This window comes from Athene noctua, chromosome 1 (genome assembly GCF_965140245.1).
Source record: "Athene noctua chromosome 1, bAthNoc1.hap1.1, whole genome shotgun sequence".
Classification (NCBI taxonomy): Eukaryota; Metazoa; Chordata; class Aves; order Strigiformes; family Strigidae; genus Athene; species Athene noctua.
In genome coordinates, this window is record NC_134037.1 from 151183618 (window position 1) to 151471975 (window position 288358).

The 288358-nt window shown below is 37.5% G+C and overlaps 1 protein-coding gene and 1 long non-coding RNA gene across 5 annotated transcripts; one reads left to right on the plus strand and one right to left on the minus strand.

Annotated features, from left to right (window-relative positions):
- Positions 1–17251: 17251 nt before the first annotated feature.
- Positions 17252–31796, minus strand: LOC141958443 (uncharacterized). The gene is made up of 4 exons (XR_012633279.1): positions 31596–31796; positions 30530–30789; positions 18598–18818; positions 17252–17622 (listed from the first exon to the last, which is right to left on the minus strand). It is a non-coding gene; the product is annotated as an uncharacterized LOC141958443 (long non-coding RNA).
- GBE1 (1,4-alpha-glucan branching enzyme 1) lies at positions 31424–198957 on the plus strand. Of its 4 annotated transcripts, none has more exons than XM_074901193.1 (17): positions 31424–31627; positions 68773–68942; positions 77528–77643; positions 96751–96876; positions 99199–99334; positions 101731–101821; positions 103020–103229; positions 128847–128962; positions 129204–129331; positions 132652–132750; positions 135525–135635; positions 138597–138768; positions 167776–167960; positions 169040–169187; positions 186529–186656; positions 188371–188433; positions 196941–198957. In XM_074901193.1, the coding sequence occupies exons 1-17, from the start codon at positions 31524–31526 to the stop codon at positions 196995–196997; spliced, it is 2160 nt and encodes a 719-aa protein (XP_074757294.1). In that variant the 5' UTR covers positions 31424–31523; the 3' UTR covers positions 196998–198957. The 4 variants fall into 4 exon arrangements, with proteins under 4 accessions (XP_074757294.1, XP_074757316.1, XP_074757299.1 ...); XM_074901198.1 differs by having other exon boundaries at positions 31425–31627; positions 169040–169168; positions 186537–186656; XM_074901215.1 differs by lacking the exons at positions 188371–188433; positions 196941–198957 and adding an exon at positions 186767–186914.
- The last annotated feature ends 89401 nt before the right edge of the window (positions 198958–288358 follow it).

Below are 288358 nucleotides of genomic sequence, written 5' to 3' on the forward strand. Positions count from 1 at the left end.
CTTGGATCCTAGTGCTCATTTGGACATGTCTTATTATTGTGTGGGTGTTAATTCTGTCCAGGCTCATAATCAATAGATATATGGTCATTCACAGTGTTTATGCCTCTGTCTTAGAAAGCTGGAACAAAGTGATCAGGATGTAGTTTGCTAGGTTCATACAGAAAATTTCTCCTAGAAAATCTGAGCAAACTAATTGCCGGCATTAACACAGGAGTCATATGAGCTGTGATAATGATACGGATAATGAAACCTGCACCTCTGGCCATCACTTTATCACCTACAGGGTCAGCAAAGAATTTATTCAACCCTGAGCTGCATTTTATAATTGGCTATTTGTAGCTGGGAAAATTTTGGTTCTGTATGGTAGCTTCAGATATCATTCACTGACTGTAAAAGGGTCTAAGTGCATCAGAAGAAAGAATGGTGGACACACACTGTCAAAGTCAGTGTGGGGTTTCAGAGTCGAAACCCCATAATTTCCAGTTTTAAACACATGGATCTTTGAGATTTAGAGAAAATAGCCTGAACTGGCAGTCTAGCAGTAGTTTAGCAGATTTATAAAAACTGTATATCTGCCAAATGATGATAACATGATGTTGCATGAACATACTGAACCAAGTGAGGTAGTGCTTTGCTAAATGTAGTTTTGTTTAGGTGAGGTGGCTCCTCAATCTCACAAAAAGGTGGGAATTTCCTGCTTTTAATTCTGTACCGGGTATTGTGGCACATCACGTTAATGAAAGTCTCCCTAATAACGAGATGATAGCTAGTCCAAAGACTCTTGAATGCCTGAAGGTTAACAGTAGGACATTTTTCAGTTGTTTGATAAAAGCTGAATTCAACATGAGACATGGCCAGGATTCATTCAAGCTGTGTCTAGATGCCTAGTTGAGAACAGATTTTGGGAGACCAATTTTCTGAACTGTAGCATATGCTGTGAAAGAGGCACCATTAGGAAACAGCTCATAACTTATATCCCTCCAGAAAGCAATTCAGCCTGCATTTCTTTCTCTGTTAGCTGTATAAAAAGCCTAGGGAGAGTATGAGCTGTTTTTGAAAAGATTATTTGGTTGGGGCTTAGGTATTCTGAGTTTTTTGCCCCAGGCACATGGGCGTAGGTGTCTGCCAGTATCAGTAAGTTAAAATGACACCCACAGCAAAGAATTTGGCAAGCATCTCCAGTCTCCACTGCAAACTGTGGCTTACTGCTTAGTAAGACCGATCCTGTCTTTCAATAAAGAGGAGCAGAAGAGCACTTGTGTAGTTGACTGTAGCCTCTGAGCTGAGGGGGTCCTCTTCCTTGATGTTTCACAGCTGAGACTGGAGCCCACACACAGCAGTGCTAGTTTTCCATTCCCAAAAGTGCAGTCCTACAGCCAGTCAACTGTAGGAGGAGAAAAGAGGATACTAATAGGCAAGAATTGACCAGAAAGAGTTTCTTAAAGTATCCCATATCTTACACTCATTCATGGTTGACTACCAGCCCAAAGAATTACCAGATTTCTAGTAAGGCACTTCAGTAGTTCAGGTTTGATGCTTAGCTGTAGGAAAATTACTTGGAACAGACCCAAGTTTTGATCATCTAGGTCTAAAATCTGCTTATTTTTGCCTAGGGTGGCATGTCTTTTACTTGCGTATTCTTCAGGTATCATTTCTGCTCCTGGGATTGCTCCTGTTTGGAGCAGCTATGTTAGCAGCTTCAGCTAAAATCAGATCAAGATCCAGGTAATATCCACTTCGGTAAAAAACTCTGGATGCTCAGCACACACCCACAAGATTAGATGGCTGTGGCTACCATCTTCACTATGCTATTTTTCCTGGACAAATGAGAATGAAAAGCTTTTTCACCTTTCAAGAAAGATTTATAATGAAAGGACATACCATGTTAGGTACAGAAGCAATAAATCAAATCAGGTTTAAGTTATTCCAAATGTTTTTCTTATCATAATTAAAAACCACAACCAAAACACAAAACCCCAATACCCCCGTCAAACCCTCAACAACAGTAAAGGAGCACACATAGAAATAATAAATAAAAAAATAATCTTCATTTAAATATTACCTTTCAAATTATTTCTGGCTCCAAAATCACTCCACAAGTAAAATTTGGTGAAGTAGATTTAACTTTTTAATTTAAATAGGGAAAAGCAGTAGCAATTTTTCTCCCAAGCTTCCTGAACCAGAGGTTTCCATTCATATTTTAACATAATAATTTGGAAAGCATTCACTTACTCTGTTTTTAATCTAGCTAGCTATGTATTACTGATCTGAAGGGGTTCACTCAATCTACACATTTATTTTATTATGAAGGTCTCAAGAACATTGTAAATTTTAAAAAAGTCTAAGAGTTTGGTTTAATAAGAATAAGATTTTACAAAATTGAAGTGAAATAATTCTGTAACTTTTTAGAATGTAATGTTTCAAAATATGTTATTGGTAATAAAGCTTCAAGGCAAAAATTGCAGCTACAGCATAACCTATCAGAGGGATATTTCAGTCATTTCTGCTTATTATGTCAGCAGGCAGGTGAATCACACCCAAAGATCTCTATAAAGGCTAGTCATACAGTGGATTTGGGCCATAATTTTGCGAGGACCTTGCCAAAGTATACATGCTGTGTTTTTTACATTCCTACAGGACATCCCATATGTATTGCTTTTTTCTAATGTCCCCAGGAGCAGCTGCACCGTCCCACTATGGTTCTTAACTAGGAAAACAGCATCCAGCACGTGTCTGTCCTGGCAGAGAGCTACAGCCTGCTCACTGCCTCTTCCTGGGAAGATTTAAGGACAAGGACAGAGCGTTGCTATGTATGTTGAAGGATTTGCTGTAAGCTGGAACTGATACTCCTAGGGGCTGGAACATAAATGTAAACTCAGTGACCAGGTGATGTGACAGAAAAAAAAAAAAAAATGCTGCGGGTCTGCCTTATTGTCTGCATGCTGTCAGACCTTGTGAGAATTTTGGATTAAATTTGCTGCCTGAATTTTTGCTAGTAGCTGGAGGGTACAGCATCAGGCAGTTTTACAACTGTGGCTGCTGCACTGAAACATTAAAAAGATTTTTTTTTCCCTTGTACTTTTGACCTGTGAGACAGGAAACTCCCTGTTCTGAGAATTAAAGCAGCGATGAAGTTTAGGTTTCAGTTGCAAGAAATGGAGAATTCTTGATAAGACATTTGCTGAGTTAAGTATTTGTTTAAGATTGAAAACAACTTGTGAGTAACATAGGCAGCTAAATTGCACCATCTGGAGCAAGAGGCAGATGTAAGCATCTTTATTTAAAAATCAGTTTATAAATAATAATAAAAGACGTGTGGAATTTATTTGCTCCTTTTCTGCAGGTAGCAACATTCATGGGAAACAGCTTTGTTAGTTTGTGATTATATCTAGCACATGAAGCTTTGTGTAGACATCTGGAATAGATATTTCTTATTCATTTTATATAATAAATCCAGAACAACTGCTAATGATTAATAGGCAACACTGCTTAAGGACTTCAGACTACCCGACAGCCTGAATAAAGCACAGGCAGATGCTTTCGACAGGCTGTAAGGAAGACACAGAATTATAAGCAAGGCGGGGAAGTGACCTTTTATTGTGGCAGGGACTGAAAGTGTCATTATACACCTCAACGCCACATGTTGCACAACTTAGACTGATCCACTGAATACATCTAGACAATCTTGTTTTCCCTCTGGTATTCTGGGCCCTTCAACTTTACGTTGGGCATTCAGAAATAGAGGCACATAAATTTATCAGTCATCTTCTAAATTTTATAGAGAAAGTGGTATTTTTCATAAGAATACAGTAGTTTTGTTTTCACAATACTAATTCGTTGTCGATGATTAAGGAAATGGTAATCGGTTTTGTTACTGAAAATTGCAGGATTTGATTCACAAAATGACTGTTATTCATTCAATATTTACAAATGGAAGGAAAGAAGCATACGAAAAACAATTTATACATGATCCTCAAAAATTTTTAAGCTTCATCTAAGTTCATTCAAAGTGAATATATAAATATAAAGATAAAATAAAGTAGTAATCTATGTATATCCAGGCAGAAACGGACTAAGATTTCGAGCCTCTTAGGATAAAAAATAATGAAAGAAAAAGACTGCTTAATTTAAACTTAACATTAAGTTGTGTACTTTTAAAAAGGTCCATTTAATTCAGAGCAATTTATTTCCAGATGGAAGGCATGCATAAGAAAGATTACACTCACAATAAAAAGAAACTTTAGTGAGACCAAGACAACCATTAGGAAAGCAACCATTAACACATTTCTAGAGCTTTGATAGATCTATGAACAGTGTTTCAAAGAAGCTGCCCACCAAAGAAGCATAGAAAAGTTTAGATTTTTAATATATGGCTATTTTCTCATGTCAAGAACTCTGATTTAGTTTCAAAGATATTTTATGGTCTGTACAATTAAAATGGGTGCATAAATATAAATGTACATTATACTGTTTATCTAAAGAAGTCTACTAGCTTAATTCTTGTGATGTGTGAGCTGACATACCAAGAAAGGACAAAGTTACTTGTTCTTCAGTGCATCTTTGTCTCTAGTGCTAGTTGCTAGTCAGCATCAAGAAATGGGATTTATCACAGAGTCTAAAATTTAGGCCCTGGTAATTCTGCTTGGAGAAATTTAATTTAGATTTAATTAGAGATGGACTGGAGGCAAGATACAGGTCTTCAATAAGCTTTTGTTAATACTGAAGGGGTAAAAGTTACCTTTGTTTTATTGGACCTCCCAGTTGATTGTGACCCATAAAAATCTGCCTTTTGGGTTAGCTGGCTGTGGCCACAATGGGCTCTCAAACCAGTGCCTGGGGCAGAACTAGTGCCCCTATCAGCAGGGTGACAGGTGTTTGTGTATGCCTGAGAAATAGGGGCTGGCATTCTGTCGGTGCCAACACTGCTTATAAGAACCCTGTGCTTGGGTTTGTTTCTCACAGGTGGGGATGAAACTGTGGGCAAATTGCATCCTGCTGGCTCACAGCCCTTGTGCAGCTCTTCTCTGTTTTGGACCAGGTGCTCCTGGCCAGGCAGCCTCCCAAGCCCCATCACTCTCTTTATAACTGTTCCTTGTAGTGGTGCCCCCATGTCAGGGCACTGCCTGGCCATGGCTGCTCTCTGCATCGTCCCCAGCACACCTGAGGTCTGTGGCCTGCAACCCACTACTTAGGAGTGGATCCCCACATGCTTGGGCGAGGGTTTTTAGTTATCAGAGACACCTCTACCTTGGACACAGGGTTGTATGTATACAGAGCTCCTTTCAGGACTAGTGTCTCCACATAACTTTAGGAGTTAAAGTTTCAGCACCAGTACCGAGTTGCTAGAACCTGTCTCTCTGGTCCTGTTTCTAAACTTGGTTTGTTACTTAATCCAGCTGCATTTCACGTTGGTTCATGGTAACTACCTTCACATGTCCGAGGACAGAACCTGACTAACCTCTGTTTCTACTATTGATCAGCACTAACTCTTTAATCTTTGTTTTATAATAGTTGTTTTTCTTTAAATTATCATTCTTTAAAAAGTATTTGTGTTCTTCCTATTGTCAGGAAAAAAGCTAAAATACCATCATGAATCAAAAGCAATCAAAATCTGCAGGCAAGAAAAGCTAATCAGTAGGTTTAAGGAGAAGGCTTAATATTCTCAAAATATTTTCAGAATACTTTAACTTTTAAATTAGTATTTTTGAAAACATAACGTGTCCAGTGCAGCATATTAATAATTTGAAACGTTCCTCTCAGTTAAAAAGAAGTTAGAAGTTGATCTTTCCCCTCTGCATTGACATGGCATTGTCTGGTGATCTGAGAATCCTGTAATGGCACTGAACATATCAGGAATGGCTGAAGAGAGCCTCCAAACCCCGTACTTTTTTCCTGCCAGACAATGATGCTAGAAGTTTTAAAAGAATTGCTCTTGCAATATAGTGTCTTTAAGCAGTGTCATGTGGAAGCTGTATATCTGTAGGCTGCTGGTCGACAGTTGCTTTCTCATTTGTGATTATACCTTTTTCATTACATTTAAGAGCTTTGCTACAGATGAATAGCATATGGTATTGGCTACGGAAATGAGACTTTAATGAGATACAGAACACACCAACAAAATGCATGTTAAATTGCAATGACATGCTTGTGTTGGTAGCATGTGATATTGTGAAATTAAATTCCTGACAAAACAATACAAACAAACGCATTTCAGCACCAAACTTGTAGTCACCAAACTTGTTCGCAAGTTGGTCCAGGAGACAGGGCAACTGGGGGGCCACTGGGAGGGAGGAGGGGTTGGGTCCTTTCCTCTTTCTGCTACTGATTTGCTGTGTAATTTCGTAAACGTCATTTCACCTTTTTTCTCTCGTTTTGCACATGGACATAATGAGGCATGGTATTACTCACTTGGAGATGTAGAGATAAAGTGGTAAGTATGACTGCTGATGCACAAGGGTCTTCCAAAAATTGTTGCATCTGTCTTACACATACACAATTTCAAACAGACAGCTAAACAATAAAAATTACCATCAACAATAGACCGAGTGAAATGTAACTTGATGTAACCTGGAGCCATGCACACTATTGAATTAGCGCCACTGAAAATTTTCCATCAAGGAATACAAGAGCCAGTCTTCTATTCAGCTCAAGGAGCAACTATTGAGCCTGCAGAAGGAGACAGACAGCAGTAGCTCTGAGTACCTCTGACACTTTGGCTTTCATGCCTGGACTCCCCAATCACCCATTTTTTTTTGCAAGGAAGAGTAAAAGTAATAACGCTAATAACATTATTGCAAGTAGTTCACAAGGTTTGGAAGGGCTTGGTAACATCATTACTCTATCTTGGGAGAGATTGAAGAAATTAAATGTTAGATTCCTAGCCAAGGAATACAGATCCAACAGATATAACCTTGGTTGCACCATTTGGAGGATAAAAAGAAGCTGTATTACATTAAGACTGCTACACTTGGGTCCTTCTACTACTCTCTAAGCTTCCTCTTGCCCTTCCCCAGATGCAGAGAAATACATGTCAGAAAAGTAAAGTGTGTAAACATCTCCTTTTCCTACCATGCTTAGGGAAAAAACAGCCAGCTAATTAAAAATAGCAGCTTTCATCCATTCAGCCTTCCCAAGGCATCCCGAGCCTTGTGGTGGAAATGTATTTTTAAGAAAAAAATACATTTTTTTCCCTTTATGAAGAGTTTATTCATGTCTGTTTCACCTTAACAAAGTTTGGAAAGCTAGAAGTAAAGAAAGCTTGCAGTGCAAGTTATCGAGAAATTGCATTTTTCAGGTACAAGAATTTTCTAGGAAGTACCACTAGATTTGAACTAGAAATAGTCTCAAACAAACAGATTCAATTATTTGCAAACTTTAATGAAATCCAGATCTCTCTGTGAACTTCATGGGTCGTCTTTTATATCTGTTGTAGAATTTAAACTAAAATCTAATTCTGGATGCAATTTTACCTATTTAAAACATGTATGAACCAGTGCCAGTTTTAGTATACTTGGGGAAAAAACCCCTGAAGAATAGTAGTTGCCTCATTCATAAAATAGCTCTAAGAGACATGAACTGCAGGTGAGAACAGACATTCTTAAGATAGCTTTAAAGTATGTAACACTGGCAATTTAGCTTCAGGAGCTCAACATCAGCTAGGTCTGGTTATCAAACCAGATGCCAAGTTGAGTTTTGCACCATGCTGATCTTCGTGACACCTTTATCAGTCAGACAGCAGTGGCCACATGAGGGAATTCAAGCCATCTTCAATATGCAGAATGGTGACCATTTGCACATATATGTGGACTATGCTTTTACCACTGATATACTCTGTTAGCTGCTTTTTGAAGGATGGAAATCTCTGTCTTAATGCTACTAACAGAAACCATTTTCTTGTCCTTTGCAGAGCAAAAGGACAATAATAATGTCTTCTTTGAGCAGTTCCGGAGCAGAAGGAAAAATCAGTTTCATTTGTGGTGAGGATTTTCAGGATGTGCTTTGGTTTATTTGATTATGTTTACCAAGCAATACGACTGTACTTCTCATGCCAGGGCTCCACCATGGTTGCATAGCCATGGAAAGGCCAGGAAAGAAGTAGGGTAGGTAGTCTGAGCCCCAGGAGCTGTTGAATTGAGATTACCCTCAACCCAGCTCACGTTATCTCCTAGTGAAGAGGTAAGACCCAGAAAACACCTTTTATTCCCTACGTGTAAGTAATTTTAAGAACTTCAGACTTCCAGTGCTGTGGTATGTGAATTTATGGCAGGGAGCTTTAGGATCAATAAAGATTTGTGGAGACTTTTTCTTATTGTTTCTATGCCGGCTAGTTTCTACAAAATAATATTTTCCCATCTTAAGGAAAATATAAAAAAGTGTCTTTGAAATCTTTCAGAGAGAGACCAAGGGTCTGAGCCATGGTCTGTGTAGATCTGACAGTGTGGGAAGATGATTGGAGAGGGAGCTGAAATCTAGCTCAGCATTTTCATTTGTACTTGCTCCCTCATACCCCGTATTCATGCTTCTCTTCCTGCTAGCACATCCCTGTTTATCTCTTACCTTGAGTCAAATGTATTGTTCTATTCTGAGAGATATTTTCCAAAGGAGCTGCAGCATCTCCTTGGGATGATGGCTCCTAGTAAAAAGATTCTTTGTTCGCTTGGTTACGCACAAAGCATCATCTGTTTCCTCCTAATAGGTTTTTCTTCTAGGTAAATGTCTTTTAACAATTGGAATTAGAAACAAATTATATTCAGCTATTCAGACCTTGCAAAAAAGGAGCTAAGATTGTCAGCCTTATGCCTTTGTATTTTTCGATTTGAAAATTGGGCTAAAGTACAAATGCTGTACCATGCCCACTGCTCTCAAGAGTACATGAGTAGTATTTACATACATATATAATTTTTAAAATATATACTGTAATTGGTATAATACATATATCATGTTTGCAGATGTTCCAGTGGTAGCAAGACAGAAAAGTACATGATAACAGGTTTTTTTCAGGCCATTTAGCCATTGTATTGCATGAAGGGAAAGATTATATACCTAGCTGATTTTTTTTCAACAGTGAATGGTAGCTCTTCAATTATATTCTCACTGTCTTTATCAGGGCTATTATCATCAGTAAAAATTCTCACGTGTTTTTGCAGGATGGGGATTGTGCATCTATACTATGGAAACACGATTATCGATGAGTGTGGTACCTCTAAGCTATATGCTTAGAATTTTTTTTTTATTGTTATTATAGAGAAAGACAAAGAACAAAAGTTTGGGAAAGAGTTTCCCTTATTAAATATTTACCATTTCAGCTCCAGAGTCAGGAAAGGTAAGCTCTGAGTCATTACTTTTTATTTTTAGTATCCAATCTACTTGGAAATGAATGGAATGCAATAACCTTCAAATCCCTTTAGAAGTTGTGAGTTACATGAAATCATTTATTTGAAAAGCACCATGAGATAATGGAGGGCTTGGTTGGGAAATATAAGGTGCCTTCTTTCTGCAAATACCCATTTTCTGACTCTGCTTTTTCCATATTTAAAATTGGAACTCTGGAGATAGGAATATGAATTGATTTTTTGAAATTGTTTTGTGTTATGTTAATTTAAAATGATCAGCTAACACAGCACTAATGATCACAGAGAATTGTTCTTTTGAAACAAAGATAACATATCATTGATCTGATGCTGCAATCACAAGCTTCAAAATACTTCAGAGATTTTCAAGGCCACAAGGGAGTGTTTTGATCAGCTAGACTGACTTCTTGCACATGAGAAGCAAAGAGAATTTCAGCCATAGTTCCTGCACAAACTGTGTTTCTGGACAAACACAAATACTTTCGTTTGTGAGGGCTTCTGAAAGTGAAACTATGACTTTCTGCACCAGACTCTACGTTCACTAGGTAATTTTGAATTCTTCTGAAAGCACAGATGAATAATTTCATTATATGCTCTGACTTCAGATATTTATTAAAATCTTGAGTGGATTCTGGAAGTGAATGAAAGAGAGGAGTTATACGTGAACATATGAGTAAGAAAACTGAATCAAAAGCATGATAAAATGCTGAAGTATCATTGACCTAGTACAGTTTTAGAAGCTAGGTCTTAGGCATAAGTGCAAAGAAAGGAAAAATGGCTAGCGTCTTAATCCAGTGAAACACTAAAGCACGTCTGTGACTCTCATGATGTGAGAAGTTTCATCAAAGGCAACGAGACTATTAAAAGTTTCAGAAGACAGGCATAGGCATGCCTCTAAGTTCTTTATTAGATTGGAATCCAAGTGTCTAGTCAAAATCATTAATTTCTTTTAGCAAGGAGGTAGTACAGAGTTTATGAGAAGATCAGTAAAATAAATTACTATGCAGAAAGAACTATAAGAAACATGTGAGCTAAAGAGAAGAAAACGTCATTTTATGCAACACTGTCTTCCATTATTATATTTTCTTTCTTGTTAATTTCTCTTGTTTTGTTCTTCATTCAGTTATGTTGGTTATGGTTTTTTCCTGATGCAGAAGCCTCTGGTTTGCTTTTCTTAGCACCCAAAACTACCACTGAATACAACAGGAGATACCCCAAATATTGGAGCAGCCATGCAGGTGAGATATGCCACAATATAATCTTAAAGAACGAAGTGCTTTTTTTTGAAGAAGCTAGAGTACATAATTGAACAGAGTTGCCATCATTAAAACGCAATTAAGGTTGTGAAGCCTTTGAGCATCTTAAATTGTGGTCTGATACAATATTTATCAGGCTTCAGAACACATAATCACATCTATGACCATCCAGCTATGTTTTGCTTTTTCACTAGGCAAGATTAACCCTCTGTCACAGTTTAATGCAGCTGAACCTACCACTTCTGTATATGACACCTTAGTAATTCTGAGGTGGAAGAGTAAGGAATACAGCTACACAGAAGACCAAGCCAATGAAGCGCCAAGAAAACACAGAAGCTTAAGCATTCATTTAGAAAGATGTTTTATTTTTTTACTGTTAATGAATAATGGAGCTAATATAAAATTCTGACAGGCGTAAACCTATTGAATAATTCTGATACTGCAATCTACAGGTGACTCACAAGCAATGAATTGAATTATGTTAGTTTTATGCAAGAAATAATCTTTTAAAAGGCAGCAAAAAATGGCAAATGTATAATTCATATGGCTAATATTTGAGGCATTTTTTAGGTAAACTCACACATTTCCTGTGAGTGTCTACATGTGCATGGGATAAAAAAAAAAAAAAAAAAGTACAAATGACCTTCAGTTAAAAACTTGGCAACTATTTCAAATTCTACTTCTAAATTTAACTTTGTCATGTATGCTTATTAAGAATATAATTCATCGCCTGGGAGTCTGGCCTGAAATACCAGTATCTATCATAAATGCTGGACAATTTTTCAATGTATCTGCTTTCAGACATTGGCACAGTGTCAGCTTCAATGACTAGGTCAAATTCAGGTGTTGGCAGATGACACCATGGGCTTTAATGACAGATTTGTGAATCTGCTGACCAACTATGCTACTGTGGTTCAAAAGATTTACGAATATTTTGATTTTCTGTCACATTTAGAAATTGAGTCAGAAAGATCTTGTGAACTGTACCTAAATCAGAACAAAACATTGTCACCCTGACCCGTGGATGGTCTTAATTAGCTGTTAAAAGTGCTGTCCTGAGTCTCTCAGTTTTGTTTGTTTTTCCAGGTAGGGAAGACTTGTTCTGAAGGGGAAACAGAGCCACCATCATCTTTTTCCTTAGAAATAACCGCCTGTAAACAGAGCAGGTTTTTAACATTAGAAACTCAGTATTGTTTAACAGATTTTTGTGTGCTGTGATGTTACTTGTTATACTTTCACTTGCCATACATAGCATACGCATGCAGTAAGGTCTGTGTTGCTCATCAATCAATTAAGAGATCAACACAGACACGATCTGTCTATCTAAACCAGACAATGGAGATCAAATCCAAAATTCCTTCCAAATTTAAAAGCAGAAGCTCTAAAAGGGAGCAATTTACCCAGTAGCTCAACAGACGGAGGACCAGAGATGATGCTACTGCATTTTAGAGCTGAAGACTCAACTTCCAATGTTATCAGTGCAACTACCGCAATTTTCAAACAGTAGCTACGGCAGCAATAGAAAAGAGAATCGCACCTGTTGTACACAACCTAAAAATTGAAAATTTGCTTGGACAGGCAAAAGAGTATCTTAAAATGGTGGAAGACCTTCCTAATTTCTTGCTAGTCTTGCCATTATTGCTTCCTCAGACCATTGCTCATCTTCACGTTGCTCCTCAGTGAGCAGCATGAGCCCTTCTTCCTTCCCTCGCCCTCTGCCTCCACAAACTCAGACACCAATGTAGGAGTTTCACAGGTTCTTCAGGCAGGGATTTCCAGCCCGTAGGTTGAAGCCAGGAGGTAGATAGAAAAGCTTCCTGTGTCAGAGACATGCTGGGAACCATTTTGAGCCATCATTAAGGAGCAGTTTAACAGGTGGACAAAGCATATGGGCACAGGGGGATGTGAAGCGGGTAAATGCTATCTAGACTACACATCTGAGAAGTGACTGCTTGTTTGTGAGGGGAGGGGATGGACTTGATAATACAGATCACTTTTTTCTGTGACTGCAATGCAGAAGCTTCTCTGCTAATCTTGGCACTGACATTGAAATTGATGCGTGGCCTTTAGGCAAGTCACTTAATCAATGTGTTTATAAAATGAGGATAATAACATTTATTTGCCTGCCTGAAAGGGATGTGGTGAGGACAGACTAGTTAATGCTGTAAAATGCTATTTACTACTAATTGCAAATATTATTATACTTCAGCCTTAAAACCCTCCTTGACTGGTAACTGAAATAGAACCAAACAGTAAGCCTGAAATGTAAAGGTGATAGCGGTCTTAGCTAAAGTGGAGGTGGTTAATCCCCTTCCTTTTCATGGAGCTAATTATGCTTTCACTGAGGCAATAAGTATAAAAAAAAAAGTCTCAAGTATATACATGCTCTTACTCAGAAACAGAATGAGGAGAGATATTGTGGGATTCACATTTGATTCATTGTGTAATGTGCCACTGATAACGGGTGAAGGGAGGAGCTGTGTGCAGCACAGAAACATGTGGTCAGGCCTCTATTCTGGGATGCAGGTGCAGTCAGGTGTCCTAAGCGCAGGAAGAGCACCACAGATAAGACAGAATTAGATGCATCATTATCATTTTCAACCCAATTAACATCCTTGCTCTTCAGGATTAGATAAAGTCTGTAACTTGCCTTTAGGTATGGCAGGTTAAAAAAAAGAAAAAGTCCTGCAGGTGAAAAGGATGAATAAAATACTGTAGAGTAGCATGAAGTAGATTAAGAAATGAACTACAGTAAACCAGCTTATCTGTGAGCTGTGCCTTGAGACCTCTTCTGAGGCCTCAGACTGCCACCACTTCTCCCACAGATGTTTCTCTGAGCAGGGAGGAACATAAGCTGGCTCCCTGGGGTGGCTAAAAGATCAGGTCCTCCACAAAAATTCCTTTTTGCCATCTGTAATGCTACCAAGAAACATCCCATTAAAAACAATCATGTTTAGTTAATGTAGTAGTTAAAATAAACAGCCTTAGGTTTCTCTAACAACTGTAGTAAAGGGTTGTAATTTGATCCTTCCTTACTCTGAGTGAAAGTTAACCAGCAAGATAAGTGTCTCTGACTTTATTAGAACTTGGGGGGATATCTGCTTCATGAATATTACATGTAACTCAATTTAACTGCTTGATATTTTCATGATGAATTTGCTTGAAATTAATCAAAGAATCAAGGAACCAGGAAAACAGACTGTGATTAGTGATATTTCCAAGAACGTATCAAGAGTTATGAAAAAAGAAATGTTGGAATTGTTAACTGAGGAATAACCTACCTTGCCTATCTCCAGGTTACAGCCCTGCTTTCACATTTTAAAGTTTTACAATCAAAACTCAGGGCAGACCCAGCCCGGGAAGGAGATAGGTGGCTAGCATCTCCAGAGCAGCAGTGAAAAACACGACGGGTGCCAAGCAGGAGACCTGTGATACTGGCAATACTGCTTGGCATACTGGTGGCAAGTTGACTTCATGCATTGGAGTGGATAAGCTTTACAGCAAGATACAGATGGAGAAACATTTTGCCATTTTCTGTAAAACAGTTCTAGGAGAAGTTGCAAGTCACCGTATGCTAGTCTACTACCCAGAGAGGTATCATGCAGAAGAAACTTGTCGTTTGGCTTACCGTGTTAATAAGGCTAGAAATAAAGAGATGCCTCTTTGGGGCATGGACAAAAAGTGGTAGCTGTAGGACATTCGAACTAGAAAGAATCAAATGTACTGAAATCCAGTCAGTTAAGGTATGCACTTCTGAGAAGCAGATTTAAATGAAGAAATAAAGAATACGGTATGCTGTAGGCTCATCAGGTTTAAAGGAGAGCATCTCAGGGGGTTTCTGCTACGGTAATATGTGGGCAGAGCCCTGTCACTCAGAAAGACTGTGCACTGAAGAGATTAGGTAGAGGCAAGGTCCAGCAACTGTTCTTGTCCCACGGGAGACAGTACTACTGGATATAAAGGCACTTCTATCTGCCAGTCAGTGAATGCTTAAAAATATTTCAGGGAATATTTGGTCAAATGGGTAAAAGAACATGCTCAGTAATTCACTGTTCGTTTTGATAATCACACCCTTATAGAAACAACAAATTTTAAATGATTGTCAGAAAAAGAACACTCAAACCAGCATGTGAGTGTGTCAAGACATCTAGCACCAGCAATGTGCTAATTATCCACAGCTAACAGGAATATAATGTAAATCCAGTCAAAACAAGCCAAAGAAACTCAAATTTCCAGTTATGAATGCTAGTCCCAGATTATCTGTGGATTACCTACAGACCAAAAATAATTTACAGACAAGATTTCAAATTCATAAAAAAGATTTCAAACAACTGGAAAAAGTTTCTAAAAGAATTAATGCTTTATATTTACCTTCAATACTAGAGTGGGTCACAGTTAAGTGTTTAAATAATTATGTCATGGTTTTGCTTAGGTTTTTGTTGAAAAATTGGCCAAGTTCCAATAAAATGCCGTGACTTTTTATTAAAAGCATGAAAATAAAGCATTACTTTTTTTTTTTTTTTTTTTTTTTAAAAAAACTTCACCTCTGCAGCAGCAGTGGTGGCCGTTTTCTTTGAATAATAGACTCCTTAGCTAATTATCTTCTCCCTAATTATGCTGAAATAATTTATTTAGTATTTTTTTCCCCTAGCACCATGTCCTTTGAAGGTATACTGAAATCTTTCTTCTATACTTTGTCACTTTGTGATGATGATGATGACCTGGAGATGCCCATTCTATTGTAAAAACTCTACAGATGGATTACACTTCTTATTGGGAAAAGTGGATCCTTAACTGGGTTTTAGACAAGCACTGTCATTATCCAGTGCTCAGCAGCTTCTTGTTTGCCTTGCAACTCTGGCAGTTAAGCCCAAGTCACACATTTGGCAGTTCACACACTCTAGACTTCCATCTACATACACTTTAGTGAAAATGAGTATCTTATTTCAGCAGCTGAAAGTCAAGTAAGGCTGCATATATTACTAATTTCTTAGGGATATATTTTACTTGCCATGCACAGTACTCTGGGAGGCGAGTCAAAAAAATTCTTTTAGACTTAAGAAAGCACTGTAGCATACATCTTAAACTGTGGTTACACAGTGATTCTCTCTGTGCTGGGGTAGAGAATATGGGAAAGGTGCTCCTGTGGAAACAGAGACACAGACTAGGTGATGAACATACATATCGGGTGATGTACATATTCTCTAGCCCTTCTTCCTTACCAAGAGTTTTCCACGTGTATTGTAGGAGGAAAGGAGTGGTTTGCCTATGCCTTCAGGCCACAGATGTCTCTGCCACTGCTTACAGCAAGTTCTAAGGTTTAGGCGCACTGTAAGTTTTCTTACTAATGTGTTTTCTGCCATCGGTGACATTGCTGCAAAGGCAGTAATTCAGCAGAGGGTCATATGAGGTCCAGAACAACAGTGGATCAGATCACCCGAGCTTACTGACTCAAAAGTCCTGTGTTCAATTCAAACACTTTCTAAAAAGAAACAGGTGCTGTTTTGCTTAGAACAGGACCATGTATTTTTACAAAATCTTGCTCCACTTTCTGTGGTTTTACTTCACTGGATCTAGTTATTCCAGGCAAGTGACAGTTTTAATCAACAAGAAACTCCATTTTCATTGATACAGCAGCAAGGTATGTTATTCTGCCAGCAAAGACAAATTCACGGAGTGTTATGGTAATTAATATGTACATTGGAAAAGGAAACCTTCCATCTGTCTTTAATGAGCTATTCTTAGCACCAGAAGTATTTCCTAACCCGTGACAGGAGAAGGAGATTAACCTTACCCTGTCAAACTTAACAGATAGATCAGAAGTGTTACAAGAGGGGGAATTCCAAGTCATCTCAATTATACAGCACCACATGAAATAATTGTATTTGGTTACCCTTTAGAAGGGTATGTTCTTGAGGGATAACTTTTATGTACTGCTCCTCCAGACATGACTACGTTCTGACTGTGCTGGTTTTGATTTTTAAATAGCTCACACAGCTATAACCTCTGCATATTATCTTTAACTATGAATGACAGTATTATATTTACATGCAGATACCATATTCTTGGAAGATTTTTGTTCCTTAACTATCCAGGTTTACAATATAAGACAAAAGAAATTAAGGGCTTTGTTGAATCTTCTCAGTAGAAAGTTATCATGGAAGATTTTATACTTTTTAGTAATACAGCTAATATACAATGCAAAAGACTCTTTTGAAAAGAATGAAGAGGATAAAACTAATCAAACCTCTTTCAGTTAATATGCAAACTTGCACTCAAAGCAGAATGTAAAATACATTAACCTGAAAGACACAATGTACCTGATTCAGATTTATAAAAAGGCTTGTTTTTGTATTTATGAGTCTTGAATACTTTATAAAATGAATGTAATTTATTACAGAAATACAACAGGACCCACCTCAGTTACCCGCTATTGTGTCAGTTTTGAAAGAGGTCTTGATGTTTATGAAAAATTGGTCCCCAACATACAAATGAAATCACGTGAACAAGTAGGACAGATGCTAAAAGCTGAAATCCTTCAGTTTATTCTAAAGATGAAAAACTGGGGCAAGACATCTGACTAAAATTTTAAGTTAAATTTGCAAAACATTTCTAGATTTAAAAAAAACAGTAGACAACAGGTGATAGTTTTTCTTGCTGTTGGCTTTATTTTTTTTTAATATGAATATCTATAATTCATTCTATAAAAAGGAAATGAGAAAAAAAGAAACAACACATGGCAGTTACTTGTCTGTTGTTGGCAGTGTTGGTCTTTTTTTACAGTTATGAATATCCATGCTTCATTTTACAAAGGAATGACTCCTTGTGCAACTCCTTACAAAACCAGGGAAGTATTTTGGTGACACTTGTATCTTGTATTCCACAGTCCTGTCCCTTTATCAACATGCAATGAGATCATGGAGAAACCATAAAGCCTATCTCATCTGTCAACATGGGGTTCAATTTTCTTTTGCGTAACTTCAAAATCCTTAAGGATATCAATGCCACATGACTTACTGCAAAAAAGAAAAGAGGGAAAAAATTCACATTAAAACAAAAAAGAGCTAGACAAGTGATAGGTATAAGATAAATACACAAGCAAATAAACCAAGGAAAAAAACCTAAAAAATAGTATGAATTTTGGAGATTGTAAATTTAATAAAGGCAGTATTTATAAAAACAGAGCTTGCATGAAAATTCCTAAAATATAAAAAGAATTATACTGGAGAAATCAGCTGGTTTTATTTCAAGCAATGTAATACAACTCAAACACAGGGCTCTTCAGAATTCTTCATGTGTATCTTATTTAGAGCTGCAAGTAACCCATCAATTTGGACATAAACAGGAAAAATCATAGTGTTAATAACTTGTAGTAGTGCTAGAGTAGTTTCAACCTACCAGAGTGCAAGTTTTTGGCAAGCACAGAGACAAGATTAAAACCAAGTCCATTAATTTAAAAATACAACGAATGTGTATGGTATTTTATAGTGCTAAGAAATGGAAAAGAAATAAACAGTTGGTCTTCCATTTTTCTTGCTTTCAGGATGTCTAATATACGTCCTCATTAGTCAGCCCTTTTAAATGTTAGGTATATCAGATAACTCAAACCAGACTGATATTCACTGTGAACATCTTTTAATGGTATAATTGGAATAACAATTTGATTGTACAGGAGGTTATGTTCCTTAAGCACTCAAGGCTTTCTGGATGACAGGAAAGTAGTCACAGGTCACAGAAATTAGATGTATATACAAAAACCAAAGCAGTGATGAGTATATTTTGAAATGACAATTAATTAAAAAATAGAGGAAATAGAACACAGAATTGAGAAGGATAACTAAGTTTTTGGCATTAAGTAATATATATGATGCGAATACAAAGACAATTTTGGTGAATACTGCTAAATTATGTGTTTTCCAGTCAGACACACAAGTAATTTAAAGTAAGAGAGTCTAAAACATCATATGTAAATTCACATAGGTAATACTTGCCCTTAAGTTCAGCAGAGGAAGATTTTGTGTTCAGAGGATGATGGTCCTGATTTAGAGAATGACTCAGCTCCCAGGATGGAAACCTTTGTGAGTTTTTCTTGTGCATGTGTTGAAAGAGATGACAACGTAGGAGTTACTGAGGAGACAGCTGAAGGAGTGCATAGGTCAAGAAGCAACAGATAATTCGTGAACCATATGAGCAATTCAGTATTTGTGTGCAGCTGAAACAACAGAAGGAAGAAACAGAACAAATAATTCTAACAATTTGGACAATGATCTTATGAATAAAGAAATGTCTTCATTTGCCTAAATTAATGCTTTAACCGCAAACCGTAAAAGAACCAGATGATGACCAACAGAAAAATGTCAGGAGAGGACTTAGTGTGGTTTGTGAGTAATGGGGGTAAGACATGAAAGACTTCTGAAATTATTCCTTCTTTATAGTGTCCTAACACAGCTGGTATTTGACTACTACTAAACCGACTGACCAGAGACAGTAAACTATATCACTGATAAAAATAATGTTAAATTTATAGAAGGTTGATATTAAGACAAAAAAAAAATATACATAACAATAATTTTGCCTAGAACACTGTGTTATGTCGCAGTGATGACACAAAGTAAATGGGAGATGGGTTCCAGAGACTCAGTAAACCTACTGGTCCATGTATTGTCATTTATCCTACTACAGTTATTCGTATTTCAGATTATTTCAGGAAAAAGAGCTGGAATAAAACATCACAAAAAATGTTTGTAATTTTTCACCAGGACAGAGCATTTTGAATACATAAGTATTTCTACAGCATATTTATCTAAGACCAGCCAGTTAATATAACAGAGTAGTGCACAACCAGCTGATTTGCTTGTGGCCCCAACAGTCACGGATATAAGGCTTTTCATAACCTGTGTCAGAATCTTAACATAAATTTGTCAAATTCTGCAAAATCAGAACAAACTGGAAGAGATACTGGACTCAAGTTTTTTATATTCTATAGTGACAAACTACTAAATTGCAGGCAGACTGTAAAATGGGCCTTTATACTGAAACATTAAAAATGTTTGTGATGTCTTCCATTTATAGATACTTGAGTAGCTAAATGACAAATTTGAACTTAACAATGCAACAACTTCCAGTTTTACACAGATCTGCTGACTGTGTATTTCAGTAAAACTACTGTGAATTTGAAAAAATCAACTACTGCTCTCTAATCCTGGATTCTCCACTAAGGAATTACAGTTTTATATTGCTGAAACTACTGATTTTAATAGAGTTAACCTTTATAATAGTGGAATAAACTTGCAGATGATGGCAGATATCTGCTGAAAGCCCTGGAATAAAGATAGTGTGGAATACTCAAACTAGCTGGGATTCAATGAGAGGGAAGCAGATGGTATAAGGAAGAGGTTTAAGAGTAAAACTAAACATGCCCAAGACTGAGGAATTAGAACCCCCCAACACAAACATCATTGTTCTTCTTGTGAAGACCACAGGGGCTGATGACTTGTTTGTAAAGCAAGCCCCCTCTCTCATCTGCGTCAGCCAACCTCAGGACCTAGAGGCACACTGGAAAAGTGACCATAACATCAGAAAAGTGAGGCTTTCCTATATTAATCAGCTAATTTGGACTGTTAAAATATTTTCTGGACTAACAGTAAATTCTTAGTGCTATGTATATGGTGTAATACACAAGATTTTGAATGCTAACAAATCAGTGGAGAATGTGAGCAAATCCTCTGTGAGCCCTTGCAGTATGTTGGTGAGCAACCAACCCTCCACAAAAACTTTTTTTAGGCGGACACCTACTGTCATTACAGAAGATCAGGAATGCATCTGGTGTGTATTCCTGTGTCCTGGCACATATCTCATTTACAGTAAAACAAATGAATTTTGGGCAGCCCAGGTGATTCAGGATCACTAACGATCCAAGGAAAGCAGAGAAACAGTAGTTACATCGGTCTATGATCTGGCTGTGACTTGCTCCAGGCAAACCTTGCCTGGGTAAGTGGCAGTCTCTGTGATGGAAGATAACAGTTTGCTGAAAATCTGAGAGAAAGAGGAGAAAATAGATGGCAGTCAGAGCAAGCTGATGATAGGTGGAGACTGGATGGAAGCCCCAAGTTTGCTGATACGTGTTTTAAAAGCCTCTGATCATAGTCCTAGGCGATCAGAGATGTCTGTCTCTTCTCCCTTCTCTTGTCTCAGCTGAGTACAGACTGTTCCTATTATGGCTTACCTGTAAAGGACAAAATCAGATAGACTGACAGGAGAATCAAGGAAGGAGAAAACCAAATCCAACCCCTTACTAGACATACCCACTCTGCTCCTAGGAACATCCATCCTCCTCCCCTTTTTAGAGAAAATGGCTGAGATGCAGGAATGGCATATTGTAAGGGACTGTGTTGGACTCTGTATGTGTCAACATTGCTGTTGCATCACCACCACTTCCTGACCTCAACGTCTTGTCGACATGGAGAAGTACGCTCTGGAGAAGAGGAACTGCCCCTGACGTCCACTGAAGTTAAATAGAGGTGAGGAAGACGTGCAGGCCGGCACAACCATCATGAACGCCGGGGCATGCGCGCATGGAGGACCACAGGGTGGCACGTATTACAATGAGCTCCGTGAAAATGGGTGGACTTTTCGGAGAAATCATGGGGACTGGGACGATAAAAGGACTGTGTACTCCTCTCCAAGGATATCTCTCTCTCTCTCTCTCTCACTCTTGTCATCACTCTTGGAGCACCATCACTTGCACTGAGATCGAGCCAACAGTACATCACTGGATTTGTGGTGGTGGTAATTAATCTTGCAGCATCTCTACCGTTTTCTTGCTTAGGAATTCTGACTTTTCCTTTCTTTTTCTCTCTGTCCTATTGCTATTACCAGTTGTGTGTACAATAAAGTTGACAAGGTTGTGTGGCATCTGACCTCATCTGTGTCTTAATCTCGTTCTTGGGATCGTTTAAGAACTCTCCCCAATATCGGATTGGAACTTATATTCAGCAGGGACTAAGTCTTTGAAGTATAAATTCTTGCAAACCAGTCTGTTCCTGCACTAGCGACTGCCTACTATAAGTGCATGTATAACACTGTATGAGCTTTAAAAGGAAGATCGGAATTTGAAAGATTGTATCAATCTGGATGACCAAACCCCAAAAAAAGGCAGAGATGTATTAGAAAAAGAAAAAGTCGTCAGACTCTGTTCAAAGTTTTTCACACAGTTGAGATGGACAAGCCTTGAAGTAGGATCAGAGTGCATTTAAAGAGCTGTAGCGGATGTCCTGGACACAAAAATGCATTTAGTTTTACATAGATACTGGCACAGTATGGAATGAGCTAGCAACCCATATGAGGGAAGAAGTGATCGAGAGGACACTAAATAATAGTAAACAAGAAAGCAAAGAGAAAAATCCACCAGAGTGTATGAGTTTCAAGGTGTAAAAACTGTTATTTTTGTCAGCCATTACTTTCAGATATTCTTCTTTGGTAAAAGGAGGACAACAAAGTAAAAAGCAGCAGAAAATTGTCCATGCATGTATGCAGTGGTAGGAAATAGCGTAGGAAGAAACCATACCCAGCACAAACATGCACATGTAAACAATTTGAGAAAACCAGGGAAGAGATGCAGTGCTGGAACAGTGTTTCTAACAAATCCCCTACCAGATCACTAACTGACGATTTTCATAAGGAAAAAGGCAAGTAATTGCTTACGCCCCACCTTTACAGACACCAAAGTGCAACCTTATCATTGGTGATGGCCTGCCATCCTGGTAGAACTATGGGACAAATGGAAAATGAAGAGCCTCTTTTTTGCCTGACAAGGTGATATAATGCAAAAGGATTGAATACCTGGGCGGCTATTCTTATTAAGCAGGCAGAGGAAGAGAATGAAGTGCTAACACAGAAGCTGAATATTCAAGCAGGAGAAACCAGAACTGCCGTGAGAAGTGTGACTGCTGGTGCATGATGCCCTGCTGCAGGAACTGATTGTATAAACGTAAGAAATATCTGCACTGAGTGGCTGCTTAAACTAAAATCAGATCAGGCAGATATCAACCATTTCTTGAGTATGATTAGGCAACTGAATCCAACATTCAGGGAGAATTCTGAGATTCAAAAGGCTCAAAGAGATATCAAAAAGGAAGGGTGTTTGAAACTGAGGAACACTGACTGAGAGCCACCAGCTCTTAATTATTCTAATGGAATTGGGATCACGTTAACTTGGAAAACCAAAAGTTACCTATATAATACATGATTGTAATTACTATTGTAAGGTGAAAAATTACATATAATTGTAAAGATTGCAATTTGAATTAAAACATAAATGTTCAGCTGTTTGTTACAAAGAAGAGATGGACCAAAGCAGAACAAAACCAGATGGAGGATTACTAAAGGTATCTAATAACACAACATGAATTTTCTTACTATGCAGTAATGAAGTAGTTGTTTCATTACTATGTGCTTCAACATAAAGTATTCAGGAGACAGAAATGCAGGTAATTAACCTGGATATCCTCAGAAACCGATACTGAGGGAGGTGCTTTATCCTGGATAACTGAGGTTACTACTACTACTATTTGGTTATTTTGTTTTCTACAGATAACACAGTATAAGCAATCTCTTCCAAATGTACGCACACAGTAAGCTGAATATTGCTTAGGTTTTTTTATTTTCATTATGATACATGCATATGGGAAAAGTGAGAGCCATACTACTTCTAACTCAAATGTCATGGCAGATTAAAAAGAAGAGCAAAGTATGAACCTAGGTAATAAGAGACAAAGGATCCAACCTGAAAGATTCATCTCCAAGCAAGAGAAAAGTTGTTTCTCTGTGTGAAGACAGATGTACTTCTTACTAATCTATGAATATGTAAATTTTACATAGTAAAACATACAGTACATATGTACATCTTACTAATCTATGTTCCTAAAAAAAATATGTGTGTGTTTGTCTTGGATTAAGCTTTCTATATTTATAAAACACAGAATTTTGAGTGCTTTAAGAAGAAAATGCGAATCACTGAGGTACAAAAATACTTCCAATGGAAAACTGTATTGTATACAATACAATCACTTACGGCAATGGATCGCATACCTGTAAATACAGCTCTGTGTCATTGGAATTGTGAAGACTGCACCTTCAGTTAATGTACTGGGATTTTTAAGACATGTAGAAAATGGAGATCGTGGGTCCTGAAGCTGATACACTATCAAAACGTTACTCATGTTTATAATACATAACCTTGCATGATTATTCAACTAGAGATAATCAGGTAACTTTGGAGATCTATTGTTACAGCATTTCTGAGATGAGAAATGTGCATTTATGAAGATGGATTATTGAACATGATAGATGTTCTACATATGCTCTTTAGACAGATTCCAGAAAAACAACAGTTCAAGACATGCATTACATATGTAAGGGTATTAGTTTTCAATGTTTTGTCAATTGCTTCCATCAGAATTTGACCAAGATGTGATTATGAAATTGCTCCAGTTATTGTGCCATTATCTGTGTAGGATTCAGTTATGGTCATATAGATCCAGAAATTACTGTGAACTATCTCATAGTGTGTAACATGCCCAACAATAGGCACACATGCAATGTAAAGATACAAATTACTTAATTACCTTAAGACTATGGTCTCTGACATCTACAGAAACCGGAACTTAGCTTTACACCCCACAGTTGTAATTTTAGTTGTTATACTAGCTTTGGTGAGTGTACAATGGTTTACATTATTATACCCTCAGACCCTTAAGTGCTATCATCACACAAGACTATACAGAAAAAAATTGATCATTTTCAAGAGCCATCACTCAGTCCTATTAAGAAACCCTGAGTCATAGGAGAGTTTGTAATATCTCTGCTGGGCTCATGTAATGATTAGCCTGTGTTCAGCAGTCCGTCTATCAAAAATGGGAATTTTACCAGGTACATGTGTTTTTTTTGACATTGCCATTGCTTGCCTAGTGCCTGAGTGACTATTGCTAAACTAACGTGAGCTTGCGTCTGTGAGCGCTGCTGAGGGAAAGGATTTGACCACCCCGGGCAGTCGCTGTGTGACCAACACCATCCTTAATGCCAACTGCATCTGGGAGAGGCTGTTGTGCAGTTGTCTGACTTCGGCTGGGAACCTCAAAATTGAGGAGACACTCACCCCTCCCATGAACCCCAGGCTGAATGTGGCAAAGACCTCAGGAGGCCAATGCCTTGTCATAGCACATATGTCCCCATCTGACTAAGGAAGGCTTAAACTGTCAACCTTAGCACCTAGAGGCATACTGGGAAGAGGGGCATAAAATTACGGGAAAATACATAGTTGGTAGAAAGTTTTCTGTATAACAAGTTAAATTGCACTGTTAATGAGGGTAGGGTCTTTTTCCCATATTAACCAGATAATTTGGACAATTATACCATTAAAATATTACTGGACTAACAGTAAGTTCTTAGTTCCATATATGATGTTCTCTTCTGCTCATAGCAAGATTTTGAGTGCAGCACTAAGGAACTTGTCTCTGTCCCAAACACTACTGGTCGCACCTGAGAACCAATGCGGTCAAATGCCACCAACTGCCATTAAAAACTAAATGACAACTAATACTGACAAGATCTAAGTCTGCAAAAACCATTTTAGACTTTCTGTACTTCACACAATTTCCACTGGATTCATCAGCTTTTATTGTGGTGAACTCAGTACACACTTAAATTCATGAATGCAACTTAGGTGCTATTCTGCTTTTTGAAAACTAAAATAGTTCTACACATACTAATGAATTTATACTGACAGAGCTGTCAGAGCATTAGCAATATGCATCTCCTCCTTTCTTCTCACCTCACTTGACCTCCCCCAGGATTAGATGTGTTACCCTCTGAACAACTATCTGGCAACCTCACTTTCTTTTCTGAGTAAAAGGCCAGACAGCCTAAATGCCCACAGTGTTTCAGGGAGGAATGTGAGATTATGCAACCATCCTTCAAGAGACCTCCTAGGTAAGATTATTTCTCAGGGATTTTAGGAAAGACCTAGCAATGAATCGCAAGAAAGCAAAACTGCTGCTGAAGCTGTGTTGCTTCATTCTTAATTCCAAGTGTATTGGATATAAACCAAACAAAATTTGGTTAGTGTTAATAAGTTGCTTGTTTAATAGCAATACATTGTTACAGAAGCTCGCTGCAATAATAGCAGGAATGTTCCTCTGGGACAATATCCTGGAGAGCTCAAGCAACTTATTTCCTAAGTGTTAAGAGATAAACACACATTGGTAAGACAGAGGGTGACAGTTACCAAGTATTGTGAGTAAGGAGAGAGTCTCAAATGTTTTATGTTCCTCCCCCAACACATAAACACATACGCAAATACCAGGAAATAGAAGTGTTGACAGTTGTAGAAGGTTGTTACTGTTGGCAGTAATTACTCTGGAGAAATACATATAAAACACATAAATACAACGAAGTATATACAAGGTTCAAAAATGTTATGATATTCCTACAGTTTTCCTGTATTTTGTATCTGTGAAGTGTTTCACAAATTCTTACCTGAAACCAAAGACTTTCTGCTAAATTAGATCCTTTTTTTAGTGAGACTTATAGGCGTTCTCACAACAAATATCATTCTACATCTGCTGATATTTTTTAATTGGTATCACACTTTAAAGTGTCTTGACACAACAATAAAAGATATTTACATTTTTTGATACTTTGTTTTACAAAAGGACACCAAATCAAAACAATACTGCAATACTGCGAAAGCAAGAAGCAGCTATTATCTAGGACTTTCAGGTTGTTGGAATGTGTTTTCATTTTGCTCTGCATGGCAAGTGCAAATGGCATTCCCCTCAACTGTGCTTACTGGAAAGTGACAACCCTGAAACTGGCTTTTTAGTATTTCAGACTGTACATTAGTTTTGATTGTTAAAGATGTGTTTTTATTTAAAGCTCTTGATACCATGACAGAACAGATGTAAGACCTTAAAAGACAGTCTTGATGAATACCCTAAATTTCTTAAAAAACCTAAATGCAAAACCAAAAATGAACCCCCTAAACCTAGAAACTGATTAATGGATACACTAACAGATTCTTGGAATGTTTGCTGCAATTTTCAAGGATATGTGCTTTGTTATTCATATGTAATCAAAACAGCTGAAACCTTGCTAGAAGTGCAGTTTTAATTATGGAACTGTGACATGCTGTTGAGGTCTAGCTTTGGCAGCAGCTGTGCAACACTGACCATTTCTCTTCCATGTGTTTCACCTTGGAGAATCAGAAAATAGGAATAAGTAGCTTGTTTAATCTCCACTCCCAATGTTTGACCTGTCTGAGAAGGCTACCAAGATAAATGATGATTTTTTTTTTTTTAAGGGGGGCACTTGTATTGGGTCTGGATGGCAACTGTGCAATTAATTTCTTACGGATTCTTGAACAAATGATAGAGGTAAGTATGGCTCACCAACGTGGCAAAGTAAGCAAGTTTTCTTTTGAATTTTGAACTCCATTTTGTGTTACGTACTGAACATGCAGAAACCAGTCCAAAGGTGAGAAGCTGCAATGTGTACCATAACATGCTCAGATGTCTGATACATCTATAAAGCACAGAAGCAATCCTTCAAGAATCAATTCTTTTGGAATAATGAAACACCAATCTTTTTGAACAGCTGCCCCTGTTGATGGGAACACCTTTTCTTGATAGTGCCCATTGTGGGATCTAGTATAGGCACAGGGGAGAACTCATGTGTTCCCGTGTTTCTCAGTCGGCATGGACTATTTCTCATCTTTAGGACATCAGACGGTGCAACGGCAATAAAAAATGCATACATCTCCTCACACGCAAGCAAGCAAAGTAAGTCAACCATACCTAGATGTAAAAAGGCTTTAAGGAAAAGGAACTGGAAAGACCTCTGCTCAGACTGAAATGATGACAAATCTTGGTTATAGCTTTTAAGTACTGAATTTAAACAAAGGACATGCCTTGTGATTGTCACTTTGAGAGATCAGTAACTCTTAAATGTTCTCAACAGCAGAATTAAAAAGTATCTTCCTGTCTTTGGTACCTCCCATCACTTCTAGGACAGAATAAACTAGGAGTCTGTAGGCTGCCCACGGCTAAAAATGGAGCACAGTTGATGGAACAGGCCAATGAGTACTTTGGGGCATTTGGGACCACGCTAGAGTGTCCAGATATTAATGTTTGCAATGCCCCATTTATTTCTATACTGGAATAAAAACCAGGCACACATCATCCTTGGCCATCACCTTCTTTCTCTCCCTGCAGGCTAGAAGGTAACTCCAGCAAACCTTCATCATGCTCTTGCTCTGGGCAATCTGAGAACCAGCGTGGCAGGAACCACACTGTAACTCTTGTATGAGTTATCTATCTATCTATCTATCTATCTATCTATCTATCTCATAGCTGTGGGATTGGGCAGTCTAGAAATGAGCAGCAGTGCACAACAGCTATAGTGCAGAATCCTGTACCCCAGAGATGACTCTGACAGGTCTAGAAGCATCTTACAGAGCCAGGCCAGGACCAGGGATCAGGTCTGCTCTAAAACACTTGATTTAGAAGCACCTTGAGCTCAGGAACTGGCTCTGCAAGAGCCAGTCAAGACCAGAGACCACACAGATCTGTTCTGGCTGATACGAAGAGACGTACTGATGAGAATCTAAACCAGTGCCTTAATGAAAAAAGACTTTTTCCTAACCCAGTTCCTACAGTTTAACATCTCTTTCATCTTTTGCAGAATAAGGGGAAAATATTAGGGAATCAAAATGGAGGTAATGCATGACAAGAGTAGCCATTTTTCTCTTTCTTCAATGCTTTCCAGATCTTGAATGTTCTTTAATCCAAAACTTTGATTTATATTTTAACTTTGCATATTTAAAAAAAAAATCTAAATTTATGTTATAATAATTGTAACTATACAGTTAGTGCTCAGCATTGCTATGCACCATTTTAAAGTATACCTAACTTAAGTATCCTTTAAAAGACGAGTTTAGTGTGGATTGATGTATTCCAGCCTCAGTGGTTAACCGGGTACCAGACAGATGCCTTAAACAGCACTCCTATATGATCCACTGCTATCCCCTCAAAAAAGCAGTTATTACAAACAGTCCTCTTCCTCTTTCTACTGGCAGCAGCAGCTGCCAGCTTTGTATCAGTCTCTGACAAATGCACAAAGATGCATTCAGCTGTTGGGACAATATTCATTGTTTGAACTGCTATTTTTGCCTCCAGGTAGAGGACTAAATAGGAGTGTCCTGAGTGCCAACCTCAGCCTTTGAGTCTCAGCTAGATATAATAGATGATCACAGTAATATACGCCTTAGTATCTTTGAGTTACTTGTGACAAAAGCAGGCAGATGAAATCATGCCCAAGCTGTAAACTGGAACATGAGTAGATACAAATGCTATGGTTATCAATCTCCCAGTTCACATAGTATTAAATATAGCATTTGGGCTTTGTCTATTATAGGGACAGGGGCTATTTGCAGAATTTAACTTCCTGAAGTTCAAGGTTACTTGGATGTGAGGCTGCATACTGTGTCATTTCTATGTAAAATCTTCAAACGAAGGTTAAGGAGTCCTTGTCTTTAGGGAGCCAAAAGTCACAGCTGTATTCCTACTGTTTACACAAACTGCTAATGCTGATTTATAAATCTCTCTCTTGTGTTTATGCCAAACAGCTAATAATGGTGCTGTGAACTTGCTTGAGTTTCCTGACTGAAGAAAATCAGAGACTGATAAGAGTGAAGCTCCTGTTTCCTATACTTGTGAATTCTTTAAAGGCTGAAGGAATTGCTCTCCTACCTCCACTTCAACAGCAGGTGACCTCGCTCCAGCACCAAACACCTGGAAGCCCCAAAGCAGCATAACAGGAAACACCTAACACCTTGACTACTGTAAAAAAATAATCTCATTGTTCTGGATAATCAGCTAAAATTCCTCTCTTTTTAGATTGCCAAACTAGTTAACTGTGAGAATGAGAGCGACACATTCGCAAAAGAACACGATGCAGATGCTATGATGCAAGAAGCAAGAAGATCGTTTAGAGTTGTTAAACTTTGGTTTGGAACAGGCACCGAAACTACCCCATGAAGAAAGTTTTAAGAAGCGTAGTAATTTAAAAAACATTTTTCGGTCTCCAGTGAGACTGAAGAAATGGTGGACACTGGAAAAAAAAAAATCCTGATCTAGAAGAGCTAGATGTGATAGGTCATTCTGCTACAGCATAGGTGCTGCTTCTTTCAAAAAACAAACAAAAACTGCTTAGTCCTTCTGCTGGGCCAACTTCTACAGCGAACAGTATTTCCTCCTCATTCTTAGGACAGAGAATACTTGCTGCACTCTATAAGGAAAAAAGGACAAAAGTACTTGGATATATGTAGTTAGAAACTGCTGCAAGGAAGGAAATAAAGTGTAGTTAAGCATACACTGCTGATGAAACAAATCATTACAGAAACTTTCACTGTAGCCAATTTTGTGTAAAGTAATAAATGAATTGCCAGTGTTCATTACGTGCCGTGCTGTTAGTTATCTGGCAGACAGGAAGGGGAAGCAGCACTAAAATTCAGAAGATAGGGGAGATGAGTTACAAACTGAGGATCACAATTTAGGAGATGGTTGTGGAAACGAGGTAAGGTATCTTAGGAGCTGAAGGGTTTACAAACCGTGGCCGAAAAGCATTCAAAAGAGGCCTCTAAATAAACGTTCTCACTACGTGTCTAAACAAAGCAAAATTGCTGGACCTTAAATAAAAGTGCTAAATGCTGGCCTAGAGGCATGGTCAGGCTAGTGATTAGTTGCCTTGGATATTTGGTGGCCTATCCAAAAACGAGACATGCTGATATTAGGTGAAAAACTTCCACAGCAATCTACCTGTGCTATTCAGCATTTAGAGCTGCATTAGGATCAGCTGAATTAATCTTACTTTGTTTAGGATTCTCTATGTGTCCGGTACAGCGACATTTTGCTGTACAGACGCGGTGTTTATGAGAACTCATGGATGCCCCCGGAGTCTTGTTTTGCTGAGCTTGTCTGTGAGCACGCCAGCACTCTATCAAACAGTCGCGAAATTTATTCCAGCACTCACGATGCCACCAAATCTGTTTGGGGAGGGGGGTGGTTGGGTGTTGGTGTGGAGGTTTTTTCTGTGTGTGGGAATGCAGAGTTCACCCGGCAGCAGACACGCTGAAAAAGACATCAAAGAGGCACTAAGAAAACAAAGTGGGGATCGCCGCGACGACAGACCCCCTCCTTCCGCCGGCTCGGCTCTGCCGTGCCCTGCCGCGCCGGGGAGGTCGGTTCCCACTGCCCTTTTTCATTTCCCTTCCCGAAGGGGCACAGCTCGCCCCCCCTCCCAGCCCCTCGGCAGCGGCATTTCGGGCGGCCGCCCGGAGCTCCGCAGCCAGGGCGGCCGCTCTCCCTCGCCTCAGGGGAGGGGGTGGCTCCGCCAGCGCCGCGGCCCAGGCCCGGCCCGCGCCCGCCCCGACACCCCGCGCCGTTTTGAGGAGATCGGCTCTTTTTAACACTCCCCCGGCCTCCCTCCCGCTATCCCCCCCCGTGCAGGCAGAGAGATGGGGCTGCGGAGCCGGACCCCGGGTTCGCCCGCGCTAACGGGAGGCAGGGACAGGACCCCCTCCAGCGCCCCCCCCCCCCCCCCCCCGAGGCTCCCGCGGCCCCGACATCGCCGCACCGGGCACAGGGGAGGGGGGGGGGGGGAACGCGGCGCAGGCCGGGCGCCTGGCACGGCGGGCGGGGAGGGGCGGCGGAGGCGGCCGCCTCCCGGCCCCGGCGGGCTGCCCCGGCCGGTGGGCGGCGCCGGGCGGTGAGAGGCAGGGGGCGCCTCGCCCGCCCGCCCCGGCCCCCCTCCCCGGGTGTATATAGCGGCGGCGCGGCGCGGCGCGGCTCCCGCGGCGGGCAAGATGGCGGCCGCCGCCAGCACGCAGCCCCCGCAGCCGCCGAAGCTGGCGCAGCTGCTGGAGCGGGACCCCTACCTGGCCCCCTTCGAGACGGACTTCCAGCGCAGGTACCGCCCCGCCCCGGCCCGCCCGCCCGCCCGCCTCCGGCGGCCTAGGCCTCCGCCGCGGGGAGGGCAATGTCGCGTCGCCTCGGCCGGGCGAGGGGCGGCGGGCGAGCAGGCGGCGACCGCCCGCCTGCCTCTGGGGGCGCCGGGGCGGGCGGGGGGAGCGGCGGGGCGGGCGGTGTCCCCTCCCCCTCCCTCCTCTCCCCTCCCCGTCGCGGCGGGGGCTGTCCCTCAGCCAGCGCCGGGGCGGCTCCGCTTCCCGCCCCGGCGGCGGCGGGGGCACGACGGGCCCGGAGCTGGGAGTTTCGCGCCGGCCCTGCCGCCGGAGGCGCTTCCACCGCGGGCGGAGCCGTCGCCGGGCCCCGGCAGGGCCTCCCGAGCCGAACGTGGCGCGCCGCTGCAGGGAGGCCTCGGCCGCGGGCCTCTCCGCCGGCCTTGTGGGAGGCCGTCCCGTCCCCCGCAGGCTCTCCGGCGCCCCGGGCGTCTTCCTCGTCCCCCTTGGGCCCGCTTGAAAGCGGCATCGCTTCGTCACGGCGGGGGGGGGCTGGGTCACGGGCGAGCGCAGGCAGGTGTGCCGCGGGGGGAAGCGCCGTGGGCAGCTTGTGAGGCCGGTTGGCCGAGCCGTGGTCCCTAGTAAAAATGTTTTTCAGCCCAGCTGTGTTAACCTGTAAATAAATTGTTCTGAATCTCCTCTTTCTGGAGAATTTTACTTTAGGTGCGTTTTTGGAGATGCCCCTGAATCCCCAGCTCAGCGGTTCGTCAGACCTCCAATCGATAAAGTATCAGAGTGTGCTACTTTAGGCTGGTTTCAGGGTACCAGTCCGAACGTTTTTTTTTTTTTTTTTTTTTTTTTCCTCTCGCCGGGAACTGCGACACCAGCCCTCTGGCCGGGACGGGCAGCAGGCCTGGGCGAGAGCCTGCCAGCAGTAGCAGCTCGGGCAGAGGCGACCTGCGTTCTGCAGAGCTGGTCTGCCGGCCTTGGAAGACTGCTAAAACCTCGCTGGCAGTTTGAAAACAGGAACTGGGGGTTTTATGGTGCAGCTTTGTATGTTGCATTTCATTAGCAGTCCTCTGATAATTGAAATTGTAGTACAGACCAGTGCTCTATGTCCCAGAGATCTGGAAAAATCTATGTATGTGGGAGGGAAGTAAGAGGGAATTTGCTTTTTTTAAAAGTATTTGGCTTTTTTCCTTTACTATATTACACACGGTGATTTTGGCTCAGCATTGCCAGGTGTTCTGTTGGGTTCTGGGAGAGAATAGTGGTAAGGCTAGATCTTGTAAAATGAGATTAAGGAGTGAACTATTAGGCTTTACAGAGCATTTTCTCAAACGGTAATCTTAATGATAGAATAACAGTTTTTTAAACAATGATTCCTGGAATGCTTCTGGTAATGTATGCAGTGCTGTAAAACACATAATTCTTCCAGTGGAGTGCCAGGGTATAGGAAGGAGGAAGTGGTCTATCTCTTAATAAAGCCATTTATTGAACCACTTGGGCTTCCCAAATGTGCCTGCCATCTAAATGGGCACATTGTGGATGACGGTGTCTGTATTTCTGAGGATAGTATGGCTGTGCTGAATGCAGTGAGTTCTCAGAATTCGTGTACTTCCCAAGTTCATCATCTGAAGCACAGAAATTCAGGTGATCCTGCATGTATCTTATCCTTTCCTGGCTTCTGAACCGCAAACTGGTCACTTACTGTATAATTATTGTGGAAACATATATACTCTTAATTAGTTTAAAAGAATAAATGAAAACTGCTGTGTCAACCTGTGATAAGCCCGGTGTCTTATTCCAAGCCCAAACAAGTCCATGCTGTCTTTCATCCTGTTGATGGTGGAATGCCAAGGAGGAACAGTGTAAGCACAGGGAGATGCCTGTTGGTGTTTCCATGCATTGCCAATGCCAGCTTTCATGAATTGTGATTCAGTCTGTATTTAATAGCTCCAGGTGCATTTTTACCTAGAGCTCTTGCATCAGGAGAAAAGAGTTTTGCAACTTGCGTGAAGAACCAGTTCTTGGGGGTGTTTTGAGCCTCCAATATGTGGGTTTTGCTTACTCTTCTCCAATTCTTGTACTGGAAGACGTGGTGAACAGCCCTGCACCACTCTGGTCACTGTGTCCATGAAATCCTGAGCAGTGCGGAGCTATATGATCCTTGTTCCAGGCTGAAGGGTCCTGATACGTTTTAACTGGTTGTGTGAAGGTGGTCCACGTGTCTGACCCTTTGCTGTGTGTTGTGTCTTTCCTGGCCCCTTTTGAGGCGCCGATTAGAACTGAAAACAGTCTTTGAGTTGAATACTGTGTGAATTAATACGTTTACATAATGGTAGTGTGCTTCCGTAACTAATCAAGTAAAGGTGTAAAGCAAAATAAACCTGAAGAAGCAGAAATGTCTTTAAATGTATTTACCTTTGAAGCTCTAAGCATACATACAAAGTTGCTCATGTTGATGTTCTACTGGCAGTGAATCCTTATGCCTCTGGAAGGGTAGCAATTTTAGATAGTGGCTTAAGTGTTGGTTAAGTAACTCAGTGAATCTCCTGTATCCCACACATAGTGTGGGAAAGGCTGTGATGAAGTAACCAGGAAAAATGTGCTGCTGTCAACTGCTTGCCATAGCCTCATCATAGGTAGGGCAGGGGGACTAATTCTTAATATATATTTGGTGTTAGCAATTCCTTTACATTTGTAGTGTAGGAAAACTGTATAGAAATTATACTACTCAACTTCTGATAACAATCTGTACATTATTCCTTCTGATACTGCTGGCTGGCTTTACCTACGCTTCTGATAGCCTCAGCCTGCAGTGTTTTTGCCACTTGAATAGTTTAAACAGCAAAGGTACAGATAGTCTCTTGGTTCAGAAGGTTGAGTTAGTTCTGATGAAGGGGGCAGGAGACAGTTGTTGTGCCTGGCACCCTGTAGCACCAAACAATTTACTGACTTTGGAGTAGGAAGCTTTGGGAAAGAACAGAAATTAAATGGGCTTGAGCAAATACAGTATGTGTGGGTACTTTTACTGCACTAATCTAAATTTATTCTTAAAGCTTGCAATGATGTTGACTTTACTTAATATTAAACAAAATAATTAAGGACTGATGGGAATTTTGTAGCTTATAGCTATTGTACTGTGTATCGCTTGGAGAAATAAAAATTGGGGATTTTGAGAGAGGATTAAGGATGCTTGAGAAACAAAGCTTTTCAAACATTTGTCTGTGGAGATCTTTATACTGTGCCTTGTGCTTTGTATAAAAATAGTTCTGCCTTTGTCTTGCTTAGTAACAGTGTGTTCTTCTACAGAGGGGAGGGGAAATAAAAGATTTTGGGTCTATTCTTGGCAGTGACATCATCAAGTTGTTGACTCACCCTTTGGGATTGAGTCTGCTGTTTTATCCATAACACCATATTAGCATACCCATATTGTTGCTAGTGGAAAATTTTATAGCTGTTTATTTATGAGTATTGTAGGATACACAGTTAACTTGATTATGATGGTTTATTCTCACACTCAAAGCAGGGCCATTTTTGCTGTTGGATTGTGTTTTACCTTGTTGGGTTGTGCCAGATCTCTGAATAGGTTCTTCCACAGCCCCTTTTGGCAGCCTTTCCCAGTGTTTTGACTACCCTTGTGAAAATTTCGTTCTTAATACTGTAACTGCGCTTGTTGCAACTTTGTCTTTTGCCTTTGTTCTTCTTTTCCTGTGTAACTTGGAGAAGAATCAGTCTCATTCTTTTCTCTAGGCATTCCCCCACACACCTTTCCCTTTAGGTAGCTTAAAACTCTTAAGTGGACATCAGCAACCCATGCCTCCCCAAGTTAGCTTTTTCATCTGTAGTGTGAAGAAACCTAGCTCTTTCTGGCTCTACCTATGTGCCATAGGTAGCAGAAGACAGACCAGGAGCAAGAAGCTAGCTTTCTACAGAGGCTTTAGCTCGTCCTTGCTCACCTGTGCCTTGAGCAGGTGCAGGTCTGTCTTGCTGGAGTTCACATCCACTGCTCCTACCCTGTTCTTTGCCCCTTTGCCCAAGGGAGGGTGACCATGGCACCATGCCCAATCCTGAGATCTTTGCACATTCTTTTATTTTTCCCTTCTTTTTGGGAGGGGAATGTTGAAGGATAGACAGGCTTTACTTATATCAGCCTGGATTCTACAGTGTAATATAGTTATACTGATTGAGGATTGCCAGATTCATGATAAAATGAATCATGATGTTGCCTTAAGTTCTGAAAATTTACCTTATGGTTTCAAGGACTATCTCCTTTAACCTATCAAACTATAACTTCCTGCTTTAGACATCTGACTTCTTCCTTATTTTAATAAAGCCTTGAAAAACCTTGAATGGGTGCTTTGATGGGAACAAAATGCTTCTTGATGTGATGCTAGAACCTAGTTGAGTCCTAAGCATGGAGTATGGTCTACCATATTTAAGTGAGTGACTAGCAGGAGGAAATGGACTTCAGGTCACATTCCCTCCTGAGTCCTTTGTCACGATGGGTATGTTGTTACAAATGGTGTTTGTGTGGAAAAATAGAAGTCTTTAATATTTATTAACTTTCTCTGAATGTCTGAATTTGACCCTGAGTTGGGGAGAGGGTATTTTCTTTGGGAAGGGTGGAAATCCTTTCAGTATATATGGTGAACCCACAGCCTTCATGGTTCTTCACACAGCCTTGACATTCACACCCACCCCACACCCCCTGCACTGTTCAGAGCTTGAAACAAGAATTTGCTTAAAAAACCCAACACACACACATACACACACACCCCACCCCTCCCCCCAAGTGATAGTGTTTGCATAGGGTATCACTGTGCTACATTGTTTGACCATCTGTGATAAATTTTCCCACAAGTGTTTTGTTAACTCCCAAGTGTTATTTAGGCTAAAGACTTTGTATAATTTAGTATGTATTTTTAGTCTTTTACCTCTTAGAACATAATTGGTTCAATTAAAACCATTAATGCCTGTGGTGTAATTGCATTTTATGGAGTTACAAGCTGGTGTTAGAAAGTGCTGCCCGTTAGAATTTTCTGTTATAGCAACGTGCGTGGCTTAGTATATTTTACTAGCCCCTGCAACTACCTCTATAATCTATTGACTTTGTAGTCCTCATGAAAGCTTTTTTTGAATAGGTCAATTTATAGCGTAAAAAAGTGAAAATGTACCACTGCACAGCTTTAGTCTTTATCATGATGAAAGCATCAAATAGTACACTGATTTGTTCAGCTAGACAAAATACAGGCTATAGTGCTTGGTCACGGGTATGGGTTGAGAGAAAGGGAAAGTCCCACTTCTCCTGAAGTGTTGGTGAGTTTTTGGTTGAGAAGACTGAAACACCTGCTCAGTGGCTTTTGTAGCTGGATCAGTTAACAAGATGTCTGTTAACAGGTTCATAGATTTCTAGTAGTGTTCTTAGACCGTTGCACTCTTACAAGAGGGAAATGTTTGGCATTCTTCTGTTTGTATCTACCTAATATCACATTACTGCTGCTTTATGATGGTTCTGTCATTTTTTTTTCTATTTTGAGGTGCACAGTGTGGGTACTTGACTGAGGTATTGAAAAGATGTGAAATTGGGTACGATAGAATTGAGTAGGAAGGCAGCTGTTGGGGTCTAGCAAGTTTGGGAATGTAAATTGAAGAGTAATCCAAATGGAATTCTAGTTTTAGGTATGATGAGGAGTGGGAAAGGCTGGAGTGAGATCTGCGTTGGGAGCAATGATGCTAATTTAGGAAAGCTGGATTTGTCTTTTCTGTTTTGTCTCATATAGGCTGCTGTATTGGATGCAAAACTAAATTTTCACAAAAAACAATGTCATTTCTGTCTTTTTTTTTTTTTTGTGGCATCCTGTAGGTTTAGTCGACTTCTGCTGAACTACTCAGTTTCCAAAGCCCTATAGAAACCAATGCTTGTCAATTTAATGGAATATATGCTTCTGCATTATGGTAGTCTTAGAATGTTCTTGTGCATAAGAATTACTAACCCTGACAAGCATAGCTGACTGCATCACCAATGACCTTAAGTCTGTGAGGAAATAGCTACATAGGCCAATGTACATCTAATATGCATATCTGATGGTAGTCCTCATCAAAGGACTCAGTTGGCAATTGTCTTAATAGCTGCTAGCTTTACAAAAAGACATGAAAGGATTAGGATGTAGGTATTGTATTTTGTTAGCAAGGCAGTTGCCTCTATATGTGAACTAAAGCTAAGTACTCTCTGAAAAACTGAGTGGAGGCCCTCTAAGCTCTGCTATGTAGTGTTCGCGTGTCTGAGGACACTGGATGGGTTCTGAGAATTTACCGAGAATTTTAAAACAATAGATTATGTGACCAGGAATCTAATTACTGTCTCATTGTAATAGTGAAGAAAAGCTCTGTCTTGCTGAATACTTTAAATTCAAGTATTTATGCATGTTTCTCTGCTACTTCCAAGTTGTAAAGCAGGCATTCTTATTATAGAAGACTTTCTTAAATTGACATCCTATCTTATGAAGATGCTTTTCTCTGCCTGTTCAATTTCAGTATTTATGTATACACACTTACCTTTCCTCTGTCTCCCTATTACTTTCTATTTACTCCCACTATGCCTTCTAATCCTAGCTGCTCCTTCATCTTCTGTCTTTCACAAAAGAAGTTCCTTTTCACTTGTGCAGTGTCAGGATCTAAAACCTCTCACTCATGCTTCAGTTTACTTTGTACTTCTGAAACTTAACTTCATACAGTTACTCATTAGCTTAAAAAGAAAAGTGTCTTAAGGCAATGTGTCAAGTGCAATAAGATCAGGGTTTTGTATTTAAAATGTTTAAAACATGACTTTTCCTCTGGAAAAATAAAAAATCTCTGCCAAAAAAAGTTTTTAGCTATAATACAGCTGCCTCTTCCCCAAGTATCTGACTATTTGACATTCTCATGTTAGCAAGTGTAAGGCCAGTTATTAGTGATGATGCCTGGCCATGCTGCGAAGAATAGGTCTCCAAGCTGCTTAGAACAACAACAAAGTCTGCTTTGCCTTATGTTGCTATCAGAAGCACCTTACCAATTAATGTTATCTGGACATTATTTGTGTTTAAAATCTAGTGTAGGCCCTTGATCTAATGTCTCAGAATAGATGTCTGAAGATCTGTCTAATGGACCAGGTCAGCTAGTTCACTTACATGAACATCTTGAAACTATTCCTTAATCTGGATATTTCTAATGCTAAACTTATTTTTAACCTGCTGTCTTGGTATGCATAAAAAAAGCCTTACTGACAGTTTATTTAAACATACAGCTTCAATTCTGTTGACTACTTGAAGGTAGTGGTAGCTATGATGCTTTCTATTTGATACCCTCCTCCTTTCTTTGGTGCTGTTGCTCAGATACAATATATTTATAGTTCCTGCCTGTGCTGTGTTGCTGGACTTTGTGGTAGCATGTCTAATGTTGTGTTTAGTGTTAGAGAGTAATTTCAGTGGGGGCATGAAGTTCCAGTAAGGAACCTAATTTCCCCAAAGTAGGAGTACCGCTGAGTTCAAAAATGTAACCTAGATCTCCAAAAGGAGTTGTATGATGTTCAGTCACACAAAATTAACTTATAAGTGTATAGTTCACGGAATAGAAAATGTGAGTTTCAGACCGTATGTCAACTAGTCTTGCATTCACTGAGCAATTGGGCTCCCATTTGTGTGTTCTAGAGTCCTTAAAGGGAGGTTGGCATCTGGGTCTTCCCACTTCTGAGTGACACTGGTGTGAGGCACCAAAGTAAAGGTTGTGTCCTTTGTGGTAGGAGTAGAAAGGTGGAGAAACCTTGCTAAACTAATACTTTAGAAGAGTGTGGACTTCAAGTATATCAGTATTTCTTTAATTCCTCCCACTCAAAACCAAAACAACCCCCCATCTTTTTGATCAAGAAAAGGCTTGTAGGAATGTGTATAAGCTAACATATGCAAACAGGCTTTGTTGATTGTGAAGGATGGTTAAATAGTATTGCAAAGGTGTGCAGTTGGAAGAGACTTGTTTTCTATTTCTGGGCAGTGTTTAGGGTCTGATGTTCATTGGAACTCATTTTTGAGAGAGGGAGCTGATGAAGGCTCTTTAGGAGACATTGTATTGGGACAAGTGGAAAACAAAACTTTTAGTGCTGATCACGAATGTATGTAGGTAGTTTAATGCATTCAGTGTGGGGATTCTTTTTTTTACAAAACACATTAGATGGTGGTTAAACTCTGTGCCAACTGTGTGTGTGGGGCCAGACTTCTGTTTTGAGGGCACTCTGTTTTTCCTGCTGTGTCACTGGTAGGCAGGCTACATGCATGTGCAGGATATGTGCCTCCAGGCAATCCCCCTGGTCACGCGTGAATATGGTGTTGTCATCAGATCTTATTGGATGTATAAGCATTTGTTGGAGGAAAGGCAGGAGAGCCAGGGGGGATTGTCTAAAAGACTCCTGTTGAAATCATGCTGAGTTACTGTATGTTTTAAATGGAAACATGCTGCTCTGCCACAACTGTTTGGAAATTGCCTATCTAGAATGAATTCATTGCATAAACATAGGAGTCAGCAGCTCATTTTAGCAGCTTTAGGGGGTACCCTGATTGTACTGTACCTGCTATCCCAGAAAAAAAAAATAGAAGTTTTAATAAATTCTGTTTTATGTGCCAGGCTTAAGTAGATACCGTGGGTATTTTAGGCTAAAATGCCCTTGGACATCCCTTGTTTATGCAAGCAAATCTTGCTGTTAATGTTGTTTGATATCTGTTGTGGTAGATACTGACAGTATAAATGTTCCTGGTTTGACAGGGTTTGGTAAGCCCTAAGTTAATGCTTTTCATTTTAAGATACAGGCAGCTCATTTTGAAAATATAAATCTTTGATAGCTTTCAGCAAGACTTAATCTGTCCTGCATAAACAGTTCTTCCTGCCAAATGCCACTCCTAGGAAATTACTGAAGTTTTTAATAGAAATATGAAGTGTTACATACTGCTTTGGTGTACCAGCTTTTTTGAGAAAATTTGGGCAGCATGCCGGTTGTAAATACTTGCACAATAGCTTTGTATTGTTACACAAACAGTAGCAATGACTCCACATAGAAGCATTTGTGAAATAGTAGATGTGATGGTTTGGGACAGGAGCTGGTGCAGGGGGCTCTCCAGAGGTTAGAGCTAAAATCCAACTTTTCTGAGGTGAAATTAGAACTACTGAAAGTATCACAATCTGTATACATTGTATGTAAAGCTAAGAACACAAGGCAAATAAACACTTGTCAGTTCTGAAGTCCTTTGTAGATTGTAGTTTGATTGGACTTGTCATCTGATGTTACTTACTCTCCCACCCTTCTGCAGTTGCACTCAGCCACTGAAATCCTTAACATCCCTAGGAGAAATATAGGAGAAATGGGGAAAATCCCTCCTTTGTAAGAAAGGAGGGAACAGCTGAAAAAAGGACATGCTTTATAACTTCAGCGTCTGTTTAGACTATAGGTTTTTTTTGAGAATGTAATGGAGAACAAGGTAAAACTTTTGCATGCTGAATGAGCCAGGTGACTCAAATCTGCTGTCTCAACAAACAAATTCTCTCTCTTCATTGACATAAACTCCCAAGCTTTAACTTCATATTTGGAACACTCATGGATTATAATATATTTTAAGTTCAATACATGGATATAGTTTGTACTAAGATATTTCAGTTTTTGGAAGTAGACAGTATGTGTACATTACTGCCAATGGCATCAATACATGGATATAGTTTGTACTAAGATATTTCAGTTTTTGGAAGTAGACAGTATGTGTACATTACTGCCAATGGCATGAGCTTTGTGAACATGTATGTGAGGTTTTCCGGTGCAGCATAGTCTCTTAGAAAAGGTTTTTCATTTCCCTTTCTTTCAAGAGGGATCAGATGTGTTCTGTAAATTTTTCAGTCTCACTTAGAGGAAGTGATTTAGAAAAATATACCTTAAAAAATAACCACTGTTGCAATAACTTGAAATTTTTCATCTTGTAAGTAGTATGGTGTCTGTACTATTTTCTCCCTTTGGTCTAGTCTTCAGGAGGCTAAATAGTTGTGTCTACTTCCCCGATTTTTTTCAGTTAGGAGGATGCTACCCTCTTTGCCCTGGGCTTCCTTCTTTGTGTAGCTCTTTGCTGCTTTCTTGCCACTAGGTAGCAGTTGTTTTGAACAGCAGTACATACTTGTGGGATACTGAACTAATTTCAGCATGTAGCACCAGTAGAAAAATAATCTTTTCATTGACTAACTCCAAAGGGATGGGAGACAGACTGCGGCAAAGCATAGCATTTAGGTCAGCTACTTCAGTCAGTATTCATTGTGTAAGCACTTTTTCCACTTTCTTAAAGAAAGCAAATTAAAATAAGCATTACTGTCTGTTTTGTCAGGCAATAAGGGAGAAAGCCTCAAGTGATAAAGAGTTTAAAAAAAGGAAGATCTAAGGTAGCAGTTTAGTATGACAGTATCAGAAAGGTTTGTGTTTTTCCTCTTTCCTCTTTGCCCCCCACAATAAAAAAGGGGTTGGGGGGGAGGCGATCCCTGAAACTCTTCAAAGAACAGCCTGTGCCTGGGCTGTGTGGAGATATTGCTTGATCTGCTGGTAGCTGTTTCTTAATCTGTGCAAAATTCAAGGTAGTTATTTTAGCTTTCAGTGATGTGAAGATTTTGCTTTGTGTGAAAGCTAGCTTTGCGTTTGTTTGCTGTACAGCTTCCTTTACAGCTTTTTAGGGAAATATATGAAAATATCTTTAATTGCACTTTATGTACTTGATATACAAGTGTATACACAGAGAGCTTTTTTGGAGTAGTTTCTAACTAGCATGTCTATGTATCTAGCCTCCATTGGGCTTCATTGGTGACTTTAACGGGTTTATGGAATTCATTGTCTTAATCTATGGCATATTTGGTATGAGTTTTCTAGTAAGAGTAAGTTCTTTAATGCTTAATTTTATAAATACCTGAAAGGTTTTTTCAAAATATTGCTGTTTTATTTTAATCCTGCTTACAACAATTGTAAGGTATTAAACAAACAAACAAAAAATCAGGCTCCTAAGTCTTTTTTTAAATAGCAGAAAACACATTTTTAGTAGTAATGCTGTTGCAGTGTAATTTGAACATGATTATAGTGATTAGTTCTTTCAGACAGAAAATTATAAATATTTTTTAGCATTTAGATTTATTTGCTGAACTTCTTTGGATTTTCTTCACATCATCAAAAAATTCTAGACAGAAAATCTTTTTCTAATTGTTTCTTACTTGTTATCCCAGAATAAATAAATGTATGAGTTCATGAATCTGACTACTTGTTATTTCACTTGAACACTGTAAATGAATGTAAATAAAAATGCTTCAAAACTGAGGACCCCCTCCCCTGCCCTCACAGTTTGATGCCACAATTTTGATGGTAGGTATATGTAGAACTTTCCTCAAAAGTTGAAAGAGCTAATTCTGTTAGCTTTGTGTTACACAGTTTGGGATTTTGACGTTAAGAGGCCATATTGTCTGTATGTGAGAGTGTAATGTATGAAATGTGTATTTTTTCATGTTGCTAAGACAGACTATGGATAAAAAGCTCAAGTTTGCAGAAGGAGGGCCAGACTGGGGGAAGTTAGAGATGTTAACTACCAGTCTTAATCTGTAGAGTGATAATGCCAGGTACTGACACTACATGGGAAAATTTAGCTATGTCACTTTCATATAACTTCCACCCCTCTATTCCTAGAATTTGCCATGAAATGAATGCTGATTGACTGTGAGCTGTGTTTTCTCTGATTTTAAGATTTTTTAAAAAATTTTTTTCAGAGGCAGGCCTGAGCATATTCTAAGGCTGAAGATGGTGCATAATCTAATTTCAAATTCACTTTGTCCTCAGACTGCCACAGGGCACTTGCTCTGGTTCCCATGCAGTCACTGGCTACTCATGCTAATGTTCAGGCTTCTCAAGCCCTAAGTACAAGGCCCAACAGAGCAGATAAGGCCTGTTCAGTGTCACCACCTCCTCAAATACAGTGTCTTCTGCAAGGCTCCCGGTACAGTGTGTTTCAACAGGCTTTATGCATGTATTGCTTAAACTTAAACTGCTTAACTTTTTTTTCAGTCGGATAATAAAAATACAAATTCCTTAATGCTCTTCTTAATGGCAGCAGAAGACTGAATCTGATTGTTCAAAAACACATTTTTTTTCTTCTGAGGAAAGAAATCTGCCAGGCTTTCCATGAACCGATAACAGGATGAGAAAGTAGTATTCATAGTACAGGAGTTAACCTGGTCCTTGATACCTTTAACTGGTAGAAGTTGTCTCTAGGTTCCACAGTCAATTTGTGTATAGAGATACATATTTCAGCTACAAAATGTGAATTCTGTGACGTAAAAACCTTTACTGAAAGATTAGGTACCTAAACACACCTAATAATTATTTTCACTTTAAAATTTAGTAAATTTGGACCTAAATAGCGCTTGGATGGTAACCCATTTTAGCACAGCTAGTAAACCAGGAATGTTGTTACTGCACAGTAACAATGACTGGATTAAAGTATCTTTGCTTTCTGAATAGGATCTCTTTTGGACCATGAAGTTATGGACTGAGTATTATAAGATAACGAGTGATGTCTTTGAGTGTGACTGTTAGCCATTGTGTATTTTGACCAAGCTATTTGGTTTTTTTGTTTAACAGTAAATAGTAGAAATAATTTCATAAACAAAACCCATACTTTCTTTAATACCAGAAGCAAAAACTTCATCTGAGCTGTGGGCCTTTGAATTGCAGAACAAGTAAGGCATCATCTTCCATAATACCATGAATATTGTATTGTCATCAAAGTAGACATCAGGCTGAGCTTTCAGTAACAGTCATGGTTGACTTCGAGTGTTGACTTTCCAGCTCAAAATGGAGGTAGCTGTAAATGGCAATTATGTCCATTAAGTGTCATAGTAGAACACTTTGACCATAATAACTTCTGACACAAGCATTTCCCAGGCCCTACAGAGGTTGGAAATGTCAAGCCTGTCAAGATATGATTCTTTTCCAGATATCCTGCTGAACAGCTTGTTTGTCTTTACGTAGCAGGGATCAGTGTAGTTTGCTGCAAATCCAGTACCTGTCAGTTAATGATCGATTATAACAGTGTTTTCTCAAAAATGCTTAGTCAGTTCTGGAGTGTAGGTTGGATAATCATTGCATTACTTGGCAGGGAAACCAAAAGAGGGAGGTGTTGAAGTAGGTCTGGTATAAAGACATTGCCCGTATAGCATAGAATGTTCGATAAGATAAAGTCTGTATGTGTGAGAGCATGCTTTTGGTAATACAAATTGTGGCTGATGCCCACTCCAATGCAGACAAAACGTGATGATGAATTGCTTGGTCTAATGGCATCTGCACTAAGGCCTTTTGCAGCAAAAAGAATGTTGCTCACAGTAACATTTGCTAATACATTAACAAGCACTTCTAATATAAACCAGGTTTTGGAAGAGTAGTCTTCACATTTTGAAAGGTCAGAGTTGGGTTCTAGGTGCACTTGCTTAAGTCCTTCAGATGTTGCTGTGACTGAAGTACAAATTTTGACACCAGACTTGTGCAATTGACGGACTTCACTAAGAGGAAACAGATTGGACTTCGGGTATTTAGCTGTACCTGGTTACTGTGAGTCATCAGTTTCAAAGGCTGCTCTTGGCATTGTTGTCTCCTGTCAGCAGTGTATGTTGTTGGCTGTTTAAGCAGCTATAAAAATGCAACTGAGATTTGTTTGCAGATGGGTTTTCTTTAGGTGCTTAATGAGGTTTTCCCAGTAAAAGCAGCAGCATTTAGCCTCTGCTAAGGAAAGCAACAGGACAGTAGTAAACTGTAGTGATTTTTTTGTGTCTTTTTGACATTTTCCAAGCTTAGGTTTCATCAGTTCAGTCCTTCAGAATAACAGATATGCTGAGAAAGTCAAGATTCTTTGTTGTATTGTTCCCTTACTCTGTTTTCTAACTTTTTCTTGCTCATCTTTCCCAGGATTTTTTAGTTGTCTGCCAGGAACTGTAAGAAATCCAGGGATCTGTTAGAGGGGAGAAGGCTTTCTGACTCTGGAATTTTTCTGGCATTGGTTCTATCAGTATTACTTCATGATAGGTGTCAGACAACATGGTGCTGATCATTATGTCTCTTAGAGTATTTAATACAAACAGAATATGTGTGTGTTGAGTTGAACAGGTAATGTTTTATAGTCTTTGGTCTTCCACAAATCAAGTGTCGTAGTGATGATGACTAGTTGAGAAGAAGCAGAATGAAGACCAGAAATTGCTTGTGCTGTGTTTTGGTGTTTGTGAGACTTTTTTGTAGCATTTCTCCTGGTATCTCCAGTGAGTGCTGCTAGTTGCAGCGGGATGGTAAGACAGAACTGTGTCAGAGAAACAATGGCATAAATCCTTAAAATGAGTAAAGCAGCTTGTTTACCACCTTGTTGGAGCAGTTGAAAGCTGACACTTGTTTCCTTCTGGGACAGTCATTTTGTTATGATGGCTCCAAACCCTAGTTTTGATATTTCTAATCATGCAAAAACATCAGTAATGATCAGGAGAAAAATAAGGATAAGCTATTTTTTTTGTGACCAACAGCTCTTGTGGCAAAGAAGCTGTAACAGGACAGTAACTAATAGTAATTAGTAATACATTTGTGGCTGATTTTGATGTCATGCTTTGTAATTGTGTATTTCAGTAACATTTTTCAGATCTAAGTGTTTTCATTTATTTTAACCAGGAAGGGTTTATTGTGCAGATATGGGGTCTTGTATGTTTTTTGACATCTGTCTAGTGTCTTAGTTTCCTGAATCTGTTTTGCTGAAGTTTTTGATTCTCATATGTCAAGGCAAAGAAAGTACTTGATCCCCTGCATCTTGTAAATTATTTTTCTGGCTTTCTAAAGCTTTGTGCAGAATAGGCTGACCAAGACTGATGTCGTTAACAGCTCTATTGGAGAAGATAGGAGGGAAGTGGAAAAACAGCTCAAAGTCAAGAGTGCTCTGGGTCTCGCTGTGCTTTATCATTCCTGCTGTGGTTTGTGTTCCCCTACAGAAGAGGTATTGTAGTAACCTCAAAATTCAGTGGGGTGTGAATTTTCACCTGGTAATACACAAATCTAATAGTCTGTAAGATGTAAACAGTCATCTAGAAAACAGTAGAGATGGCACTAGTGTGGTACATGTGTTTTGTCAATAAATGCATCATTTGTTAAGTTAGAATCTTTGGCTTAGTGTTTTCCTTCCTCCTATTCCTATTGATACTCTTTCATCAACTGATCTGCTTGTAAACTATGAAAGAAACTGAAGAGATTGCAGTGAAAAGAAAATTATGGTCTTGACAGATGAACTCAGGAAGGGTCCCTTTGGGATATGGAATAAAGTGGGAAGTGTAACCAGGGAATGTGTAGTTGCTTCTGATCATGCAGTATAAGACACTATAGATGTTGGGCAGGGAACTTAAAATGAAACTGTAAATAAGTGTCTAACTCAACTGCTTATGGTTTGCCAGCCTGTGCCATGTTTGCTTTTTTCTTCCCATCCCCAAACACATTTAAAGAACTTTCTAGTTGGTGAGAAAATTGTGCTCTGTTTTAGTTCTTCCTGGTTTGTATGTTTTGTGCTACATAAGTCAATGAAAACCATTGTGCTTTGTTTCTTCCTCTATTCTTCAGGTATCAAAATTCTGAAAATCGAATTTAGGCATTTTTAAAGATAGGTCTTTCCTAATACAGATATGTGTATGACCTTATCTGAATCGGAGATATTCATTGAACAACCTTAAAATTGTATATATATCCCTGCCAAACAAGCTGGTCTGTTGCAGTGTAGGATGTCAGATTAAGTCCAGTGTTCCAAAATTTTTCTTGTCTTGGAAGCCTGGATAGATGGTGACCCATTGAGGATAAAATTTCAGGATATTGTTGCATATACTACCATAAAATTCTGAAGTACTGTTCTTCCTCTACCTTTCATAATGGAGCCAAAGCAAATTCTGGCAGAAGCCAGTGGGATTTCATACATGCACACAGCGCCTATTTGTAAAATAAATCTGAATTCCTTCTTGTCAAATAACTTTATTTTGCACTTTTTTAAAAACTTCATTGCCTCAACAAAAAGAAAATGGAAAAGTTTGTGTGGGATGGAGCCAAGGCAAACTTGGGAGCAGAGGGAAATGGGAACAGGAAATGAAGATTTGCAGACCACCTCTAGAGGCTGTGACAAAATCTTTCGTTACATCTCTCCTCTGAAAATGTCAGACTTTGCTGTTATGTTCTGTTTTCAAGCTATGAAGAGGAAGTCTGTGGTGTGGGGGTTGTTTGTGGGTAGGGTTTTTCTAGTCATAGTTAAAGTGGTTATAAGATGCCTGGAACAAACGGGTTGTAATTGCAACCTGTAGCACTACTTTTCAGGATGGTTATTGCAGTGACATGATAATTGTAGATCTCTCAGTCTCTGATGTTTGTGGTGGAGTATTGCTTCTGCTGGCTCATTCCTTTGTGCTCTGCTGTGATAGCTGATGAGAGAGCTGGTCAAATGTAGGGAGCTTAAATAATTGCATCATTGTATCATGTGTGTATGTGACTAAGATGGCTGTTAACCTTCAGGTAGAATAATGGTGTATTACAGTGTGACTCTTAACAGCTTCTTATTGGTCTGATATCCTGACTTGGCATCACTAAGAAATTTTTATTAGTAGGTGGAATCACTTAACTGCTTTTTGTTAAATTTCTGGAAATACAGGTAACTGTCAAATCTTAAAAGAATATTTTCTGCACTATTCATGATGCAATTTGTATTGGATACAATCATGTCAGTACTCCAGTGAATGCCATATATTACAGGAAATGTTTATAACCTTAACCAAAACCCAGCCAGAGATGCCATGAAATATTTCTGACAATACAAACCTCCATGATTATTGCAAAGGAATCTTGAATCAACTAAATGTTACGAAAGGGTAAAATATACAAACTTTTTGTGGTTTTTCAGATCTTGACAGATATTCTGCATTGCATCTTCTATTTGATGTTTTCATTAGTTACCTCATTCATGTTTTCTACTGACACAGGAACCATTCTCCATCTTCCTTGTAAACATTTGCTGTGTATTTTTTACACAGGGAGCAATCCACAGTATGTATTGTGGATGTACAAGCTAGGACTTCAGTCTTTGGGGGGTTTGGAGTTCTGAGGTTGATAATAAACCTTTATTTTGCAAAGTGCAGCACTTGGTTAGCTTACAAGGTACTGGGAGGAACTTCCCTCCAGAGCATTAATTAGAAATAAAAAGATTTTAGAAAGATGGAAATTATAATACAAAATTTATGTACTTGGTAGTAATCTAGAACTGATATTCTTTTGCATGGTTCCTGTAGCCTGTAATATTCATGGTGTATCTGGGTTGCATCTTAAAGTAAATTTTCAGAACAAAACTATTTCTGGAGCAGAATATCTTATACCAATTGATGACTGTATCACTGTTATATCTCTTAATATGTCAGTGTTATTAAAATGCATTAATCAGCATGCTGTGTACTACTGAAACTGAGAGTCTTCATAAGTGGTGTCAGGAGTGAGACAGTAGAAGGTATTGTCAGTTTTTATGGAGCTGTTGGGATGGGAACATAAGCTCACAAATAATGGATATTACATATGGAAGCAAAAATTACAATATCACATATTAGAAATATGGCAGCATTGGCTCTTCAGTCTTCAAAGTTGTTAATAAGATGAGATAAATTTGGCTATTCAATTGTGTCCAAGGTATGCTATTCAAGGATTTGATGGGAGGGGCCACTGTTTGTGTGTGTTTTGTGTGACTTTTCTTGGGAATGCATTTTTGTGTGGTTTTCTGAGTTGTTCTGTGAAATGTCCAGTTGGTGAGGTTTTTCTGGACTCTGGCAGTCAGCAAACTTTGAAGTTTGCTGGATGGTCTTTAAGAATAGCTGTCCTGCATGCGAGTGAAACTAACTTCTGGTTTTATTTCTGTTTCTGTGAGAATGAACAGAAAATGAAATTAATAATTATTTCAAGCAGGGATAGTTTGTTACACCCCCCCCCCCCCCCCCCCCCCCCCCCGAAAACAATGCCAAACACACACAACCCACTTTGACAAATAGTAGCTACTCAGAATTTATTCTTAAAGCAAATGTGGAGTGTACCTGATGCTGAAATGTGAGGTTTGGTCTAGAAAGAGCTAATTGACCATCAGTGGGACAAGATTTAAAGGGTGGACCTTGCATTCTGTTTGTTTTAGTAAAAAATTGCCATATGTCATGTTCACTGCCACTCATGTTAATAGGCATCTGCCTCTGCTAAATCTATTTTGAAACTGCAAACTGCTTACCTGTTTAGTCTGATAACTTAATATGTAAATAATTAGTTAAAGAACAGGTTTTCCCTTCATGCTGTCTTAAACTTTTCACAGAAGGGATTTCATTTTTAAATAGTCTTTTTTTTTGTAAACTGTGTGAACTATTTGAAATGTTAGATGTATTAAATTATATCATGGACACTTGTGCTTGTTTTAAGAACTATATGGAGAAAAGTAACCTTGTTGTTTGGGGAGTTCAAAGCCTGGATTTGCTTCAAAATGAGGTGAAGATGGGGAGGGGGAAGGCCTTGCTAAAGGGAAGGTTGTGGGCAAAGAGCAGGTCAGGTCCTGGCTGTGGGCCTCTGCTTGGCACTTGTCCTGGAGCTGGGAAGTGCCAGGAGCCTGTACTGCAGAGGAGCTGAATGGGAGGGCTGGTGGGGAAGTCAGCTCTGCTGACTAGGTCCTGTATGCTGTTCAAGGGTCTTAATAAAATTATATTGTATTTCAACTTCCATACATTATATGTTAGCTGTGCTGGAGGACAAATGTGAGTCCCCCAAGTGTTAAGTGCAGTGCAGCTCTAGCAACTCACTGGTGTGGAAGAGGGATGAATTATTGGTTTGAGCTCCTTAATATTGTCCAGATCAGTTTTTGTTCATATTCATTACATATACTCATGTGCCTTCAAAATTTTGTTTTTATTGTGGATTTTTCTCAGTAAGCAATCTGAAAGTTAATTAGGAATAATTGGTAGTCATAAATTTCTCTCAAGAAGTAATCTGGCAAGTTGAAAATTGTTTTATTCTGCTGTATGTACTATGCACATAAAGGAAAAAAATGTATGTTCAGTTTAGACCTGAGACTTGCTTATTATTCTCCCCCTTGCATTTACATGGTACAGCATCTATAGCTAACATGCTAGTAACCTTGAATAGATCGATCTTCTCTTGCTCCTGTGACTCCATGTGGGACATGAAACTTAACTGCACCAGCTGTGTGATATTTTTGGTTTGAGAAAGAGGCTGTGGTTCTGGCCTGTGTTTACGTGTCTGACCTGTGCTAAAGGACTGGTGGTGAGAAGGGCCTTTCTACGAGAGTCTCTTATCAGTCCGGTCTGCTGCTGAAGGCTTTTTGTCATAACTGAATACAAGTGTATTGTGTAACATAATGCATTGGGATGGCACACCAGGGCTTTCTGAACAAAGGTGTCTGTAAACTTTGTCAAACTGTGCACCCACTGGTGGCCTGTGGCTTAACTTTTAAAAGGAATGTAATAGTTCATTTAGCGTGCTTATTCTTAGTCACTAAATGCTCAGCTCAGAAAAATGTGAGAATAATTAAGAGTTTTACTTAGAGTAAATGAATGATGGACTATAAGAATCCAGGCTTCCTTCAAGTGATCTTAAAATGATGGAGATACATACTTACAGTCCTTTGCTGTGTAAGAGACTCTGTAATGTGTGGGCAGTAAACTACTTCTGTCTATCACAGTGCAGTGAGTCAAATTCTCTGTTTCCCTCCCTGCTGATGTAGAGGTATGCTGATTTGTCTTAAGGAAAGCCTGCAAAGGAAGAAAGACATGTTAAACAGAACAGCCCCAAAGAGTAATGGGTAAATCTTCAAAACCTACAGAGAACATTGTGCCTGTCCTCAAAATTTAGGATTAAGTTCTTTTATATCCTGGAAACAGTGTCCTTTGTAAAGGACTTCCCCGACTCCTCTGATTTATTCAGGATTTTTAAGTTCAGCCTTGGAGATGTAGAGATAACTGAAATGTAGGGTAAGGTCCTAGGTTTTGTAAAACTTGTATATTAACACAATTTTACCACAAGAATCCCATTGCTGTTATAAATGAGAGGCTGTCAGTAGCATGTACAGGAAGGTTGTCAGTCAGTAGCAGGAAGGGTACATAAGGTAAGATACCATACGTCATGCAGTGGCTTCACGTGCCTGCTGATTTTGGTGAGATGGAAAACAAGGGGTCCCTTTCCTGTAGGGGTAAAACACTGTTGAATAGCAGTTCTATGCTTCAGTTCAGGAAGCAGTCATGGTAGCATTACCTTTCCCAAAGGCTGGCTCCCTCTGTTGCAGAATACTCGGGGATATGGATTGTCTGTTGTTCTAATTAGTTATCCAGGAAGAAAGACTCAAAAATTGCACCAGTAGTATTTGATTTAAAAGGATAAGTAAGGAGAAAAAAATCAGTAGTATTGGATAATAACCAGTATGAATACAATCTTGCATCCATAATCCCCTACCCAAAGTGCTTTATACTTTGATGCTGAAGACTCTGGAATGTCTTGCCAATATTAAATTAGCTTGCAATTCTAGAATGCTTTGTAATAATACTATTTTTTATATATGTAAATTTGTGTATGTGTATACACATGTAGTGTGTACTATGCAATTATATAACGTATATAAGGAATTAAAATAGAAATAACTTGGCGTATCAATTCCTTGTGAATATGTTACTATAATTGTAGTAACATTTTACAAGTAATATTGATATAAAAGTTCACCTTACATGTGGCAGTAACTACTATAATTGATTCTAAATTATATGGCAAAAACTTACATGCTAATAAGGTATTTGCAGAAAAATTGCCTAAGTGAACAATAGCAAAACTTGATTCAAGGTGGCAGCTGGGCCATTTTGTTCATATTTTTGTCTGTTTTAGCACTGTGAAATTCCTTTGTCATAGATACACATACAAAGAAAATTAATGCAAGCTTAAAGGAGGCGTGTGTGATTGCCAGTTACCTAAGATACACTAGAAGGGTTTGGCATTTGCAGCACTTGTGGTATTTCTGTCATTATCTTCATTGTTGTTTTTATATATCTTGCCATGTTCTTCTGTATTTCTTAAGCAGAACTGGCTACCTTCAGTAGGTGTAAAGTACTAAATATTCACCAAACTGTTCTGGTTGGAGGGGACCCCTGAATTCTGCCTGTGTCCCAGCCTCCTGCTCAGAACCAGGTCAGTGCTGAATTGGGACTGGATTGTTCATGAACTTATTCTCTTGGGTCTCAAACCTACAAGGATAGAGATTCTGTATCCTCTCTGGGCCCCTGGTCCGAAGGGCAGGTGTTTTTCTTTTCTTCTATCTAGTTGGCATCCCCTCTGTAAATTCTTTCATATGTTTTACATTAAAATCTTTCATCTTGTACCAATTCGGATGACAACTGAAAAAGGCTTCTAAATGACAGTGTGCAAACTATGTGTCAGGAGGGAAAGATGACTCCTATAGATGCTAATGTATGTGTAGCTTTGTAGAAACTGAAAGTGACTTCAGGCTTTCCAGGAGAAGAATAAAAGATTTAAGTATGAAATTTTTGAGGAGTTCTATACAGTTTGTAGATTAGATTTATTTCTGGAATAATAAATCTGATGTAATGAATACATTCTGATGAAAAAATACACACATTAGTTCTTTGCATACCAAACAATATTTTTTCTTCCATGATGCCTCAGAAGTCTTTACCAGCTGTATGCTTGATGCATAGCTCATAAATGAAGAGGTTAATTTCCTGACAAACTGTGAATACCTAAAGTTGTTGGTTCATGGTTTTTCTCCTTTCTTATTCCCTTGTGCTAGTGCATATCAAGTTGACCTCAAATAAGGAGGCTGTGCTGACTGAAGCTGTGGGACTAACCTGTTGTGCTGCTTGGCTTCAATTCGTGGGCTTTACTTTGGCAGCTCTCCAGGCTGAGAATTGGAACTAGTTGTGTTTTTCTAGGCTTAGTTCCAATAAAAAGAGATATTACTTTTATGTTCTGTTGTATGCATTTCAGGTGAAAGGGGGGAGAATGAAGGGATGTTGTATGTGTATACACCTAATGTAAACACTCAGATTTGTAGATAATCATATACATTTTTTTTTTTTTCAGTCAACAGTATGGTGCGCTGCTTTTTCTATTTTGTACTTTAAAATAGGTACTTGAAAATACGACTTTTCAAGCAGGTCAGCCAGTGTAAATTGTCTAAATTCCTCTAGACAGAGGAAAAAACATACTAAATAGTTATAAGAATGTCATAGTGAAGGTGCAAAATTACTAAAACAGAAAATCCTATCTAACATGTAGGCTTTCACTATATTGCTCAACCTTTTTGCTGTTGTGGTGGTTTGACCTTGGATAAATGCCACGTACCCACCAAGTGACTCTATCACTTCCCCCCATTTCCCCTTGTTTTCTCAGCAGGGCAAAGAGGGGAAAGAAAATAAGGTAGACCAACCCTTGTGGTTAAAACAAAAGCAGTTTTAATACAAGCAAAGTGAAGCAAAGGTCTGTACGCAGAAGCACAAAAAAAGAAAGCAGATTTATTCTCTAGTTCCCATGAAGAGGTGCTGTCAGACCTCCTCAGGCAGCAGGGTTCTGATAGGCACAGTGGCTGCCTCGGAGGGCCAAGGGTGACCCCCACCCCCTTCCTCCTTTCTCCCAGCTTTATACTGAGCAGACGTCATACGGTCTGGAATATCCCTTTGGTCGGTTTGGGTCAGCTGTCCTGGTTGTGTCCCCTCCCAAGATCTTGCCCACCCCGTCCCACTGTGGGGGGAAATGTCGTAAAGAGCCTTGGTGCTGTGTAAGCACTGCTCAGCAGCAGCCACAACTCCAGGGTGCCATCAACACCTGCCAGCTCCCAGCATCAAACAGCACGGTGAGGGCTGCTGTAGGGGAAAAACAATTCCAGTTCAGCCAGACCCAGTACAGTCTCTCCACCCCTTATTCCATACCATTTATGTCATGCCCAGGTCCCACATAATATTCATTTATCCATTTCATAAGCTTTCTTCACTCTTTCAGATGTTCAGTGACTTGGCTCCCATCTGTCAAGATGGATGTTCAGGACAGATGTTGGCTGTTGGACTCCAGCACCGGCTAGGTTTGAATCATCATTGCATGTATCTGGTTCACTCTTCATTGTTCCTACTTCATCCATCACATAGAACTCACCCCACAGATTATTTTCCCCCCAAGGTTAAATGTCCTTGAGGCACACACCGAGTAGTCCCATCCTCCTGCATTACCCACCAAGTACATCCAGGTCCCTGAGCAAAGACAATCCCAAGAATGGGCTTGCCTTTTCCCAGGGGAGGAGCAACCCACACTGCCTTCCCCAGCCATTTCCCTGTGTGTACTACAGGGACGTTATCTCCTCCCACAGTATGAAGGGGGTTTGTTTGGGCAGGACCAGGATGGTTAACAGATCCTCTGGTGTTAATTAGACAAGTGGCTTCTGCTAAATTTATATCCCAGTGCTTCCATCCCCATTGTCCAATGCTCTCAACATCGTCTTCAACAGCCCATTATATCTTTCAATCTTTCCAGATGCTTGTGGGTAATAAGAGATGATACACACATTCAATGCCATGTTTCTTTGCCCAGGAGTTTATAAGATTATTTCGAAAATGGGTCCTGTTGTCTGATTCAATTCTTTCAGGAGTACCATGTCGCCATAAAATTTGCCTTTCAAGACCTAAGATGGTATTTCGGGCAGTGGCATGATTTACAGGGTATGTTTCAAGCCAACCAGTAGTTGCTTCTACTATGGTGAGTATGTAGCGCTTGCCTTGGCGTGTTCGTGGCACAGGTCCAATATAATCGATTTGCCAGGCCTCACCATATCGAAAACTCAGCCATTGCCCTCTGTTCCAGGGAGGCTTTACTCACGTGGCTTGCTTGATCACAGCACATGTTTCACATTCATGAGTGACCTGTGAGATGGCCTCCATGGTCAGGTCCACACCTCAATCACGAGCCCATCTGTACGTTGCATCTCTCCCGAGATGCCCTGATGTTTCATGGGCCCATTGAGCTACAAACAGCTCACCCTTGTGCTCCCAGTTCAAGTCCAGTTGAGCTACTTCAATTTTGGAAGCCTTGTCTGCTTGCTCACTGTTTTAATGTTCTTCGGTGGCACGGCTTCTGGGCACATGAGCATCTACATGACGTACCTTTAGAGTCACGTTTTGCACTCGGGCAGCGATGTCCTGCCACAGTGCAGCAGCCCAGATGGGTTTACCTCTGCGCCGCCAATTGGTGGTCTTCCACTCCTGTAGCCACCCCCACAGGGTTTTAGCCACCATCTAGGAGACAGTGTAGAGATAGAGTACTGGCCCCTTTTCTTGTTTGGCAATCTTTAAGGCTAGTTGGGTTGCTTTTACTTCTGCAAACTCTTGACTCACCTTTTCCTTCAGTGGCCTCAATGACTTGTCTTGTGGGACTCCACACAGCAGCTTTCCGCTTCCGATGGCTTCCTACCACATGACAGGATCCACCAGTAAACAGCATAACGCTGTGCAGAAGTCTGTGTGTGGAAGCAAAAAAAACCCAAACCCAGATTTATTCTCTACTTCCCATTAACAGGAGATGTCAGACCCAACTCAGCCAGACCCAGTACAACTGTTTAAGTTTATCCATCTGAAGTGAATGCTTAGTAATATTAATTTTCTATACAAAAGGTTCTGTGTAAATACAGCTTACATCAGAATTTGATATTAAAGACTTCTCTAACTTCAGTAGTTTTGGAAGGTGCATATACTCTTAAGAAGACAAGATGAGTCTAAAATTGTGAAAATGGGTTTTCTTCACCCAGTAGATAGCTTGTTCATCTTGTGCTACTTAACATTTGTGTAATACCAGGAGTTAATATTCCATCATCTCTGAAACATTCCCAGTAGTACTTTGAGTAAGACAACAATTGCACTTGGGTGTGCAGCATATCAGGATGACTAACAGTGGCAATACCAGGCTTTCTATGTTTATGGGGTTTTGCTTCCTCCTTCTCCCACACCCCCTCAACTGCAAGTGGCTTTCTGTATCTTGTATTACCTCATCACTTCAGATATTTGAAAATCTGATGTAAAGTGCACTGTCTTGCTAAGTCTTGAGTCATATGTGGTAGGTGATTTATGAGTCTTGCAGTATTAGTTAATACTCTCCCCTCTTGTTTAACACTTCCTTTAGTTGTATCAATTCAAAACTTGAGCCATAAGCTTTATAATGTGACAGACAAGTTGCATTATAGATGAGAGACTAATGTGCTTGGAGGCTGCAAAGTAATGGCGACTTCTATGATTATCAGGGTGTCCCTGCTAACAAACTACAGCTACAATCCCATCAGAAAGCAGGGGTGTCTTGGAGGCTATGTCATATGTACGTACGAGCTTACATCATGTGAAAGTGGGTATGTGGTTGGGGTGAATCCGACAGTTTCTGAGTAGTGCTCATCCTGCAGTTAGGTGTTGAACAAATTTTTGGCATGCAGCAATTAATATAGTTTTAGTCATATTAAAGATTGTGTCAGAGATATGGTAGTTTAATGTTTCAGAAAAATAGCTGTACTATACAAACTCAATTTCTAAAGAGGTTTGAATATTTGGTGTAATAACTTGGAGAATTTGATGTTTACACTTCTCTTTTTCAGATCATTATACAAATTGGTTAATGACTAATATTTCTTATCTTTGTACTTATTGAAGTCTAGAAAAAAAGTAGCTTTTAGACTGCACCTTGAAAATGCTTGGCCATGAATGAAATAAGCTGTTGTATACAAGTATTCCTGGGAGCAGCACTCAACAATACATGCTTTTTGCTTGCTCATCTTCTGTGAGAATAACTTGATTTGCCTGGGACTAGTTACAGACTTTTCTTAGGTAACAAGTTATACTTCTAGCATGTTGATACTAAATTATAAGCATTTTGCATTGTGGACTGTGTAAATGTTTAAGAGCTCTTAGCTTCCCCTTGTGGGTCCTGTCTGCATTGAAAGTAGTTAATAATTAAATTTTAGCCAAGCTTGTACTGTGAAACCAATGCGGTGCTTCTGCTAAGGTGCCTGAAACTGGTGTTATAAATGTAGAAGGTGAAGTAGCTTAGTGGTGTTCCGCCCCCCACCCTGTGTTTCTTCCCATCCTGTTTAATACTTGTTTTTCTCTCCTTTATATGTAAAAATATCACACATCCTTTTCTTTTGTAGAGCACTGTGAAGTTTTCTTTGTCACAGTAAAATACAGAGAGGTAATCTAAAAGTGGGTGACAAATACTTAAGAGGCCAGAAAGAAACCTACATTGGGAGTACTTTTGTGTGCATGAGAAAATGAGAACACTGCATTTTTTAGGTGGTTATGAATATATGCACATCTTAAAACTGAGGCTAAAGTAATAGGAATTAGCTACTTAATTAGGTGGAATATTGTAGGTTTATGGTCACACTAGATAAGAGTAAAACTGTTACAGGGAGCAAGGTTTGCAGTAGTAGAGAAGTAGAGTAGTGGGTGTTGCTGTGGGTATCTTTCCTCTAGCCATCTTTTTGACAGCCTCTGGAGATGGCTATGCATTTAAATGTTTGAAGTTTGACAAGGAAACAGTCCTGTAGTAAGAGGGATTCTTGTTAGTTTGGTTATCAGGGGATGAGAAGATTTTTATTTTAACTTTCTACATAACTTTCAAATAGTGAACTGCTTGAATATACAAGCCATTGATCTGATCTGTTAAGACTTTGTTTCTAATTTCTGGAACATATTTTAAAAGGAGATGAAGTAACACATGGAAATTAACAATGAAGTTATAACTAGAGCAGCTGTACAATTTTGTGTTAGGAAATTCAAATACCAATTATTACTAAATAATGTGCCCCACTGGAGTGGCTAAGGTAGTGAGGAATGTCTGCTGTTATATTTGAAATAATCAGAAGTGTCTTCTGAATTAAAAGCTTTTTCATGTTTGGTAGACAACTGAAACTTTTGATTCTTAACTTCTTGGGTACTTTTTAAGAAAGGTAAGTCTGTCTTAACATTGTGTTGAGCTTCACTTACGCCAGTTAATGTTACTTGTGGCATTACTAAGAAAGTGGAATCCAAACTGATGCAGCAGGCTTGAAATCCAAATTTGAAAAGAAACAGATGGTTGCATATGTGTTTACTGCTGTGGCAAGCTAATAAAAAACCAAAATCTCACAAACAAAAAAAACCCAACAAACTAAACCAACAACCTTACAACATTAGAAATTGCTTTATTTAAACAACTAAAACGAAATTAAGTAGCTACTGAAGTCTAGACTACTGTGTCACTATGTGTAGAGAGCTTTTGGCACTCACAGGAGGTGTGTGGGCTGGTTCTCACCATGCAAATAGATGCTTTAGAAATGGTACTGACTGACACTTCCAGGTTACTGAAGACCTTCAAGAGGTAATAAACTTGCCCACTAAGAGGCATATTATATTTTGTTTTTAAGAAATTCTGTGTGTTTTTTTTCTCCCAAAGCCTCTTGTGTAGCTACTACTTTTACTTTGTGTTTTGATTCCAACTTTGTGCTAGTGCTGTGATAATCACTGACTTTTTCCCCCAACTAGACCTTGATATCTATTAATATGAAGATAGTCTGTTGGAAGTAGTTGGCAGTGGAATCAAATGGGAATTGTTATGCTGTTATTTACCGCTGCATTAAAAATAATTCTGGCAAATAAAGCATTTGAGTGAGTTGTTTCCAGATTAAGGTCCTTTAAGCATATATTAATATGATGAGTAGAAGTAGTTTTGGAAGGTTCTGCTAATAAATACCTGCTTCTAAGAGGAAAAATGAGCTGCTTTTTATATGAGGGAAAAATCCACGCTACAGATTCCAGCTAAATAGTACTGAATAACAAGAAGAATTTGTGTACTTAAAGTAAAAATGCATTAGACCAGATGATTTTTTTGACTGTATTGTGTTCCTATTGCAAACAAATTAATAATGGTACTGTTCCTGTAGCTTACCTGAGAATGTGATTAATGTTCAGTATTACATATTCTAGTGTGTTTTAGCAATATGAAAACCTGAATGTTTAACATGAACACAATTTCAAATTAAAGTAATAAATCAGAGTTACTGAAGTAAGGCTTGCAGTATGCCACACTCCTCGATGGGCATTGAGAGAACAATGTTTTGTCCCACATACTTTTGGCAGCAAAAGCCTCTTTATCAGCTACTGTCTTTCCAGTCACGCTTGTGTTCACGTCTTTGCTACATGCTCTGCTGATTACCTTGGAAAAGGGCAATGCTGTAACTGTTCAACTGACCTTTCAGTTTATTTTCTCTTGTGTAATATGAAACATGAGCTAACACAGTCTTAGTCTACTGATTTTGAGAAAGAAATCTGTCCCTGCATTTCTGCAGCTTTCTGCTCAAATATGATGGAGTTTCTCTGTAGTTATGTTAATGCAAAAAGAACTCCAACTTGCTTTGGATATCACCACAACAGAGAAGCAAATTATTGCAGCTAAACCAGGGGTTTCAGTGTACAATTCATGCATAATTAAGACTACTTAGCAGAGAGATAGTGAGACAATGACTATTAAATGAAAAAATCTATATCTAACGTGTTTATCTGATAAAAGTTCTGGTATGTAAAACAAGATAAATGAAGTATGCTACTGGTGAATTTGTTTCCTTATATACAAAGAAAAACCATACACAACTCCAGTTATTTTATAATTGCTGTTTTATTTAGACTGTTTCGTCATGACAGGGAAGCTATCTTCAGTGCTTTGACAGGGACAGAATGTACATAGCTGTGCTGTTCCAGAAAGTTATACTACTACTTAGTATCATAAGGTTTTTGGGTGTGGCTGTGTTTTGGTTTTTTTTTGGGGTGTCTTTTAGTTTTTTAAAAAAGGTAACTATATACCTTTTTATCTCAGTAGAGGGTAAAAGATAAAATGGTTGTCTTGTAGCAAGTGTTAATAGTTATGTATACACTTTGCTCTTGCTTGAATTGATGTTTCTAAGTATTTGCTAGCCTTCTGATAGAAAGAAGTTGTGTCTTGCTCCTTCTAAACACTGGTAATTTGTTACATTTATCCTGTGAGGTGCATCCATGTGTTTCTAATAAACTGAAGGGGGTGATAGATGGTATGTTTATATGTGGCTGTGGATAAGACAACCTCTAAATACTGTGGGAAAGGACATTCTTAGAAGTGGGAATGATTTAGATAAGTCAGTGGAGCAATTATTAGTAAATGATTGCATTCACTCTGCATTTAATACATCTTGTAATCACTCCTGCATTTGGTTCTGAATTGAGCACTGTGTATGTTGGTTCTGAAACTGATGGCAAAAACATTACAGCTGTCAAATGCTGGTGAAACCCCTAAGTTATCCTAACATAGGGAAGAGGCTTGCTTCTAGTCCCCTGTATTTTGCAGAAAGCACAGTGCCGGAACTCAAGTAAGCAAATAATCTTCTTGCTGAAATACTACTGAAAGGTGTTTATCTTTATTAGACGTCATAGGTTCTGGGTCTTTACATCTCTGTTAAAAATAGCAACTAGTGGTAGGATGTTAAGAACATCTCTGGTTTCCCTTTGTTTTCTGCCAATTTTGTCATGCTCCTATGTACTAGACTGTAGTTGTTGTTAGGACTTGGCTTGCATGTCACTGCACTTTATTTTGGAATAAGTTGATGCTGAACCAGTCACTTGTCCTGTGTGAATAACTTTCAACAGAGCAAGTGATTAGTCATTATCCCCAAGCAATTATTTTTTTTAATTTTTAAGATGCTGCATTTAGTTTGAGACAAAGCTGTGTTACCTCTCCATACTGAAATCATGGAACATCCAGAGGGAGTTGGGAGTTCACATCTGTTTGATCACCATGGCAAGTGCCCAGAAATCTTAAGTAACTACTTAGTGTTGTGAGTGCTATTGCATTTCTTTTTAAAACTGCTTCTGCTTCCATTTCCAGTGGAGCTTCCAATATTAAAGACTTATTCTAGTTGAAGTCATAAGGACACTCAATCCATTTACTTGAAGGATCTTTGGATGTAGCTATTGAATAGCCACTGTGTTCTTGGGATTCAGCAATAGCAGGCACTACTTTCCCTCTTCCTGTTCATTTGGGTAAATTTTAAAGAACTCTCCTGGGGAAACCAGAAGAGCACAGAGAAGAGCTGTCCTGACTGTTGGAAAGGAAGAAATTAAAAACTGCATGTTGGCATTCATTATCTGCAGGGTGGGGAAAGGGAAAAGTTGCTGTTGAAATTTGTGCCTTTCTTGCTTGCTCTTACAGGTACTCTGGGTGGTCTTTTTAGTAACTAGTAATAAAGCATTTCTTTGGTAGGAATTGTAACAGAAATGGTTTAACTGTGTAACCTCCTTGTTGAAATAACCGTATCCCCAAATTATTGTGATAACAGTTAATTTTACTACACCTGAAAGGAACTTAATATCATCGGGCAACCTGCAGAATCCTTAGTTTTCGGCTGACAATGTGTGTTAAAATTCTCTCTGACTCGGGAGGGGCAAAGTACTTGTGTAATGAATAATTTTAATAGAGCAACTAGAACCTCTGGGAATTCACATTTAGCCACACACAGAACTCTTTAAGATTGTGATTTCAGAAACATGTAACAGCTTTACTTTTAACCTGTAGAAAAGGAGATTTGGATTTTTGTCAGGTTTTTTTGTCCCTTTTGATTGTCCACAGGGGTCATAAGGTAGAGTAGATCTATACCAAAACAGGGAATGTTTTGATAGTCTGTCCACATCAGTAGGTGAATGAGTTTGACACTGCCTGACTCTTTTCCCCCTACCACTGGCCCCAGTCTTCCTGCACTGTCACAGTGAGCTTCAATCAACAAGTCTGAACACAGCATGCAATTTCAATATTGTTCCAGGGGTGTGATGGCATGCATTCTTGTTTACAAGATGTATGAATGCTTTAATCAAAACCACCAAAGTAAAAATGCCTGGAGAAGTCCGCAGAGCCCGTTATTTACCCCTTAGTACTATAACTGGAAAGCTTCAGGAGAATTTCAGTGTAATTTTGAAGCAGAGGATGATGGAATGTTAGCCCTCAGAGGGGCATGTTACAATGTTAGGAAGTTCTACGATTTAAGCAAAGCACTGTAGCAGTTTTCCAGTCATAGTAATAAGTGGGAGGGGGGACGGGGACAGGGACAGACACAAGGTAGTTCTGAAAATGGAGTTCCAAAATTCTCAGTAACTTTATGAATAGTGTTGTTCATGATACATCAGTGATGGTACAGGACAGGATTTGATGACCTCTTTGCTTTCCTATTCCCGGTTTGACTGTAATGCTGATAACAGCTGCTTCTGTGGCAGGGAAGAGTGGAAGGTTGAAAATAAGAGGCAGCATTTCCCTAAGAGGCTTCAGGATTAAGCTGATAAATAGGATAAGTGGTATCTCAATCTCAACCAGTTTTTCTTTGTTTATTGTTTAAATGATGAGGAAGGGGGGAAAACAGACTGTTTTTCCCTTTCTGCTTTTGATATTTTAGTCTTTCCAACACCTACATTGGGAAAAATATAAGGAAATGTAACAGACTTAAGTAGCTAATAGTTTTCTTTTATTTTGGAGTGTAGCTTTATTTTAACACTAACATTACTGTAAATGTTTGTATTTACTGGAAAATGGGAGGATTTCTCTACAGAGTACCTTACTGAGCATTTTCTTTGATATCCTTTTCCCTTTGGTATCTGCAGAATTGGGCTTTCCATATGGACACCAGATACCATTATCAAAGGCTTGCCCACTTGCTTTAATGTTTTGAATAAATTAGCATTAATACTGGGCCAGTATTGTAGTAATAAATTATGACAAAGCTGGTGTGGACATCTAAAAGATGAACAGCTACTAAAGTCAACATCATAAGCAGAAGAGGAACTAAAAGGATTAATTTCAGTGTTGACACCACAGGTCTTCAAATAAGCTGATTGACTGTTCTATACACTGCAGTAACTACAACTTTATAAAAAGGTACAAGAATGGTCATAAAAATGTCTTGACATTGCAGCCATCTTGTAGTTCAGCACTGGCCCAATTAAGTGAGTGTATCTTGTATGCTGCTAAGGCCTTTCGGTTATCCTAGTTTCTATTTAGATTACTGTTATGCCTAAGAAACAAAATCTTACCTGGTTAAATCTAAAAGTTTAAAATATTGGCATACCTTTTTTGTCATTTTACAAGGTGATCAGGAAGGAGTTACTACCTCTGGTTGCTTGGAACAATAAAGACCTGAAGACTTTATGTGGAGCTTTAATTCACTGTTCTGATTTACCATCAGACTTCTTCCATAGTATGCCAAAAGTCTTATTTCACTAAGGCAGTCAACTTTGAGGAGGAAGGGGACGCTTAACTTTTTTATTCTTATGCTCCATATTGAAGCTACTAATTTTAACATATGCCTGAGACTATTAATGGGATCAATAGCTGAATTAAGTCAATAGTGATAGGAACTGCAGCATCAGGAGGGTTTTTTTGTGTAAGAACTGTATAGCTTTGCATTGAACTGAAAGATTTCAGGCCATCTTTTTATAACTGTATATTTCCACTGTGTAAGTTTTAGATCTCTAGGTATCTGGACATTTTAGAGATAGAAGTGTGAGGAATGTGTTCACCTGAAATGTAAACCCTTGAAGTGGCTACTGACTTAATATTGTCTTTGTTCCTACACTTTGAAGGTTATTTTATTGGCAAGATACTTGCTTTCTGGATAGCCATTATACTAATTCATGTTTGATGTTCAATCCTGCTTCTATGGAAAGTCAGCCAATTCCTACACTTCTATTGTAAGGCTTTAAACAAAGCTGCATATAAAGCATGGGATTTAAAGCAATGCTGTGTTACAAATTATGAATGTAACAATAGGAAAAGACTGTTGTGACCCTGTTTCAAATGATGTTTACGATTGCCAGTATTTCACAGAGAAATAGTGTAAGAGGAGTGGGAAAATGCTGGTGTAAAAGTACTATTCTGTTACCAAATGTCTTGTTTCAAGCTGGACATATGTGTGCTTGCAGAAACTTCAGACTGAAGTTTTGTTTCCAGTTAAGTCTGAAGAAAATGCCTAATCTTATTTTAGTTTTAAAACCTATTGGTCTGTTAACAGAGGCAAGATGAATGGCTATGGGACTTGAATTGAAAAGCTTGCTTTTTTCATAAGATCTCCAGGAGCAAGGAATACACCAAAAGCAGATGCCTTCTGCCATCTGCACTTGTCAGGTGTTTTGTCATACTTGGCTGCAGTAAGGGACAGTTTTTTGCAGTTACTTCAGATACTCTGTACCTTGTGTGGATCCATCCTGTTTTTACTCTATTTAGTTTTTTGTCCCAAAGGTAATGGTTGTACTTTCCAAGGCATACCTGCATACAGTTTTTACCTTGTAGCCCTCTTCAGTGTGAACTATGATGCAGGGAAGTAGAAAACTCTTAAAATAAGACTTCGCAGTCACTCATTAAGCTGTGAAGACTTGAAAGGTATGATGAAGGCACAGGTCAGCCTTTTGTCTTGACTTGTAGCTCTGGACACTGTTGTTGATTCTGTTCACAAATCCAGAATTCTAAGAAATTTTCTCATTTTTGAAATGTGTCCAGTTTGATTGTATGTATCATGAGTATATATGCTAAACTGAACATGACATAACTTTCCGTGTTGAAAGGAGATCATGAAATGCAGTTTTACCAATCTAATGTCTATCTCCCCTAATACTTGTATGATATTAGTGAACAATACAAATCTTTGGATTTGGTTGAGCAAAAAACTTTTTCCTGTAATTTTCTTTGATCCTGGGGTTTCAGTTTGGAGGATAAAATTAACAAGCTTCAGTAATGTAGAAATGAAAGCCAAAATTTCTGTGAAAGCAAAACCTTAAATTTCCTAAATCTGGATCGTGAACATGCACTTCACTCAATCCTTTCCTTTAAAGCAGCAACAGATACAGAACTATGCTTCTGCTCTTTTACAAGACCTTCTATGACAGGTAACCTTGTTCTGTGTCCAGATGCGTTTCAACTCCTGAGCTGAGTTTTTAGAATAGTTCACAGCTCAAGTAGTTGATTCATTTCAGAAGCTGGTGGGTTTTTTGTGAACTTTGAGCAAGCTGCAGTTGTGTACTTAAGAATTTCAGGAGGTGGTTAAAAAAATTAAAACTGAATGCTTCCTAGATTATAATTTAACAAGAGAGCACTAGTTGTTTCAAAAATCATGTTTTCTGTGATGATGATGCAACAGTAATATCTGAATTAACTTGCTCTGTCACATGCTGTGTGCTTGTGTACAAATTGAGGGAGCATTGTTACTCAGTGTATATGATGCTGTATTACTTGTTCAACATCTGTCCTATATGAAAACCTATCATTGTAATAATGTTCTATGTCCCAAATCAACAAATTTTCTAATCTGCTCCCTTCCTTCACCCCCACCTATCCTCCAAAACATTTTTATTGAGCATGTAATCTTGCTCACCACTATTGCAAAGTGAGCAAAAAAGTGTAGTCTTTTGTTACAGTAATACTTAAGTGTCATGGGCTCTTTTTTTTTCTCCAAACTTTGAATATACTGAAAGACTAAAACTGAAACAGTGGATGCACTCTTACTGCTTCTATAACAAGAATCCAGAGTTTACAATGTGTATTACTGTCAGTGTTTTTTCCCAAGGGCATAAATCACATAATTGGTTTCTGAAAGTCCATTTTCATCCCTTCCACCACATAAACCTGCTCTCAAATCCTGAATTTGTTTGCTGCTTATTTCTTCAGAATGAGATTAATGGACTTGATTCTCCTTTGCCAGGGAGGACTCAGGAAGAACAGTAGGCTGTGGGCATGTGTGTGCCTCCAGGTTATATGATGTTTATTGTAGCCTTTTTCTTTTCTGTGCAGAGATTTCACTCCTTCTCTGTGACCTGCTGTTCTTCTCTGTTTATGAATGTATCATTTCTTTTCTCTTCAGCTTTCAAAGATTTATATGACTGACTTTTGTTTAAAGATGAAGCTTACCACTTCCTCCACTTCTTGAATGTGGAAATAACCATATCTGGCCAAAGATGCTCTTAAAGCTGTGAAAATGTATTTGTACCAAGTATGGGGAGAAAAAGATTTAATTTTAAGTAGATAACCAATTCCAAAATGCCTTTTCTATTTTAAGTGTCAAACTCATTGATTCAGTTAGATCTTTCCTGGAGTCACAACAGCTACCTGTAGCATACGCAGAAGGGTTCCTGCTTCTGCTGCAGAGGAACTAGTTAAAAGTAATACATGTGACAGGCAGCAATTTTGAAATAGCTGAGAAATAGGAATTTGCAGATAGCACTGTCTTGTATAACTGATACATTTTAAAGAAAGGCTTAAAATTATAAAGCTATACAGTTAAAAATACTTTTTTTTTCCCACAAGGAGGACCCTTCAGTAATGGAGTAATTTTGTCTTTACCAAATGTCATATATTGAACTTTTGATGCAGTTTGTGACTTGCTCTGTGTTTCTGTATTTAAACTTTATATAAATAAATCTTTCTGTGATTGCAGTTGGTTAAAACTTAAGTCTGTTAACTGGGTTTGTGTATACATGTAATATACCTGGAAATTTGACGAAATATTCTCCCTCAAGCACTATAAATGAAAATAATTATCAGAGTGGTAGTAGTAATGCACTTCTGAGGATTATACCCATGAGCAAATTTTAAAAGAATGATGCAGGTGGATGGGCAAAAAGTTAAGTGTTTTTGCTATAGTATATCCTGAAGCATTTTCAAATTTCGCTGTCTTTAAAGGTGAGCATCAGTCTTCATAATAAAAACTTTCTGGGACATTAACCTTGAAAGTAGTCATAGTACTCTAAATTAATGTAGGTAATGTTATTTTACCTTAACCAGTAAATAGACATTTTAATCCCTACTTTGAACTAATTAAGGACTAATTCTAAAATAAAACTTTAAAACAAATCAAAGCAGTGTCTTTGGGTCCTGATGCTGCAAACGGGCTACCTCTTTTTCTTTTTTTCTTTAAAACCAACAAGTTGTCATCCTGTTGTGCTGTTTTGCTTCTTCATTGTTTCTGTTTCCATTTTCAAATTACAGTAAGTGTAATGAGGCAAACAAGTCGTTCTTACTGGGATTCTCAGTAGTTTTTATGCATTTTAAACACTTCATTTATGGAGAGCACAAACACATTTCTAATTTACATTTTACTTAAAAACCCCCTGTATAGGTAGCATTAATTAAATGCTCAACTGAAGCGTTTAGCTGTACTTCTTCACATAATAGGTCACATTTTAGTCGTCAGTTGACCCTCTTGTTTGTTGCACCTGTTTTTTGAATGGATGGGAGCTTCTTTGAGAAAAACATAACAAAACATCAAAATCCTCCAAGCTGTTACTAGCAAATTTTGAGATTAGAAATTTAGGCCATATCAAGTCATACTGGTATAAGCAGGGTAAATAATTACTTCCATGAAGTGGTAATTTCAGTGTTAAAAATCGTTGAAGTGCCAGGGAACTGGAGTCTTGCTGATGGTCTCTGTAAAAAGGTTGCCTCAGGAGCTGCTGTCTGCAAGTGCCAGTCTGGTTTCTCTGTACTTACATGCTGTACTGTAAACTTTTCAGTGTCCTGAGATAGTCTATTAAAACTGACTGTGAGAGATGTAGCAGGCCTATACAACTCTCCCTAGGAGGCCTGTGTCCAGTATTAATAAGATGGAGGAAAAAGTGCTAGGCTGTTCAGAGTGTGACATTCTCCTGTTGTGTAGTAATACTATGATTTCTTGACTGCCAATCAGGAGTTAGTCTTAAACTTAAAGTGCAAACTGTTCCCATAAAGTAGAGAAAATACAGACAAACATGAAGATTGCAACTTTGCACTGTGTAACAACCATGAAAAAAGTATATGGTTTGTATTTGATTTTTTTTCTGTTTCTGTAGAGGACAGTGAATCCAATATTGCAGTTTTAGGACATAGTATGACACCATGTCTCAGTGGTTTGGGGTTTTTTTGTTCTTACACTTGCTAATGTAAGAAAGGCACTTCGTAAACTTTCTAAAAAAATATATCTATTTTCTTTGAAAGGTATTCTCTGTTTTATAACCACTTGAAGAACATTGAGGAAAATGAAGGAGGCCTTGATAAATTTTCAAAAAGTTACAAAACCTTCGGAGTTAACCAATTTGTGGATGGTGGAATATATTGCAAAGAGTGGGCACCAGGAGCAGAAGCAGTGTTTCTTGCAGGTGACTTCAGTAAGTATTTTTAGGATTATTTCTTCTCTCCTGCACTATGTTTTAGATCAATATCCTTTTCACTTAAGGACAGTTTTGTAGCAATGATGAAATTCTGGGAGTAAAAATGTATGTTATGATTTACACTAATAATATTTTTCTCTACATTGCAGTAGCCTAACAATGTACATGTTTCTATTGTACTGTCATTATTATGCATATCTTTCTTTTTTAATATAAGGCAATGACTTGTGTAAAGGATCTAGCTTGATTACACTGCAACTTTAGGCTGTATCTAAGCTACCTGAGGTTCTTCCTAAAGCTCTACAGTTAGGCTTCTGTAAAACTGTACACAGAGAAGGAGAAGTAACAGTGGAGTATCTTGCTTTATCTTCTTTTACTGATCTGACAGTGTTGTCCAAGGACCAAGGCTCTTCAGAATTCCCACTCATCATGAGAGTGTAGACAAAAGTCCTGCTAGAAAATGGTAACCTAAAATAAAACTAACCTCTTACGAAACAGTAGGTGGTGTTCTGTTTTGAGGGGAGGAGGAAGGATGCTAGCAGAACAGGAAGGTGGCAGGATTACATGTAGGAGAATTGCATTGCTTACTCTGAGAACCAGAAGGGTGAATCACTCTTTCTGAACTTGAGACAAAAATATAAATTTCCTCCTTACTCAGAAGGCTAGCTACACTCAAACTATATTTTGCAAGTTCTTAAATGGGAGTGACATGCATTTATCCTTCTTAAATCCTGCAGTCCTAATTCTACTCTCTTTGGGGTTTTGTGGGGTTTTGTTCTGTTTTTCCCTTTCACCTCTATCCCTTCTTCAAGGTTAGGTATTAGTCCATCCAGATACTAGGAATTTGATTGCTGGTTCTTACTGAACTGGGACTTTATGAAATTATTTTGTTCTCTTGACTGCATTTCAGAAGTATGCAGTGTTATTTATCCAACTTTTGTTTTGCATAAATACTGATCCAGTGAATGTTCAGTGTGTGTATATTACAAAAAAGTATATGAATTCACAATTTGAGGTAGTTTACTACTTCTGCTTAAACAAAAAGTTAAATGCTGAGTTTTCTTTCTTACCCTTGATTAAGAAAACTATTTGGGGAGGTCATGAACTTAAATTGTATGTGCTTACATTACTTCAGAATGATAAGACTCATTACATATGCCATTAGTTTGGTATCTTGTGATGCTTTCTGAAGTACTGTGGTTAAGCTTCTGTAAAAAGTGTGCAGTAATAAAGAAATAAATGGACTACCCTTGTAGTGTTTTTCAGATCTATTGTTTTTCAGTGCTTCATAGCAATCTGTTTACTATTGTTTTCCATAGTCTCAAGTTCAATACACTTATAAATGGAATAAACAAAAGTGTTTAAATATTGAAGTTATGCTTCAGTTTCCAGTCATAAAATGCTTCTATTTCAATTGTCAGAAGTTCTTATTTTCTTTAAGTACTCAATAGCAAGGTCTGTGCACTATTCACTGTGATAATTTGAGTCTACAGGCAATGATATTTTAAAAAAAGCCTTTGTTTTTGATGTAGAAGATTAAACAGAAAAGTTGGTGCAGTACTGTTTTCAGCCATGATCCTGTCTCACATGGTTAGCCTAGTGAATGATAGAGTAGCATTCCTTAGAATACTCATTGACTTTTCATTGCAATAGACATTGATAAAATAGGTTAGTATAGTACTTGAATTTTAATATGGAAATCAGATGTCCTCTGACTCAAAAGTGAATAATGAATCACTAGTATAGTTCATCTACTGCTAGATAATAGTGATTTCAGCTATCAATACTGACTGCAAGACAGATAGATGAAGATATTTTAATAGCTCAACTTCATATATATAAACACACAGAAAATTCTCCTCCTTATTCCTCCTTTACTTGCTGCAACCCCTCCCACTGCTCAAGGTTTTAATGTGATGTTATGGGTATAACAGTATTTGAGTTAAATTGTCAACACAGTTGAAGACTAGATGACATTTGTTTTAAATATGTATTTTAATAGGTAGCCATTTTAAAAGCAGACTTTTAATAAAATTATCTAATTTTTTGGAAAGAGGGTATAATTTGTAAATTGTCTTGCAGGTTGGTGAAGTACATAAACCAGACTACAGTAGCTAAAGACTGGGATGGTTTTCTAAACTCTAATTAATTTAAAATATTTCATGTAATACATCATATGAAGCAAAAACTTAGGACTAATGTCTTAGAGTAGTTGTATCTAGATGCTAATGAAATATGGCAGGAAGAAGTCAAAAAAGGGTAGGAAGAAATTTACTTTCATGTGGAAAAACTCCATTTGTTCTATATATCATCTTCATCAGTCATAGTAAAGTATTCATTCCCAGAGGGGAAGATAATGTACTTGGAAAGCCTAGAGGAATGTAGGATTGTCATTCAATTCAGGTGAGCTTTAATAATATTCTGATGAGAAATTGGGTTGCAAAACCCTGAGACTTAGATTCAGGTTGCTACAGATAGGTTTAATTAAAACTGAATCCCTTTAACCTTTCTTTAAGTTTTCAAGCAGGTTAAAGTCTCAAACTAAACTTACGATCATATTGTATTTAAATTGAATATCAAGATTGCTTTTAATAAGATTTTTTTATAGTACTTTTTATAAAGAGAATTGTAATTGAACCATGTGGGGTGAAGCTGGAAGTCTTATACAAAGAAACAAACATAGAACTTAAATGACAGCAGCTCTTTAAGTTTTGAACTTAATGATGGTAAATTCATGCTCTGTTTTTTAGTTCTCTCCTAAGGAGATGGACAGCAGTGTTTTCTCAGTGTTTTAGTTAATACTATGGTATTGTCTGTAAATCTCTTAAATGTTTGATGGAAAGACAGAAAAAATCACACAGAATATTAGATCCTGCTATTTCAGTTTTTGAGGATCAAAAACTAATAGAAATTATAATGACAAGAGCAGTCAGTGTTACAGAGAACTCAAACTCCTTTCAGAATTTATAATTAAGCTGATAGTCGATGATAACTTTATTATGAACTATGCTGAAGATAAATATGAATAATTTATTTCTGTAATGATATACATGTGAAGCCTGTCCTACAAATGTAGCTTTTTGTAAATTACTTCTATGCTTTATAGCACACAATAAATGCTTTGATATTAAGGTACTCTAGCCCAAAGTATAGTCTTTTTGTACCTCATTCTGAGACGTGTGATGAACGAGAGAGCTTCTATTTGGAGCATAATTCTTAGTATCACTGGGCATTCTGGAAGAAAACTAGAACTGAGTAATAGCACACGCATCTGTATTTGGAGAGTGAAAAACATAAATTCAAGAAAATCCCAATACATTCAGAGTTCTTTTTGTCTCTTTAAAACTCCATAATTGGAGAGAAAAAGGTATTATTTCTGTTGGTGTTCTGATACAGTGCTTTTCAGATAGAGTAAAGTATTAAATGAACATCCAAAAACATGAAGATTTGTCAATTAGTATTTAGCATCTCAGTATATCAAGTGTTTGAGGCAATTAGCTGAATTTCTGATACTAGAGGCAGTATAGCTACCTTAAAAACTCAGTGATAACACAGTGAATATTTTGTTTGCATGCTGTGTTGCTGAGGAACTTGTGACTACTGGCAATGTATTGCTGCTTTACAACTGACTGTTTCAAAATAAGTCTGAACTGCAAGTTTTGAGGGTAACCCACAGAATTTGTTTGGGATTTAGAACACTCAAAATTGTATTTGGCCATGCAGAGACTCAGTACATGATCTGCAAACAGTATTTTAATTTTGAAAAGAAGTTACTGTCTTTCAGAAGCTTGAAAGAAGAAATATGTGCTAATTTGGAAGTAAGTATTTGATATAACACATTGTCATACTTGTGTTGTGAACTGTAGTTCCCTTTTTACTTTTCTCTGCCTTCCCTTCCCTTCCCTCCCTCCCAGCTAACACCAGATCTAAAATGTTGATCACTCTGGAAAGTCGGTTTGGCTTGGTTTCTGCTTCCTTTTTCTTGCACTAGTGGGGGAGTCTTCTGCTGGGGCTGAAGGTAGAGGGAGGGTGTGCTGGTTGGTTTTGAGGGGAGGTTTGTTTATTATTTAAGCCCTGACAGGCTTCATTCAGAGTGAAGAAAAGGGAATTTAAGCCACCAGCCCTCATAATTTGGATATCTGACAGCTGACTGGAAATTTACTTTTTTTTCTGCCCCCAGACTTGACTCGAACTTTTACTGAAATGGTGTGTAGAAACTACTATGTTATGATACTGAACTTCTTACTACTTTTTTTCAAAGCTTTTTATAGATAAATACCTAGATTTAATGAGTGAAGTCAAGTAGTGCTGTATTTCTGTGACTGCAGACAACTGAAGGCACTATACTGAAGGATAAGCTGCTGTTAATATCCAGGGGAGACATCTTATCTGAGAAGTAATGACATTTGGTTTTATGTCAGTATTTGAGCTGTTTAATCACTTTTTAAGCAGATTATGTTAATGGCCCTGCTATTGAGCTGTTGGAAAACAGGCAATGTAGATGGAACAAGACCTAATTGGCCACTGTGTAGAACAGTATAGTGTTCTTAGAGAACATATCAATTTGTGATCTGATTTCATATTCCAAGCAAATAGTGTAAAGGTATCTTGTGGGATAGTTGGATTTTCATGCCCATTTCTTTCTCTGAACTGCTATTTGTCTTATACCTTTTCCTCAAGGAAGCTGTGTGAATGATTGCTGGACTCTGTATTCTCTTTGAGTATCCTTCAGTTGTTCAGAAATATGTGGAATGTAGAAATACAGTTGCTCTAAGAGATGAGTTATTGCACTTGAGAATTCAACCTCAATTTATGAAATTTTTTCACTTTTGAAAAAAATAGTTACAACATTGCACTAACGTATCAGCTCTTACAAGGGAACAAGTGACTGATGTGGTCAATATGCAAGAAGTACTCCTTTCCCCTGTAAGAAGCAAGAGGAGTGTTAATGTCTGATTAAAACTCCCAAGTTAAGCTGTGAGTCTGAGCTGTACGGTTATATACTTGTCAATGTGAAAACAAAACTAGAGATTTGAATAAGTCAATTTATGATTTAGCTGGAAGTATTGTGTTTAAATTGAGTTTTAATGACAAATGGTAGAATCCAAGCCATTACAGTTTTGAATTCATGTTTAGATTAAAACTCAGTTCATGATTCTTTGGCATGCGAAGGGTGCAGTTCTGAAGTTCCCTTGTGTTTCATGTTGCTGAGGTAGGATGTAATGTTTAAATAATTGTCTGGTTTTGGAAGATATAATCTCAAACATGAGAGACACTAAAAGAAGACCATTCAAGGTATCTCACATGTTGGAATAAGACTTATCTGGGGCCTAAACTTCTGTATAGAAGTTCTTGGCTTTATGGCTCATGGTTTTTCCATTATTTTTCCTAAAACCTGTTCAGGCTGATTATTTGAACTTTTCTATTTGTAGCTATTGTCAGTCTTTGAAGTACTTGTTCTCGAACTAAGATATTTCTTTTGTCTTTATATTTTCAGCTTCTGAATAGTCTGCTGTTCAGGTTTTGGTGCCTCCCCGCACCCTCACCAAGGCATATTTGGCTATGTTTTCCTGAAAAATTTGAAAACTAAACAGCGTAACTGAGAGAAGCCAGAGCCACTTCCTCTTTGAAGAAAGCATTCAATTTTCAGGGTCTTTTAAATTTTTATGCGTCTTGCCTTAATACAAAGCAATATTTTCTGTTATAACCTTCCTAAAGGAGTTTCTTTCTAGGGGCAGGTTATAAACAATGGTTTTAAGTAGGACCATCTGGGACAGATGGGTATTGCTTTGCATTTATTCTTAAGTCATGAACCATAGACACTCAATAATGGAGGACCGTGACTGAGAAGAGGAAGGGTTAACAAGAGCATCTGGTATTGCTCACAGGTGGAGGGGAAAGTGTAAGCAGAATTGTTAAAGCTGCTTGTGGAGAGCAGAGATGCTTAAATGGGTAGGTGCAACCATTCCCGCCTCTAAAGGAGGGAAGACAGGTGGTTCTAGCATAGGTCATGAGAACTTTTTTGGAACAGTGTCAGAATTCAGTGGGTTTGGTGCACGTAATAAGCTCCATGGAGTTTCCCCAAGTGAGTTTTATAGAGACTGGGCCTAAGATTTTTGCTGTAACTTCTTATTTTGCTCAGTAGTTAAGTCATCACCTGGCATATTTGGTTCAGTTCATGCATTGTAATCAAGAGATACAGGTCAACTGGAAAGAGTTTCATGAAAAGCAATGAAGATGATCAGATATCGGGGGGGGGGGGGGGGGGGGGGGGGAAGAAGGTTGAAAGAGTTGGTAGTAATTACCATAAGGAGGTCTTGACTGTCATAAATCTGAACAAGTTCCTTAAAGCAGTCTTCCTGAAGCTTCTTAAGATGTTTGTTATTTTTTCATTTTCTGTTTTCCCATTTTTGCATGAATTGCTTATTTCAGACAGTGTTTGCACTTTAAAAGAAAATTTATTTCTTTTTAGGTCCTGATAAAAAGTCCTAGTGATGTATTCTACATCTTCTTACTATTCCCTAAAATAAAATAAATATATGTATTATAGTGTATAAACACTTCTTTTAAGGAGGACTGCTTTATTGTTAAGGTGTTTGCTTGATGTTGTTCTTAGTAGAGGTTAATAATGTTTGTTATTATTTTTGATTGAAACTTAAGGGTAAAACCAAGGGGGAAGATCCATCTAAATCTTACTGATGTACAAGTTCTTCTGCTATTGATCAAACCATAGCTTAGTAAATATTTTCTTTCTGCTTATGTGTATTTTGTCTACACTATCCAAACACCTTAATCATGATACAAACGATCATTTAAATAGAGTACTGAGTTAATTGTATTTCTGTTTTTGAGAATGGGAAATACTTTATGATAATAATCTCTTCATTGGTTTTGACATTGCTCTCTACTGTAAAATTAACAGGTACTAGAATATTTGTCTTGCGAAGTTGTTTTTGTCACATTGTCTAGGCTGTTTGATTTGTGCCTTTCAGTTTTGTTCCTTAAAGATTGGCAGTTCTCAGGTTTAAACAGCTGTGTAAGAGCAACTTGCGACTTAAACAACCTAGTCTTTCTCTGAAACTCAAGATATCCATATATTGTTAGAGAAAATTTATCTTTGTTGCACAGCAGATATTTTTGATTACTGTTTTATTAGGAAAATACATATGTTGATGAATATAACTTCACTTCTCTACCTCCCCTGTTATGATTTCCATGGTGCCAAAAGTGATGGTCCTGCTCCAGTAGCATGTCCATTTTTTTACTGAATTGCTTTTAGCCCTGACTACCATGTTAAATAGCAATATTGTACTAACTTAAACTAGTCATGGAGCTACAGTTTAGGGGCTGAACAGTTTGATAGCTGTTGTAGAGTACCTTCTTAAGTTCATGTACTGTATCTTCTTGTAAGTAGAAAGTCACTGAAGGCTGCTTATTCTTTCATCGAGGTGTGAGGGTCTTCTTACAACAGAACATGGCATGCAAATAGATTAGCACGAATGTTGCTTTAATGTCTTGCAGTTCAATATTCTGTGTTGGCTGGTTTCTTGTTAGCTTAGGGGTCTCTGCCTTGAACTATGAGATAGACATGTTTCAAGGCTGAAAAAAAGGAAATAATTTTCAAACTTGGCATGCCACTTCTAGCTTAGAAATGTTTACATTGCCTAAGTCTGTCAATTCAGAAGCTTTATATTCAGTCTCATTCATGAGAGCTAACCTTGAACATGCATACAAGCACACAAGACCTTCTTGGTAGACAGCTGTTCAGTTAGGCATGTCATAATGACCAACCGGAGACTTGCATGTCTCCAGTGAGTGCTCAGTGAATTCAAAGAGCACAAAGAATCTTGAGTTATGGAAATTAAGCTTGGTTCAGTGAACTTCTTTAATGAAAAAAGATCTTCAAGACTTAAAACTGTGGCATTTCAGACCAAATTTCCTGGTTGTGGTGTCATTGTCTGGTACTGTGTTGTTTCCTACCCATTGCTACCAAGTTTGTCTGCGGTTTCCCCTTTACTTTTCCTGTTTTATACACTTTGCAAGTGTTATTAATAGGACATCAGCTTGTCAAATTAGAGGCAGTGAGCAGCATGTTGTGTCCAAAACTGGTTTGAGCATTCAATTTATGGAATCTGGTTTTGGTTACATTTTGCCTGCTTCCTTTCTCCATAATCAACATCTGCTAAGGTTTTTTTTTTTTCCCCCCATAGTGTTATAACATAGTTCTACTGGCTTGTTTAGTATGTGAGCTTTTTGGTTTTAAAGCTACTTTAAGCATTACTTTTCTTTACTATTCATATCACCATGATTTTGTGGTGTTAAAATCAGTACTGTCTTTTTTGGGAGGAGAGTGTTTCATCAAATTAATAATTGTCAAATTAGAATTGGAATATGGTTTCCTATGAAAATCTTACGTGTTTAATTGAACCTCTTTTGAATGTGTATAGCAGTGTCAGATATAAAACTATTGGTCTGCTGTCACTGAAGTTTATTCTGAAAAAGACCTGACAAAGTTATACATTTGAATTGCAGTTGGACACATTTTAAGATGAATACACTTAGTATTATCTCTTATATTGCAGATGGCTGGAATCCATTTTCTCATCCATATAAGAAGATGGAATATGGGAAGTGGGAGTTGTTCATTCCACCTGGACAAGATGGTTATCCTCCTGTGCCTCATGGATCAAAGCTGAAGGTGTTGGTTCTAGACTTACTCTGACCAATTCCTGTGACTCTTCTTACTCAAATGTCTTTTTTGTTTTCTTTTAAATGACTCGATCTTCTTTTAATTTTCTAAGAAGCAGAATCGGTTTATCTTCTTGTGCTATGTGACCTCAGTGAGTGAAACATTAACATCTAACTCTCTGATGCTTAGGAACAGGCATATGTGGCTGAAATGTGGGTATAACATATTGTAGCATGTTACAAGATGAAAACAGTATTTATGTATTGCTAATTTGAAAAATGAGAAGTAAGGTACAGATAAAGTCTTTCTGTATTTGATATAACTAACCAAGATTAAGATCCTATTCAAATCTCAATACCTTGGTAACTTCTGTGATCCTTTTAACAATGGATTTTCAGGTGTTTATTTTGTGTTGCTTTAATGATACATGCAACTTTTAAAAACTTCTGCCTATTCTTTAAGAATTAAGGGTTTTGAGCAGTAGGCTTAAATAAGTTAAACTAAATACAGATGCAGGGACATCTTAGTTGTATTTTATCAGTCGTATTATCTCAGTATCCATGAGCATAAAGTCCTATCTTCCAGAATTTAATGGAACTTTTCTTTCCCCTGTCAACTGCTATAGTTGTTTCACTTAGTGTAGGTATATATAATAACAACTATCTATTAGGAGATTTAATTATTTTTAGATGAATACTGATTTCAGTCAGAGATGTACTTCTGAGAATTTGAATTGTTGCAGTCAGAGCTTGAGTTTCAGACATAGTGGATGCTAACAGGGGACGGTAATAAGTAGCTAAGGAAAGAAATGTACTGAAATCATCCATAGACTAGAAAAATTAAGAATGTGGGAGCATTTGTATAATAGTACTATATTTCCAGGTCTCCTGTCAACAAAACTAACACACGAAGAAATCCTTATTTTTCTGCTGAAAATCAGCTTAGGTAAACAAGAAATCTGCTGAAACAAAAATACGCATAAAAATGCTCTGGAAATGCTTACTTGATGTGTGTGCTTATCTCCATGCTTTTTTGTTATGGCCTATGAAATCATCCCAGTAATAAATATGGATAAATTGAAATTTAGGAGTAATCATTCAAGGATGAGAAAGCTGTTTCTATTTTATGGCGCAGGGAAGAAAACAGTTGTCTGCAACTCAAATACAATGATTATGCAGTAGTGTATGAGATTGCAGAATGGTTACTTAATATTTTCCAAGGTTTTGAGACCTAATTAGGTTAGACTTTTTAATTGTTGCCGAATTTACCTTTTATGCTGTATCTGCAAAGCTATTGAGCTCACCTACTGTAGAATATTCTATGCTCAGTGTAGAGGTAAGAGGTGTGAATGATGAGGGGTGTTGATAATTGACACAGTAGCAGGAAATATTCTTAAATATGTTTGGAAAAATGTAAGATTTTTTTGTTTGTTTATATATAATCACTGGTCATATCTCCTATTTCTGAAGTACAGGCCTTTATAGTGCTTTCTCTTTCCATTCACCATTTTCTTTGAAATGTAAACTCAATAAAGCAAAGACCGGTGAATAATTTGTTTAGTATACAGAATTTTTGACTACTGATTATTCTTGGTACTGATGTACTATTAAGATGATTTGCTGTAGTTCTGTAGTTGCTCTGAGTCTTCTGAAAAGCCATGAGTCTCTTGCTAGTGAGTGGAATGTGAGATTGTTTTCCTCTTCTTTTTTTAAAATTATATTGTTTTCTTTACCCTGCCACTTGGTGCTTCTACATGGTCAGTTTTAAACAAAATATGTTGTTCTGATACTCCAAATATGTGATTGCTAGACAGGATTGTGAAGCTGGACTGTTCTGTCTTCCTGTGAGATGAATTTGCTTTTGATTATGTATATTCTTGTCTTAAAAAAAAATAGTGTAAAGTGTTAGAAACTTGATTCACAAGTGTACTTAATCATAACTGATGACTTCGTCTGTATGGAACTGCTTCCAGCCTCATCTGTAATGTTGCTGATAATCTTAGGTTTTGTTCTGTGGTGCTTACACAGCTGAATCTAACAAATAGCAATGTGTACTTTTAATGTACTTAGATGATATAACTAATATAGAAAAAAGTCTCCAGTTAAGGTAGTTCTAAAATGGTATATCTGTCACAAAAGGTGTAATGAGGTTGGAATCTTCCTCATGGTAGGCATGTACATTGGCCTCATACTACGGCTGATCTTTTTGTCCTCTCTCATTCCACTATTGGGGTCAGAAAACTGCTGCTCTTTAAGTTTTCTTCAAGCTACATGGTTGTGTTAGATTACGATTGTTCATAAATGTATTTTTGGGAACATAAGGATTTGTGTGGTAGAGCATAGATTTGCAGTTCTTTGTTCATGTAGAAACTGAAAATACTGGATTTTCTGTGGGTGGAAATTATTATGCAGATTGAAGAGTTAACATTTAAATACACAGGCACTGTTGTCTGCACAAGACTAGGCAACAAAAACTGTTTCTTTAGCAGCGAACGTATTTATTCCCTCTATTGCCTTACTAAAGAAGCATAAGGGAATTTCAGGTTTTAAAGTTTCTTTTATCAATGTTGTTATTAAATATTTAAGTTAAAATAGTCCACTTCAGATATTTATGCAGTGATTTGATTAATCTGCTAGGGGAAAAAAGCCTTCTTTGGAAGATCCTTATCTTTAGCTTCTGTTTACACCGTTTTCATCTTTAGTTCTACACAGGCAAATGCCAAGTTCTGAAATGGTGGCAAGGTCATTCCTTTTAAATAAGTAATTTCTAAGCCAGAATGGGAAATGTATGGAGTGTAGCTAGTGACACTAATTTAGATCAGGTCACAGTATTTTTGTAGGAAAATAAATGAGGAGCAGAGGTCAAACATTTGCCTGTTTTCAATAGTAGACTGTCTACTGTAGCTCTTCAAGCAGTCTTCTCATAAGCAAATATAGACATTGGAGAAGGTGAATAATTAAACCTGCTATAGATCTGATATACTTCTGTATGGAGGGATGGGTGCTTATAAATTGACATGACTCCCTTGTGGATTATGACATCCATCTACAAAATAAGGTTACCTGCTAGAAAAGGGCACTTTTTTTTCTCCCATAGATCAGTGGGAAGCTTAGTGTGTTAAGTAAACAAACATAGTTAATGCCATGGTTGTGTGGTTTGTTTTCTTTTTAAAAAAAAAAGCTTCTGACAGATGTCATAAACTGAGCACAGATTAAAAAAACAAAACCAAACTATGTACTTTATTAAACTAAGGCTCTTCACCCCTGTTTCTTCATATTAATGGGGATAATTTGAAAGATGGTCTGGGACAACCACTTTCTTTAAACATTAGTATGTTTGTCATTTCAACAATGATGGCAGTTGAGGGGGCAAGTATGTTTATCTTCCTTCTTGGTTGAAAATAACATACTTCCTTCATTGCCAGAGTATTTATAATTACCTTTTCACAGTATACAACAAGCTTTTAGAAAAATTAACATGGATAGGCTTCCTTAGCAAGTCTTGTCATGTGTTGTCATATGCATGCAGGAGTTTACTCAGTGTTCCACTTGGTTCTTTTACTGTTTATTTATGAGTGAGTTTTACAACTGCTTAAAAATACCTGTAAACTAAGTTTTCACAGTGGTCTCTAAGATGCTAATTTTGAAATAGTGGCAGTGGAGTTTAGGGGTGGGAACAGTATCAGTAAAAATTGAGAACTTAGTATCTGCAGTGGAGAACTTGTTTAATATTGTTTATAAGAATGGCAAGGAACAACACAAAGTGCAGAACAATTGGAAAATAGAAGCCAGTAAGAATTAAAACCTAGAGGAAAATAATTCCCAAATTCATGGCTAATTATCTAAGATCAGTACTTCCAAATTACTGGCAGTTATGATTGAGCTACCTGCTGCCCTGGAACACTGGATAGAAGATCTGTGTAGCAGAACCACTAAGTTTTCTTCCATGAGCTGGAGAGGGTATACTGAAATAGTAGTGGTTGTTCAACCTCTTCTAATGACAGTAGATCTGTGACTTCTAAAATGATTTGACAGAACAAGAACTTTATATATAGTAATAAATTTATCTGACACTTCATCTGACAATATCACTTGTATGTTCATGAATTCTAGTTTAATGTAAGTGATTCTGGCTTACTTCTCTTGTCATGAAGGTAAGAGTCAGGATGGCTGACATGCCTCCATAATGTAACTTTTACCAAGAGCAAGGTAAAAATTAGGCAGTTGTATGTAAAATATCAGTGATTAAGTTTGCTGGTTTCTTATTACATTTTTGAAGCTATATGAGTTAACTACAAATGGGTAGTTTTCTCTGATAGCTTTATGTAATTGAGTATAGATGATAAAAGTAAAAAAAAAAAACAATCCAAACCACCCTGTTTTACAGTCAACTTTGGGTTTTAATGTCATTTCTGAGCACCATAGAGCCTTCATAATTTCTCTGTGTATGCTGACAGAACTAATCATATACAGCTCAGGGAACAAATAACAAGTTTTACCCGGAAAGGTCACCTCAGAAAATGGTAGAAACTTTTTAAAAACTGCATTCCATTATTTGCTAAATCTATATCCTATCCTTCACATATGTGTGTGTTTATATATCAAACAATCATTCAGGTTGGAAAAGACCCTTGGGATCATTGAGTCTAACCATCAGCCCTATTCTACAAAGTTCTCCCCTACACCATATCCCCCAGAATCTCATATAAATGACCCTTAAACACATCCAGGGATGGTGACTCCACCACCTCCCTGGGCAGCCTATTCTACTGTCTCACCACTCTTCCTTTAGGAAAAATTTTTTTCCTAATGTCCGGTCTAAACCTCCCCTAATGGAGTTTAAAGCCATTCCCTCTTGTGCTGTCACTAATCACCTGTGAGAAGAGACCAGCACCAACCTCTACAGTGTTCTTTCAGGTAGTTGTAGAGAGTGAGGTCCCCCCTCAGCCTTCTCTTCCTCAAACTGAACAGTCCCAGCTCCTTCAATCACTCCTCATAGGATTTGTTCTCCAGGCCCTTCACCAGCTTTGTTGTCCTCCTCTGCACTCGCTCCAGCACCTCGATATCTCTCTCATATTGAGGTGCCCAAAACTGGACACAATACTCCAGGTGTGGCCTCACCAGGGCAGAGCACAGGGGGACTATCACCTCCCTACTTCTGCTGGTCACACTATTTCTCATACAAGCCAGGATGCCGTTGGCTTTCTTGACCACTTAGGCACACGGCTGGCTCATGTTCAGGTGCTTGTCAATGAGAACTCTCAAATCCTTCCCTTCCAGACAGCTCTCCAGCCATACCTCCCCAAGCTGTAGCCATGCAGGGGGTTGTTGTGGCCCAAGTGCAGGACCTGGCACTTGCCCTTGTTGAAGTTCATGCTGTTGACATTGTCCCACCGATCCAGTCTATCCAAGTCTCTTTGTAGAGCCTTCCAATCTTCATGCAGATCGACATTCCTGCTTAACTTGGTGTCATCTGCGAACTTACTGATGATATACTCTATGTCCTTATCAAAATCATCATATATTTAGATGGTAAACTGTATAGCTTTTTGAGGGAGTGTCTTGTAGTGAGGTGATTAGATTTGATATATTGTGCACTTCTTAAAACAGTGTTCTTCTATTGGTATTCCACTCTTGCATGTTCGAGCGGTTTTGGTGATTGCTGAACAGTAGGTACTAGGTGCCAAGTTCAATACGAAATTGGTGCTGACATGAAGAACAGTCACAACTTTTTTTAAAAAGCTCGCACAAAATATTTTCCAAGTTCACTACTAATTTTCCACTCCAAATATATAACCCTTTTTAGTATTAAAGGGTGCAAAAAAAGGAACTACTTTTGAGTCAGAACACTACAGATTAATCATGGTTACAAGTACTTAAAAGTACATTTGTACCCATGATGTGCTGGGAGGAGAAAAGGTAGTTGTAAAGAATATTATTAAAACTTCATCCTTACAGTTTTTACCACTGTATCCTATACTTTGTCATAGATATTTATGCTCTGTTTCACTTGTAAGCCTTGAAAAGGAATCAAATATGGTGAGCAGGTAGGTTAATCAGTGTCAGGGAGCCACTGTTAGTAAAATTCATCAAGTGTAATTACTGTCACTGATGAAGTAGATGGTGTTGCAGCTGACCCTACTGGTCAGGAAGTCCAGCAGCGTAGTATCAGACTGGCTTTGAATTCAGGTCTCACGTGCTTCAAGCACTCTGCAGTCAAAACGTGAAGGAGTTTGTAATGAGAATGTGAAAACCCAGGAAACTTTTTAATAATGGGATAGTAGGCTGGTGGTTAGGATGTTAGGTACAGAAGTGTTAAAGATGTGGTGGGTTTTCTGTAACATAAAGATATAAATAGGTTACGTGCAGTCAAACAGCTTTTACAAAGGGAGCCCTAGATAGCAGAGGTATGAAACTTGACTTCAGTGGGCAAGTTCTTGAAGTGTTCACTGTTTTCTTGCATGTACAAATATAAATGCCTCTAATATTGTTTTCATCTTAGCTGAGGGGGTGGAGAATATCCTTGCTCATAGTTGATTAAGTTCCATTTCACTTAGATTTCATGTCTTAAATGGTGTGTAGGATGGAAAAAAAAAAAATAAATCATCAGGTCTGCAAAGTTGAACAGTGAATGAAACAAGAGTTCTCCAGCATTGTAGTATATTACCTGTGTGCCAGAAGGAGCACACATGGCATTCCTTGTGTTTTGAACTTTAGAGACTAGGACTGGAGTCATCTAGCAAGTACATTTCTGAATGTCAGTGGTGCTGAGTGGGAAGTAAAGTTAAATCTGTGACAATACCCTTTATGTTTCATTGCTTGATTGTGAGTCGTGACCCTTCAGCATGTTACTGTAGACTTCTCTGGGTTACAGATTAAGCTTACTAGCAGGAAGAGTTGTTACTGCATTGGGAGGTAAATGGTCTTTTGACTTTGCCTGTTCAGATTTGGTAAAAAACACTCAACTACTTGTGGACTCACAGGAGAGGTTGTAAGAGCGATGAACAGTTGTAATGAGGTGGACTGTTGCTCTTTGGTGTCTTTTTTGCAGACTGAGAGCACAGAATATCCTTGTGTAGTCTATTTTGACAGGCCTAGTTCTCCTGTTACTTCAGGATTGCACTTCTTTGATAGGAGGTTTTGCTATTTAAAAATACTTTACTTTTAGTTTAACCATACAGAAGACTCATTGTTTCAATTGTTTAGGTGTGTGTTAAGGAAAAACGTGGGGGTTTTGGTGGAAAAAGGAGAGAGATTTTAAAGAAGGGGGCTTTGAAATAATAGAACTTGAAGTCTGAGAGTCCATATCAACTATATATAAACATGGCTGTGGTTTTTAAGGGAATTATTTTTGTTTTGAAGATAGGGCCACTAATTAGGTAAACCTTCTGACACTTAAGTACGATTTACTGATACATCCTAATTTTCAGGTGTCTATAATGTTGTGGGAAGATTATAGGTCAAGGAGAATGTGGAAGATAAACTTTGGTATTGTCATGGGCTTGTATTCCACACCTTCGATGCCTAAGACATGTTAGATGGAATCTGTACTAGCCACACAGCCAACACCAGAGCTGTTTGAGGAGCTCTCTGAGGCATTATGATAAAGTATTCAAGCTATGCTACTTTAGAATATTGAAAAGCAAGTAAATTAATGCACCTAACAATGTGTAGAGAGGGTCAGGTGAGCTCATTCATGACAGATGACCTCAGAACAGAGGGAACACATCACAATTCTCTGCACATTTTTATTATCCACCAAGGAGAGTGTTACCTAAGGTGTTAGGGACTTGAGTTGTCAGGGAAACAACTGCAAGAGGTAGAGAGGACAGTGGAAGGACCAATTGGGGCTGTAGGCTACCCCAGTTATAAGATACTGTGGGAGTATGTGACAGGAAGCAGAGGTGATAAGCATGACCTGCCTCATCTCCAAAAGACATTTTGTCAGTTTGAAACAACGGAATGGGATCACTGAGAAGTAAGCATGTTATGCTCCAACCACAACGTGTATTATACAGCAGTTTTCCTTTATACAGATACTTCATAGTTGAGGAAGAGAAATACTTAATGCTTGGGTGCCCCTATTACGTACTTCAGCAGCTTCTTTTCTACTTGACATGGCTTGAAACAACTCTAATAAAGCACATTACACGCAATAAGTGTAACTTATTATTATGGTTGCTTTTCAGTTACATAATACATACCTATACAAATGATTTTATATTATGCATACAGTTTTTTATAGTCTTTGGGCTAAGTCATTGTTACAGTAACTTGATTCTGGTTAAGTCTGGGGAGGGGAGGGTGGGAAGTGTTTTTTGAACTGTATTTTAGAGATTCCAGTTTTCCTTTGAATTTTATTAATTTGACTTTGAAAAACATTTTCAAAATCTGGATTCTAGACTGAAGGAAATGTCTACTGTCCTGCAGCATAGATGCATGTGGTGTTTTTCCTTTTTTAAAAATAAGCTGGTTGTCCCTCAGTACCTAATAATGCCACCTTTGTGTAGTTAACAGTTACAAAGCTTATTTTTTCTTCCTGTAGAAATCCATTTACTTCTAGGATAGTTAATGGTGATTAAGTGAAGTATTGTCTCTACACTTGTGCCTGTCGAAATCTATTGGGAATGCTTCCACATGATATCGCTTTCATTTTTAACAACTCTCCTATGGTTTCCTGGATTTTAACAGTTTGATTTTTCCTATGGTATCTTTACCTCTGCAGACGTATTTTAAAAATACTAGGCTATTGTCTCCATATTTTGATTTTTTTAATGTTCAAACAGATAATACAGTATTTCCTGTATTTTTTGTTTTTATTTACTAATTTCTCTTAGTTTTCTAAGAGAAGCATGTAAATGGAAAAGAGCAAAAGCTCTCCTTTTTAATCTGATCTAGTAAACCAGTTAAACATTTTCTTGGGTTCTCTGCTGCAATTGAAATGCTTAATTCACAAATGGAGCTATATCTCCCTCTTTTGGAAAATCAAGGCATGACTTCTTGGCTTTGAAGATGGGCTTTTGTTTCTTTAATATCTTGCTTATGTTTTTTAATAATTTATTTATCTGGGGGAGAAGGGAATGGGAAGTAAGGGGGAATTTTGGACAAATATTAAATATCCCTAATAAGTTTAGAGCCTAATAGCTGATGTGATATACTTACAGAAAAATAATCTGCACAGTAAATAGACCCCTCTCCCATTGGCTTCTGAATTACAGATTCCTCTGTGGAACTTTGTTAAACGTCTGAAACATCTGAGAAGTATTACTATGTGTCTGATAGCAGAAGAATATTTTTTTTAATACTTGCTTTAAACTTTTGTCCCTTTAGCAGATTTCTTTGCCAGAAGATTGATTGGAAGAAAAAAACAAGGCAGACGGCTCTGCCTCAACTGACTTAATTTTGACAGTAATCTTAAATTGATGAGGGGAAAAAAAAGTTGGAGAAAGAAAGACTTGGTGTAACATGACTAGAGTGTTCTATTAATTTTTTTTTTCCAGTTAACTGATTTGCAGTTTAGGATGGAAAACAGCCGGGCAGAAGCAACAGAGTCCATTCTTTTCAAAGCTTCTTTTCAGAATTTATACTCAATTTGCTTGTTAGGAAATAAGTTAATTGGCTGCAAGCACCTTGACAGATGATATGCTTGATTTCTTTGTTATTTGGAGCAATAGGGATAGACTGTAGTAAAGTTTTTCAGTGGAAGGTGAGTTCTGGAAAGATCTCTTGGTTTTCATGCTTTCTCCCCCACTGATTTTGGGGGAGGGTCCATTTGGGAAGGTACTCTTGGCTAAGGGAAACCCTCTCTTCCTTGCTGCCTCTCCTGAGCTCTGTTAGGCAGAGCTATACAAGAAGAGTAAGGCACTAAGGAAGGAGCTATGTTCACTTCTTCGTTCCTTGTCTTCTATTTCTGAGGCTATTAGAGGGAAATATTTTATCTGGTCTCTAAAATCTGTTAGGTTGAATGAGATGATTCCAGAATAAAGCTCTTAATAACACTGTTCTATCCCAAATTCTTGTCTTGTGTTTTTATCTAAATATTTAAAGCAAGCTGTGTCAGTCATGGAATTCTGAATTCTGGTCCTGGGTTCTGCAGCAGATTGTATTACCTTACTGCAAAGTATTCTACTGTGATCCCATGTATTAAAACACAAACACACAGAAATGTTGCCTCTAGACTCTAGTGCTTCTCTCAAATGGGTATGAGCTGTAGCAAGAGAATATTAATAGTTGCTCTGTGGTTTCCTCTGTGTACGTGGGGAATGCAGGGGTGGTGATGTGATTTCATTTACTTTTGTAAGTGGGCTCAATTTACATCATCCACTGGCAAAAGATCATCAGAACTGTGTATTCTATCCTGGGTGCTGAACTCAGGTTTGGATACACATTGTAGAAGAAAAGTACATGGCTAAGGTGTTCAGGGAAAAGTATTTTCAACTGATATTAAAACTTCACTTCTCTGTTTCTGTAGCAACTTGAGAGGGTTAAGAAAAGGATGGACAGTTTAAGAAAAAAAGAGATATGATCTTGTAGCAAGATTGCATCAGGGACTTGAATGCTGGAACTGTCTTTGAAACGAAACTATATTTATGAAATAAAAATCAAAGACCAGGTTTCCTTACAGCAGCAATATGTCCTAAGTATACAGTTTTTGAGAGATTAACTCGAATTGGTTCAGATTCTTTTGTATTCTTGTAAGTTTGTAGGGCTTTCTGTGAGTTACTCTATTTTGAAAAAGTAAAAATGAAAACTTTGTCTACCGTCTATATTATACTAAAAAACATCTTGGTGTACAAGCAGTTGTTTTCTGTCCCCATGCACTCTTAGACTGAGAAAGGGAAAACATTCATGTTTAATTTCTAGTAAATGTCATGTAGTAGAACAACATAGTTATGTTATTGCAGCATCTAACACAAACTTCCTAGAGAGTCTTTAATGCCTAATCCTGTCATGCTCTTAGGTTTTGGACTGAACTTACTTTCAAATGAGGTGCATGTTACTGAGATGAGGTGGTGTTTCCACCTGTGTTCTTGTGGCTTTTACACTTGGATAATCTTGTCTCAGAAATGCATAAATATAAAGCTAATGAAATACTATAAATTGTAACATATTGAAATAATTGCTTATTGCCCTTATAAATAACAAGTCACTGACGTTTCCATATTTATATTAAAGCTAGGCCACTCTCTCATTACGGTAGCTATTGTTGGTTTGATGGCCAATTTAATTTCATCGTTGTATTAAAAGCCACATATACCAACAATCATTCCAAGTGCTTTCAAGCTATTAAAGTAATGAAATAATAACATAGTGTTTCAGAGCGGTTTATTGGCTTGCATATATTCATCAGTTATCTAGTTATCGCCTCCTCATTTTTTCTCTTCACAACTTGAGTATAAATGATAAACCACTATATAACGAAGTTCCTGAACTGCAAAAATACCATTCTTAAAGTCAAGCGGATGCTAGTTTTACATGAAAAGAAATACCTGAAAAATAAGGAATTATCAAGACAGCATGGCTTATTTCCACTGTTTGACCCTGTATCATCATCAGTGGAAACAGGCAGACAATTTACAGGAACATCTCATAATTGAATACAATGCTCACACATGGAATTAAAGTCTGCTTTAGATGCAGGAACTGAAAGCTAAAGGAGTGGACACTGGGCAGAGAAATTGTCTGATCTTGTGTGTAACTGTCACCTGAATTATTCTCCCATGGTGTTCTGAAGATCCATGCATGGGTACAGTGGAAGGTGAGGTAGCCAAATGATGTGAAGATAAAATGAAGGTAGAGACACAGAAAGAATAGAGATATTGAGAAATATATGAATTTTAAACATGGTGTTTTGTGGCTTGTTACCACACAGATTCATCTGTCATAACAGTAGGACAGTCACATTAAGCTCCGTTTTACACATGGGTTTACGTTTTATCTAAACTTGAATTTGTGACTAAACTTTTAAAGTTTTTAGACTTGCAAGACTTTCAGACTTTGTATTGTTATATATAAGGAAAAAAACTGTGGGTGCTGTTCACAAAAAGTCAACAAATTTCACTGAGTCACAGTAGCTTGAAAGTTGCCTGAATATTAAGTGCCAGGTTTTTCCGTTAAATCCCTTGAGACATCCAGAAGGGGTTGGCAGATGTGCTGTAGGTGATATGGAAGACCTGTGCTATTTTGGAAAGGCAGAATAGTGAAATACTCAAGAGTCTCAAATTTTCAATGTCTTTGAAAATTGAGGCCACTGAAACTAACTTGTCCTGCACTGAAAGCACCATTAAATTAAATGAAACCTATTTCAGCTTCTGAATTGCTCCTATGTGTTATTGCCTCTTCTGTATGGCACTACACTGCCCTCAGAGTGATGGCTTCTCCTTAACTGTAATAAACTGCTTTTGAGAGTTTTAAACATTATCAAATCAGACCTGTAAACACTGTACTTGATTTTATGCTACAGCTTACTCCCCATTTCATAAATCCCCTACACTCTGGTAAGACAGACATAGAACACTGTCACTTCGATACTAATGCTCTTGTGAGATTAGAATGTACCTTTGCATACCAGTTTTTACATACCTTCAAAGTCAGCCCTTGTTGGCTATATGTTTGCTCTTATTGCAGCCATAAGTTTTTTTTTTTCTGGTGATTTTTATTAGGATCTGAAAGTTCTTCAAATTGAATCACTTCAGCATCGATGCCTTAAATCTTGTGTTGCCAGGACATATTTTTACTACCTTGGATGTAGTCATCTATGAAATCCACTGCACTAATTACAGTCGTCTCACATGCTAAACTTAGTGGGCTGAACATTTCAGACAGAAATGTTGAAAATGCATCCAGAATCCCTATAATGGAAAATGCAAACAAAACACACATATTTAACGTTTACATTCAGATGATGAGTAGCTTATGTTAAGCTTGTAACTTTTTCTTGTTTTACAGTTGTGCTTTTAGGAATTATATATGCCATGTCCATTTTCAGAGTAAATTGACTTTATAATGTGAAATTTTGAAGGAAGCTTTTGTTCTGTCTTTCTGACACTTGCTTATTTGTCTGAGGGTTTTTATTTACGTGTATTTATACTGATATTTGACTTTGAACGTCATGTGATTCTGGCTTTCAGGGTCATCAAGGGTTTTGAGTTTTTACATATTTTGTGAATGTATTTGTCACTAGAGGAGGGGAAACAAATATGACTGAGTTTTCCAGAATCGTGAGTTAAAAATTTCCAATGGGTAAATCATCTTGAAAACTATGGGAAAGTAAGAAGATTACTTCTTAGTACAGAATTCTAAATATAAAATATACAGTAGGTTAGCTGTTGTAAGAGACTTACTCCCCTCAAAAAAAAGTGTTATGTTGCCCATGGATTATACAGTTTGATAGTAAAATGCTACTGTATTATGTTTTGGACAGAGAAATGTTTAGTGTAGGTGGTGGTAAGTTGTGGTTTAAATCTAGATGGCAACTGAACAGCACACAGCTGATGGTTCACTCCTTCCCCCTCAGGGATGGGGAGAAGATACAACAAAAGGCTTAGGGATTAAGACAAGGATACGGAGTGATGACTTGCCACTTATGGTCACAGGGAAAAGACAGACTCGATTGGGGAAGGAATAAAGGAACACCAATTTAATTTGAACACCACCACTTAATTTTCTAATCAGAGTAGGACAGTGAGAAGTACAACCACATCTTAAAAACATCTTCCCCAACCTTCCCTTCATCCTGGACTCAGTTTTGCTCTTGTTTTCTTCGCCTCTTTCCTGCTAGTGGTGCAGGGAATAGGGGTTGCAGTCAGTTCACCCATTGTTTCTATTGCTCCTCAGGGGAGGACTCGCACTCTTCCCCTGCTCCAGTGTGGGGTCCTTCTTGCAGGAGACAGTCCTCTGTGAACTTGTCTGACATGAGTCCTTCCCAGGGGCTGCAGCTCTTCATAGATGCTCCAGTGTGGGTCACTGTTACAGGCTGCCGTTTTCCCAGCCACAGACTGCTCCAGCAGGGGCTTCTCAGAGTCCCGGCCTTCTTGGGCTGCAGCCACCTGCTCTGGTGTGGGGTACTTCACAGGCTGCAGGTGGGCATCTGCTCTGCCCGTGACCTCCATGGGCTGCAGGGGCACAGCCCGCCCTCTCACCACGGGCTGCAGCTGTGGGGGGGTCTCTGCTCTGGTGCATCTCCCCCCCCCCGTCCCCCCCTTATCCTTCCTTCAGCTGCCCTCAGTGTTGCAGAGGTATTTCCCTCACAACTCCTCCACCTGTACTGCAGGTTCCTCTTAAATATGTTATCGCAGAGGTGCAGCCACCATTGCTAATGGGCTTGGGCTTGGCACAGAGGTGGATCTGGCATGGAGCTGGAGGAGCTTTGAAAAGCTTCTAACAGGAGCCACCTCTGTAGCCCCTCCAGTGCTACCAAAACCCTGCCACACGCAAACCCAATGCAGAAGTTATCTTCATCTGTTTTTTGGTTTTCTTTGTATTTTCGTCCTAAATTTGGGCAGTGTAAGTGTGACTTTTTTGATTTGTTAGTTTCTTTCTACTTAGTTTTGGCTATTGCTTAAGAGTTTATTTTATGGACATAAACTGAGGAAAATGTGGGTTTTTGCCTAGGAAAGTTGGATTTCCTTTTTCCACCAAGCTTGTCCTCTTGGAGTGTTTTTTGTAGTGACCAGTATTGCTTATCCCTGATAATTTTAACATAGCTCATATTGGTAAGTGTTTAAAAAGTGACTTAAATCACAAAGCTGAAGACAAGTGTAAGCTGTAATGCAGGTACATAACTGTAATATAAAAATATACTAATGGCAGAAGACTGTTTTGTACATATTATGTGTACATATATACATGTTTTTTGTAGAAGATTGAGTTAATTAGAAAGTGTAAACAGCTATAAAATGTTGATGGACTAAGCTAGCTTGTTGATGGTAGCTAGCTTAGGTTATGCATCATAACTTATAAAAATTAGTTTGAAATAAGTAAAAAGGCAAATTTGGAGTGAAAGTTACAGTGTCTGCTAAATAGACTCATAGGTACTTTGTCAAAAAAAACTGTGTGACGACAATTCAATATTCTTTATGCATATATAAACTGGAGTAGCAGGTGCAGAGCATACATGGCAGCTACTTTTTATATCTGAACACTGCAGAGAATGGACCACAAGTAATAGTTTGGGGTGAGTGGAATGAGTTGGTTATCCATCTTTCAGTTTTGTGCGCTTTGTTACTACTCCTTTTATTACAACTTTTAATTGTAATTGTTTCAAGAAATGCCAAAGAAAATATGGGAATGAAAGCTTTTGGACTGTTGCCTTTAGAGCTGTTTTTGTCAGTCTTGGACTGAATTGCTATTTATTTTGGGATGCTGTTCAACTTTTGCAATTTGGTTTGTTCGTGCCTTAGCTAAGCATGATGGTGTGAGAGTTCTGTCTCAAACTTTATAAAATGTTTTCGGAAGTCTTCATCCTTGCAATTATTTATCAACTGTCTATAATAGGAGAGAGGAATAAGAATTTGATTGAGTACAGAGCTGGGAAATTAAAGAAAAGAAAGATTCAGTAAATGGGGTTCAGCATTTAACGTTTAAGAGTTAAGCAAACATAGGGGATAATAATTGAAATAAGGATCACTTGATAGAGGTCTAAAGAAATGATGTCGACTATGCTTTTGTAAACCAGAGAACAGGATTCATCTTCACCAGCTTTAGTGTCATAATGATTCCTTTTCTGGGTTAGCTATGTTCCTCTTGATGTTTTCTCTATGCACAGCTCATGACAGCACATGGGCAAAATTGAGATTTCTACTGTTATGGTGAGATTCAACCAGATACAACCACGGCTCAATATATCTGGAAAATATTCCTTATTTTAAGAAGACTATACTGTGAAGAAGACAACAATTAACTTTCCTGAATACTTGTTTAAAATAAGTGCTTCCCTTTTAGACATTTTCTGACTCTTTCATGCTTAATTCTATTGTTGGATAAATGTGTCCTTTTCTTTAGAACATGGGAGGTTTCTTATATCTTCCCATAATAAAACTGAAAGTTAAGTTGTTCTAAAATAAAAATGGAAACAAAATACTGCTTAGATTGTGAAATTTAAAGTAGAGCAGACTCTTAAGTCTTTCAGAAAGTGGTAGATTAGCACCACCTGTTTATGGCTCTACACTGGTGCTCATAATATGTTGAGAAACATGTATACTTCTTGCTTCTCAGGAGTTTTATTTGTAGCTGTTAGAATTCTGGCTCTTCAAGTTCTTATAAAGTCTGTCAGTTCCTTAAGTCTTACCAGTAAAATTGAATAAAATCAAAATTAGTACTCAAGCAAAATGACTTCTGAAAAACTGCTAAATCAAGTGCACTGATGCCCCGTAAATGAGGAAAATGTGGTCAATTTGAGTTCAGTGACTATGGAACAACAAAAGTTCTTAATGTGATTTCAGAAGGATGGAATGCAGAGATGTGGTTAATGCACATGTACAGTGTAACAGTGGAAGTGTGGGTTAAAAATGAAATAACGGGTTCATTTAAATGTGTTTCTAATCAATTAAAGAGTAGGCATGACTGATTTTAGTATGTCATAATAAATAAACTTTTTCTTTTTTTCCCTTCCACTATCATCTTTGGAATAAAACAGTACTACATCTAATTAAATAATGTTCTGAATTCAGATTAATTATCTCATGTTTCTTAGAATATGCCCACTTCTCGTAAGCCTGTTTAGTAGAAATAACACTTGAATACTAGAGAAGAAGGAATACTAACATAGGTAGCTAGCTATGGTTATTGTATGCAGTAGTTATTTCTGTAATGGGTGAATTAGGACAAATTAATAAAACAAGCACTTGCATCATCAGTAGTTATGATATCAAAAGAGGAGCTAATTCTTACTACTCTATAAATAACTTGCAAATTGTCAATGCTATCAGCCAGGAGAATCTTCATAGTATTGATATAATTTGTAGAAATACCCTTTTGGTCGGTTTTGCTAGCATAGTTGACAGAAGAATTTTCTATGCAACTGTGCAGTGTTTTCAGTAACTCTTATTTTTTTTCTGATTAGGTAGCTTTTTCTGATTAAGTAGTTAGTCTCAACTACCCCTTCTTACAAAACCTGTTTTGAGTTATCAGAGTTACAATAATATACACTGAGAGACACAACAATAATACTTCCTTGATTTACCAACTTCCATTAATCTACTGTGTATATATATTTTCATTTTACTTTCTCCTGTGGTTGGGTTAAGGATGCAGATAATCTAGCAAAGTAATGAAAGACATTTGCCACAGGTGAAAAGGCAATTCTTTGATTGTTTTCTTCCAGACTACTTGTTAGGATTTGAGAGCAAAGAAAAAACACTTTTTAAATAAGGGGGGGGTGGGGGGGGGTGGTGGTGTTGAACCCACCCCTTCTCATTTGAGGCTATTATGATGTTCATAGCTCTCCTTACAAAACAAGCGCCCCCAAACCAACGACACAAAAAATCCCCGTCAACTTCTTAACAAAAGCGAAATGAAGATTTTCAGAACATCACTTGCTCATACATTTCTGGGTTTTAAATTTTCAAACCTTCTGTGTTACTGTTTTCATGGCAGCCAAAATACCAAGCAAAACTAGAGTGGTGCTGTTCCTTCTGGATTGAGGAAGGAGGGGAGGTGGGCTGAGGCAAGAGAGGTGAGGCAGAGTTGTTTATGTATCTCGTGAAGAAAGGCCTGACAACTGGCATCATAAGATAACTGCTTTAATTAGACACAACAAAATAGAATAAGAGGAGGAATACTGATAGTGAACAAGTCACCTTCAAGTGCTGGCACCCTACATTAGTGTGGCATTAGTCAGTGCCCTGATAGGTTTCTTTTTTTTTCTTCCCTGTGGCATGCTGTGTGGAGCAGTTTCTGTCCCTGGAGAGGTGGTCTCCCTTTTGGTCATTGAACCTAGATAGAATTTCCTTAGAAGGAAACAACTCTACTCCTAAAGCATGTTCTCATAAGAATTTCTTGGTGCACTCTTAAAGAGAGTGGTGTAGTCACCAGTGCCAAGAGGGAATTGCATGCAGGCCCCTCTGTTGGGCTGGCTGAGGTTGTCTTGCAGCTGAGTTACATGTGCAGCACAGCATAGACCTGTTGTCCTAGCTCCTAAGTGTGCAACACTGTCCCAGTCAGAAATGCCACCTTCCACCCTTTGAGTCTCATACCCTTTCTCAAGGGTATTTTATAAGTTACAGATAACATTAATTACTCAATAGATCAGAGATGACCTGTTCAAGATCACCAACTCCTCAAAGACACTGTCTTCTGCAGGGTCTCAGTACAATGTTATCCTAGTAATTACTTCAATTTTGCTTTTGTTGTGTAAAATTATAATACTCAAAAAGAGCTCCGAGGTTTATTGCTTGGTCATTCTTAGTGGAGTGAAGTTTTATGAGCTTTTTGAAGGAGTTGAAAAGAATGGTACTTTTCATCTCTTATTATAAAATAGAGGAAACTAAAGGAAAGTAAAATAGATGATAATACTTTATTATTAAAATAATGAAGGCATTCAGAGAAACTAAAAGGTAGCAGAGGAAACCCAGCAATTTAAATTTTATTCTTTTTCTTTCTTCTCGAGCTGAAAGCTGTCCTATGCTTCTTGTGTTGATCTGTAGTTTTGGCCTATATGATATTAGTCAGGACTCAGAGCATAGAGAAGAAGAAGGAATTAAGATATAAAAATGGGGTTACTAGATTTTTTGCCAAGTAAATAAATCACATTTCTCATCTTGATGGCATTATACTGCATGTCTGTTTAAATTTATAAGAACATGGTGAGGAAATAACAATGACAGGGAAAATTAGAGAACCTAACTAATCTGTTTGGGAAGGCTCTTTCTCCCATTACTTACATGAAGCTTACATATATATACTCACCTTTCAGCTCCTGTCTGACATGCCTGGTTTGCTATCCCTTTGCAAATCATCTCTGTGAACAGGGTCATTCTTTCTTGTCTTGACTTGCATTGTATATTTGTGTGTTCTTTAAATTTGTGTAATGTACTATTTCATTCTCTGGTATGCTTTACACAGGAGGTGTTACATGAATTATATGTGATTGCATGCATATGTTGTGGTTATTTTATAGGTGGTGATTCGTGCTCAAAATGGTGAACTCCTCTATCGTATTTCACCTTGGGCAAGATATGTAGTCCGTGATGAAGACAAAGTGAATTACGATTGGGTGCACTGGAATCCACCACAGTCATATATAGTAAGGCTTAAATATTATTTTCAAAAGGTGTATAAAACCATGTATTGTGTCATCTTTGCATCCCTGCTTGGAAAAAGAGAGGAGTTACACAGAAAGAGGGTAGTAAACTAGTTGATGAAGTTATCCAAGAAGTGAAGGGATTTTATTAATGACTTTGGCAGAGAGAAGTGGAGGGGTTTTATTCATGGCTTTGACAGAAACAAGTGACTGTAATGATGAATGTTTTTGAGCTACTTTTTCAGTCTCACATAGAGTATATAAAAAATAGTTACCAGTTGAAGTGGTATTTTCAACTTGGCTTCCCACATGCTAGGCAAGTTTGATAACTGTTCCAGGACTAGGTGGCTCTTCCTGATACAGAGGAGAGCAGGGAATGGTCACAATTGGGTTTGGGAATTAGTTAGCCCCAGATACAAAGTTTGGTACTCCAACAATGTCAATGCCGTATGAAGTCAGAAAAAGCTTTCAAAAGTAAGGTGCTTGTGCTCCAGTTAAATCCTAGTTTCTTTGTATTAGGAAAATCTGTTCGTTAATTTTTAAAGCCTTATTGTCATGCACTCCTATAAGGGGGGGTGGAACTCTTTACATGGTATATGAAAAATATCTTAGGAGAACATTCAGAAACTTCAGACTGAGTGATGTTATTTCATGTTATTACACTTTTTGGTGCTTTTACTAAAAAATGGTATGCAGTATTCTGTATTAGAGATACTGCAATCTCTGTTTTGAGTTAAATTTTAGCACTCATCTCAAATTATGAAGCAGCTGCTTGACAGAGAATTGGTAACTCACATGGAAAATATCTTTGAAAAAAAATTGTTACATAATATACAGTAACTTTCTTATTTAGGTGTATAGATTGTATGAATTTAGTGACCTATCCTGTATCTGTAATGCTGTGTGACACCTAGATTCTCTGTAAGAGGAGGAATGGGGATGTAATTGAAATGCAGTGATCTGTCTAAACTAGAGTGAAAAGGAGGCAAGAACATTTAGGGTGCAGACAAACCCTCATTGAGTTAAATCAGAAAAAAAGAGTCCTTTTATGAATAGTGGAGGTGCCCAGTGAAGTAAGATATAGGGAAAAAACCTCAACCAGAACTTCTTGTTCTTCATGTTGCCCCTTTTAATTTCTGTTCATGTACATGTGTGTTTTTACTGGTTTGGTTCTAGCTTTCCAAAATTCACTTAAATATTAAACTAATAAATAGAATATAGTCTTGTAACTCTTTTTAACTGGGAGAGGGGAAAACAAGAAAATAACCTTGTTGGGAAAAATACGCTTTAAGTGGTAGTTCTCCAAAGCTTCTTCAGTCAAGACTTTTGTTTTCAAAAGTAAAATCCTGATTAAGTGTGGAAGCTCTTCTTCAAGTGTAAGGAGGAGGTTTTACGATGAACTTTAATTGCCTCTGTGTTCTTGAAATATTTTCACCCATCTAGAAATACTATGTACTCACCTACAGACTTGAGGTTGTTTGTTTTTTTAAATCCAAAGTAATTGGAACATACATGATTCTGTGCTGTGGAACTGTGTTCTTTAGGATTAAATACTTACAAATTTTAGTTTGGAGAAGGCAGAGCAACTTCAAATACCTGCAAAAATCAGGTATGCTTAAAAAGTAAAAACCTGACCTTTCTATTGTGACTTTTATTTTCAAACAAGCTTCATAGTAGTTCAGAACAACTTTATACTTATATCTTAGAGTGGTTTGTGTTGGAAGGGACCTTAAAGTCTAGTTCCAACCCTTCTGCCATGGGCAGGGACACCTTCCACTAGCCCAGGTTGCTCAAAGCCCCGTGCAGCCTGGCCTGGAACACTGCCAGGGAGGGGGCAGCCACAGCTGCTCTGGGCACCTCTGCCACTGTCTCACCACCCTCACAGGAAAGAATTTCTTCCTTATATCTAACTAAATCTACCCTCTTTCATTTTAAAACCATTACCACTTGTCATATTCCTACACTCCCTGATAGAGAGTCCCTCCCCACCTTTCCTGTAGCCCCCTTTAAGTACTGGAAGGCCACTATAAGGTCTCCTTTACAGTACAATGGCTACTACAAGTTTGAACACTTAAGTGTAATTTAAAAAAGGTATAAGAAAAGTGTTGAATCATGACTGTCCAGTTTCTTGTTCATGAAAGTGTTAATTTGAAATAGGCATTTGCTTTACCAGTTTAGAATGCTTAATTACTTCTGAAATGTTTGTGCTCCTCGAGGAAAAAAAAAAAAAAACTTAAATTGTTTCTCAGCTTGTGCAAATTTCATGATTGTGACAACACTTCCAAGCTGTTGTATCCTAATGACAACTGATTTTTTTCCTTATAGCATAAGCATCCTTCCCCCAAGAGATTAAAAAGCCTAAGAATCTATGAATCTCACGTGGGGATTGCTTCCCCAGAAGGGAAAGTAGCTTCTTATAAAAACTTCACATACAATGTACTACCTAGAATAAAGGATCTTGGTAAGTAATAACAGAGATATTTGCAGAGATAAAATTTTTATGTGCCTGTGTTCTTATTAGAAAAGACAGTTATCAAGTGTCTATAGGTTTTTGCTTTTTCAGATTACAGATACTATAAAGATAGGTTCTTAGGGCAGCAAAAATTACAAACAAGTGACATCTGTGGAAAAGAAACAAGGACTGAAATAGAGTACGTGAATTAAAGTCAATTCCACAGATTTTTAAGTAAAATGTGACTGCAACAGCTGAGATAAATGTTGCAGGGCAATTTTGCTTCTGGCATGGTTTGCTTTCCACTTGAAAAAGGACCTGTTTTTGTGAGATAGTCTTCAGAAAACACTGTATTCTTAATTAGTTCTGCTAATGTAGATCTTGATTCTGAGGAAAGACAAAGAAATACCTGGATAGAAAGGATGGTCTTTTCTGTTTGCCAGAATAAGTGTGCTAATTTTTTTTGTCCCTAAACAGTTGCTATGAACAGAACATGGAAACTTTAGATGTGAGAAATCCTTTTTTAGAAAAGAACTTCTATTATATTGGAGGGGATATATGAAAGAAACAGCTAGCATGATTATCACAGGAAGCATAGCAAACCTCATCTCAGTTTCGATTTGATATTTTTCTTCCTGTGGTGTCTTTGCACTGTTTTCTATAATGGACAATATTAGAACTTGGTGGCTTTTACTGCCCTGTGATGAAATACATTTTGTTGCACTCAACTCTAAAATAATTTTGACATCCGTGGCTGATACTTCTGAGGATAGAGACTGTCCTTATGTGCGGTTTCATTTTCATTATTTTTTCTTTTTATTTATCAGAGCACCTGAAGAAGCCATGTTTTTATGGTTGGTTTACTTGTTGAGTCAGTGTTTCACAGAATGCAGATTTTGCCTTGCAGTAAAGTTGAGCTTGCAGGTTAGGTGAGGGAATTTGCACATCTGGAGGCCTTCAACAAAAAGTAAATCTGGATTCCACATTACATATCTGTGACTCTTTCCCTACTGCCAAAGAATGTAAGTCATTCCAGGAGGTTAATATGCTTAATAGAATTACAAAAGCTTTCTGCTTTACCTACAGTTTTTTTTTGGGGGGAGGAGAAATGTCGTGAAAAGGCTGATAAAGCACAAAATAAAAGCAATATCAAATTTAGGTAGGGTATGCAGAAATGATAGGTGCTGTTTGTTCTTGTTTACATTAAGTAAACACTCTGGGAATTATTTTTTTAAAATTTATTTTTAAGGTGTATTAGATTTGGTTTTGGAATGTCTTGTTAGGACAAGCATAAAGAGATCCATATGTAAGAATTCTAAGATATTAATAGTTTGTAGAAATACATGCATGACATAGCAAAGTAAGTAGCAAGCAAATCAAATGAGATTAGTTTGATGCTATGTTGCTGTTCATTTATAGAAGCACTGTAAATAAGAGTAAATGCAATGAGCCTGAATCATAAACCAGCAATGAATCTGACAAATTGCTGAGCTCATGGCAACTATTTTCTAATAACTCTTTTATAACTGCAAAATTTAAAAACAAAACCAAGAACAATAAAAAAGAAAGCGGTATCTTGTCTAAATTAAAGAATGAAGTGAAGATTTTGGTTAAACTAATAAAGAGAAGTGATGGTGGGAGTCTCAACCTTCAGGTTTAATCTACAGTCTGGTATCTTTTGCTGATAGTCCTCACTCGCTGGCTATCTGGGGCACTTATTCAGATATTAAAGATAGCTTTAGTTAAGATGTATGGCAAGTTCTGTGGCTTCACCATTAGTGTGTGGTTTTCCCTTTAGATTTCCCTCCCTTAATATTGCACTAAACTAATTTAGGTGATAGAAGATATGGCATGTCTCCTACCCTCCTGTACTGCCTTGGGTCTTTGGTGAACTCAGAACAAAGCCACACTACTTCTGTGTTTTATCTTTCTTGAAAGACTCTTGTAGAGGGGGAATGTAATCATTTAAATTGGGTTTGAAGTGGTAAAAAAGATTCCATAGAGCATAAGGTATAGTACATGTAGTCAGTGACTACCCCCAGACCCCCTGACTGCAAGTGTCAAAAGTGAAGTGGAAGTTTAGGACATACAGATAGGCATAGTTAATATTCCAAAGTTAAATTAAGATTATATTTGCATATCACTGCTTTCTAAATCTGTGAGATTCAATACACCTAGTTATATGCAGGTCACTTGGCAAACTGACTGATCCATTTTTAATGGAAGATCATGTAAGAGCATGTAGGTGGAATTACTTCTGGACAGAGACTCAATCTTTAGTTGTTAATCATGGGTTAGAAGCAGCTAAAATGAAATAATACCAGCATAGATATGTTACAGGTGTTGAATCTTACTTTAGCAATCCTTAAGACAGAGGTTGGTTTGTTTTTTCTTTTATTTTATAGGATATAACTGCGTCCAGCTGATGGCTATTATGGAACATGCATACTATGCCAGTTTTGGTTATCAGGTCACAAGCTTCTTTGCAGCATCAAGGTAGGTTTAAGTATTTCAGCATCTTTTCTCTTGGCCTTACTTCCCATCTGTTGAAATCAGTATGCCTGTATGTGTGTGTTTGCAGGTGTTTAATGGAAAGAGAAAGTAATGGCTTAGGTATTTGCTCTAACTTCCTTTTAAATCTGAAATCAATTTGGTATAGTGATCAGCTGTTCTGTGAAACACTTCATCTAGGATACAAACAAAATCTTACATAAGTAACTTCAACTGTCATAGCATATCCCAGCTAATCCAGCTTCAGCAGTCTTTATGCATGGGTTTTGTGTTGTGGAATTCTTGGCAGTAACAAACACAATGTGTAAGTCATTTTTTTATGATAAATAGAACTGCATACTACTTGTTCATAAGAAACTTGATTAAAATCATGGCTCTATGTGTTCTGTGGGAACTTTTTCCATGCTTGCAACAGACTGTTTGAGGCCTAGGGTGAAAATAGATGGAAAAATGTATTCAGGTGATGGTTAAGAAAATTGTGATAAATCCAAATGTTGTGATTTTCTTGGGGGTGTTTTTGAGTTGGTTTGGGGTTGTTTTGCAGCTTCATGAAGCCCAAGTGAAAACCAGGTTAAATTTAGATAGACAGGAAGTTTTAACTGGCTTAATTAGTTGAAAGAAATGTGTGCTGGACACGGGACAAAAATATTTAAAAAATAAAAAAATAATTTAAAATAAATATGTATTTAAAATTCCAATAATATTGGAAAATAGTATAGTACCTGGAAAAAAAAATTAATCAGGACAGCAGCAGATGGTGTGTTTTTGGGGACTTCCATGAATGTACATTTACTTTTGCAATCATTATGGATTACTTTATTCCAGTAATATTAATATATTCTTGTCCCTTACAAAGTGTTCAATATTAAATAGCAGCTTTAAGTTGTATCGGTTATCATTTATACTGAATTTGATATGTTAACAGGTTAAAAAGGAAGAATAAAATTTTGAAAGTATTTCTGCAAAATGTTGCATGCGTGTATGATGTAATTTTTATAATTAAAAAATGTTTTGTCAGTTTGTAATCAATAGCTACTACTTAAGAGACTGCAAAAATTACCTGTATACAATTGGAAACTAGATGTTGAACAGCTGCTGACTTTGATGTAGGTTTTGAGTGATGTTCAGTATTGTCAGTTTAAGTTCAGATTGTACTCATAACATTGCATTTTCGTGCTGATAGCCGTTATGGAACTCCAGATGACCTGAAAGAAATGATTGACGTTGCTCACTCAATGGGCATCACTGTTCTGCTGGATGTTGTGCACAGCCATGCATCAAAAAACTCTGAAGATGGTCTCAACAAATTTGATGGTACAGATTCTTGTTTCTTCCATTCCGGTCATAGAGGGAATCACCAGCTCTGGGACAGCAGGCTCTTTGACTATGCAAAGTAAGTATAAAGTGATACTTCAGGTGTGTTAGTGGTAATGATTACTTACTAGTTCTACAAAAAGTGTGCTACAAACTGGAAAAGTCATTTGGGTGTTTCAACAGTTAGGATATGCTGAGCTAAATTCCTTTGCTAAATACTTAAAATCTAAGACTAAACAGTAGTATTTAGGTTTTGTTGCTCTTCTGTCATTTGTGGTTGCATATGTACATATTACATACTGTGTGCATTGTATTAATACTATGTAATTACTTTATTTTAAAACAGATTAAAATATTTTTATATATGGATAACCACTTAAATATTTATTATATCAGAATGTTATATATAATTAAATATATATTATAAAACTGAATTGATTTGTACTTTCATGTTGTTATATTTATGTAAAATACACATTATATATAGTATATATATATACATAATAAGAAGAATACACAAGCTCTGGAAATTTATTGTCAAACTGTCAGACTTGAAATATACCAAAAGTTTTCCCCCCGGGACAACTAACTCCATTTCAAGGAGCTTCCAGAGGTTGGTCACCAGTTAATAGAGAAAAGGGGTCATTTTCAGTAGACAGTTTTAGGGACCCAGTTTGGGCATACTTAAGTGGTAAAAACATAGTGTGTCTCAAACCACGTGTTAATGCCAGATGATGATTAGCATTGGATATTGTTCATTTTGTATTCTCTGAGGTATTGGTTGTGGGGGTGTTTATCTTATATGCTGAATATTTCAGTAGTTGGAATGCAGAAACAAGCACTGGCAGCCAGCTTGTTTCAGTCGTTTTCTTCCATTTTTTTCATGCTTATTCTTCCCTAAACATCCCACAATGTTTCACACAACCCCAGAACATCCTTAAAACATTTCTTAATAAATTGTGCCGTTTCACTCACTACTTATTCCATGATAAATTTGATTTTTTGTCCCCTTGAGATGCATGATAATCATATTGCCCTTCTTATCTATTAAGAAGTTCTAGTTTAACCCTTTCGAGGTTACGCTTAAGTGGTTCCTTTGATGGTTCATCATTCAGTGACTATAGAGTTCTTGTCTTTTGTTAATCTGATAGTTAGGTTTTGTGTGCTACAAGTTCAAGTTACTATTTTTCCTCTGTTTCTTTCCCTTACTTACACTGAATTGCCATTAACTGGATATGCTTATGTTGCAGATGTCCTTAAACCTTGGATGAGAATTACGCATGTTCAGTTAGTTGCCAAAAAAAAGTTTTTTCTTATAGGCAATACTCTTGAGGCTGACAGTTCTATAGCTTATGGACCTGTTTACAAAGGTCAAAAGTAATGTTACATAACATAGGTCAACTGTTTGATGGGAGCTCTTGCACAGTAACTCAATATCAATCAAACCGAGTGACCAGTGTAGTGACTGACTTACACGCCCTGATACTTAGTAGGATGAGCGGGTCTTTATTTACTTGTTTATTTGGGACAATTTACTAGTGAATTCAGGGGATATTTTTGAATTGTGATATTAATTATTATAACAAATGCATTTTAATATGTCCGATCGTACTTATTTCCTGTTTGAGTTGCTTCCTATTAATCTTTAAATTCATACCTAAATAAATTCTATTCCAGATAACATTAAAGCCTTAATAACAATACAATGGTATTTCACTCTTAATTTCATTTTATGCTTCTGTATTGTCAACAAGTGTGTGGTACCAACTTCTGTAGTGAGGAAAATAAATTGAATGCAATTATGGACCTTTCTCTGTTCCAAGCAGAGACGGATTCTTCTTACTGGGAAAAAAAGTGGTACTAGTATTGAGTGTTTTGGAAGGACTTGTAAATGAAAGAAACAGCAAGCTGCTTTCTAGGTAGCACTTGGCAATGTTAAGCATTTATTCAGAACTGAAGCACTTCCTATGAGAGTCTGTTCAGTCAGTGATATGTGCCTGTAGTCATTGGGGAGGGACACTGCTGCATAATTACTTTTCATCCTGTGTGGTTGGGATAGATGCCAGACTGCTGGAAAGGGGGAGGGGAAAGAGCTGTGAGGGGGAGAGGAGAGATTAGGAAATAGCAGAGACCAGATCAGTTGAATCTATGCCCTACTGATGAAAAAAAAATAATGCTCCAGATGACTGAGGATCCCTCATATGTCATTCCCCATCCCCTGCCCTATAGTGAAATTCAAGAACAAATTTGTGTTCATTTTTTAGGAAAACCTCTTCTTCCCCTTCAGACATAGGAAGCTGTGAAGTGGTTTTAGTCATTAAGGGCTTCTTTAGTCCTAATATTTGGTATGTTATATATTCTATGTGTATTTATGGTCAGATTTTAAGACTTAAAAGATATAACTATTATGTTTATTCTAAGTCGCTCAGTACTGATTAAAAAATGCTTTGCTTTTTGTCCTCTTTTGCATGTGTACAGGTGCCAACAAAATTGGGAAAGAATCAGAACTGACACTTTATTGAAAATGTGGTGGTTTTTTTTTTCCATTTCGGCTTTGACAGCCTACTAATTTCCATACTGATAAATGAGCAGCTCTAGTCTGAAATAGGGGAGTATAAAAATCTGTGAGAGATTCAAGTTGCTTGCAGATGTTAAAAGTTTGCTGAAAATAAATAACACCAAACACAATCTGTTGAATGATACACAGAAAAGCTTTCTGAGACAGATCTCTTCAGCTAGTACAGCCTTGTCTCCTGTACAGTACTTGTACTAAATCTCTTTCCTTCTGTAGTAGGAAGGACTGTTACATCTACAGGTACTTAAACATCAAATACAAAGAATGCTCAATTTACTTTGGAATTGAGAGAAACTAATTCTCTGCCATGAAAGAGATTAAGAAACTATTGCTTTATCAGTTTAGTCTGTCTCTGAAAGCCAAGACGTAAGTAAATTTGTCTCACAGCATCTGCAAGATTATTCAGTTGTCTGGGAAGGGGACTGTGAATGCTTGCTGTAACAGAAGGTGGCAAAAGATCTATACCCATGCCAGAAAAGGACTATATCCATGGTGTACTTTAAATACTGTATTTTTAGTAAGATTCATTTAATTAGAGGGTAAATCCAACAAAAGGAGTAGTTCAAAGGACAACCTGGATGTTGCATTTCTAGCAACATAGTGCAACTTAAGAAGATAAAAGCATGTTTTGTATTGTGGACTCTGAGACAATGCTTAATGAGCAATAGAACTGTATATATTTTTTTTAAAATCCATGTTTATATGATTTTGCAAACAGTGAACTCGATAAATTGTAAACAGCAGCTTAGAAATCATGCTATTCAAGGTGTCATGAGAATAAAACCTCAATTTCAGTAAAATGAGAATTTGGAGGTAAAATAACAGAATAAGTAAAATAATATTTTCTGCTTAACTTTTTTCAAGAAAAGTGTTATAAATTCCACATTAGAAAACAACAAAAAACTGATTCAGAAATGAACTTCCACTTTCATAATATTGGCACATTTTTTCCAGTTTTTCTCAAATCTGGAAGTAGGCAGTTTTTTCCTCAAACATATTAATTTGTTGAATCTTTTTCTCCTTCATCTCCATCCCCTCCTGGTCATCCCCATGTCTGTGTCCTCCCCCCACCCCCTAGCAGCCCTCAGCTGCCAACCCAAAAACCAGAACCACAGAGCCTGAGTAAGGACTGCAGTTTATTGTTTTTAAAAAGTATTATTAAAAACTTTTATATCCTTTGTTTTGGTTCCTATTAAAAATGTGGCTTTCCTATCACTTAATTAATAAAAGGGAAATGCTATAAGGTAAAAGGGATGCCATAACCTGTGATCTACCTGGTACTATGTAGTTAATTTTGTGGTAAATTAAGTACCTTGTCTCTATTGTGATCCTGTTTAAGATAGCTCAGTCAAAATACATGTAAACACCCTCTCATCTTAAGTAAGGATTATGCTTGTAATTAATTTAACACAAGCTAGGTATAACAATTTTTCCATCCTAAAATCACATTCAGAGATTATTCAGCTGACATGTTCATTAGAAGTGATGCTGTGGACCCCAGAGACCGGGTGGGATCACAACTAGAGTGGTTGATTGTGTTTTGATTTAAATTCATTTCTCTATATAACAAATGTGTCTAGAATACTAATTGGGTGCAACAATTTAAAAAGAATTGAGAACAAGATGTTACCTAGCAAAGATAAGTGGGGTTTTTTTAAGCACTACGTTATTATAGTGGTAAATGATGCTGCCTTTCTAGGCCTATTGAGATCTTTTGAGGCTCTGTATTCCTCTTCTCTCATTAGGCTGTGTAGATTCTACACTTTCTTAATTCAATTGTAAAGGAACAATAGGTACACTGATATATTTCTGCAAACCTTTATCAATAACAGAAGAACTAAAACTCGGCAGAAATCATGTGATGTCCTAAGTTTTGTGTTTAATTTGTCTTTTTTTAAGTGACCCTTTTCACCTGAGTACTTAGTAAAAATTTAAGTTCTCGCTCAATCTAGGAAAATAATTTGGCACAAAAGTAGGAGGTTGAATTACATTCTGGTTTTAATTAAAGTCCTGCTTTCCTTGCATGCAGCAGTATGATCAGCAATGAATGATGTTAATTACAAGATTCTGGGGCCAGCAGACACCCCTGGCTTTTGAGACTTTTTTTTGACACCCTCTTTTCAGTGCTTTTTTTAAGACTGTATTTTGTGTGTTCATGCTTTGGTGGTTCTGTGAAGGCACTAAATCATAACTAGTGGGAATCCTTTGGCCTGTTCACATATACATTTTGTCTTGTTTGTATTTGTTGGTGATACTGTGTTTTGGGAATTAAGGCTTCAAAGTGCTGTAGAAGAAATGAGATTCACTTAACTCAGCCATATAATGGGAGATGTTTCTTCTTTAGTCTTTTCTTTCTCCTTCAGTTTTATGAAGTCCCAAGTGATATTCATGCCAAATGTGCTTTGAAATGCTTTAGATAGGGTTCAGAGTATAAGCTCAGTGTCCCAGAAGCCACGTTTTACATCAGGGCAACAGATGACACGCTGGTCCCCTGCAGCCTAACCAGATGTTCTCTCCAGCTTGGTCTTCTGAACTGTTGGTGGAGCAGCTGATTGTAGCTTTATGTGTTGGAGTTTTTTCAGATTTTCTTTAAGTGGGTCATAAACTAATGTAGTTTAGAAACTGCCTTTAGCCCTGCTGTCAGTGTGGCAGAAATAGGGCAGCTATCAGGTGCCAAAGCGTGTGTTTTAGTTCTGGTTTAGATGGCCTGTCCTTCAGCTGCCCCTCCGGAGTGGTGTGTGTCACCTGAAGCTTTTCTTCCCTATCCTGTGTTCAGCCTTATGCGGGTATCTCAAATGCTTTCTTGCATCTAAAATGGCACAGTACAGCTATGTTTGGATGCAGAGATGATGGTCTTTTCTGCCACCCAGTGTTGCAGTCCTGCATAGGCTTCATGACTTATTTCATGGGAAAAAAGGTCCACTGATGTCAATAGATTACAGTAATTTACTTCGCTTTAGAATCTGACTCCTTAAAGGCAAGTTGATCTTTTAATATTTTCAGCACCCTCTAGTTGAGGTCTGTATTTAATTTTTCCTTAAACAGCTGTTCTTTACCTGAAATTTTTTTCAGTCTTCCAATTGCCAACTCCTAATCTTTAGCTGCCACTGGTGTAGTATTATTAGTAGGTGGAATGAATTGGGAAGTATATTTTTCAAAGATCAGTGTTTGGTTAGTGGGAGTACCTGTCTAGGCTCATAATTCTCTTAACATAGATGTCCAGAGAAATTTCTTGGGTTTAAGTAGCCTACAGTTCAATGTTGAGCTCTTCTAAATAAATATCTGTGGAAGTGAAAACTTGGTGCCTTACATGGGAGCATCGCCATGGTTTGTAACGGTTTTCAGGAAGAAATGGAGAAGTTGCTGCTTTGTGACACTTGCATGTTTAGCATTTTATATTTAAGTTGATGTTTTATGGAGTACTACAACATTAAATATTATGTATGGTTCTTTGCCTAATGCACTTAAGGAAAGTTAGTATGTCAGCATGAGTTACAAAATGCAGATAATGCGCTATGTGTGTTCTTGGTATCCATCTCAGGGTTGCTTTATTCACATGTGTTTTACAGACAGAGTATACTTGATTGTATATATGTATATATTGTTCTATACAGCAGAAAGGGTATACTTGATTGCAAACTGCTGCTTATTAGTGAACACATATAAAGAATAGGTAAGATTTAAAAACTGCAAGTACACTCATAGCTTCCAATAAGACACCTCAAGAGTCTCTGCTGGGTTATCTTCTTCAGACTCCATATGATTTTCTTTTACAGTTTTGCAGCTTTCCACGTTCTTCATTTTGAATCTGAGTTACTAACCTATCTTTGTCTGTAACTTTACCTTTTTTACCTCATATAGCTCTTATCTAAATACTTTTTCTCAATTTTCTCTCAACTAAGCAATTTCCTTAGAAGTTTAAGCTGTACAGGTTTTGAGACAGAGTTGATCCCCTAGTTGGCGGAGAAGGAAAAGCAGGAAGGGAAAATTACTGAAGAATTAATGTATTGTATACAAAAGAGTTGACTTTCCAGAGTAGATGTAGTCAGTACAGGTGATGTCCTTCAAACTGCATATATGCAGTACTAATAACAGCCTGTGTTAGGTCATGTTTGTCACAAATGTGTTAATTGGAGAGATAGATACCTTGGCCATAATTCCAGCTAGATTAAAGATAATGCAGTGATAGTTGTCAATGAGCTAGATTCTCAGTCATTTGATGGTTGTTTGGTACACTGTTGATTGTAGGATAATTACAGTAGGAACAGAGATATAAGTTTTTTCATTATGAAGAACTTTCAGCTGTGCTGATTTTAATTCACTTCCTGCTAGTCTTCCTTTTTAGTAGTTAAGGAACTTCCTTCCAGTAGTTTAGGAAAGCTCTGTATTTAGAGTTCCCCATAATATGCATTGGAATTGAATTTGACTGGCAGAGATTGGTTTTTAATGACTGTTTTAAGAAAGCACTGATTGTAATGTAATAGATTTTTTTTTTTTTCCCCACCATAAATGTAATTACTTTGATTATAGATTGACTTCTATAAAATCTGCCTGCATACATCCTTAACAGTCTGCTCCTAGTAGACTGGACTTTGAGGGTGACTGCAAAGACACAAAAGTACATTATAAAAGTTAAACCTTAAAGTTTAGTATCTTCCATATCTGAAAAATCTTTGGGTTTTTGTCTTTTAGTAATGATTGTGCATGTTGGCAAGTAAGCACTTGGAGTATGGGGACATAGAGGTTAATAAATTGCCTTTCTTGAAGGGAGTGAGTACTGGAAGCATGGACAGAAGGGTTGGTATATTGGAACTTACTGCAATATAATTGGAATTATTAAAATAATGGTACAAAAAAATTCCAGGCATAAGAATATGAGTTATAGTATGTGCAGTCTAGACCTCCTGTAGAATTGCTTTTTAATTAAACATTCATCTAGTAGCTTAATGGTTTTACCGCATTCTACTTTGATATGACAAACTGGGAAGCTTTAAATCCACAGATGCTCTGAAACTCAGAACTTGACATAAGAATGTGTGTAACTTCCTTTGCAGTGTCCAGTTTCCCATATTAACCTCCCAACATAGCAATCATAGCTTTGTGTGAAGTTTCTAAAATGTAGCTGGACAAAAAGTGGTATTATAATAATAAAGTAATATATTGGTACATGAAGAAAAAGCACACTGAAAAAATGCAGACAATTGTTCTAAATTTTGTTAGGTAGCATGTTCTGAAATAGAGGTCACCACTTCTAGCCAATTAAATTCAATCATATCTTGAATAGAATCAGTCCCTCTTAGCTGAAGTTGATTATGGTATTTCAATAAAGATCTAAAATCAGACAAGATTCAGCATGCTACAGAGAATCACTCCTCATCAGTCTAAATGCAATAATGAACTTGCATTTAGTAATCCACACTTAAATTGACAACTTTCACAAGCATTCTTATCTGATTACTGCAGCAGGTTATATGAACAGTATCTGTTGTGAATAGAAGATTGTGGTGAGGAAAAGGGTGATGGTTGTATAAATTTGAGAAGAGGGAGCTGTTTAAAGAAAATCTGCAAATGAAATTGGGAATGTTGACTTTCTTCTAAGAGGGCTTAATCTGAAGAAATTCTAGGTTGGAGGAAAAATAGGCATGGTGTACTGCTCATGACAGGAAGAGAAGATGGGATCGTTAAGACAGTGGATTTTTTTTAGATTCTAGTTTGTATATGTTGTATAACACGCAGATACAGTTGAAATACATATCTGGAAAGCTCATTGGAAAAAGAAAATGGATAACGGGGGCAAAACAATTAACAAGCATATCTACAAAGTAGAAAACAGTAAACAATCAAAATGCTGGATGCATTTCCAAAAGTCAGCAGTGTATTTATGACCCACAGATCAGAAGTGATCTGCAAATAATCATGTTGGTCTATGGTATTACTTTTAGTTTTGAAAAGGATGTCATGTTTTCGTGAAGAATGCCATTTCATGGCCTAGCATAAAAACCAAGTTCCTGTCCCTAGAAGTTGATTGAAATTTAAGGTGGAGGGCAGCACATCCAACTGAGCTGGTCAGCCTGCTGCTTCAGGTGGTAGCTGTCTCTGTCCTACCAAATTGCTTCCTAGCTGTAGCCACTGGTTGAGATTCAGTTTGATGGGACTAACTTGGTGATTCTATGCTAAAATTTCTATTTAAGGTTATTTAAATGGCAAAATCACTTTGACTTTGGAGCTAATGTGTTATTGAGGTAAATTTTACTAGAGTTCATACTTATAGAATTATTGGTGAAATTGTAATGAAGATAAACTGGTTCTGTTGTGGTCGTGTTACAATAGTAATGGATGGACTGGGAGTAGCTCTTGCTGATTTTTCTTCTAGGTTCTATTCTGATATGTTTACAGGACAAGTATGAAGAACTGAAATAGTGTATCATGTCAAATGTATCTTAATAAATAAGGAAAATACTGTATGAAAAGCTTTATCCTTGGGAACAGAGCAATTGTTCCAAACCAGGTTTGGAAAAAAGATTTTATTTTTTTAAAAAAAACATATTACACTAAATTTGTTTGGCTGTTTTTTTTCTGTACATTTGTTTTGGGTGGTTCCTTGTAAAAAGGTAACTCTATAGAATTCTCTATAGCTTGCCATGGGACTGACAATGAAACATTTGTTTGTCCTGGTTGTACCTCTTTGTAACTCATCTTTGATAAGGAGGCTCTTTACCCCATATTTTTATATATCTATATTACAAGGGATTGCAGTCTCTTAAAAATTGGTATAAAGTTATTTAGAAACAAAATAAATTAATTGCCATAGAGATGACCATTAGTGGTTTAGATAGCTGACACAAAATTTTTTTCTAAGTTATCCTACTACAATTAACTAAATTAGTTTAGTTGGGAGTAAGGAAAATAAGTGTACAAGTAATACCCTATAGACCTTACTCCTCTTGCTTCAATCTTAATTATTGTGCAGTAAGAGTCCTGTCAAGTGTAGTTATAAGGATAGATACATATGAACAAATAAACATAGGAATGAAAAGCACATCCATGTAATTTTTCACTGCTGTGTGCTCTAGTAATTTTCTTCTGTAGGAGATGTCTTGACCTATTAAAGAGCTGAGAATGAAAGTTCTCTGCAAAATTAAGTAAAACTATGGGGGATTTTCTATTTATAACACATTTAGTCATTGCACTAAGACTGTTTAAGTGAGGGTATATATCAAAGGGCTTCACAATGAAGGGGAGAATGTTCTTTGTCTTTATTCTTTTTTTCCTTTAAGATATGTAAAGAAAGTAATGTACTGACTGTTTTCATTTTCCCAATTAAATAAACATGTTAGATCACATTTTCTTGCTGAAGGGATTACTGTAAACACCATAGAATTTGTTGCTTCATTATGTGTCATGAGGCCATATTCCTTTCACCCTGTCAAAATGAGCATCCAGCACAGCTAGAACCTCAGACCTTATACTTTTACCCACAAAGCTTCAGAGATTGGCACTTTAGTGCTTTACAGTCATCAGCTTTTTCCCCCCTTGCTGTTGTTTAGTAACTTTGTATTAACACTGTAGTACACTTTTGATTAAGGTATTAGACTTTAGAATACATTTTCACACAGGCTTATTGGTATACCTACGTTTTCTAAGACAGTTTTCTAGTACAGTAAGTAAAAGAAAATGGTGTATTTTCAGGAAAGAATCCATTCATTATTAAATCACAGTTGGCAGTAAAATTATCCCTGTGAGGACTATTCAGTTGAAATACTTGTTTTGGTCAGTGTTACATTTGCATACCCTGACCTTTTGCAAGCAGGTGGAGGCAGTGCTAAATTCCCCCTTGATTTCCCTCCCCTTCTCCCCTGAAGTGGAAAAAAGGGAGTACAGGGCACTAAAGTTTGTTTCCTTTATTATGACACCATATTAGTCAGAAGGGTAAATAGAATAATATATAACAACAGTAAATAGAATTGTATGGAAAGCATTATTCATTGCTTCATGTATGAAAGTTGTCTAAAAGAATGATCTTCTGTAGTTCTAAAAGTTTGGCTCATAGCTGTGACTAAACAGTTCTTAATCTGAATTATGTAATTTAGAATTGATGGGTTTCTTTTTTAATTTATTTAGCTTGAAATGGATTAAGCTTGGATATTTAGAAACAAGTACAAGTTGGTGTTCAAGGTAATAAAGAACATAAGCTTTCAAATTGCTAAACATACAGTTGCTTTTATAGACCACAAGGATAGGTGAAATTACTTTTTGTTGTTGAAAATTAGCTCTTGACATTAGATTCCTTAAATAATTTCTGTGTTCAGAGAATTGGTGAATCTGAATAATCAGAGTGTCAGCCAAACATTGGAGAAAACCAAAAAAATCTCAAAGGATTTCCACTGTTTTTTTCTCCCCCTGTCTTCTGGTTTGAGTGTTTAGTGTTTACTAATCCAGATTTTTATGCTTTTTTCACTACCCTGTAATCTGAAATTTCTCTTCCTACAAAATGGAAATAAACATTTAAACCAAAGCCTAAAGTAGTAGTTGGAGGCTTATAAACATTCCAGGGTTGGTGCTTATACCCCAAAGATTATTTACAAAGTGAATGCTTTTTGGAGAAGAAAAAAGTAGTCAACTATGAAACACTAAAATTTACATTATCAATGTTTTCAGGCTTCCTTTGCCACCACCTTCTTGGATAAGGGCATTGGAAAAGATGAAAATCTACTTTGACTATGTTATAAGAAATTCCAAGGTAATTATTTTGTCATTGGGTTAAGTGGGGAGGAAACTGAAAGTCTATCAGGAAATGGATAAATGAAAACAACATTAAGTTGTTTTTTCTAATGCCTATCCAACACTGGTTAAAAAAGCTAGCAACTTACAGAAAGTAGTATGAAATAACATTCTTATGAACTAATTAATTATGTACTGGAAAGAATGAATGTTCTGCAGGTTGCATCTACACTTGCTCTAAGCACACCTCCATCATTCAAATTTGGAAGAACGAAAGATTTGATTAGACAGAATGTCTTCAAGTGCAAGACATGACAACTTACTTGCCTGTAATGCTGAACGGTTAATATATGCAAGAGCAAACTTGATTTAAAATATTTCAGAGAATCTTAACTTTAGTTTTCCTTGTATCTTATCCTGACCTACACAACAAATTTTGTTTTCCCCAAGTTATGAAGATTCCACTTCAGACTTACATTTTAATCAAAAGTTGCTATCGTTCTGCTACCTCTTAAGCCAGGATGAGTAATAGTTGCACTGAAATATGGTCTGAAATGGGAGATACCTATAGCAGTTACTTTTAATTTAAAATAATGGAATTTCATGGAAAAAGCATACTGTTTAAAATGAGTACATATTTCCAGCATAGTAATTACACTGGTAGTTTAAGATACCCAAATAGAGATCAGTAACAGGCTCTGTCCCTCAGGGGTCTGTATTGGGACTGGTACCATTTAGTATCTTTAATGACATAGACAGTAGGATTGAGTGCATCTGCAACAGGTTAGCAGATGACACCAAGCTGAGTAGTACGGTTTATAGGCTGGAGGGAAGGGATGCCATCCAGAGGGACCTTGACAGACTGGGGGAGTGGACAAATGTGAACCTCATGAAGTTCAACGAGGCCAACTGCAAGGTCCTACACATGTGTTGGGGCAATCCCCAGTATCAATAAATACAGTCTGAGGCATGAATTGATTGAGACCAGCCCTGAGGAGGACTTGGGGACACTAGTGGATGAAAAATGGGATGTGAAATAACAATGTGCATTCACAGCCCAAAAAGCCAACTGTACTCTGGGCTGCATCAAGAGCAGTGTGGCCAGCAGGTTTAAGGAGGTGTTTCTCCCCCTCTGCTCCACCCTCATGAGACCCCATCTGCAGTGCTGTGTCCAGCTCTGGGGCTCCTAACATAAGAATATGGACCTGCTTGAGCAGGTCCAGAGGAGGTCACAAAGATGATCAGGAGATGGGAGCACCTCCCTTATGAGAACAGGCTGAGAGAGTTGGGGTTGTTTAGCCTGGAGAAGAGAAGGCTCCAGCAAGACCCTATAGTGGCCTTCCAGTACTGAAAGGGGAAAGGTGGGGAGGGACTCCTTTATCAGGGAGTGTTGGGATAGGACGAGTGGTAATGGTTTTAAACTGAAAGAGGGTAGATTTAGGTCAGCTATTAGGAAGAAATCGTTTCCTGTGAGAGTGGTGAGGCACTGGCAGAGGTTGCCCAGAGCAGCTGCGGCTGCCCCCTCCCTGGCAGTGTTCCAGGCCAGGCTGGACGGGGATTTGAGCAACCTGGGCTAGTGGAAGGTGTCCCTGCCCATGGCAGGGGGGTGGAACTAGATGATCTGTAAGGTCTCTTCCAACCTAACTATTGTGTTACTGTGTTTAACATACATATTTTAGTCCACCAATCAGACATTTTTCAGTGGTGTAAGTTGATTTTAAAACTATCAAAAGATACTGTTGCCTTGTTTTGTGAGTTTCCACTTCTGTGTTGACTTGAAAATGTAAATACAGCACTCAAAGCTTTTTTTGGGTGTGGAGTGGTTTATTTTTAAACAGCTTTCTAAATAAGCTGTAGATGGTAGTATATGCTTTTTGTAATTTGTATCTAATGTAAGGACACTGATTGAGTATTTTCAAGATACTGAGATTTCCATTATCACAATTTATTTTCAGTGACTAGTAGGAGTACAACTGAATACATTTTGGCACAATATCTTTTCCACACATCTCTGGTGGAACTTACAAATTTGGTGACTATAGAAAGATAATGTGTATGTTAAAACATATGTTCAGATTGCAAAAGATTTCAAAATGTGCTTAATTTTTTAAAAGCAAAATCACAGCTAAAACAGATTATAGCTATGAAACATATAAAAATTACATTGTAGCTATTTTTGCTACCAGTTTAGATAATTTGCTACATATTATATATTAAAGCTACTGCATCAATCTATTATAAATATTCTTATTCTTGTATTAATCTTCATGAACTATAAATTATATAGCTGAAAGGATAGTATCTAGTAAGCAATTGAAATAAAAACGCAGTGTCTCTGAATATAAACCTGTTTTTCTGTTCTCTTGCATGAAAAAGTATTTGAAGCACACAGAAAGCTGTACATTTGCAAGTTCTCAACTACTGGCACCATCTAAGATGAGACAATGCCTGTCTTTAATTACATTCCTGAAGAATGTAACTTTTAAAAGTGCAACAAATTGAGAAGTACTGGACTGTGCTTAAGAATGGATTCCTGTTTAATATGAACTCTATGCTTCAGATTTTCAGTGCTGTTTTGTGCAAATGCGGCAGCTTTGTTTTTTGTGCTTGCTGAAAGGTAGTAGGGACCGATACATGCATAAATCGGTTTTGCCAGATGGCTGCTTACCTCTGCAGTCATTTCCTAAATCTCTTGCTAGGGATGATAGAAGACAGTCTTCAGGCTCCTTGAGCCTTCCCCTGGAAATCTCCTTTTCCTGTGAAGTTAACAATTCATTGTACAAACTTTACTGCACTTCATGCTGAAGTCTGCCACATAACTGAGCCATCTTGTCCCGTGGTACTGAAAAGAACATGTTGGACTGTATCCAGAGCAATTGTTTATGCTCAGGATAAAATCTGGAAGTGTGAGAGGAAGTAAACTAAGCTTTGTATTAGCTAGTATTAGTATAAAGAGTGAACTTCTCCTACCCTCGCTTCCCCAGGGGAGGAATTCAGTAAACTACCATTCAGGACATGGAGTCAGTATCTCAGAAGCTTCCTGTAATGTCTGTACTGAATGATGACTGATAATTAACATTTCTACCTGTCTTAAAATTTTCTCCTTCTTCTACAGATTTGGCATTGCTGCCAATTGTCTATTTGGGAGGAAGGAAGGATAGACTTTTGGTCAATAAAATACAGACAGGCAACTGAGACTTCAGGGGTCCAGTACGCCACTCTCTGAGAGACTAAAGTAAAAGGGCATTCAGATAATATCTTCTAAGTAGAAGTCCTAGGATGGTAAAATGCAGGAGTTGCCCGCTTTTCAGGCTTCTGTATGTGATACTAACTATTCCTTATGAGGTTGGTTTTCCTTACACAAAAAGTAAATAACACAGTTTGTTGCTTGAGGATTAATGTTTTGATTTTTGAATTTTCAAGGTAGTTACCAGTTTTAAAAAAGTGATCTGTAATAGCATATGGACACTGGGTGGTAGATTGATAAGGTTTTGTTAGTGTGTTCCTGATATATGTGAACTTGAGTTCACATAACTTGAGTTTTTCTGTTACCTCTGTACCAACTATCGTTCACTGTCATCTGCACATGCAAATGACTTTGCAATCATCAGTGCACTTAACTTTTTAGAAAAACATATTTTGATGATACGTCTGTATTAATGTTGGAATTTTCTCAAGGGCAGAAGTCTGGTCTTCTTGCTTCACTTTAATGCTTTTACTTGAGAGTTTCCAAAATGTTCTCTTTCATGAAGAACTTTATTTCTTTGCCTCTTAAACTCCTGTTGCTATTCATTAACAACAGAAAAAACAAAACTTCCACCTGAAATAAAATGTAAACAGTCTGCATTTTCATCTGAAACGTGCAGGTGTAATACCAATGCTTTAAATATTTTGTGTGTGTGCATTTGTTTTTAGGCCTATGCTTTGCGTTTACCACCAGCAAATAGAAAGGCCAGTGCTTTTTCAGTTACAGCTTTGGTTTCTGTATGCTTGAGGGAGGGAGTATGCTCAGAATCATACCTTGACTTGGCTGGAGGTCACAGCAGCATTTCTCAGTTGTGGCTAAACTGTATGGTTGCAGCAGATAACCGTGTTTCTGCTTGGTTCTTCAGGCAGGAGCCTGTGAGCAGATGGTCAGGTAGGAAACACTGAGGGAAAGGCAGTGAACCAGATACTTCCTTGGTGTCCCTTTGAAGTCACTTGTATGAGTCTTAATTTGGGAACCAGTATTTTACACTAATAAATGAAATTAGGTTTATAGAAAGCACTGTTTCAGGCTTTTAATAAGATGGTTTTGAAAAAGTAGAGCTTAAAAATGTTAACAGTTTGCCAAGTATTTAATATTTTGTCACTGCTGATGGAATGAATTCATTGAGAGTATAAATTTGATTTTGTATATAGGGGATATAGAAAGTTGAGGAGAGCTGTTTTCTATTCTTATACATGTGTATAATAGCATACTATTGCAGGGGTGAAAAAAAACCCCTCACAACGAAGTAGTTAAATATCTCTTGACATTTGATCTTCATCAGTCCCCTTAACTCTGGTGCTGTTTTCTGGGGAAAGCTCAGGATAGTGGTCTGTTTCAGAGCATGTGTCACCTGATATGTAATACTTTGGCTATTTCTGCACTACATTTAGACAAAGTGAACACAATGTTGAACAGTAAACTCCTCTGAAACGTTTGTGATCTCAGTTCAGTTATGGAACTTGTGAACTGAGTTAAATTCCAATGGTACATCTTAAAACTGTTGTGATTTAGTTGCATGTTGCAGTACAACAAATTTTGTTAATTTGCTGGGTTGATTATGTGACTGAATAAATTTAATATCTTTTAAGTAGTTTATTTTGGGAGAAAAGAATTTTAAATGTTCTCAAGGATTTTTATTTTATTAGTGTATAATTTAGTTGGGTAGGACATGAGTAGTACAAGTGCTAACGTTATCCAAATCATAGCTGAAATCCATGTAGGCTTTATCAGCACTTTAAATGGTTTTGTAATTTTATTTCTGAGACATTTTCTCTTTTAAAATGTGTGTGTCCTGGAGGCTCTGTTAAAACTGCAGGTAATTGTCTTCAGTACTTTTTTCTTCTATTTACTTAAGGAAGCCCTCTGAGCAAAAAGCATCAAGAATATTAAATTTCATTACAGTAAGTACTTATCTACTTTGCCTCCAAGGCTATTCTTATATTCACATTTTGCAGGACATAACCTTTACTGAGTAATACTTGAGTTATTGCTTCCATTTTTATGGCAAATAACTGAATGCTTTATTTGATATTATTTAGTTAACTCTTATCAGGTTTAGATAGGACTAGCCTAAAAAATTTAAGTCTAGGACTCTGTACTGCTTACCAGATACAATAAATCTATATATAGTCTGTAGTTCATTTGAGGAGAAAATCTGTCTCTTTGTGCAAATGGCACTTCAGTAGAGTCATGTGAATATATATATAAACATGTTTAATTCATTGGTAAAATACAATAGCGATGGTTAATGCAGAATAAACCTGCTAAATTAAAGTGATGGATCTTTCCAAAACATTGATCAAATGTCTAAGCACTTGAAAATTGGGGAAATTCAGAGGAGAGAATGAATTCCTGACCCATGCATCAGAATCTTGTTTTTTGCTGGGTTAAGCCCAGATCCTGATACTTGCCAAAGAAAACTTGCCTTTTTCTGTACAAAGCTTCTTAAAGAGTTTTCAGATAGCTGTAACTTATTCTTGGTGCATGTACATGTCTATGTGTATGGTAGGTATTTCTTTTCTGGTCTGACATTAGATGGGCAGATGATCAGCATTCAGTGCTCTGAGTGGAGTTTGCATGGTGTGTGACTGGGGCTGCTCTTACTCATTCACTAGTGCTTGAGAGGAACCAGCTGCCAAAGACACACAGTGCTCTGTCCCTAGGTTTAGTTACAGTGACTTTGGGAGGACCTGCAAGAAGGAGAAATAGTTACACTCTATCCTTCCCCCCCCCCCCCCCCCCCCCCCCAACAAAATGTTAGACTATCCATCAGTTTACCTAGGATGTGTTCAGCCATCCTGATGGTATAGCACTCTAGAATTCAGATTTTAACTAAAATGGGAAATTCTCTGCATCTTCAAAGCTGCTGTTCTTTAACAAGAAAAAATGAAAAGCTATAGCTTAAAAAAATGTTTTTAAGTATAATTAAACAAGGAAAACTAGTTTGGTTACTTTTATTTCCTAGTATTTAGTATCTTATATTTTTTCACTTTTCATTCTTGAAATATCAAGTCACAGCTTGATTACTGAATGCCACAAAATACATGATATAATAACCGGTGTTCTGCTATTACAATTTTAATAGAAAAAGTGTAAGTATGTGTATATGTGTGTGTATATATATATTTATATTTGTCAGTGACTCTTGCAGAATGGGAGTTTTGCCCACGAAAAAGACAGAAATAATCATGCAATCCTGTATACAAGTAATTTACCAGCATTAACTTTCATGTTGCTTGATAGAAACTGGTATGAATTAGTTTGTGAGAGGGCTTGAGATCTTCACTGAACAAGTGCTTCAAAATTTGAAAGCAATCCTCCTTTCACTTCAACTTCTCATGGCTTTTTCATAATACTACTTAAATAATTAAGAACTGTTTTCCTGAAGGCTGGCCTTGAAATTTTGAAATACTTTTGAGCTTTTTCATTTTAATTTAGGGAAAGGGATATTAACACTTTTAGCAAATATGTCTTCTGCAGCAAGTATTGATAAAAGTATTCATTTTTTTTAACTGTTACTGAAAGTATAAAAGTTTCCTGTGACTTACTTTGATATAGTCTTGTAACAGTGTGGTATTATTGACTTTCTAATTATGATGGCATTCATAAATCCTCACTTTCAGTGGCTAAGAATAAAACTTTGTTCCTGGATTTTGATGTGCCTGTGTTACATGTTTGGTATTCATTTAATCTTACAAATGCAAGCTTTCAGTGTTTCTCCAGCACAGATTTCTAAATAATGGAGGATCTCAACTGCTTATTTCTTACTGCTCATGGCAGTGAGGCACTAGTCATCTATTGGATTTTATTTTTAGCATTTTCACCTCTTATACAGTCCAACTTAATGGAATAATGTCCTATAAAAATATAGAAAGCATTTTTTTCCTATCAGCCCTTTTCAAAGATCTCTATCCTTCTATAAAAATGCTCAAAACAGCTGAGAGCAAGTGGCTGTGGTGAAAGGTCTTTCATTCCTACAGCTATCCATCCTTCATCTTAATTTGATATGATTCTTCCTATGAGAGGCCTCTAGTTGCTGTGAGAAGTATATGCCTGAAAACTGTTTTGTTGAAGATGACTAATACCATCCTGCAATATGAAAAGATAGAATCTTGACTTCCTTAAAAACATGACTGACTAACCCATATCTGGTAATGTTTGAGTCTGCTGTCTCCTGTCTATTTTCCTGTTTCTTAAAAAGCTGTGAGATTGTTTACCTTAATCTCAAGCCATTTGGAAATGTCACTCTGTGAATCAGCTGTGTAATGGCAACTGGTCTAGTCTGGAAATCTGCTTAAGCAGTTCATCAGAATTTCAGCTCCTACTGGAAAAACTAGTATCAGTGACCATTACTTTGCGTTAAGCACCTTTTGGTTGAAAACAAAAGCAAAGCAAAAGCCCTGGCCTTTGTGTTGCTGTGCAGAGGGATCTGTAGTTCCCAGTGAAAATTGCTGTCTTAGTGATGCCAATCACTCTAAGTCTGAAAGTTTCATAGATACTGATCTGAACAAGTGTTGGGTTTTGCTGCCATCACTGGCCTTCTCACATCTGTTAGACTTAATATTGGTAGTGGTACTCACATACCTGACCAGAAACAGACTGAGAGGGACTTTTAACAGGTCAAATCCACTTCGTGTGACCTTTTGTCACCTCACTGTGGCAAGACAAATTAGGAATAAAAAATCTTCCTGTAAATCTTGTCTTTTAAGTCCATGAGGACTGGTTAGCTTTTTCATTGTCTCTTCAGGTAGGAAAACATTCCCAAGGGCCACAGTATGAATATGAATACAGGAAACTTTAGTTTTTCACAATCACAAGGTTATTCATACTTGAGACCCCACTGTAATTACTGATCTAGTGTTTCAGACTTTCATAATAAGGACTTCATCCCCTCTGGCCTCAGGATACACTCGGCCTTTCAGACAGTTTAGAACACTTGCTGTGTTCTGGTGCAGACCTCTGCTCTTCTTTGAGGTTCAGTAGGAGGGTGATTTTTTTGGACAGATACCTATGTGTTAATGTTTGGCAGATCAGGTAATCTAGTGGTGCTTCAGAGGGATGTTGTCCGTGTACCTCCTGAGGTTATGGTTCGATATGCTTCAATTGCCTGCCTTTTAGTACTCAGCTTTGCTTGTTTTCTCTGATTTCAGACATGTAGTGTTCTTTATTAGTGTACTTCCTTGTAGTTCAGATTATTTCATGTGCCATAAATATAGGTCTGTCTTCCCTCCTGATGTTACAGTACTCTTTACTCATGCAGCAGGAACCTAAGCAGACAAATAATTTAGTTTTATTGCATAGCAATTATGACTTGTCAAAACCTTTCATCTGTTTTCAGTGACCCATGTCCATTCCTGTTTGTTCCATGGTTGAGTCCCAAGAACTTGGGATGTCAATCCTGGGTGAGAACTTTTCATTAGCTATAAGGAGAGCTGGCCATGAAATTTTTAGACTGTTATCTAATTGGGGATTAAAACTTTAAAAAATGTTTGCAGTGTCATACTGTACCTTAAGGAAAGATAAAACTTTGATATCTGTAATGCACTGTTACCTATGTTATTTAATGCTTTTCTTGCTTGAAATGTCATTTAAAAGATAAAGCTACTTTGCAGACCAAAATCAAAGTTTACAAGTCTTTTGTTTGGCACTGTCAACGTATTTTCTGTAACTCAGAGTACAAATTGTCTGCTTTCAGTGTTAAAAATTCTATACAGGTAGCAAAGCAAACATAATCTGATCAAGTGAAACAAGGGTCATGGTATGGATCCATTTCTCTTTAAAACTAAACTTCACAATGCACAGAACAAGAGGTAAAGTGATAAGCAATTGATTGTAAGCAGTAAGTGGGGAAGCAGACAGTGGGGTAGTAATTAAATTATTTGATAAATTTGAGAATAAAGCTCAGGGAGAAATCTAAAGTAAATATTTATTTTAAAGTCAGAGGCTTCAGGGTAAAAAAGTGGTTATCTTTATTATTGATATGGCTGGAAGAGGTACGGATAAATCTTCTCTAATGATCCAAGCTCCCTGTTAAGGAGGTCTTGATCTAGTAGCAGTGGAAGAGAATTGGGAACTATTCCCATTAACATGCTCAAGAAAGTGCAGTTATAATCCATGCAGTATGGGTAAAATCTTTCCAAGCTTTGTGTGAGTAAAGATCTACTGCTGTTGAAAGTGTTCATTTCAAGTCTCATCCAGGATTGTGATGGACAAGAAGTAGAAGACCTTACAATTTGCACATCTAATCTGTAAGTTCTCTCTTGACCCCCAGATCACCTTCACAGTACAGTGGCTTGAACTGCTTGACCAAAGGGATCATGACCACACTGATTGTCTTTTGGGTTGGTTGCTTATGGTGGGGATGTTAAAAAAAACAATCTTGTCATATTAATTTATTTTAATAATATCCAGAATACCGTGACACTGTGAAGAATAGATCAGGAATACTGCAAGAATGTTGCAGCCATTCTGAAGACTTTTACCAGCTAAATTGTCCTGCAACTGGATGTTGGAGCATAGAGAGGATTCTGTCCTTAGGATTTTTGTCAGTTATCTTCTGTTTATTTTAAAATACTGTTAAAAATTCAGTGCATATTAAACTGAAAGCATTAGTCTCCTGTAACTTCTCATTTATTGACATTTGTGCCACTACTAAGTACTTGGATTTGGAATAAGCTTTTCCCTTAAAAGTTATTTTGTGTCCAAATACTAACTTTGAAATATGAATAATCTTAAAATTGCTGGAATAGACTGGCTTGTGTCTCTTCTGGATGTACAGGACACAGTCCTGCAGTGCGCTCTCAGAAATCTTAAATCTAAAAATAATAGCACTCTACATCAGTGCTTCTGTTGCTGTGGGGAAAAAAGTTATTCACTGCTGTTCTGCCTCTTTTTGGGATTGATACAGGGAGAGTGAGATGTTGCTGCTGACCCCTGCTGCTCACAGGTTATTGTATGCCCTAGGAGGATAGCTCTCTCTTGTGTTTGTTGTCTGCACAGTTCATTTTGGAGGCATAATGTGGCTTGGATCACCAAGCAAAAGCTCTTTTGATCTGTTAATGATTGTTGTCATGTTCTGTTGAGTAATAGAGATGTGTATGTTCCCACAGAATGGTGGTCGGTATAGTTAGGAGTGCAGGTATCAAAAGTAGTCTAGCAGTGTAAATCAGGATTGTGCTTTGGCTAAAAAGGGGGCACATGCTGCACTGCTTCAATTTCTTAATCCTTTATGGCTAGAGATGGCTTGGAGTCTTGGCAACGATATAACCTAAAGGACAGCAAGGAATTGCTTTTCTGTGTAAATGAAGGAGGTTGAAATGCAGAGATTCTGTTGTTGTTTTCCAAATAGGATTAAGAGTTGTTACCCTTTTGTATTATTCTGATCTAAGTGCCTCTAAATAACAGGCAAAATGGTGTATGCTGATTAACCACGGGGGGAAAAAGCACATCTCTCTATCAAATCTGGATGTACTATTTTATGAACTCAGCATGTGAAACTTGATCAGGTTCACTGAAAGTTGGCATTATCAGACTGAGTGCCAGTTTCTCTGTTATTATGTTTAACAATCCATCGGTGGAATTTAAGCCAGTCAACTGTTGAAACATTTGGGGAAAAGTATTCTAGCAATTTAGTGATCCTATGTGTTAATTAAACACTAAGAATTGAAAACAGGTAAATCATCATAAAAGTCTAGATTCTTATTAGGTCAGCAGTTCCATACATTTGCTATAATACATAATAATAAATGCGGTACCTGAATGCCAATATCAATATGGTTCAAGAATTGTAGCTTCAAACTGTTTGGCAGAGCCAAGTGTTATTTTTTTGTCCATAGTGACAAAATTAACTGGTTTAAATGTGTTAATAGCTTGTATCTAAATATTTCATATTCATCATGGATTGGAATTTTTAGAATTATCTTGGTGAATTATTTTGGTGAATCATTAAAAGTAAATAATGAGTGTGACTTGTAAGCAATTTCACAGGTTTTCTGCTGACCTGGTATAGGAAAGCTGTTAAGATTTCTCATCTTGCGAAACCAGGTCATCTAGCTAGATACGATCACTTCACTACTTCAACTGAGAAATCTGTTTTTAATGTGTGAGCTATTGGCCCCAAGGGGGAGAAAAAACCAGCAAGACTTCTCTGTAAGGACCACCTGTGTTTTGAATGATGTCTGAGTGAATTCTGAATTATTTAAATTTCTTATAGTGTAAATCATTCTGTTCCTTAATGATAATATAGCATATATTTTTCTCTCTTAGATCATGCATGCAATGAAAGAACTTTCTCAATTTTATGGTATGCAAAAATGAGAGACTGTTAGGATATAATTTAATGTATAGCTTTTGCACAAAAGAAATTATGTTCTTAAGGAATGCTATCCTGTTTCCATATCTGTCTGTAAAATTACGAGAATGTACTTCTTGGAAATATTCCTGAATTATGGCTTCCTTGGTGGATGTATTTCAATTATGCTATGATTTTGGCTTCTGGCATTCTGCAAAGTTATTTGTTACTTCTGTCAACTTCTATTTCTAATGCTGCTGCTCCCATAAACAAATTGACTTGGATGAAATCATGAACCTCTGTATGGTTTGTGTGATTTGCATGTTTCAAAAAAGCTGTTATTCTGGCTCGTGTTTCAGAGCTGTATAGTTAGCTCTCTAAAAGTCAATATGTTTGCTACTATTTGACATCCTTCCTAGAAATTATCCTAAAACTGAATTTTTCCAAGTTTAGACTAGAATCAGAGTTAATATGTTTGTTTATTTCTTTATTTACAATCTTCTCTCCCATGTGCAATCAGATGGTTGGAAAACATCTGCTGCTCCTACTCAGGTTTTTGATCTCATCAATTTGCTAACTAATCTTTTGGTTCAATGAATTCATCTTGTTTGTTCTTATCTGTAGTCATTTTTTCATGTAAAAGTCATTGCAATTTATTTTCATAGTGGTTCACCATCTCTTTCCAAAGATCACTCTTCAGTGTCAACAATGGTGGAAAAAATTACATTTGTTACCTGTTTTGGGACCTTCTGTGTATGTTTTCTCAAATGTACAAATCCTCCTCACCATTTTAAGAAACTTAAGGTTATAAATTCAAGCAGTCTGTAATGAGGAGAAATAACTTTCATCTGGCTGGTGCTTGTAGCAATTAATCTACTCTTTGTATGTGCATTATCTTAATTCTGTGTGAGAGGATATTTTTACTGTAATATAGCTACTGCTTTGACTTTGCTCACAGTGTTTAGCTTGCAGCAAACAGCTTTCTGGAAATTTGATGGCGGGTCAGAAAGACACAGCAAGCATTTGCACAAAGTTGTATTTTTGTGATAGCTTGCCAGTTCACAGTTTTGATACCTTTCTATTCCTTTGACTATCAGAGAATCCTCTCTCTTGTTCATTCATTGAGAATAATCTCTCCTGAAAAATAACAAATGTATAAAACGTTCTGTAGACAAGCTCCTGAGTTGTTCTTAGTATAGTATTACTTGTGAATGGGCTGATTTGGGTCGAGGCAAGGGAACCACGGGGATGGAACAAAAAATCTTGTATGTAATGCACACCCAGAATTGTATTGGAGCAATACATTGATTCTCATTTCCTAAATCTGGAGGTTCTGATTTGGTAATATTTCTGTCTTTACATGCACAGGTGTGTATCTGTGTGCAGTAAATGCAAAGAAAAGGAGAAATACGATCTTACTGAAGTAAATAAGAATTGTCTATTTGGTGTGGTCAGGATTTTACCAGCTTTATATTGTGTCCACAGCCTCTCCATCTTTTCAAATAATTACTACTAGCTCCAGGTTTAAAACACCCTTCATATGAGGAAGTTTTTTGAGGAAGGAAGGTGGGCACGTTTGTTTTGTCAAAATGGAGTTTATTTCTTGTGTCAAAATTGCCTCATGACTCTACTGCTTCTGACGTCTGTTAAATAAAGTGAAATGTAGAAAGGGTCTCCTTCACTGCCTTATGCCATGTGCATAGGGAAACTGTAACAGTGATGTTGACTGTCCTTTGTGGTAGGTGTACCCTTTCTGTCTCTCCCACCGGAGGGTGGTGGGTGAGACCCTGCATGCTGTTGTGTAGTTTGCACTCTTCTCTGAACAGAAATTCAGTAGTAGGTGGGGTTGTAGTTGTGCTATCTTGGGAAATTGGTTAGAGAGAAATCATAACATTGACAAGTGCCATTGAAGACATGGGCAAAAAAAGTTCTGTTACTTCATGTGTGTGTTTGAGATGGGTGAGCTCTTTGGAGCTATAGCTTGCAGGAGATGCACCTGAGGCAGCCCGTGCTGAGGGTGGCAAAGAGCATAGTGGCATGGAGGGTGAATGGTAGAAACAAGATGTGGGGGTCTTTGAAGCTATTGAGACCAGTGTCCCAGGAGAGGAGGTGATTAATAGTAGGAAAACTGTTCCTGAAACTCTTTTATTCTTCAATATGAATTTTGTTCACAAATACCTCCATATGCTTTCTCACTTTGGAACCACTTTTCTATTTTTGATTTCATGTCCATGCTTTGTTTGTGTGTGTTATACCTCATTCTTGTTCTGAATTGCAAAAAATCTCAACCTCCATAAGTTGCTTTGCTCTTTCAATGTGTAAATTTGCAACACATTAAGTGATTTGGTAATCTACTCGTGATATTGATTTGTAAATAATGGGAGAGGAGGGGGCAGGGGACAACAGCTTTCCAACTTTTCTTATGCCTAGAAATTACTGTAAATGCATAAAATCTTGGGGACAAAATCTTACCTCTTATAATTTTCTTTCCATTTCTATAAGACCTTTTCCCACAGAGTATAAACATCTTTAGAGAGGCAAAGGAAAAGTACAGTTGCAAGTATGGGTATTAAAATGCAATATATGTGTTCAAACACTAAGCTATTTAGATGTCTATATAGATAGTTGACAATTTTTCCTAAACACCTATCTGCAATCTTAAAATTATGTGCAGTAAAAGACAAAGACTTAAGGAAGACAGACTTATTAGAAAAAGGCTAATGAAAAATGGGGGAGAAGTTATTAAAATGGTAAAATGTCCTCTACAAGTACTGTATATGCAAGTGGGGAACGTGGTATAACAAACTCTAGTTGATCCCAAGGTTTCCAAAGCTCATAAAATAAATTCATGTTATTTCAGCTGGGAAGTTTTGAGATTTCTTCTCTCAAATTTGAGAATGTGGATCGAAGACTATCGCTTTGATGGCTTCCGATTTGATGGCGTTACATCTATGTTGTATCACCATCATGGAATTGGTAAGTAATTTAATCAGCTCTAATCTGTGCAGTCCTCTTGCAGCTCTGTTGCTGTGGAAATAGTGCTGTAAAAGCTCACTAAGTGCTCAAATAATTCCAGATTTGCTATTATCTTGTTGTGCTGCTATATGTGTAGATCTGAAATTCTAAATAAATCTTGTGCTTATAAAATTGCATATTGCAAAATCTATGTATTTTTTTAAGAAAGTAACTGTGTTTTTAAAACATCCTGTCTTACTAGGCACTGGGTTCAGTGGAGATTACAACGAATATTTTGGCCTACATGTGGATGAAGATGCTTTGTGTTACCTAATGCTGGCCAACCACATGATTAAATTCTTGCATCCAGAATGCATAACCATAGCAGAGGTAAGATCAGAATTTGCCATCCTCAGTGGCATTAATATTGATTAGCTTGCTTTGGGATGTGAATTTCCTGTTAATTATCAAGTCACACTTCAGATGCTCAAGGAATGACAGGAGCTAAGAAATACTAATTAGCGGATAGACTTTGCCTTGTGGGGGGAAAAACAACAGGAATAGGCACTTTGGGAATTTTCTCTGCATTAATGGATCATTAATTAATGTTTAGATTTTTTTTCTTTTTCCCTTCATCTCCTTGAACTTGTAATGAGATTTGGGTTTATTAGTTTATTGCTTTTGCATGATTGCCATTTGTCACTAGTGGTTCATGGTACTAAAGATTAACAGTCCTAGTGTGGTTTTGCATATTTTGAATTATAATGGCATAATCAACAATACCTCTTCAAAATAAATGTGATAAATTTATAAATCTTGAATGTGTATGCTAATTTAAATTTAGTATTAAGTTTCTCCATGTTTCTGAGGGAGCAAACAGACTATATTACTTGAGTCGATGGTGATCAATTAAACTTTTTTTGACTGAAAAACATTATTGTTGGCACTTGGAATTTTTAATAGTACTACACACCAGAGCGTTAAAGTTCTATGAATAGATACGACATTTCCTTTTTATCTAAAAGAGAAAATCATGTAAACCTTGAGGATTTTTCTGTTGTTACATTTAAATAATTCTTTTCAGTTAAAGTTGCATTTTTCTGATATCATTAGGGACTGTACAGCTTTCTACTAAAACTTTGTATTATTTAAAAGTTCCCTGTCTTCAGAAAGCAAAATACTGTGTAACTTCTTTTCTTACTTCTTGTAAAGTTTTATATTACAACCACTGCTAAAAGCTTGATGACAAGCTATCAAAACCAGCATCTGGTGAGCAATTACTAGTAAACTTGATATTAGTGTCATTGAGCTGTAGGCTTATTTGAAGTGAAAATTGTTTGTTTTCTAGGTAGTCCAAGATTATAAGCATTCTTACCAATGAAATTCTGAGTTCAGTCTTCTTCTATTACCTGGCCTAAGAGTTCTCTTTTAATAAGATGTCTTCAGTTTCTCTTGCTTGAGTTGTAAGCTGCTTCTCTTTCAATACATAATTTTTCTGTCTGGGGGAGTCACTACACAAAAGATGGAATTGATCAACGTGCTGAATGGTTAAAGAGAATTTCCGAAAGAGAAACTATTGACATTAATAAAAATTGCAAAAGACAACAAAGAATATCTGCTTGCCTATAATGATGATGGAATGAGTGCCACATGAGAAAAATGTTTTTATCTAGCCATAACTAATTATACTATATTGCTTAATTACTTAACTGATAATTCTTACAGCTTTTTAATATTTATGTAGTCACTGCCTTAGTAATTTCTAAGTTTTTAGGTAGTACTGGCTATATGCTTATTTTTTATTATGGCCTTCTAAATAAAGCCTTTGCTTAGTTTTGTATAATGAGAACAAAAAGTGTTAAGTAAAATTACATCGTGCCTGACATAAAAACAAGCAGGCAAAAAATCCCTACTGCTGTGGTTTCTTTTTTTATACGCAACTCATTTCAAACTAAAGTCTGAACAAATGCTTAGTTATTGACTGTTTGTATTTGGTGGAAAATATACTAAACAAACTAACAGTGACCTTTTTTTTTAGTGTTCGGGTAAAATCTATAGATAGATAAAAATAGTATTAAATTTGGATTTTTACTTTCCAAAAATCTGGCTTTCAAAATTGTGACTAAAGTAGATAGGAGCTGCTTAAATCTCAGACTCTGATTTTGTCCAGGTAGGCATCATAGCATCACAAGGAAAAGACTTGTTTCAGATCATCTTGTCCTGCATAATGTAGAGAGCATTAGTCTGTGTTTTATCCTATCTGACTGATTTAGGAGAGCTGTTGAACTTCGTCTTATAACATCTAAAAGTTTGGAAAAAATTTCTGCTTCATTATTTGGTATTTACAGCGAGTGCAATGTGGATGCAGTTTTCTGTGTGATCTAATGGCTGCTGATGTGATCTGTGCTGATCTGTGTGATTTAATGACTGGCTGTTCATACAGCCCAGGATGCTGGTGGCTGCCTGTGCTGCCAGGGCAGGCTGCTGGCTCATGCTGAGCTTGCTGCCAGCCCAGAGCCCCAGGGCCTTCTCAGCAGAGCTTCTCCCCAGCCTGTGTGGAGGCAGGGGTTAGTCCATCCCAGGGGCAAGGACTTGGCAATTGCCCTTGTTGAATTTCCTGAGCTTGCTTGTTGATCAATTCCTCCAGTCAGTCAGGGTCCCTCTGGATGACAGTCCTGCCTTCCACCTCCAGCTTGTCATCCATGAGCTTCACAATGATGTGGTTGGTCTCCTCACTTATGTCAGGATGGGGGGTGGGGTGTATGTATGCATGTATGTGGATGTATGTAGACCTTCAAGTGCAACTATCTTTTCCAATAGTCTAACGCAGCAATTGAATTGAAACCTGGATTGAATCCGGAAAACAGGAATGAGCTTCCTAATTAAGTCCAGGTTCTAGTCAGAATTTAATTCCATGAATTCTCTTGTGCTAGATGCAAGAGGTATATGTTAAGCCATAACCATTGTGGTGGAATGGCTTCTCACTGACAAAAGTTAGTAAAATTGAGTACTGATAGATACTTTGCAATTACTGGTGGTTTGCATTTTCTGTACAGATAAGCTAACTTTAGAAAAAGAATGCTGTGTGACATAATTGCCTGATAAAATGGTCAAATATTTTAAGAACTCTGAACTACGAATATAAGGATGATCAGCCTACATCAATACAAAACTGGAAAACTGTGCAGTAAGAGCATATAACTTTTCCAGGCCTAGCTGGATCATTAGTTTTGGGTTTGTGCATTTAGGAAAGGAGTAGAGTTTGTATTTTTCTTCCTTACTACACATTATATCTGGCCTTTTATTTTTAGGCCCCCCTTTATGCAAAATATCAGTAAACAAAATGAAGATTTAATTTGTCTTTGACTACTTTCTACTTTTGTTGATTGCTTGGAGCTCAAGAGAGCTAATTATTTCAAATTCTGCAATTACTGAGGTCTCTTCCCTCTCAAATATCTATTAAAATATTTTGTAGTATATTATTTGATGAGAAAAGTCATAATACTTTTCCCTCTAACTTTTGCATTCAAACAGCAAATCTGGGTGTAGTAATCACACTGATTTTCCTTTTTTTTCCTTCTTTACCCAGTACAATCTGTGAAGCTCTTTATACTTTACAGATTGTTTGCATAGAAGTATTACTGCTTGGTAGAAAATCAGAACTAGTAATTGCAATGCTATGCAAATTATGATGCATTTTTTCATTTAAGGATGTTTCTGGAATGCCAGCTCTTTGTCGTCCTGTTGCAGAGGGAGGAGGAGGGTTTGATTATCGACTTGCCATGGCTATTCCAGATAAGTGGATACAGGTGAGAACGCTTTTAAAAATACATTCTGTTTCTCAAAGTGGATTTTTCTCTATCTACAGAAACACTTCTGAGTCTTACTGACAAATTTTATTCTTTCTTCTCTTAATGTCCTACTAAAACAAATTGTGACAGGATTGAGCACAGGTATTAGTGACTGAAATGAGAGCTGTCAGATATGTAGCTTTCAGATGATGAGTAAGTTCAGGGGCTATTCTTTGCATTCTAGCTGATGCTTGTTTTCTTCATACAATACACATAGACTCTTCTTTTTTAAATAACCTGTATCTTGCAACAGCTCTAGAATGTGTAGTTTATATTGAATGTGAACAGGTAGATAGTAAGTTAACCATATGCAGATAAAGATAAAAAACTACCACCCTGAAAATAAGCAACAAGCACTCCTAGGATTTGGCATAATAGTTGGCATTGAACATAGAGCTGAAAGTTTAACCAAAGTAAATTTAAGTGAATTATACAAACACCAGCAATGGGGTTACAAAAAGAATAATAAAAATCTGTAAATGCTCTTCAAGAACAATAATATACTAATAAACGATGACTACAATAAGGATTTAAATTACCTTTTCCTAAATATAGAGAATCACAGGAAAAGGAATAAAACACTAAATGATCTCAAAAGGCTTCTGCTGCTGTTTTAGAGAATGTTTTTCAGTTAGAAGATTGCATCCAAAACCCTCAGGCTATTATAATGATCTGAAACCAATAAATGTTTTATATGAGCATTAATGCTTCAATAAATATAGTGAGTAGCTTAAAATAAAAAGCCAATTAACTTCAGCATCTTTCACTTCTGTAACTAGGAAATAAGGGACCAATTGAAAAACGGGTCTCAGACCTCTTAATTCAGAACAAACTTGCCAGCTTTTCCAACAGGAACATCATTAAACTTTGGAGTAATGTAAATTCTGGAATGCAGCAAGAATTCATATTTTTGTAGTAACAAGAAACACCTTGTTGTGATGAGGGGTTGTTTTTCTGTTACACCTTCAACTTCCTTACTACACTTTAGGACAGGCAAAGATAAAGAATTTTGTAGGTATGCAAAATACAAAGAAAAAAATGAGAGAAAATTGCCAAGAAAAAACCCTAGACTATAGATTTTTGAGTGTAGAAGATGGATAATCTAATTTAGCAATCTCTGATATGGTCTGCTTATTTTAATTTGAATCTTTCAGGAAGGAAATGTATGTATCCTGCAGTAATTTCATTCTTTACCTGGACAAAAAAAATCTTCCAGTTTAAGTGTGTACTTACCATGAGACAGCAGGTGGATGCTTGGCATGCTGATGAGGTGGTGGGTGTAAATTCAGCTATGATAGTCTAGGCTATTTCACAACAGATTCCAGTTATTTAGGAATATGTTGATTGAACAAGAACATAGCGTGATACAGGCAGGAAACTTCTAGTTGAGGAAACTGCAAATAAGCAACCACAGCAGAAGACCTTTAGTTCGAGAAAGAGGTGATGCATTTACTTTGTTACAACATCTCTTGAGGCAAAAATAAAGCTGAAATTATCAGAAGGGAAAAGTTTAGAAACAGAGTCTATCAGCTGTTATCTCTCATTTCTCTCCAGCTTTTAAGTATGTACCTGTTAATAGCAAGTTTTGTAGTGAGCTTGCTAAAATGATTTTTAAACCTGAAGGATCTCCAGGTATCCATGAACTAATTCTGAGGGATCTGTAGAGGTAAGATAAGCTGTTTGTCATAACAGTGGCTGTACTAGTTTGGAAGTTCATATTAAAGATAAATGTAGTACATAATATGATGCTGTATACAGACCTGAATGTGTTTACAGCCAGATTTATGGAGTGAAAAAAAAAAACAGTATGTTTGAGAGTACATGGCCAGTTACAATCACAGCATTAAATTGTACAGCATCATACCAGCCATCTCAGTGTTACTGCCTTTTTATCACTTTTATTTTTATGTCTATATATTTGCGTATATGTATTTAAGTTGCAGTGATCAATGGAGGCCTATAAAGTACTATACGAAAAAGAAAAGACTAACTGAAATTGAGCTAGATTTATAAGAGGGAGGAAATAGTGTCACATGAGACAGAAGATTCCTATTGATGTGATCTTAATTTAAATTGCTAAATATCAAGAGCTAGCATGGCAAAAAAATGTAAAGCTTGTTTTGTTTTACAAAGCTTTGGCACTGAAACAGTTTTGGAACTGACCAGCAACTCACTGATGGGGGAACATGCAAGTCCCTGCACTAAGCACCTTCTCTTGTTATTGTCTATTTTCCCGACAATAGCATAGCACTATCTTGCAGTGATCCATTCTCTACCACGCAGCCCAGTGGTTAAACTATAGTTGGAAGCTTGCCGTATGCCAGGGTTGCTTGAAATACAGGACTTCTTTCATTATCCTGTGTAGGTAGGTGTGTGCGTACATACTTATTCCCATTTTTTAGTGCAATGCTTTCTTGCAGCTCTGGTCAATCAGATTGCCCACTATATCAAAGAATTCACATGATGGCAAGTCTTGTTGTCCATGCTTGTACATGGAAGTACAGGCGAAACAAAGTGTTCTAGTTATAATATTTATGTAGTGAAATTAAAAAGGAGAAATCTCTTTGGATTGTCAGAGAAAGCATATCACTTCAAAACTTGGGAATAGGAGAACTAAAAAAATATAGTTCACAATCCATTGGAAATTTCTGCACCAAGGTAGTGAGAAGTGTAGTAATGAGCTTTTAGTTAAAACAGCAATAACTTCCATGATCTTTCCTTTATTTCTGTAGATAATTAAGGAGCTGAAAGATGAAGACTGGAATATGGGCAATATTGTGCATACATTAACAAACAGACGGTATGAAGAAAAATACATTGCGTATGCAGAAAGTCACGACCAGGTATTTTATCTGTTTATTTGTAGTATAAGCAAGTAAAAGATGAGGTTTAGAGGTGAGGTTTGGGGTTTGTTTATTAAAAATGAGGCAAGAGTTGAGAAGGATAGTCAACAGTTTTTGGGATAGGTAGATCTGAACTACCTCTCATGTTTTTTGATTGGGTTTTCTTGTGTTTGTTTTTGTTTTGATCCTGCTTTTTAATAGAGGAATCCTGCTTGGAGTGGGTGAGTGTTGTTATTTTTCCGTTTTATTTTGTTCTTAAGAAATGAGTCCTAGCTTCTTGTTTTGCCTTTCTGTCATAGGACATAGAAAGGCATATAATCCATACTTTTGAAAATCTAGTTTTCATAAAGTAGGCTGAAGCACTATTTATGATAAGTATAAACATCACAATTGAGCATATTTGTTCATTGAATCAGTGTTTATGACTGTTGTATTACCTTCAAGAAAATGTTTCCTCTCCGAAAGGATTGCAAACATCCTATTTTGAGATCTAAATGAAATATTCTTTTAACAATTTTGTTCAAAACACAGCAATTGTAATGGTTCTGTGTACAGAAGAATGAAGTAGTGATGAGTCTGGATAACACTCATTTCCCACAGTCTTTGTATTGGTTGTTCCTGAAGAATCAGAAAACACATTGGTTGAGAGTTTTAAAATTAGGAACTTAAAAAAAAAATAAGCCATTTTCTAATAAAAAGTTTAAATAACCTACCTTCAACTCTTTCCTCTACATAAGAGGTTTTATTTCCTATACCTTCTATAGTAAAAGTCAACAGAGATGTCCAAAACAAAGCCTATCTTTTGTTTTGAAAAGAGAATTCTGAGTTTATCAGCTTCATTTTGTGTACCTATTTACATTCTTATCCCAGAGACTGTTACACAGTGTTCACTTAAGGCATGAGAGAAGAGTCCCAATCCTGGTAAAGAACTACAGGTATTACTTGGAAATGCATATTATTCTGTGGTTATTTGCTTTTATAAAAGCTGATTCTTCATCCTAAAGCATGACACAACAATACTGTTGCTGTTCTTTTATTTCATTCTGGTTGTTATCAATTTAGTTATTTTCCATATCACCATGTTGTTTTTTTTTTTTTTGTTCTACTATCTCATAATTGGGAGGAAGCTCTATTTACTTTTATTTTTTAAAAAAAAGTCAATTGCACGTGTACACTAGGATGATATCTGAAAAATAGGATAGAAAAACAAAATGGGAGTATAATTAAATTCAGTCTGAAGATCCTTGAAGTGATGCACGAGGGGCTGAAACAATTCTACTTCCTTATATGTTATAAAGGAGTACGAGCTGACTATTACCAGACAGAATACAGGGCCTCGTGTTTATAAGAATTGTGTGAAAATAGCAACTCAATACTAATAGCTGTCAAAAAAGAAGATACAGTACTGGAATTAGTATGAATGGAATGGAGAGTGAAGAGCAAAATCAGTATGCAACTGTAGTCTTCATGGTTTTTGTGCATCTTGACTGTTGGAGGCAGATTTCATCCTGTATCTCAAAGGATATACAGCATAACTGAAAAAAATGCTGTAAGAGAGTTGGTAAGAATAATAGCAAGTGTGGACTGGTTTCATGAGAAGAAACCTAAATACCCTTCAGGGTAGAAAAGCAATAGTTGAAGCAGGAAGGGTAAGTTTAACATAAAATCATGGCTGCCATAGAAAACACGAATAGGGAACATTTACCTTCTTTTCTAATGGATAGAATAGGGGAGAGTAACAAATGCCACATTCTGAGTCCAGAAAAGAGTTGTTCATTGCAGTTATTAATTGCAGTCTTCAGTCTTGCCATTGTTGCATAGGAATTTTTTTTAAAAGTTTATTTTCTTACTTGAGGGAATCATCTATATATGCTGTTATTTGGAAAACTAAGGGATGGTGGTGCTTTTCAGCTAGACCTGTTTACAACTCCCGTCTCTCTGAAATGTAGTGAGTTTTCATAGAGTATAAAATAAAAATTGGGCTAATTGAACAAAAATTATCTGTTTACATAAGTGTTCCAACACATTTTCAACTACCTGCATGCTAATATATTATAATAATCCTTGTTACATATAATTTGTGTGGCTTTTCTCAAGTAGCAGTAAGCACTAGCAAGTTAGTAATTCAGTCACTCTTTTTAGATGGAATTACTAGTTTACTTCTCTCTCTCTCGTGTGAAATCAGATCGTGTGAAATCAGAAAATCAATCACATTCTTGATTGCATATAAATGAATGCTTCATATTCCTGATGCATCTCTAAATCAGGGGTAGTGTTAATAGCCCTTTATTTGTACATTCCAGGAACTTCGCTTGAGATAGTTACTTTCTTATTTTCTGTGTTTTCTATAAAAATTCCAAAATGGAATTTTGTCACTTGTGGCTTACTGAGTTGATGCTCACATTTCACATTCGATATCTCTAGGTTTTGCCTGCTGTAGCACATTTGATATCTGTAGGTTCTCAGAAGTAACTGTGCAGTTCAATCCCGTCAGGCAAAATGTAGGACCATAACAGGGGGTTAGATACCTGTTAGTTCACTGATCATATACTTCTCATCGGTGCAGGGAGCCCCAGTAACCACATGAGGGATTGCAACGGGAAAGAGAGTTGGGTCTGTCATGCAATTGAGACTCAGCTCAGGGATATCCCTGCCTCAATTTACATACTTTCTCTTTTTGGCAGCAGATGTTTAATCATGTGGGCGTGATATGTATCATCACACAATACAAAGTTGCAGTAGTCAGAAGCTAGGGTCACTGTGACCTGATGATTGTCAGCAGTGTCAGGGTGTTTTGTTTGTGAACAGGGACTGTATCATGCACACTGAGGCATGTTCTTAACTCCTTGCCAATCTTCCAAGTTCTTCCCTTATGATACAGAGCACCTGTTTTAAAAAAAAAATGTTAGAAACATTTCTAGTACACCCAAGGATATTCTTCACTTTTTTGAACTGTTATAGGCACTTGTTGGCGATAAGACATTGGCCTTTCGACTGATGGATGCAGAGATGTATACAAACATGAGTGTGCTCTCACCTCTTACTCCAGTTATTGATCGTGGAATACAGCTTCATAAAATGATTCGTCTCATTACTCATGCACTTGGAGGAGAGAGCTATCTGAACTTCATGGGTAAGTAATCTTTGGAACAAATCTTTCCTTTTCTCATCTACAGAACGTTTGTCAGGAAAATAAAACGATCTTACAACTTACATCCACAGTATTTTATCACAATGCTGAAGTTGAAGCATAAATACTTTTATAAAGATTTAGTATGAGAGGTAATATGCATTGTTTTTCTGTCTGTAAGATGTATTATAAGACAAGAAAATAAAAATCAATGTGGTTCCTAACTGTAACAGAAATAATTTTAAAATGTGGTAGGCTCTATTTCAGGTTACTCTGATTTACAACTCTCCTAAACTTTTTAGGGTAACAATGAATTTACTAAAGATAGCTCTGTGCTTAGTTATTAATTGTCAGGAAGTAATCTGAAATCAGTTCAATTATATTTCCTTGCTTCTCAGTGAAGAGCAGGGGCTTAATGAGGTAAGCAAGGACAAATTATAGGCACATCTTACTACCAAAGCAGGGACATAGAAAGAGTTAGCAATACTTCCTTTTTGTTCATAAACTGTAGAATACAACTGTTGCATTGCTTAAGCAACAAGAAGGTTCAGTAGTTAATCTCATTTAAAGAGCAAGTTACAGTTCCATGTAGTCATCGTAAAAGTTGTGTTTTTCTGAGTTTTATACAAAATGCTGAAGCTATTTATGCTTGATGCTGTTTACCATATTCATGTTCTTTAATTTCTTTGCAAAATAATCCTTACTTCATAGTAAAAATCAGTTCTGTAATGTGGTGTGACAAGTTCTCTACAGCAGTTGTGATAGTCTCGTGGGGAAAAAAGGCTGAAAGCATGCTATAAATGACCATCTCAGTTTTCTGACAACGGAACACTGGAAAATTACAGAAGTTTTAGGTTAATATTGCCTTCAACTTTTACTGTTAAATGGTTTGTATCATCAACTTGAAGGGGATTGTTGGATATATGTTGCCTTTCTTCCATTTAAAAATATGGTTTTTTTTCAATTAAACCGAAGAGCATTAATAAGGCAATGGTGGCATTTGACAACATGTATCAGTGCAGACATGCTTCTCTTCCTTGGCATTCAGAAAATACCATGTTTGTGGGTTTTCTTAAAAAGAATTAAAGCAACTTCAGTACAGAACAAATCAATTAAGTATTTGATATACTAGTAAAACTGTTTCCAATAAAATGCAGAAATTTTTCCCAAGAGTGAAGAAGAGTTAATGAAATAAATATGAACTGTGTAGTCAGGCACCAAAATGTGCAAAGTACGATGTGTGTGCTTCCGTTCACGCTAGTGATGCTACAGTAGTTAAGGGAGCAGGTGTTTAAAAAATATGCCAGCTAAACTGCAGCTAGTTCTGCCTGAGATTGACTTGGTAAAGTTAGAAAAATAGTCAGTAATTCAATGTGTCAAGTTAAATCCAGTGTGTCAATGCAGGTGGATTGAGCAATTAATACTGTGTATCCTTGAGTACTGCAAATGTTAAGTAACTACATTATACTTTGCTATATGTAAAAGGTGTAAAGATTCTAAGAAATGTTGGAGGAGAACATTTAAATACAGAATGTTGGAGGAGAACATTTAAATACAGAATGGTTTCAATCTGGTGTACTCAAAATGCATGTTGCAGCGTGCTATCTAGTTAAGCAAATACAGTTACAAATGAGTTTTGAGCAAATACTGAGGGTGAGGAAGAGAAAGCCTCCTGTCCTGTGGGGGGAGAAGTGGGAATCTCCTTCACAACACCTGGAGAAGGCACTTCAGGTGCCTCTGTGCTTTCCTAGGTCCTTCTGTAAGTGTCTCTTGTACCTTGTTTTCCTGAAAACAAAGACACCAAAGCAACATGCTGCTTTCTCAATGCTTTGCTCACCTTAAGGAAAAAACAAACTGCTTCTAAAAAATGATGTATCAGCAGTGAAAATCTGTGTTCTCAAATCTATACTGGAATTTCCCTTTAAAGGTTTGGAACAATGTTTAATTACACTTGTGTTGGAGTATCGTTTGTACTCCATATGTGCAAGCAGATTCTTGTTGAGAAAAGTCGTACCCCATTGAACACCAAACAATGGTGATTTTCTCCAGTCTGTCTCATTTTTCATACTGGATGGTTCGCTGTCCTTCTCACAGGTATTTATAAGGAAACATGGCAAAAATCCAGGAAGCTGCTGTTTTGCATGGTTTGGGATATTTAGTTTTCACTTAAGGCTTTTATTTTCTGTCTCGATGATATCCAAGTATGGGTAATCAATGATATATACAAACTTAAATGTGAATAGGAAAGTTTTGTCATTCCAGTAAATTGGTTCCCTTGTAATACAAACCATTGGGAGCGTTCTTTCATCTGGTCTGTATTTTAGTCTTATGTGCAGCTTTGCAAGTAATCTCTGGGGCTTCGTGTGCCTGTCTGGCATGAAGACTTAACCTAGGAAGTGAAAACCAGTATATGCTTGGCTGAAAATAAGCATGATAATGATAAACGTCCTTCTGTAGTGAATGATCACTCTGGAAGGCCAGTTTGTTTAATAGTAATAGTAAAAAAGTAGCAATTGTTTTGAAGCTTGTGCTGTGTCTAAATCCTGTGCTTTCAAAGCAGGTAGGAAGCAACAATCCTAGTGTAGCTGTAGATTGTTCAACCCAACTCGTGTTTCAGACAGATTTAATACTGAGACTGGCCAGAATACAGTACTGGTTAGAAGATGTTGTAATAACTTTAGGAAATTAAAGTTACAAGTTCTTCTGCACAGTGCTTTAGTAGGGGCACAATTGATGGTTCTTTAAGTGTTTCCTCTGCCACAGCTAAACTTTTGTGAAAAAGTTGACATAGATAATACACATTTGGCTGTCTGAACATAAATGACACTTATAGAAAGCCCCACACATTCACAATGTGTGCCTATATTAAATAGTGGAAGTTTTCCAATAATAATTTTATTATTGGAGATAATAGGAGGAAAACCCTTTATTTGTACTGAAGTGTCTTTGTTTGTAACTGTAGTAATATTGAGGCACAATATGTGTCTAATATTAAGTTAGTTAAAACCAGGAAAGTGTGTGGAAAAATATTTGGAGACAGATATTTGCCCTCTCTAATATGAAGATTTGAAAACAAATCCAAAATAAAAACCCTGTATCTGACTAGAATTCTTTATTGTTGATTTAACCCTCTACAAAATAACAAAAAGGCTTAAGATTTGAGTCTGCTGCCTCAATTGCTAAATAAGGACTAATAGAAGTGGTTAAAACTTCTAGAATACTACAGGAACCTTCTCATCTCCCCTTGAAAATAAAGCAACCACTGTTACCCACTGGATAATGTTTAACTTCAGCTTAAAGATTCACGTTTTTCCTGAAAATACCAGTTGAATTTACCACTACAAAGCTGGTTTGTCGGTATATCCCTTCATTTCCCTTTGTCTTCGTTTTCCATTCTGTCCCTGAAGAAAAACTGTGGACAACTGTAATTGTTCCTTTAAATATTTATTTTTCTTTTGCTTAATGCCTGTGCCCTGCACTTAGGGAAACCCTGTGGGACATGGGAAACCACTGTGCCAGTTCTTCAGTGAACTTGTTTCTATGTTCTCTTCTTAACTTGCATCCATTTGTCTGTCTAGATTTAGATGAGCAAGGATAGCAGTTTCTTGCCTAGAATAGACATTAAGATCCATCCCCAGGGCTCTTAAATTGCATTTTAGGTCCTTAGGATCCTTCATAGCACAAATACCTACTGTTTTATGCCATTGTAGGGTCTTGTTTTTCAGCTTGCTAACAATCATTTTCTTGCTTTTTCCTTCATTTTAAATTGGCTTAAACTCAAATCTATTGATTTAAATGGAGATTAGTTCCTACATGAACTGTAGCACTATTTTTCATGACTTTTCTGTAGTAAAACAGCTCTTAATTAGGACTCCAGAGACCGAGTCTCTCCCTGCAAAACAACTTTTTAATATATATATATGTTAGGAAGTGATTTGCTGTAACTGGAACATTTTTTGCAGTCATGAGCATTGACTGATGGTATTACTGTTTGGGTTGACATTTACCTCTGTTTCACTAATATCAAATCTATCTGTAAAGCTTCCTTGTTATTCCATTTACACAGTGTTTTATCTACTTTATGCTTAAGGAGGTTTTTTTAATGCACTAAAGCAGTTTCTCCTCTAATGGTTTGGTATGATGAGACCTTCTTCTCTGGCCTTAAAAATATACTATGCATCATCTATTCCTTTGAATATTTTGGAGAAAGAAACTTAGATTTTAAATTTTCTTTTTAACTAAAGGATTTTGTAACATAAGACTTTTGATTGTATGTTGACAAACAAGAATGATGCAAAGACTGTATCAGTAGCACCAATATCAGGGTGGGAAATGTGCATACATTTTAAGAATATTAAAGATTTGAAATAAAAATGATACAACATAATTTACGATATAAATAGGACTATTACTTTTAAAAGAATCCAAAATATTTTTATTGTTATGTGTTCTAGATAGAAAGAAATTTTATCGGGAACAAGGATATTTAGCTTAAACCTATGGGAGTTTTGTTTTCTTAGACATTTTGCAAGTAAATCACTTTGAATTTTTACACTTTTTCTGTATGCTTTCTTATGCTTATTACTCCTGTGCACTGGTTACAGTGTGACTTTTTAGACCATGACCTAAAAAATGGCCTTGCAAGAGCAAATGCTCTTTAAACTAGCTTACTTCATTCAACTCCTTTTGATAAACAACCTTGAAGTGCTCAGCTGATAAAGACTGAGCATTAGGATACGTAGTTTGAAGTCATCCTTCTTAATATGCTTACCTAGTATACTTGGCAAATGTCCTTTCTGTGCTGCCAGTTCTACCAAATGCTTTAATTTCATGGCAATCTGACAGAAACAATTATCTTCATTTTAAGGTAGAAAACAAGAAGGGTGTAATGTGAAATCTCACCTGCAGTTTGGCATAGACTTACCGTCCTGTAGTGATAGACCACATACAGCTTTGTTCCATAGTACCCTGCATGCCCCCACTCAGAACTTGGGGCAGACAGTGGCAGGGGGAAGAATCCAAATACGTACATTAGACTTCATTAATTGCTTTGAAACTCTCTTCTGGAAGGTCTAGAGGTACAAACTGTTAATAGTTGTTGTTTGTTTAAAGTTGATTGAAAAAAACCAATTTCTACACTTGCTCAAAACGCATTAATGTGACTGGGAGAAAAGCAATTAGAGAGACTCCCATAATTTAAAACTAAACCACACACACAAACTGATTTTTTCCTCTGTCCCACCTTTTCTTCACAAATTAAGTATGTCCAATTACTAGAAATCTGGTGTGGGAGTTGATTATACTTCCTCCTTGAGAGAGGGTAGGGAAGAAAGGTCTATACATGCATGTATGTCATGTAAATACATAAATTAAATGGTTGCTAGCAGCAGTCTATACATGTGATGATGCATCAGTGCCCACCCTGCGGCTTCTCAAGACCCTTGAAACAGAAGTTGGCATAGTCAGGAGCATCCTTTGAATTCTCAAGAATCAACAGTTGCTGAAACGGTGTTCACAGACTGAAATCCGGGTGGGATTTTCCAGAGTAGGAGAGAGAATCCTCTAAATTGAGGTAGCTGTTGTGTGTGGTGCTCCTTTTTCTTTCAGAGTAATGCTGATGTTTCCTTAGTTGATTCTTAAGTCTGCAGGGTATAAGATACTCCAGTATTATTAGTGGAGTGGATTTGTAATAAATCAAGCCATTCTGACATTTTGTTTCAGTTACAGGATGTTTTTTTAGTGGATAGGTAGTTTTCTAGTTGTTTTTCTCAGTTACTGATACAAAGAGATTTGATTTTTAAGATTGAGCTTTAAGTTATTTTGGGGACTAAAGATTTTTTTATTATGCTTAGTACCATCAGTTAACCACTGTGATACTGTTATTGAGACTTTTGCTAATGTCTCAAGCTTTTGTTCTTAAGAGTCCATCTGTTGCCTTGCGTTCTTGTATGATTCCTACAGCTCACAGTTCAGACTCATAGCATCTTTTCTGTCACCATGTGTGAGTGCATACAACCTGGTCTACTGATATAATAGTTCCTGTGATGTCAGGACTTGCTAAAGTATAAAAATGAAGTTGTAAAATAAATAAGTGAAATTAGAAACAAGAGTTCCATTTCTGTTTGTATCACAGCCTTCATTGTTGCTTTACTGGTTTTTTTTTAGAGCAATCACACTAATAGGCCTCTATATATATTACAACTTTACACTATGTATTATAATTTAACCTTTCAGCATAGGTTTTTGGAGGCATTTCTCTCTTCAAGCATTCAAAATGGTCATAATTTCTGTAATAAATTATAAACTCATTGTTTTGAAAAGCTTTCTGCACATCTGGATTTCAAACTCTGCAGGGCATGGCTATTATTCTGTTGTTTCATAATTGTGGTGGGCTTTTTCCTCCATAGCTACAAAGTTCAGAAACTCCTTTTCAGTAAACTGTAATTAAACTATATACAGATGGCATTGGTTACTTAACTATCTTTTATGGGGAAAAAAAAAAAAAAAACAAACTAAAGACTACAATATTCTGACTAAATTATGCTTTGTTTCCAATATCTTCACCTTGAATTCAAATAAATTTTAAAATCAATAGGTTTACCTCACTTTCAGACTACTTTTTAAATTCAGAGTGTAAGCACTGTAGTAGAAGCTCTCTTAAATGTATCTCAAATTTACTGGGAGTTGTGCATATAAACGCACATACTTTTACAGAAGAAACTGTTTTGATTAGTCATCAGATATGGTCCAAAATTAAGATTTTTGTAGAGGATGGAATATTCTTGCCTATCAATATGGAATTGTGATCATTTTTGTAAATTTGCTAATATATTGAAAATTGTTTTTTATATATACACATATGCATATGTATATAGAAAGCTTTCTTTGCTCAATGATTCATTAAGTGTGTAAGCAATTAAGTGTAGTCACACTTTATATTTTGTGGTTACACTGGTCCAAACAAAATGCTTTGAATGTTTTTCTGTTTGTTGTTTTTATGGGCTTTAAAATGTTACATATTGTAGTTATTCTAAACATTTTGAAAAGCTTGGTTCATCCTACGAACTGTTTGTTAACCATTGGAGCTTTAGAAGAGCCTTGACAGTGTAAGGCATTTAAAAATGTCTTCATGTAATGATTTTGTTCATAACACCTTTTTAAGAGGAAAAAAAGTTACCTAGCTGGTTCCCTCTTCTGAATGCAAATCACTCTTGGGGATATGTGTATGTTTTTCTTACGGTCACATGAAGATCTGTTCCATCACTGCATGTATTCAGACTGATAGACTGGCTATATTTACTATAGCTAACCTATAGACTTCTGCTTCTAACACTCTGGATTCTGGGTTGGAAGACACAGTGCAACACTGAAAGGAAGAAAAAAAAAGTATTTTCAGATTTTCATGTAACTATTAAATTGATCTATAGATAAGACTGGAATCCAACATGTAGGTCTCAGTTTGAATTACAGAAATATAATAATAATTTGTCCTTTAGAGGAGTAGGTAGCTATTTTTTTCTCTCTGTTGTACCTTCTTCAATAAATACCTGTAATAACATGTAGTTTTCATATAGAAGTGTTTCTATAGCTTCTACTTTGTCACTAAATTTAAGAGCTAAGGTTTATTTCCTAGTTTGTTTATCAACATCACTAATGTCATGCTTAGTGCAGGAGGCCACTCATTTCTTGAATGCCAGATGTCTACAGAAATGGTCTACCTGATAACTAAATCTGTGCAAGGCTGTCACTTGAACTTTGTGTGTAAGAGCAGGGAAGAAGGTTAAATATGCCCCATTCAAACAATGGTAAATGGGGTGTTTATGTTAAAGCTTTTGTCTTTTCTCTCCCTACTGCTCACTGTACTTCATACAATTTTGATGCTGCTAATTTATCAATACTCATTTTAAGTTACTTATTTCTGAGACCCCCAATGCTGGAAAGAAGCTACAGCAGCCTCTCATACCCACCTGTGTTTTACTTCTACTTTTTGCAGTCCATCTGTATTTGATAATCTGGAAAAGGCTCAACAGTTACATGGCTGAGAGAACAATGGACTTATTTTGGCCAAAACTATCTATCAAAGAGCAAAAAAATTATTCCTGATTATATACTTTGTAGGCTGGGTTTTAGAGAGAGAGGTGACACAAAATGTGTCTTTCTGTCCCAATCACATGATTTAGCAACACAAAACTGTAGTGAGCCGGTGTAAGAACATGCATAAGAATCTGTTAATCAGCAACCCTACATTTGGTGACACGTTGTTCTTTCTCAGGCTGGTTTTGGGCAATGCAGAGCCAAATAAAATTAAACCCCACATGTTATTCAGTGAGGAATTGTTGTTTTGAAACATGACTGAGCAGGTGACATTTTGTATTAGTAAAGTCTGAATAATAGATCCTCAGGCATACGTTCCAATCTGGATTTTAATGTATGCAGTTGTGGTAATTTGAAATGAGTTCATCTCAGTAGAGTCATTAATTCCCCATATCAATGTAGTTTAAACTGAGATAGGACTTTCTGTGACGACATTGAAAAAAAAAAAAAGTCTTTATGAGTTCAAGAACTTTGTATTTTCACAAGCTCTGTTTATTAGCTTAAAATCTGCTCTTTGTCTTTTTCTGAGGCCATCAATCAGATGCTCACTCAAAAATTTACTAGAATATGAATTTAAACAACACTGTAGTTGAATTTGCATTGATCTTCAAGAGGCAAGGTATTTTCTATGCAAATTTTCATAAGAAGTGGTAAATTCCTGCAGAATAAAGCATGTTAAAACATCCTTTATAAATGTTGACCTGTCTTTCTTCAATGTCTTTTGAGATCTTCAGTTTGAAATTTCAAACTGTGCAGGCTTCAAATGTCACTAGAATTTATCACTGCAAGCATAGAGTACATGCTTTGATGTGGAGCACATTTCTTTTGTAATTTATTATAACCTTGTTGAGGTTTACAAAAAGAAAATGTGAAAGCATTCTTAACCTATTTGGTGTGCTTCCATATTGCAAGAGATTTAATGGAAAAATGCTTTTATAGTAGCAGTCAGAGAGGTAGCTAGGTATTGGTTTTGGAGGGAGCAAATGCATGGCAAGGTAGAAGACAGACCAGGAGAATGTGGGGGTGGAGGAGGCATACACTCAGGTTGGTGTTGCAGTGGAGCTGCAAGCTCCATTTTATCTTTCCTACTGAAAAAAATGCATTCCTGTACATAATTAAAGGTAAATTATTTCTGTGAATTTACGGAAATCGATAAAAGTACAATGAAAATGAGAGAATTTAGTTTTACTTCAGAGTTAAGTGTTATGAGATTAATCTTGTGTATGAATATATAGCTGATTTTAGTAAACTCTCAGGAAGGGAGAGGAGGAATTTCTGGTGGAATAAATTAGAGAAGGAGTTTAGAAAGAGGGTAAAATCAGTTTTGGCCAAATAGAAAATTAATTTTATTAGATTATTTTTTGGAGGCAAATAGAATATGTACCTTTTGAGTTGGAATGTCTTGTTGAACATAAAACACTAATTTCTAAATGCTGGAGGAGAAACAGGACAAGTGATGCAACATCACAAGGAGAGAATAGTGGATTATTCACAAAGCCAAGATTTGCTATCACAGTCTTCATGGCCAGAAGCCCAGAAATTTTACTGAATTGGGATAGTTATTCGGATCTTTCTGAAATTCAGAGCAGGTCCTGCAAGCAAGATATTTCTATTGAATAATCTCTTAACTAGCATTTTTTAGAGATGGTATCTTGAAGTGACCTATTAATCCACTCCAGACTTCAGTCAGACCATAGGCTGTGAAACAGCTCCCTTAAACTCATCAATGTTTTTCATCGGGCTAGCTATTAATACAAAATAAAATAGTGCAGGAAATCCTGGATCATCTTAATGGTTGCATTATAGGTCAACTCTTATTGCAGCCTAAGCTCACAACCTTTGTCTTCTCAATGAAGAAATATATGATATTTCAAAATATGAATGAATAAAAAAAGGAGATCTAAAGGAAAATGTTAATCTGTTTTAACATAGTGTTGAATCAGCAGGTTGCTTTCCACCATTTACCTGTACTCCTTAAATTTGTGAAAAGTACAAGCATTGGGATTGTTGTGTACACTTAAAACACCTTTTTTATTTTTTCCTTACTGTAGACTTCTGTGTAGGTGTCTTTTGACCATACGTTCTCCTTAGGACTGGAGGAAAATGTGTGTATGACCTTTTAAAAGCAAACAAACAAACAACTTGGTTCAGGCTGGGCTTTTGTTCTTCTGTTTGTTTATTTTTGTGATTGGTTATTTATTTTAGCTCATAGAGGCTGCCACCATCTTAGAAAGTAAGGAATTGTACATAATACAGCTTGAAGGGAAAGGTATGTAAGTCTGAACCGGATGGACTTCTGTAACTCAGACTTTTTCTTTCATCTAAGACAGCGTAGTGAGTGCTACCTATTTACAGGTACCAAAATACTGTGTAAATGTCTACTGTATTTTTAGTAAGTCTTCATTTGTGATAGTGTTCTTTTTTCCTCCATGTGTTCTATTTAGCTGTAGTTAGGCAGCTTTTATGCAGACCTTTATGAATATGTGAACAGCTTATTCTTTAATACCCTCTATTTTTTCAGTATATTTTAAAATCTAATCTAGGTTTTCATCTCTTTCCTAACAATTTAATCTTCTTTTTTTTTGGGGGGGTAGGAGGGTGGGGGGAACCAACCTAGCAAGTACTACTGAAAATATTCTGTATAGCAATAGTATGTTTGAAATACTAGGTTACCTTCTTTATAAATTTTCTTGGGGGCCTTACATGCACTCTCTTAACTTAATATATGTCATACCTGCAAGCATCTTTGTGCTAAAGCACTGATTTACACTGATCAGAAAAGTAGAGGTGATCTAGAACATAGTAATGGAGGTCCTGTTTGGGTAATTCTTACTCCTGACTGCAGGTGCTTTTCAAAGGGCAAACTGGAAGTTTAGTCTGACCAGTTGCCGCAACTGAAGTGTTTAGTTTTGTTTTATGTTCCATTTTATTTCTGCCTTTGTCATGAAGGTTCCTACCCCCTGCACTCTCCCAGTTTATTCCTAAATTTTGAAGCTGTGGTACAAGATGTGCTATACCTCTTCATGTCAAATTTAATGTGACTATATAAAGCCCATAAATTGATAAGTATGCCAAAATACTGACATGTTCATTTCAGTAGATGTAAAGAGAACTTGCCTGATTTGTGCAGGCTTTGGCAATATGTGAAATTTGTTGTTCTAGTTGGAGAGGGGGAGGGAAAAATGGAGGAAAAATCAATAATGCTGTACTCATATTATGGTCCTGCCTGTGACTAGTCTTAAAAATATAGTAAGTTTATTGATAGCCTGCCTTCCTACTTATGGGAAGGAAGAGGGTGTGTTGATTAAAAATTACAAAGCAGTGAGTCTCTTAAAGTAGTCTTCATTTTCTGGAGTTTAACCTAGACCTAGTTGAAGTTTTCAAAATGTAAAATTTTCTTTTCATGTTTACTAGTTGCATTTATATTTGTAAGCCAGAAAGACTGTATTTTTAATTTTTCATTTCCAATGTGAAAGGCAGCTGTTTGGTTTGCACATAAAAATACAGGACTAAATCCATTGCTTGTCTCTGAAAACTTACATAGAGGAAGAGGCCAGTAGAAATAAATAAAATTTATCTTAATAAAGGTGCTGTCTACATGTTATATTCTCTTGGTAATTTTTTGATTCGTGGTGTTTTCTATTTTATGAATATGTTGAAAATAGGGAGAGAGACCAGTCACTCTTGAACAAGTGACAGAAAACAGTATGATGTCTGACTGAAGGGCTTATGTTCCACTCCTCAGTGCTTAACTGTAAATATGGAAATATTTATGCTAGAAGTGTTTCTAGAAGGAATATATATCGAGAAAAGCCCATATAAAACAGTAGTCGGTATGTTTGGTTTAGAAGCTGTAGTGTATCTTTATTCCTGTAAGAAGTTTGCGGGTTTTTTTACAGCTCACATCATGCCTTTATAAACTGGGAGATGAATCCAAGGTACCAACGGACTAGAGTCAGGGGCATAAGAAGTTTTTACTCGTCTCATGTTACAGCCCTATTTCTCTATTCCTCCCTCTCACTGTTACTGTGCAGTATCTGGTTTTTAAAGGATATGTTGTTTTCTGACAATAAAATGTTCCCATTAAGATCTAAGTAGGAAAGCAAGTAGTGAAATAAGCTATCAACATAGTGTGACTGTGTAAAAGAATGAAATTGAACAAAACAGAAGGAGTAATGACACTGGCATATAATTTTTTGCATGTAAAGATGTAATTTTACTTGTTCCAGAGGATTGTTTTTCTTTTTTTAAAGATCCATGCAAAGCATTTATCACTTCAAGTTTATTTTTTAAATAAAAAACTAAAGGAATGAAAAAACATTACTGAGAAATATTTCATATGTCCAATTCAAAATATTGTGCATGTAATCTCTAATGGTTTCTAGTGTCTGTTTTGTGTTTTGCTTTTGTCACTTTGAATTTCTGTACAGCATTGCTGGAGAGGGAGAGGAAAAATCATCTTATTGTTTGTACATATTTGGCTTTCCTCAAACAGTTGTAACACAACACTTTTTTTGACACTGAAGCAGGATTTTTTTTTTTCTGAAATAAAAGTTTACTTTTTTCCTTTGAAAAAACTTTCTTTTAAAGGTGCAAAAAGCATTATATGCATGCTTCCTGATATGGTTGAAATACACTTTCAGCTTGAGCCCTAAGAAAGCTGTATCACTTCTTTGTATACAGTGCCATGACAGCATGAAATACAGTACTTTGAATGCATATATATTTCAGTGAAATGGAATGCTATTTTTGGAAACAATATTTAAAAATAGAATAATACATACATGTATACAAAATAAATTCTACCGATTATGTAAAACTGGGGTAGGGAAAGGAGCAGTATGTGTTAAAATATTCTTTTAGTAAAGTTGGAGGTGGCTCCTTAGATGAGATTGCTTATACTGTTTTATACAGCTAGTTCAGAAGTATTTGTTTCAAAACCTGAAAAACAAATTAGGATTTTACCATGTTTGAAGCAGCTGTAATGTAATCTAGAAATAATTTCTGCTCCAATTCTCGTAATTTAAAATTTATTTTGTATTTATTAACTTGGTGTCACAAGGAAAACCTAAAATGATTTGTTAGTTATGTCTTAAAAAGCTCCCAGTTTTGTTACGCCTTCAGCTGATTCAGGTCTTTAGGGCTAATTTAAATGTGTTTCAAGTATAAGATGAATACTGCCATGTTTGTGTATGTGTATAGCAAATTGTTGCATTTCAAAACCGGAAGGGATAGCTGTAATGTGCAAATAAAGAGGCACAATATAATGGAATGAAGAGAGGCGCTAGCTTGTGGCAAATCTGTTTCTTGGAAACAATGTCATAGGTGCACAGTGCTAGACCACTCATTTACAACTACTTACTTGTTTCCTAACTTCCTTTGAATAAAGTTGTTTGAAAAAAAAACAAGTGTTAAGACAGATAACCAATCTTGCTTCATACCTTCCTTTCTCAGACAAAGTTTAGCATTCTGGTTGATGAAGACACTTATTCAATTGTCCCCCAATGGCCACAAGGATGCATCGTCCAAAATGCAACATTTTTCCACCTGCACCACCAAGCACTTCATTGGTTCCCAGTAAAGCCCCCCAGACAGAGTTGGCTAGGTTTCTTTCTAATGCTGCAAAATTGTATTTGATCTTTTCTCACATTTGGGAAGTAAACGAGTTGTTCTTTTGATGTCTCTTCAAGTTGTTCCTTTAAGCCATGTGTTATTCAGAAGTACAAGGGAGGAGAAAGTGAAAGATCAACTAAAAATGCAGAAAGCGTATTTTCTGCTACAACTGATTTTTCAAAGAATGTGGTAACATTCAATTACAGTCTAGTTTGTTTCCCTATCATGTTTTAAATCTCAACAAACATCTTGTTTCAAGCCTGTTCTCTCAATATAGTTAGATTTCTTTTTGTCTCCCCACATGCAAACAAAAAATATGATGAAGGCCTTGCTTGGACAATTGTTCTCTAATCTTACAGATTTTGGAGGCTATTTTATAAATCACTTTCTACTTCTAGCAAAGGTGCCATCACAGTACCAATGCTCTAAAGCCTCTTTTTATCTGAGGAGCAATGTTTTGCTTCAGCTTCCCAAACAACTGCCTGATGGGCTTTATCTAAACCTACTGAATGGGTTTTCTTCCTTCCTCCCTCTGTGCTCTCTTTTTTTTTTTTTTTTTCACTTCACCCATTTCTCAGTTGTGTTGACTCTGGTTTAATGTACAGGTGAGTTGAGACTGTCTTTAAATTACACTTGTAAATCCAGCCCATCCATTCATCAGGATACTTGTAATGGTCTGCCTTAGCCTTCATATCAGTTGCAAGTCTGCACATGGATGTCCACGCTGGCAGCACCATCCTCAGTTATTAAACAGGGACCTGCTTCATAAAGTTGCGAAGCCTACACTGTGCAAAAAACATTCAGTTTGGGGGTTTTATTTCATAGTCTAAAAGCATGACATCAGAAGTTCTTGGTGTCTGATGTAATTAATTCTAGTGTTAGAAGGTAATGGTCTTCAGAAACTGGTTCTTAATTACAGGTTTCTTTATGCTGTTCTGGTATTTGTATTGTAAACAGTCATAAAAGTATTTTAATAATATGCAAGAATTGTGTTGCTATTTTAACTTTTTTTGGGTTTTTTATACTCTGAGATGTGAATAAAGATTAGATTTAAGGTGCTTTAAAATGAAATTTTGTAATGCTTCCATCCATACAAAACATTCACATGCATAATGTCCATGTGAAGCAATTGCAAGTCTATGCTAAATTTTAAGGCCAGTGTAGTGAGTGTTCCAGTACTAGGTATTTTTGTGGAAACAGCACATTCCAATGATTTTAAATGAATTCTGATTTTTAACATCATGCAGGTGCAGGCCCCTTCCATATGACAGACTCATATCTTGCAAGATGTTCAGGATAATTCTTTGAAAACTGTGTGAGACTTGGTTCCCTATTCCAGCGAGAGGGAGAGAGAACACCAGGGTAACTAATAACTTGAGCAGCTCAGAATTACATCATCAGATGTTCTTGCTCGTTGATACATACCTTTTGTGCGCCTTCATTAGTAGATCTCTTACAGACAGGCAAGGCATTTCAATTTGCACCATACCTTTTCTGTCCCATGACCGAACAGTCGACTTCTTAGTCTGTTCAATGTACTGTCTGATAGTCATAAGTAGTTCAGTCAATCATTAAGCAGATGTGACTCTTCTTAAAACCTGCCCCTTTTCTAGCATGGCATGATTTCTAACTGTTCCTTCTGAAATATAAAACTTGCAAGCTTCAATACCAATTTCCACACAGAAAAGAAAAAAGACAAATCCTAACAAAAACAATGTAAATAATCGTATCTTAGTCATCCTGATTATGATTGACTGTAATGAGCAGAGATTTTGCAACAGATTATGCTGTCACCATATAATTATTATGCTAGCGCTTTGGAAATACACTAAAACCAATAAACATCACTTAGAAATATTGCCTTCAAGTGTCTGGTTAGAGTCTTAAAGTAGTCACCTCACCTTCTTTCATTTCTTAGGTAAGAGTACCTTAAAAGAAAAATTCCAATCAAAACAAACAAAAAAACCCCTTAAAGATAACAATGAACAAGTTCAAAGGGGGGGAAAGACTCTGAAACAATGAATACACAAAGTAAATTGATTGATGGGGGATGTTCTTCTGATGTACACACTATGTTTATACCAACATAAATATTTATGAATCACTGATGACACTGCTTTTGAAACATACTTTGCAAAGCAGCAGTTTTGTGCTTTGGAATATCAGTATATTTCAAAGCTAGTTTTCTTTCCAAATTAAGAGGAAAAATCAAGAAATTATTTCCACTTGATAGAATTTAAACTGTTTATAGTACTGTTTTAAACTATTAACTGGTAAGCAGAAGGAAAATGAATCAGACTGTAAATGTACTTTTTAATTTGGCATAGTGCAAATGAGAATTTGAAACTCTCAAGGCTTCCCCTTTCCTCCTCAGGTTGCTCACAATGCTCACACTTCTACAAGGGTGTTTTGGCAGGCTCGTATTTTCCTATCTTAAATAGTTAGTTTTGACTTTGGTTAGTGTCATTCTTTGACTACTTAAATCTGTTGTCTAATTAATGTGAATCCTGTCTGAACTACTGTTACTTTTTTTTTTTTCAAACAGCAATGCGTTTTAACTTGAGTAATTAGATAAAAATTCCTTTGAGAATCCCAGCAAATCATACTGTGTTGGTTTAAAAGTGGAAATGCCAAAAAAGTAATGTATAATAGTGTGATGTGTTCTGGTTTGAGGTTGGCAGTTTTGCTTTGTCTTTAAATAGAGCTAGAAAACACTGAACCAACGCTTGTGTTAGAAACTAGACATAGATATATTTCCCTAGATATGTTATGCAGACTTACTCCTGTTCAGTGCTTGAAGTGGGACTACGGGCTACAGATGAGAGCAACTTCACTCTTGTCAGTGGCATGTTGCAGTTTTGTGGATCAACAGCAGTGCTTGGAGGGTTCGCAGAGGATGACTGCCAATTGCTGCAGGCAGTTCAAGGAGGCTAGGCTGGACTTGAGGGGTGTGACATCTCTCTATAAGGCAGCATGGGGCAGCTGATAAGCGGTATCTTAAAGCTGTAGGAACCAGTGGCTGCAAGCTCCAGCTTCAACAGGATTTTTGCCTCTCGCTGGCAGGGTAGTCCAATCTTGGCTAACCCTAAACTGAGCAAGGGCGTCTACCACTTCTGAAGAAGCTTCTTTTTTATAAACATGGTTTTCCAGTTTCTGCTTGATCTGATTCACCCTTTACTCTCCCCTTTCTTCATACTCTGCTGTTGTGCTAAATAACTTTAGTCACACAAACTAGGTGTCAACTGGTAAAATCTAGCATACGTCTCTGGGATGTATTTTGGGCATTTTTATCTCTTGCAGCTCATGCAGTGTATTGCTGTCTGAAGATGGTTTACTATGAGCATTTGAAAGTGGCAGTATGGGGTATTCAGTTTTACTTGTTGCCCACACTCAGAGTCCTTTGTCTACACATACAATTCTTTTCATGAATCTTCTTATGTATTACATTTTCTTTAATAACTGTACAAGAAAGCAGATAGGTTAACTGATACATCCTATTTCAGGATTGATTAAAACAAAGCGTATGACTCTCAAAATGTGGATTCTGTATTTATATTTTACCCAACATGTTTGAATTTTACAGACAGCTAACACTTCATTCATTCCGCAGCAGTAGCCCTAAGCAAAGGGAATAGTTGGTCAATCTTTTTCGGTATTTTTAGTTGACATTTATTTTCATCTGCTGCGCATTAAAAAAAAACCCACACACAAACATACAAAAAAACCCAACCAACAACAAACAAACCTGATCTAACCTTAAATCCTCTGTGTGTTGTTATTTAGCATCAGCCTTATATATTCTTCTGCTGCAAGGTAGAACTACAATAAAAATTTAAATGTCTTCCTGCTAAGTAGCAGAATTGAAGTAGTTGTAGAAAGAAAATACACTGTGCTGAACAGTAAGAATACTGGAATTTGCCAGGGCTGCGCTTTTTTTTATCAGCTCACTGAGGCAACTCTGTTTCTTGAAAACAAATTATTTTGAGACAATTCACTAAAAGAAACCTGACTTAAAAATACTTACAACTGTTCTCATTTTGGAAGGCTTTCTGTGTATTCTAAGCCACTGCTTATATGCAATTCTGGGTCATAACATTTGCCTTTCTTTTTAACAATGGGTTTGGATTTACTAGCCAAGCACTACATGCACTATGTTGGTGTGGTGTTGTCCAACCACTCAAACCATTAAAACACTTGAACACTTTGAAAATATGCCTGTATCTTACTGAACATATTTTCTAAATAGTATGTCACTGGAAGATACGATTAAGTTCAAAAACTACTTTGATGTATGTTGCCATAATGTTTAACTGATGTGTTGGGAACCTGCAAGGATTTTAACGTAAAAAAAATTTTATCAAACGTGATATACAGCTTATTTAGGAATAATTTTACTGGTTTGGTTTTTTTCCACACTGTAGTGTGGTGAAAGTCTCTGCTAACAGTAAGATTTTCTGCATGAGAGTGTTTATAAGTTTTTATATCAAATGTAGCACTCCTTTCTATAAACTTTTGGTTTGAGATTAGGATATTGGCTTTTACTTTCTGTGCTGGTTTCTGCATATTTTTTTAAAAAGTGGGGTTTTTTTATCCAAGGTCTCAAAGAAGGCCTTTGAGCTTTACAACTCATCTCAGAAAGGAAACTATGTCCAGACCTAATCACACAGGGGTTGCATTCACTCACATCAGATCAGTTAATTATACATTAATCAGAACTGAGCTGGACTGTAAAACCTCGGCTATTTAAGCACAGAAAGTTCATGTGCCAGTAAGCATGCCATGATAAGATGTGCTGTCATCTATCATATCAGACTTCTCTCTTGCTTTTCAGGAGCTCTGCACAACTTTCCCATTTGTTCTGTATCTCAAAATGTAATGCTAGGACATGTCTTATGATACATGTCTGAAGGACCTGCTAAAGGCCATGCTCACAAACAGATTTCTCTGACTCCAGGGTAACTTTATAAGTGAAGCAGGTCTTTGTAGGAGTAGATATTAATGAAGTGCAATCAGAGAATGCAAAATACGCTGCTCAGGTAAGGGCTGTTTGAAGTATGAGCCATGTTTTCAGCCTGGCTACCCTCATGTAAATCTAGAAAACATACATTGGAAAACAACATTGTTAATCTACTTGGATGAACTACTATCTCCTATGTATTTTAACTTAGAGGTTGAGGGATGAGTAGGCAGGTAGCACATCCAAAATGTGGGTGAGTGCACTGCTGAAAAGTGCATGGATAGCATGGTCACCGTTGCAGTGGAGTCTTCTACAGGGCTACAGGGAGAATTTTACAAACTGGAAATGTTCCAGAACAGGACTAGCTCATATGCAGTACACCTAGTTCTGTAGCTGGTTTTCTGCTTGATTTTACCATTTTTCTGTTTGTTCCAACTAATTCTTAAGCAAATAACTGTGCATATCTAAAGCATAGCTTGAGTTAGATTCTAGTTACAGGTAGGATTTCAGCTGTCGTAGAGAATTGGGGTTAGAAACAAACAGACCATTTGATTACATTTTTATGTAAATTCATTATTTATTTTAATATATTATGTTTATGTGTATGTCATCTCACCACTGTGAAATATTACAGTAATAAATTACTTTCAAACAGTGGCAAGTCCTGCAAACACAATACTGCTTGTACCTTCAAAATTCACAAATAGCTTATGCAACATTCAGAATTCAAATAACTCCATTTCCTTAACTGCATTGAAACGTATCTGGTATGTGAACTTAGAAATACTTTTGATTGGTTTTTTTACATCAGAGGAGTCTAACGTTGACAGCCACAGCTTTGAGACTGAGCACGCCAGAGCTAAGCCTCTGGACTCTTTAAGAACTGTGCCCCAGTGCCCAGGTACTACTTGCTTCAGCTGCTGGATGGGCCATTTGGTGTTTTTCATCTCTTTAAGCAAAAGGCAACACAGCTAGCAGTATGATGCTGTGCCTTTTGAAAGACTTCTATGATAACCACATAATTCTGTTTCTGAAAATAGTTTAGTAAGTGCCCAGGTCCACTAAAAAGCATGGCAAATGAGAGATGTATAAAAGTGTGAAGGTCTTGAGAAGATAGTTTTTTAAAACAAATGTTTTTAGGAAGTTTATAAATACATTCTCAGCATGACAGGGTTGAGCCAACCTCAGGTGGAGGACAGGTGGCAGCTGGCAGAAGGGAGCTTTAATGTAGGCTCAGAGCAGTGACGTGTGATTCTAGGAGGAATCTCAGGAATGTATTACTTCTTTGAGGACAGTAGGTAAGAAGAGGTTCAGAGCTGCAACCAGAAGTATTCTCTGATGTCTGATATGTACCATTTCAATAAACCAAGACTTTATATTATTTTTTCATCTTTTGCATAAGGCTGACAAGCCTGATTTGTGGACAGTGGAATGAATTTCCAATCAGTGCCTCATCTGCTTTTTTGTTTCCATGTTGCACCAATTTTGCATATAGAGTACATGTTGTGTAGCAACAAATATTTGTAGTGCATATAATAATGTATATAAAAGAAAGGAGGCAGTTTTCCAGAACAGATGATATGCTGGTTTCAGATGGATCCTGTGTGCATTTGAGTAGTATCTGAAGACAAGAGAGCTGGTTCTCTGTACATCATTTTTACCTTTCTGAGGGTTGCATGACTAGGCCGTCTGCAATCAGACTAGTAGACATAAGGTGGATGCCTGTGCATGTGCAAAAAAAATTAAGCTTATAATGAAATCTCTGTCTTTCCTCTACCCCAGATAAGACCATTTAATTTAAACATTGTCATTCTGATGCTCTGCTTTGTCTCTCACTGCTGTCCACTTCTCCATTCTCATGTCTCTTTTCCCTCAAATGACTTCTCAGCAACCTGCATGGCATCTCACAATCCACCACCTTCTGTTTTGTCTATTGACTTTTACTCTAGACTGTACTGTCTGCTTTTTTCCTTTCTTTTTTACAGTTTGTATTGTGCTCCTTCTTTCACAAAATGCCTGTTTTGTTTTGCCCTATCCCCACCTTACCAAATGGTAAGTTGCCAGTTCTATGGAACAAGTTTCATTTATTTTCATTTCTGTTATTTGCTTGAAATAGTTTCATAGAACTGTGTGAAGACATAGTGCTGTGTTCATATTTGTTAATGGAAGTTTAAGGCTTTATTTTCTTTGGAAGCATTATAACATTTTTAAAGTTGAAGGTCTTTGTGTTGGTACCTTTGAATGTCACTGCATTAATATTTCTTTATTCAAAAGTCCCAACGTTGGTCACTTGGAGTGTCTAAAAAGTTTTCTGTTTCAAATAAATGAGAAATTTAACAACTCCTTTTGGATTCAGCTAGCATGGGGAAGTTTGCAGAAATATCTGACACTGTACAGTCTTGCACAAAGTTGTGTTCCCAAACATCTTTGCTTGCCAATTTTGACATTTATTGTAGCCCTCTCTGTAGTGTAATTTCATTTCTAGTGAATGCCCAGACTCTAAAGGCAAGCTGTTGTTTTTTTTTTATTTATGAGCCTGCTTTCTGAATTGTTCCACACTTTAATTTCAAATTTTCTTATTTTGTGCTGTTAAAAAAAAGCATAAATATTTATTTTTAACTAGATTATTTCCTATAGCAAGAATAGAATATTGCTGAACTTTCTTTTTTGATTCATATTATATGAAAGCTTTAACTTTTCTGTGTGTCAAATATTATTCAAGTGGTCTCTTTCTTTGGTTTGCATTTTTTCTCTTTTAGTAACATAATCCTTTATATACTCTTTCAAAATTAAGAGGAATTTCTGGACTTGCTGACACCAGTAAGTAAACTGCTATTGTATATATTATGTCAGAAGGTTTGCCTTCTTTGTGTAACCTTTTTCTGTTCCAGTCTGGTCCTCAATTCACTTTTTAAGCTTACTGACCTGTCAGTTACAGTACCTGGCAGTACGCCACGCTGAAACATTTAGCTAGAACTTCTTTGACCGTATCTTCTGTTTGGGAAGGTCTCATCATAGGTTTTCTACGTTGGTTTGTGAGTTGTTTGGGTTTTTTTAACCTTTGCAAGGTGTTGTGGAATATTGCTGTTACTAAATATTTTAGTGAGGTCTTGGAAGCGGTTAACTAATATATACTGTGCATTATAGTCGTTTTCCCAAAAAAAGCTTAGATAAGTCAGACACAGCCCTTGGAAATATGCAAGGGAACTTATGGTGTCAACTGTATCATTTTAATAGCACGTGAATCCAATAGAGATGAAGTAAAACATATTTCACAGAAGTTTGGGGTGGCAGTTTATTTGTCTGGTTTCTTTTTCTTTACAGCAGTATTTTCCTCTGTCTGGTTTCTCTTTTACTTTACAACAGTATTTTCCTCTCTAATTCAATTGACATTTTTAAAAATTACTTTTTCCAGTTTAAAATGAATGTAGGAACATACCATAACTGATTGGGAGAAATGTCTTTTAATAAGATTTCTGATTCTCCCTTATTTGCTAAGTAGGATGTGTTAGGAATAGATTACAAAAAATATGATTTGAAGGGGGTTATTTTAGAAATACTTATCACTAAACTTTGAAAATGCTGTGATTGGCAAAACATTTGATAGTATTAAAAATCTACTTAAATAATGCAAGTTGCAATATATGTAAAAGAATTTGAGATCTGATAGAAAGGAAAAACTTCATGACACCTACTCACAGGTGGAGATTAACTGTATTTATCTGGGCTTGACAACCTGTGTAACAGCATGATGTGATTTCACATGGCTGGTGTAATAAAATAGGAAAATCAAGAGTACTGGACCTTTCAACAGTAGTATAAAATTAGTACAGTACTTTGCAAGAGCACAGACTTGGTAAGCAGTTGTCAGCTTCTATAATAAATAGTAGATTACAAAGCCTCCTTGAATTTCAACAAAGTTTCTGATACCAGAGTATTTGCTTTCCTGGATGATTTGTTTGTATTAACCTGTGCCTGTTTGCCTTAATGACTGCGGGAATAATAAAAGTGATCTGTTTGCTTTGACAAAAGACATTTATTATAAGTGACGTATACTATAAAGGTGTCTCTTTTGGAGAAGAAAAAGTCAGTAACCAGTAAATACTGTTTTTATAAAAGTATAAAAAGTAATAAAATAGAGTGATGAATATAGCTGCTAAAGTTAACATTTTTCTGCTGAGCAATGTTGTACAACTTTCCATTGCCAAAAGCTTTGTCGTGAATAATGTGTTTATATACACACAGTTTTCATGGGTTTGTAAATTTTTTTTATGCTGTTCTTTCTGATTTGAAAATCTACTTTTTCATTTCTTGAGTAGAAACCAATTTTCAGAGTTCTTGAAATACTTTGAGTTTTAATTAAACCAATTGTAGACAGATAAGTGAGGGTCATCTGCAGAATCTCCAAGATCATGACAAGCAAGTCTCCTACACCCTAGCTGTGGTCCCAAACTCTTTGAATACATAAGTGGTTTCTCTGTGACAGTTTCAGGTTTTTTAATATAGAAGTCTTAATTGAAGAGATGGAGAGTATATTGTCCCAATCAAGTTTCTTCTAAGGCTGATGTTCCCCAACACACAAATTTTATTTTATGAAGCGTTCTTCTACTGAAAGTTTTGCAACTACCAGTAGTTAGCAAAAAGCCAAAAGATGTGGCTCATATATCTAAGGATAGCATTCTGAAAATTTATTTGAGGTTATCTTGAAGGGATTTTTTTAATTTTTTTTTTTTCTAATTTTCTTCAGAGACTCAACAATCAATCATAGCGTGTGGAACAAATTGCAGTTAGTACTGCAGTTTGAGCAATAGGATGTTGAAGACCACCATCATAATTTTCTCTAGGATTTCTCAGAGTGAAGGGGAAAGCTTAAAGCCTCAGTAGGAGAATGTTTACTATTTAAAAGCTTGGATATTTAAATGATAGTAGGACATTTGAAAGTGTTACCTACCTGTGATGAATGTGTGAAAGTGTAATACAGGCTTCCATGTTAGTTTTATGCATAAAGTATAGCCTATTAAGAGGAGGGGGGAAAAAGAAAAAAGTAATCATCGTCATGTCCTGAAAATTAATGGAGACTGGTGGATTGTGTTAACAGGAAGCATCATTTATGTCTCCTGTATTCTTTGGTCCTTTTTGAGGCACCTGCTTCTGGCCACTGTTAGAAAGAGGCAACTAAAGGAACATTTAATTCTGATTCAGTAGGGTTTACTGGCATATTTAAAAATAGGAATGGAATGTCATAACTGAATAGTGTTAAAGCTATACATCCAAACAACTGTGGTAACAGTTTGAGAAATACTGAAGAAGAAAAGAGAGGCTATAAAAGCAGAACAAGTCATAATAAAAGCCTTCATTTAGTGCTACATAAATTAAATCAATGTTATTCTGGTGGAGGAACAAGAAACTATATTTTTAGATAAACTGAAAGATTTCTTCTTGGAGCAACAAGTCAGACATCCCAGGGAATTCCTCAAAATTTCATTCTGTAGCTGGCCTGGTTCTTCTAGTCAGCTACTGTAGATAGAGAGCTGTATCCCTGGTGTGATTAGGGTAACTGTTTTAAGGACTCAATACTTGCCTGTATCTTTGAAACATTAGAGGCACGCTTGTATTTTTTCCTGACTGTATTGCACCAGAGGAGATGCATTCTTTGCTCATTTAATACAGGTAAAGTTAGGCATCCCCTCCCTTCTTCCCTAGGAGATATGGAAGGTCTGAGTTTCAAAGCCGGTACAGTTTTATCCTAATTTTTGTCTTACCATAGATTAGAAGGAGGCAATATCTGGTATTTTCAGAAAATGGGAGAAAAATACTTTTTTCACAGAACTGGCTTTGCCAGTACCTCTCTTGTTACCATTACCTCATGCATGAAATTTCCTCTAGTCTGTCCCTTATGCAGGAATTACAATATAATTTTTTGCCTGGATTGATTTTTCTTAGTCATTTCTGGACCAGTATGTCATTGTGTTTCAGGAGGAGTCCATTTGGAATTTCACATTGTTATATCGTTGCATGGATGACAAGAGCAAATGAATGCTTGTGATGAAAGCTCATTCTCTTGTAATTTGAAGGCAGTGTAGAGTTTCTTATTTGGTTTTGGTAGTATACATGTTAAGAAGAAGATTTGGTAGAAACATGAGTTAAGTACAAAGTATCAGAATTGCTTAATATGCAAGAGCTTCACAACTAGTGAAAATGAGGATTAATTGAAATGTTTATTTTTTGAAATCATGCTAAATATCATATGCTATCTATACCTGATTTACGCTGATTCTGTTTATAATCTGCAGATTGTTGCATTGTCATCATTGTTCACAAAGGTAGTGAAGTTAAATTCAAATCAGTTACAACTCCTAGGCAAGTTGATAGGCTTGTGCAAGTTGTCATAACTCCACTTATTTTGAAAGAAATACATTAAGATGAAACTGGTGAAATTTTGTCCCAATGTGCCCAGTCTCCAGCTCATCAACTTTAAATACGATCTTTTTATAGAATTTTAGATAGGTTAAAAACTTATTCAGCCTTATACTCCTAATTAAATTCTCACCTTTGATGTATCAAGTAAACTACTTGCTTTAACTGCTTTTAAAGTATTTCATGTCATACCTAATTCAAAATACAAACAAACCAAAGTAACAGGCATCTCTCGGCACTGCCTGCTACATCTTTTAAATATGCCTTCCGTTCTGATTATTTGAGAGAGCATTTCTAGTAAAGATGTCTAAAGAAGAGAGATCAAGAAAACTTCAATGACCTGTGGGGCACAGCTTCAAAGCAGGCATTAGCAGCATAACTACTTTGTGGTGTAAATACATTTCTTGCCTAATAAATAAATGCGATGTAAATTTTCATTATTGCAATAGGAAGTTAATTTATTTGTTGGAATTGTGATCTTGAAATCTTGTACATAGTAAGTTGTCCAATGTGTGCAATATGTAGCAAATAGAAAACTTGAATTAATGCCTAGATAAAATTAGTATGCGTTGCACTTCAATGATTTGTCTTTGTTTTGTTTCTCTAATCAAAATTTCAGTTAATTTCAGCTTTGTTCTCTGCCTCCCCCATGTTAGTTCCATTGTCTTGATTTGCATCATTTGTAGCAGCTGGCTTCTTGTCAATCTGTAGTTTGGACCTTTACATCAAACAGCAAATTAATTACAGGAAAAGAAATCCCAATAGTACTTCTATGCTTACATGCTTTCACAATTGTCAAGAAGTGAATGTTGCTGATTCTTGTTAGAAATGAGAAGTGGAACATGGGGAAAGGGGACAGTACATGCTTCACGGGTAGTTAGTTAACTCCAGATGTACGTGTTGGTCAGTTACCTGTACCTTCCCTTTCCTAAAGCCTCCTCTCATTTGTTATAAACTAGGAAAACATAGCAATTAAAAAAAAAAAAAAGTATGACATATGTATTTTATGTTAAAGGATGCACAGCCTTAATGTGTCTCAAGGGCAGAAACGCTCTTGGGAATTCATTGAAAGGCCTTCTTGCATTCTAACTGTTAATTCTTTTTCCCTATACCACATTTTAAAAACACAGTCCAAAAAGCCTACTTGAATTCGTTCTGTCATAATTTATGAACTTCTATTTTTCTTTTTATTAAAAAAAATAAATCCAGACCCTTTTAAAATCAAGCAACACATACAAAAGGCCCATGAGTATATTGTCCAGAAGGTGCCAATAGAAAAATAGATGTTTAAAGCAGTCAGTATTTAGACCCTCAACATGCTCTTCTGACATCTGCAAGTAATTTAGTCTTTTGTCAAGGTGCTACACTGTATTAAATTCCTTTTTTCCTTAATAGCAATTAGTAATGGTTGGGAAATTAACATTGCTTTTGTATTTTGCTGCAGTTCTGTTCTTTAAAAAAAATAACAACAAAACCCAGTGTTCAAACAATACTAGTTACTGTGGTGGGGAAATAGGCAAAATGAGTGGAGGTGGAGAAGTCAGTATATGGCATAAACACAGATATGCTCTACTTACAGTGAAATACTCTATTGAAAACATGGGCTAGTTTAGTCTAATTTATTTGCTATCTTCTATTGCTTATTTCCCCAATTTTTATGTTTTTCTTGAACAAATAAGTACGATTTTCTTGGCTATCTTTTCAAGATACATATCATCTCTGACTTTGTGATGTTTTTTGCTATCTTTAACTGAGCTATCTCACGTAGTCTATCTTTTCAATAGTGTGCAGATCACGAAAGCAGGTAATACCTTGCCCAGCTCTTAAGAGAATATTGAATTTGGTTAGATACAGCGTCTGTTTTGTAGCAATATCTTTCCTCATTCTCCATACTGTATTGTTAGCACAGTTTAAGAGCTCAGTCTAGCATTATTCCAAGGTCATTTTCAAAGTCCTGCTGTGATTCTGATTCTTTTATATTTGTCTCTGGTTTTGAGCTGAATATGAAATTTAGTGGTTTAGCTTTTGAATGGGAAATTTAATTTACAACTTGTCAGTTCGTTTACCAAACGGATACCACTGTGAAGGATTCTCCTAAATATATATGCAGCCTTTCTCTTTTGTTCTTTGTTCATTTCTTTGTTCCCATGAGGCACAGAAATACAGAAAAATCACTTCAAAAATCTAAATTCATAGCTGTCACTACTAACCTTATCTTCTGGGCCTTCCAGGCAGCGCAGGCTGTGTGAGACAGCAGATGGCAGCTGCACGCGCAGGGTATCCATCCAGGAAATGATGCTTGCCTTCCCTCAGCATCCTTGCCCTTCCTCTGCCCACAAAACTCCAGTTTATTGTCAGAACTTGAGTAACGGCTTGTAGAATTGTTAGGATTTTCTTGTTTTTTTAAATAGAAACCTTCTTATATTTGTTCATATTACTATCCATACATGTTTCCAGGTAGACCACTTGTTGTCTCAGTTTTTTGATGAGTAGGTGTTGTGCGTAATCTCGGAAAACTCTGTGATGAATGAACATCATAGGTTTTGAAATGTATGTTTAACTTTCAAGGTACTTAACACATTCAAATCCTGTGTAATATGAATAGTCCAAAATGACTGAGAGTCTGCTAGGCAGCAGATTATTGTATGAGTTGGAACCAATAAATCCATTTGGATTTGTCTCAAAATGTAATAACACCAGTATATAAAACAAGAAAACCTTGGATACATGACTAAATCAAAATAAAGTCCCAAAAGAGGTGTTGCTGTGAATCTTTAGCTTTGACAGCTGAGATTTGCTTTGGAGATTCTACATAAGAGAAGCTAAGATTTCTCTTGATTAAATTACAACTTTTTTCTGTCTTTTTTTTTCTTTTAATGGAATGTGATCTAAGTCTGAATAAACCTATTCCTTGTCTTAAAGTGAAGACTATCCAGTTATGTGGGCTAGGTAATCAGGATGAGACTGGCAAACCTGTGAAGCACTGCTGCTACAGAAAACCACATTGAAATACAATGACGTGTACATACGCACAAAGGGACCTGAACCGGCAGGCACACAGAGGAACCCAGTGCTCAAACATGCTTCATCCCAGTCTGAAATGTGTCTTTGGTGCTTCTGACAGAGTGTTATGTTTAGAAAAGGAGCTCCCCTTGCAAGGCTGCTGAATGGATGCATACTGTTACATCCCCAAGTTGTCATGCACCTCAAGTAATTTGTTTTCAGTATCAAATACTGAATCTGTCATCATTAAGCTTTGTGCTTTATTCTCCATAATCCAGCCTGCTACTTAAACTAGGATGTCTTTTGAATTATTCTAGGAGGTGAGGAACCAAGATTCAAGTCATTCTTTTTTAATACCTATTTTTATACAACAGTATTTATAGTAAGGATAAAAAGTCAAAGAAAGTGGTCAATGTGCATCCAACTGGCCTTCTGGTTGTTTGAAGTTTAATGGATAAAACAGAAGTTTTATGTCCCTGTGGTTATGTGAATGTGAATGGTAGTGCTGATTTCTCTTAAGTGCTCTAAAACAATGGATTTCTACTATCAAAGTGATACTTTTAGGTTTCATAGTGACTCTAAAATTTGTATCCCGGTTGACTGAATTTCAGTTGCCCTTATTAAAGGATGGGTATGATAAATTTCTAAACATGGTATGATAGCATAGAGGATATAATTCATTCATCACTTTATGCTTGAGTCCATGGATATTTTGCTCAGGTAATTTTATTGGCCAAACAAGCCTGTTAACATGCATGAAAGTTCTGAGATATTTTAATAATAAAATTACTAATTTATATACGGAGTATTAATCTTTGTAATTTAAAACTTGTAGAAAGGAAGTAAACTTTAATGAGTTTTACTTTGGTGGTTGTAGTGTGTTTCTAGTGCGTGATTTCACAGATTCTTCATATTTTTAAATGCAGGTAACGAATTCGGACACCCAGAATGGCTTGACTTTCCCAGAAGGGGGAATAATGAGAGCTACCACTATGCCAGAAGACAGTTTAATCTTACTGAGGATCATCTTCTTCGCTATAGATTCCTAAATGCATTTGATAGAGATATGAATAAATGGGAGGAAAAATTTGGCTGGCTTGCATCTCCCCCGGTAAGCTGTATATACTAAATGATAAGTTTTTAGTCACCAGTTGGGTACATGTTCAGAATAACAACAATATCAAATTTGCATGCAGAAATTTTAAACAGCACTTTATTATGCACTGCGTAATGCCTCACCATATATTTCAAGTTGTCAAACATGTCACTGAAATATCTTCCATAGATAATAGAAATCTGAAGCAGTCTGCTTTTAGCTTCATAGCAAGCTCTTTTCCTGTTATTTTTGGTATTTTTATTTAGTAACTGCAGATTGGGTAAAGCAGACTATAAAATTGTCTGTAATCAAATCCAAGGATTGCTTTGGGAAGGTGTAAATTGTTCTGACAATTTACTTTATATAAGTAATTACTCTGTTACTGAGAAAACACTGTATAGTGTAAGTTATAGTCTCCTGGTTTTCAACCTGTCACTTTTTTATTTGCCTTTTTTACCTAACTATGGCACTATACTTTTTATTAAATCAACTCAATTATTATAATTTCTCAGTGTTTAATTATTTCATACTAGTCATAATCCACTTTGAAGATTTTTTTTAACGGATGTCTAGTTATATATTAATGGATTTAGCAAATAGAACAAAGGTGGTATGTGCAGCAGTTTAATGTAGTTTATCAAAACTATTTCTCACACAGGTTTTAAAAAACAAATGAAAAACATACACAATGCTTAATTTTCTAAATTACTAACAGTAGATATGATGCAAATCCATATAACAAGTAGAATAAAGATTTGATTTGATAAAAGGAATCCATTTTTTTGCTAAAGGAAATTGTGATAAAAAGACCATGTTATCAATCTCTGAGCAAGAATTTTTCAAGTGATCTATACCTAACATGCTTCTACCTCCTTAATTTTTACATAGCCTTATAAAAAGCTACCATTTAGTAATCAATAAAATTTTATATGACATTACATGTGTAAACAATTTCAGTTGCCCTTATGTATGGTGCTTGGATCTTTGACTGTTTTACTTGAAATGAGGTAGAGTAGCAGTGGGTTTTTTCTTGTTAATTCAGTTAGAAATTAAATATTTTATAGTATCGGATTTTTATCTTTTTTCTTTCTTAGGCCTATGTGAGCGAAAAGCATGAATCCAATAAGGTCATAGCATTTGAGAGAGCAGGTCTCATTTTCATTTTCAACTTCCATCCGTATCAAAGTTACGTGGACTACAGAGTGGGTATTGAAACTCCAGGAAAATATCCTTTTCTTTACTGTTTTGCTTGTACAGGAAAACTTTAGAAGTTGAAAACTGTTTCTATTTTCTCATATGAATGCAAACTTTAGTTAAAAGGTAAGAAACCACTTATTTGTCATCAGCATAAGCTTGCTTTAATTCTTGGTGCACAGCAAAAAAATAATTTAGAAATTTTATTTCTTCATAAGAGATCATTTAGTAGGTGACCTGGTTTCATCCCGTGCCTTGGGCTGAGAGGGAGCACAGCTGGAGTGCCAGGCCTGGATCGGTCATTAATGTATTCCATATCATGAGACATCATGCTTGGTATATAAAGGACACGTGTGTGCTCTCTCATTTCTGCTTCGGTAGGCACGGAAGGATCTTTGGTGTGGTTGGGATCACTGCTGGGGGTGGGCTACCTACTGGTTGCCAGGTGAAAAGCAACTGCATTGGGTATTACCTGTTTGGACTTACTATTGTTACTGTTGTTTTGTTACTATCACTAAACTGTTTTTTTTTTAATTCAACCTAAGAATTCTCCCTTTTTTTTTGTCCCTCCCCTATTTTACCAGAAGGGGGGGAAATGTCAGCAACTGGCAGCGTGGTGATTGGCTACCGACCAAGTTCAAACCACAACTGTAAGAACCAAAAGTAAAAATCGTAATTTAAAGACTACATGTTAAAGTTTCCTTGTGATGCCTTAGTTTTTGGAATTATGTTGAGGCATGAAAAAGCAAGTAACTCCTTAAATAAACTACAGACAGTAACCACAGTCAGATGAGGCTGTGCACGCAGTCACGCGGGAAAATGCATTAGCTTAAACCTTCATCAGGAAGGTTGTACAGTTTCTGGTTTATAACTGAATGGACTGAGAATGTGCTCTTAGCTCAGCTAAGCAGTAAATGATTACTGTTGAGTAATTGGCTGGTTTTGCATTAGTGTCCAAATTTTAAGCATTGAGGCAGATTCAGAAAACTAATGCTTACTTGCCTAAGGAATTTAATTTGCCCAAATTCATGTTGTTTCAAGTCCTTTGACAAGCGCAGTCCAGTGAATCTTACTGTCAGTTTAAAGCACTGCAGTTCCAATTTTGGCCTACTCTCTTTTTATTTATCTATAATTTCAGGAAACTATTGCCATAATTTCAGTTGTTTTAGTTCAATGTATTACTCTAACTCCTGCACACTGTGAATTGACCTATAGGGTCTCAGGAACTTAGCAGGATTCTGGTTTAGAAACATCAAGTCAAACCCACCTTCTGTGCGGCTACTGGAACTCCTGGCAAAGATAGAACAAGGTAGTAAATTTGAGTAGTAAAATCTTAATCTGGTGTTGTGAGATATACCAGTACTTGACTGTATTAACCCAAAACACAAATTCTCCTGCATTTCATCTGTCTTGTATGAAATTCTTCGACTTCTAGAGATGGAAAAGGTGTAAGTTCAGTGTTAAGGACTACAGCACGTAACAGAATTAGCATGACTTTTTTGCTCTGATACTTATGCTGATACATTTAAATCTAATCCGCACTTTGTTGTTCAATTTTTGCCTTTTTCAAAGATGCTAGAGGTTCAGTTACCAGAAATGCTTAAGAAATACTTTTTAAAGCTCTCAGTCTTAACTTTTGTATCATTTATTTCTCTCTTTTCCATACCACATTGTCATCAGGCCTGTATTTAATTACGATTCTATATGAGGCTGTTATCCTAACTGCATTTTCTGGTTTGTGTTAAATTAATTGAATATTAGGCATTGTTCTTCTGGGTGTGTAAATGCCCTGCACACATTTACTATTTGTATTGAATCCTAAACATTGCTCCTGTTTCAGCTGAGGCTGCTCTGTAGTAGCTGTTCTGAAACAAATTATGAAATCTGCTTTTCACTGGTTTTACTTTGCAAATCAAGGCCCAGTTGGGTTTCAGAAAGTTGATCTGTTGCTAATTCGCTCTGGGCATTGAAACAGCTTTCTACTGTATCTTGGCTAGAAACAGTCATTGCTAATCGATTTTTTTTTTTTTTTTTTAAATGTAAATGAAGACTCATTGAAAAATGTTTGCTATTGACTTAGTAATAGATGATCAGGGACACTTTACATCCTTTATTTTGGTTAACTGAAAATCATACTGAAACTTGACAACATCTCAAGTGTGTTCAAAACAAGTACAATATAAGCAAGGCATACAGATGATGGTTTGTATTTACAGTTTATATTGTATTTTTTAATATGTTAGTGTCAGTACACAGTCTTTTAAGCTTGTGGAGTATAATTTTATTTACTTCATACATTATAGATAGTTTAAATTTAAAAAGTCTTTGTTAAAGCATAAAGATCCATATTAGCTTTTCATTCACTAACCTGAAGTTTTTATTGCTAATGGAACTGACAATTGCCAACAGTGTATTTGCTTTTGTTAAGGTGCTTTGTCTGAATAACCCCTCCCAACCCAAGCAAACAGCAGATGTTGTGGTTCTCTGTCCTCAGTGTGTGACACTCTACTTCTGGTGGGAATGAGGGCTCCAAGTAGTGCTGCTGCTTTTCTCTGCGAAACATAGTGCACCTTCACCTCTGCAGAGAGCCTTGTTCATTTGGTTAAGGAAGTGTCTGTCCCCTTTTGCGGCTTGCAACTCTGAGCAGAAGTAGTTATCTTAGTTTAGTGTTCTCACTTGGGAATCACAAATGTAGAATCTTCCATAAATCTCCTTTTCAACAACCTTCCGCTATTCATTTTATTCCATACAGAGCAGTTCAATGCATGAACCAGGGGAAACTCCTTGAAAACCCTCTGGGAGGGAACTGTTGCCAACTGGCTCTTAGCCTGATTTAACCTTGGATTTTTAAGTCTGAAGGTAGGAACCATCTCTTCCTTCCAGTGTCTTGGATTCTGAAGACATAAGTTACTCTGAATAATACAAGTACTTAGGCAGACATATCGAAGAGGTTGTGCAAGTTTATGTTCACAGAACTGTCCTGAAACCATCTTCAGGTTTGAAAAGCTACAGTGTTTTGTGTGATTGCCTCTCAAGGTGAACACAGCAGTGTTTCCCCTGCCAGGAGAATAAAAACTTCCTCTTAGTTGAAAAACAAAAAATCTTATAAAGACACTTTGCTAGAATTGGGCATGTTTGTTTGAACAAATAATTGAGTTGCCCCAAATTTTTAGTTTTAGCTTATAAAAGCAGATTGAATCTATCTTCATCAGACTACTGAAACAAAGTTTAGGAAGTTGAAGTGGTTTCTGTTGATTGTTGAAATAAAAAACATAATATTTCTTCTTAAACTATTGTGCATAAAGAGGAGAAAATAACAAAGAGTGAAAAGGAAAAAGCAAGTTTAACTTAGGTCAAAACCTTTTGTTTTGGCTCATAAACATCTTTTTACTTTTTTCTTTGGCTTTTGAAATAAAACTCTCATTTATGTTAATTAAGATCTCTTTTTATCTGGGAAGCTTATTTATAATTATATTTAGAAGGTCACTGTGTGCTCATCCAAGGTCATTACATGGGATGAAGCATTGGGACTTCTTTTCTAATGGAAGTGCATCAAATAAGAAAACATACCCTGATCCTACACCATAAAAATCTCACTTCTGTTTAGTACCTGTTGCTAGCAAAGTCTTTGGTAAGTAAGTTGGCCATAAACATCTTGAACATACCTAAACTTCCCATTTCTATTATGTTTAGGAGGACACTAAGCATTACTGTATCTATCAGCTGTGTTCTCAGTATCTTTTCATTGATAATGAATAAAGAAGCTCTCCATTATCCCATTCTTCTGTGTCAAAGTTTGCTTCTAACCCAAGGAAAGCCCTACAGTTGTGGAACCTACCATCAAGTGTCTCTTAGAACTGCTGAAATATTAGTAATGACTGGTATGCAATGCATTTATGTGCTTATCATCATAATCACTTATTTTCTGGAAACTTCATGTTAAACTAGACATACCTAGTACTTTGGCATTAGTACAGAGAAGATGCAGATCGTCATCGAAACACTTATCTGAAACAGAGTTCAAAAGCAGAATAATGTTACTGCAGTTCCTTAGGCATCCTCCATTTATGAGTAGTGGTAATGAACTGTATGCATGGTCTTAAGTGACAACACGTTTGAGGTACTGCAGCATGTGGTGAAAGAGAGTAACTAAAATTGCCTCACTTCTCACAGGTGAGGAGTCCATATGTAGTATTTGTGATTCTGTTTGTAGCAGCACACCCTAAAAATTCTCTATTCCTTTTTTATCTCCTCTGGTTGCAAGATCAAAACACAAAAGTTAGCATGTGGGTGACAGTGCTGTTCAGATTTGGATCTACTTTTTTTCTGTAGTGTTGGTAACTCTGTAAGCTATTAGCAGTAAACAGGGAGTAACTTACCCTATTACTGTATTCTTTCGAAGACTGGTGAAAGTGAGACAGTGGTAAAGAGGGATAGCATGATGTTCAGAGCATAAAGGAAATTGAAGCTTGTTCTGGTACTTCCATTCAAGAATGATATGGCTTTATTTTTAGAACAGAAAGTTAAGGGTATCAAGTATTTTAACAACCACATAAGTCCATAAGAAGTCCACTTTGTACTTCACCTAACCAGGAGAGATGCAATTTATGTGCATTCATTTCTCTTAGATGTGCTAAGACTTTCTTGGCTCAGATTTCTAAGCTGTTAATGAAGAATAGCTGATTTCAACACTACATTGCATTAGGCAAACGAAAAAGCCACAAAGTTTTCTTATTGCAGCTCAGTCTTCTGGAGTAGTTAAACTTTTATAGTATAGAAATAATTAACAACTGTTTATAGTATCAGTTTATAAATTAAACATATCCCAAAGTTAATAATCGCTGTTGCCCTCCTATTCTTCTTGCTTTCAGTGTTTTTTCTTGTTCCCTGCCAACACCCAGCAGGCTGAGTTTTAGTATCTCTTTTCTTTAAATACATTGGGGTGTTTTAATGTTGACTAGCTTGCTTTCTAACTTTTGTCCTGCAATTAGAGCCACGCATTTTACGATCCCTCTGGAACTTAAACATGAAGCAGAGTACTTAAAAACAAGAGTTTGTTGTTACTCAGGTGTTTTTCTTGAGAAGTTGGTGGATTTTTAATTGATATTCAGAGGCAGTTACTGAATAAGCCTGAAGAGCAAATTGTTATAATACACTGATTAAGTTCCTTTCAATAAGAAGCTTATCTGAATGATATTGGGAATTTTGAGAAATGTGATGAGCGTTTCACTACCTATGTTTAAGTTTTAGTGGATTAAATTAGTCAGTGCATGTAACACGTTGTTAAATTGTGGATGGCTTTGACATATCAGTATGTTGTAGTAATATGTATCAATAAGTTGTTGTATATAGTAGCTTCTCAGGTATGTTAAAAGTTAAGAGCCTCCTGCGTCTCTGGCCTACATTTTCATAGGCAGTCCTTTCTTCTGATCTTAGTGAAAATGTCATTCTTCTTTCAGCTGTTTTTTATTTGTGGGCTGTTGGAGTAGCAAACCTTATTGTACTTTTATAACAGAAATCGTAGTCAGTATGCATTACAGTCCTCCTCATCCCACTTGATTTGGAAAGTGTTCTTCTGAACAGTCAGCCAGTCAATAGCTGTATGAAGAGTCACAGCCAGCTTGGAGTCAGTTTTTCATTCTGTTTTATACTACAGTTTTCTCTTGACTTATTTTTCTTGACATTGCATTGCTCCATTCTGCATCTTGTTCTCCTAAGATGGTGTACCCTAGTGTGAGGTATTCAAGGACTGAGACCTTAATTTTATATGCAAACATGGAAGTCTGTAAATGTTATTGAGTAATACAATTCACTACTAGCTTGTCTCTGTATATCTTGACATTTCATGTTGTCATATACTGCTAAAGTGCAAGCAGGAAAAAAAAATGTCATGGAGAAAAATGGTTACTTTGTTAGAATTACTTCTATTTTTACATAGCATAACATATCAAAGCATTGCAATGCAAGTGTGAATGAGTACCACAGCTGTACAACTATTGTTGGCATGTATTTATCTTATGGGATGAGGGAAAGACTGTGGATGTTGTCTACCTTGACTTTAGTAAGGCCATTTCCCAGACCATTCTCCTGGGGAAACTGCCTGATCGTGGCTTGGATGGGCACACGCTTTGCTGAGTAAAAACTGGCCAGATGGCCGTGCCCAAAGAGTTGCGGTGAACAGAGTTAAATCCATTTGGCGGCCGGTCACGAGTGGTGTCCCCCAGGGCTCAGTTTTGGGGCCACTCCTGTTTAACATCTTTATTGATGATCTGGACGAGGGGACCGAGTGCACCCTCAGTCAGTTTGCAGATGACACCCAGTTGGGTGGGAGTGTTGATCTGCTCGAGGGTAGGGAGGCTCTGCAGAGAGACCTGGACAGGCTGGAGCCATGGGCTGAGCCCAGCTGGGGCAGTTTCAATAAGGCCAAATGCCGGGGGCTGCCCTTGGGCCACAACAACCCCCAGCAGTGCTACAGGCTTGGGGAGGAGTGGCTGGAGAGCTGCCAGTCAGAGAGGGACCTGGGGGTGCTGATTGACAGCCAGCTGAACAGGAGCCAGCAGTGTGCCCAGGTGGCCAAGAAGGCCAATGTCATCCTGGCTTGTGTCAGCAATAGCATGGCCAGCAGGGACAGGGAAGGGATCTGACCCCTGGACTCGGCACTGGTGAGGCCGCACCTCGATTCCTGTGTTCAGTTTTGGGCCCCTCACTCCAAAAAGGACATTGAATGACTCGAGCGTGTCCAGAGAAGGGCAACGAAGCTGGTGCAGGGTCTGGAGCACAGGTCGTACGGGGAGCAGCTGAGGGAACTGGGGGTGTTTAGTCTGGAGAAGAGGAGGCTGAGGGGAGACCTCATCGCCCTCTACAGCTACCTGAAAGGAGGCTGCAGAGAGGTGGGGATGAGTCTCTTTAACCAAGTAACAAGCGATAGGACAAGAGGGAATGGCCTCAAGTTGTGCCAGGGAAGGTTTAGACTAGATGTCAGGAAGCATTTCTTTCCAGAAGGGGTTGTTAGGTGTTGGAATGGGCTGCCCAGGGAGGTGGTGGAGTCCCCATCCCTGGAGGTGTTAGTCAGGCTGACATAGTGCTGAGGGATATGGTGTGGTTGGGAACTGTTAATGTTGGGTTGATGTTGGACTGGATGATCTTCAAGGTCTTTTCCAACCTAGACAATTCTGTGATTCTGTATTTAGGGTGCATAGACATCTGAAGTTAGAGTTGTCCTTAAGCAAACAGGTAGATGAGACCTGAGGTATCACAAATATTTCCATCAAAATGCTGCAAAAATATACTTTTTTAAAAAAGCATTAATTCAGCTTCTCTGACATTTGCAACCTGCACGTAGAGCTTCTAATGAGCAAATAAGGTCACTTGAATGAGTCACTGGTGAGGGATTGCTGAAGGCAAAGACTCTGCTTTGCAGGCTGCTTTGAAGTGCAGTTATGTAACTGTCCCGGCCTATCGGGGGAGGGGAGTTATCCAACACATGGAAACAAAGGGCTTAATTTAGGATCAACCAGATGCCAAATTTTATGAATGTAGGTGATATGTTAAGGTTAATAGGTGTGAATAAGAAATATAGCATACTAATGTGGGAATGCATCTTCAATCTGCATAGGAAAAGACAGGTTTCCAGCAGTATGACTCTGTGTTACTATTAGAGCAGCATATGCTGTTGCCCAATTTCTGCTTCATTACGTGAAGGAAAAAGGAAAACATTTCTGTGCTCATGCTGGAATTTTACTTCATAAATTATGCTCTTTCAGAAGACTTTTCATGAGAAACAGACAGCTTAAGCTAACAAATTATTTCTGCCTAATTTGCTTCGGTTTTGAGATAGATGAATAATCAACATCTAGGTCAGCTGTCTCTAGTTCTCTGATTGTAGATAAAATTTTTAATGTTAACAGGGACATAATTCATAAGTTTCCATTTTTATTTTTATTTTTTAATATTGATGAGACCTTGCTGTGGGGTAGTGGTTGATTCCAAGGCCTGTCTGCAGTAAAAATTCAGTACGGAAACCTTCTTTCCCCTGTTCAAAAGGAACATGGCTGAAAGGAAGGAGAAGGAACAGGAAAGAGCCTTAAAGATTTCAGAAATAACTCCTTTCCCTTCCATAACATCCCACGCTGATTTTTGTTAAACAATTTGTCTGCAATGTTGGAAGTCTCATTAAAATTAAGCTGTATGTATATATCCCTCTCCTTTTGTTTTTTAACAAGGCTTGTTATCTTGGCATAAAAGTAAATCAGCATTTTATGTTCATGATTACCAACCGATATGGATTTGCGTATCTCTGAATTTACATTTGGTTTAAGAAAAAAGCATCTGTATTTGGTTGAAGCAAAAATGTACAGTACCCAAATTCTTCCTCAGTACTGTGCTATGAGTTGAGTGCTAAATGGCTTCAACTATTTTCTAAATACCTTGAGCTGAAGTTCATTAGGCCAAGGTGTTTAATTTAATTAGAAAATTCATCCAGATACACCTTTTCTCAATTGTAGGTCAACATGGCAGTCTTCTCCAAAATTAGAAGTGTGTGGAGAGCAGGAACCAGAGGTACCCATCATCTTGAAATTAATTATGCTATTTTTTTCAGGGAAATTCAATAAGAATTAAAAACAAAAGGGCCTAACCGCTTCAGGCTCTTTACAGTCCTCCTTGCAGCTGTGCTTTCCTTAATCTTCCCTGTTCTTACGGTGCATTTAATGACTGAGGCTTCTTTCTAGCATATGAAGTGAATGAAGAGTTCATTAATTAGACATATTGATCTGTGGCTATATTTCTTGTTCTGTGTGCATATTAATAATTCATAAATTATGCTTGTGCCCACAGCTTGTTTTTTACAAAATTGATTTCTTTAAGAAATTGCTGGTCTTTAATATCCTTTCCCTTTCTTTCGATCCATCTTGAGAATAACAGTTGTCAGTCATACAGCTGTTGGTGTGCCTGGCTTTTCTTTTTCTTGTTTTGTTTCTTGTCTTCACTTGTTGCCAGGATCTATTATTTTATTTTACAGGTTGTATTTTGTTAATAAAAATTGCTGCCAGGGCAGCTTATCTGTTCTTGCTTTCTGTAGGGTGAATATATTTCTTTGGCCCTTGCTCATTACTGTTGCCTTTGACTTCTCAAACCAGCTAATGCCTTTGTACATGAAAGTTGTACATCTTCATTGCCATCCTGGTGACTTCTCCAGCTGGACACTTTTTCTGGCAATTTTTCTACATACTTTAGAAAACAGGCAATGAATAGCATTATCTACCAAGTATTTTTTGCTGTTGCAAAAATGTAGATTATGGTGCCGGTAAATCCAATCTAAAATGTGAATTGGGTTTAGTGGGGATGGCAATTATTGCAGTCTTGATACTACTTTCCTAGCTACAGGTCTAATAGCATAGATCTTGCCTTTCTTAAGAGAAACTTGTCCACAGTGCTGATGTCAAGCAAGTGTTGGAACAGGTTGTGCAGAGAGGTTGTGCAGGCTCCATCCTTGGAGTTCTCAAGAGTTTACTGGATAAAGCCCTGAGCAATCAGGTCTGACCCTGCAACTGAATTCAGAGGTTCCTTTCAGCCTGACTTGCTGGAAGGTGTTGCCTGGGTGTTGCTCCCATCCCTATGATCCCATCCTATGACTTGTGATCCTTGACTTTTATCCTTCAGACTTGCTTATGATACTGTCCTACCTTTATGTGGGTAAATTCCTGTGGTAAGTGAAGGTCACCTTTCTTGCCTAGGTGAGCTCTCTTCTCTCATTAACTTGCAAATTTTTAACAGCGGCTTTCCTAAATAGCAGTTTTTCACAGCTTTTTGTGTTATTCCTATCAGAAAAGTTCTTAAAGATGAGTAAATGTTTAACAAAACCCAAAACTGATAACACCCCCCACCTCCCCCCAAAAAAACACCTCCACACCCACAAAAAACTGGTTCTGAACTATGAACCAAAGCATGGTAAGGATTGATGAGGAGAGCTACTCCAAAAGTGTACTCCCAAGGCCATCTTAAACATTAAGGTAGACACACCTTCTGATTCCCCTAGTCTCTCACGTGGAACATGAGAATCCAGTGAATGCATGGAGCAGAGGTAAATTCAGTATGTGCTTTCTTTCTGTCTGGCAGCTGTACCACTAAAGGTAAGCATCAGTTCCATGACCCTGATTCTTCACGCTCAGTTCCATGTTTATGTCTAAGCATACAAGAGGTAAGTCACAGCCAACAAAATTGCACTTCAAAGCATTGCACTTTTTCATACATAGTATCTTTAATTCTGTGTGCAGTCAGTTTCAGTTTTGAAGAAAGATGGTGAAATAACTCATTCTATGAGAATGGGATTAATTTGATTTTGTTTTTTTCTTAGAATAACCCTGGGTTGCATCTTCAGGGTGATCAAACAGATACACACAGAGCCCTAACTAGATACAAAGTTCTCAAAGTGAAACCAGGGAGGATTTCTCTTCTATTTCTTGAGATAGGTCCACCTAGAGAAAATTAGCAGATACCTTCTATATCTTAATCTCAGGTTGTACCGAAAAAAAAGGAAAAATGTGCCAAAATAAAGAAAAAATGTAATTTCAGATAATATGTATTCTACTGGTTTATTTAAGAACACTTGTACTTCTGATAGTGAGTGATAACTATGAGAGCATCAATTAAAATGTGAAACCTACATCTGTGAACTTGATATTTTGCTTTGTGTATTTCCAATTTTGAATTGCTGAAGTACTGAAAAAAAACCAGAAGCTACTTTTGTGTTTGATTTTTCTAAATATTAGTAGTACAAGGAAATCTTGGTGTGTTAATGATAGGTTTCTAATCCACACTTCATAAGGGTTCGTCCTTAGTAATTTGTAGTCTTGTACACTGCTGACTTAAAATGACTTTTTTTAATGAGCAACGTTGGAAAGACATGTATATTCGGCTTTTAAATGCTGGTGTGAGTTATTCTACATTGCTTTGCCAGTTTATTCAACCTGACCTCCTGAGAATCCATTTATTACAATATTGGAGATCATTCGATGTAGACTGCTTGTATGCTAGTTGCTAAAACACGACTAAGGAGAAATGCTGATACAATATTTGAAAGCTGGACTTTGTTTTTCATCCAAGATGAGCAAAAAAATTTTCCAAGAGTTTGAGGGTTGGATTTGTCAAAATGCATCCAACACATAAAAGACTTTATTTAGAAGTTTTTTATCTTATGCCGTCACTGTACATGTAGCTAATAAACTAACTATGCTAAGAAGACATTTAACACACTCAGATGGAGTCAGCCTTCATTTGGCCACTACAGTGACCAATACTTTAATATTAAAATTACAGTGACTGATTGCTCCAGCATTTTATTTGCAAGTTCTACTGTCACCACTACTTCTTAATGTTTTTGCAAGAGGTAAAATCTGAAAATGTGCTCCTTTCATCAGTAGATATATATTTTTAATTTCTATAAGTTATATAGAACTTCTAGGCAAACATGTTGATTTGGAAACTTCTTAGTTAATTTTAAATTTGGAATATTTTTCTGCATTTGGGGTTTATTTCTTAAGTCTTCCTTGAAAGGTTGAACTGTTTTAATTCAATGTCTTTTTTTCAATAATGATAAATTATCAGCACTTTCATACTATAAGACACTGTTAATGATTGAAGGGGGGGGGGAAAAATTATTTTAGTCTACTATTTTATAACTTGTATTTGAAAGAAGAAAGCCTTCCTGTAACGTCTGTTTCTGGATTAGTGTGCCTGGTTAAAATTGATACAGAAACACTTTAACTTTTGCCCTAAGAAATTTTATTTCATTTCTCCATTGTTAAAAAGCTCTCTTTTTCTATAATGCACAATATAAGATCTCATGTGGAGAGTACAAACTGGCTGTTGTTACAAGAATACTGGAGCCTCTTTTTCTTCAAAAATCCATGACAATGAATTTGGGGCTGGAGTGGAGAGGGATTTATTTTTTTTTCCTGCATTCTTACATGGTGTATCAGATGCCCTAGTTAAATATCTCTTTCTTTTTGTACAGCTTTTACTAATGTATTTTGAACAGTAAACATATGAAACTATCTGAGATACAGGCTTCTTAAGAGATAGTCTTGTATACTGTGTGCAACTATGACAGCATATATACTGTAGCTACTTCTGTAAAGGATTCCCCTTAGGAAATACTGAAAAACGCTTTATGATAAAGTTGTTTGGTTTATACAAACAAACAAAACACTCACAAAGCTTTCTTTGCATATCCTAAACAAAGCATCCAGGGTTGCCTTTAGCCATTACTTTTAATCCCTGTAATGAGAATAAGTAAATTTAGTCTTGTCATGTGGTTATAATTTCTATCTGGAATAGGCATGGGATCATGCCAGTGTTACTATCATTGCCAGTATCACGGGTTCAGGACAGCCAGACGATCCCAATACTGCTTAAAGCATCAAAAGCTCTTCAAAAGCCTTCCCATGTCTTCTGTTTTCCATACACTTCATTGTAGTTTAAATTCACTTTCTGTATACAGACAGAAATTAAGTGTTTCAGCACAACTTTTGATCCTTTTTGATCTGTACTTTTATCTTTGTCCCATCTCTATTACTGGGGGAAGCAGAACTGCCATCCTGGACTTCCAAAGGGCTGACTTTGTCTTGTTTAGGCACCTGCTTGACAGGATCTCTTGGGAGATGATCCTGAAGGGTATAGGGGTCCAGGAAGGCTGGGCACTCTTCAATAAGAAAGTGTTAATGACTCAGGAGCAGGCGGTCCCCAGGTGCTCTAAGAGAAGCCGGCGCCAGAGAAGACCACCCTGGCTGAACAGGGAGCTTTGGCTGCAACTCAGGGAGAATAGGAAATTTTACAGCCTTTGGAAGAAGGGGCTAGACACTCACAGTGATTACAAAGAGGCTGTGAGGCCATGCAGGGTGGAAATCAGGAGGGCTAAAGCCCAGCTGGAAATTAATTTGGCTTCAGAAATCAAGGACAACAAGAAATGTTTCTATAAGTATGTCAGTAGCAAAAGAAAGTCCAGGGAGAGTCTCCACCCCCTGCTAGACGTGGGAGGAAACGTGGTAACAAGCGATAAGGAGAAGGCTGAGATCTTAATGCCTTCTTTGCCTCAGTCTTTAATAACAAGACTAGCTGTACTGAGGAATCCAGCCTCCTCAGCCAGAATACAGAGACTGGGAGAACAACCCCCCTGCAATCCAGGAGACAGTCAGTGACCTGCTGCATCACACAGACACACACAAGTCTATGGGACCAGACGGGATACACCCGAGGGTGCTGAAGGAGCTGGCTGGGTGCTTGCCAAGCCGCTTTCCATTATTTACCAGCAGTCCTGGCTGACCGGGGAGGTCCCAGTAGATTGGAAATTGGCCAAGGTGATGCCCATATATAAGAAGGGTCAGAAGAATGATGCGGGAAATTACAGGCCTGTCAGCTTGACTTCGGTGCCGGGGAAGCTGATGGAGCAGCTCATCCTGAGTACCATCACACAACACATGAGGGACAACCAGATGCTCAGGCCCAGTCAGCATGGGTTTATGAAAGGCAGGTCCTGCTTGACAAACCTGATCTCCTTCTGTGACATGACGACCTGCTTATTGGATGAAGGAAGGGCTGTGGCTGTTGTCTATCTTAACTTTAGTAAGGCCTTTGACGCCGTTTACTTGAGCATGTCCAAAGAAGGGCAGCGAAGCTGGTGCAGGGTCTGGAGCACATGTACGGGGAGCGGCTGAGGGAACTGGGGGTGTTTAGTCTGGAGAAGAGGAGGCTGAGGGGAGACCTCATCGCCCTCTACAGCTACCTGAAAGGAAGTTGCAGAGAGGTGGCGATGAGTCTCTTTAACTAAGTAATAAGTGATAGAACAAGAGATAATGGCCTCCAGTTGTGCCAGGGAAGGTTTAGACTAGATGTCAGGAAACATTTCTTTCCAGAAGGGGTTGTTAGGTGTTGGAATGGGCTGCCCAGGGAGGTGGTGGAGTCCCCATCCCTGGAGGTGTTTAAGAGTCGGGTTGACATAGGGCTGAGGGATATGGTGTGGTTGGGAACTGTCAATGTTCGGTTGATGATTGGACTGGATGATCTTCGAGGTCTTTTCCCCAACCTAGGCGATTCTGTGATTCTGCGATTCTTTTGATATCAAGAAGTGCAGTGAGAAAATGGGAGCTGATATACATATGAGTTAAAAATAAAATGTTGACGTACACACCCATGCTTTAGTTGCATGCCTGGAAAGCACCAGAGAACCAGAAGTATGGATGCTTAAACATCCCATTGTACAATCAAATCAAAACTATAGCAGTTCCTAATCCTGATTTTAAAACAGTTTATGAAAGGATGAAGATGAACCCATCAGGTTCACCTACAGTCTTTTTGTGTATGTTTGGTTACCCTTCCTACATGTTCAGTCTTGCTCAATTTTGTCCAGACTTTCTGATTTGATGGGTACCCTGTCACATAGGTAATCTCTGTAGTAGGGCTGTCATATATACTGCAGAGGACCCAATGTACTTCGTATTATTTGAATGCATTTGATTTGTGATAAAAGTTTATGCAAGTCAAATCAGACCATACAGAAAAGAGTAATTTCTTTATAAATACTCCGTAAGCCTTACATTGTTCTACAACTAGTCAGTAGAAATTCTCATCTGCTCTTCTGTAGAGCTTTTAATTATGCTGGGCCATCACCCCCACAAATAGCATGTGGATTCTTTTATCAATAGTAAGTGTTGAGGAACAAAATACAAATTATCCTATTTTATGATTTGCATTTACTTAGTGGTGTTTTATGTGTCATTAATCATGCATAAGAATAAATTAAAAAATTGTGTTAAAATATGTATTTCAAAACATCATAAAAGCATAGTAATTCAGTAATTAATGTGGTAGATAATGACATCCTTTCCATTTCCAGCTCTATCTGTACAAGAGTTCATTGCTTTAGCTACTCTCCTCCACTGCAGTGGTTAGGAAAATTAATCAGAGCATCAAACTGAACAGAAATCAAGTTTTTTTTTTTTCTTTTTAGAGTACAGGTTAATATTTCCATCACTCTGTTGCTGAAACAAAAGAGATCCCACTGCAAAAGAAAATACTTCTATTATGTGCTTAATTAAAATGCACAATTGTTGTCCTTCAAAACAATCTTCAAAAATGTAGATGCTTGTAAAATTTGGAAATGTGAAAAGTGGCTTTTCTGTGAGGTTTAAATTGGAAGGGAAATGAGCATGTTTATCTAACCACTTATTTTTCCCTGAGAAATAACTTCTTTGTGAAAATCTTAACATTCTTTTTGATCCCATTATTCAGGATCTGGTTAACAGTATTTACACCAAATATGCTATGTTGCAAGGTATGGAGAGTCAGTGATGTTAACTTTGTGTGGCTAGAGAGCACTGCTAGACATAATTTTTAATCTGGATTAAGGAAATGGGGTAAATTAGCATAGCCATTACAATTGTATTTGTTGTAAAGAGTTTTAAAGGAATCATTAGAGATGTCAAGGGCTTTCAGCAACACCGATAAATTATTAAATTTAATATACAGTGTAGAACACAGAAGCAAAGACTGAAATGCTTGAGGGACACATTCCCCTGCCATGTTAATAAAATATACAGTGGAATAGTAACAGCCATTGCTGATGCTGGGTTTGAAAGGGAACTGGAGAGAGTAAATAGAAGTTGTAGTTTCTATTTTTGTATGTTGTACATGAAAACAAATGATTGGTAATTTGACTGTATTATAAAATAAAGGGGGGGGGGAGGAGTGTGTATGTAGTGCATATATAAGGCATTGAGGACTAAATCTGACAAAGTATAATTTATCTAACTTTTTTTAAATTAAAAAAAAAATATAATAAACACAAAGATTTTGCCAGAGAATGTGATGATCTGCTGTTTTTCCCTTTGGGCACCTGCCCTCTACAAGTCAAAACTAACTTAGTGGTTCTGGTCCTTTCTCTAGCTGCAGATACTTGTGGGGAAGGGACTGTTTAACATTACTGATTTGGTAGCTTGACAGTTACCAAATTTGATTGACAGTTTTGCTTTTTTCCTCATGTGCATATATTTTTCTTCGCCTTCTGTCAGCAAAACCTGTGCAATCTCCTCAACTGAAATATCTGAGAGTAAATTTGCAGTTACTTTTAGTTCAGGCTACTTTTATGTTATGCTTCAGTCTTTCTTGTTGCTAGAGATTTAAATCTGTAAGACTGGCAGTTGGGAAATTTCCTAAACTCAGCTGATAGAGAGTAGTGTAAAAAGACTTAAATAAAAACAGTTCTGTTAATATGAAGATCCGTAGATTTTTGAACAAACACAGAAGCCCGAGACAGTTTAAGAACCACTGGTTTGAAAGAGTGTTGCCTCACTCTTGACTAATCCTGTTAAATACGAACTCTAGCAAATTAGGATTCTACCATGGTTTAAAATAAGGAAGCAGACTGTGGATTATAGAGCACTATTATTTCCCTCTCTGTTTTGCATAGTGGGGATTGAAAATGGAGGCTTTCTGTTGTAACTTCAGGAGAGAAAATGAAGTTTTAATTATGTCCAAACAAGAAATTCAAAGGTACTGAGGTAGTCAGAAAATTAAAACATTCTATTTCTTGTTGCCCCAAATAAGAAGAAATTGGCTTTTGAAAATGCATTAGCTCTTTATTTCCCCATTTAATTCCTTACATTTTCTGATTTTCTTCTTTCAATTTTATCTTTTATATTTTGCTAAATCTGTTTGAATCCTTTTAAGTATCTGTACAGGTATTCCAACTCATTACACTTTGTTAAATAACAATAACTCACCACATTTTAACACCCGCAGTCAGAATGTTTGTCTCTTAAAAGGATTCTGTCTCTTCTGTTAAATACAAACCTTTTGTTCTTCTGTGCTATAATAATTCCAACTCTTCTGAAAAACTCTCAGAGGAGTTGTGGGGTTTTCTTCTGTAAAATTATGTGCTTTTCTCATTAACACTTGATCACATTCTGTGACAGACTGTAAAGTATTGCTAAACACCGATTGATTTTGACGGTCACGATTATGTAACTTCTTAAATGCAATTCAAATCCACTCATTTAGTTTAGTGTTACAGTTTTAGTCTAGCTCATCACAAAGTGCTGTGCATATCTACTGTAATGCTATAAATCTGTCATTCATGGAAGATTCCAGAAGACACTGGAAGGTACTTTCTTTACTAGGAGTCACTATGCCAAGATGAAATTGTCAAGACAAAATATCATACAGCTTCTGTATGTTCATTTTTTTCCACTCTCAAATGTTTTATTAGATTTTTAAAATTATTATTATTTTTGCTTTATATTGAGTATATTAGCATGAATTATGTTGCAGCAGTTCTAGGTTTTTTTGCTTTGATTTATTTCCCATTTAACAGTAATATGGCATAGTTCCTTAATAGTAATTTTTAAGTATGAAATTCTTCTGGATTCTGATGCTGCAGAATATGGAGGGCATCAAAGGCTGGACCACAGTACAGAGTACTTCTCTGAAGAATATCCTCACAATTATCGACCTCATTCACTTATGGTAAGCAAGATGATTTTTTTTTTTTTTTTTTTTCATTCTACTTTCATCTGAATTACTTCTAAAGTTCTTGGGACAAATATGGAGTCTATTCTGGGAGTATTTGGGGGGAGGTTAATTTATTTTCTCAAATTAGCCTTTGTATGAGTACAGTAGAGAAAACAATGATTTGATTATGACATATTAACTGATTGATTTTTCTCTTTTCATATTGCATTTAAACTTGCATGCACTCTTGAAGAGTGGCACAAAACATTCCTTGCCAACATGCCTGAAGACTTTCTAATGTGCTTTTGAATTGTCATTTTTAGTATCATTTGCTTTATTTTCATGTCTGACAAACTCCATCTTCATGCTTGCTTTGTGATTTAAAGCTCTGTAGAAACTGAATCTTGCATTGCTTTCTTAAAATCATTTGCTAAACTCCACAAACATGAATTAGAGCAAATTATGCATTTGCCAACTGGCTTTCTTCTCAGTTTACAGAAAAACTTTGCAAAACAGAACAGTCCTTCTCTGTTCACATTAAGAATTCCAAGACTTTAGAGTCCTAAAGTTATATGAATAATGGATAAAGACTTTCCCACAAATCACTTCAGATGAAGTGGGAGGCATATCCTTGCGTACAATTTCTGTTAACTGAGATGGTGACTAATAAATTCTGCTTTTCTTAATTACTCTTGAAATCATAATCACCACAATTAACAATTTTAAAATGTCTATTTTCCCCATTCTTTATGTATGTACTAACTTATGTATATGTGTGTATATGTTCATAAGCACAACAGAATAAGATTCAAAAAAAGCCTTGAATTAAGGCAGAGTTCACTGAAAAAGTTCTGAGAATGCTTATATTTCTGATTAGATTCTCATATCTAAAACATAAATGTGGGTGAGGGGGTGTGTATCTCTGCATAGGTATATTTATACAAATAAACACCGGTAAAAAAGTTATGTTTGTAAACTTAACAGGCTACAAAAATGGAGTATCTGCACTGATTTGTGTGGGCCACTCCTCTTCCATCACAGAATGGAGATACCAATTTCTAGTGTCCCATCTTATCATCTCTCATGAGATCTGAGCTCCTGAGAATTATTGTCACTTTTAATCTCTCTCCCTCTTTCTCTCACACTCACCCTATTTCATTGTACTTAGGGTACTGGCATTTCTCTTGTTTTAAAATAATTTCATTACATGAAAGAATTCTTGTGCTTTATCATGCTTGGCATAAAGGACCTTGGAAACATTTTATTTTTTTTAAATATCTGTATGTGACAGCGCCCTTGTAGTGCAGGTAAGTATCTATGCTCATTTGCACACAAAGACACTAGGGCTCTAAGATGTCATTCCTGAAGGTTATGTAGCAAATTAATGCTTCCAGAATTCTTGCTTTGTGTGTCCAATTCAAATACCTTGCTTTGGTGATTGGAGAGTGTCTTAATTATCTACCACTAACTTAACTTATGCAAGCCAATTAACTGTAATTTGGAATGTGTATTTCACATTTAGACTCTTAGATGGTGAGTGCAAGTCATTCAAGACAGAAAAAAAATGCGACAAAATGTGAAGATGCAATTTGCTAGAAGCATGTGGAAGATAAGGCATGTGGCAAGCAAAGCAGCAAATGCACTTTTGCAGCATAAACTGTGGCATGGCAATGGGTCAGAAAGAAACCCAGCAGCGTGGGTCACGTTAACTTTCTTTTATGTCCTTCAGCAATCCAATTCACAGACTACCTTCAGCCAACACCCCAGAAGATGCCACAGGCACCACATAGAGGTAAAATGCTAGTAAAAGGACACCAAGTAAAAGTAATTGCGGAAAAAGATCTGGAAAACCTGACTAAATTCAGCAAGATAGATCTCCAAGTAAGAAAGAACAAAAGTTACAGTAGATACCTCCAGCTGCTATTTTACAATAAAACAGCAATGTTTTATTTTAAATAAATTTGCACCCTAGTTGTTGAGTAATCAGTCATCCTTGGGAGTTGCTTTAGTTTTAGTTGCAGTTTCTAAAATCAAAGTAGAAGTCTCCCCTTCAAATTTCTTTTCAAAAAATTTATGATGCCACCCCAATAAACTCAAAGGTTCTTTTCCTGCTGTTTAACAGGTATCTTACTCTCTTTACATAATGTGTGAGACTTAAGTTTCTTGTTTCAGAAATTTTAGTTGCTCCTCCACAAACTTCAAATAAATATTTTTTTAATGACAGATGCACCTCCCTTAAGGTGTGCAAGTAAGCATTGTCAGCAAAACATGCCCAGAAGACTATGAAAAAATTAAATCACATGCAATAATTCTGTTACTTGAGTCAAGCTTAAATAGTGCACAAATGTGTTACAAAAATAGAAGATTAGATGTGACATAATTTATTCTAGAAATATCACCTAGTAAAAGAAAAATTCAAAGTGACATTGCAAAATGAGAAGAAGGGTGATACGAAATTCCTGGAGCAAAGAACCCTGGATGAAGAGGAATCTTTGTAAGCACTGCTAGGCATTTCCTGTAAAATTTTGTTGATGAACAGATGATGATTCCAATTTGTTGTTTGTGCTGTAAAGGACCAGATTTCAAAATCATCAGACACCCCTTGAAAACTACATAGAAAAATGTACAAAAAAATGTCCCTTGTAATATGACTGATTTAAATAATTATTATAATCTAATTTTTCCATTTCATTGCTTGCTCTGTTCTGGATTGTTAACAAGTATATGAAATGTACGTAACTTTCCACTTAATCAAACTTTCTAATAACAAGCTGTTAACCATTTTGTCATTGTAAAAATAGAATCTTTTTACCACAGATTTATTTCTGTTAAAAGTCTCCACTGTGGTATTCTCCTAATAGTCTTTTTTGAGGTATATTTTGTAGAAGTTGTGTGCTTTGTCAATGCTTCTGTAAACTTTTAGTTTTGCTTACGTTTTATCATCTCTTTGCAAGATGAAATTTAAGTGCTGCACGCACATTTCAAATCTCTGATCCTAGTGCCCCTCTATGTATGAAGTCATTTGTTGATACATTGATTGTTGTATTTGGATGTGAAACTTAGATTTGAAGGGGCAGGGAGAAAAAGAGCTATTTTTAATAACACTCATCATTCTAAATGTTTTCTCATTCTTTTCTAAGGCATCCAACTTGACGAGGTATCAGTGTGTGTCCTATAACTTTAATATTTTTGTACCACACCAAAAGCTAGGATTTATGTAAAAACAGTGGGTTTTACACTTTAATACTTCATGCAGCAACAGAACTGAGTAATAAGCAGGGTAATGGAATATTGCAAAATATGTTGTGTTATTGGCAAAGCAGTATGCAGTTTATTGAGAAATATAATTGTTTAACATATTTCAGCTTTTATAAATCTACTTTTTCTGTAGTTCTTTCCAATTAGTTAAAAAATAAATAGGTGTCAAAGTATTCCTTTCCCCTGTCCCCAGTACTTCTTTTTTCTGATTCTCTATTTTTGTCATCCACTGATATTATCTTTTCACATTAAATGAAACTGAAATTATATAGTTTAAGAATATCCTTGTTGCTAGGTTGGGTTTTTAACCTTGACCTTAATGTATACTATTCAATGTTAAAGTGCAACTTCCTGCTTCCTTGAGTCTGTTGACAAAATACTCACATAGACTGAAATGATCTAAAAGCTTTTAGTGACCTTAGCTTTGAAAATACTCATTTGAATAACTTCATGATAAGGATTTATGTATTGAATTTTAAGGGACTGATGTTGGCTTTAACTGTTTTCTCCCCTGACATGCACAGATATATAGAGTATATGAAAGGATGTTTGCAGTTAGAAAATTAACTGTTTTAACTGGGGGAATCAGCAAGACTTTAATACCAGCAGGGTTTTCTATTCTTTTTCCTCTTGATGATTAAGACTTAATTTGCTCATATTCATTGATCATTTGATTTAAAACCACAAGCGAGTGTAATGATTCCAGATTTATTCTGTTGGTCATTTTCTTTCATCCTATCTTATTTTTTAATCTACTTGTTTGTGCTTGCTAGGCATTTTTGTTGTCTTTTTAAGGTTCTCTTTCTTAACCTGAAAAAAGAGTGCGGAAGATAATAGAGAAATTTTGGGATAAAACCTGTGCTGTATATGGACTTTTTTTGCATAAACAAAGCAAAACTGCTTGTTCATTCTGTACAGCTGTAAACTGAAAAACAATTTGGAAGGCAGAACTTCACGTTATTTTAAGCATACCTTCTTTGTCGTATGCAATATCTAGCAAAACGAAACCTAAATGTCTGAGGTTTTATATAATAAATTATAGTCAGAAAGTAAAAGCTATCATGAATTTTATTCATTGATGGTTAATTATATTCTCAGAATAGTGTCAGTGTCTGACAATTAGTAGTGATAGAGAGACATGAGATTGTCTAAAGCCCTCATTTTAATTAAAAGTTTGGGATAATGTTGGCACAGACTCATGTGACATTGCCTTCTGCATCTGCCAGCTGCAATATGCAGTATCAAATATTTTTCTGCAGTGCCTGATCTAGCTCCGAGTTCTAGTAATTCTCCCATCTGTTGTAAAATGACCTTGAAATGATTTTTAGGACTTGGTGTTTTCCAGCACTGAATGTGGGATGAAGAGTAGTTCATTGCAGTTCCAGCCAATTTCAGTTGTGCTTGCACCTGGTACTGAATCTAGTCTGACAGATCTGAAATTAGCAGTTGTCATTTGGAGAACTTCTTGTTTGTGGGTTTTTAGATACTTTTGGAGATTGTTGTGTGGTGCAGTTCTCTCCCAAAATATGTAAGGTGAGATTTCTGCTTATAGCTGCTGTTGTTTGCAAGTGCTTCCTGTATTTGGTATTCCTGTGTTCTTAGCTTTTCTAATTTCTTGTTTCTTGAAATGATCTGGATATTTATGGAATTAAAAAAAAAAAGTATAAGGAGTAAACATTTTTATGGCTGAAAAGTGTCTTATCGTCCTGGCAAGTAGTAGTAGTACTAGTTGTTTTTCCCTTTTTGTGAGATAGCCTACATGAATGAACTGATTCTTGATATAACACCATGTATGCTGGTGGAAAACAGGTTGACTGTAAAAAATGGGGTTTTGTCTCTGTATTAGAATGGCTATACTATTTCAGTGCCAGAAGCTTTGATCTGTGTGAGATTTGTCTAGTTTCAAACTGCGTAACTGCCTCACAGTTCAAATGGACATGCAGTATAAAAAGGTCAGAAGTGATAGCAGAAACCAATTTTGTATGTGTTTGACTTATAAACATTTCTATCCTCCATCACCCTCTCTGTTAGCACATCTGCCTATGAAGTCAATCACAATTATCCGCTTCATTCCTGCTGAATACTCCATTGAGAATAAAAAGACTCTCAATGATAATTTGATGACTAAACTTAAACGTTAACTTTGTCAAAAACTTTTATTTACAGCTGAGTCATTCTAACTCTGTCCCAAACAGATCTGATGTTCTCCCTTCCCTATATTCCACTCCCCCATCAGACAAGGCCTCATGAGCCTTCTTGTGTGTGGTTTTAGATGTCTTCATGGTTTTCTAAAATAGTGGAGTTTGTATGACACCTTAGAGGACCCGAGGTGATAAGTAATCAATGAGTGTAGAAAGCAGGGGGCCAATTCATTGAGACAGCTAAAGTCCTGAGTAACCTGTTCTGACCTCATAGCTGACCCTGCTTTCAGCAGGGGATTTGGGCTTCCTGAGGCCCTTTCCAGCATGGATGAGCCTAATGGAGTGGAAAGAGCTGAGAAGGGCTTTTAAGAGGAACACAGAAAGTTTGAAACAAGAGAGATTCCAGAGGATTATTTGATTGAATGAATGATAGTCAAGACACTGGTTAGTTATGAATGTATTCTCTTCAGTATTCTGTACTTTGGATTTTCACTTCTGTCCACGTTCATCAAGTGAGCCTTGTGAAGTGGTGAAGGAGACATGAATGGGATAAAACTTGTGATCAGAAAGAAGTAGGCTAGAAGAGCAAAGATCGTTAGAACTGAAGCTGGTAATTGGAAGTATATAATTCAGCAACAGTATATGAAAGGGAGGAGGGAAGACAAGAATGAACCTCTGAGACCTTCCTCCTAGGGTACAGAAAAACATCAGAAATTGCCCATCTCTGATAATTTCTTTAAGTGATGAATGCCTAGGTTTCCTATGATGGTTTTAATTGGAACAATTCTATATTATGGTACTTATCTATCTATAGATAGATACATATCTGAGGCCATGTACTATATATATAAAAACTAGCTAGAGAGAAGAGAGATTCTTCTCATGAAGAGTGATTATCTAAGAAGGTGATTCTAGAAGTATACAAGTAGGAAAAGCAGCTTAAGAAAAAATGTAAGTCCTTTGACAGAGGGAGGAGTCAAACCTGTGATGGGCATTATGGACAGTACAGGAGTATTCAATGCCTTTTTTACCTCAGACTCCAAGGGCAAAGCCTGCTGTCAGACCCTTGTGTGTACTGGTATGCTGTTGAAAAGAAAGTAGCAGTAGCAGAGCAATAGGTTAGGGACATCTTAAAGACACTATAAATGGGATACACACAGCGGTTTGGAAAGATTTCAGTGACGTTATTGCAAGGCTGCTGACTTACCATCTATGAAAAATCATCGTGGTCGGGGGACACTTCTGACGACTGAACAAAGGCTGTAGTAAAAGTGGAAAGGAAGGCTGAGGGATCTGTAGGCCAGTCAGTCTCTCGCCTCAGTCCCTTGAGAAGTCAAGGACCACCTCCTCTCAGAATCCATATCCAAACAAGCGGGGTAGATGAGATGAGTTAATCAGAGAAAACAAGTGTGATCAACTGACAGCTTTCTGTGGTGAAATTACTCTAGCTGTATGCATGAGGTTGCTGCAATTAGTGCAGTTAGACTTTCAGCTTTGTCTCCTACAGTGTTCTTACATAGGAGCTGAGGACATGCAGGCTCCGTAAGAAGGTTGTTAGGTGCATTAAAAACTGGCTGGGCTGCTGGAGTTTTAGTAATCAGAGGCAGGTTCAGTGTCCAGCTGTCAACTGGTATCAAGGAGAGTGTCCTACAATTTGCTGCTGGGGCTGATACTGTTTGGAGTCTTCAGCAGTGACTGGAACGATGAGACACGTACCCTCAGCAAATGCATAGATGACACTGAATTAGAGTGAGTCGTTCATCAATTGAATGTTAGAGGTCCAAACCAGATGCATCTTGATAAATTTGAGGATTTAGACAACAGAAACTTCATAAAAATTATTAAAGCAAAACTCTGCATCAGTAAATATTAGAAACCAACTTGCTGAGTAAGCAGCCTGACTGAAAAGGACCAGTGTTATGCTGTATACCAAGTTGAATGAAATGGAGTTTGTCACACATATCATAATGTGTCAGAACAAATGTCTTAATTAATGCATTTCATTGTGTTGGAATTATCTTTTCAATTATTTATTATAATTTGGACCTAAATAACTTAGAAAAAGAAGACAAAAAAATCTGTGGTACTTTATGTAGGAAATATGAAAAGAACTGTAGTTGCCTTTTTTTTCAGCATTTAAGGAAGAAGAACTGAGTAATACAATAGAAGGATGGTTGTTTCAGAGTCTGGGGATGTGAGCCTTTTATTGTTTGCTGATGCACATTTATTTATTTCTATAATATTAAATCCTGTATGTGTGTGTTTTGATATGAATCAGAACAATGGATTAAAATATTATATGCAAGAAAAGTTCTTTATCTAAACCAAAGAGAGACATCAATTAAAATATGCCTAATTTACTAATTAATTAGCATTTAACTAAGGATTATCCCTATTTTTATATATTTGAAAGTGTCTGGACTCAAACATACAATGAGATCCTTGTATTTAAACTTCCCCTGGCAGTGATGGATGCCTGACTTATTTTACTCATGCCACTTGGTGGCAAATTGTGGCATATGTTGGAGCACAGTCTACTCAGTACACCTAAGAACACTCAGGAAAAGGACAGAGAAAATAAGTTTAAATTAATGAGGATATGTTACTACAGGAGTGGTAGTTCAGGTGAGAGGTGCTGAAGGAAAAGGAATAATACTGGGGTGGAAAGACCTAGGAAATTCTGGGACTCGGGGTGTCAAAAGAGGAAGGAGCAGAAGTGAGAAATATGCGCTGAGAAGCCTGAAAACCCTGCTGGGATCCTGGGCAGATAATCTTTCAGATTTCACCGTCCCTCAGGAAAGGCAAGCAGTCTTTCTAGCCTCATTGGTCATATTTTTCCCCCCTTCTCCTGTACACAAATGTTTTGTGTTCTGTCTAAACAAATAATGAAGCCAGAGCATGTACATTGTAGTATTTCTGAAAAGACTATTGGGCTGAGAGAAAGGAATAATCCTCATACATTTGTAACAAGGTCTATCTAATACTTGTGTAATATTTTTCCTTTTTAAAAAATTGTACGGCAGTTGAATGAATAATTAATAATAATATTTAATAATTATTAATGTATTTAATAATATTTATTCATTGTTCATGCCCTAATTGTTTGGTTGCTTCTTGCAGTTTTATTTAAGCCTTAGAGGTGGTTACACTGACCAATGAAATAAGTTGATTAGGAAATAATGCTGTATGTGGCTCTTCTATGATATAGCAAGAAGCCCACCAAGGCAAAAAACACTAAAGTGTGTTTAATTTTCTCAGGTAAAGAAAAAAACACGTGACTGTAATAAGATGGCAGTTGCATCTCTTCATGGCAAACAGAAAACACATCTGTCATCAGTCTAAATACAATAATTTGCACAAGTTCTGAAATTGTGCTTAATACCAGTTTTAAAATTCTGATTGGCAATGAAGTGGTATGAGTGGGATGCTTCCACACTGCACTCAGATTCTCAGCTGATGTAAATTGACTTTAAAGGAGCTGAGCTAATTTACTCCTCCTAGGATCTGACATGTTATTGACTGGAATATAAGTGAGAATTGCTGTGTCCTGTATTAATGTTTTGTTCCTTTAACTGAAGTAACTTTTTACACATTCTTTCTTAGAAAAATTATTTTTATTTGTTCCTTCTCACTTCATCATACAAACCCAGAGCACCGAATTTCTCAATACACAATTTTAAAATCTCTCCTCCATCTATATGTTCTGAGCTAGTTGACTTTGTTAAGTATTTCCTCTCCTGCACAGATTTGTAGAAGCTATTTATCACTGAAACCTTAGGGGAAATCATTATGTTTGCTGCCTTTCAAGAAGCATTGGACATAGCTCCGTCTGGTTCAATGTAGATCAGCTGTTCTTTTACTTTTTCTCCTTCTCCTAAAGCATTTTGCTTTATTGTTTTATACTGTTTTGAAAACTATGAACGTCTTTCATGCCACCAGGCTCTAGTTAGCGGATAATGCAGTTGAAATTGCAGAATATTAGACATTCCACAAGAATGAGGGATAGTCTGAAAGAGGATGTTGTCAGAATGAAGCCGATAATCTTCAATCTTGTGTTACCTTTTATAATTGTATTTTTATTGACTTGTTCAGCACACACATTCATACACTTGACAATTGATGGAGTACCATATATCAAGGTAATTGGTAGGTAGTACATATCGGTCCTCTTTTCAGATTGTGACTCTACTCTGCTTCAAAGAATGTCATGTAAAATATATTGCCACAAGTTCTTTTGTGATCTATGAGGAGTCTTCTGATTATATACGTTTGAGGTTTTTCATGGTAATCAGGAAAAAAGGGTAAGAGAAATGCAGTCATTTAATGGTTAATTTTGAATCTGTCTGGTTTTGAGAGAGAGTTTTATTGCTCAGGCACTGAAACTCCATAGATGCCAAGAGTGAGAAGAATACATTGCTGTGTCATATTGCTGGTATTTACCTGTATAAAATGACATCATAGACCTTGGGGCAACTTTAATTCACAGCAGAAGAGTGTTGCGAAACTCTTGTCATTTATCATTGTACGGTCCATTGACCTAGATGTCCTCGGGTTTTTGAAACTGGTCATTGTAAGTCACATGAGGCCCTCTACTGGTAGCTACTTTATATCAAGGTAAGATTGTTAAAAAAAAAAAAAAAAAAAAAAAAGAGAAGAGAGATTGCAGTGAAGCTGTCTCTTAAACCTTTAGGTTATCTTGTGTAATTCAAGTGCTGGGGACTAAGCAGTCGATAATCACTCTTTAAATATGATTTGTATGACTCACAACATTGTACAAATGACAGCTTTTTAACAGTTAAAATGTTTCACGGGTGTGTTTTCATATACTGTGATTTAGAAATTGTATCCTATGAGGTGATGTTTTTTTCAGCTATTCTTGTTCTTGTCATATTTTTACTAGGTGTACATTCCAAGCAGAGTGGCTATTGTGCTTCAGAATATGGATATCCAAAAATGAAGTTCTCTATAACTATCACTTGAAGAAGCAAGTCATAGAAGAAGTGCTGATACGTTGTACTAGTACTAAGTATAACAAAACTTGCTCTGAGGAAGCTTTCTGAAACTGAGTATAGTAATATTAGGTGTTTAAAATGTAAGATTAATATTCACATATAATTGCAGAGCTCTTGACTTCCTAGAACCTCTTTTGAGGAAACTTTACAAAAGAGGCAGAAAGGAAAAACGTTGGTTTTGTAGTTCTAGTAGTACAAAATTACACTTAAGGTGTTGCAAAGCAGCAGGTCTTCTCAATTAAATTGTTGTTTACAGAATTTTATCAGGAATAACAAGAGTGATCCTGCTCCAAAGTTTGTAATTCCTTGTAATCCTCATTTTGATAGTGAATTCAAATCTTCATTATGTATTAATAGTTCTTACTAAAAGTAAGTAGTTTGCTTAAATAAAACTGAAGTTTTTGGCTAAAAGGCAGCCTTAACGGTGTGTGGGACCTAATTTGAGGCTCCTCTTCTTCAATAAAGTCCAACATGGATTTAGAAATGTTTATCTAAACGAATGAGAAGGTCCTCTGAGGGTATTGTACTTTGCCATTTTTTATTTAATTAAAATTGTACAAAAATGCTGAACAGCGAAACCAGCAGGCCGATTGACTGGTGACCTGCTGATGCTATTGTGTGTGTGGCTTATTTGCTCCCAATCAAATCTCTTAGTCTGTGCATCTCACTTGCTACAGCTGAAAAAAATGACACAACTATTTTATTTAGGTGACTAAAATGTTCAGTGAAAAGAGTGTTTTGTTCTTACTGCAATGATACCACACTGGAAGATGTACTTAAAATGTAATTCTTCCCATTGCATTTATTTCACTAATGTCAGGACCTTGCAATACTGATTTCACTATTTCCAGAAGCTGCCTTTCAGCTTGGAACATGATGATGTTCTTGCACTTTTATAACTTTTGAAACATTGCTTCTCATGAAGAAGCAGTCTCAAAATACAGTGATCAAACTAAGGTGTTTTTTCGATAAAATCAAGGTAGTTAATTATTGGAGTGCTGCTAAGATTATTCAAGTGAGTTCTTTCATGAGCTACAACTTTTTTTTGTAAAGAGTAAGATTTTGTATATTTGAAAGTGTATTGCAGAGTATTCTGGAAAATTAATACCAAATTAACGAGACATGCTTTATTTTGTTCCATTTATTTAAAAACATATTTGAATTGGTTCTGAAATGAATGTCTTTTGTACAAATCTGAATTTTCTAACTTTTAAAGTAGCCAAAGAGGAAGATGTCCGTGACCATTTCCAAGTCATAATTTTACCCAGTTTCTTATGTTAACCATTGTGTAAATTACTGAATAGTTGTGCCAACACTGAAAATCTATTCACACTTCTTGGAATGCTTACCTGTGTCTTACTTCTTAAGCAAAATAAGGGATGGAACAATGCAGCATGATGGAAAACGGTCTTTTGCAAAACTCACGCTGAAATGACTTTATGAACACCCCCAGTCTGCTATGTTCTGTGTGACAGAGAATTTTATATTGCAGTTGAGTACCATAGTACTGTTTAGGATCATGCTTCATTTTCCTCTACACCAGTTTGATCATTGTTTGGTAGTGGGCTAATAAAAGCATTCCCATTACGCTAGGACTTTAAAGAAAATACACTGAACTGTTTTAGTAACTGGAACTGATTATCTTTTTTTTTTTTTTCCAGATTGTTTTCCTTGTAGTGAAATAACGAGCAATTTCTAATACATGTTATATTTACATTGTATTGATCTAATATGTTTTATAGGGTGGTTTGTTTTTTTACTGGCACCAGTTCCAGGTTTCAAAATGTAATGCAAGGCAAGTGTCTGTGTCACACCTTTTTTTCAAGAGAAGGAATAAATGTATGATGTGAAGTATAAACTGTGTAAAATTACATGCAAAATAAACTCTGAGGAGGATAAAACAAATGCATACATGGTTTCATTGCTTGTACTATAAAAGGATTGTACAGTAGTCTTAACACTGTAAGGGAGAGTATTAGATTTTGCTCCATCTTGAAATCAGGAACTTGTCTTGGTCAGAAACAGTCTGAGATTGGCAGAATATTTTCCTATGCACGTTTTTCTTTTATGTGCAGATAGATTAATAAAAGCAGACTGTACAAGATTTGCAAGATGAACATGTAAATATAGGAAGCATAATTACAGCTTTTCTGGAGTCCACTTCTACATTTTGACAGTGGGTGTGCTCCTGCCTGTCTTGCAAGGCTGGAAAATCCTCCCTTGCAATATCCCTGGAAAGCCAATTTCTTCCTCCTGCTCTTCGTATTTTCTAATGGATTATGAAGAGGAATTCAGCTACTGCCATTTCACATTCTCCCTGGAGTCACACTCAAATTGCAAGACTTCAACCAAGGTTCCTCCTTACCGTTACGCATTGATGCTTGTAGCTGCCTGTAACAATGAGTGGTTGAAAACTCAGACACGTTCCCAGAGGCACGTGAGCTCCAGAGCTTCATTGCTTGGGTGCACCTCAAATCAGCACTCTTAAGTCAAATATGATAGTTTAGCTCTGTCACAGAAGTCAAGTGGTCCATGGTGAGGTATCCCTGGGCACGAAGCTCTCCAGAAAGATTTAGACATTGTGGAGGAACTCTCTTTAAAGATAACCTCTCCTGGTGTAAAGGACTGGTAAGGATTGTTATTCCTACACTTAGAAATACATACTTCCCCATCACCTGAAAGAGTACTGATAATTCTTGGGAGTACTGGCCTCAGAAATTGTTGCTCGACGATCTCTCTAAGAGTCAATGAGAACTCAAGTTTATCCTCACCTGCCAGTCCAGCTAGATTCAGGCTGGCCTTCCCTCTGTCTTACATCATGTGTGTGAAATGGTTCTTTATACTGAATAATTCAAGTTCTTCCCCAGACCAGGTTATTCTTAACCATAAGAGGCAGGCATCCACTAGACTGGACTATTCTTTGGGCAGTAAGTTTTTATTTCCTTGATGTTTTCTCCTCCTTTCACAATTCAAACCTTGCTGTTCTGAGATTTATTTTGAAGATGAAGAATGGCATGGTCATTTCAGCTTGATGACTACTTCGGGAAAACAGATTTTAATGGAAAAACTGTTTGACCTTTCTGTTTGGGTTTTGGGGTTTTTTTCTCCTATGAAATTAGTCTTGCTCATTCAGTTTAGTAAAGAGTTTGTTAACCATGTTCTCTAAAAGACAGAAGTGTGGTGTAGCTAATCTTCTGACAAAGGGACACCAGCTCTATAAACAGTAAGATACCAGACTAGGTAAGCAATTATATGGTACTCGAGCATAATGCACAGTGATATTTTCCTGTATTAATCTGTCAGTCACACTTCTGATTTCAAATGATGTTTTAAGCAGCTTGAAGTTTTAGCTTCCCCATTTTTTTTCATTACTTCGGGTTCTTAACTGCCTATTAATGATATGTTGAGGTCTATGATCCATCTTTCTCCTGCCCCATAATTTTAACTTTCTGAGGAATTTAATTATTCAGTGTTTTAAGAGTTTTCCTCATTGACTAATGTTTCCAAAATGTTGTCATTGTTGGAGGACTGCTACAGAGATGAAGCAGTGTTTTACATATTTTCATATATTATATCTTGGCTAGGCTGATTTTTAAGAAATTCAGATCCTGTAAGTTGCTTCTTCCTAACAAGTAAAAGGAACTTTTTTGCCAAGGGCGACTGCACATGCGTGTGTTTTCACACCTCATAGTATATGGTGCAAGTGTTTTGAAGGGGTTATTTGCTGTAATGGAGAACTGTCTCTTATACCAAATGTGTTTTAACTCCCTTTAAATTTCCAGGTTACAATTGTATTCAAATTATTGAGGAGTGAAACAGCATCTTTCTGAACGTTTCATGAGTATTTAAAAAATAAAAAAAGCTTCATCGTGTTTGCTGTTACAGAGAGAAATATTTTTTCTTCATGCAGTGTTTCATTTTTGTAGGCTTTCATTTTTATGTTATGTGAAAGTAGTTTGCGGTAATAGTGATAGGCTGACATATGACTGGTCTTATTAAAAAGAATTATATAAATTGTTGGGTAAAAATAACTTCAGTTGAATATGTTAAAATATTCTGCTTATGGAAAGGTAAAGACAAAAGCTAATGATAACTCATTAGATGAGACAAGTTGTATTTTTCATGCCTGTGAGTACAATATGTACCCTGTAAATATAAATAACTCCTGGATATTCATGGAAAATTAAAGCCTAAAATGAATTAGGAGAAGTAATAGGTCTCAGTTTAGGTGATATTTTTGCATATTTACAGAGCTATTATGAACCCTGAAAAAAAAAATCTAAGTGTTTAAGTGAACTAGTTCTGAAAACTGTCTTCTAAAGTTCAAAGACAATAATTTCTCAGATTATTAGGAGAGGAGTAAAACTGAAGCACCCATGCCATTTGAATCCAAGATAATCTTCAGCACTGTTAAAAGCTAGGAACGAGCTCCTCCTAAACTTACTTGTTTCTTCTGACTGGTCCTCACATATCACAATTTAAAGGTATAGAATAAGTACAATCTGTGATAGGATAATGTAATTTTAATGCATTGAATATTCAGTCTTTGCTCAGGCTGTGAGGTTTATGACAAAATAGATACAGTGCTTTTAGGGAGAAAGGTACATCTGCAAACACTGAAGAAACTAAGCTGCAAATGCTGTAATGTAGTGTTTTGCCCATAGTAATTTCTTGTTCTGCTACTTTCCAGTAGTCTGTTTGAGTCTTTTGTAGCAAAGGAACCAACTCTGGTTCTATTTTCTATTTTCCTTACTGGAGAATGGGGTTGGACACAAGCAGTTAGCTGTCCTGCCGTACTGGGTGGGGCTGGAATGGAGTTAATGTGCATAGCGGCCCTGTGGTGCAGTGTTGTGGGTTTGTGCCTAAAGTGGTGTTGATAAAATATCAGTTTTTGCTGTTGCTGAAGGGTGCTTGCACAGTATGAAGGCTTTCTGTTTCCTACTCTGCCCCCACTCACCCCTTGCCAAGAAGTGGCTGGACATTTGCCTGCTGATGGGAAGTCATGAATGAATTTCTATTTCTGCTTTGCTTACACACACAGCTTTTGCTTTTCATGTTTAAATATTACCTCGATCCACAAGTCTTCTCACCTTACTTCTGTTTCCCCCCCATCCTGGAGGAGAGGGGAGTGCGCAAGCAGCTTGTGTGGGTGTTTGGCTGTTTGCTGGGATCAACCTACCACCTCCACCAAAGGCTGAGTGACCTGTCCACCTCAGAAGGAAATTGTCTGGCAAGATGAAAATGGGTGAAGTTGCTGAGTGTATCTTGTGGTTACTTGGGCTGTAGAGCAAAATAGCTGGAATAGATTAATTATCCTGCTGTTAAAGTATCACTTATGTGAATGATCAGACAAAAACTATGTATTCAGATTATTTCATGCTAAAAATTCTTGGACCAGTTCTTTTGTAGTACTAGCACGTGATTATCCCTGTAGAAAAGTGTAAAAATACTTATTTGCTTCAAAATGTCAGTAATTTTTAATGTAAATTCCTTCATAAAAGTTTATTCACTATTAAAAGAGAAAAAGCTTCTATCAAAAGACTACCCTCTGGCAAAGTTATGGAAATTAACTGAAATGAAAACCTGATATTCAGAAGGTATGAACCTTCAACCATTACTTTTGTACAAAGTTCTTTTCATGTGTTGACTGCTGCTTCTGTTAGTATTTGTTTATTACAGTGGTATAAGACCAAATGCAACACTTCGAGTATTTCTATATTCTGGAACGTGTGCAGATGCTAGTTGTGAATGAAGCAATCACAGTTTTCAGTCTTCAGTAGTAAGTTGGGGTTAGCTTTGGTTTGGGGGTTTCTAGTGTAGGGATAAGAGGGGAGGCTTAAGATGTTTGGTGGTTTTGTTAAATGCCACTTAAATTGCTGCCTTTGCAATGCTACTAATCATTTTAAATCTTTGACTGTGGCATGTTTTTGTCAGGCAACAGCAAACCCTGTTTGTCAGCAAAAAAAGCCCACGTCCTCAGACTAGCATGAGAAAGCCAATTATGTAAACACATAATGTCCAAAAACCAAAACGTATTTTTCTATCCAGGATTGTTTATCTGAAGGAACTAGTGTTGATCACTTCATGAAATGGAACAGAAGGGCTGTATGGCATAGAGAACAGTTTTTCATGCAGTAAACTATTTTCTCAAGGCAAAAAATATTCCAAGATTTCAAATACAAGATTTTTTCATGAAAAATACTGGATTATGACAAGTGAGCATTTTCACAAAAATATGTTTGTCAAAAACCCTCCCAGAACAGTTCTATAAAAATAATAATGCTAAGCAAAATCAATGGATTACATGCAAAGTATGGACACTAACGACTCTAACATTAATTAACATTAGTGTAAGCAGCTGTGTGGAGGGGACTTTCATTAAATTCACTGCATAAATGAACCCAGTTCTGAAAATAAGAAACATTTTTCAATGAGCATGTAAAGTGGTGGGGCTATAGGTCCCCTTTTGCTTCTAAAATTCAAACTGTCTGTGTAACTTCTGCCTGGTGCCTGTTGGGGAGGGTTGGCAGGCAGTGATTTGGCCAGGCTGCTGGCCTCAGCATCTTACTTCCCAGATGGGTTGAACTGTCCCAGTTGGTGGTCCTTGCACAAATGCTGGTGATGCCAAGTGATGAACTGGACTGGAAAACTGATTTGGTGGGAATATAACTCTAATGGCATAAGGCTGCTGAAATATGTAACCCTAGCTGGAAAATGGGTTCTTTACAATGGATGTACATCTCAAGTCTTCTTGCAACTTGTCAGTGGAAGTGACTATGCTGCATCTAATATGTATGGGTTTTTTCTAGTGCTGTGTAACAGCCTGCAGTTACACCAAACTAACTTGTTCTTCTAGTTTTCAGTAATCTGGATCTACCAGCCCCCGTTCCTCCAATTTACCAGGCAAGTTTAATACAATACGTCATATTCATGAATTAACACAGTGGCAACACGACCTTTGTGGCAGTGACCTGTTGGGGTTTTTTTCTCAATCCCCAAGGAATCATTCAATAATGTGATTAAGTGTTTTAAAATAAGTTGAACATGGTTTGCCTAAGTAGGGATAGCTGGTAGGAAGTGATAATGAAAAAATCAGATATATTTAATGCAATTTTAGCTTTTTCCTTCTTTTTTAAACATCTTTTCCTGTGGGTATAGTAAGGACAAGGTATCACGGCTGGTTAATGCATCCCCAGAAATGCTATCACCAAGCTCACACACACATATTAAAGGGAGCATAACGCCATATTGACATATAATCTAGAAATTAACTAAGGACAGCTATTCTCATATCAACACAAAAATAAAAAAATTAAACCTCTAATTATCCAGTTCTCTGTTGGGTTTAAATACCGTTAGAGTGAAGGGGGGTGATTCCTAATCTTCCATCACTGCATAAAGAGAGTTACTCTTTTTCAGAAATCTTCATGTTAGTTCTGGTACAAAGCATAAAAGGAGCCAGTATCTTAGAGTTCTGCATCTGCTGCTGCTATAGAAACTCTTGTCAGGAAATTCTTGCCTTGCAGTGCGTGCGTATTATAGTCGTTGATTGTGATAGTCCCATTTAAATTTGAGTGGTGATACACACCTTGTTATGTAAAACACCGTGCAAGGTTGTTTAAACATGAAAGATAATTGCTGATGTTTCACTGGTGGTAGCTCATAGGTAGACATTCCTATGACTAATTAAATACACTGACCTTTAGTATTAACAGCCTTGATGGGTTTCAAGCCATGATATGCTTTGATGCTAGGCATAGCTTTCAACCTGTCTTGTCTGCTTTTGCTTTTTTCTGAACAGCGCTCATGAATCTTCCTGTTTATTTTGAACAATGTAAGCAGGTGTCTGGTGTGCTTGCGCTCCCTGCAGTCTTGCCACCTTGTGCAATTGTGCCATGCTTAGTCCTGCATGCCTCTAGCTCTTTTCTATATATTGCATCAAATCATATGGACCTTCTGAGCAGGGTTTGTGTCCTTATCCTTTCCGGGATACTATCTGGCTCCCACCACCTGAGCAAGGTGGCTATGTTGGCAAGGGTTTTGGCCCATCAAAAGTCTGTTAAGGTAAAATCTCGGGTGCTTGGAAGCAGAGGGGACTGCAGCACAAATAAACGTGTGGGCCAATGTTTTACTTTACTTTATGCTTAAAGGTCACAAGAGGCCCAGCTTCTAACGTCCCCAGATTTTACATATTCTGTCACCCCTGGTTTGGTGGCTCCTTTTCAGGGCTGTCCCTGACCTGAAAGGATTGGTAGTCATGTTTCAGCCCTGCTTTGACAGCAATTGCTATAACAGTGCAGATGTAAGTGCAATCAGAGATGTGCAAATGAACCATCTTCAGCTTCTTAAATTTATTCCTCCATGTCATCTGCTGAGCAATGCTTGCGTGTTGCTGGTAGAAAATTTTCCACATGAGGAAAAACTATAAGTCTGAGCATGTCCTTGCATATACTTTGAAGTCTGTTTCTTTGTGTCCCATACATCTCACATCTGAAAAGCTGATACATGGCAGATGACTCGCCCAGGATTTGAAAGAATCACTCCACAGCTCACCAGGTACAGGTTTTTGCACTGGTGAAAACAAAACAAAGTTATGAAGATATGAAGGGCTTGTGATGACTCATCACCTGCTGAGGTTGCTTTGGTGCCCAGTGGGAGAGTCTGACTTCATGTGAACCCTGCTGCAACCTGCTGGATTGGTACAATCAAATCCACCCTCTTCCCAGCTCTTTCAGGGGAGTCAGTCATATCCATACTGGTATGCAGGTACTGCATATGCTCCAGGGATTACAAGTACAGTGTCAAGAACTCAGGTGACAGAACGACCAAGGTAAACAAGGATATGAAACCTCAAGCATGCAACACATACACACAAAATTTACTGTTTCTTAACTCTCTTCCAGTTCTTACTGGAAATGATCAGGTGCTTATCCTCTCTTTCACAGTGACTGCTGCTGGCACAAGATGCAAGCAGGCAGCAGCAGGTGTCTATGTGATAAACCTCCTTATGGGGAAGCCAGGTTTGCTTGGGGATTGACTGAATGTGATAGAGGAATCCATGTGGAGCGGGGAGGGAATAAGTATCCAGATATATTTGGTAGATATCTGCAGTGAAGCTGCTTCTTGCAATCTTCTGTTGATATATCTTCTCGGTCACAGAAATTTGAGTAATAGGGCTTTATTTTTTAACCACACATTCTGCAATATTTTGTACCCACTTCTTTTCTACATCTCTACGTCGCATCATGAGCAACAGCAACTTACTGCTGCACAAATTTTCTGCAAATTATACTGCTTAATTAACCAAGTGATGTGTAATACTACTAGATGACATTTTTCTATAAGTGTTACCTAAAAGGCCCAAACTTCTTAAAGTGATAACAAAAAAGTGCTAGTAGAGTTCAGAAAGACAAATGTGCTGGAAATGGTTTGCTATCTCTGCAAGTCTGTATCTACAGCAATGATTCAGATCAGAGTACTACTATGCAGTTTTGAAGCGAGTCCCCTGATGGTTTCCACTTCCCATGTGCTAACTCAGTTGCCAGAGTGGTTTGGGGACAAAAAAGTAGATTCTTTAGAAGTAGAACTAAACAACAGTCTCTTATTCAAAAGCACTCAGAATGTCCTTTTGTGTGTGATTTGTTTAGACTCCGGTATTTCCTTGCATGGCCTCCACCCACTGCAAGGACTTCCCACATGCATCTAATAAACCTTCCCATCAGGAAGCTTCAAATTACACATGGAGGGAAGACTTTTCAGCATAGGAGATGAATGAGACTGCATCTAAGCCACAATATATTGCCCAAACTACATGTAGTAGTTTGAGGAGCTCAGCAGCAGCCACTTTGATCTGTTCCTAAAATATTTGCTAATGTAGATGTAGCATAATAGTCTAGTACTACTATTTCTAAATTTACAAGGCTTTACTATTGTCAATCCATATTCCTTGACTTAAGCCCTGTTCTTCATGTAACACTGCAAACCAAATTAAAGATACAGAAATGTTTCTGAAACTGTTTACACAGAGCTGATGTTGTGAATCTACAATTATTTTTACAGTTATCTTAATGTAGCCCTTGTGGCATAATAACAGCCTTTAGTCATTGTTCTTCTGCCTGCTAAGGCAAGTAATGTGCTTGTCTAATGTAACAAAAACTGCAGTCAGTAGCAAAATCTGTAATACCTAATTTGCTAAACCTTATTTTGCACTTTTTCATTGGAAATGCAGATTTAGAAATTGAAGTGTATATGTAACATTTCAGTGCACAAAATCATTACCAACAGGATATTTGGATGGCAGATGTAGTTTGGTTTGTGAGGGTTTTTTTAGCTGAGACTAATTTGTCTTCATATGCCAGAAGATTTTTAAAAGTTAACAAGTTTTATGTTGGGTTTTTTTTTGTGAGTGTTTTTTGGCGCTTTTTTTTTCTATTTAGCAGCACATAATGAAACAGTTAACTCCCCCCCACCCCCTAAAAACTCTGTTTCATTTCCAGTCTGCTGCACCTGAGGTTTACCATTCCCATTGGTATGGCCATAAGCTCAAAATCAGGAACCGGTTCTCAGTCCTCATTGAGTTTGGTGCTTCGTTGTGCCACAAGCATTATGTTCACATAAGGGATCGTGGGAGATGTGACAAAAGCATAGAAGAAGTAGAAGTGATATTGGCCCAATTTACGGATAGGGATCTGTCACATGTAGGGTATATTCAAGGAATATATACTTTGCTTATACAAGGATTTACTGCTTCCAGATCTTGCAATGTGTTTCTCTTACTAAATTCTTCCTTATTTAATTGCAATCAGAAAGAGCCCACCTGTGAATTAGATGGGATGAATGCTGCCCTTGATGCCCTTCACATATTTTATTTTGCTTACTTTCAGCTGCATTTTATCATTGTGCTGTAATGTTGCGTGCTCTAGCAAATGGAGTAATTGGGGAGGGTGTCATGTCATGAGTTAAAGGTACATCAAAGGTATAAAGTGGTGTCCATAAAAGGAATTTGCTGTGCTTTTCACCGTGTCAGCCCTCTGCAGCTTTGCAGCAGCTTCCCAGTTGGAGCTTCAGAGCAGTTGATTCTTGCCCATCTAGCCATGCACAGCCACTCTTGGATTCAGAGGTGGGCAAAAGTGTATTTCTGGAGTAGGTAAATGAGACCTCCAGATGCTCCCCATACCTGGTCACCGGCAGCATACATTGCACAGACATCAGGTGGCTGCAGGGTGAGGATTATCCCAGAAGTCACACGGGGAACTGTTGCAGAGTCACAGGAAAAATTAACATCCTCCCTCATCCTTGCTGGCAACTGGCGGGTGAGAAGAAGAAATGTGGTTATGTTTTCCTGTGTTGCAATATTCTGCCAGTTTTAAGCGCTTGGAAGGGAAACAGCGTCCCGGCACAAGGAGGTCACCAAGGCTGTGCTAGACATTGTCACCCCGCTGTTCCAGCTGAAGGCAGCGTAGGCAGAAGAGAGTGCAGGTATTTCTGAGGCGCACTGCAAGCTTTCTGCTTTCTTTTCCATGTCCTTGCGTTGGCACAACTTGAACTGGTGCAGGGGCAACAGGTCGGTCTTTTACATGGCCAGCATGTCTTCAGTAACTCCAGGGAAGTTGTGGTGGTGTGGTGTACACCAGCTATTCCTATTCAAAGCATGTTTTTGTTGTTTGTACTGGGATATATAGCTAGTGTATTCTCCCGCACTGCATGTGAGACCTTGCTTGATTTCCCAGAGTAACATTTTCTTCTATGTAAATACAATAAATGTGCCTACTGTACATATCTATGCACTGTATTGAAACCAAATATAACTTTATGTCCAGATATTAATCAACATAAGCAGAGATTAATTTCATTTAAATATAAATCAAATCATCAAGGTTATCCAAACATCCCTGTTAATCCAAAGCCTATGGAAATAGGTGTAGCCCTGCGCCAGGCACTTTCATCAGGATTATGGAAGGACCTGCGGGAGGAGAAGTTAGTATCATTTTTCACTGGAAAACCTCACACAGAGGTCAGTAACTGTGATGGTTACAGTGGTTCCATGAATCTGATGCTTATGAGAGGCACATCATCTGAATAACAGCAGTTCAATAATTTATGTTTATTGTTATTGTAAGGAATCTCAGACACAAACTTCTCCAGCACAGTGTCAAGTTCTGACCTTGCTGAGTATATATTATAACATAGTAGTTAGGGCATACCAACTTCAAATATATTTGTTGCTTATAGAGTAATCCCTGTTTATGTATCCAGCTGATACCATGGAAAGCAAAAGTTATTTATAAATAGAGTTTAACTTCCATTAAAGCTTAAAAAAATTTATCTTGAAAAATTTTTAAGAGGGCTAAGCAAAAATATTAAAGCTGCCATTCTCATTCCAATCCTCCAGGAAAAATCATCCTTCAGTTTTCATAAAAATCTAGCAATAACTAAAATGGTTTTCTTTGCCTAAGTATAGGTCACTGTCTCATCTCTGGGTTAATAATGTAATTTATTGGTTTATTCAGCACACCAATAATATACAAATGTTTAAGGATCATATTAACAGTTTTAATTTTTTGTTACCAAAGTAAAACACAATGTTTTGTAATACTTGAAACACTTCATTTGCCCTGAAATAGTAAGATTGATTTTGAAATAGCTGAAGAACAGAACTGATGGACTAGTTTTTCTAAGTGTCCAATTGTGGTTTTTAGAGATCCCAGTGTTAATGTGATATGAACCTAGGTGTAAAATGACTGTCCTCTTACAGAGCAGCGGTGAGGTTGGTATGAAATAACCAAATGCTTGTTGGTTGAGAAAAACATTGTGATTCTCTGCCCTAGTGGTTAGTACCCCCACGTAGGAGGTGAGATATCTGGGGTATGATTTCTAGTCCCCTAAAATTGTTGGTCGCATGTGCCAACAAAGTGTTTAATTCAACAGGATAGCCTGTGCGCTCTGAGGTATCTCTCTTCTGTGAGTCAGGGTACCTGTCGGAAAGATGAGCAGCCAAAGTTGTGCCTCAGGCGCTGATCAAGACGGAAGCTGGGCTGCTTGCCCTCCAAGGGCCTCAGCCACCCATTTGGCTTCCAGGTGACACAGCTTGACTCACATGTGTAGCTAGTTTACATCTGTGATTTGCCATGACTGGAATTCAAGTGATGCTGAAGTGTTGATTTTGTCTTCTGATCCGCAATACCTGCCCCTACTGTGTTTTCATCCCTGTCTTCCCCTTTTTAGGGCTGTCCTGTAGCCTACCTGCACATCTATGCCGTCTCAAAGGGGCACATGGTGCATGCAGTTCTGTCTGTGGTAACAGTTTGGCTGAACAGTCAAACTGTGTCATAATCCTGGTCAACTTTTTTTTTTCCCCCCCTAAGCAAGGTGTTCTCCACAAAAAAAGTCTGTGTATGTTTCTAAGTGTATGTATGGCATATGTATGCACACACAAATATGTAGCTTTAGTTTTTCTATTTGAGTGCAAGAAGATTGCACTCAAGAAGATATTTATTAGATTCCATCCTTTTTAGGCTCAGAACAGTGTATTTTTCTGTGATTGAACAAGACTAGCACAAAGAAGTTCTGGTTTACTTAGGAAATTCCTAGAAACTTCTGCAATATAAATCAATAATAAAAAACTTGTTAACATGTAATCAATCGGGTTATTTACAAAGATTTTTTTCCAGAACAGAATGAAAAGGTTGATCTTTCTGTTAGGGGATTCTACTAATGAGCTTTTTTAATAGGCTCTGCACTCATTAAAGAAAATATACAGACAGGCAAATACCACATGGCTGTATATTTCTTTCACGTTAAGTATATTTAAATATTAAGTGAAGCTGTTGTCCTGACAACTTGCTAAAGCAGCTATTGACTCTGTGTAATCTTGAATTCTCTATCTTTAGTTTCAAAACCATTTGTTTGTTCAGTACTTCCTTTTGAATCTTTCACTGAACTAGCTTTCCTTAAGCAAGCGAATGTAGTCTATCAGGAAAGTTCTGGGCTCTCAGATTCTAGGTCAGTGGGAATTACTATATTTCCTCCTTAAGGCTGTGGTTTTGTCTTTGTAATACAGAGATGTAATGACCATAACTGATACCTTTGCATCAGAATTATATGCAGTAGAAGGCCAGATTCAAGACTCAGTATACTAAATTTGCAGAAGGGTTTTAATAGTGTAAATTAGCACTAAAATTCTGCCTCCCTCATCAAACTGCATATTGATTGTGAAACAGAATTTGGGATCTTGAGATATATATATCAATCAAATAAGGATAATCTAATAAGAGCTGATAATGACTGGTAAGCTATGACATCCTTTTGCTTACTTTGCCTTCACTATTCTTAGTACTTTTACTGTATCGCCATTCTGCTGTGTTGTGATTTACCTTGTTATTTTCTTACAAGCTCTCTCAACAAGCTCCGTTTACAGAAGTCACTGGAAGTATTGTGCCAGTTATCTTCTAATGGTTGATAACCACTGCAGCTAACTTCCCCAAGTCTTTATTTGTTGCGGTGTGCTTTGGTTGTGGTATCCTTATGTGCTCAGATACTTGCTTTCAGGAATGGCAGTGCCTTGGACATTGCCTTTAGCACAGTGTAGCCTTTGCCTAAGAAACCTTTTCTTGCTTTCTCATCTGGTAATCACGTGAGGAGAGGAAAGGGGAGAAATGCGTAGGATTGTGCTGAAGTGAATAAACAAAATTAAGAAGTCTACATGTGGTATAAGCCACTGCAGAATGATTCACGTGTAACACGCTTCATGTCAATGAAGTGCTGCTGTGCCCCACAACTTCTTTTTGCCAGTCAAGAAAACAATTTAAGCATTTGCTTAATTGAGAGATGCCGGTGAGATAAAAGCCTTAAAGTTGAGTATGTGTTGTATGCTTTGCATTTTGTTTTCCTTTTTCTTTAGAACTGGAGAGCTCAGTATCATATAGAACTGATGTACAGATATTCAAGAAATCACTCTGCTTGACTCACATTAAATCATACTGGACCTCCTACATTTTGTCTTTTGTAAAAAAAATGGAAGTGCTCTGTAGGGAATGCTGGGAAATCTCATTTAAGGTCAATGAAAGCAGTCACAGTACTGTCAGTGATTGCCAAATCCAACCCATGCCATTTATTTTCTGGCTCCCTTTTGCTTACAGTTTGTCAATTATAAATATGTTTTTCCCCTTAATTATTGTCAAGTGCAAACCCCTTTATGCTCTCCTGATATACATATATATATATATATTTAAATTAAATTTTGAATAACCATGGTGCTTATGATAAGAGTTAAACACATTTCAAATCTTAATAAGCCTATTTTTATATTATGCTGCTTGAACTACAATAATGCTAAGGGATGGAGTGAGGGGGAATAAAATTAATGGGTTCCTCTTGAAGTAGAAAAAATTATTCTTTTTCGATAAAAGATCGTTTGATAATTTACTCTTGACTTCGCTACTTGATTTATCTCATCTACCCACATTAATTTGTTTTTAATTTTTTTCCTTTGCCTTCTGAGGTTTTCTAGCTTCAGTAACAACTCTGAGATGGTTGGATTGATGGACTATAAAATTTAACATTTTTGAACTAAAAGAAAAAAGAGCTTAAACACTTGAGCTAACAAGCATAACCTTCACATAATACACTAGAAATTCAGCCTTCCACTGCCTTGATATAAGATGATGGAAGCTGATTATTTAGTTCATTTACTCCATGTCCCTGTTAGACCAAGATAGTTTCATAATGAAAAACTTTTAGTGATTTGCATAGTCTTTAGAATGGGTTAAATATTGGAACTTCCATTGTTTCCTTTGAGTTACCATTTGTAGCCTAATATGTATTGTTGACAGTAACGTTTATGGCTACATGAGTCTCTATTTCCCTCTTTTTTTTTTTTTTTCTTTTTCATTTTTTTCTTTTCCTAAGAACCAAACATGCTACTTACTGCAAAGAGATTAGAGTAATTAAAAGAGCAAACAAAAGAAAAAAAAATAATTGGAAACATTAACATTTCCCTGGTACTGAGCCCCTGAACTGCACCTAGGCCCATGTTTTGATAGGTAGTGCAGGCCATGATACCTTCATCATGAGTTTATGCCTGGAACGGAGGTGGATATTCAGAGAACTTCAGCATGATGAATGTTGATAGAAAATGTTAGAAGTGAAGACAAACTGGTTTAACCCAGACATGAAGAATTTTGATCAAACTGTGGACTACACTTAAGACTGTAAATGAAGCAAGAGAGAGGGATACTTCCTGAATTAGTTGACCAAAGGTGACAAGTCAGAAATTGAAACTGCCTGAATTAAATGGTAAAAATGTTCTATCCTATTCTTTGTCAATATTTAAAAACAAAATAAAACCAAAATAAAACCTGAGAACAGAGAGAAGGGTTAAATAGACTTTGGCAGATCATTTGGAGTTACTACTGAAAAAGGAAAGATTGTAACTCCATATTACCCTGGTGAACTTCCCGCTACTTTCCCCACTGCTGTCCCATTCTTTCTTCTGTTGTTTTCATCCACCATATTCCCTTCTTGTGCATGCACATTTCTCTGTTTCCACCTGAGCCAAATATCCCTTGATTGTGCACCAACACAAAAGGAGGCAATGCCCAAACAGCACTGATAGGTGTTGCAATATCCACTCCATCTTCAAAGCTGCAGAGACTGACCAGGTGATAGTCTAGACTAGATGCTTGCAAGAAGCAGTTTTAGATGATACACACAGTGTGTGCTTTCCTGGATGATGGATCACCTTTTCTCCTGACATATATAGATAAAATAAGTGTTTCCCCTTTACTAATCTGTTGTGTTTGTCTGTATTGGCAGCAATGCGGCACAAATCTATTGAGATTCAATAGGAACACTCTTTCTACTTTGCTAGGAAAGATTACTTGATGTTCAAGAATATGTTGCTAGAGAGTGTATATTCAGTAAATCTGATAGCTTTTATTAAATTTGTCTTGTGCAAGTGTTAAATATCAAAGTCAATTTGTTGTGCTATAATTTTATTTTTTTCTCTAGTGTATTTTAGTCCTTTTTCTCTGTTGTGTTCTAATTAGTAAGTTATCAAACCTTTGTTAAGGACTGCCTATACTGTTTCTTTATGTTTGCTATGAAATAATGTATTACCTGGTCTTTGTTCTTATATAGCTGTTAAATGTTGTAAGCTATCATTAAGAGAATTGTATGTGTACTCAAAAAAATGTAAAAATGTGTACAAGATATAACCTTTAAAAGATCCTTATTTTCAACAACTTGCAAGTGCTTGGGCAACAGCACTTTTGTGGTTGAATAGCACAGATGGTGAACTTGATTTTGAACAATTAATATTTAACATAAAGTCCATCTTAATATAAGTTCTTTTTTATAATCTGATGCCTTAACTCTTTGGTATTTATATAGAAATATTTTTAAAGCTTTGATATTCAAAAACAGGCCAGATTTTTTTTTTTAATTTAATAATGATCTCTAAATTTGTGTAGCTTTTATTTTATTTAAGACGGTCTGAGAAACTATAACTTTGTCTCCTTCCTAGGTGCTCATAGTATTCAAATGTTGACTGTTCTATTGACATACACCTGCTCTTTTCCATACTTGGCTTTTTATTCCATTCTTGGCCAAACAGCACATTCTCAGTGATTTTTGTCCTTCCTTGTTAATTAGTTACTGAGCAATCACTGATGATGTTCCAATTTTCTGAGATATTTAGTTGGTTGGAGTTACGTATGACATTTAAAGCACCTGTCCTAGATTCTAGACTTTTCTGGTATACCCTGTGATTAAAGTAATGAATATAAATGCCATATCATAGCTCTTTTAGTCTCAGCTCTTGCCTTTTAAGTCACTTTTCCATTTCTGTGACCCAAGGGAAGATAGGAGCTTTGCAGTTTACTCTGGAAGGTCAGTGGCCTGAGGCTGCTCTGAGGCATGAGGAGAATGAGCCCAGCACTGCAGCTGCCTGTGTGGCAAACCCTACTCACAGCTGTTACCATGTTCAAAAGGTTCCTGTGCCTTTGACCACAGCTGGAGCTGAGGGGGTTTTTCGGATCACAACAGGTAGCTTAGGTATGGTAACTTTCCCTTTAAACTTCCAGGCAGTGAATGCGTCTCCTGGAAAACTGGTGTCGTTTTCACAGGGGAAAAAAAGGGAAAAATAATGAAAAAAATAAAAATCCCCCTAGTGACTGTCCTTTTGCATTTTCATCACTCACTTATTGTGTTGCAGTTTTATTTTGTGTTGAAATCCGCTTAACCTTAGATTGAAGTACAGGTTACATGTAACAGCGCCCGAAGCAGCCCTCACCACATCGTCAGCACACATCTTCCGTCTTGCCTAAATCATTGCTACACTGCTGAATTTTTGCTACCTATTTCATGCTGTGGTATATCTATGCCTGACAATGAGTGCTTGAAGTTGTCTAGGACAGTGTAGTAGAGAGGACTGCCAGATATAGTTTAAATCCATTTGGGTGTTATTTTTCAGTGGGTTTTGCTAAACGGTAAGATTTTAAAGAACTGTTCAGAAGAAATGTAGGTGTAGGCAAATATCAGCTCCCCTGGCTCAGGTGTTCATTTTTGTCTGCTCAGCTAGTCTTTTGACAGCTTTCTAGACACTGCCTGCATATTGTTGGCAGGAGTCCTGAAGGGACTGGTTAGATCAGTAAAACTATGTTAACTCAATCTATATTTGACTGGAATTTTTGCAGACCTTTAAAACCTTTACAATGTTATGCCATCTATAATGTCTGCTCATTTGCTACAATCTATTCTAATTGATAAAAGGGATAGTAAACTTCTCGGGAATAGGTTCTGACTTGCTTTACTTACTGTAAATCTCCATAGGTTAGTGATGGAGAGAAGCAGATCTATTGCTCATTAAATTGATGGGGAAGGAATCAACATTTCCAATCACAGTGGAACGTTATGGCAGCACCTTGCTTTACTTTCAATAGGTGTACTGGCTTTAATAAAAAAAAACCAAAAGAAATGCCCTAAAAGTTTATAAAAGGAATGACCATGGGCTGTAAAGAGACAGACTTGATCTTACCCAGTGAAAACTATAAACTGAAAGTGTAACCTTCGTATCCCCAGTTCAGCTTTGCCATTCTTTTAGAAAACCCACAGAAAGAGACATCTATTTTCAGAATGGAAAACATTTGCATTGTAAGGATTGCAGCAATTTTGTTAAAGCATTAGAATAATCTGTCTTTTTTTTTTTTTTTCTTTTTAATCTTCTTACTCTCTTTTTATACTAATCATTTTGTAGTTTCATGCAGTTTTAATTTGAGGGAAAAGTTATTTAAAAAACTATGTCTTAAGGTTTGGTGTGGTTTTTCTTCTATATATTTGCAGGGTTGCTTCTTCAGTTTCTAAGAGGTGGTGGTGTTTAGGGTGTCTTTTTTACTTAATTACCAGTGGGGAAAGCAGCATCTGAAAAGTCAGAGTAGTATTTGTTTCCTATGTGATCATCTGTTCCTGAAGTTTATGCTTCACCTGGATACCTAATCCTTTTAGCAGTGCAGATGAGTGTGAAGCTACGTACAAGAGATTACAGCTCCAGGTGAGGGATAAGCAGTTGATCAAATGAATGAAGGAGAAAAAGAGATTGTTTCAATGCAAATATCTCCTCCTAATTAGGGCCAGGGAGAAGAATTGAAAAGAAATATGATTAGGATTCTCTCTGTCTCTCTCAGTAGCATTGTTTGGTTGTTTGGTTTGGTTTTTTTTTTCCTCAGGAAGAATGCCTTGAAGTTTTCATAAGGAATTAAAGCCACTTTTAAAATACAGTTGTTCAGAAGACTGATATACCTGTACAGTTAGTACCATGACCTTGTGCCATCTGTGTAGATGTTTTTTCCTCTCATTTGTTTTATATATGTTTGTTTTAATCTTCCTTTGTATCAGAATTTCACGGGGTCAAGAACTAAGGTTCAGGAGGAAGTATCTGTCAGGGGTGTATGGTCAGTGTTTTCCATGATTTTGCTTGCAGAAATAGACATCACCAGTTTATTTTGCAGTTAGCATCTCATATATTTCTGAGTTATATTTATCCTGGTAAACACTAAGTGAGGTAACAACGCAGCAAAAATTTTCCTTGCTGCAGTGTCACCCTTCTCAGACATGAAAATATTGGAGCTGAGTGGCAGCCAGTGCAGTCAGGCCCTTAGCATCTTCAGCATTTTATTCTTAGTGCATTCTGTGCTCTCACTTGTCCACAAAAAAAGCTTTTATATCTGGTGTAAATAAAAGAGCCAACTAAGATAGTAATTAGCTAAATAATGCTAGAGCTACTCCCTTTTCCCCCATCCTATCCACCGAGAGCAGCACATCAGAGCAGAGGCAGTTTTCTACTGATCTTTCCTGGGACCTCTTTTTGCTACTGCAATTCAAATATTTGGATTTTTTCTCAAGCATCTAGTCATCTGTTTTCCCTTCTCATTCTCTTTGCAGAAAGTTGTGACCGCAACTGGAAATTACTGGATTTTGCAGAAGTTAATCCAATTTGCAAATAAAAACAAACTAGAAATGCCTGCTTAATTTTATCTCAGCATGAGTTGGTGTTTGGTCTCCTACAAAGCAGTCACCTGCTATTTTATTCCTATATGTCAGTTTTTGTTTTTCCACTTCTCAGAAAACTGTAACAGCAATGGAAAACTATGTGTCTCTACATTGGTGCAAAAGCCAAACACGGGATGACATGGCTTGCCCAGTCTCTTTCTGTTTGATTGGTACAGCTGAAAAGGAAATCCAGTTATCCTGTTCTGATTGCATCCCCTAAACCCTGTCCTGTAATGCCTTCACTGAATACCAGAAGACTGTATTTCTGTGCTTTTCAGTTTTCTTGAAAACAAAAAACCCACCAACAAACCACGGCTCAAAGACCGTAGGTGGGATAAGTAAATAGAAAAGGAACAATTTATTGCGTGAGCTATGCTGTAGACTTGGTGAACCTCATAAATTGTTTCCCAATGTGTATATGCGTGACTCAATTAAATGCAGATAATTAAAAACTCTTTCACAAAACTGACAAAAAAATTATCTACCTGTGGAGACACTCCTTCTCAACAGGAATTACCATTTCTCAAGCATTCTTGGGATTAAAACAGAGACTTGCTAAGCATTTTCATATGTTTAAAGAAGGGTACTCTCTTGATTTACCCATGACAGCCATGCTATTTTACAATCCTGTTTTTGTATTTAAACTAACAATAAAATTGTCATGTTCCACAGAAAAAAACAGAGAACAGAAAAAAGAAGTGCAAAAGATTGTTTGTCTTTATGGATGATTTAAAGTTTTGCACCTAGCTGAGCTGTTTGTAAAACTGTAAAAATGTGAACTCCACATACACTATACGCTATACAATAGTAGATTAAAAAATCATTTGCAATTCAATTAGGTGTCCTGTACGTGCTAATATATTCATCCTCAAAAAAAATATGTGGATACTAACACTTGACTCTGTATTTCAACCTGAGAGTTGTTCTATTAATAATCGAATTCATTAACAAAGTTATCTGCAGTATATATCTAATTAATTGACTATTGCACAATACTAGTCTTCTCCAGCTTTTGAAGTCAGCCAGTATTTATAGCAAAAAAAAAGTGCTGCTAGGGACTTTTAAGTTGTAATTAATAATTATTATGTCTCATCATTTAAAAAGCTTGTCTCATCAATATGTTGCTTCAGTTTATTGCTTGGGAGTCTTGCAAAAATGGTGGAAAATAAATTCAATTCTACATCACAGAGATATTGGAGGGGAACAGATATGTCTTATACAATTAACAACAAAGAAGTCAAGTGTTTCTTTAAAAATAAGAGCTATGCTTCTATTGAGATATGTGAAAAACTTAAAATACAGAGTTTTAAATCAAAATTGCGTCCATCAAATTCAATTATGAAAGATTGCAGGTTGCCAAAATAATTTGTAGGTTTTAGATAGCACTGGCGCATAACCAGGAGCAGCTCTCAAGGTGCTTTACAGGTGGGAAGGCAAAGGAGTGAAGCAAAGAAGGGACTTTTCCAAGGTCATGGCTGATGGTAATGGTGCAAACAGATGACTGAAATCAGGCCCTTTTTTGAACAGAAAGGCAGCTGTGTTTTGATCTCTCTTATCCCCTGATGCTGACTTCTGGTACATTTCTGTTGCTCCCATGTTAAGCACATGTGAACCCAACTGTTTCTCATCACTTTAACTGGTGTGGTAGCACAGCTGGTCACAAGTTCTGCTAGTTCAAAAAAGTACAAGATTTGACAACACCTTTACTGAGATAACTTCAGTATAATCGCAGAAGCTATGCTAACTTTTTTTTTTCCACCAACTTAGGCTGCAAAGTTGTGCACTGGATGACAGAGATTTTTCCTGCCATTAGGTAGAAGCCCAGGGTGTGGGCTCTGCTGAACAGTAAACAGCAGCTGCAAAGCCTCACTCAGCCTGGAAATGGACAGTCCTTTCTTAATTGTTTTATATGAAAAAAATATCTCCAGTTAGAATAAGGTATCTTTATGCTGTTACTGCTGGGAGAAAACCATCACGTTTTAGAAGGTGGAAAATACTTCACTGTGCCTGAGTGATGGTTTCTTCTGGTGAGATGGAATTTCCTCAGTGATACTGAATAGTTCGTCTGATAATTTAATGGGGTTTTTTGTCCTTCTAAGCCTTATGTTATGTGAGTACTGATAATCCTAGATGGTAATTTTCTTCACAAGCTTCTTAAGGGTAATTTCATTTGCTGTACACTTAAGCTACCAGTCTCCCAGGCAGAGACAAGAAAAGAACCAACAGCAAAGCCCTTTAAGAGAGTTTTCAAGGTTCACCTTACACCGGACTTTTGGAGGCTAGAGTACTCACTCATCAAAGGTGGTTTGAGCTACCAACAGAGTCATTTCACCACCCGCCCCCACCCCACCCCCCAATATTTTGTGCCTTAACATGTTTAATATTTTCAATATTTAATCTCTCTAACCTCCTGAAAGTACCAGTGAAGCTACAGAGACCTTTGGCATGCAGTCTGAGAAAACAATGTCTGGTCCATTCACTGTTTTTTCTATTATTCTGCCTGCTTTTTAGACCATGACCTATGGAGTCTACCATCATCTGCCAAACAATTGATTCTAGAAACATTTAGTGATAATCCCTCTGCATATTTCTTTTCACTCTATCCCCTGGATTTCTACATGAGCATGGGCATCTTGTGTAAAATACTGAGAAAGTTACTGCCCTTGGCTGTAGAGTGTAAATAACTTCACTGTAAATCAGCAACTACTTCCATTTACACTGCAGTTCTGCACTGTAAACTATGGTCTGCTTGGTGATCACCTAAAACATCTTTACTGCGATGGCAGGGCAAAAATTTAATTTTGTGAACTGTCCAAAACTAAAGCATCCTGCTTGTAATTAAATTCCCTTGTGTTACTCTTACATTCTTTACTGAAGAAATCTACATTACTTTTATCTCCTTAGTGCCACACTCATTACAGAATTACTGTGGTTATTTGAGGAGCAACATCTGAGATTATTATGACTCCTGGAATGGTGGGACATGGGCAGAATAAAGCATGAGTTTTCTGTCCAGCAACATTTAGTATCTGGAGAAAGCAGGCATTAATGTTACTTGATGTTGCTGGCTGTCATGCTGTATGTGTCTGGCACCTTACAGCAATTGCTTTGGATTAGAGACAGCACTGAGTATGCAAAGGAAAAATAGTACTTCGTAGTATAGTCAGAGCACCTCGCAACTGCCTTTTGAACCAGTTCATTTGTTCTAGTCACTGGCTGTGAGTAGTATGACTTAATCTGGTCCATGCAGGCATGAAAAAGAAAAAAAGAAAAAAAAAAAAAAAAGCCTGCTTATGCTCAAGGTTGTTCAGGTTTGGTCTGTGGGTCAGTTCGATGTCCAAATTATATCATGAACATTTGTTTATCCATTTGGCTATGTGTTCATCTGTGTTGCTTGCTTTAGTAACCAGAAATCATGGTCACTCTCTATAAACCTAGACAGTCAACTGCACAATTATTTTATTCTTCTGCAATGTGCTTTATTTTTGTTTTGTTTCTCCAAGTGGCCTACTGCACACTGAGTAGCTTAAGCTTCCATTATCTGCGAATAACAGCAGTTATTTATATAAATGAAATCTTGTATTTGCTTTATTGGCAGTGTAGTGGGTAGAAAAATCTAATGGCTTAGTTTGCTGGAGCATTTTGGCATTTAGTTTTAGCATCGTGGGGCCTGTGTCATCCATTAGCTTTTACTAGCTAATACAATCAGTATTTATTCTGGATCTTAAATTTCTCAGTTTTACTTAGGAAATATAAGATAAAGCCAACAGGAGCATTTGAATGTTCTGATTATTTTTATTTTATTTTAGAAGATGAAAAATCAAACAGAGCTGAATTTTTCACCTTGCAACTTATAGTTAGCAAAATCCCCTCAGCTGGTTTGTTCAGCTGATGGCAAAAAAAGTAGTGATGGATTGTTAAAGGGTAAGTAGGATGATTTGTTCCTACGGAAGAGACGAAATTTACCTGTTTATTGTGCATTTAATTTTCCTTCTTAGATAAATATCAGAGGTTACCACCATAATTATCCATTTTTCTCCTATGTAGATACAAACATTTTTACAGTAGACAGGAAGCTTTTGTCCATTTAAGAAATGACATATGGGTATTTAGACTTGTATTTCTATCCTGTATTACCAAAACAACTCAGGTTCAAGAGTTTTCTTATGTGTATTTTATCTTTTATCTGTGAACAACTAATAATGAAATAGAACATTTTACATGAACAATGGATGTCATTCATTTCACAGAAAAAATTTCCCTCATTTTTAATTCCTTATCTGTTTGTGCTGTATTTTCCTGGAGGTGTCTGCATGAATCTGTGACCTCTCCCTTGTGATCCTGTTTCCTACAGATGTGTTCAGTTATCCAATCCTTCCCTGCTACACTTACAAGAGGTAACAGGGACTAAGTGGATGTTCTCCAGACTCTTAGGGGAAAAACTATATATATTTAAAGAAATGATGGATAATGTGTTTCCTCGGGAAATTTTCTATTATAAACGTATATATTTTTAGAAGCTTTCTTAGTGACATCTTTACTTTTGAAATGCTCGTATTGTACTGATGCAGTATGACTGTAGTTAGGGCTATGTTTCATTAACCATTCTCTCTTGAGTTGTCCACAGCTTCCTCAGTCAGGTCCCTCTTGGTCTGCTGCGTTCCATAGTTGGCTTCAGACCACAAATTATATGTCTGAGATTAAAGAAAATTTAGTCAGCCTTGGATTTTTCCGTATGTTTTGAATCAGGAGAGCTGTCAATATGCCATTTAATGGATGATGTAGTATTTGATTTTTAGATCATAAGAAAAAGTAAGAGAGATATGAATCCATTACATTTTGTAGGTTTAAGTTACGAACACATTTGATTTTTACTTATTTTCTTTGTTAATTAATGCAAATCTGCTGCCATTTTCATATTGTGAAATGGGTCTGCAAACGGGCTAGAGATGTATTCCTCTTACCAGAATTTTTAGAACTCTAGTCTCATCTAGACCTCTGCCTTCAACTGAGATCAATCCTACTCTGAATCAATCTACATTTCTGTGCTGACTGTAATAAAAGTCTAGTTGACTAGCTTTCACATATCCATCTACATTATAGATGTCTGTAGGTAGTCAGGAGAGTCTTAATCTGACTTCAGGGAAGTGAAGCACTGAAACTTCCTTTGCCTCACTTTATCAGTGTGCATAAAAAGAAATCTTTAAATTTTAATTCACATTTAGAAAACACTTCAGGGAACACTAATGGTATATCTATATATGCCTATGTATGTGTGTGTATATATATATATGTGTATATACAGTAGAAGTCTGCGTCCAGATTGTTTTTAAGCAAAAATTTGCTCTAGGAATATTTTTTTTGTTACTTTAAAAATAGCTGCATATTTAGAGTCAGCAATGCACATTCTAATGTTCTAGTTGACTTCAGCCTCCAATATATTGATAGGCAGTTGTTCCTTACCAATCCAGATTAGTTCACAAGTTTGACTAAGTGAAATGGGTCTCAATTTTCAGAAATCAGCCATGAAAGAATCAGGAAATGAAATAAGTGTACCTGATTTTACATTTGATTAGATATTTTGCTGTTGTGTAGGCAGAAGGAGGAAGCTCCTTATAATAATCTAGAAGTAGCAGAGAGAATCAAGTACTTTCAATAGTATTAAGTCCCTTGGTACTAATCCTTTGAGCACACTTCAGCAGATTGGGAAGTTGATCTAACCTTTGCTGTCAGTACCCATCAGCCAACCTTGCACTCTGGAAATGAATGAGCTGAGCAGGGACAATGTTGTAAACTTACTATTTATTTGAAATTTTTGCAGTATGTGATGTCTTATTCCAATTTCACAGTTATATTGTTAGTATTGGAGAATCTGTTTTTAAGTTTGGTGGTTTTTTTAAGCCTGTCTTCTGCTTTTAAAGGGAAAAAACATAAAAGCATGAAAATTTTTTTCACTGTTACCAAAATATTTTATAAGCTTATTATTTCAAGTTGTATTCTCAAATTTTTGGATGACTCGGAGTTATCAGTACTAGAGGAAATCTGTATCTCCATTGTTATCCTCCCCAAAGTTTAAAGATCCCTTATTTCATGGTCCAGTAAATGGTTTTGTATTCTACTTAAACTGCTCCAAAATTAGAGGACAGAAAGACTGAAAAGCAGCAATAAGAGTTTTGGCAATTGTCCTTGACCTTTTCTGCACAACCAAAACAAGTGCTCTTTAACTTTTTTGTGACAGAATAGGTTACTGACATTTTGCATAGGCTAGAGTGTATGTTGCAGGTTAACAGGAGTTATGTAGTACCTTCAGCTCTGATGATACTTTGAGACATAAACTATAGAACAAAAAAAAACCAACATATAAAATGGGGCACAAGTACAAGACCGCAGTGCACAGAGTAACTATCTTGATACTGAAAGACCTGTGAATACATACCTGTGGTTTTTTAGTGGACTATTCAACGTAGCTATAGTGGGGCTTTTTTATGAGTGTAGCCAAGACTGCTCTCTTTATGGAAAAGTATTTAGTTGTCTAGGCTTGATTTATTTTCCATTGCATAATAAACGAGGCTGGAGGAAGAGGAGGGGGAAGTACTGGGAGGGCTCCCCAGACCTTGTAATCCCCCTTGCATTATGACATGAAGGTCAGTTTTAATTTATCCTCTGCCCAAGGAATGCAGACTCTTGCCTGTCCTTTCCTATGAAAGTATCCTAATTGTAAAGCTGGACACTAGGTTGACCAGTCTTTAATAAAGAGTGAAGGATTGTCTCCGCAGTCCCGTGATAAGGACATTCCCCAGGCAAAGGGAGGACTGAAGATTGATCCGTGCCTCCCAAATCAAGTGCAAAGCCCAGTGCAGTCGTAATTACTGGACTGCTATGACACATTTATCATTAGTCTTACCTGTCCACTGTCTCTGCTTAGTGTTTCACAAGACAAGAAGCAAGCCGAGAATGCCAACCCTGTCACTGCAACCCTGGTCTGGGGAGGGAGGAAGGCATGGAGGTGCTTATTTATTTTGTCCATAAATGAAATGCACTGCTCCTAGGTTGTTATAAAAAGAAAAACAGTTGCACAAGTTCCAATTCTATTTCTATCTGGTTTTAAGAGGAAAAGTGTAAGTTGCCTGCATGTGCTAAAAAGGTTCCCAAGTCATCCAGTACTGTGGATCCTGACTTACTCCTGTAAAAATAAATAACACAGATTGCATAGAGACACCTGAGAAAGATGAGATTTTAGGCACTTATCTCTTCCATATTTCCTTCTAGCTAGTTTAGATGATCTTTGAATTATACAGAAACCGAGTGCTTAAAATAGAGCTTCTTTAAATTTTGTGGAGGGATGTGGGTGTCAAAAAGCCAACCATCACTATGTTTTAGTCCTGTCTAGATTTGGACTGCACTGACAATGCTGGCATTCTCAGCTTGCTTTTTGTCTTGTGAATTATTTTAGTAGAGCCAGTGGATAAGAATGAGTAATTATGGAGGTGTCATAGCAGCACCATAATTAGGATTGCATTGAGCTTTGCAGTCAAATTTTATGCTTAATGCTCCCCTGCTGTCCCCCATCAGTGCACCACATTTGAAGTACAGCTACAATTAAACCATCATAAAACAGAGTACACAACTAGACAAAATGATTAAAAGGAACCTGAATCCATGTGTTTTTAGAGAAAAATGACTTTCTTCCGACATTGGTTGTTCTTGCTATATGTTGTAGATTTCCAAGCACTTCAGTTTGATAATTTCCCCCTCTGCCCCTCTGTTAATATTATAGTATGTGTCACCTTGGGCCCTGTTATTTGTCCAATTGCAACATAGCCTCATCCAATATGACACAAAAGAACTATAAATAATCTTGGCTCTCTTTATGCTTGAATAGTTCAACATGCCTGAGATGCCTAGCACAGTTTGTGAACACAGCTATATAATAATCCATGAGATATAAAGCCAGTTCTCTTTTTGTAATATACATTGGGTTTTGTTTTCTTTAGCTTGGATATTCACATCAGTGCTGTTTTCCAGGAAGCGGGCAGAACATGAATGAAAAAGTCTCACTGTGCTGTTGAAGCCCAGAACACCTGCAAAAATCTGCTGGAGTTTGCCATAACCCCAGGGTATTTTTGGCTTATTCTTCTTTTATATAGCATTTGTTCAGTTCCTTTTTCTATGGTATTCTGAATAATAATGCATGCAGTAGCACCCACCTGCTGGAATATAGACAAGAGGGCATATATGACTTAATTTGAGGGGTTAAAAATACTAAAGAAAACACATAATCATTGAATCAAATATAACTAACTAATGATTCAGTTTTTTGGGTTGGGCGTTCAAATCAGCTCATCTGACATCTATATTCCTAAACAAAGCACGTAGGGTTGCAGACATGCCCCAGAGCAATTATTATTAGGTAGCTTTGTGTGGGTCAGGATCTATAATTCAGTTAAATATTTAGGAGCTGCCTGAGAGGGAGGTGGAAAGGCTTTCTCTGTTGTCTTTTTTCAAGCATTTAGGACTTTGCAGGAAGAGAAGGAAGGGAGGAGTGTGGCAGCTGAGAGCAGAAGTACAAGATGTGGGTGGTGAGGCACCTTAAGTCGAGTGGAGGTGAGAAAACAAATTGTGTCGTGATGATCTGGGAACAGTGAGCACATGGTTGCATTCAGCCCTCAGTCCACCTGCACTGATGAGGACTTGGAAGCAGTGCAGGCTTGAGGGAACAAGCCCAAACCTTGCACTGTTCAGTAAGAAATCTGAGTAGGCATAAGGTGATCACTTCATGTCCTAGAGGGCCTGTACTAGCACTGATTTTCTGTGACTCAGGAAGCCCCAGATAGCCATAATCTTGGATAAAAGGGAGGTGAACCATGCAGTAATCACATTGTTTGAGTCCAGTTTTCATGTGCTGAATTAGCACGGAAAAGTATCAGTTCATATGTGTACAGTTGGAGATATTCTGTGATTCTATGATTATCACCTTGTTTGATGGTGGTGACAGACAGTATATCTTTGACTTTCCCTTTCCCAGACAAATTGCCTTACTGCTTAGAATCTAATTCTGCAAAGCATATAGCACTGAAAGACATGTCCTAGCCAAATGCCAGTTATTGGTCTGCAGGTAGTTTAATAGAGAGCCTGTGTTATACAGGAATTTGTATTTGCTGCTCCAATGATACCGACATTTGGGGGTCTGCTACAAATTAATGCAGCATTCTGGTATAATGCTGAGCAGGGATCCTAGTAGCAAGTTTCCATTTTGTTTACAACATGTTCTTCTTGTAAACCCATTCAGAGATCCCTATTGGATAAACTATTCAAACTTAGTGAATTTCTTATTTACAAAGACCTTACTGACTTCAGAAAGAAGATAGGATACTATAATTTTTGCAGGCATGTGTCCTGTTACAGAAAATATTTTATTGCTTGAAAATACTGTTGGTTTTATTTTCCCTGGAGCCTGCAATGCTGTTCAGACAGAGAAGTATATCTTATTCTAGGAACTTTTGTAATAAATGAAATGTTATTTATTCTATTTTCACTACACTTTGCACTACAAAAGCATGAATACCTTTTAATAACTCATTAAACTGACAGTCATTACAGTAGATTAATTGAAAAACATTGGTGAAAACACTGTAAACTGGACTGAGGCCAAAATGTGCGTAATCATAAAAGTTTACTAAAGTATGCCATCTAGAGGTCTTTGACAGAGCAGAAATAACACTTCAAAGTCTTCAGAGAAACATCACAATAGTACCTCTGTAAGTGTCTTGTGTTAACTGTATGTAATCTTAATTAAAACTCAACCTTCTGCATGAAACTATGGGCAGGTGTACATGTTTTGACTGGTGACAAGGAATAAGCTGACATTAGTTTCATCGTTTTTCTGATCTGAAAAAAAACAATTAAAAATGTACTTGCAGTTTACGGTTTAGAATTTTTATCTGGTGTGTATATAGGAAGACTTCCAGTTTTCATTCAATTCATCTTTTTGACGTAGAACATAAAAAAACTTTCTCAAATGGTGCTGCATAATAAATATTTGCATCATCTTTACAGTAAAGAAAAATAAATGAATCAAAGCCATAGGTAAATGTCCTCTTGTGAGTATAGACAATTGAAACTGTCTAAAAAATGAGGAACTGAGTGCACAGTAATGATTTTGTTCCTAGGGCCTGCCTGTATTTTAACAGGTAGTGAAAAAAAGCTTTATAATTTTGACAGCAAAGAAACTTCTGCTTGAAAAGAAAACAAAACCAAACCAACAAAAAACAAGCATCAGTAATAGTGTTCATGAGGTTCATTCTGTAGAAAGGAATTCTGTAACAATCCTACAAGATAATAGAAACATCTTCTTAGATCTGCTTCTTTTTTTTTTTTTTTTTTCCCCCTCCACCAAAAAGATCTATAATCCTCAGTTTGCTTTTTCATAAATTAAACATGGGGGGTTCTTGTGAGGATGGCAGTGGGCATTTCATTTATGTGACAGAATAGACATATCATTTTAAAACCTGAGAGAATGGGTTTAGAATGCATTTTGCATGATTGAATACAGCAGGAATGCAAAATAAACATTAAATTTGAATTTGAATTGAGTAATGCTTGTGACCCAGGATGCTTTTAGTACAAAGATGGATCCTGAGCCTTTGGGTATGATGAGGAAAAATAGTATTATAGTACATTTCCTACTGTGTCTTCCATAAATATCTGCTGGCATACCTTTTAGATTGCGGTTTTCTCATCTCAATTTCCTAGGCAAGACTTGACTTTATACCCTGTAGCTCCTGTTTGTGCATTTCTGAAGGCAAGAGGAGAGAGAATGGGAAGTGGAAGCAGATGGACTCTGATCTTTTTTTGAATGGGCTGAGTATTAAAAATGGCACAAGTGTGTGTGTGTGTCTGAATTTCCCTAGTACATTTAAAAGGCAGGAAGGTACAAGTTTGGTCCATGTACGTCTTTATTTTTGAAGTGGAATGGAAGTGAGAAGTCCCAGCAGTAACTTCCTCATCTGAATACAGAGAGTTTGTGCAGGGACATGTGGAGATTTGTCTCAGGCAACTCTGAGCTTTGATTCAAGTTCTAGATGTGACTAATTGTGAGCTGTTTTTACCTTTTCCTGAATTAAAAACCAGAGGAAAGATTGCTAGTGAAAGGCTTTGCTTCATTTCCTCTTTTCCTTCTCACTTTGACTTCACTATAAATGGTGTAGTTGAGTATGCCTTTTGTTGAGAAAGGACTAAATATTATACTCTGATAATAAATGTGTAGTAGAGTCTGTGTTGAAAATCCTAGCTGAGATAAAGGAAGATCTCTCAGTGTGGTTTTGCAGGGAAAAAAAAAGAAAGAAAAAAAAAAAGAAAAAATTTAAAAGATGAGCTTGAGAATTGAAAATAGGCAGCAGGGAGGAAATTGTGATGGTTGTCTAAGATTTCCCTTAGGAGAAAAACTAGTCTGAGAGACACTAAGGAATAAAGCAGAGAGATGCACAGGTCTCCAGCAAGCTCTGTGGCTTTCTGAGAGTGGAAGTTGGATTTGGTCCTTCCTAACCAAGGAAAGAAGCCAGTTTGCCTTATTTGTATGGTAATGAAGCATAAGACTAGATGAGATTATATATGTGTACAGGCTTTCTTTTTTATGGATGATTCTCTAATAATCTTGCTTCATTTATTACTTCAGCAGACCACTATTACAAAAGCTGCTGGTCACAGGTTCCTGAAAGCGGCTGGCACAGGGAGAGGGAGAGGCAGAGAGTGGTGTTTAGCCTCTAGTGGAATTACACTTCTGGATGCACACTGGAAGGAGCAGAGCTGCAATCAGCTCCGCAACCTAGATAGCAGTATTAACAAGTAATTAAAACTTGATTCCCTTCCTCCATCTTCCCATGCACTGTTCCTCACCTACCTTTAAAAATAACCTAAAACCTGGTTATGAATATTAACCTTTCTCTTGCTACAGAGAAACACAACATGCGGTGGTGGATTAATAATTAAAATCGGGAAACTAAGAGCACAAGCACTCGAGGGAGTCAGCAGCAATAATATTATTGAAACAGCCAATTTAAGAGTCAGAATTTCTGAAATAATTTAAATGTTAACTTTTAAGATGACCTATAAAAGATCAAACAACATATAAATCATCAGCAACTACACCAACTTTTTGCATAATTGGAAGTTTATAATCAGCCTGTTTCTCTGTGTTTCTGTTTGAAGAAACAGCAAAGCCTCATAAGCTCAGAAAGCTTCTTAAAGGTGGAGTACACAAGTAAACGAGATTTGAGCACTTCAAGTAATATATACATTGCAGTTAAAGGAGAAGAGGTGAGGAAAAAAAGCTAAGTGATTAGATGCTGATCTCCATGCAGCTGCAATTAGACTTTTACCTATAATCAGGCCTGCCCTAGTCTAAAGGTAGACTGAGTGTCTCTGTTGCATTATAGGCACTGGTATACTTGAACGAAAGCCGTTTAGGCTGTATAAGTACTTCTGGGAATTGCTAGCCTCGTTCTAAAACTGTGGTTTCTTTATTTATTAACCCAGACAATTTTTATTGTTCCATTTGTTGTTTTACCCTCATTTTTCTTCTGTCTCTTAACAGTTGAGGAGAGCATCTTAGTCTGATCCCTGCTGGCATTCCCCTGTAATGAATTTTTTCTCCAAGCCTCTTCCTGCCTTTGGCCTTGGATCAGGCACCTGAGGCCCTTTAGACCTTGGGAAAATCTTCTGTATTAGTCCATGCAAAAAGTTGTTTAACCTTACTGCATGCTTCTGGCTTGTGCAAAGTGAACATGGAAGTCTGAGCCAGGTTTTTCCTCTCTTCTAGCTCTGAAGCTGCATCCATTAGATTTCCTGGTGACAGCTCATAAAGCTGTTGTTGGTTTTCTTTCTTTTCTCTCTCTCTCTCCTTTTTTTTTTTTTTTTGTTTTAATCCTGATATAGAGGTCATTATCAAAATTACATTTTTTTCTCTCTTCAGTTTTCCAGCTGCTGCCTCTTTGAATACCTATTTGTACTGAAGGGCCACTAGATGTGCTTCAGAGGAAGCCTGCTGAAATTTCCGAACCCTGCTGCTTCCCAGTAAGGGCAGAGCACCCCCTCAGCTATTGATTTCAATAATAAAGAATTGCTATCATTAATAATTACTAACAATGGGAAGGACATTAAGTCTCGGTGATCTAAAACTAAAAAGACGAGGACTAAAACGCTTTCATGTTAGACAAGGAATTCTTGTATCTTCTCCTGCAGTATCTACTTCTGGGTACCCACAGAAACAAGAAACCAGGGAAGCTGGTGTTTCACCATGAAGCTCTGAAGTGTTTATGAATGCTAAAAAAATGTAGTAATATTTGCCTTCACTAGAAGTACAGAAAATTGCTTATTCATCAGCCAAAAGCTGTCTCCTTCTCCTTTTTCCCTGTCCAAATGGTCTTGCTGTTGTCATACTGACTAAAAGTAACTATGCATTTTCTTACCTGAGATAAGTCCCTATTATTAGAGAAATGAGGGGCAGCAGTGTGCAGTGTTTTGTCTGGAGCTTTTCTAATTGGGACTCTGCCTGTGTGCTAGAGGTCCTTTTGATTTTCAGCACTCCAGGAAGCAAGCTTGATTTAAATCATAACCTTGGAATTAAAATGTGTATGCATGTGGGGAAATGTTTTTTAAGTAGTTGGGGTTTTATAAGAATTTATAATGGAAAATAAAACCTTGGAAGTTTGCATTTCTTTTTCCCTCTTCATCATTTCGTGGTTAGTCTGCTGGTAAAAGTATTAAGGCTCCAAACTCTAGTCTTTCAAATGTAAAGCATGTTGTGTTTTCTCACTGCTATGTCATGCTTGTTAATTCTATATGTTGCAGTAGCATCCAGAAGGCAATATCATGATCAAAACCTTGTAATGCATTTTGCTGCACCAGAAAACAGGAAGACACAATTGTTCCACTCTCCAAAGTCCCTATCCTTTGCTGTCTTTTAGAGGTAACTTAATATGTATTTTACAATATTAACTATTTAGCTATGTTCATATATCACCTCTTATCCATCTCCCCCTCGACCAACCATCATTAACTGTTTGAACTTCTATGTTTATGAGAGCAAAGGTCAGGTTTGAGTAAATGCTTAAATGAATAAAATGGTACAGTGTGAGAAAGAGATAGGAATATGACTTTGTGAAACTTAATCGATGTTAATTTATAGAGAGTCTTCAATCCTCTCCACTATCTCCACCTTAGTCCTAGGTGCCTCTGCCCTGCTTTCATATCTCTGTTCCCCCTTCTTTTCCTGCACTGTATAGTTTCTTCTCACCCTGTTAGTCTGCTATACCCTCATTTGTATACAGTGTATTTTCCTTCCGTTTCCAGCACTAGGTATGTTTCTTTCCCTTGAGCACTTTCATTTCCCTCTCCATTGCTCCCCCCACTTGCCTGAGATTTTCAATCATCATTTCATAGCAGTGGTCTCTGAACCTCCCTATGCTCACAACACTGTACCTGCCATGGAAAGAAAAACACATTACTTGATTCATTTTAGAAATGAATTTACAATATGTCAAGATAAAAAGGCCTGGGGATATAAACAAGCTCAGAAATATTTTGAGATCAGGTAGACATAATTAGAACACAGACTGTTGATTAGATTGTTTCATTTTGCAACAATGCAAGTTTAATCATGTTGGAAATTGGTTACGGGATTTCTCGTGGAGATTAGATATTTCTATCGTGTTTTAGTCTCCTTTAATTACACAAATAAATACTGGTTGTTTACTCTTTTGGCTTGCTTTTTTTTTCTGTCAGTGTGCAGATGGTAACTAGGCCTGTTGCTCAGCAGCCACGTTAAGTGCAACCAGCCTCCTTACAGCACCGACTGGGAGAGGAATCAAGAGGTCAGTGCCCTTTTCTTTCGCAAGAGGATTACTCTGTTACCCGCTTCCCACTTCCTCCCTCTCCCTGATCAAGGCTCCGTTCCCTTCTGTTTGAAATTCCAGACACCACAGCAGAAGTTACTGTATCCAGTTCAGACTATATAGAAGTGCCCTTCTTGAACAAAGACACAAAAATACAGAGAGCATCTTGATGCCTGAATTGCTGAAGGTAAGTACAGGGCTCCATTGCAGTAAGATGCACCAAGGCAGCTCAGAGCTGAGCCTGGCTGACACATATATCCTTCCAGAGTAACATGGTGGTGTATAGAGATGTCCCAGGTGCTGTATTGACATGCCAATGTGTTGACAGCACCTGAGCTTAAATGGCTTTTCCTGCACCATGAAATGCTGCAGTGGCAGAGGCGGCCCCCACCTCTTCTGCACCTGGCAATGCTCACATCTGTTCTCCTGTGCAGATGCACCCACACAGGTGCACCATGCCCCTTCATTTTTATATGTATATACATATAAGTAGTGTTAGGCTGGCAAAAATATGTAAATAATTTTAATGTGGGAAACAGCAGAAACGTCTCAGTGTTTTTCCTTCCTTTGACATATGAGGTTGCAGCCTCACTGAAGGAAAAGTCCTTTATCTTGCATTGTGCATTGGCTTCCCACTGGTTTCTGCATCGCTCCTGCTTTGTATGGCACCACTGATCCCCTGGGAGAGGTAGCAGAGCTGTCAGTCCCCTGCGTTTGCCACCACCAAGCAGCCCACGTGGCAATGGGAGATGGCTGGTTTATGATAGACTGCCATTTCCATGTGTCAGGTTTTATACTATGGACATACCAAGGTCAGACTAGTTGAGATGTAAATGTTTCTCCTAGGCTTCTGCATGCAGTGTGAGACCTTTTTGTTCTTCAGTATGACAGAGGAAGTTTATGGGATTCCAGGAGACAGAATGCACCAAGCTGAGCCTGATAATCTTATGGGAAAACAAATTCATTGTTTTCCCATGAGCCTCCCACCTTCTGAGCCTCTTGGATCAGTTTCCCACACTGACCTAGTCAGATGATACACATGTTGCCCGAACTACCACCCTTGTACAGTTTATATGGCATCTAATTCAGCCATAGGCTCAGCAGGTAACGGTTCGATGGCTTTAATAATATATTATATAATAACTATCCACCCATAATTATTTCCTGATTGCAGATAACTTTTTTCCTTTTTTTTTTTTTTTTTTTTTTCTCCCTAACTCCATCCTGATGTGTCAAATACATCTTTGGTGATGCAGGTCAGCAAGCAATCTGCTTCAAAAATTGCAGGTGCACATTATTTTGTGGGCAGGTGGCACAATTTCCAACATTAATGTTTCTATAACATCAAGAAATAGATAACCTAGTGCACAGTTCTTTATTATTGAGGTTTAGGAACTCTGCATTTATCTGAAAGACTTGATTCTATAAAGTAAACTTTAAAAAATGTTTTCAGTAGAATTTTTTGCCTGCAACAGAAGTCTGTTAAGTTAAACTTTGGGTGTAATAAGCAATCTCTCTGTATGCCATTCAACATTCCACATAAAGGTGTAGGACGTGATAAAAGCCAGTAGCTCTGTGTGTATATATATATATATATATACGCACATATACGGACAACAATATTGTCATCTAGATTTTTTTTTTTTGCAAGAAAAGGAGAGTAGTATGACAGTGCTAAACGTTTTTGTGTCTTTTTCCCCTGAGAATTGATTTTGAAAACTTAATTTGAATGTGTACACTGCTAGATTCAGCTTCTGAGAATAAGAGAATCTATTCTTAAAAATAAGTCCATACAGTGAGGAAACAAAGGGAAAATATTGAGAAGGAAATGGAAAAATAAGTTCTGTGATATTGAGAAGATAATGTTGATGAGAAGTCCAAGGAAAGAGATGGTAGTAGAAAGATAAGGAGAGTATCCAAATATGAAAATTTGAAACATATTAAGACCTATAGAGCAAACTAGAGGAGGTTTTAATAATAAAGCCAAAATTCTGATGAGTTATTTCAAGACGTGAATGGAGAACATCGTCCTCATAAGGACAGCTCGTTCTCCCTTTTTCTTTTAGAACTGAATGTTTAGTCCTGTTTCCTAAGGTTTTTTTGTTGGGTTTTGTTTGTTTGTTTGTTTGTTTGTTTGTTTGTTTGTTTGTTTTTAATTAATTGAAGGACTTCTGTGGCACTACTGAGTTCTTTTCAACAAAAGCACTGTTCCCTTGGTCGCTTATAGCTTCAGAAACATCATCAAAACTTTCTGTAGCTTACAAGACTGTCTCTTAAAGTAGACTCACCTCTCAGAGTGGTCTTAAATTCCTGGAGGAAATGCTTCATATGGCCAAATGGGCTTTGTGAACCAAAGAAAATGATGTGAGGTTCAGTCTTCAGCTTAACAAAGTTCTTCCCACTCCTCGTTCATCTGGGATTTGAAGAAACCAGTCAGGCAAAGCAGTTCAAATCTGATGCCGGGAAAACTGTAAAAATGTAACATAAAAAGGAGAAGCATTTCTTTATGCCACAGTGAATACCAACACATATTTGATAACACTGACTTAATGTAAGTGTGATAAACCAGTTTTTAGCATAACATTCTATATTATCTCTTTGCGTAATACCTAGTGGTTCTTTGGCAGTGTAATCCATGAAGGCAAAATAATACATAAAAGATGTGGTACGCAGAAGAGATGAATACAGGGCATAGGTTTCCTTTTGAGGTCCATGCTGTGCCATGAGAGGAAGCACATTCAGATACCAGGGGAAGACCCTTCTGTCCATCCACAAAGGTCAGGATGTCTCATGACTAAATTCTTGTCACTCTGAGTGATACTTTGCCTAGGTCAAAATCAGCAGAATACAGAATTTCAGGCTCTCTGGAATTAATGTGTTTTTATCAACCCATCCATGATTGGGTTAAAAGCACTGAGAGAGGTGTATGTTCTTTTGTAGAGTAAATTGTTCTTTTCCCCAGGTCTCAGTTACCTGAAAGCAATTTCTTAATGAATTGAGTCTGAGTCATGGAGGTGACAGTGAGTGACAGTGAGGTACTGCCGCTTCTTCAGCTTCTCCTTCCAGCAGTCTCTGGTCACAGTCCTACGATGGTGTCCATGAACAAAAGTTCAATGTGTAAGTGATCATGGAGAATGGTTTGTAGCATGACAGCAGTTCCCTTAGAAGCAAAGAAGGCCAAAGTTTTAGGAGAGCTCATTTACATAGCCCATTTAGATGAAGGTCGCTGCCTGGTGATTGCCTACAAGTCCTCTGTTCTGAGAGGTGGTTGCACCTTCTGACAGGAGTCAGGAAGCTAACGAAGCTCCTAAGTATCCTTCAATGTTATTAAACAGTAATAACAAGGTTCTGTGGTTCCACATAGTTTTCATTGAAGGAGTGTCAAAATGACTATCACTAATGAAAGCATACAATGTATTCCTGAGATAGGAAATCACTGTCCTTATTTTAGTGATGCAGATGATGAAGCAGAATGCGGTAATATACCTGTCAGGAGGACAAACGTAGTAGGACTGTGGCAATGGCAGAAACATTAGCAGGATTTTTCTGCTGTGATCAAAAGATGGCATTTTCAGCAGACCAAGAACTAGACTCTAGGCTGAGGGTGGATCTGGGAGGAAAGATGTGCAATGATTATACTGATTCCTTCTCCCTTGCCATAGGCTTAATGTTATTTAATGATTGTTTCACAATGGTGCCCCAGGGCTCTACTCCACTAGGCTCCTTGCATACAATTAAAAAAAAGATGATCCTTATCCAAAAGCATAGGTTATAGACTATACTTCATCTGTCATAATTTTAAAATAACCAAGATTTCCCTGGGGGGAGTGGGGAATCAAGGAAAACTGAACTGGATGTCTATATTTCAGCCAGAACACTTCATTTGGGGATTGTTTCCAATGCTCTCACAGAGAAAGGAGATCCGATATACTATGTGTACTATTTACTAATAAGTGACATAAAGAAATACAAGAAAGTAGGCTAATGATTTTGCAATTATCATTATCAGTCCATTCCAATCTTGTCTGTAATCCAAACTACAAAGAAAAGAGAAGGTGAGATTTATGGGTTGTGGGTTTGTGGTTTTTTTAACACTTTTTTTTTTTTTTTTTTTTTTTTACATCTGAGGTAAATGTGCTGAACAGTAAATCCCAACCTGACAGATTTCATCAGGTCTCTGTATAACAAGCACTCTCTTTCAATCTTAAAATGTCACCACTGCGTAAACCTTTTCAATGTTCCCTCCTGTTCTCTAAACCCTTTATAAACCCATTATGATTTTAAAAAGATTTTCTTTCTTACAGCTACTGCATAGAGAAAGCAAAACCAATTTCTTAATTTCCAGGATGTTTTAACGTGATGTAATTTCCAGAGTACTTGAATTGAAACTTTTTATGAAGAATATACACTCATTTGTCCCCTAACAAGAAAAAACGTGAAAGTATACATTGCTTAAATTGCTAGAGATTAAAAAATGCCCATAAATGTGGTTGTGTTACTTTAAATATTTGAAGTATACTAAAGAAAGTAAATAATGCTACAATTTTCACTGCAGCAGCCGACAGCTGGCTGGCTTTAAATCTTAGTGGAAACAACATTTCTGGACGCTCAGATCCTCCACTGTTCCATTTCAGCTAAAGGCAGGATTACTTGAGCTGTATTATATCCTCCATCTCATTTTCAGCTCTATTGCACCAATTATGCAGCCTGGAGGCTTATAGAGGCTTATATTGAGTTTCAGATAGATATAAGAAAGTAGTCTATATTCTCTGTGATAAAAATAGTCATTAATTACTGAGACTTGTAAACCGCTTAGCATCCTTCTTAATGTGGTACATCAGGCACTTTACTGCATTCTATAGCTAATCACCAAAAAAGAGAGGAGACAAATACTTCTTGAAGAATATGATCTTTCTTAGTTGGAATTGAATGCTAGAGTTAGAGGGATGTACAGAAAAGGCTTAGCAGCTTCAGTATGAATTTGCTTTTCAAGGGCTTCATTGTTTGTGCCTATAAAATCGATTAAATGTCGATGTTGAAGGCAACCCCTTGTGCAGGGTTCACCAATATAATCGAATGCCTTCCCTAATCTGCACAGTGGTGTGATTGAATAGAAACAAAGTAGCCTTATCTAATTGGAAAAGATATTTTCAGGTAGGAATGTGCCAGAGTGAACTAACAAAAGCCATTTCAGACTTCTCAAAAGGACAAGAACAATCACAAAGACTTGTTAAATTTTTTACAGATGTGAATAATGCACCAACTAGTCCAAATATGAAATGGCTAATTATCACTCATCTGTTTGTGGACTTTCATACAATGGAAGACAACTGATCAATAATAATTTAAAAATCCCATTCAAATCTGTTTTTAAATCCCCAAACTTCATACTCTAAATCAAGCAAAATAAACCAAGTGGGTACTATGTGAATAACTTCAGCTTTCACTGTTTAGGGTTTTTAAGAGCAAGGTATTCAGTCTATTAAAGGAAAGCTCATTTAACCTGTGTGTTTTGTAAACATTTACTTACCACTTAATTTTTCTCCATTTTGAAAAGTGCTCATTGGCAGTTTTTTCTTGATTCTCCTGAGACGGATGATTTAATTACAGAAGCAACTGGGTTTAGGTCTTTTATGGCTTCCATTACTATAGTACAGAAGTGCCTTTCTGTGCATGATTCATCCACATAAACACTTGCTTATCTAGCTGGGAAACAATATTCCTTCATCTCAGTCTGGAAACACGTCCACAAGGAAACTGAAGATATATCTACAATGTGGCATTAGTAAGTCCTGTGCTTCTGAGTTATGTGCCTCAGCCACACACCAAGTCTACCTATGGATGAGACTTGGCATGCCCCATGCATTTTTGTGATGACAAAGCCAGGCAAGGTCATTGCACTGGTGGCCAGCCACAGGATCAGAGGATCAGGTTGGAGGGTGGAGGGTGGAGGGCACTGGGACTGTGGACTGCACCACAGCATGACCTGCCTCACAGTTTAGGATAGCTATGAGCACATCTGCATTGCATTCAGCTAATGCTTGTGTTTCTAGATGATAGTCTATGACAGTTTCATTCAATTTATAGAAAAAAAAATAAAAATTAGTGGTTTACCCAAGGGAAAGTCCTCTGGTTTTAGACTGAAAAGGAGAAGCAGAGTAGTTAATCCCAATCTAGCACCATCTTCTCTATGGATAAATGGTGCTGATGGAAATAATGGCATATAAATTAATATTGGCCCCCAAAAAGATAGCATCAATCCTGAAAACTTCATCTGGTTTGCATCCTTAAATCATTATAGCTGCAAAAGCACTATCAAAATGTAAGTTTTTACAATGGAATTAGTTAAGGTGGATCTACTGGCAATCCATTGGAGCGACTAAAAGCAGAACCAGAGTCCAAACCAAACTGACAGTTAAGAGTAATATTTTTAGGAATATTAACCGAATCACAGGAGAGGCTTCATCTTTTCCAGGGACACAACAGACTGCAGCCATGAAGAATCATTAGCAGATCAGCATTCACTGCTCACTGCAAAGCCCTTCAGGAGCAAAACAAAAACGGAATCGAAAACTAATCTGAGAAATAAACTCTGGACAACTGAATACAGGGATAATTCCATTGATTACCTTGGTGGAAATGTTATGATTGAACTACCAATTAAAAAAAAAAAAAAAAAGACTGTACTAATGTTTATGTATTACAACACCCCCTAAGAGCTCTATTGTGAAACTGTGAACTCAGTTATATTTAGGATGTGGACAGACACCTCACAGCTTCCAAAATAGTGTTCCATCATTGATAAAAGACAGCCTTTTTTTTTTTTTCATAACCAACTAATTTTAGAAAAAGTTTAAAATATGTCATCTCAGCCTGCTTTTCTAATATTTTTGTCTCACTTTCCTCCTCTTCAACAATAACAACAAGGCCAAACAGGACCTTCCTCATTTATTTGTGTATTCATCCATGTCCCTTTAGATTTTTACCTCTAATATGATAGAGGGATCTTCGTGATGGAGTATCCAACCGCTGCATGTGGCTCTTGAGCTTCTGTGAGCAGGTAGAGGTAGATTAATTCAGCCTGGCAGTCTTGATAAGTGTAATAAATACCAGGGACCTGAAAAGAGGTAAGGTTTTTGAAATTATTTACCATTAATTATTTTTAGTGAAGACTATGCTTAGTACTTTAAAGATGAAAAGAATGTCTTATGCTGAGAAAGATATCTATCTGTATAAATAGCAATTTTTTATTTTCTCCCAGTATTTTTCTCATCTTTTAAATTTTATCCAGTGTTTTTCCTGACCTTCATATCTTTTGCAAGCAAACAATCACTATTTGTGGCATTTTCCATCAGATTTGTTTGCTGTTACATATTGGCTCTAAAATTACAGGTCTCATCCAGTTTTAATATTTTTTTTTCCTTGTCATCGATAGTATTACAGATTATGTCATGACTGTGCGCTGAAAGTATTTGCAATGCTGTGAAATGGAGAAGTAGGCTTGTTTAAAAATTACATCCTTATTTAATTCATTCATAATATTCCTTTATTTAATTTTAATAGGAAATGGGACAACCTGCAATGCAAATTTTATAGCTTTTATACACTAATTTACTCTTGATATTTTTTTCCCAATTTCCTCCAACAAGATAATTATACGGACTGTGTTATGGCGAGTGAAAGAAAGATTAGGATATGTAGCATTCCAATGTTTTTGACAGCCTGATGTATTGCAAGTTGAAATGTACAAGTTCTTTCAGTGTTATTCTCTCTTGCTTATTAAAACTAAGAACAAGGTTTAGGAATCTGACACTACTTTCCTTGACTGCTTTTAAGGAAGAGGAGAAATAAGCTGTTTGCACTGGGGACCAGATCCCATTCACATGTTCATACTTGTGACCTAAGAGCTAATTTCCTCTTTCAGTTTCATTCTCACTTTCAATCTGAGACTGAAGGAAAATGAGGATGGGGATGGTCAATGACACCTCCAATATCTGTGAAATCATATGACTTAGTAATATCTGCTGACTACCAGGTAAGGGCAATACCTGGCTCTGCAACGATTATTTCTGTGAGATGCTAGCCTAGGAGGAGGAATTACATGACTTTGGTGGAGACAAGAAGACCAAGTCCAGTAATTTTTGTCCAATATAACCTTTGAGTGTACTCTTCAGTGCAACCTGGGCTCTCTGTCACCAGCTCAGTTGTTATGTGGATCTTGTCCAGTTTGCAAGATTTCTTTTTTGTAGAAACAGGAGGCCTAGGAGAAGAAAGGTGTTGATGTACATCTGGCTTCTTTCCTCAGAGGAGGGTTAGGATGTTGTGGAGTGCAAACTTCTATCTGGGGCCAGAGAACTCTCTTGAGAGTTAGCCATCAAGACGTAATGAAACAGCATCATTGTTGAAGTTTCTACTAATGGGCTAAGTCTTGCACAAATGCTCAAAAAATAGGTAACTTGTGTGGTGGTTTAGGCCCTGCCGGGACCGGAGACCACATTGCCGTTGCCCCCCCCCCCCCCCCCCTTCCCCTCAGCCGGTCAGGCTGGAAGTGAGGCACAAACCCCGGGTTAAAATAAGAAGAAATTTAATACAACGGTGTAATAAGCAATCTGAACAACAACAGTAGCAATGATAACAACAATAAACAGCAATAACAGTAAACAAGACAAAAGATATACAGAGAAATACTGCAATGGATACAGACAGCTCTCTCACGTGCTCCCCTTCACCAAAGACAAAAAGGAAAAAGTTCCCGCGCTCCCATGCCCAGACCTGACGTCAGCATGGTATGAATAACCCGGCTGGAGATCCCTTCCCCCTCTTTGCTGGGGAAACTTAACCCTATCCTAGCTGAACCAGGACAACTTGCTTCACAGCAACTTATTTTCTCTGTTGATGGAAGTATATCTTGGGTTCTGGTAGAATTTAGATCATGTTCTGACTTCTTCCCCATAATTCACTATGGATAACAGAGCAGGAAACTTCATACCAGAGAGAGGAATGGGTCACACAGCATACAAGTCAGTCCTGGAAAGAAAATAATATTCCTAGTGTTTAAACTCTATATGTGCTTTTAGTTCCTAAATGGGAAAAATAAGTGATAATAATTCTGACATGCACCTTAGGATCTCTGGGTTGGCACTTGCCTTGTGTCACTCGTATACTTCCATAGGCACGAATAACTGATGTGGAGAATGGTAGTTCAGCAGAACAGAGAAAAAGGTAGACTATCATTCCAGCAGATAAATGTCTCAATAAGTCAATCTGACTTTTGTACTTTGAGTTTAATATCTACTGTATAACTGTCAAACCAACCTTTTAGATTTAATAGGACAGTATTTTGACTTTGTGAAAGTTGCAGTTCACTGGGCATTATTCAAAAAATAATCCATTTCCAGCACTGAAATGACTTTTGGGTTCAAACCATGCTTTGCATCTCTGGTTTTCACTAAGATTACACTGTATCCATTACCCTATCAAAACTAAAGACAAAGTAGAAGTGGCTTTTCTCTCTCATTTAATCATTAATGTTAAGAGTTACTGTTATAAGGGCAGCACTCAGTGGCAAATTTTTACATTGTGGAGTATTGTGAGAACTGCCTGAGCCTAACATGGGAGATTTTAAATAAAGTGTCCCATGGAGAAAAATAAGAAGGCAAGTTGTCTATCCACTGTGCCAGCTTGATATCTAGAAGCAAAATACATGTGTCTTTAAAAGGTTATACCTTTTAATGAGAGTGCAGTATTTAGCATCTAGTAAGGGATTATAAAGCTCAGCAAACTAAACGGTAAAATTTTTCTTTGTTGTGAAGTAGACAGTGTTGCTGCAGTCTACCTGGAATAGAAATCTTTGTGTTTTCCCCTAAAAGCTGTGAATAGTTAGGCTTTAAGTTTGACTTAAAGCTGGGCAAATAATAGGAAAAATATATGACAAATATTTGGAATGATTTGGAAAGTGAAACAGCTGGCCATGTTTTTCTGCCTTTTATGTTCATCTCTTCACAAATATTTGTATTCATGTGAGTGAAATTTTATTTATACAAAAGTTTATGAGAAATAGATTATTAGGTTGCAAGCTGAAATCTCTTTCATAGTATATCAAATTCATCTCAGGTAAAAGTAAAATTAATAGATATTTGGCTTTGCAATTAATTTTTTCAGAAGGCACTTTTCTTTGTCTTCCCCTGCTTTCTCTCACTTCCCTATGTAGAACTCAGAGTAGGAATGAACCATGGTATTAAGAAAAATTTCTTCACTGGAAGGGTTACCAAGCACCAGAACAGGCTGCCCAAGGAAGTTTTTGAGTCACCATCCCTGGAGGTATTTAAAAGAAATGTGGAGATCGTGTTGAATCTTGTCCTTGAGTATCTAAACAAGATCTAGGAGGACCCATTTAAAGAAATTCCCTCCCTCTTTCTGCACATCCTCCTGCCTTTGCTGTTTTCTGTCACTTGTGCTCAGGTGATATCTGCCAATGAATAAAGAAGATCAAGAGAAAGAGTCTTTCTTTGAATCAGGCTAATCTTCACTGAAATACACTCTTCCAGAGGTTTATCAAGGGAATGTTATTCTTGTAATGCCTGTGGGTACTTCCCTTTAGTTTCTCAGGGAGGACTGGGCACACAATCAGCTAGTTTGACACAGTGGTCCTGGTGAAGAGTGGTGAATAGTAGGACTCTGAAGACCAAAATATTCATGCATGCTCATCATATGCAAGCAGAGAGCTGCTGCACCATACTGACAAAGGAGTCGGTGAGGAGGGTGATTCTGGCTTCAGACTGCAGTCTGGCTCAAGCAACTCCTTTAGCCACAGCAGTGAGCAGGCCTGCATTAAGCATAGACCCTTGGACAGGGAGTTAGATAGCTCCAGTCAGCTTACCAGGTACCCCCATTAAAAGTTACCTTGCAGTGTTGAAAGTCACGATGGGGCAGGAATGTGTGGCTGGGCCAGGAATTGCCAAAGGCATCACCTTGCCATACTGAGAGGTACATGTGTGTGGCCCGGCACGTCATCACACAGCCCCACACCAGCTGAAGCAGAAACCTATGAAGTAGGCTGGACTCCTTGTGACACAACCCCATAACTTTGCAGTGAGAGAAAGTCTAAACATTAAGCATTACAGAACATTACAGCTAATGTTCTTAGAATAATCAAAAACATCTGTCCAGAGATATTTAAAGGGGCCCAGAAAGACATAGTCTTGGGATATCTTAAAAAAAAACACCAAAATGCCTCAATTTTTTAAATCCATTAACCTGCTTTGCTTTTGCTTTTGCTTCAGTCTTCCCTCCATGAATGTACTTAAATATAATGACGTGTATCATCAAGAAAGAGAAGAGAGGAAACATATCCCAAGGTGACCTACTACAAACAGCAATATTAATTTTCTAACCACAGTTTTCAAGCATGTCATAGGCCAAATGTTGCTGACATAAGATCTCCAAACAATTGCAGACTGCAGTCAGATTCATAAAAATAAAAGTATGTTTGTGAACAATTCATTTACTTAATTGTTTGCTCTACATAGCCTATATGTGGGACAAATGGCAGTAGCAAATGTATAGTTCACGTGCTATTTGAGGTAATGGCTTCCTTCAGTAGTAATGAGAACATCTTGACATAGTGAACATGAGAAGACAGTGTGGCCAAGTAAACAGTCAGAACGCGTTTCGTTTCATAAATGTAGTAGTATGGAACCTATTACAATATTGGTATCTGGCTAAATTATTTCCTTGACTAATAATCAGAGAGATAATTCTAAGAGCAAACAGATCACTTCAAAGTCCTTCAGTATTTTCAGGTGAATGTAATTTCTTCATTCTCTTATTTCATCTGGTTATCGAGCAAGCGTTGCTTTTTCCTGAAAGGAAGCAAAATTGTAAGAAAAGGTGTGGTAGGTTTTGGTATACATACAGCTCTTTAACTCATCCATCTTTTTAAGAAAATGTCAGTGTAATTCTTAACTATTTATATTTTATTTAGATTAAGTATTACTGTTTGAAACTAATTATTCAATATGCACATCTGGAAAACAACAGAGGGGCTAGTAATGTTTATGGCAAATCTAATATTTATCTAGCCAGCACAGCCTCAAGCTAAAAAGCAGTTAACCTGCTAGAATCAGACAGCTCTTCTGCTTCCTCAAGAGTCTCCAGCTCTGCATTATAAAATACTGAACTGCATTTTCAAATGCTTTGCCAAAAAGAGCAATCAGTGTTTTACTATTTAAAAAGCAAGGGAATAATCCTATTCATCTTTCATCTGAAATTTCCTGAGAAAGGTCCTTGGATGAGGACTTCCCCATCTTCTACAAATGCACCCAGCTGTTGAGTTTGGTGGTGCACGGGCTTCCAGATACTTCCGTGTTTCTGCAAAAACCCTTAAAACGCTTTCCTTTATGCTGTTTTCCCATGTTTGTAACTGGCCTTGCTAACTGTATCTGGCAGACAGCATGTGAGGTGTTGCCATTATTTTGAACCCAGGTTTCTTCCCTCTGTTGTGCTGCTAACTGCAGCAGAATGCGCTAGCAGACAGTGAATGCTGAGAGGGGTCAAAAGTCTCGGAGGTTAAGATGCAAAATCTTCACCCATATAATAAAAATTGCTCTGTTGACAGGGATTACACCTTTGAGCATTGACCTTGTGTCATCCAAGTCAGTTGAAGATGCAATTGTATAAAAGACTGCTTAAACATACCTCCATATTACCTGTGGAAGTTTATTTTGATTGCTGAACAATGATGAGGAGGAGAAGCTTCATGAAAGTATCGTATGTTGCCAATACTTTTATGCATAATAAGTGCCAGTTCAGCTTGTGGGTTGTTTCATTTTCTGTTATTTTCTGAAGGAGCTTCTCATCTTGCTGGAAATCTGTGTTTGTCTTCTTGAACAGGAAATAATTATTATTACATCTTTTCCAGGACTAATGGTGGGGGGTAGAGTGAGATGTGTAAAACAATGAAGTAGTATGGTGTACAGAGGGGAAAAATATTGTGATTTTTACTAGCAATTAACAAGAGAAAAGACTGCAATTTTTGCTCAAGTAACATGACTTGTCTGTTTGTTGGTTGGTTTTTTTGGGTTTTTTTGGTTGGTTTTTTTTTTTTTTTTAATTGAAGCACTGGGAGTTAAGTATGTGGCTCCTAATGAAAGCCTATTGGGTTTAGGCACCCTTAAGTCTTAGCCTCCATTGTATCTCTTGGAATGAGAAAGTGGATGTGTGTAGCAGATGTTCCCAGCCTGCTTTGCCTCATTGTAATTCCTACAATACTTGGTTCCTTATCTTTAACCCATTTCTGAAATCGATGGTGTCAAGCCTCTCTGGCTTCACATAATCTAATATGTTTTAAAAAATGATTTTTCTTGCCATCTTATTCTTTCTGCCTCGCTTCTGCATCTTCCATCGACTTTAATTAAGCTTTCCTTGGGCTTGTGACCTTGGTGAGCTTTTAAAAATAAAGTGAACTGACTTGCAAGGTGATTTTTTCCCAATCTTTTTGTAGCCCTGCTGGAAACTCACTTTGTATGGCGTTTCAAAATATAGGCTGTTCATTTGGGATCATCATATGTGCACGGAGTGGCAACAAGGAGAAATCTCAGCCTTCTAATTACTACATTGTAGTAAATTGTTTATTTCTCTCTAATTTACGCTTTGAATTCTCTACCCCTTTAGGATCTAACTATATACTGTTGTTTTTTAAAAGAAAGGAAAAGATTTATTCTTTCAGGCAGGCAGTATTGAAAGAAAACCTTTAAAAAAATAGACTGTGGCGTAAAAGATGTGTAGAAATGCCTAACAGAGATTTTCAGCCTGCTTGTTATCTTCCTTACCATTTTTTTCCCCAATAAAATCTCAGAATAGATGTGTAGAAGTAGATGACTCTTCCTAATTCCATTTATAATTACATTAGTCTGGCTTCCGTCAAAGGTCTGAATAGTAGCTCTTGTCCTGATTTTCACTGCTATGGAATCTACATATAAATCAGTGCACACTGTCATACTCTAGAAGGCTGAATATGAAATACCCCCAAAGCTGACAATATAGGTACTAGATCTACAGAAAGTCTTACATACAGTATGACTGCAGCTAAAACTTGAAAGGATTTTTTTATTTGTTAGCTTGGTCTATTCTTTCTTACTTGGAATCATTCTTTTTGTTAGCTTCTGTGCCTTGTGGATGGTAAGGAATGTACACCACCACGCAGAACTTTACGAAGCTTTATAATTACTTGCCTTTGCAGAGGCTTCTCTTCCTGTGTTCATCAGGGAGCTGGAGGAGTTAGCAGAGTGTGTGACCTGCCCAATCCTGGCCTTTTAGTAAAAATCACATCATGCTGGAGCACCCACTCAGGTCAAAGTAATGAAGGCAGTATTAGACGTGGCTGCACACACTGAGCACACTCTAGGAAAAAAAACAGTAGGAAAAAAAAAAAAAGGGTTTTATAGGCATCACATAATGTAGCAAATAACACAATAGAAATCTCCGTCAAGGCAGGCATTTTAGTATTAAGTTGAAGTAAACATTATGGTAAAGACTACAGTGTGCCTTGACCTATTGACCTGTAGTCCTCATTTGTTTTTGCTAGGAATATACTTTGGATTAGTCATTACTTGTTAAAACAGTAAGCTCCCTTTTGAAAAAAAGCAATCTTTTCAAATAGGTTATGGTCAGTGTTAGGAAAGACTAAACCTGGAATTAACCGTGACTATCTGACATGCTGCTGAATTTAGCAGTCCTCCTTGATATGGTTCATTTAAAACTCTCCTAATCCCTAGTATTCCTCAAGCCATATTCTAGCATGATGTCGTTTTCCACTGCAGACAAGACCTTTAAATGAGGTTGTGAGCAATGTCAGATTTGTTTTATTTAGATGCCTTTGTACATAGCCCAGCAAACTGCATCAGATCCCTGCAGCAGTATTAAATATTCTGGTTTTAGAACCAGAAACAATATATCAGTTCAGCGAAGTGTGATACCTTCTGAACACAGCTGCAATGCTTTTGAAATCTAAGAGCTCTGCACCGGTGTATACTGTGCTTGGAATGAGCTTGGGTGACTCTAATGTACTGCTGCAGTGTTCTTTATGGACATAGCCTCACTGATTAAGGGGTGATGACTCACCACCATGCAGTTAGGCATATAACTCCATATAGTACTAGATCAAGGCATAACCCTGATTTTAAAGAGTGTTGATTTAGTCATTTAGGTCAAATTTAATGTAAGGTTTAATATTGTCATAAAATTAGTAACAGCAACTCCTTGCCACCTATGAAAAGTAAATGTTTCAAACAGCTATGACATTAAAGTCATACCACCTTTCTTTCTTTTCTCTTTTTAATCTCCTCTAGAGTCAGTTTATTGTTGCTATCATATTTAAGAAAAAAGTTAGGAAAAGAATGCTGAGAGCAGACACGTTGCAAATTATTTTTCATGTGCATTTTTCCCCATGAAGCACTTCCTTGGTATTTTAAAAAGTTTTCTGCTATACTTTTGCAGCCTCCATTAAGACTGCAAGACTTGAGGCTTTTAAATAGACTTGTATTGAAGATATGAGATGATGAAGGAATAGGAGAGCCACTCCTCACAAGAGCCTGGACCTTTGGACAATACTTCCTTTAGATCTGGAGAGGCACTATGTGCTGTTCCAGCTGTGTGGTGGCATGAAGTGCATCCTTTTGCCTGAGGTTTTACGTAAGCAGATACCATTGCTGTCACAGAGTCTGTTGCATTCTGTACAGACATTCTGCTCTTAAGAAACTAATAACTTTTTTTCATAAGGCTTAAATTCATAGACACATTTTGCAGATTGGGGCTGTCTGGGGGTGGTGGAATTCCTTGCCTGTGCTAAGGGACACAGAGATGCAAATATTTTCCTAGATTTACAAAAGATGAAGGCAAGCCCTTAGAAGTCTGACCATAGATCGATGTTCAATTTAAAAAAAATCTGGTAGATAAGGGTTAAGCTTTTTTGACATAATCTGGAATATATACAGTATCAGCAAGAAACTCTCAGGCAACGTTATTTTGGTATCTGAATGTCAGCATCTATTAAGCGACTTAAAGTACTACTTTTTACAGTCCTCTTTTGAATCCATATTTACTCAACAACATTTAGAATTCAGTTTAAAAGAATTCATTGCTCCCTGTCTTGTTGGTACTAGCTAGCATGTATGCAGGAGAGATATATCAGCCTGATTTTCAAGCTGTATTTTCAGGGATCTTTTCAAAATTTCCTTTTCTCTTATAGGTAGATGCAGACCAGTGAATAAGATCTGTGATTTCAGTGCTTTAAATGCATTCTACATTATAGTGAGTGGCTGCTCAAGTTATACTATAGCAGAAGGTCAGATCCATTCTAGGCTTATCTAATAAGTTTTAAAATGAAAAAACAATCAGCTATAAATATTGATAAATAGGTTCTGGGTTAGGGGTAAATGCTCTGAATATGGTGCTGCTTTATCAGCCAGCATTCTGAAAGTGGCAAAACTGGCAATCTGGTGTTTTGCCGTCTTCGATTACAGAGCAGGGCAGCACTAGAGAAAAGGGCCAATGTCATCTCCTGTGTTGGCTATCTTACAGCAGGTACCCTGGGTTTTGTTTGATTGTTCTGATATTCATTACATAGTATGCTTACTCTCCAGATTTGCACAGGCTAAAGTATCTGTTAAACCACATCTTTGTCATTTTAGCTATTTCAGGCTGATGTCACTTAGAATTGCATTACAAAATTCCTAAGCAAAATTACCTAAACGGAGATGAGGATATCAGGTGACATTTCTCTCGATTTTTAGACCTCTAACGTGGAAATGATCTGTATTCTCAGGTATAAAGAATAATAATGACATGCGTAAGTCAGGGTGATATGTGAATCTTTTTGCCTTATATCTTATCATAAAATAACTTGACTTTTCAATATGTGTAACTTTTCATGTTAAAAGTTGGTGAATTTCCTTTCAGTTTCAAATATGAACTGAACCATTTTTTCTTCTCATACTGTTTATTCCTTAGATCAAAAATTTCTCTTGCTTTCACTTTTTTTTTTCAAATGAGTTCTTAAACATTTGTCTGACTGAAACACGATTATGATTCCATGCATACATAGTGTATTTGAAATAGTCCAACAAAAGACACTGAAGCTTCCCATCTGGAGGATAGTTGCTCATAGGAGAACACATAGATAGGAATTAAAGTGACTGACAACTAACATTCTCCAGGTCAATGTCAACTTAAAACGGATTTCTGTTCACATTTTATTGTTAATTCCACTTTACTGTGTGGGTTGAGCTCATGAACTCTATATGGTTGATGCTTCTGAAGCTTTGAGAAATCCATCAGTGTTGCTCTGGATTCATCATCTCTCCTGACATATTTGATAAATAGGATGCACTTCATAGTTATTTCTTATCTTTGCTATACTGACCATATACAGAAGTCCTGTGATTCTGAAGCAACTCATGGCAGAGCATGCATTCAAGAAGATACATGCATATGAAGAACACCTGACAATTTGCTTTTATACCCATCTGATCAGTATGAGTAACTGAGGAAAAAGAGATTCTGTATCTAGACACACAAGGATGCATATCTGTAATGCTACAATATTTTTTAAGGCAAAGTACATAGCCACTTGAAAGACAGTAATTCATTCTTTAGAGCTTCCTGTTTCTTCCTCTGACTCTTGAGTTGTCATGATCAACTTGTCACTATGTTGCTTTAAAGAAAGTTGTCTCTATGACAGACAAATATGTGTGTTGCATGAGTATGTATACATGCCTTAAGTCTTTGTTGTATAACACATCCTTCAGGCACTACTGCATCTATTTGCAGAATATCTGGACTTTTTGAATTTTAATAAATCACATCTGACCAAAATATCTAAGAACTCCCTACTGCTGGAACATCCTCTGTTAGGTGTTCCTAAACCTCTCCTGGGTAAAAGATTAAATGGGTTGAGAAGAACCAAGATGAGAGACAAAGCAAAGAGAGATGGTCTCAAGGAAGAGAAAACTGAACAATTTAAGTATGGTGAGCTGAAGTGCTACTAAACATGGAGGGCAGGAGCAACCAGATCCAACTCTTGCAGCTTGTTCTGTCAGGTGTGGTTATTTTATTTGTATTTGGATGGTGACAGAAGGCCTCAACGGTGATGAGTAGCTATGGTAGGTGTTGGATATGAAGATTCAGGCCATTTCTGAACAACCTATGAGCTAAACAAAGCAGTTCAGTTATCCCATTTTATAATAATCATTAGGAAGTAAGTGCCCAAATAGATTTGTCGTTCTGTTTCAGCATGCCTATAAAGGTCAGATGGGTGTCTGGGTATCCAAAAAGAACTGAGCCCACTGGCCCCTGACAATAGCCTAGTGGCTGATTTGTTGACTGGAGTGCAGGCATCACTTCATCTACTCTCATTTCTAGCAGAGTGTGAAAAGCAAATAGCAACTTTCATAGTGTTTTAAGCAGTACATGAATATTCTCAGTACACGAAGGAATGGAGTACAGGAATCTTTTCAGCACTCCTCATGACTAGGGGATGCCAAGCAGGTAACTTTCTGTCCAGTAATGCTTCATGTTTTGATCATTTGGCACACTATAGAGATATATATTAAACTTTCACTACAGTTGGTGCCACCATCACCCACTTTGAGTGGGTAGGATTGTAACTTGTCAATTCGCTGACAAACTGTCTGTTATGACTACGAATCAGCTATTGTCTATTATAGTAATCTAAATTTAATTTCAAACATTTAAAAGATACAAGTCAAATAAAAATGGTTCAATAAGACAAAAAGAACAGTGTAGGAAAAATTCAAGTCATTGGAATATCATTAAAATTCAAGTCCTATCAGTCCTGCCAATGGGCAGAGGAGTTCTAAGAGGAATAGTAATACACAGAAGCAGATTTGTCTTGGAGCCTTAAAATTCTACCAGTGAGAATAATTTAAAGGTCTAAAAAAATTATTTGAACCTTCTTAGATTTCTCCCTGACCATTCTTTACATGTTCACAGATACCTTCTATTTTAGTATAAGTATGGATTCTGTGACTCTCTCACATGGAAAAACTGTTTATATGAAAAATTAATATGAATGAACTAAAGTCAGAGAACATGGGAAGCAGAGCTCAGAGTGATTCAAAGTAACATGTATGTAGCCTTCATACTAGAAACTTTCATGTTTTATTTATTTATTTAATTTTTGTTTGTTTTCCAGCCCTGTGGATGATTAAAGTTTCTTCTTTATGTTAATATAAATCAGGAACTGTAAAGTACAAAGTTTTGTGCTTTTATTTTTCTGAAGTGGCTTTTTCTACTTCCATCTTTTGTTGTTGGGAAAAAAACCCAAAAACAAACCAACTCAAATACAAGGCATAATTAAGGCTAAAGGCTGTCTCTTCGGAGGATCTTGGGGCAGATTTATCTTGTCAATGTTAGGGGAAGTTAAGCAGCTATGGTAAAAAAATTGCCTATGACAAAAATTTCCCCTTTATGGTAATGTATTGAATTGAACATCTCTGCTACTGTCTTTTCTCTTTTAAGTACAACCACAATTATATTGGAATCAGTGTGTGGGTGTACTTGGTACCCTGTTCCTGGTTGAGCTTGTTGCTCTTTTGCTTTCTGACTCTTACTGTAGTGGTAGTTCAGATAAGCTAAATATATATTCCTACATTTTAGTATGCTCAATGAGGAATATAAATATATCTCTCTCATAAGACCTATTGAGGATAAGCAAGAATTTGGACTTGGTGCTTACTTCAAGGGAGTTGTATCCAGCCCTGTACAAAGGATGTAGACCATGTTTTCCAAGCTTAAGATGAATTGTCTTAGTAAAGAATTCATTGCTTACTTTTTTTTTCTGTTAATGGGAACAGGTGTATTCAGTCAGGAAATATTCTCATTTCAGAGACCTGAAAGGAAACTCCAGCTGCCAAAATGCAGTTGAAATGCCGGACAGGCAATCTTCTCATATAAGAGGGAATTGAGGTGCACTGATAGCATCCGAACAGGCAATGTATACTACTTAACAGTTTTGAAAGCTGACCATTCGAGATCTGTCCTTCAAGGATGCCTTCTTGCTCCTGCTCCAATTATAGTTGCTTGAGAGTGAGGGGCGGCAGGAAAGACAAAACAAATGGCCCGTAACATGTTTCTGGTTGATAGGATGGATTCAGGGGAGCTTGTTATAGTGAACAGATATTTCTTTCCAATACTTCTGCAATAAAATTTTGCTGTCAGCAAGAATCTATATTTTTACTGAAAAATAAACCAAAATTCTTTAGCCAGATGTATTACAATAAACCTTGGAGTGTAACTGGGGAAGCACACATGGCTAGTAAAGAAATAAATCTGTAAGTTAAATGTATAATATTTATTGCCAGTTGATATAATACAGGTTTTTATGTACTGCTTCAACTGAAAATTAATGTCTAACTAAAAAGGAAAGGACTTGAAAAGGGACAATATAAAAAAATAAAATGAGGGAGAAAAAGGGAAAGATAAATTATTAAAATCTGTGCTAAAAAGTTGAGATCTGCTTTGCTAGAAGCATGTTTAGCATTGGAGAACAACCAGAATATATGAACGAGATTAAAGCTTTGCAGTAATAATGTAGTTGTGCAGTTAATGTGCATTTCCAGAGCTGTAGAAAACTAAAAAAATATGATTGCTTCTTAATTGATACAGCTACTAGGTTTTCTACGAGATATGAATCCCAGACATAAAATTAACCTAAGCTGTCAAAGGTTTTAAGGTTTGGGGATTTTCTACATACCTATAATGAGTTACTATATAAACCATCTATCACAGTGCCAAGCAGCACAGAATTTTCTCTTTTTTCGTTTCTTTTATAATAATATAAATGTAAGTACCTCCTATTTAAGTGCAAGAGCTTCTTGTCTTTCTAAAACTGACAACTTTCTGAGTCATCAGAGAGCATCAAGGCAGATGGTTCCAAACTAAGTCTCTCGCTTCACCCATGTGTTGAAGATTTTTTTGAATGCTGTCTCCTCTATCTTTCCTGAAGTGCTTTAAATTTGCATGAAAATGGTTAGTAGAAGAGAAAGCTTCGAGGTTTATTGATAGAGAGTAATAGTGGTGTGGGCTCATGTAACCATGCCATGGGTTAATAAAGGACAAGTCAGTGAGTTACAGAAACTCTGTGCCTTGTTCATTCATCTTAAGGATAATGTGAATACTTATTGATTCAGAAAAGATATTGTGAGGCTTCATTAAATAAATATTTCCTTTTATAGGAGTACAACTAAAGCTTATAAACAAATGTATTAGCTAAAAGCTAGATGTTGATTTTAAGTCAATAGTGACAGACCGTTTTATTGAAGGGATTCTTGATATCATTTAGTAAAATGCTGAGGTTTTCTTTTATTAATATTTTGTGGGTTCCTAAGTGTTGAGTATAAGATACTTACAGAACTGTAAATTACTGCTACTTATTTTCCATTGTGCTTTCTGCATGTAGGTTCTGGCAATTCATCAAAAGTAGAAGAAAAATTCCAATTAGAGTCCTCTTGGATTTTGTACATATATATATACAAAAATTTTGTACATGTACATAAAACAAAAGACATTCTTGTAGCTTAATGATCTTGTATGGAAGCAATCTTGAAAGAAATGGTTGGGTCTTCGCTTTTCAAAGATGGACAATCTTCAGCTGGCTTAATGCCTGGTTATTAGTTACAGTGGCAAGTTAAAGGTAAAACTGTCAGCTGAGAGCAGATAACCATACTGCGTTGATCTAGTTGAGGAACTAGCTTCAGCAGCACTGTGCATGGATGCTGCCACAAATGAAGTGAAAGATGCTAGCAGCTGTGGTGTTCCATTAATTGTTCTGATAATGATACTGGAAATTATGATACTCATATGGAAGTACTTAGCCTGCATTCAAAGGGTCTGCACCTGCTTTTATTGAGTTCAGAGGCAGCTCTGAAAGGGGTTAAAGTTAGCTGCTAACAGTATATTTGCAGTATAGCAGAAGTGAGCACACTTTTATCCACCCCCCCTCCTCCCTTTCTTTTAACAGCAATTAATTTCAGCAATTACTCTTCTTCCTTTGTGGTTTATTTAAGGCCACCAGTGTTGCAATAGTAGTTTCAATTTAATTGGAGGCTTACTGCACAGCTCCCACAAACCCTACTGATTACTAACATGGGTGGTACTACTGGAGCATGAACAATATAAGAGATACAAGGCAGGGAGAGGTTTAAGGCTAGAGCTGCTGAAAGGAGTATTTGTAAAGCCATCTTAAGATGCCAGTCCCCGGCAAGCAGAACTGACTCACAAGTAAGCTACAAATATGCAGCCTCTGTATAACTTGAGCATCATTTGCAGTGAGTTAGTATTCCTGTGACAGAGGCAGTCATGCATCTGTTCAGCCCACACTCAGAGATGATCAGACGGGATCTGGAAGCTTCACGAGTGCATGAATTCAGGACTGACCCTGCCATAAAAACTGGATGAGAAATACTGCATTTCAATTTGGATTCAACTCCACACCACTGTGGCTTCCAGGCTAGAGCTGGCTTGTTTCTTCTTGATTTGGAGGACAAGCCACTAGAATTAGTAACCATGGGGAGATGAGTTCTGCTGACTGATCTCCCTGGTAAGAGTAAAGTGAGGATAACATTACGCAGTGTATAAAGATACAACAAAGCACTCAAAAACACCAATGGTGTCTTCAATGAAAAGCAGGAAAAAAAAATATTTCTTTTGGCATTTGTCATGTAGTGTGCTGTAAGTGAAAATATATTTACTTTTTGTTGTTGTATGAAGTAAAAAGTGTTATACTTATTTTTATTCATTTTTTAAATTAACTTTTTATTTAAAAAAGACTGTGACGGGCAAGTGGTAGAAAAATCTTGCCCATAGTACTTGGAGAGCCATTTTAAAGCCTTCATTCTAGATAGTATGCAGTGTGGAGAAAAAAAACTAGACATACTAGTATTTTCACAGTGTTAAAAAGATTTTTAAGGTCAGAATAAATTATTCTGATCAGAACTTGACTTCCTGTCTGCAGCATGTGCCACAAAACTTGTCAAGCGAGTTTTGTTTTCTTCTTGCTGCCTTTAGCTCGCCTTGACTACCTCACTGTGAATATTCAAGATCTGACAGGCTTCAAGGAAAATATGCTGAAATTTAGAAAACATACCCATCAAATCAAATGGGTAGATAGTCTGAGTCTAATATAATATTTTCAGGGGAATCAATCACCACAGTATTCTTTTCTCACTTTGTCCTGAGTGATTAAACACTTATGAAGAATGGCTTACCTTCTCATAGACCTTACTAGCCTAATTACTGCAGTGGATGAATTCACCTCTCTGAAGACTTTTTTTTGCATAGCTTAGGTTTTTCACTTGAGGCCTATACTGGGCTTTAAAGACATCCATCATGGGCCTTATACACAAAATGCACAACCAAAAATTATTATTTTCACATCAGAAGGGAAGATATGTAGGAAAGATTATGCAGTCACCATCATCAGCTTCCATTTTTTAATGACTTCCCCAGTCTTCTGAAAAATACAAACAAAAAAACCTCACTACACCTCAAAAGCAGGTAATACTCACTTTACAGACAGCATAGAAACAGTATATTGACTGGGTGAAGGACTGCAATTGAGATCCTCTTACTCCACTAGTTTCACATGCCACCTCTGCTACCACTAGTTCTTTTAAAATGTTGCTTATATTTTAGAGCTTCCTGTCCCAAAAGTTTTGGGGGAACGTCTGAAGAAATGTTGTATTAAGTCAGGTTAAGTATAAGGAGACTCTTCTCACTTATTTATCATTCTGTTTGGTCTTTAATGTTTTCAGTGTGGGGAAAAAATACTATTTGGCAAGCCTTTTTTACTTCTTCAGATCTACTTCAGGGATTCATTTATAATGGAACATGACATGAGAGCGAAATGGAACAAGCACCCTCAGCTGAAAGCTGTGGCATAGATACAAGTAGCTGAGTTACCTCTTGGCCAAGCCCAATTATGCTCATACCTGAGGAAAAAATGACAAGATTATCAGACTAGCTTTGACAACATTAGCATGGACTGAAGGCTTTTATGTCTACTTAGGGCCTACAGCAGAGATGACCCAGTTAAGAGGAGTGCCCAAGTTGAATGATACTAGCAATTCACACATCTGTGTGAGGAAAACAAGCAGATCCCCTTAACTAATCATGTTAGCACCACTGACAGCCGTCACCATCCTTCAAGGATTTTCCAGTTTGTTGCTATGCCAGTGGGGTTGCATGTGGGGGGTGGCGATAGCACATGCATCAGGCTCTCCTTTGACTTGTCGAGAGCATGGTGGATTACTCTCACAACTTCATGTTTCAACTGCACTTTCAGAGAACTTCTCCAACAGCAATAGCTGCTATTTTTAAGCAGCCACAAGAAACTGATTTCTCTGTCTGTGCAGGAGAATGTGCCTTGCAAAGCAGTAAGCTACATATCTAGGTCACACACTGTATGGTGTGAGGCAACTGTATGCAGTTCAGTCAGGAATTAAACAGCTATCAAATGTGGTTTTGGGGGGAAGAAAAACAGAATCCTCAAACAGCAGGGAAGAGTCTTCTTTGGGATAAAAATCATCATATGCTAAGCTTCTTTTTTTGCCACAAACTAGACAGCCATACTTTAAAGACTGTAGAGAAATAAAGTAGATCCGTCTCTTTATTCCACAATTTTTAATGAAAATGGAAAAGCAAACCCTTTTTCATTGGCTGAAGCTTTTTTCTGGACATCAATAACAGGAACAGATACCCATAAGACCCCTTCTTAAACTATCCTAGTCTATATGTAGATATTATCATTGTAATTTTAAAAGCATTGTGGGGAGAGGAGCATTTTAACTATAAAAGCAGCCTATCCTAGCATTCTTTAGGGTAAGAGAGGGACAGAAAAGCAGTCTTTAGCTCTCCTGGGGGACTCTGAGACGAATAAGCTTGTTGGCTCTGCCGTTGGTCTTGAACAGCTTCACTGGAAAATAAATTCACTAGCCATTGGCTGTACCAGCTCATGGAGAGGGAGAGTCCTGTTGCTTTGCTTCCATGGGACTCCCAATTCAAAATCAGCTGCCATGAAAACTGCAGCTCAGGTAGCTGGGGAGGCTTCAGGCTCTTCTGGAGAAGCAATTTCAGCTCAGGAACCCAGTGAGAAATTAGAAGACAATCAGGAGTTTTGATGCTTGAAACCAAGATCTTAGGCTTGAACCTGCCCCTCAGAGAAGGTGGCAGGGTTTAATTTCTACTCTGACAATGTAATAATTTACTGGGGAGAAAAATTACTTTTATGTAACTTTCATGGGGTTCCCATCCTAAGAAAGCCATGGACCTGCTCGAGCAGGTCCAGAGGAGGGTCATGAAGATGATCAGGGTTCTGGAGCACCAACCCTGTGAGGACAGCCTGAGAGAGTTGGGGTTGCTCAGCCTGGAGAAGAGAAGACCCCGGGGAGACCTTATAGCGGCCTTCCAGTACTGAAAGGGGCTACAGGAAAAACAGGGAGGGACTCTTTGTCAGGGACTGTAGGGATAGGATGAGGGGTAATGATTTTAATGTGTAAGAGGGTGGATTTATGTTAGATAAGGAAGAAATTCTTTCCTGTGAGGGTGGTGAGACAGTGTCAGAGGTTGCCCAGAGCTGCTGTGGCTGCCCCCTCCCTGGCAGTGTTCCAGGCCAGGCTGGACGGGGCTTTGAGCAACCTGGGCTAGTGGAAGGTGTCCCTGCCCATGGCAGGGGGGTGGAACTAGATGGTCTTTAAGGTCCCTTCAAACCCAAACCATTCTGTGATTCTATGAAGACCAGGCAGATCAAAAACAGGCCTGGATAAGGATCAATTAATACTGCTAAATCCTTCAAAAGCACCTTCAGATACCACACTGATGGCACTCCTAAATTAAATTTTAACTTGGTGGCTTTTAAATGATAGGATAAATTCCATCCTGTATCTTGGGTTTGCTGAGAACTTGCTGATAAGAGTTTTGTTGATGTGGATTGACCAGAGTTAGATGGTGAAGTAGTGTCGGTAGAGCTTTGGTGGCAAGTACATGTGCAATACAAAGCAGAAGCAGAGGGAACTCACTACTTTATCTTTCAGGATCTTGCAACAGTGTGGCAGTGTTGGCAGTATTGCCATTGTCAGAGTACAACTATCTATCTGAAGACAGAAGTATGAGACTGGGAACACTAAGCTCCAGAATCTGATGAAGTCCTGGCATTGTGCCATCCTTGCCTGGCATAGTCAGGTCTAGTGGACCCCGGACACCACACACTTGGGAGGAATATGTAGCTGATGACAGCAGCTCTCCAATGGGTGGGTATAAACAGAACATGGCATGAGGAAAAGGTATAACAACTGCTGTCTTAAGAAAAATTAAAAATGTCCATGGATAGTTGCATTATATTGTCATCCTATTTTTCTTCCTAATTTTCTCTAGTGCAGCAAATTATTGTAAATTTTTAGCTTGTGTGGTACCCTAATACAAAATCTTTTAAGGTAAAAGAAATATTAATTGGATCATGGCTGCTTTGGATCTTTGTTTCCTTTAGTGTTTTTGAGTTAAACTCTCCAATTGGCTTGGATAGAAGTGAGTTGGAAAAGGTGGTAGTTTCATTTATTGTTCCATATGAGCTCATCAAACTGGATTAATGCTAGTTGGTCTATGTAAAAAAAAAAAAAAAAACAAAACCAAACCACCACCAAAAAAAACCCCCACAAAACCACAAACAAACCAACAAAACCATGGGAAGTCCTGCATGGTTATCTTCAGGAACATATTTTAATTCTTTTCTCTTATGACAGTGAAATGGCAGTGAGCTAAATTTAGCAGATGCATAGTAAAAACTGTATTCCCTATATTCAAGGCAGGTACAAGATAGCAATGTCTGTCTTTTGAATGCTTTGCTAGGAAATTGCTCTTTACTTCCCTTTTTCTTCCCTTTCCCACCCCCCCACCCCCCCCTCCTCTGCCCCCTGAACAATCTAGCCACCTTCTGGCTGACGAGAGCACCAACATGTGGCATTGTTGGTTCTGCAGGGGCTCATTAGCTACTGCTCGGTTCCTCCAAATAGACTCACATTCTGTACTTTATTATACCCTCATAATGAAGTGTTCCACTGAACTGAAGCTCCCTTTTTTTGCAAGGCCTAGATTTCTGAATATAGTCCAAGGCTCATTAACACAATTTAATTCTGCGGGGGGTTGTAATCTAGTCAAGGGCAAACAGATTAAATCAAATTGACATCTACCTCGCATTATAAAAATGTGTATCTATTGAGGTGCCTATCACATTCTTATGTTTTCCAAGATCATATATATATATATATATATATATATAAAATTTAAAGGATAAAACCTCGTTTTGCCACTCAAAATTCACCATTGTAGTACCAATTGTGCAATCATTTAAAAAGGTAGCAAGATATGCTCACTGGATGGAGAAAACAGTATCTGATTTGCACGTTTTTGAATAGCAGCCAATGTTATAGGGTTTTGGTAGTTCTATTTCTGAGTTTAGTGTGCCAGAAGAATTAAGTTTGTAATATAAGGATTATTCTAATCTATTTGTCTGACATGAAATACTGTATGTCACTTGTTTGTATTTTGGCAATTTGATATTACTGAATGTGGAAAAAGGGAGATCATGGCATACATATAATTTGCAAATAAAACTTTTTTTTTTTTTTTTTGAGGTGACCTAGGACCAGTGCTATGATGATTATAAAAAGAGATAAATTAACATAGAAACAAATGCATGTACAAGTCTTGAAGCTGCAAAACCTTGCTTTGAATTCTTAGGCTTTGGTCAGCATGTAGCACTTCAACTCATATACTCTGATCATAATCCAGCCAGATGCCCTCATGATGTTCAAGAAAGGAAGTAATTATGCCCCTTTTTTCTGAGGGTGAAACCCCTAACACATTGTGGGTCTCCAAAATAACTCAGGCCTCCTTTAAGGGATTCAAGCATCTCGTTTTCATAACCTCTTACATTTGCCTCAGTAAAACTCTATGCTGGAGTCAGCATGTGGAACAGCTTGCATGGAAAGCTTCACTTCTTTCTAGTGCTTTTATGCAGAAATGTAAAAATTTCCATCTGTCAGTATGTACTGATACCTACTGGCCAGCTCTGTTGCTGAGAATTTAACAGGTATAGCTAAAGTTAACCAGTACATTTAAACTAATACGTTCTGATTTTGAAGGTTATACAATGTAAAAGATTGTTTCATTAAAGCACTTTTTACATTCAGATTATATGTGAGGTAGAAATCGAGTCTTTGCTGAACTTGTACCTAACAGTTCCTTTTTATAAAGGTTGATAAATTTTCAGGGAATGATATCAATCTGGAGACAACTTTTAAATCTGCTGTGGGGGCATACTATAAAATGTTCCCTTTGATCACGGCCATGATTTTTATTTGAAAAATAATAACAACATGATGTCTACTCTGTAAAAGTGTAAAAACTTTAAACAGATACATGAAAACTTTGGTACTATTCCAGCAAAATTAGTTATTGAACTTGAATAATATGTATGTAGGAAAAGATCACGGGGTAGAGGACCCACTTGAGTCCAGTGTTTCCATGGCAAGATTAATATGGGCTACTGTAGCTTTAGCTCAATGGTCTCTGATGTAATTACATGATTTAGGAAACCTTGTGAAGTGATGTTGAACTTGTTATTTTCATTCAGTTTCATCCTTTCTTTTGGTGATGTCTAGTACATACAGACTTCAAGTTGTAATAGTGCCTATATATCGAGTGGCCATAGACTATTTTATTATAAATACTACTGTACACATTATAGATTACGGGTAGACAGGGTTACGACACCAGAATAATAGTCAGAATAGTAGTCCCTCAAATAGCACCGGGGGGAAAATCAACTATATGTATACATGTCTACTTTCAAAATGCATGTAAGGTTTTCTTTTCAGCAAAATTAAGGGTTCAAAATTCTTTCACCCAAATTCTTTTTGTCCTGGGATCCTACAAAATAAAGGAGGGATTAGCCAAAGCTTTGGATATCACGTTGTAAAAATGTGTATTTCTTATTTTCATGTTAAATCCACTATGTAAAATATGCTTTATATATATCAAGCATGGAAAATGAGCACAACAAAGAAGCTTCTGTCATAGCAAAAAAGAAAGCTAGATATTGACTCCAGGAAAGCATCTCACTTTCAGGTTAAAGCCAAACCATGAAGAAAGGTGGCTGGCCATGCAATTAAAGCTCTCATGCGGAGCTCTCCAGTGTAGGCATTTTCCTTAGTAGGTTTAGCCAAAATTTTTATTCCTGTAATTGTTCCCAGATGTAGGGCACCTGGTAATTATTGCATTCCAGTAAAGGAATGCTTCACAGAGAGAGTGAGTTATGTGGGTTTTACTTCTAAAAATTGTGAAGGTGTTTGGGCTAAAAGATTCTAAATATATGTAAAAAGCATCGTGTTGTTCACCACCTCTCCAAAAAAAGATTTCACAGTGCTTTTGTCATTTCAACAAAACAAAATTTTCCTAACCACACATTCCATATATTGACACATAACTACGTACCACATAGTGATTGTGAGGACAGAATCAATGTACTTTTTAAAAGCAAAGTGTGAGAGAATACGGTAATGCTATCCATGTATTTTCAGAATTAATTAAAAGTCAAAGGAACAATATGGATTTGTAGAACTGCACAAGGGGCACAAGTTAAAACTTGTTTACGTTCTGGCTGGAGCTGATCAGAAGCATGTCTTGAAGCCTGCTTCAAATCACATTGTCAGGCCTGGCTGTGGGGTTTGCAGAAAGCCCTGGTGACTGATCTTCACAGAGATGAGGTAACTGGCTACTTGTGGCTCAGTCACATCAGTAGGGACCTCACCTCTCTGGAAATCAGATTATTGCAGCACATGAGATCTTTCCGATCAGTGGAAGGAGAATTTGTTTCCTTCCAGTGAATTCTTGTGAACTTACAATACTCCCTGCCAGCTGATGGTTTTATCTGCACCCCAAAGGCAGAGCACAAGGAAGGCTCTGGAGTTTGTCTTGAGAGGTCCTTCTGTGCCCCTAACTATGGCCTGGTTTAACATTGCTCAGGACCCGTGTAACTACCAGTCTTTCTAGAAAGCTACCAAGGATGGAGGATCCCACAATGAGGGTGGAGGCTGTGAAAAAGGACTAGCCTTGACCTTAGTTTGGGTGGAGGGAAGCCAGGCTCCTGTTTGATGCCCTGGCACTCCTGAATCCTCCTGAAAACCAGAGAGGTCTGTGCAGCCATTTGCATCCCAAACTAAGTAATAGGCTTTTGTCTCAGAGACCTCATTACTGCGAAAAGGATTAGCTAAAGGTCTTTCTCTTGGAGAATGTAGTCTGAGGCTGGGACAGTCATTTAGAGAAATAATTTCTGACTAACTGTTAATATACCTAACTCTTATGTCTTAAAATTTTATGCCTTACAATTCTACAGTGTTCCTAATACAGAAATCTATTTTAAGTGGGTAATCAGATTTATTTTCAAGGGTAATTTTGCTACATTTCTAGAAAGTTGGTATTTGAAAATGAAGGCGGAGATTTTTTTCAAAGCGGTACTCAGTAATTACAGTCTTCCTGGTGCTCATATATTGCTTTAACTTCATTTTATTACCTGATGCATCTTTCCTTCTTCCAATTAGCTTCAAATAATTGCCATGCTGAACCTTAGAGTTTCAATTATAGGGATGACATTACACAGCCTGTCCTCTAGGCTTGCAAAGCATATTTCTTTTAGGGTGCCAGGAAAACAAATGGAGTTACAACTTCTGTAGGCTGTTGAAGAGTAGGAATACCTTCAGGTATCTATTGACCTCAGATTACTGTTTCACATCTACACAGAATTTTAAGTCAAAAGGTTTCTTTTGTGATATGAGCACAAACTTACTCATTTTAAGAGGCTGCCTGTTTGTGGAATCTTTACTCCTTTTCAGATTTGAGGCTGACAAAAAAAAAAAAAAAAAAAAGTAGTTTGTAATATTACATAATTGGACAATCCAGTTATGGGCAATATTTTTATGTCCAAGGAATTTCCTTATTGGAGAAGTATTACTAAAGGCTTGAGATCATTTTGGGCACCTACAAGTGGAAAAAATAAAGAACCCATGAGATCAGGGTCATAATCTATTTTTATACTTTATTGTTGTATTACTCTGAATTAGTTTGCTACTCTGCAGCTCTGCCAGTGACTGGGGAACATCTTCATCAGTACTTGGACCTGAGTAGCTATTTTGCCTTCACATCTATATAGTAATTACTAGTGTAGTGGCGTGGACCTACTGCATATGTGCTTCCTCTATCAGCTGTATTTACTAGAGTTGTTCTTAATCTATCATAATGAAGGTGGAGAACAAGGAACAGAAGGTGATGAATAGAAGTAGTAGTGATTGTACTAGTACATGGTTTGCTGTGATTTGAGGGATGTTTTGATGCCTTAATTGCACAGACTATTTTCCACTCAAACGGCGGGAAAAAAACCTCTCTGAAGCTAAAGTCTTACAGAAACAGAAACTTAGATGCATACTGAACTTGGATTTAAACGTTAATTTTCTCTCTAATCTACATATGCTAGGGTGCATTCATATGTTTACACTGTTTATTAATTCTATAATCTATTTTCTGTGATGTATAATCATCAAAGAGTGGGGATGAAAATGTGCTCATAAAAATTACCTTTTGCCATAACTTTTATCCCATGTCCTATCATAAAACTACAACATCCTTATTTGTAACAGGAGATACAGACTGAGATACTCTCTGCACTGAATGGTATTTTAACTGTGCAATTACTTTACCAGTTAACAATGTTAATTACAACGTGATTCGTGGCAGCATTCCTGAAAGTATCTCTCAGTAAATCAAAGATGCGCCAGGGCTGTTACTCAAATTCTTTTGCAAATATTTACAGGAGTATATCAAGCCCGCTGAGTTATAGCTACTAAATTGCTGGGAATGTACTCCTGAAAAAAAAATCCTGTGTGTATAAGAAAGAAGGCTCAATCATTCTTTAAACTGTATGATAAATCTTACCACTCTGAAAAGGTTGAAAGGCATTTGCATTTGGCAGAGGTAACGAAATGCATCTTAATAGACTTAAATATTCAGCGTTGTTAATAAAGGACAGCAGAACATAGCCATTCTATGGGTGTAATCAGGTGGGTTCTCTGAAATTAAGGTTTGGTTCTTCAGTTGGATCTTGTTCATTGCCAAAACTTACTTTGTGCCAGCAAATCATGCAATAAAATTTCAGACAAATATAACATCAGAGTTATTATCTTATGGAAATAAACAAGAGTAATTTGTTTAGTCAGCAAATGTATGCTTAATAAAGAATGCAGATTATTACAACATTTTCAGAATTGCTGTTAACTTGATTGGTAAAATGGTCTCTTTAAAGAATTACACTGAACTTGGGAACAATAAAATATAATAGAATTGGTATCCCCAGGGGTTTGCATGATACTGTATAATTCTGACAAATTAGCCTTACCACAGCAACTCTACCCAAAGGTAGAGTTCTATGCAGCCTCTTTTGAGATTTAGTTAACATTTGAAAATGTGCAATTTTCTTCACTTCTTTTAAAACTTGTTTTAAAAGAATCAGCTAATTTCATGTACAGCTTTGCAGACTCAGAATGCAGTTCATTCCTGTTAGAAAATGAAGCTATGCCATAATAAAGTCTGAATGGTATTTCAGAATTAATGCTCAGTGTTCTTTTGTTTCAGTGAATGTGTGTGTCCCACGTGAAAACTTCTTTCCTTCCGAACAAAGATAGTTAACGTTTTCTACCCCTTCTCCCTTTTGTCATAAAAATAATTTTCATTTCAGATGCTTATTCTGTCTCAATACCAGTGCAAAGTAAAAATAAATGCCTTTCATATCTTAAATAACATCTTGTTTATACCACCTATCTAGATTTCCATTACTGTTCATGAGCACAGCAAGGGTTAGACACTGTACACCCAGAAAAGGGGAATGAAGCTATTAAAAATCTGATTCTTACTATAGGAGTCTCTGAATGGAAAGTCAGCTTTGTCCATCTTTTACAAGTTATTGATACATACTGATGTTTAAATTGTTGAGGTGCTTCTATTTTAGACTTTGGCTAGAGAACTTTTGTTTAGTTAGGGCTCAACTCTTCACAAATTTTGTAATATTTGCTTGCATTTTTTTTCTAATTAGCAGGTAAACAGGCATAAAATAACCAATAACCAGAAATAGAAGCAAGGAATAGACACTCATGTAAGTCAGCACCTGCTTGCAACTTTCTCATCTGAGTTATTTGAACTCCAGAGAAACAGACTGAGAAGGAGTCCCCCCTCTCCCTAACAAACAACCAAAAAATCTACTCAGGTGATCCACTTGTGCAGCACTACACTGTCTTTCAAAAGAGTCAGACTGATTCTCATGTGAGGCCCAAGAAACGGTAAGCTTCACTTGTTATTTGTGGCTATGTGCATTCTAGGAAATTCTATAATATATTATAGAGGAGATTAAACCCAATATCTATCACTCTTCCACAAGACCCTCTTTAAAAAATGTCCGGAACCTCGAGAGGAGCAAGAGAGCTGTCAGTGCTCCCTTGAAAGTGAGACCTTGTTTTATGTAGTCTCTTCTACTTGTCACAAGCACCTCTATCGCCTTTGGTGTGAAGTAACCTCCTCAACTGCAAAGCTTCCTTATTCTGCCCTGCACCCAGGTGACCAGGCCCACGGCCATGGCTAGCACAAGTGAAAAGCTCCTGCCGTTTCAACCCCAAGAAAGCCTCCTTTGCAAATCCCTGCACTGCACAGCAAATACCATCCAGCTCCTTAAGAGGCCAAAAGGTCTTTTGTGAAGGTTTCGGAATTGTTTCATCCACCTGAGTGCTCCTTTCTGAAGCAAAAGGTTTTGATGCTCTGAACACCAGCATTTATCTCTCGTCCCCAAAGAGCAGCATCTTTTTGAACTGAAGAATCAATGATGTTACCTAGGTGGATTATTTGAAGACAGTTTTGTTGTTGCTGTGTAACCTTAGTTCAGTGACAGGCACTGATGGGGTGACTCTTCTGATTCATTTGCTGCCTCTGATTCATTTGCTGCCTCTTTTGTTTGTTTTATCATGTTTCACTAACCTGTCCTTTCCTTCTGACAATAACTTATATGATCTTTCTTTCAGTTAGATCATCTTGTATGATTACAGAGGCATTTGATAATGTTTCTCTATGATTTTCAAATGCAAACAGCAAAATAGAATATATGACAGGGTACTTTAACTTAGAGCCAAACTGAACTGAAATAAGAAAAAAAGTTGGGCTGTGGTTTGTAGTCTTTTGACAATACAAGGACTTTAAATGCCATATGATATTAAGTATAAAGCATGCCTAAAAGACTCTTCTATTACTTTAACATTTAAGATGATGGCAGCAGGCTATGAAGGTGGCAGACAAAACAGTATAAATCATGTAAGCTTGAAACCAGAATAATTGCAGTGGAAATCAGCAGCCTTGGAATGTATAGCAGTCAGGTATTTCATCTGAAGAAATAACATGGCAAATTAACAGCAGAATTATCCTGCAACATTTGCACTCTGAGATAACGGCAGAAACAAGTAGTGTGCTTTGAAATTCACCACTTATAACAGGAATATTTTTAAAAGTGGAATCACCTTTTCTCCCACTTACTAAATACTAAATACTACTACTCAAGGAAGGAGATGCATTTGAAATTTAAAGAAATTCAAGGGGTCACTCCACAGCCACAGTTCCAGATGAATTCTGTTTTGAATAACAAAAAAAAAAAGTTTCCTCTTTCTCTAGGATCACACATAATTGACTTTCAGCTGGTCTCAGAGCCGCAGGAAAGGCCAATCTCCAAGTGCAATGCATTCAGGACACAGCTTCAGTTTGAATTCTGAATTGGGTTCTTGTGGTGTGAGGAATGTTCTGAATATTTACACATGTTTTTTCTTAGAACAGCATTGTCCTGAAATGTACTATGTTTCTGGATTGACATAATTGCACTGTAGGAGCCATTTGAGTCTCTCAGGTAAATGCAAAACTGATACAAGAGTCTTAAAATGTGTATTGTGTGAATTCCATTTACTTATCTGACTAACCTTCATTTTCTGAACTATTATAATCTGTTGTGTATATCTGTTGTGAATGTTAAAAGCTCATTCAAAAGCTCATCTGTAAGCTAATAGATTGTGGCAGCTTCTTTATTTTTTTGAGCAGTCCTGGGGTAGTATGGGCATGAATTTGTACAGACCTTGGAATCCATGGATTATTCATCGATCATGAATATGTGCAAGCTGAAAATCCCCTTGAGAGTTTTATTGGAGATGTGACTGCATTGTCGGCCTCACTTTGAGACAAAATAACATCTCAATCATGTTTATTTTTTTCCTTGAATAGTCAGCGCATAGCATTTGAAGAAAGGTCTGTAAAGGTAGCTTCATGACCATAGTGTTAGAAAAGTATTTTCTCTCTCTCTCTTCCATTTTGGGGTTGTATGTTTTCTTAGGGAAGCTCTCCCACGGAACTGGATGGGAAGGGGATGCCCTTCCTGGGCAGCTAGGAGAGTCATAGTAGCTGGTTAGAAAGGGGAGAAAGCACCATATTGAATGCAGTGATTTTCTCCCTCGGGACAGGGAGAGAAGTCACCACAGGGACTCACAGGGATGCTCAAGTATTTTCATAGGGTGGAGTTGATTGCACAGAGCTTTCATTTTGAGCAATCAGTTATTAATTTAGATTATTTTCTTGTTTCACTACATTTTCAGATTAAAAAAAAAAAAAATGTTGACTTGTTGACAAGCCCAACACAAATTAAAAGAAAAACAAACCTACCAAATTTCTAATAGCTTTATTTCATTCTTTTATTTCCTTTTTACAATTTACACAATTGTAAGTTTTTTGCAATTGGTTTCAGAGGTGAGTTGGGAGTAGTAAAGATGCGATATCCTTAGAAATCTCTTCAGGGACAGGAATCCTTTACTTCCAAGTTCTGACTGCTGCTACCACACTGGGACATGAAAAGAATACACCTCTCATCTCTTGCTGTAATTTGAATGTGAATTTGATCTTCCTAAGGAAGGAAGATCAAATATCTTCTGTCCAAGCACAAATAAAGAAAGGGAAGTGGAGAGAATAACACTGTTTGACTTTGTCAGAGGTATCACGCAACCTGCTGATGAGCATATGTTACAGACCTACCTATGTCAATATACAGAGAGCGTGTCTATAATAGTCCCATCTAGAGACCTCAATTCTTCATTTCAGACAGTGGCAACTGAAATTCTCAGCTTTAGAGATACAGCTGTAGTTTGACAGCCTTGACCTCAGGTCTGTATGCAAGGGATTAAATGTGCTTATTCAAGTTGTAGACCGTGCAAAGAAGGACTTAGATGGTGCTCAAGTGCACCCTGTCTTTGAGTCTTTGTTAGGGTGGAAATAACAGGAAATGGAGGAAGAAGGTATCAGCAGGGGCTTACTAAAGAGTCTAACTGCTAGCTGATACAACATGGATGGCTGGCTGCAGGTGGACCCAGGCTGCCTCTTCTTGTTCTCCACATTTGGTTAGATACGAGTCTACTCTTCCTGGGTGGGATAGATAGCTATCATCCATTTAGCTCTGATAGTTTTACAGTGCTAGCGATCACAATAAATTACTAGCACTAACATGAAGAATAACCTGATGAAGACAGTTATTTTATAGCAAAACTAAGCACCACATGAACAAGGAATTGGAGTGTATATTAGAGATTTTATTTGACAGGCTAATGCACCATAAAGTTTTGTTGGGTTTTGAGAGAGAGAGATTCAGAGATGCTGTTGGAGAAGAGAACCAGTCTCTGCTGGAATCCTCACAGGACCACAATGAGATGCAGGAAGAGCATGAAGGATTTTTTTCAGGGAAGTACTTTTTTTTTTTTCCTTTCCTTTGGAAAAATCTTATAATAATACAAATTGTAGGTTTTTATCTCCATTTGTTAGTTGGTGGGTTTTTTCTGATTTTGATAAAAAACTGTATTCTAGACCTAAATCTTGTGCACTAATAATCATTTATTTCTATTTAAAAAGAAAAAAATACCCCCCAAACCCAAAAACCAAACCCAACAAACTTTAAAATTCCAATGATTGTGGGTCAGAAGAAAGATATTTTCTCTGTCCTAGTCTAGCTGTGAAATAACTGATGTGGAGGAAAATAGTCACTCTGCCCTTGTGAAGCCCACCATCATACAGCTGTTGTTATAGTTGTCCACTGGACTTGGTTATACCATAACTTTAGCAGATTTTATTATATTCCCTCAGACAGCTATGAACATTCTATATTTGTTCTTTATATATTGTTTGTGCCTGGAAATCAATAAGAAAGTTCAAAGAATGCAGTAGTCTAATTTCCTCATGTTTTGAAACAAAATCCTTTTGTACTGCCTGAAACATCTTCAAATGATTTCTCCAGTCCTCTTTACATTCTAAAAGCCATAATATGCCATTGATTATTTTTTTTCTTTTTTTCATTTTTCTTTTAAAGGTAAAGCTTCCTACTCAAATCAATGGAGAGTTTGCTTAAAAATCAATAGGGTGTTTTTGCCCATAAACTTAAGAAAATGGTGGCTCCCTAATTGTATCAGAAAAAGTGATTAAGATGCCACAAACCAACTACTAATCCACAGACAAAGGAACAGCTGCTAAAGAAAGAGCAACCATCTTTACCAGAGCATAACTTCATTTAACTTCAGTGGGAGCTCTGCCTGAAAAAGGGCAGTAGAATCAAGTAAGAAATGTGAAGCGATGTCATCAGATTTAGTAATCAAACATTTTTTGCTGAGGTAAGGTCATTTACCAAGAGCAGATTGGTCTTTAAGTAAGCTACAGAGGCAACATCACTGATTTCTTGGTTCAAAGCACTTCTGGTCCTTAGGGACTTGGAAAGCAAGAAATGAATGTGGATGTTCAGAGCATCAAAATGCCTGTTCCCAAATGAACAGGCTAAACTGATGAAACAATTTCAAGTCTCTCTCAAAAGACCTTCTGGACCTTCAAAAAGCTGACTGGACTTTGACATGCATAGCAGGGATTTACAGAATTGCTCCCATGGGAAGGAAACAGGTGGAAATACAGATTGCTTCTGGCTATTCCAAACCTTCTTCTAGTCCTAAAGAGTTGAATTTGGATTCTTTTTAACAAGCTGAAAACAAATAAGCATCTTTAACATTTCTTACCAACCTTATTTTTTGTCCTTTTGCAATCTACAGCTCTGATCCTTGACATCTGTGTGAGAGTCTCCCCATTGTTTTCAATAGACCTTTGTACTCATACAGGGGACAGAAGCTAAGAGGACCCTGGGTAGAAATTCTGTTCACCCATCCCATGCTAGGATATATTTTTTACAGTCCAAATTTTGCATATAGTATATTTTTTGGCAACTGACTAGTAATAAAACCAATAGAGCTCTCAAAAATAATTTTCTAAGCAGTACGACAGAGATGGCCATATTTAAATAAAAGTGTGGAAACTGAAGACTATGTTTCCCCTTTAATATGTAGCAATAAATTTATCTGCAGTATTAAAGACACTTCTGAGAAAAATACTCTCAAGGGAAAATGTAGGCAGAAACTGTATGTGTACAGTTCCTCTTAAAGAGGTGGCACTTCTGTTATCTCTATATCTAGCTGTATCCTAGTTCTATGCTTAAGGTTAGAAAGGTGGTCACAGAATGAACCTGGTTTTTATTACTACTCTTGGCCACTTTTACTTCATCATTAAAAGTGAGTTTAAAGAGTTAGCACAGTTTTCAAAGGCTGGAAGAACAACTGCAATCTAGATTATTAGTTCAGCCTGTGAGTCAAGAATTATTTATTTTCTAAAATCTGATTATATTCTTTTGCCAATGAATACCCAGCAAGGCTTTTGTTCCAGTTCCATACGTGGTCACTGCTGCAAACAAATAAGTTTAATTTGCTTTGTAAGCTTTTTATGAGCAGTGCAGTGGAGAACGAGGGCTGAGAAGAACCTCCTGCATCTGTGGGTTTGTTAAGAAGCGTTTTCTCCAGAGATCTCTTAGTCTGTTGGATTAAAAATGTAAAGAGACCTTCTACTCTAACAGTCTCACAGTTATCCCCTTAGTAAAGTTTGCTTTTGCGATAATTACAAATTTACCATCTACAGTTGTTTACTAAATGAACAGCTATTCTCTGCTGCTTCTAGCCTTGACAGTTTTCCTCCGATAATTTGCGGTTACAACGAAATATTTAGAAATATGTGCTTGCCGTCTTTTTTTTGTTTTCCTTGTTTTGATAACAAATTACTTTGGTTGTGGTTCTGGTGATTATGGACCACAGGACTAGTTTAGCAATTATGCCTGAGGTAACGTAGCATTAACACTGCTGTTTGCACTGAGAAGGAAACTGAAGGCTCATTCATTTTCCCTGTTAATAGAAAACCAACTGTTCTCTGCTAAGGAGGGAGTTTCCAGCTTCCAGCCCAGCTTCCAGGGTGCCCTGAAGAGGTAAGACATCAGAGTAACATCCTCTCCAACACTATCAGGCTTTTTTGATGGAAATACTTTATGTGTGAATGTGTGCATGATCTCACCCTACAAAAATTTTTCCTTTTTTCAGCTTTGTAGAAAATAATGAACTTCTGCTTGCATGTAAAACCGTAAAACTATTATTACTATATCAAACCATAATGCTTGTTAATACTGATAATTTTTGATCCAAAACCAGCCCAGCCCAGCCCAAACTATTTCCTATGGTAGTGGCATCATTGCTCTTTGAACAAAGCAGCAGGTAAAACTTTGAATAGGTCTATTGAACAAGGCACCTCTATATAAAATATAAATAAATATTTTCTCATTTTAGTTCAATTAAATTTTTTAATATTAAAGCAGGTTTGGTTAGTTTTTTGCAGTTCAACGGATTCCAAATCATAATTTGGTATGATTGCTTTACGTTGAAGAATGTGAATCACAGCAAACTTGATACATACCCACTTTAATTTATAAATCAGGATGAATAACATTTAAAATCTTTGAATATGAATTAAAACCCAGCTCTAAGCCTCTGATTTTTCTGAATACTTGTGAATGTCGCAAAAATTTCTGCTCTGCCTCTTTTACTTAATCAGGTCTGCTCAGTTCTGAAAGAAGCTACTCAGAAAGAGCTGACAGAGGATAGAATTAAAGGAAAAACACAATACTCTTGGCTGATTAAAAATAAAGCTGGGGATTGAAATTCTTAAAATACATGTTTTCTTACCTGCACTTCAAAGGCAGACTTCTGTTGCTGAATGGAGTTATGAACCCTCAACCTCCTAACTTTCTAGAAACCTGGGCATCAGCAATGTACATTATTGAGTTAAATCTTCTAAAATGGTTTCTGTATTGTGCCTGTGATTTGGAACTTTATTATTTCTGCAAATGTAATTCACAATCTTGGGCACAAAATTCAGACTGTACTAGTAAATCTGTATGTTGAATACATTTGAGTTTGACGCTAGAAAATAAAATAAGGAAAAGAGCTCAGTACAGACTGAGATATTTTTTAAAAGTTCAACTGTAAGAAAGCTCCAGCTGGCTTAAGAATATAGAAAAAAATATTTTTGTTAGTGGTATTGAATATATTCAATACCAATTCAGTATTGAATTGCTAATGCTCTTGTGATGCATGTTATAAACTTTGTTAGAAAGCACATTCATAACCCAACAGTAATGGTATTTGGATGAGATATCTCTCTTTATCACAGACCCTCATACTCACTTTCTCTCCATCTTCCTCAAGGTCTTGGTATAAATTTACTAGGAACGGTGAATCAGACTTGCTGAACACTGTAAAATGGGTTTCAAGGCCAGGTAGAGTTGTGCTGGGCTTTCCTGAAGGGATAGGGGATCACACTAGAGGTGAACAAAACCACACTGTGGCATCTTAAGTAAAGCCTGTAGACACGACTGCGTGGTTGATAGTATAAAAGACAAACCATTTTCCATTGCCGCAAGGTTATCAGGCAATTCTACCATTTTCCATGTTACGTCTCAATATGGACTACTGTGTCCATTCCCTCCACCCTCAAAAAAAAGTCACAAGTTCTCTTGCTGAAGGTGGAAGGTCTGTGCTTGAATCTAGGCACATATTAATAGGGAGTCAGGAATTTTAGCAAGCCAGTACACTCCTTTGTTTTCCTTTTTCCTTTTTCCTCTTCCCTTTTTCCTTTCTTTCTTTTTTCTTTTTTCTTTTGCCTTTTGCCTTTTTCCTTTTTTCTTTTTCCTTTTCCCTTTTCTCTTTTTCCTTTTCCTTGTTTTTTAATGCAGAAGTAGTTGTCTGGATTAAAGTGTTAGCACTCTAACAGTTTAAGCCCTCAAATTGCACACATTCAGGGCTGAAAGAAGAAATATTGTGTTTCCTATGGCTACTCTTCATATTACCACCACTGCTTCGAGCAAGAACAGAACAGTGGCAAGTCTACATTAAAATCACATGAACAATGTGCCAAACAAGAAAGCCTGGGAATTTGGAGACAAGGCAGTCCCTAATCCCCTTTCTGGCTGTAAGAATCTCAGCTGTCAGAAATCAGGAATCCAGGCACAGTGCTGCTTAAACGCCACTGTTAGAGGCTGACAGTAGAGTATCTGTAGGCATAGGCAGTGTGGAGCAATTTACTTGCTTTTTAAAAAAGCGTTTGAACATTTTTGCCCTTGCTCAGATAGTGACGAACTTCATCTACGAAAATAAAAATTCTGTTTTATAGAGAAAATAGAGTAAAAATCTCTGTTTTACATGAGCAACTGATATCTTTATACTGATAAATACTTCAGTACTGTAACTTAGTGCAGATAACCTCCACCCTAAAAGACCATGCAATCTAAACAGACAAAATTAATGAAGGTAAGAAATGCATTGTCATTCTTCTCTTTTTAGAGATGAGGAAGCCAAAGCACTGAAAGCTTAAGTGGCTTGTCTCTGGCCACACTGGGAGCCCATGACAGGGCTGCAAATTAAATGCCTCCTCCTGTAAGAACTGCACTGCCTCCTTAGGAAATGTGTATAGGAGGAAGGAGGAAAATCAGCACAAATTTACTGTGTGGTACTTGAATAACATGGCAGGTAGCACTGAAACTGAAATAATGGACTGATAGCTGGAGTGGACAAAGGTGTATTATAACACTGAAGAATGTAAGATACTTGGTCATTTCTTCTCCCCCTCTAAAGCTTTTTCCTCATGGCAACAAAACGTGTGCATTTGCTCTGTCAGTCCCTCCACCCTTCCACTTGCAGAGATCTTTACACAAAGGCAGCAATTCTGAGGATAGCAGGTTCCTACGCCTGTTGTCAAAACTCGCCTCCTGAGCGGTGGAGACAACCTGTAATTTAAGTCCAGAAATGCTGTGCTGAGGGCTTCATGGCTACCTGTTCTGCCTGGCTGGTCAAACAGCACACACAGCTGGCACTGAGGAAACCAAGTTCTGCCTCTGGCCCTGTCCGTGTCTCCAGTATGAGGGAAGGATCTATGTGCCAGGCTGCTCAGGCCAGGGGATGTCCACAGACACAGGGCAACGCGGCATAACTGCAGGAGGTCCCTGCAGTGGCGCATGGGAAATCACGCAGGTTGTCTGGCTCTGAAAGCCTCTCAACGGTGATGGACTGTGGTCCATAGGTGAAGAAGAACAATCTCAAATAATTTTTATCTCTTCCTTATGGGGTTCATTATGATTTTCTTATTTGCTCTAGTTAATTTTTTTTTCCTTCCCCTGTTGCCCTGGGCAGTTCAAGTAGTGCTCCTAATTGTTTTCACTTACACAAGTATAAATTCACAGCTTGACACTGAGGCTTATACTTGGTAGAGTTTGCTTTTATCGTTTCAGACTTTTCAAGCAAGGAAAGTTGGCCTAATTTCAACAACTGCCAAAGCTACCTGAGCTGCACAAAAATAAGTACATGACTAGTAATTACCTAAACCTTGATAACATGTAGTTTGATTAGCAAGTGTGAAACAACCATATCAAACTGAGAATTTTCCACAGCATCTAATTGAGCTTAAGGCTGTTTAAACTTGAGGAACTCTTCTAGTCCTCTGTAAAAACTCTCAGCTACAGTTTTTCATTTTATAGTTGCAAATAATATAAGAAACAATACTTTGGAAGTTTATAGGCTAGCCAGATTCTTATGCAAGTAAACAGTGTTTTCCCTCTGATGCTTCAAAGATGTAGCCTTGAACTTCTTGATTATTTATAAGGCTTTTTTTTCTTTCCTTTCTATTTCTGTAGGTTTGACATTGTGCAATGTGTATGGCCTTCTACTATAAGATTCTTACAAGTCGTTTGCACAGAACACATTATATATAAGGCAAACAGTTCTTTGTCTCTGCAGATAACTTACTGAAATAGCTAGAAGAATGTCAACTTCCCAACAATCATTTTCTTGTCAAGATTTTTTTGTTTGTTTCTTTCAGCTAGAGGTTCTTCCCTAGAAATGACAAAGAGGAAGCACTTCATCTCCTGATGGTGATTTATAGACATGTTTTAAAGATGTATCTTTCAGGAAGCGTGTGTTGATGTGAAAGTAAAATGGAGCACACATCTTTAATTAGTAAAGAAATTTGAAGTCAGGTATGTTGTCTTTTATTAATCACATCATTCTGTGTATATGTAAACAGCATTGTTCACTATCTTTGTATAGAGAAATGTGCTATTTTCTTTCTATGTAGTTGCAAAAATGCTTGTTTGCCTGTACATTTGTTATCAGGCTCTTGTACAGGTTAAGAGAAAGAAACAAGAGGAAGGAAAGAGCCCAAAAGAAGCTAGTATTTCTTCAGAAAAGCGGATGGACTGGGACAGCTGGAAAAACAAGCTTTTCCTTGTGAAAAAAAAATTATAAGCAAAGAGGAGGTGGATAATTCAGTGCTTTATCTTTTTGCATGCTGTAACTAAACTATGAAAATAATTCAATAGAAAATCAGATATGAAATTGCTCTTCCACTTCTAGTGGTGTGAAAAGAAGGAAAAAAAAAAAAAAAGGATATGGCAGCTCCTTTTCAAGAAGCAATCTACATGTAAAAAGAAGCATTATTTAAATTGTTTGATGAAAAAGCATCAATTTACGCCTGGATTTAGTGCGTGCAATCCAAGATTTTGCTCCTGTCCTATGTGTGAACATGAACCCCGGATGCATTTCTCTGCTCTGACACACTCTGGCTGCCTGTACTTTCTTGCACCATTTGTTATGCAGAGAAGTACAATCACTTGGAGATGAGGACATGTTATTACCTACTCTTTGCTCCTTAAATGCCCTGAATTTCTTTGCTTGTTTTCAACTCCCCACACTAAAGCTGTAGATGACTGTGATCAAGGGGCTGAAGGGCAGTAGGATTGCACTGCTCCTTCCAGCGCTAGAACTGGAAATAGCTGCTTCTTGCTGTGCTTCATTACACCTACCACTTCCTTCAATGAAACAAAAAGCCTACTCTCTTTCTTGGCGTAGAACATTAGTTTCATCTCTGGAAGGGAAGACACCAGAAGCTGGAAACAGTTTCTGTGAAAGTTGTGTCCTTTCCATCTCTGTAACTTTTAATTATCGGGATCTTCCATTTCTGAGATTTTGTCTGAATGGCGTAAACCCTTCCTTTCTGTTTAAACAGCTTCCTAGTAGCATTTCTCAAGTGCCCACCATGACTTATTTTGTTTGTTTGATCCTGGGCCACAGGTATGTTTTCAAAACTAGTTTGGGGGAAATTCCATGCTTTATATAAGTGACATTGGGTGGCATAGCCTGTGTATTCAAATTGGATGATGTCTTCAGTCACATGCTGTCACTCCAGTAGCATCTGTCTGCTGGTTTCAGTGATGTCTAAAGCTACAATCCCTGTACCTTTGTAGGAGCACACTTGGTCTGATGAAGCTGTCTTTATATGTGCATGCCTGCAAGTCAGATCAAATGTTTGCACATAGTGGAAAATTTTGCTGCTAGACAGTTGACACTAATGAAATACACGGAACGTATTTCTTCATGCCACACACTGCCTGTGACTGAGCCAAAGAATCAGCTCTCTGTTTTTAAGTACGTGCCTAATAAGGGGCAGCAGGATGTTCATGGTTAAAAGAGTACACTACTCTTTCGTCTGGTTTTGTTTCTGGCTGGCAGCTTCTGAAAAACATCTGAAAAGTTTAAAGAACAGCATACTGTTATGCACTACAGAAGGGGAAGTTTATTGGCATGCCCTTTGTGGTGACCTGTGATCAAAAGGCTGGACTTACCATTGTTTAATGTGCTTATGAGCATGTATGCCTGAACAAGGAAGGCTGGCTTTTATGAGTTTTACTTTTAGAGGTGCTGGCATGATATGCTGAGTAGAGAGAGGCTGCAATAGAGAGAGAATATTTTTTTTCTCCTCTTCTGTTTTCCCCTGCTGCATACAGATCTCTTACTGGTTAGAGTTTGCAGTTGAGATGTGCATGTTCAGATTTCTCCTCTGAACTGGGCAAGAAAAAAGGTTTAGATCCTGGATCTAAACGCTGCAGTGAGCTCTGGTCACGGGTCATCTTGGACAAGAGATGATTCTCCATGACATTCTTGTTCAATGATTTCCATTAGAAACTCTTTTGTTAGAAGCTAAGGACAGAAAGCAAAGGCAAGAAAGTCCTCCTTTGCATCCCATGCAGCTCTGTTCTGTGACAGTTCTTGGAAATGGTAGCAAATATGACGATCTGACAGTTCATGGTAGACAAGGCAAGAAAAATTAATGCAAGGGCTCTTGAGACAACTGTTCCATTTAATTTCTGTACATTCCTTTTCTTTGCAGTAATGGTGTCTGATACTGAAACACCCCTACTTTTTCTGTCAACATTCAAAGAAATGCTTTTCCTTCCTTAACTAAACTTCCTCTTTTAACTTCACCAAAATTCTGCATCCCAATAATGATTGAATTTAAATCCAACTCATTTCATAAAAATAGTAAAAACATTTTCACTTTCTGTATCAGCTAGGTAGTTCATCTAAGTGAAACTAGATAGAGTGGGCATTTGTGGGGATTTTTCTTGGGTTTCCTGTTTGAAATCCTAACATAAAGAGAAAGGAAGCAATTTTACCCTCCCTCCAGTAATGTATGGGACCTTATGTGAAATAATGCATGTAACTTTATTTTAGCTACAGCTGCTTCCTTCTTGTTGCTTTTCACAGTTGATCAGATCAAAGCCTCCACCTACAGAAACAGTTCTTTCAGCTGGCTCCAGTACTTCAAGCAGATCTATATGGATTGCTCTTTTCAGTTCTGGGGAACTTCACTGACCTTCTGTGCATCTCACAGGCTTCAGTGAAGATACAAGAGGATAATTTTGGCCCGTTCTTTTCCCACTGTCATCTTCTGTGTGTAGACTTCACATGCTGACTTTGATAAAAATTCCCAAATATTAACAGCTCAGGGTACATAAAATCTAATACTTCACTGTGATATATTAAAAATATGAATATATTTTTTAAATTATGATTTTATTGTTACATTTTAACAATTTTGATTTTTTTACAGTCAAATTGGTGAATTGAATGTAACTTTGATAGTTTGCTAATTGCTAGCATGACTTACACCTTTCCCAAGAAGTTTTCTTTTGCTCACAAGAATAATGTTACTGAGATCCTGTGCAGGGTTTAGTTCATCTGTCACTGAGACTGACTGTACAACGTTCCTCACTTTACAGTTTGGGCCTCTAAAAAATGGATTGGAGAACTTTTATACACATTAGTCTTACTTGTTTGGATAACCTTTTTTCATTCAGAGGGAACTGTACTGATATGGGAAGTTTAGGGGATGCAGCGAGATCAAACTTTAGGCCTGTGCAAGGCTGGGGGCTGTGTGCATAGACATGCTGGATACTGATAGTGTTGCTAGGCTACTATCTTCTGGCCTGAACAGAGGCCTCCTCTGGTCATTTTAAGTATATGTACCAGCAATAAATTACCCTAAATTCCAGCATAAACTGGCCTGGCAGGTTGGCCAGGGGCCAGGGAACAACTGAGACTGTGCAGAAGGACAGGGTGAAAAGTTCATAGGCGAGGAAGAGGAGGTACTTCATCTATACAACCCCCACCCAGAAATCTGCGACCACCGAACAAGGCCAAAGGAGCTCAATGCACAGGCACAAGGGGAGGAGACCTGATTACCATGAGAAGCGAGGGGAGACAGGGATAGGCTATGTGTATGTATAGGCGTTCTATGTATATGCACTACTTTGTAACATATAAGCTGGACGGGAGCTGCAAACGGCACGCATGCTTGTAGAGGAGCGATCCCCCATGCGTCCAGCGCTGAATAAACATACCTACTTTACAACTTCACAGTTGTAGAGTCGTGTTTCCACAAGTGACGCTGGCGACCCAGATGGGACATTCTCTGCTCGGCTGCCGGGACACTGCTGAGGGGTGGACATCCTAAGTGCGCACCCCGAGTTTTTCTCAGAGGAACTCCGCTCCCAGCTGTCCACTGCGGGAGTAGACAAGGACCATCTAAATCATGGACAAAGGTATGCTTATAGGGTAATGGGCTGCTGGTAAGACACACAGAGACGTCTGGCGCACAGCGTAGTCCCAAGGAGAGGGTACCCATTTGGTTTTGGTTCTCCGGGTTCATGGGAGTGTCATTGACCACCTCAGCCGACTAAATAAGTGGGTATCGGGGTTCATGGGAGTGTCATTGACCACCTCAGGATTGATATTTGTTACAACCTGCTGAAACTTGTGGTGTTCTGTTAGATTCTGAACTTAGGGCAAATTGTTAACGGCTTATGATATATGTTACACATGGACTTGATGACTGTTTTAACTTTGGTGTATTTCACGGTGTGAGTGGAAAGCGTGATGGGCCCTTTAAGTGTGATGAGTGTCTGTATGCCTGCATGCCTGCAGGGCATGAGTGAGAGCAGCCGCTGCTGTTGAGTGAGAGTAGCCGCTGCTGTGTGTCTGTGTGCTTGCAGAGCAGTGAGTGAGAGCAGCCGCTGCAAAACAAATGAGAAGATTCTATTTGTTTAAGGAATGCACTGTCTTTGTATGTTTTGTGAAAACATTGCATGAACCGGGAAAGCAGATCCCTTCTCTGTTGTTTTGGGTTGGAATCTAGTGATTATTTGTGTAGAAGGAATGAATGGTTGGCACGGGGAAATGATTTATACCTGCTAGAAGGACTGTACACAACTCCTTCTGGGCAGCTGGTAGCATTAGACTGGGAACAACCAGCCGATTATACCCCCCCGGGTCCGTGGGAGAATCCCCTGCTTTCTTTGTGTTCCTGGCCCCGGTAAGGGGAACTCTCACCGAACATGGGTATTAGCAAAGTGCGTAGATTGTCGATGTAAGTGGTATTGTGTGTCTGATGAGAGGAGGTCGAGCTGTACAGAGTGTCAGGAAGAAGAGGGTCGACTTGGTCGAAAGACGGGAGTCGAACTTTGGGAAGTAAAGGAGGAAGAGTGGGAGAAGGTTAAAAGACAGTGTAGAAACCGCTAAGTGGAAAGAAAGGATTTTGGGAAGAAGAAATAATAATGGGGAATAAGCAGGGAAGAATTGTAAAGAAAAGCCCATTAGATTTCATATTAACACACTGGAAAGACATAGCGGGGAGAGGAAGCACAAAAAGCAAGAAAATTCTTATTAAATATTGTAATCAGTGGTGGCCACTTTACAAACTGGAAGAGGAGGCTAAATGGCCACTGAATGGGACCTTAGACTATAACACGCTTTTGTAATTAATGTTATTTTTACAGAGGGAAGGGAAGTAGGATAAGGTGTCTTACGCAGACATGTTCTTTACCCTCCGAAATCACCCGGAGTGGCAGAGGGACTGTGGACTAGTTCCACCACAAGATCCTTTAGTGCTTGCCCTGGAAAAGGATTATAAGGGAGAAATGAAAGGAAGACTATATTATGGTGGTGGGAGCTACTAGCCAAAGTGAAAAGGTGTATTTTTGCAAACCTATGAAATATAAACTGGGAAAGCAGTTAGGCATACACAAGTTTCTGTATATGCCTAACTCCACAAAAGCGCTTCTAGGAAGAGACTTACTAGGAGCAACCATTACCTTTAACAATGGAGAGATTACTCTGGAGGTAAACAACCAAGAATTTATACAGATCATGAGCTTATCTCTAACTAGTATCCCCACAGAAGGAGAAATTGGTGAGGAACTTATCGATCAAGTGTATCCTGGAGTGTGGGCCACTGACACGCCTGGGAGGGCGGAGAATGCTTCACCCGTAGAGGTAAAACTTCAGGAAGGACAACAACTGGTAAGAATTAAGCAATACCCTTTAAAAAAGGAGGATCGGGAAGGGATCCAGCCAGTTATAGAAAAGTTTTTGCAAATAGGATTATTAAAGGAGTGTAAATCTAATTTTAATACTCCCATATTACCTGTCTGGAAACCCGATTGGTCATATAGGATAGTTCAGGATCTTAGAGCAATAAATAACTCTTTGTTGATAAAATTAACTCCTGAGCTAATCTGGTTTACTGTTTTAGACCTCAAGGATGCTTTCTTTTGCCTCTCTCTCCTCGAAGCCAGTCAGAAAATATTTACATTTGAATGAGAAAATCCTAAGAGTGGACGTAAAACCAGTTAACTTGTACAGTGCTGCCACAAGGATTTAAAAACAGCCCCACTATATTTGGCAACCAATTAGCCAGAGACCTTGAACTATGGGAAGCCCCAACTCCACCTGAAGAGGGACAGCTGCTACAGTATGTAGATGACATCCTAATCACCACCAAGACAAAAGAGGCCTGCGCGACCTGGACGGTAAGCCTTTTAAATTTTTGGGGACTTCAGGGCTACCGGGTATCTAAAAGAAGGCCCAAGTGGTGCAGCGTGAAGTGATCTATCTGGGCTATGAAATCAGTGCGGGAAAAAGAACCCTAGAACAAGCTCAAAAGGAGGCAATTTGTCAGACTCCGAGGCCACAAACAGTGAAGGAATTGCGAACGTTCCTGGGAATGACCGGTTGGTGTATGCTATGGATCTATAACTATGGACTACTTGTTAAACCTTTATATGCACTAACTGTCACTGAATAGAAAAACCTCCAAAGGAATAAGGAGACCATACGAGCCTTTGGCTTACTAAAGAAGGCCCTGATGTCAGCTCCAGCCTTGGGACTCCCAGATGTAAACCAGCCATTCTTTCTCTTTTCACACGAGAAACAGGGAATTGCATTGGGAATATTGGCACAAGACTTAGGCTCGTATCATCAGGCAGTTGTCTATTTCTCCAAGCAACTAGATACAACTGCTAAAGGTTGGCCCAGATGCCTACGAGCGGTTGCAGCCGTGATCCTAAATGTACAGGAAGCACGAAAATTCACCTTAGGCCAGAAAATGACTGTATTAGTATCTCACACAGTGTCTGCAGTATTAGAAATTAAAAGGGGGTCATTGGCTTTCGCCGCAAAGATTCCTAAAATATCAGGCGGAATTAGTGGCACAAGATGACGTAGAGATTGTAGTAACTAACATTATCAACCCAGCTTCTTTCCTTAGTGGAAACACAGGAGAACCAGTGTAATATGACTGCCTGGAGACCATCGAGGCAACATACTCAAGCCGCACAGATTTGAAGGACAACCCTATGGAAGATGCAGAGAACTGGTTTACAGATGGGAGTTGTTATGTTTTGAGCAGCAAAAGATATGCTGGGTATGCTGTTACTACCACCCAAGAGATACTGGAATCGGGACCTCTGCCTGTGAATACATCTACACAAAAGGCAGAGACAATCGCTCTGACCCGTGCTTTAGAATTAGCCCAAGGCAAGACTGTGAACATATATACAGACTCAGAGTATGCCTTTGGGGAGGTTCATGCTCATGGAGCAATCTGGAAGGAAAGAGGACTGCTAAATTCACAAGGGAAACACATCAAACATGGGAAGGAAATTCTGAGACTACTGGAAGCTGTCCAACTTCCAAGAAAAGTGGCAATCATGCATATTAAGGCACACCAAAAGGTGAACTCATACTTGGAGAGAGGAAATGAACTGGCTGACAGAGAGGCAAAACAAGCGGCCAAAAGAGAGGTAAAAATAAAGGGTGCTTTAGTCCCTGATGGACAGGCCCTCTTAGAAGGTAAGCCTACTTATACTAAAGAAGGCCAAAAGCTTATTGCAGATTTGGAAGGATCATATAATGAAGAAGGTTGGGCCATCACTCCCCAAGGGAAGGTAGTAATTCCCTCTTATTTGACCAGACACCTGGTAAGGGAAGAACACAGAAAAAAACACTAGGGGGCAGAGGCCCTATACCGATATTTAGTTAAGAATATTAGAGCCAGAAATCTGTATACCATAGTAAGGTAAGTAACTCAGCAGTGTGACCTTTGCCTCCAGACTAATCCCAAAAATACCCCCAATTTAGAAGTAGGCCAGATTAGGAAAGGAAATGGCCCAGGGCAACAATGGCAAATTGATTTTTCAGAACTTCCAAGAAAAGGGGGGTATCGATACCTATTGGTATTAACAGATACCTTTTCAGGTTGGCCAGAAGCGTTCCCCACCAGAACGGTTAAAGCCAGAGAAGTGATAAAAGTATTAACACAAGAAATAGTTCCACGTTTTGGGGTTCTAGTGACCGTATCCTCAGACAGGGGGTCGCACTTTGTTTCAAAAGTAGTCCAGCAAGTCAGTTGCTATCTGGGCATAGATTGGCAACTTCACACCCCATATCGTCCCCAATCTAGTGGTCAAGTAGAGAAAATTAATCATTTGATTAAACAGCAAATAGTGAAACTTGGTCAGGAGTCAAACCTGGCCTGGCCTCAGGCCCTCCCTTTGGCTCTACTGCACATACAGGCCAAACCAAGGGCCAAGGAAGGTTTAAGTCCTTTTGAAATGTTATACGGCCGACCTTACGCGGTACAGAAGGGAATGTCACTGCAGGTCAGGGAGGAAACCATGACTTCATACATGGTGGCTTTAAGTAAACAGCTTAATAAAATTAGAAAACATGTATTCGGGACTTGGGGTAGAGGGTTAGACGGGCCTGTACATAACATTCAGCCTGGAGACTATGTGTATGTTAAGTCTCTTACAGAAAAGGCATTGGAACCACAATGGGAAGGGCCATTTCAAGTGCTACTTACAATGTTTACGGCCATCAAGATTAAGGAATACTCAGCCTGGATTCATCACACCCGAATGAAGAGGGCCCACCAATCCCCATGGAAGGTTACACAAACTCAGCCGGGAAGACTATGCTTCTCACAATAAATTTAATAATCTCCTTTCCCCTGATACCCAGTCAAAGGTTCACTGAATGGCCATGGTCCCAGGCGTACATTAAGCATACTGACAGCATGGATATAACAAACATTAATCCAACCTTGACTTTAGCTACTGTAGTAATGCAAGGAACAGAAGTGTATACAAAAACTGAGTAGAAAGACGTCAATGGAGTACTGCAATTATGGAGAACGGTGGGGCAAGAGATCAGGGTAGGGCGTCGAGTAATGAATGAAATCACCCATTGGTCAGTACATCAGATTACAGTATCTGAAATCAAAATATCAAATCCCAAATATATAGTGTCAAGTGTTGGCCGTATGTGTGATCCAAAAGATCTGGTATGCTGGTATAATTTTACTTTGACTCAACCTGCTGTTTCTGTGAAGTGTCTCTGGGCCAAGGAAAAATTAGGATTATCTTTTAAATTTAATATGGTGACTACTGTAATAACAACCACAAATTATCAGCTACTACAAGGGACATATCAAAATTACAACAGCCATTGAAATCTTTGCTATCAGCATTAGGGGTACATCAATGGGCAATGTCAAAAGTAATGCCAGATTGGGGAACAAAAGGAAACAAAGGATCACATACTTATTGCTGCAACACTGGGAGCATTACAAGGTGATGTCGCCATAGCTCTAAGTTGCATACAAGCCCAGTTATGGATGCAAACAGTAGCAGAATCTGTAATAAGAGAATGAGAGGAAGGTACACTTCCCACTGAAATGCAAAAAATAGTTTAGAATAGCACCACAGAGACGGAAAAAGTTACAATCATGGTGAAATATGGTCAACTTCACCTATAGACCTGACACGCATACAGTAACGACCTTTATACATGATGCAAAATTAATCACCATACACCCCATTGTAAGCCTTGGAGTTAATTACAACTGAACCCTGCTGTATCCCTTTGAACATAAGACCTGGGCAATGAATCCCGGTAATAAATGGCAAGCAGTAGATCTCAAACCCTGTATCATGAAAGAACAACAGGGATTTATATGTAAAAGTAATACCTTAATAACCCAGGATACTTGGCTAGATACTGACCAAAAGGTTTGCCACTTTGAAGCACATCCCAATATAGATTTGAGGACCATTATTTTCTATACAGGAAAAGGATGTACCTGTTTAAGAACACTGTGTGACACAATAACCATAGATAGGCAAGAGAAGGAACTGATACAGCATCTCAGTTATTGTATTTGTAATTTCACCATCATCTTGGGGTGTGATTTCACTTATTCTTCCCTGGTGGTGACACATTCTTTTTGAAAAACAGCCTTATGGTAGCGGTATTTCCTGTCCCTATAGGGTTAAATGTAAGTCATATAAAAAGTCTATTAAAACACCCAGACTTACACCGGATATTGGAAGAAGTAAAGGTCAAAGGGCAAGAAACTTTACTCACAACCTTTCATGATGGGGAGAGGACAAAAAGTCTTAAAGATGGTTGAGCAAGAAAGGAAACATAATTGGTAGGATACGCTCCTCAGATAGTCACCTACAACTACTGAAATCTTAAACACAACCCTTCACCCAGTGGTCATTTTATTAATATCCGTAGCAATTTTGTTGATCCTTACTGTAGATACATATGTATGGATCTGGAGACTTACAAAACGCTTGCAAGCTATGTATGATGCTTTATATCATAATCCAAGTTTGAAGCGGCTAAAGTAGGCTTTACTAACATGTGAATTAGTTATAGAAGTGAGTTGGAGGATAGTTTGAGTAGTAAAAGAATTTACTAAGTAAAAAGAAAAGGGGGGATTGATATGGGAAGTTTAGGGGGTGCAGCGAGATCAAACTTTAGGCCTGTGCAAGGCTGGGGGCTGTGTGCATAGACATGCTGGATACTGATAGTGTTGCTAGGCTACTATCTTCTGGCCTGAACAGAGGCCTCCTCTGGTCATTTTAAGTATATGTACCAGCAATAAATTACCCTAAATTCCAGCATAAACTGGCCTGGCAGGTTGGCCAGGGGCCAGGGAACAACTGAGACTGTGCAGAAGGACAGGGTGAAAAGTTCATAGGCGAGGAAGAGGAGATACTTCATCTATACAACCCCCACCCAGAAATCTGCGACCACCGAACAAGGCCAAAGGAGCTCAATGCGCAGGCACAAGGGGAGGAGACCTGATTACCATGAGAAGCGAGGGGGGCGGGGATAGGCTATGTGTATGTATAGGTGTTCTATGAATATGTACTACTTTGTAACATATAAGCCGGACGGGAGCTGCAAACGGCACGCATGCTTGTAGAGGAGCGATCCCCCATGCGCCCAGAGCTGAATAAACATACCCACTTTATAACTCCAAAAGTTGTAGAGTCGTGTTTCCGCAAGTCAGTACTATGTGCAACTTAATTTGTGATGTAATGATTATGAGCACACTGACTCGGGTATTTGACTTCTGTCTCACCTCAGATTGTTCTCATAATTATTTGGAAGGATAATATGTAGGGTTCTCCCAGGTATGGAATTTTACTATCTGATTTAAACTGACCTCTTTTATCTCTCTTCCTCAGCAACCTCATGTTTTTATGGACAAACTGCTAGAGACTCAGGAAATAATACTGTAATGTCTTTGTGAAACACTCTTGGATGACAACAGAAATAACATAAGAAAGACATCAAGTTGCCAGTATGTAATAAGAAGGAACTACATATATGAAAATAAGTTCTAGTCCTATCTCCTTGTTACCCAACAGGACATGGCACTTGGCCTGCTTCCTGAGGGACAGAAGAGGCAGCAAACACTAAAGTAGTTAGATCAAGGTTTGGGGATTTGCTTTCTAAGAATATTGTATAAAATTGAGATGAGAGATAAATATAATGCTTCTATCTTCAAGCTGACTTTAACTGTGATTTTAATGCAGGTAAAAATGGGTGGAAATTATGAAATGAAGCAGCAACTGGATTTGGGAAATTGTAAATATGTCCTAGGATCATGTCATATCTCTATGCAGAAAAATAAAAGGTCATTTTCAATTCAGATTCTCTTCTAAAACTTGATATCTCCTTCTGTAAGTATTTGGTAATTTGGGGGCTAAATCTGCTAATGTTTTCAGGGAAACTGACAGTGAAATTATTCAAATACTAAAATACTGTCTAGTTCTACAGCAACTGCAGGTAACACTCCTCTTGCGATGTCAAATTGTTTTCTCACATTTTTTTTTCTAACAACATTTCTGATTTGGTGGTCAGAGGGTGGTCCACAGGTAGTATCTCAAAACTTTTCTCCCACCACCCCTTTTAATTCATCTGTCTCTGCAAAGATTCTTGCAAATTTATTCCATGGAAAGACTGAAGAAAGTAAATTTCCCAATTTATCTTTCCTTCCCCTGCAGGATTCTCTCCTCCCTGCTGTAGATATTGATGTTTCTGGTTTGTTCTCATCTAGTTCTTGGTTGTTTGGCTGGAATTTTTTGAAACCATCTTGATTCCTTCATCAGTATTTCACCCTCACTCTCCTCTGGTTCATTTCTTCCCACTCTAAAGAAATGCTGGTGTCCCATTTGCCTCTGCCTGGAGTGTATTAACTGTGTTCCCATTCCAGATTTTCTAAAATTTACCTTTAATCCCTGGTAATCTACTTTTCCC

What these genes read in the sequence shown, in the direction of transcription:
- GBE1 (XM_074901193.1), top strand. Translation starts at nt 31,524, where the DNA reads ATGGCGGCCGCCGCCAGCACGCAGCCCCCGCAGCCGCCGAAGCTGGCG. An exon ending in GTTTCTTGCAGGTGACTTCA is followed by an intron (nt 68,943 to 77,527) that starts GTAAGTATTTTT and finishes CTTATATTGCAG; the next exon opens with ATGGCTGGAATCCATTTTCT. An exon ending in GCCACAGGCACCACATAGAG is followed by an intron (nt 188,434 to 196,940) that starts GTAAAATGCTAG and finishes TATTTTTACTAG; the next exon opens with GTGTACATTCCAAGCAGAGT.